General features: G+C 54.8%; 2 protein-coding genes and 1 long non-coding RNA gene across 11 annotated transcripts; 2 read left to right on the top strand and 1 right to left on the bottom strand.

Moving 5' to 3' along the window:
- The first annotated feature begins 61,950 nt into the window (after positions 1 to 61,950).
- On the top strand, positions 61,951 to 64,484 carry LOC136794336 (uncharacterized). Its single transcript, XR_010840946.1, has 2 exons — positions 61,951 to 63,617; positions 64,053 to 64,484. It is a non-coding gene; the product is annotated as an uncharacterized lncRNA (long non-coding RNA).
- A 42,452-nt stretch (positions 64,485 to 106,936) lies between these two features.
- Positions 106,937 to 129,300, top strand: POFUT2 (protein O-fucosyltransferase 2). 6 transcript variants are annotated; one of them, XM_059065388.2, is made up of 9 exons: positions 106,937 to 107,219; positions 108,551 to 108,801; positions 110,738 to 110,882; positions 111,471 to 111,581; positions 113,925 to 113,991; positions 115,668 to 115,793; positions 116,062 to 116,242; positions 116,391 to 116,514; positions 117,503 to 118,554. In XM_059065388.2, exons 1-9 carry the CDS (start codon positions 107,089 to 107,091, stop codon positions 117,654 to 117,656), a joined length of 1,290 nt encoding a protein of 429 aa, XP_058921371.1. In that variant the 5' UTR covers positions 106,937 to 107,088; the 3' UTR covers positions 117,657 to 118,554. The 6 variants fall into 6 exon arrangements, with proteins under 6 accessions (XP_058921371.1, XP_066891374.1, XP_066891373.1 ...); XM_067035273.1 differs by having other exon boundaries at positions 113,922 to 113,991; XM_067035276.1 differs by lacking the exon at positions 117,503 to 118,554 and adding an exon at positions 128,945 to 129,300 and having other exon boundaries at positions 106,948 to 107,219.
- Positions 125,863 to 243,185, bottom strand: ADARB1 (adenosine deaminase RNA specific B1). Of its 4 annotated transcripts, none has more exons than XM_067035271.1 (12): positions 243,061 to 243,185; positions 192,584 to 192,711; positions 167,318 to 167,392; positions 162,859 to 163,793; positions 159,281 to 159,395; positions 157,130 to 157,298; positions 156,369 to 156,517; positions 155,139 to 155,307; positions 147,324 to 147,505; positions 130,612 to 130,746; positions 129,536 to 129,760; positions 125,863 to 126,067 (listed from the first exon to the last, which is right to left on the bottom strand). In XM_067035271.1, exons 3-11 carry the CDS (start codon positions 167,343 to 167,345, stop codon positions 129,546 to 129,548), a joined length of 2,097 nt encoding a protein of 698 aa, XP_066891372.1. In that variant the 5' UTR covers positions 167,346 to 167,392; positions 192,584 to 192,711; positions 243,061 to 243,185; the 3' UTR covers positions 125,863 to 126,067; positions 129,536 to 129,545. The 4 variants fall into 4 exon arrangements, with proteins under 4 accessions (XP_066891372.1, XP_066891370.1, XP_066891371.1 ...); XM_067035269.1 differs by having other exon boundaries at positions 130,568 to 130,746; positions 243,061 to 243,184; XM_067035270.1 differs by having other exon boundaries at positions 130,568 to 130,746; positions 156,369 to 156,514; positions 243,061 to 243,184.
- Between the last annotated feature and the right edge of the window lie 40,768 nt (positions 243,186 to 283,953).

Here is a 283,953-nt window from a genome sequence, read left to right as displayed (position 1 = left end):
CAGGGGGCAGGGCCTGGCGCGGAGCGAACCCTGCGCGGAGCGGGGTGCGGACCCGGAACCCGACCATGGGCCGCTCCCCGGGTCCTAGCACCCCTGCGCTGCAGCCGCGCTGTTTCTCCCCCGACCCCCAGTCCCCAGGCAGCGTGGCCGGCCCGAGCCCCCGCCTCAGGAAGAGCTGCCCAAGGCGGCACCCGGGGTCTCGGGCCGCAAACCGGGGCAGGGTCCAGGGACACGCAGCGTGTCCAGCCCGGCGTCTCTTCCGAAAGTGACCGTAACCAGGGGATTCGTCCTCAGGCCCCGAGTCCGATGGGGCAGCAGGAAGGCGGGCGATTTAAACAAAGGCGCTCCTCGCCAGGGGGCGACGGAGGGAGGAGAGGGGAGCGGGCTTCTCCCGCCCGGCCTCGTGGGCGCCGCGGCCGCGTCGTGGCTGCCCACCGGCCACGCTGCTTCCACGGGCTTGGGGCCCGGGAGGGTCACGTTTCCCACGGCCCACTCCCCACGTTGCGCGCACTCCTGAAGCCCCCCAGGGGGTGGGCCCTGCGCCCCACCGAGGTGTCTGCTCCGGCGCTCCTGCCTCCAAGACCTGGCCCAGCAGGCCCCTCCCCCTGCTGGAGGCCCAGCTGCCCCCCGCCCCCCGCAGCTCTGGGAGTTCTGTCCGGCCCCTCCCGTTTCCGCAGGCCACTGCTCCCCAACCCCCAGCTGACCGCCTGATCTCAGGTCCCAGCCCCTTCCTCCAGGCTGCTGCGAAGGGGGTCCACTCCTCAGACCACCCACAGGCCTCTCCAGGCAACCAGAGCCCCCCCACATCGACCTCTTAAAGTAAACTCGTATCTCTCTGGATCTGGTCCCCTCATGGTTTGCAGAAAACAGGGGCCCCATTGCCGTCAAAACCAAGGGTCCCAGTGCCATCGCCCTTGGCTTACTATCTCTGCTAAACCCTCTGGATTCACCCCCGTCCTTCCCCACTGCCACCTCCTGATGGGGTTCATCTCCCGCCTGACCCCTGAGCAGTGTCTGCGGTGGCGGCGTAGACTCCCTGGGCCTCTCCACACCCCTCTCCTACCACCCCCCCACCCAAGGCATCCTGCTGGGTACTCCCTGCAGCACTGGCACCACCGACCGCACCCTCTCCTGGCCTAGAGACCAAGCCCCTGGCCTGGTCCAAGCCGGGTGCCCTGCAGGCACCTCTCGCATCTACCCGTCCTCCACCACCACCTCCCTGGGCCTCGCCAGCGGGCTTCTCCTGGACCCTCCTGCCGGCGGGCTCCCAACCTAAGCGGAGGGCCTGCTGGGATTCCAATCCCATCGCGTCACCCTCCCTCCCCTGTCTGCTGTAGGCTTCAAAGGCGGGTGGGTGCCGCCCTGCACCCCAGGCCCCGCCTGCCCCATCTGGCTGTGCCCGTGCACCTCCTCGCTCCTCCTTCCTCACCTGACTTCGAACCTCCAGGTCCAGTGAAGTGTGCTCGTGGTCCATGGCGAGGAGAGAAAGCCACTCAGAGGGCTGTGACCTCATGGAAGGAGAACAGCACTGAATAGAAATGCAAGTTTTGTCGTGTACGTGGATGGAGAGGGGGGTGGGGTCCATGTGCTCTGCGTGTCTGCCGAGGGGTGCGTGTGAAGGGGATGCCTGAGTCTGTGATGGAGCCGCTTCTGTGAGTGTGTGTGGCGTGTGCATGTGTGTCTGTTAGTGTTGTTACCGAACCAAACTCGGGTCTGCTCGCCCAGCTGCAGCAAAGCCAACTTACTGACACTGGGTTGTGGTGAAGGACAGTATGGCATTTATTATTGCAGGCACCAGGCAAGGAGACCGGTCAGCTCATGTTCAAAAGACCCAAACTCCCTGATGGCTTTCAGGGAAGGCAGCGTTAGGGGCGAGGGGCGCGGCTCATGGACTTTCTTCTGATTGGTTGGTGGTGAGGTCATCAGGCGTCAGCATGGTTCCAGCCGGTCTGGGGTCTGCATGCTTGTGGTCAGCATGTGGTCACCATCCTCCTCCTGGGTGAGCATCTTAGTTTCTGCAGAACAGCTCAGGGATCTGTGTCAGATTGCTGTGTGTATCTCTTGAGGAGGAGCTGGGACTCTGCTTTATCGCTGACGATGGTTGAAGCTATCATTGCTGCTCTGGATTGACTGCTTCTCCTTTGTTTCTGGTTCCCTTACTTCTCTAATTAGTAACTATTTGAGTCTGCTCTTTGGAACTCAGGGAAGGCCTAGGAGACTAAAGCTTCTTTTACAAACAAGAAATGGGGGACACGGAGGGGCTTTCGTACCCAGGAGGGCCCTGCAGGGTCCTGCTGGGCTTCACTGTGTCATGCCCCTGGGTGTGTGGTGTGTTCATGTGTGTGGTAGGCATGTCCTGGGGCCTGACAGTGTCCCTTCCTGTGCCTGGTGGCCCATCTGTCCATCTGTCCATGGGCTGCGGCCCTGCTCCAGGCTGTGGAAGCTGAAGGGTGAGGCTCTTCAACCTCTTCCCTCTGCCCTGCCCTCCCAAACCAGCCCACTGGGCCTGACTGTGGGTTTGGGAAGGAGAGGCTGGACCAGGGAGGGCAGTGCTGTGTCCCTCCAGGTGAACCCACCTTTCTGGGCTTTGGGGGGAGGGCCAGCTTCAAGGGGCATTCTGTGTCATGAAAAGTGCTACAACAACAAGAAATACAAAAGTAAGACTTTTTACTGTGAAACACTTACGATTGCTGAACTTATAGCTGTGACAGTACGTATCCTGTGCTCATTTTTTCCACTGAATGTCTTATTGCAGACTCACTGCTATGTGTCTCCACAGTTCCCACGGCTTTCTCATCTTTTTCTTATTAGAGTTTTATTTTTTCTTTTATATCCACAAGTAATATGTGATCACTGTGGAAAAATACAAACCGTATACACACACAAAGAAAATAAGACCCCCAAATACCACTAAGCATCACTGGGCTGTGTGTCTTCCTGCCCTCCTCTACAAAGACCCCACCCTCCAGGGGGAACAGACCCAAATCAACTCGCCCCAGAGAAGGACCCCAGCCGTGCCCAGTGCTGGGCAAGGTCCTCGGGGCACAGTCTGGGCAGCAGGGGTGGCCCAGGCCTGTGGGTGCCCCACAAGGGGCTTGGGGGGTGGCGGCGACGTCCGGGAGCAAAGGCCTGGGGGCGGAGCGGGTCCGGGCTGGGGCCAGCCCAGGCGCAGTACAGGTCTGGGACACGGGTGCGTCTGGTGAGGTGGCTGGAGCTTAGGGAGAAGTGCTGACCCGCCTGAACCCAGGTGCAGGCCGCTTTCTCCTCTGTGCCCCATGCTGTTTCCCAGCCCTCTCCACTGCAGCGGGTCTCGCGGCTCCTTCCGCAGGGAGAAATGACAAAGATGACACAGAAGTGCTGTGCTCCTCCCAGCTCATCGTGGTGACACGCAGGGTTGGGGACTCCCAGACTCCCATCCAGCAGGGACCCGCAAGCCCAGGATGCCTGATTGACGTCGCCCACCCCCAAAGGCTCTGGGTTGGCTTGTGATTTAAATCGACACAGGGTTTTCCAAAACCACAGCGGACCTGCTGAAGTCTGGGGCCTGTGCAGCGGGCACCCGCCTGCTCCGTGGGCGCGTCCTGGGCGGAGACTAGGGGTCTGTGCAGGGAGAGAGGGCGCGTACAGGGAAGGGGCAGAGGGCCAGGGGCACAGAGCAAGGCCAGGGATGAGGAAAGGGCAGGACCTCTGACCTCTGCGCAGGCTGTCCCTTCTCCTCGTGTCCAACGAGACACCATGGGGCTTGCTGTGCTACAAAAGTGACTTTTCATCAGGAGAGGAAGAAAAGTTACACGGTAGGCAGAGCCCGCTGTGAAAAAGCACAAAGCGTATCCAGAAAGCGTATCTAGTCACACGTCAGTTCTCGGGCCCTAATGGCCGGTCCACTGGATCTGAGGCACAGTTGTGGCCTGACAGTGAATGGACCGGCTGACCCTGGGCTCTGACCTCTGTTGGACTCTGCCCCCCCCCCCACTTCCTCCGTTGCCCAGTTTCTTCTCTCTGCCTCACCGGTCACTATGTGAGCCAGAGTGTATATGTATTGCTTTGCCCTCAAGGCCAGCCCCCTACCTTGTGCCCAGACATCACACCTTTTGTGTTTGCACCTGCGGCTCCTGGGGTGACGCCTGCCTCTGGTGGATGCTGGAGGATTACCTGCCGAATGAAAGATGGGAACTGCCACTGCCTTTTGCAGCCTGTGGATGTCAGCCCTTCCCCTCAGCTTCACCTGGACTTCAGTCTCTGACCAGTGCAGCCATGGGCACGGGGGCCGGGCAGCTGATGAAGCGGGTGCTCACGGGGGAATTTGTCAGAGCAGAACTTGGAAACAGCGAGGGAACTATGGGACATGCATGAAACACTACTACATCCCCAAGAGAGATCTAATTACATGAGAAATGTTTATGTGGAAAAGCCACGTCCCACACCACGGATGCCGCGTGGTGCCGTGATAGGAGGAGGTGACGAGCCAGCTGTGAGAAGTGACTGTCAAAGCTTCACAACACATTTCTATTAATTTTGGACCGTGCCACGTCCTCGTTTCAAAGCTGCGCCGGAAATGCCTCAGCTCCTGTTGAGTCACGGGGGAAGAGGAGGCGCCCCGCGAATTCTCAAGGGCATCATCTAATAGCCCAGGATGGTCTATTTCTCGAGCACTGCCTCGGCTCCGCTGCGGCTCATCGATACAAAGGAAACACATGTTGCCAACTCCCTCAGGTGGAAGGAAGGTGTCTGGGCGACTCTCCCGCCCCCCATTTCCTGCCCACGTGGCAGCCTTCCAGCACAAACAGCACCTCCGGCCCCTTCCCTTCCCTGGGGCGTGACCACGACAAAGCCACCCCGTTCAGACAAGTTAATCAGAGGGTCTGTTTCCCCCCTCCGCGTGAGCCAGGGCGACTGCTCAGTGCAAACCACCCCCCAGCTAAACAACACACACACACACACACACACACACACACACACATGCGCGCGCGCGCAACCTGGGTCTGCTCACCTTCAAGATCGGCATTAGAACATCTCCAGCCCTGACCCCGCCAGGGATTCGGCCTTTGTCCTCCCTGCCCCACCCCACCCTCGGTGTCCACGGAGCTCAGCCGGACCACGTGGTCCTCAGAGCACTCCCAGCCGCCAGGACGTCAGGCTGGCTGGCTTTCCTGCGGAGCGCTTATCACTAATATTCTTGTTCCTCTGTTTGTTCACTTGTCCGGTTATTTGCTTGTGCTTTTCCCACTTCTCTCCAGTAGAATTCCGCCTCGCCCCTGCCCCCCACAAGGGATGGTGTCTTTGCTTTGTGCACCACAGCCCGGGAGGGAGGGGGGGAGGGACACGGGTATATTTCAGCTGAGAAGGGCCATTCCAAGGGCTCCTCCTCACGAGTGACACGAGAGCCCCAGGATGGAACCTCCAGGGTGGGACCGGTTTGTACCTAACACAGCCTCCACCCTCCTTCCCCGGCACCACCTGCTGGGGCACCCCTCCTCCACCTGCCCTCACCCCCAATCAGAGTGAGAGCCCACTGAATTGACTCGATTATAGCTCACTAAACACCCCAAATGTCACAAATAAAGCTAAGGTCCCCCTGAGCCGCCTCTGCACCTCAGCCTCCTGCCAAGTTAGCCCTTGTCACTCTATCCTTCTGCTGGCTTTTAAACATTCATTTTATAGATATTTGTTGCTTTAGAAATGTAGAAAGTTGTTTTGTGAAAATTTTAAAACATACATGGGATAATGCTCGTGGTTCTAAACCTTGCTTTAGGGGCTTCCCTGGTGGCGCAGTGGTTAAGAACCCGCCTGCCAATGCAGGGGACACGGGTTCGAGCCCTGGTCCGGGAGGATCCCACGTGCCGCAGAGCAACTAAGCCCGTGAGCCACAACTACTGAGCCCGCGTGCCACAACTACTGAGGCTGCGCTCTAGAACCCGAGAGCCACAACTACTGAGCCTGCGTGCCACAGCTACTGAAGCCCGTGCACCCAGAGCCTGTGCCCCGCAGCAAGAGAAACCACCGCAGTGAGAAGCCCATGCACCGCAACGAGGAGTAGTCCCTGCTCGCCGCAACTAGGGAAAGCCCGTGCACAGCAACGAAGACCCAACGCAGCCAAAAATAAATAAATTAATCAAAAAATAAATAAACCTTGCTTCATTAACACAACAGCTCTTGACACATCAGTATATACAAATTTATTTGTTTATTTATTTATTTTTAAAATATGTATGTATTTATTTATTTGGCTGCGCCACAGGTCTTAGTTGCAACATGCGGGATCTAGTTCCCTGAATGGGACCGAACCCGGGCCCCCTGCACTGGGAGTGCAGAGGCTTAACCACTGGACCACCAGGGAAGTCCCCATATACAAGTTTATTTAAATGACTGCACACATATTCCATGGAAATAGCATACTGAGTGACCCCACCTTAATGAGATTTAAGTTGTTTTCAATCATTTGCTTAAAATAATGTACTTCCTTGAAAAGAGATAGAAACAGTGAGACAGAATGAAACGAGTAATGCCGAAAAGCACAGTAAACAGATGGAGAATGGTTTTGACAGGCTGATGAGTAACCTCAACTTAGCCAAGGAAAGACTCCGTGAATCTGAAAGTAGCTCTACAGAAGTTACCCAAACTGAAAAACAAAGAGAAAACAGAATGAAAAAAGAACAGAGCAATAAATCCAAGGGCTGTGGGACAATGTCAGTCTAATGTCCATACAATTTGAATCAGGTTTTCTGGAGAAAGGAGACAGTGGGAGGAATAGAGGAAATATCTGGAGGAAAATGGCTGGATGTTTTCCAAGGGTAATGACAGACCCCAAACCATAGATCAAAGAAGCCCAGAGCTGATGCATCAGGATAAATGCCCCCCCAAAGTCAAACAAACAACAAAAAACCAAAAAACCCCATACGCATAACATATTCAAGCTGCTGAGAAAAAAAAAAGACATGGAAAAAATTCTCTAAGGAAACCAGGAAAAAAGATAGATACATTACATTCAGAGAAATAAAGATAAGAGTTATAGCAGAATTCTCTTTAGAAACCACGCAAGCTAGATGACAGTGGAGGGATATCTTTATAACCCTGAAAGAAGAAGAAGTGTTAGGTCAGAATTCTGTACCAGTGAAAATATCTTTTAAAAATTAAGGATTAAAAAAAAAAAAGACCATCTCAGATAAACAAGAACTATGGGAATTTACTGCTGGCATTCCTGCTCTACAAGACATGATAAATGATGTTCCTCAGTCAGAAAGAATATGGTATCAGTCTGCCAACTGGATCTTCACCAAAAAATGAAGAGTACCAAAAATGCAAGAAATGAAGATAAGATAAACTTTTTTTCCCTTATTTTTAATTGCTATAAATTATAGCTGCCATCAAGAGGAAAAACAGTAGCATTGTATTGCACTGATAGCGTACATGAAAGTAAAATGTATGATAGTAACATCAGGAAGGCTGGGAGGGAGGAATTAGGAAAATATTGTATTTGAAATGTATGTGAAATGTCTAATGCTATTTGAGGGTAAACTCTGATTAATTTAAGATTTATATTGTAAACCCTAGGACAACCACTAAAGTTTTTTTTTTTTAAGAGGTAAAGTAGTAAGTCAAGAGAACATAAAACAGAATGATAAAAAAATGTTCAATTAACTGAAAGAAGGCAGAAAAAGAGTAAAAGAGAAACAAAAAAACAAACAAGTAGACAGCTGGCAAAATTACAATTTTAATCCAATCATCAATGATCACATTAAAAGTGAACAGTCTAAACATACCAGGTGAAAGGTAGAGATGGTCAGATGGGATTGAAAAAAAAAGTATGTCTTGTCTACAGGAAATCCATGTTAAATATAAAGACATATGTAAGTTGCAGGTAGAAGGATGAAAAAAATATGCCAATCACTAGCCAAAATAAAGTCACAGTAGCTATCTTGACATCAACAGACTTTACAAGAAGGAATATTATCACAGATAAAGCAGGACATTAAGTAATGGTGAAGGAGTCAGTTCTCTAAGAGGACATCACAGTCATAGAGGAGGGTGTACCTAAACAACAGGGTTCAAATATATGAAGCAAAACCTGATAGGACTGGAGGGAGAAATAAAGTCCCCACTGTAGTATGTCAAGACTCTCCTCTCAGTGATTGTTAGAACAAGTAGACAGAAAAATCACTAAAGGCACAGAAGACGTGAACAATGCTGTCAACTACCTAGACTTCATTGATATTTATTGAACCCTCCACCCGACACTACTTTTTGAGAAGAGGAATATAGGCAAGAGGAGCGAGGGCGGACAGAGAGAGACGGCTACGGAGCCGGGGGGCACGGGAGATGCTCCGCACCCCTTTTGGAAGGGCCAGGATTTAAAGACAACTGGGCCATGTGTCACCAAGGGTGTGGAGGCACCGGAACTCTTGCCACTAATCTTGGGTATAAAGTGGAACAAACACTTTGGAAACCAGTTTGGCGGATTCCTAAAAAGTGAAACATACACCTGCCTACGATCCAACCACGCACTCCTTGGTTTCTGTCCACACAGAGACCCTCCCCCAAAGTTCACAATAGCCCCAAAGTGGAAACAAGCAAGGGTCCACCAGGAGGTGAGCAGATAAACAGGCTGTGGAGCTTCTCTGCAGAGGAGCACCGTTCAGCAATAAAAGGGAATTAGTTACTGATCCGCACTAAAAGCAGTAAACGTCAAAATAGCTTGCCAAGTGAAAGAAGCCAGACAGAGCGTACATACGATGGCTCCGTCCTTGTGAGGCCCCGGGAGCACCAGAGGGGGACCAGTGCCTGGGCTGGGCTGGGCGGGTACAAGGAGCACAGATGACAGATGGCCAGGACACCCTGCGAATCACACACCGGGGTATTTGTTCACCGTGTGGGTGGTGCTGACGGGTTCCCAGGTGTACACGGATGCCACCCACGTCAAAGGCCCGCTGTGTCTCCGGCTTATCGCATGTCAGTTACATGTCAATAAAGCTATTAAAAACACTTCCCTAGAGACAGTTGCACCCTGGCTGGGAGCACACGGTAAATAGCCCTCAGCTGAGATTATAACCAAACGCCACCCTGTGTCGTTGGTGGTGGTGGTCAAAATGAGCAAACTTTATTTAAGCTTCAAAAAGTAAAATAACAGGGCTTCCCTGGTGGCGCAGTGGTTGGGAGTCCGCCTGCCAATGCAGGGGACGCGGGTTCGTGCCCCGGTCCGGGAAGATCCCACATGCCGTGCGCGGAGCGGCTGGGCCCGTGAGCCATGGCCGCTGAGCCTGCGCGTCCGGAGCCTGTGCTCCGCAACGGGAGAGGCCACAAGAGTGAGAGGCCCGCGTACTGCTAAAAAAAAAAAAAAAAAAAAAAAAAAGTAAAATAACAGGTAAAAGGCAACCTTAGCTTTGCTCCTACCGAGGCCCAGGTGGAAGGACCCTGAGCAGGAATCACCCCGAGAACTTCAAGTCGCCCCCCCCGCCCCCCCCGCCCCCCGCGCCCGGTCGAGCCGCAGGCCAGGAGGGGACCCCGGGGCGGGGTAGGAGGGCTCTGACGCGGCACATGTGGGACCACAACAGAAAGCCCATCGGAAATGGACCCGGGACTTCACGGGGGACTTTGTGGCACGGGGCTCTGTGACGCCTGTGACCTTTGGGCCTGGCACAGAGCTTCCAGAACCCGAGCAACTCCCTGAGGCGGAGGGGGGGGGAGAGAGGGGTTTTCTGCTCTTCATAACAAGCCCTTTCGTCCACACGTGCGCTTACGCTAATGAGGCGACCCTGGGAGGATGGGGCTGTCGCCGGAGGAACCAGCCACAGGATGAGAGGTCGGACCTCTCGGCCCAGGGAAGGGAGAGGGGCTGGAGACTGCATTAATCAGCAATGGGGAGACTGCATTAATCAGCTACGGCCAATACTTGAATCAGTCGTGCCTGCGAACTGGAACTCCCGTAAGAGCCCCACACGAAAGAGCTCGGAGCTCGGAGAGCTTCTGGCTTGGTGAACGCACCCACCTGCCAGGGCTGTGACGCACCCCCCGCCGTGGGGACAGAGCCCGCGTGCCCGTGCGCTCGGGACCCTGCTGGGCCCTGCAGCTGCCGTTCCTTTACCCTCATTATAATAAACCAGTTATAATAATAATAAACCAGTTGTCAGTCATAGTAAATAAAGTGCTTTCCGGGTTCTGTGAGCCGTTCTAGGAAATTACTGAGACTGAAGAGGGATGCGTGGGAACCTCTGCTTTGACGCCAAGTTGGACAGAGCTGTGGGCGTCCAGGGACCCCATCCTGGCAACTGGTGTCTGGGGGGGACAGTGTTGCGGGACTGAGCCCTTCGCCCGTGGAGTCTGCACTAAGTCTGGGTGGTTAGTGTCCGCGTTGCCGGGTGGGGGAGCCCACACGTTTGGTGTCCGAACTGCTGTGCACGGAGGAACGGTTTTCCTTCAGCGGCTCGCCAGGCGGTGGGAGGGCCGCGGAGGCCACCCTTGCCCCGGCCGGCGGCCACGTGTCTGCCCGCCCTCGAACCCTCCTCGCCGCCGTCGGCTGATGGCCGGGTGGGTAGGCGCGAAGACTGGGAGGGTGGGGGTGCCGAGTATTGTGAGGCGGTGGGTGACCAGGTGGGGCCGGTAGGAGACTGTGTGGGCAGGTGGGGTGCCCCCCTGAGCTGGGGCCGCAGGAAGGACAGGCTGGGCTGTACTTTGGCAAAGGGGGGCTTAGCTTGGGGAGCCTGGGGCGTGGAGGTTGCGCAAGGCCGGGAGGTTGGGCTGTGAGAAGGGCCGGCCAGCGTGTGGCTAGGACAAGCCGAGCAGCTGAGAGACCCGGGGCTACGCCGGGAGGTTGGCGCCTCGGATGGCGAATGGGGAGCAGGAGGGCGGGTGGGGAACAAGAGGCGTCCTGGGGCGTATAGACCCCGGGGCGGCGGGGTTTGTGGGCACGTGTTGGTGAGGGGCGGGGGCATGTGGTACCACCTGGTAAAGGGATGTGCGGGCTCGGGGCCGCGGGCCCAGGGAACCTGCGGGAGGCCCGACCTGGAGGTGACCGGGCTGAAGCCAGCGGTTCTGAAGCGGCACCGGGAGGGGAGCCGCCGCTCCTGGGTCCTTCCTTCCCGCCGCTGAGCACCAGGGGCCACAGCCGGCCTCCAGCGGGTTGCAGGCGTCGGGGCAGGAGAAGCCGAGGAGCACGCGGCCGGGGCCCCCCCGCCGCACTGGCCCATCTCGGCCACGGACAGGAAGTCAGTGCAGGGGAGCCGGTGGCCCGGCACGATGTGCTCAGATGCCCTCCGGGGGCTCCCTCTCCCCGACTGGCGTCCCCCAGACTCCAGTTGCCAGGCTGGGGTCCCTGGGTGCCCACACCTCTGTAAGCACAGCCACCGTCACCCCAAAGGGACGTGTGCTGAGGGGTCCAGTGTCCTGGAGTTGACTCCGTATCGGGTGACGACCTTCGAGGGGCCAGCATAGGTCTTGGCGCCACACAAGAGAGCCGAGGGCCAGTCACTGATGTGGGCACCGTCAGAGGGGCCGGGTGGGGGGTAGCTCCCACCCCAGGGCTCTCCCTGTGGCCCCTGGGAGGAGCTGGGATGCTGGCTGCCGCCTCACCCCCACCCCAGAATTTCTGGCCTTCCAGAGCGATCGTGACCCACACTGGGACACTGGTGACAGGGCCGTGGCCTCGGGGTGGCCCCGGCAGGGCTGGTTCCCTCCGAGGCTGTGAGGGCGAGTCCTTCCAGGCCTCCCTTCCGGGATCCCCGGAGTCCGTTGGCTTTAGAGCCATCCCTCCATTCCCCACCTCTGTCTTTACGAGGTGTCTCCTCCCTGTGTGTCTCTCAGTGTCTCTTTCTCTCTTCGTACAAGGACACCTGTCAGATTAGATTAGTGCCCCCACCGCTCCAGTGCGACCTCACCTTATCTAATTATACCAGCAAAGACCCTATTTCACAGTAAGGCCACGTACTGAGACTCTGGAAGGATATGAATTCTGTGGGGACACCGTTCAACTCAATACACCAAGCCCTGGCGGGGCACAGCAGGACTGGGGCAAATAAGACTACTGTTTTCCAGAAGGTCACTTCGAGAATACGACAAGTGAAATGTTTGATTTGCATCCGTATGTGAAAAAATAAAAAGCTCGTAGCAAATGAGTGGGCTTGGAACAAGTGGATTTTTCTTGCAGTTACAGGAATTCCTTTTTAAAAATCCTGTTCCTCGCAGGTAGCAGATGCTGTGATGCCGCTGTTTCCCCTGGAGGCTCAGCACAGGCCGCTAAAATTCAATGCCAGCACCTGTGTCTCTTGGCCTGAGGCTTCTTCTGGAAGTGCTGAGCAATTAGCTCACCCTCATACCCACCCTACAAGCTGTTTAATAAATACAGCCGATCCCTTTCCCCTGGAAATTCATTAAAGAAGACATTCATAAATGGAGAGGAATACCCTGTTCATGGATAGGAAGACCAAATCTTCATAAAGATGTCCAGTGTCTCTCAAGATGTTCAGGCTCAGTGCAATTCAAATAAAGTAGCAGAGTTTTTGGAACTTCACAGATTGAATCAAGATTTGTATGAGGGCTTCCCTGGTGGCGCAGTGGTTGAGAGTCCGCCCGCCGATGCAGGGGACGCGGGTTCGTGCCCCGGTCCGGGAAGATCCCACGTACCGCGGGGCGGCTGGGCCCGTGAGCCGTGGCCGCTGCGCCTGCGCGTCCGGAGCCTGTGCTCCGCAGCGGGAGAGGCCACAGCAGTGAGAGGCCCGCGTACCGCAAAAAAAAAAAAAAAAAGATTTGTATGAAAGAACCAATGTCCACGAATTGTTAAGTTACGTAGAAGAACCAGGTGGGGAATTTGCCCTGCTAGGTATCAAGATGTATTAAAAGATACAGTAATTAAGGCAGTGTAGTATCAGCAGAGGGATAGACAAAGAGATTAACCGAACAGGGAAGAAAGCCCCAAAGCCCACCCTCACAGATACAGAAACAAATGCAGTTAAGGCACTTACAGCCCAGCGGGAAAGGATCGGTCTTACAAAGGGTGCAGGATCGTTAGTACATACGTAGTTAAGTAGGAAACTGAATCCTGCTCTCAGAATGTGATTCAAGAATAGTAATAAATTCCAAATACATTAAAGGAATGCAAATGGAAAAGTATTTTAAACTGAATATATAGAAGAATATTTAATGATCACAAGGGGAGGAAAGATTTCTTAAAACACAAAACATTCATCCATAAATAACAAGATTGATACATACGACTACATTAAAGAACTGTTCATAAAAAGACACAAGTATGGGGGCTTCCCTGGTGGCGCGGTGGTTGAGAGTCCGCCTGCCGATGCAGGGGACGCAGGTTCGTGCCCCGGTCCGGGAAGATCCCACGTGCCGCGGAGCGGCTGGGCCCGTGAGCCGTGGCAGCTAAGCCTGCGCTTCTGGAGCCTGTGCTCCGCTGCGGGAGAGGCCACAGCAGTGAGAGGCCCGCGTACCACAGGAAAAAAAAAAAAAAAAAGATTAGTATCCTGAATACATAAAGAACATCTACACATTTTAAAAGGAGAAAATTAAATAACATAAAAGAAACGCAAAAACAAATGTCACAGAAAAGATGTAGGAATGGCTCCTAAAGAAATGAAAATTGCTCTTCCCCATTAGTGAACAATGCAAATTAAACCTACTAAGAGATTCCACTGTGTACTCACCCCATGTTGGTAAGGATGGGGAGCGACTGGAACTCTCCCGCACTGCCGATGCACGTGTGGGGTGATGCTGCTTTGGAAAACTATTTGACACTTCCCAGTAGAATTAAAAATACACTTGCCACGTCATGCTGCAATGCCATTCTTAGACACGTAGTCTGGACCAGTGTTTTTCAAACTGTACACCCGTTAGTGAGTAATGAAATCAATTTCATAAGATGATGAAAGCAGTGATGATGATGATGGTGATGGTGGTGGTGGTCATGGTGATGGTGGTCATGGTGATGATGGTGATGGTGGTGGTGATGATGGTGATGGTGGTGGTGGTCATGGTGATGGTGGTCATGGTGATGATGGTGATGGTGGTGGTGATGATGGTGGTGGTGATGATGGTGATGGTGGTGGTGATGATGGTGATGGTGGTCATGGTGATGATGATGGTGGTGGTGGTCATGGTGATGATGGTGGTGGTGGTGGTGATGATGGTGATGGTGGTCATGGTGATGATGGTGACAGTGGTGGTGGTGATGATGATGGTGGTCATGGTGATGATGGTGATGGTGGTGGTGATGATGGTGATAGTGGTCATGGTGATGATGGTGATGGTGGTGGTGATGATGGCGATGGTGGTCATGGTGATGATGATGGTGGTGGTGGTGGTGATGATGGTGACAGTGGTGGTGATGATGGTGATGGTGGTCATGGTGATGATGATGACGGTGGTGGTGATGATGGTGATGGTGGTCATGGTGATGATGGTGATGATGCTGGTGATGATGGGAAGAACAACAGCAACAATAATAGAAAATAGGGTAGTAAATGTCAGCAAACATTGCACAGTCTAGGGTATCTATTCCTTCATAACCATTGGTTTCAGTCATGTGGGTGTGCCCTGTGTCACCATGGAAATATTGTGGTCAGAAAGTTTGGAACACACTGTCTAGAGAAACACTTTCATCTGGTACGTGTGTATTGGGTGACACGCACAAGAAGGCTTATAGGAGAAAAAACTGGAACCAACCCAAAGTCCCCCGGCAGGGAGAACTCTGCAGACGTGCATGTGAACTCCGACAAGTGCCTGCTCTTGCTGAGACACATCCCCACCCTCCCCTCTGCTCTGTACCTGAAAACCACACTTCCTGGGCTCCCTTATCAAGGGGCTATAGTTGAGCTTCAGCCCATGGGAGGTGCTGGCTGAGATGGGAGGGTGGGAGGAGGGGAAAGCCAGGGCTTCTTCCATCTTTCTTGCTTCAGGGGGCCTGTAGGTGGGCAGCTGCAGCCCCTCCATGGTCGGGACCCCTGCCCAGCTGGCTCCTGCTCTGGTGACAGCCTCCTCCTTTGCTCATCTCTGGCAGCCGGAAGTTGCCCACTTGAGGTTTCAGCCCTCTACCCTTCATGTCCAGCTGCCCTCATTAAATCCTGTCAATAACGGAGTGGGGAAAGTGAGCAGACGGCCTGCAGTATGATTCTTTATAAAGCTCGGAAAGTGAAACCAAGTGATTTACAAGTCTCTGTGCACATGGTGTTCATTATAACGAGCGATGGGGAGAGGCTCGTGGGGGACGGGACTGTCCCTGTTCTCAAGGTGGGAGGGCAGCAGACCCCTTTGGGGCCCCCCAAACCCCGGGGCCTTGCCAGTTCAGGGCACCCCGTTGGGAATCCAAGAGCAGCCCCTGCTCCTCGCCTGCCTGAGGGCTTTCTCAGACGCACACAGTAAGTCAGGATGCCGGCTCCCTCGCAATCGTGGGGGGGGTCATCCCTGAGCCTCCGGGTCCACAGGTGTCTCCAGGGCCCAGGCTGGCTTGGTCACCAGCCCTTCGATGGCTGCTTCCCTCCCGACCTCCTGCCCCGCTGCCCACCTGTCTGTGTCTCCTGGGGTCACCTCCTTGGCTGGAATCCTCACCTCAGTGTGGCTTCTGGAGCCACTGGAAGAGACAGTGGTGTATTTGGGTGCAATTTTTAAGTTATTATTCTTTAAACTCCGTGTATGTGTTATAAACAGACTTCCGGGTATATGATGTCTTTTACAACAAGAAAAGTAAATAAAAACGTGTAAGACCAGAATTACCAGTGGGCATGAATTTTTGTGATACAACGTGGACTCTCCAGGAAAGTTCTCAGTTGAAGAGGGGCATCCAGACCAGTTCCCGTCCTGTGCCACCGGACCCGTGACGGGACACACGAGCACGCCTGAATCTTGCAGGGAGACCTGGGGGTGCTGGCCCAGGACGCGGCCCGGGGGGCGTGGACCCAGATGCCCCTGCCGGCCCCCCGCCCTGCCCAGCCCCCTCTGTCCCCTCCCACCCCATTGTCCCCCTTCCTCTGAGCTCACACGCATTTCCCCATCTGCTTCCCCTTTTCCTGTTTTCTGTCGGGCCCTTCTCTCTGCCTCAGCCTCCCTCTGGGTTTTCTGTGGATGAAGGAGGAGGAAAGGGCGGGTGCAGGGCCTGGTGGGCAGAGAGGACACCGACGGCCAGCTGTGTCCTCTTTCCAAGGCCTGCAGGATGCCAGGCTCGGGCCTTCCCTCTGGCCAACTTGGCTTTGGACTCCGCCTGTGCGGGCAGGAGGCTCTGGAGGGTCCCATTCCGCTCGCTTTCTGCAAGGCCCTCGTCTGCACCCTGACGAGCCTGTACAAAGACCCTGTAGAGACGCCCTCGGCCCGTCTTGATTTTATTTATGGCAAAAGGAAAAGGAAACCAGGCCGGGAAGCCGGCCAGCCCTGAGTCACAGGCTGTGAGCTACAGAAATACCGTGACCGGGAGCCGCCTGGGCCCCGGGCAGGTGTGAGCTCCTTCCTGGCTGTGTGGGCCCCACGCCTTGTGCCCGTCAGTGGCAGAGGTGCTGCGCCCCTTGAGGAGGCCTGGAGAGGAAGGCCCAGTGATGGTGAAGGTTCCCAGGGTGCCCAGTGGGGACAGGCCAGGGAGAGCGCCCTCTGACCACCCAGGCCGCGCTGGAGGTAGCGGGATGGGTGCCTGGGATCCCCAAACACACGGTGGACTCCTTCCCTCAGGGACAGCTGGGCCTCACCCCTCCCACTCACCCAGCACCTCCAGAAGGACCAACGTCAGTCCACCTGCAAACGAGCACGCCCAACCCCCGAGCTCAGGGGCTATCTGTGGCTAGCACGGCCCAGGGCCCCGTGGGGACAGGGGACACGGCCGTGGTGCTTGCCTGGGTGCTGGGGGCTGCGAGGGGCCACGCCTGGTAATCAAATGTGCGTGCGCGTGCACATGTGCATGTGGGTGCGTGTGTGGGTATGTGAGTGTTTGCTGGTTTTCTTACAGTAACTCCCAGTTCTACCACCCTCTTTAAGGCATGAAGTCTTTCTTCTCGCACACCCAGAAACCCAGCAGCGTGTAACCTGGTTTCTCTTCCACCCTTCCTCCCCCCTCTCTCCCTCCCTTCCTTCCTTTCCTTCTTTCTCTTTCCTTCCTTCCTTCCTTCGTTCTTTATGTTGAGAGCACGTTTTGTCAACATAAATTAAGAGTCATACAAATGTTCAGATTCTCTAATGCCGTGTTGTTCCTGGGCTGAATTGTGAGGAAGTGACTTAGGTGACTCCCGAGACACATTCAGAGAGAGGTTCGGAGCGACGTTATTCACCCCTACAAAATGCAATGCGAGCGACCACGATTGGAGATGACTTGGGTGAGTTAGGGCGCATCGACAACGGAACATGATGCAAGGTTGAAAATTACTGCAGTAAAGTCTATAAAGTATGTGGATCACATCTTACTATTAAATAAAAAAGAACAAAAAAGTGAGCCCACAGTGTGTCTAGTACTATAGTGACATGCGGACACAGAACTAGTGGAAGGCAGAGATAACCACACGTGCACTGCGGGTGTGTGTGGGGGGACCCGCGTGCTCCCCTCCGTGCTCCCCGCCCCCACCTTCTCTCACGAGGAGGAGTGGAGATACACTTAGGAACTATAAATGTTTATTGATTCCACTGTGTGTGCACCACTACGGTCCAGAGTAAAACAATGGAAAATGACACTCCGTCTCCAGAAACTTACAGTCGGTCAGGAGAGACTCATAGGCAACTTCAAAAATGACAAGTGTCATAACAAAGTCCTAATCAGGTAGGGTGACTATGGAATTCACTGTCTAATCCGAGACAGCTGGGAGAGTGAAGGGGTCACTATTGAAAGCTACACCAGAAAAACGTGCACGACCTGTCCCTGGAAATCCACACCAACGGGCAACATCTCACCTGATGGAGGCCTGGGAAGGCTCGACTCAAGAGGTCACGCTTGACCTGGGCTTAGGGAGAGCACACAGGTGGATGCCAGGTGGACGGGGTGAGGGAGGGGGAGAGGACCTTCCAGATGAAGAAGGCGGCTTCTGTGAAGCACAGAGGCAGGGACACTGGGAAGGGATATTAAGCTCCATGGAGCTCAGGCCAGAGCTGAAGTTAAATTCCCTGATCGGTCCAGAGAAGGGACCCCCAGAGGGAAACATCCATGAAGAGGCATGGTGTCCTGGTGTGCACGTGTGCCGAGCACGCCTTTTACTTTCCATCTGATGCTTTGAAATCGGGGCTCTGCTGCCCCTGGAGGGCCTGCCCCTCCCACGTTAGCTAATCCTAGAGACAGAAAACATTTCTTTCAAATGCAAAGGCACCAGTCAGAGCCCACACCCCAACCCCCACCCTCTGCAGGGCCCTCTCACTCCCTCTCTGCCTCCTGACCGACCCTTGTGCTTCCCCATGTGGCCCTGCATGGTGAGGTGTGTCTCCTGATTCTTGGGGTCTGTGTGTATAAACTTCTTCCTTCATGACGTCATTTCTGTGTCTGCATGTTGTACCACACGGGATTAGAACAAGTCCCAATGCCCTTCAAACAGCACGTGTACTGGGTACCTGCCAAGGGCCCGGCTGGCCTGGGGTGAGGCAGTAGGTAGAGTCAGGCTGCAGACCGAGCAGAGCCTAGGTTTTTCAGGATTTCATGGGTCTGCTGAGAAATTGGGGTTTTATCCTGACAGGGACCTGCTGAAGGAGTTCAAACATCGGCCTGATTGGCGTCGGCTGTATTTACCTCTTCAGCCCTGACTTCCCTTCCCTTCCTTTCAGCCGAGCCCTCCATCACTAGACGAGACATGCACCCCAGGGCTCAGTACCTCTACTGGGGACAGTATCACTCTTCTCTCCCCTCTCTACCCCATGGACTGATCCCTGCCCTAAGCCCCTGCTCCTGCCTGCCTGGGACCCTCTCCCAGGTCTCCAGAAACCTCCTCGTAGGCAAGGGTGGGCCACACTAAGATAAGAACTTCTCAGGTCAGATAAGCACTTTTCATTAGGTGCAGTCTGTGGGTGGGAGGTCCAATGGAGCCCATCAGTTCACCATGGGTGGTCCCACAGGATAGCCACGGGCTGCGTCCTGATTGTCAGAATCACCTGAGTGTTACTTCTACAAGTACAGATTCTAAGGCTCTGCCCAAGACCCTGTAAGATGAGAATCTGCAAAGAGAGGTCTGGCCGGGTGTCCCATGGGGCCCTGAGTGATTCTGATGAAGGGCCAGCCTGGGGAACTGCTGCTGGGCAGGGTTCCAGCAGCAGAGTGCCCTGAGTGCCCGGCCTCCATGCCGAGGGTGCAGGATGGCAGGGAGGAGTGAATGCCACAGCCTGGGGGGAGTGTGCCTCCAGCTGGGCCACTGGGCTCAGGGTGTGGCAGGACTTCAGGGCCTTCTGCACCCCTGGCTTTTGGGGCAGATAGGGAACTTGTGAACCAGACATTAGGCAGCTGTCCCAAGCACTTCTGGTTTCTGGATATTGGACTTGAGAACCACTGCCACCCCCAACACCCCTGGGGGAAGGAAGTGAACCAGGACCTCAAAAAGTGGGTGGGGGTGTGTGTGTGTGGTGGAAGGCACTTAAGCACCACCTACACCTGCCTTACATTTGCACCAGACTCCTTCCTGCTTTCTGAGGAACGGGATGCTCCAAACTCACTTGTGTTTCCTTCACAAAGAAAACAACTGACATCAGCAGACCCCCCTGTTTTATGGTGCTTTATTGCTAGAAAGCTCCTTCTTGTATGAATTTTCAATCTGCCACCCTGTAACTTCTACCTCATCTAACATTCAGTGTGACACCATCAAGGATTGAAAAGGAGGAAGTAAAGCTGTTGCCTTCAGGTGCTATGGTTGTTTACATTAGAACCTGAGCCTACGAAACAAATTATTATAAGTAGGAGAGCTTAGTGAAGTCACTATATAGAAGGTTAATGTACAAAAGTTAGCTGGATTTCTGTACATGAGTAGCAAACAATTCCCCAGAAAAGGAATAAATAGAAAACATGTTTACAATAGAATCACAGAATATCAAGTATTTAAGGATAAATCTAACAAAGTTTAAGTCTTCTGCAGTAGAAATTATAAAATTTCATCAAGATAAAAATTTCAAAGACATACATGGAATGGCATACCATATTCATGGATAGGGACACTTTATAAAGATGACAATTCTCCCCAAATTGATGCATAAATTCAATGCATTTCCAATCAAAATTCCAACAGGGTATTTCATGGGATGTGCTGGGATCAGGCTAAAATGTACACAGAAGAAGAAAGAACCAGGAATGTACAGGGCATTTCTGAAAGGGAAGTGGGGATTTCCCCACCACATGTCAGGATCACCATGAAATTACAGTAATTGAGGTGATTCAAGGTTATTGTGCGGTAGACAACTGGGCACCAGGATTGGATAAAGACCCCAGAAGCAGACATACATGTGAGTAGAAGAGAGAGCAAGGTGCAGAGGGGGAAGGAGATACCCTCAGTCAACGGAGCAGGAAAAAAATGGCTACTCACATCAAAAAAGATATAACTAACTCCGCATGGGTTAAGGACATAAACGTTAAAGACAAAGCAGTAAATTCTAAGTGGAAAACATGCATGACTCTCTTTTAGACATTGAGGTTGGAAAAGATTTCACAAGCATGGCACACAGGTTTGGACTCTTGTACCAGTCAGCGTCCTGGGAAGAAACAGGGCACACTCAGAACAAATCATTTGTGGAGAATTTTAGGAAGAGATCACTGACAAGGATGTGGGCAGCGTGTGAGGAACCCAGTATAGGGCACGCTGGGCGGTAACACCAGGGAAAGGGAGGGACTTTGCAGGAAGCCAGAGGGACCTGTGGGGAGCGGGTCCTGAAGAAGCCATGGCCCCTGGTGGAGGGACTCGCTGACCCTCAGTGAGCGGTGGGGGGACCCTGTGGAGTCCGTCCCTGACCTCACCCAGCTCCCAGTCTTGACTCCTGCTGGCGCCTCCCAGGGAGGAACCCACCAGAAGCCAAAGTACAGCTGCCAGGGTGCAGGCCAGCGTCACACCTCACCTCAGGTGTGAGGGGCTGCAGAGGAGAGCAGGAGCCAGAAGCGACCCACACACCTGGGAGGGAGAGGTCAGCTCGCAGCAGTGGGTTACAGGAAGAACCGCTAGTAAAGACACCGTGGAGAAAGCGGAAAGAGGCTGACAACACACACAACTGAATACGGGTGGGGTCACGGGTGCACAGTGACTGCCCAGGAACCAGAATCACAGTCACCTCAATAAAAAAGGGCAAACTCTCCCTGTTACCTCGGGAGGACACTTGTTCTGAGGCTTAAGACAAATTAACACACGCCCACCCAGCCGCTGCCACACGAGGACCGGCGAGGGGAGAGTCTGGGGTCAAGGACCCCCACGAACCAGCTCTGCACTGCAGCCTGGGGGGGGCGGGCAGGGGGGGCTTCCCCATTGTTCTCACTTCCTGAGCGGGTCCCAGGCTCAGTGCCCCCTCCGCTCCCCACTGCTATAGGCAGGATTATAATACCGCAGCCTCTTCCTGTCCTGGAACAATCCTGCCTGTCAGCCTCTACCCTGGGAAGGATCCAGAACGCCTCCGAGCTGGAAAACGCCGTGACCTCAGCAGAGAAGATCTCTGGGGACAGGACGGATGCGCCCAGGGCCTGGATTCCTGCCTCCGGCTCCAGCTTGGGATTCCCAACATAAGTGTTCCTGGGGGAATCTTCCTTGAAGGACAGTGGTGCCATGGGGCCAGCTGGGCCATTCTTCAGGGGCGGGGGGTGCTCTGATGGGGAACAGGGCTGGCCCAGCTTGTCCAGGAGCGGGAAGCTGGGAGTCTGCACACGGCCCCAACTCGCCCTTCCCCAGGGACCAGGGACAGTGCCCGGAAGACACAGCGAGGCCAGAAGTGGGCCGCAGCGGTCACCAGCCCTGGCACTGCTCCTGGCCTGGACCCCGTCACCCTCCTCAGCCGAGTCACATCAGCTCAGAGGCCTGAGGTTTTCAGGAAACATTCTGGGTCCCCAGAGCCGTGATTTGATGTGTAAACTCTTCCCTCTGGCCCAGAAAGAGGGGTAAAGTGCTCGTCTTTGATCTCTCTTCGAGCTCAGTTTGATTTGGTGAGCACAGCAGATCTTTACTCCAGAAGCTTCCGGCACAGACGGGGAGTCCGCGTGTGCCCAGAGGGGCCCACCGGGGGGGGGGGGTCTGTGCCATGATGAGCGCTGGCCCACACACACTCACCCACACGTCCGCACACACTCACGCGCCCTCACGCACACAGCAGCCCTGTCCCCCGAGGGCCCCCCCAGAGCTGCCTCCATAGGACCTGCACCGGGAGCCCAGAAGGCTGGCCCCGGTCAGCCCTCTGGCTTCACACACCTTGGGGTTAAATGTGAAATAGAACAGAAAATAGTTACATCTGATGGAAGACTGAAAGCTGTGAGGCTTCAGAAGTCCTCGGTGGGCTCGATTCAGAGCTGGTAGCGTTGTGTTCTAGAAAGTGGCCTCAAACAGTGAATCGGCTGTCACAGAACCTTAGCCCCGGGGGAAAGTCACATTTTTATCAAGCAGCCAACAGATGACCTGCTTCCTGCCTGTCGCTATGGAAAGCCTCCTTGTTAATGTACTGTTGCTGCGGTAACATGAACGCCGGCTGCGGGAAGCCTGTTCTAACACGGGTTTTCCCCGCGCGGTGCACCCTGGCGCCCAGAGTCCGGGCAGCGCTTCAGCCCTGCCCCAGCTCGGGAGGGGGGCGGATTGTTTAAAACGAAACCACCAGCGAATGCAGAAGGCGGGCACCACCTAGACCTGGGAGAGGACACCCCACAGTCGGAGCTGGACCGGGAAGGCAGAGCTGGCCGCTCCACCTCAGCTGCGAACGGACGCTGGGACTCGAGCCGACGAGCGACCCCTGCAACGACCGCGGCCAATGGCCACGGAAGCACACAGTACTGATCTGTGGCTACAATAAATCTCAGGGAGTAGGCGAATTTACAAGAGCAGAATTTGTGAACCATGGAACTGAGATTATTTCCTTTGAAGGAAAGCTTAGAGATTAGAAGTAATATGGCAACAGCTTTATGGGAAGGCGTGTTTCCCCTGCACTTACACCCATCAGAAAAACCCAGGCCTTGTGGGCCTGGCAGGCGGCGGGCCCCACCCCAAGGTCTTCAGTGGCTGAGAGGCGCCGAGTTCTAAGAGCTCTAACTAAACAAAGGCTTCGGGGAGGTTCTCCAGGAAACAGGCTCCGGGGCTCCGTCCACCAGCAGGAGTCAGTGGGGCTGGATTGGACACAGCCGTGCAGGCAGACGGGGACGGGCCTGGCTGGGACACCTTTCTAGTGCAACTTACGAAGTGCGTTTCCCGCTGTATGAAAGCCAGCGTGTGGGCCTGGGTTCAAACACCATCAGGCTCTGCATCAGCTGTGTATCTCTGGAAGGGGTGTGGGGTGGGTTTCAAAGGAACATAAAGGAAAGATTTGTCACGGATGAGTCATCTGCTGCAGTCCCCCGAGACACTAATGCAAAAATAGTCGGGGCTTTTTCAAGGTCACAGTGATTCTCCAGGTCTATTTTAGGGCAAAGTGAGGTCTGAGATATGCGAGCACATGAGACTCTGCAGAGGAGAACAGGGTGCTTCCCAGCTCTTCGCCCGGGCTGAGTTGATATTTAGATTTGGTTTCAGAGCATCTTTTATCTGGAGAGCACTTTATGGAGGTGCTGCGGGGAAACAGGGGTGAAAGCTTGAAGGTCAAGGGCTTCCTGTAAAAGCACTTCCAGTAAAAGGACAGCCCAGGCGCGTCCCCCCACCTGGCACCACAGACCTGACACGCAGCCGCAGCAGCGCAGGCGCAGCTGTGAGCCCAGCAGGTGAGGGCCAGCTCAGGTTGCCGCCCCAGGCCGCCCGCCCGCCCACCGGCCTGGAAGCCCCGGCTTGCTGGCTGGGAACTCCTTCTGAAAGGACGCTCCTGACCCCACAGTGCCCGTTCCCAGGGACAACCTCTCCGGTGCGTGCAGGGGGGGCTGCACCGAACCGGATTCCTCGCATAGCTCGGGGTCCCCAGGGGGGTGGGAGCCCAGAGCAGGGGCGGTGCTTGGAATCTGTCTCCTGGGACTAATGGCTCCTTGGAGAGCACATCTGTGCGTTTGAAACGGGCTCCTGCTCCCAGGACCTCAGGCCCCTCCCCACGTCAGGGTCAGCGCTCATGGGCCCAGCCACTGAGATGCAGAAATTGATAAAATCTGTGTAGGAAATAGTCTCTCAGCTTTTGTTTCCATTCTTTTAAAACAAAATTGTCCCATTCCATGGAAAGAGAAAGCATAGTTCACGCAGAGACACATCTGTCTGCATCTGAGTCAGCAGGGATGCGCGTGCCAGATCAGCCTCTGACGCTCCGGGGAACAATCTGGCACATCTACCACCCTCGGCGAGGCACTGTGGTGCGTCCACGGCATCTCTTGAGAAGCGTATGGCTTCTGTAGAGATACGCCACCCCGTGTGACACATCTGACTGGGGCCCCTCAAGAGCACGCACCCTCGCTGGGCCTTAAAGCAGCTACTGAAGTGGGAGGACAAAGCCTGCTCGCTTCCGAGCTGGATGGCTCCTGCCTAGAGACGCCTGCCTGAAAGCATCCCTCACTCACAATGGGCGGTGGGGGGGGGGGGTCTGCCTTGGGCAGGACAGAGGCAGGACCTCACCCCCACTCCTCCCAGCCTTCCCCACTGGGACACCCACAGTCTTCAGGGGCAGACACTGCTCAGCTGATTGGATCTTCTCCCATCTCTACGCTACAGCAAACCCTCTATCTCTCCACCTCTGTCCTCTTCTCTGCCCCTACACCTAACCCTATCCCTACCTCCACCTTTGTCTCTCTCTAGCCCCACCCCCACCCCCACCCCCACCCTCACCTCCACCCCACCCCCACCCCACCCCCACCCCCACCCCATCTCCATCTCCACCCCACCCCCACCCCCACCTCCACCTCCACCTCCACCCCCACCCCCACCCCCACCCCCACCTCCACCCCACCTCCACCTCCACCCCACCTCCACCTCCACCTCCACCTCCACCCCCACCCCCACCCCCACCCCCACCCCCACCCCCACCCCCACCCCCACCCCCACCCCCACCTCCACCCCACCTCCACCTCCACCCCCACCCCCACCCCCACCCCCACCCCCACCTCCACCCCACCTCCACCTCCACCTCCACCCCCACCCCCACCCCAACCCCCACCCCCACCCCCATCTCAACTTCCTTCTGCATCTCATGTCTGGCTTCATCTCCATCTCCATCTCTATCCCTAGTTCTAGCTCTCTCTTTATTTCTTTCCATCTATGTTAATCGAGCAATAAGTGGCCTCAGATGTGGTCACAAATGCTTTGGGGTTGGCAGACCCTGGAAATGGCCTATGACGGCTAAACCCCGGGCTGTGACTTGGCCACAGTTACCCCGGTGGCTACATCCCTGGCTCTGGCGGTAGAGAGTAGGGGGCGAGGGAACCGGTAGGTTGGTGTGGCAAAAGCCTTTCTCTGGTGAGGAAGGAAGAAGCGAGGAGCCAGAGCTTCCTGTAGGAGTTGGGAACACCGACGGCTGGGACGGCACGTGTGCCGGCCCCGGCAATTCTGATCTGACCCCCGTGCGTCACCCCTCAGGCCCGGCTGAAGGAGCCTCAGGAAATAAAGGTCACTTTCTTCTCCTCCTTCTTGGAGGCGTCTGTGCGTCAGAACATAAGTTTGCTTTTGTCTGTACTGAGAAAGCACATTTTGTGCTTTTCTGAAAAATGAAACCAGAGAACTTGTTCCACCAAGAGCTGAGGGCAGATAAACAGAAGAGCACACAAGCAGGTCCTGGGGCAACAGAACAGCCGCTCACCTCCCCGAACGCTCCTCACCAGCTGTGCACATACCTCCATCTGCCATTTACCTGAGGTGACCAGCGCCCCCAGGCAAGCCCTGCCAAAGTGAGGTGGGGCCCCAAGCACACTCTCTCCATCGTTCACCGTTTCCAGACTTTCTCATATTTGCACCATGACCCGTGTTTCTATTGGCACTGCTTTTAACTGAGTTAGAGAAATCAGACACCTCTATTCCAGGGATAGAGATTTCCGATCCCTATCTGGTTTTGTTGTTTTATTTCATCTAAGTCTTAGGCAGGAAAAAAGCCGCTCTGGTTCTTGGAACTTCCGTCGCACGCCCTTGCCGACCCTCTCGGGAGCTCTGAGAGGGATTATCTGCCTTCTCAGAGGAAGAGGCCGAGGGAAGGCGTGGGGAGGGGGGGAGAGCTGGGGCCAGCGTCCGGGCGCTGGGCCTCTGCTCCGTCCCCTGCGGCGCACCCCTCCTGTGCCAGGCTCCTCTCCACTGAAGCTGAGGGCCAGCTTGGCCTGGCGCTCAGGCCCCGCGGCACAGCGGGTACGGTCGCCTGGGAGCTGAAAGCCCGCCGCAGTCGGGCCACCTACAGGAGCGGGGTCTTGGGTGGAGGGTCGTCAGAGGTTTCGCAAGGGCCTGGCAAACGTGCTGTGCAGCCTGGGCTGAGGACCCTGGACCGAAGGGAGCGTGACCTCAGGATGGCGCAGGGCAAGGTGAGGGCCTCTCATGGAGCCTGTGTCGTCACCGCGCGCCGGAGGCCAGCTGGACATGGGGAAGGACTCCCTCGAGCATCACCCGGCCGTCATCCTCGGTTACCGCGGTCCCCACGGGCGGCGCACTGCCTCTGTCTCAGCGGCCGACGGGATTCCTTAAAGGGTCAAGCTTGCCCGGCCCCGCCGCCATCGCAGAGACTAGTCTGTGTTTATCTCCATGAAGAGACCCGTGACCAGCCAGCAGTGCAGCCAAGCCTACCACAAGCGCCTGCACCATGGGGTCGGAGGAGTGGGTCCCGAGGGAGGGACAGAGGGGCGGAGGCCGGTGCCCCTCTGCACCCCGATTCCTGCAGAGAGCGGAGGTCAGGCCAGGCCTGGCCCGGCAGCGACAGGGCTAGGCCAGCTGGGAGCGGCGCGCAAGCCTGTGGCCCACGGACCCCTCCTGGGGGCTGGGGCCTGAGGTGGGAAACAGGCGGGCGGAGAGATGGGCTGGAGCCCTCAGCCAGGCCTCCCGTCCACGGCGCGGGAGGCGGGGAGAGTCCCCTCACGGCCACAGAAGCCGCAGCCCCTCTTCCAGCCCCCTCCTCGGCCCCCCCAGAACCCGCTCCACCCCCAAAGGCTCTGCCAAGACCCTCCTCTTTCGGTCCCTCTGTCCTGTGAGCGTCCTGGGGCCGCAGCAAATGACCACAAACCAGGTGACCTGGAAAGACGGAAATTGATCGTCTCACCGTCTGGAGGCCCCAAGTCCAGAATCAAGGTGCCACAGGGCTGCGCTGTCCCTGAGGCTCCGGGCAGGGTCCTTCCTGCGTCTCCCGCCCCCCGCGGCTCCGGCCGGCGGGCTCCCCTGCCTCCCCCCGCGGACCCGCAGCCCGGCCGCCTCCATCTGTCACGTATCCCCTCCGCCCCCGTCTTCGCGGTCACTTGTGACGGCCTTCAGGGCCCGCCCGGATAGTCCAGGGTGGTCTCCCCTCTCAAGACCCTTCGCTTAATCCCGTCTGCAAGGAGCCCTTCTCCGCGGCAGCTCGCGCTCGTGTCCGGGGGGTTGGGACTCGGTGTCTCTGGAGCCACTTTCCACCGAGCCGCTCCTGGCAGTTGAACAGGGCCCCGGGTGCTCTCATCGGGACACAGGACGGTCCTGCAGGGCGGCCACTCTCTGTCCTCTGCCGGGCCAGGCGGGCGCTCCTGCGGGACCTTCCTTCCGGGAGCTCGCGGTTGGCACAGAGGCCTGGCGCCCGCAGCGCCCGCGGCCCCCAGGGCAAGGAGGCTCCGTCGGAGGGGGGTGGCGGCTGAGAGCCCAGCTGTGGCCGCCGTGAGCGTCCTCAGGCTCCGGGCTTCTCTCCGGAAGCCAAGCACGTGTCTGCTGAAACCCCGGTGTCACACGGGCTTCCCCGAACCCGGCGCCGGGTTCCGTGTCTCCACCGAGGACTCTGGCTCCTGGTCCCCGTAGCGGGTGTCCGTGCCTGGCCGAGCTGCCCCCTCCACCGCACTCCCCCGCCGCGGCCCTGTGCCCCTGCCCCCCCCCCCGTCTTCAGTCCGCGGCTCCCCCTTTAGCAGCAGCTCTCTGTGTGACGAGGCGTGTGTGAGGGGGCCCCGTGGAACACCGGGCGCGTCCCGTCCTGGGGGCCGCGGGCGCTGCCGCGAGTTGAGTCCCGCCTGCATCAAGACCATGAGTGACGCATCTGGAGACCGGGGTGAAGCCCGAGGCTTGGCCCAGGCCACGTGGGGCCACGTGCTGTGGGAGAAAAGGCGTGGGCTGCACAGGGAGGTGGGGGGTGGCAGCTGTGCTCCCAGGTGACTCGCATCAGACACGGAGGATAGCGGCTAAAAGGAGAAATCGGGGAAGACAGACGGGAAATGAACGTGTGCTTTCCCTGGGAGGCGGTGAGATCGGGGGTCTGGGGCAAGCCAGACCGCCCTCGATGCCACCCCGCATCCCCGGGAGGGGTCCTCAGCATCCTCGCCCCGCTGGCGGGGCCGCTGGCGGAGCCGCATGCACAGCCGTGCGGTTGGGTGGCCGTCGAGTGGGCAGATGCCGGGCTCGGGGCAGAGGGGAGGGTGTGTTGGGGTCTGTTGGGTCTGAGGGGCTCGGGGTGGGGTGGGCGAGGAAATCGAGACAGCAGCTGGACAGAGGGGCTCAGAGGGGCCCCGAGGTGTGGGCGTAGAGGCGGGGTCGAGGCCAAGGGGCCAACAGGAGTCCTTGGTGGGGAGGCTGCAGGTCCCGGCCCTCAGGCTGCGGAAGTCAGAGCGGACTCTGTCACGGGTGACCCGGGACGGGGACGTTCGTGGAGGTCTGTGGAGCAGGTGGGAGGTCTCATGGTGACCTGAGTGCCGGGGGCTCCCTCACCTGGACCCCGGGGAGCGTGGGGCCGGGTGGGCCGGGAGAGGATCTGGGGGAGGCGGGCCTGGACCCTCCCTGGGAGCTGATCTGTGAGCCCTGCGGGGTCTCAGACCGCAGCCCTTTGTCGTGCGCAGTCAGAGCCAGGGGGGCCCGGGCAGCCCCTTTCCTGTTGCCCATGGCGGCTACTGGGGTGAAAACAGCAGGGAGCTCTCCGCCTGCGGCCCCGCGTGTCCAGGACCGGCCCAAGGGCTTGTGCGCTTGATTGGCTTGGGCTCCTCCATGGGGCTGGTTTAAATTTTCAGTAAGAGTCCCACTCAAGTGATGTGTTTGTTGATGAAGATTGTTTTCTCCTCCAGGTCTTTAAGGGAGAAAAGCGGAGAGTGCGGGGCTGGCTGGAGCCTCTTTCTCTGGCCAGTCCCGAGGCTGTGCTCCCAGTGAGGGGGTCACTTTCACAGTCCTCTTGGTGGGTAAAGGCCTTTGTATGCTTCCTGGAATGTGGCTTTTATTTTGTAACAAAGCAAATGTTTTAATGTTTGTTTTCCTTTAACAAATAAACATTGGCTCCAGCAAATGTCAGAGAAAAGACAACGATAAACCCAAGTATTCCTGATTAATGGAGGGAGAAGAATGACCCCCTCTACCCCTCCCCCAGATTGGTCCCCAGGTGGGCTTTCCGGGGAACCCCGGGCCAGTTTCACTATTTCAAGTGAGAGCTTTCTCCCGGCCTGGGGGACCCTGTCCTGAAGCCCCCTAAGCTCCAGGGAAGGCCCCGCAGGCAGCCAGTGTCTGACGTCACATCTGTGTCTAAAAAAGTGTAAGACTTTTTTAGACATAAAAAAGCATACGCGAGTTAATTCCCGGCCCCCGGGCTGCCGGGGGGGCCGTAGGCCTTTCCAAGCCACGCCCATGAGAACAGGGGGGCCAGGCCTTCAGATGTATCCCCCCACTGACCTGGGGGACCCCGCTGAGCGGCAGCCCCCCATGAAGACCTCCTAGGTTGTCAGAGGGGCCTTGGCCTCCGCCTGGGGCCATTTGCCCCCAAACAGCCTGTGCGTCTGCCGACCTGGGTCACCATCTGGAGGCTTCCTCAAGGAAAACCAGGCCTGAGCAAGCGCGAAGGATTGTGTGGAAGGAAGCGTGGGCGTCTGGTCTAATCACACCCATTCACACGTGTACACACCCAGCCACGCACGCACACGCACACACGCCCTCACACCCAGCCACGCATGCACACGCACACACGCCCTCACACCCAGCCACGCATGCGCGCACACACACGCCCTCACACCCAGCCACGCATGCACACGCACACACCAGCGGCCTGGCTGCTTGCCTCGGCTGGCGTCCCTGGCTTTCCCAGCTCCTGGCCGCTGTTACAGGAGTCTGGGGTGGCTGTGAAAGGTCGGGTGAGGAGGACTCTGCAGCCCCCAGACCTGTGAGCAGATCCCCCTTTAAGGTGGCCTCAAACAATTCCAGGAGATGGCCCTGCCCCGCCCCGCCCCCACCCCTTCCTCCCCTCCCCTCCCCTCCCCCCCTTGAGCCAAGACAAGGAGAGACAGAGACATTCCAAGCTCCAGGGTGACACCACCCCCGCCGACAAAGGGACACAGGACTGTCCAGCAGGCGCAGGGTTTGATGTGCACACAGCAGCAGCGGCGTGGGCGGCCGGCTCTCCCCGCCTTGGAAGAAGCACAACAGGGACGCCGGTGTGGTCAGGCCCTGTGTGCTGCTCCTGGGCCCATCCCCAAGGGCGCTGCTGGCCTCCCAGCCTCTCCCAGGGCCTGTGGTGAGTGATTCAAAACCATTCAGACGCTTGAGTTTCTTTCTCAGGAGCTGAAGCTCGCACTTGGGGCGGGCAGCAACCACAGGCCTCCGGATGACCAGCGGGTCCCGTGGAGTCATCCCTCAGCCGTCAGAGGCTGAGACCCCACAGGACGCCCACATCCTCTCCCAGGGTCGGCTGTCGGGAGTCTGCTGAGTGACCTCCTCCCTTGTTTCTTCTGTAACTTGAGGAGGGGTAAAGTGTGGGAAAGAGTTGTCCCACTGTGACGTTAAGCTCCCTGGTGTGACCTCCATCCCCCCCACCCCGGGCTCTGGGGTTTGGGGCCCTGGCACCTGGAAGGAGCTGAGCAGCTCTCTGGGCTCCACGTGGGAGCGAGGGGGGTGACTTCAGCCGGAGGACGGGCACTCAGGGTCTGGGTCGCCTTTCCATCCCCCGTCCCTCCTGCAGCGCTCCTGGGTGGGCGCGAGAGCCCCTCTGGACGGTGCCCACCTCCAGGGGCTCCTTCTGCGCCGGGCAGTGCTAGGAGCCTCATGGAGACCCGTGTGTGTTCTCTGGGCCCCATCCCAGGCTGGGGTCCAGTCCTGAGGAGGTGCCACCCTCCTGGACTCTTCAGAGTTCCCAAAGTCCAATCCCACCCCCTTTCCTGCCTGAGCCTGACCTGACTTGGTGACCAAGGAACTGGACCCTCTCATGAGGGCCAGGAGCCGGGAGCAGGCAGGGGCAGAGGACGCGGTGATCCAGGGCTGACAGACACCCCATTCCTCGGGAGGCTCTGGGGCATCTGCTGTGGATGGCCGGCCTGCATCCCACAAGTTCTGGGGCTTCTGGGGCTTCAGCTCCTGGGGCTCTGGCCACTGCCTCTCCACATGGCCTTCCAGGCCCCTTCCTAAGTTCCTCCTGTGGGAGGGGTCCACAGCTAAACCCAGCTCTGAGGGTTCTGTTGGCCCAGGCCAGGTGGGGAGGGAGCAGTGACCACAGACCTTGGTGGGTGGTCGAGAGGAGCCTCGTCCTTTCTTACACCTGCTGACCTGACCTCGGGCCAAGAGTACTGCAGGCCCGTGGACTCATGGCCAGCTGAGTGGGCAGCTCCCTGGGGGAGACCACCCAGAACTTCTGCACATTACCACAGTGTCTGGATTTGAAAAAGGATGACGGAAGTGGGGGGCGTGTGGGTATCACCCCTGGACTTGGATGAAGCTGGGGTGGCCCTTCTCAATTGGTCAGCTTGGGTGTGACCCTCAGAGAGGACCATGGGGTGGGGGCAGCCATCTGCTAAGAGCCTGGCTGAAAGTAGTGGCCAGACCGTGGGGTCCCGGCCCTGCTCCAGGTTGGTGCGTGCTGTGGGCGGCCACCTGACAAACAGGAGTGCCTGATAACACCTGCCCTAAGGGCTGCTCCGAGGAAGAAGTGGGTAGGTTGAAGTGATGGACCACACTCCCCACCCTGGGTCCCCACCTTTGCTGTGTGACTCGAGGTCCCTCACGCTCCGACACTGGCCCAGCCATGGGACTCTCTGGCCACTGAGGTGTCAGCAAAGGTGATGCAAGCAGAGGCTTTAAGGGCACTCATGCAGCTGGGCGTGTTCATCTGGTGTCTCTGCCACCACCATTAGCCCATGCCCATGCCGGCCTGATGGAGGAGGGGGAGCCTTGCAGCAGTGCTGAGCCCTCAGTCAGCCATCCCTTGCGTGTGAGCAAACCCATGCAAGATCAGGTAAATTTGAGGAAAAACACACCCACACACCTCAGAGCCAGACTACCGAAAACTAAGACAAAGAGAAAATCTTAAAAGCAGGGAAAAAGGCAACTTCTGTCGAAGGAAAGCAAGATCACAGCTAACTTTCCTAAGGAAACAATGGAAATCAGAAGACAATGGAAGAGATCTTTGAAGAAAATCAGTTCCACCCAAGAATTTTTTGAGGTTTTAATTATTTAATTTTTATTTTGAGATAACTTTAGATTCTAATCTTTAGCAGAGTTACAAAAATAGTACCAAGGGTCCTCATAGATCCTTCACTGAGCACCCCCTAATGTTAACATGTTACATGACCTTGGCTCAGCGGTCAAAGCTAAGATGTGATCATTGATGCAATGCTGTGAACTAAACAGCAGAGTCTCAGAGGATTTCACCAGTTTTTCACTAATGTCCTCTTTCTGTTCTGGGATCTCATCCCCTCTTTATTATCACATCTCCTTAGTGTCCTCCAATTTGGACAGTCTCTCAGCCTTTCCTGCCTTCCACAACCTTGACACTCTTGAAAAGTACTGGTTAGGCATTTCATAGGATGACCCTCAATTGGTGTTTGTCTGATGTTTTCTCACGGGTTTTGGAAAGACCATCCCATAGCACATCGTATCAGGGGACAAGGCCGTCAGGATGCCTTGTTATTGGTGATTAAACTTGGTCACTTGTCTTTGGGGCGTCTGCCTGGAGTCTCCAACACAAAGTCACTTATTTCCCCTTTTGTGTTCTGTCCGTCAGAAGCCAGTCACAGAGTCCAACTCACGCTCCAGGAGAGGGGAGTTCATCTCTGTCTCCTGGAGAGAGGATAAGCTGGTTAGCGATTCGTGCCAAACCATTGCAGAGCTTAGTATTTTGAGCTATGCAAATGTCCTGCTTTCCTTTAAAGTTCTGCCCACTGATTTTAGCATTTATCAGTGCATCTTGGCCACAGTAATCATTACTGTAGTATCATGATGATGATTTTCTATTTCCCTTATTTCTTCTACATACATAAAAGGTAGTTGATAAAATTAAAAACAGGATAATTAAGGAATTTAAGGAGAGGAGACAGGACACAGTACAGATGGGAATAAGAGGAAATGGACTGTAAGACACTGGTTGTGACTCCAAATATCTTACAAATTACGTTAATGGCAGCTGAACAAAATACTGTCAAAGATTTTCAGACTAGATTAAAAAAGCAACAAGATCTAATTATATCCTGCTTATAGGGAATACATCTTAAAAAACACAGAAAGGATGAAAGTAAAGAGATGCAAAAATATACCATTCAATCACTAATTGAAAGAAAGCTGATGCAGTTACACAAATAGCAGGGCTGTGCCACCAAAATGACCCTGCAACGCAGTAAGGAGGGAGGTCTTGTCAACAAACGCTGCTGAGCTGACTGATGTCTGTCCGGGACTTTGTCTCACATCACACTGACACATCAATTACAGATGGATTGCTGCTCTAAAGGTGAAAGGTAAACAACAAAGATCTGGGGATATGACATAAGGAAATGTATAATCATGGTATCCTAAATAGACCAGAAAAAGTTTGTGTTATAGAGACATGTGGAAAATGTGACCTTCTGAGTGAGAGGAGTTACTGTACGTATCCGGTCATTGAACTAACAGAGGATTTGTGTAGAGAACCCGTAAAGTGCTCTTGCAAATCAAGCGGAATCATGTGCACAGCCCAGTAGACACACAGGCATGGGCTTAGTCCCTTCACAATGGGGGAGACCCGTAAGCATGTGCAGCGGTGTTCAGCCTCATGATGCGTCAAGGAAATGCAAGTCAGACTGTGAGACACTGTCCTACCAGAATGGTTCAAGTGGAAAGATGGACAAACCCAAGTGTCGACAGAGCCCTCACACAGTGCTGGTGGACGGGCAGATTGCTACAGCCACTCCGGGAAACCGGTGGTCTCCCTCCTCTAAGGTGTGATCAGCAATTCCACGCCCTGGTACGTGCCCTACTGAAGCACCCACTCAAGTTCACCCAAAGATTATTTATAGCAGCTTGACCCACGATCCCCTACGTTGGTGACAACTCAAATGTCCACGGTGGACTGGTTGCAGTATGTCCATCTGATGGAATTCCGCACAGGATTGAAAGAGACAACTGCATACAGTTGGACACCAATGTGTGCACCCCGCACGTATACAGTTGGGCAACAGCAGCCATTCACGAGGAGCAGGATGCAAGGAGGCTCCCCCTCAGGTGGTGCAGGTGGGGGCTGGAGCCTGAGGACCCCCTTCCGTTTTCTGCAGGCACCTGGCCACGCCCCTCTTTGTGCTGGCCCTGCCCTCACTGCAGCGGGACTCAGGTGACACCAGCCGGCTTCCTCCCTCGCTAGACCACCAGCTCCTGGGAGTGGGGACTTTCTGAGCCACTCCATACGGTGTCTGGCACGTCGCAGCTGCTTGGCGAGGATTTCACGAGTGAATTAAGACAGGAATGTTGAGCCAGAAGTGTCACAGCCAGATTTACTCGACGCTGGTGAGTAAGTCCTGGGGATTCTGCTGAATCATAACTTCCTTTGGGCTTGGATGTCTTTTAGATGGTATGTTCTGAACAGTTGGAAATTTCTTGGCCTCTGGGACTGAAACAGTGGATGTTTGGTAGATGCATCCAGAAGGAAGTGGCTGGAATGTGACTCGCGCGGCCCGTCTGAGTGCAGATGGGGTAAACAGGCTTCAACGACCTCTGCTCATTTAGAACCAGAGGAAATTGGGAGCTGAAGCGTGAACAGCGGGGTGGAGGCTGGCCAAAGTCTGGATGGCCCAATTCTAGCTTTTTTCTCATTACATGGGGAGCCCGTGACAATGTCCCTGGAGCGTCTCAGGCTGACAAAATCACCCCATCAGCATTTTCACTGACAATCAATTAGGTGTGTCCCGGGCAACCCATTCCCGGGGAGGAGAGCAGGCCTGATCTTCTGCAGAGGGACAGCTGGCCCAGGGCCCAGCGACAGTGGGTTGGGGCCAAGGGAGGCACAAAGGCGCGGTCGGGACAGCTTGGGGTTTGCACCGGGGCTGCCTAGGCCAGCACAAGGGTGTGTGAGAGGACGGCGAGGTTCCGACCCCCGTAACGTTTTTCAGGGGTCACGGCGAAGTTGGGACTCGCTCCGCAGCCACACTGTGCTCCCAAGGGCATGCCTGAGGCTGGCCACACGGGGCCACGTCGACGGCGGCACCGACGGACACGAGGGACAGGACGTGGGGCAGCTGTCTGCTAACAGCCAGGCTTGCTCTCCTCCTGCGGGACCCAGGCAGCCCCTCCACTAGCTCAGTCCAGCCAACGATGGGCGGGGACGGGCGGAGCTGCCAGGAGCCACCGCCACCCACCCGGCTGTCACCGGCGGTCACTCTGTCCTCGCACCCTCTGGGCTCACAGGAGAGCAGCCCACGATATTCCAAAGTATTCCCCAGTATGCTCCACTCCTGCCTGTTCATGCTGTCTGCGGCTCCTCTTTTCGTGGGAGCTGAGGCCCCCCACTCTTGGAGTTGGGTTGAGCCCCGACTCGAGGAGGGGGAGATGCCAGCCTTCCACAGCTCCGAGAAGCCCGGGCTGGGGCGTCTGTGGAAGGAGGAAGGACTTCCGGGTTCTGAGTCCCGGAGGAGCTCACAGTGTCACACCTCCACCGCGGGAGGGGGATGCCAGGGCTGCAGGACACCCTTCCCCCAGCCCCACCCGCGCACCCTGGAGGGGAGGCCCTGAGAGGGGAGAAACCCAGAACCACCCGGGAGGGTGTGCGAACCCAAGAGAGACCAAGCGCTAACCCAGAGGCGATTCGATTGCCCTGAGGGGGCCTGTGCGGGAGCTGAGGGCAGGGATCGAAAATAAAGACCCCCTGATACACACGTGACCCCTGCGTGGGGCTCTCAGAGCGCCTCGGGGAGCCGAGCCGACGTCCAGGCCCACGAAGCGCCTTTGACCTTCGACCTTCAACCGTGAGCTCCTCGGCTCGGGTGCCAAGAGGGAAGGTGAGAGAGTCTCCCCTGTCTGCTGCCTTGTAATCAGCTTCCGTTTGTGCCTTGAGGCTCAGGGTCTGTGACAGACAAATTAGGGACCGGAAGAGGCGCTGTCTTTTCAGTTCCTTTAAGATTGAGCGGTTTGGGGGGTTCTCATGGGGTCCCCAGCGTTCAGAGCCCCAGGAGATCTGAAAGAAAACCCTCTTCCATCAAGTCAAAGCCACTTCTGCATTCCGTTCCCTTGTACCTTTCATGACATTTGGGGGTTTTGTCCTCCACGTGAAAAATGAAAGTTCTGTGCCCGTGGGTTTGCCTTTCAGCTTTCTTTTGTCTCTGACTGGAGTAAATAAGAAAAACTCAAGGTGCAGGTTACTGGGGACCAGCGGGCCAAGCGTCGTTTGGCTCTGGGTCCTGTGTCTGGTTCACGTCCGCTGCCCAGAAGTTCCCCGTGGACTCAGCGATGGGGAGAGGCCGGCTGGCCAGCCTCCCGGTTTGTCCCCTTGGAGATTCGAGACCCGCAGCCAGAGGCACACGGCTGGGGGCCTGGACCGGCCGCTCTGGGGGAAGAGGCTCCCGCTGGCCCTTGGGGTGGTGGAGAGGCAGGGGCGGGAGGGGCTGGCCCCGCCGCCCAACCTCCTTCCTGCCGCTTCCGGCGACTCCCCCAGGCCCGTGGCCTCGGATGTGCTAGCCGCACACAGACAGAAGGGAGGAGAGAAAGGCGGCCTGTCTCCTCAGGGGATCCGGGCCCTTTGTGACGGTGGGGCGGTGGGGCTGGGGAGAGCCCAAGGGGTAGGGAGAGCAGGAGGTGCCGGCCGCAGGGCTGGGCTTGGGGAGGAAGGTCGGATCGCTTGGCGGGCCTCCAGGCTCAGAGCAGCTGGGCTGGGCAGGTCAGGGGGCCTGGGAGCCAGAGCGGCCTGGCCGGGGAGGGCGCGCTCGGGCCCTTCCTGCCCTGGATGGTGGGGCTGTGGCCCAGAGGGTCAGCCGTCCCAGCCTTGGAGACAGAGGACCCTCTGCTCCCTGCCGATAGCGCAGGTCCATGGGAATCCCGGGCCCACGAGGGGCTTCTGTTCTGTCACTTCCGGCCGAGGGCGGTGGCGGTGCCCTCCTCCCGCCGCCGGGCTCCTCCCAGGCTCCTGCGCCAGCTCCCAGGCGGGCACGCTGCCCAGCGCTCCTTCCAGATCCACGTGCGTGCGCGTGCACGTGTGAGAGCGCGCGGGCACGCGTGTGTGTGCGCACGTGCGCGAGCGCTTGGTGTGAGGCCGGCTGCACCTCCCGAGGGGGTCTGTGGGGGCCCTTCTACCGCGGGTCCTCGTCTCCGCCTTTGCTCGGCGACCGGAGGCCCAGGGAAGTAAAGGGGGCCCGGGAGAGCATTCCTGGGAGTCCCTGCGGCCGGAGGGTGGCCGGGCTGAGTGCAGGGCTTGAGGAGGCTGAGAGGCAGCCGGCCGGCTTCGTGTGGGGCTCCGGAGGGCTGCGCGAGCGGGATGGCGGCGTTCACCTGGGACCGTCCGCGGCGGGGACAGCCGGTCTAAACTGCTGACCCGCCACGGCTGCGAAAGGGCACTTGCACAGAAAAGGAACGGTTCGCGCCCTTAATGACGGAGAGGCATGGGCAGAGTCCTGGCCCCCGGGGGTCCCGGCGTGGGAGCCCGGCGGGCAGGGGATGCGGCCTGGTGCGCGGCGCAGCCTCACAGAGCATGCGCGGGGGCGGGGGCGGGGGCGGGGCAGGAGGAAGAACTGCGGCTGCCCTCCGGGCCTTGCAACCCCTGACGCTGTGTGGCCTCCCGTCTGCCGGGACGTTCCTGACCCCCAGGACCAAACGCAGCCGACACGGTGGCCACCTCGGCAAAGGTGGGCCCCAGGTTGTGGGGCATGGGTGCCCAGCAGAGGGAAACATGCCCCGTAGGGGAGGAGAGTTTGGCAAAGGCCGTTTACAAGGACTGGTGCAGTAGCCAGGGTTTGCAATGGGAGCGGCTCTGCCTGGGCCTGCCGGCAAGGGAGTGACCAGGGAGGGGCCGCCTTGACCCCTCTCTCCTCCCACCGCCAGGGCTCCGACGCAGAAAACCTCCCCATGAGGGTAGAAGAGAAGGACACACTTCTATGATGAGCTGGCGTTAAACCAGGATGTGACGCACAGCACAGCCACTGCTGAAGCCACTGCAAAGACAGAAAGAAACCAGACTCTGTTCAATAAGGAGCCTTTGCAGTTAGAGCCCAGTGACTCGTTTAGCCCATTCCCCCCGCCCCCCGCCCCCCAGGAAATGGGTGACGGGGAGTCACCTTCCTTGAAGATCACAGTTCAAATAGCTGGCTCCCAGGCCTCGAGGAGACATTCCTGAGTGGTGAGACAGCCCATTAAAAAGATTTACAAACATTTGGAAAGGACAGAGAAAGACATTCTGGAAAGGGAGGGGAGGAGGAGTCTCATCTCTTATTGTCAGCAGGGAAGAGTTCGCATCTGCCCTGGTAGCGCCCACTGGCCAGCCCTTGGGTGGCCCCTGGGCAGGTGGGGGTGTGGGCGGACGGGAAGGTCCACGCCAGGAGCAGACAGAAGGGCCCAGACTCTGCTCAGGACGTGGAGCGCAGCCGGCTGCAGCAGGGACCCCAGCCCTGAGAGCATTAAGCCGCGTGGCTGCCGGACTTTGTGAGAGGTCAGCAGGGACCCGCCTGGGGCTACTGCCCAGCTGCTCGTCCGAGCCCACGCGCTCTCGCAGGAAAAAGACTAAGGCGCGTTCCTTGTAACAGACCAACATCCAACAGAAACTGCTTCCCCAAATCCCAGGCCTGGGTGTGGAGGCCCAGCAGGCGGTGACTCAGGCCCGGAGCTGGGATGGAGACCTGCACAGTTGGCTGCAGGGTGTGGGGAAGGAGCGTCCGCCCACACACTGCACGGCCAGTTGTGTTGTATCTTCTCCTGTAAAAGTTGGAAGTGAACTTCCAGACACGGGACATGATGTGCTTTGGGGTAATGAAGCAGCCTCCGATACTCGGCAAGCGGGCTCTGTGGGTCGGGACAACCTTGCAGAGAACATCTGCGGGGACATCGGACTCCCTTGCTACCCCGTCAGCTGATGGGACGCCCTGCCGTCTGGCCTGGGGGGCTGTTACAATTTTAAAAAGAAAAGAGTTTTGAGGGTTTCTCAAAGTTTAAAAACAATGAGAACTCTATGTGTGTACCTAAATGTACTGTAGGAGAGCAACAAGAGCCTTTCTCCTACCCTCTTAAGTTCTTTCCCAGAGGCCTGTGAATTAAACTGAGAAAAGCCAGATTAACAGAGGAAAAGGTTTATTTCACATGCACATGGGGGTGGGGTTGCATCACAGAAAAGAAAACTCCAAAGAGGCAGGGTGGAGGGTGGTGGTTATACAATCATTTTAACGAAGGGCAGCCCTCCTGGAGAAGAGAAGGGGGGTGGGGGCTGGGGGGTAAGTTGTGGGAAGGCGACTAGGAAACTGTGGAAACATGGGTAGTTTAGTGAGGTCTGTTATACAGACTCAAGCCCAAGAGTAGATCTCCTGAAGACACCTTTGCACATAGAAACTATCTTTATAAAAGGGAAGAAAGCAGGAGGGCAGAGACCCCTCCTGCGCTTGTTGTTTCTTAACCACCTTCAGCTCAAAATAATCTTCATGCAAAAGTGGCATAATTTGGGGTGGCATGTTCTGATTTCCTTCAGTCCAAAATCAGATCAGAGTTTTTAAGGAAAAGAAGTTCAAGGAAACTTGGAGGAAGAAAAATCTACAGATCTACCCCCAGGCAGCTCTGTAATTTAGCGGGACTTGTCCTCTCTGTGGTCATCGCCCCCCAGCTGCCCAGGCCCTAGTGCTCTGGCCCTGGCGGTGCCGGGGGCCGTTCCTGGGACCTCTGGCCCTGGGCGCGGTCACCCCAGCTCTCCCTCCCACACTCTGCCTCTCAGAGAGCCCGGCCCAGGGTGTTTCTGCAGCTTCGCCCGCCGAAATGCGTGAGGATTCCTGGGGGGCCCGCACAGCGGGGCGTCACACAAATGCCTCCGAGCAGCACCCGAGAGCCAGCCCACCGCCCTCACGCCCACTGGGCTGCACTTGTCCTGGGCAGGTAGGGGTGCCTGGTGGTCACCTCGCGCCTCCTGAAGCCTGCCCGGTGGGGGCCTGTCAGGGACACGGGACGGGGGGGTCCCAGGGGAGGCTACTGAAGCCCAGCAGGACCCTGCGGGGCCCTCCTGGGTGCGAAAGCCCCTCCGTGTCCCCCATTTCTTGTTTGTAAAAGAAGCTTTAGTCTCCTAGGCCTTCCCGGAGTTCCAAAGAGCAGGCTCAGGCAGTTACTAGTTAGAGAAGTAAGGGGACCAGAAACAAAGGAGAAGCAGTCAATCCAGAGCAGCAATGATAGCTTCAACCATCGTCAGCGATAAAGCAGAGTCCCAGCTCCTCCTCAAGAGATACACACAGCAATCTGACACAGATCCCTGAGCTGTTCTGCAGAAACTAAGACCCCACACGCCCGACCCAGAGACACAGTTTCCCCTCTCGCTGCCCCCGCCTGCCTCTCCGTTCAAATGGCCAAGAGCCTGGGCTACGCCTTCAGGGTCCTGCAGGGTGGGAGGGGCCACCTGCTCCGGGAGCACCGGCCGGTGGTCAGGTGGCTTCCCCCCAAACGGGCTCTGGTGCCGCCCAACCCCTCACCCTGCTCCCAAGGGGCTGCAGACGCATCCTGCTCTCCGGCCCCCGGGGAGTCGGTCAGGATACGGCACTGGATGAGTCAAGGTTCAAGGGTGACGGTGGGGGGTAAATGCCAGTACCAAGGGCAGCGGGCGAGCAGGCTGGGCGGCTTCAGGGAGGAGGTGGCCCGGGACCTGTGACCCACCCTGCTGGGCCGGGAGTCACCAAGGCCAAGGCTGGGAGGGCTCGGGCAGAGGCAGGCCCGCGTCACCTCCGGCCACAGCCCCGAATCTCACTGTGCCCCCTCGCCGTCCGCATGCCCTGCACCGGGGCCCCTCCAGTGTGACCTGGATGTCCAGCCGCTCGGCCGGATTCCCCGTGGGTGAGCGGGGCCGCACAGGCTGCCGCAGGCTAGCTGAGATGGCAGCGGGGCCAGGGCCACACCGGCTCGAGCCCCTGCTGAGGTCCTCAGGCGGCAGGCACAGCGGGAGGCGTCTCTGTTAAAGGAGGAACGTGGGGCCGGAGGCTGAGAGCGTCAGGGACCTGCGCCCCCCGACCCAGACGCCCGTCACGGGGCCCTGAGAGCAAGCATGGGGTCCCCAGGCCCCTTGGTGGTCACCGGGTCTCTGCAGCGCTGAACTCTGACGTCCTGCCGCCCCCAGGCTCCTGCCTGAGCAGACAGGGAGGCCAGTCCTGGCCGTGGGCCGCAGCCAGCAGAAGGCTACCGCGCCCCGGCCCCTCGCCCTGTGCTCCCACCCCGAACCTGGAGACCCTGACTGGCTCCTGAGTCTCCCGATCTGTGGCCCACCTCCACCCTATTTTACAGATGTTAAGGTTTTATTTACCTATTTGGGCCATGTTCGTTGAATTAAAACATTTTGCTTCACAGCTTACCCTTCCCCCACCCCATATCCTTGACGATGTGAGAGAGTGACAGGGACATATACACACTACCAAACGTAAAACAGATAGCTAGTGGGAAGCTGCCGCATAGCACAGGGCGTTCACCTCTGTGCTTTGTGACCACCTAGAGGGGTGGGATAGGGAGGGTGGGAGGGAGGCAGACGCAAGAGGGAGGGGATATGGGAACATGTGTATATGTAGAGCTGATTCACTTTGTTGTAAAGGAGAAACTAACACACTATTGTAAAACAGTTATACTCAAAGATGTTAAAAAAAAATTAAAATAAAGTGGTCCAACCAACCAAAAAAATAAATTAGAAAATAAAAAAATAAAGCATTTTGCTTGTGACAGTTTTCCCGGTGTCACTTCTTCGCAATTCCCCCCAGGTGAGTCGCTCTCAAACCTGTCTGAGTTTCCCTCGGCTGCCTGGACAAAAGACCACACGCTTAGCGGCTTAAAGAGCGCAGCTATCTGACCGTCTCCCCGGCCGAGGTCCTGGAGGCTCCCGGGAAAGCCTGCTGCGGCCCCCCCCTCCCCCCACCGGCCTCCATGCTGCTGTCTGACTGCCTGCTCCTCTGTGAGGACCCTTGTGGTCACCTGAGGTTAACCCACGATGACCTCCCGTCCCTCCGCCCCCACCTTGGTGGCGTCTGCAAAGTCGCTTTGCTGAACGAGGTCACTTGCTGACAGCGCCAGGGACTCGGGCCAGGGTCTCTTTAGGGGGCGACTCTTCTGCTCACCGCCCGGTTCCAACAAAACTCTGTCGTGTCTTATGGCAGCTTTCTGTGGGGTCGTGACTCTGTCTCTCCGGTGACTTATGCTTCCTGGCCGTCGGCCTCCCTGAGCTTCCTTCCCTCTGGTGTGAGATGCTCACGTCTCCCTCGAGGCTAGAGGGGGGCGGGTGGGCGCCGCATCCGGGGCTCCCAGCACGCAGGGAGCTGGGGGAGAGCGTGGCCAGCCCCCGAGGCTGCGCGCTCCAACATGGTCCCGCCGCTCTGGAAGCCCCTGCTCCCGCCCTGGAAGGGACGAGGGGATGGCTGATGGCTGGTCCAAGCCTCACAACCATGCCAGGGCCGCGCGGCCAGCTCCCGTCTGCAAGGCCACCCTCCCCCACAATGGTCTTCAGGCTCCTCCGTGTCAGCAGGCTCGCCTCCCCTCAGTGTCTTGTCATTAAAACATTCCTTTATCACCTCCAGTTGTTACAAGGTATGAAATAGGTTTCAAGGTCCCTTTAAGCCCATAAAGGATTCCTTCGGGGATTGTCTTCATTTCATAGGGACTCCTTGGTCTCCACCCTCCCCTCTGCAGGGGAGGTCGGTGCTGGATCATTGGAGGCGCCAGGGCTGCTGTCCCTCTGGGTCTTCTGGGAATGTCCCCTCCCCAGAGGGGCCTCTGACCCCATCCAAAGTGGTCCCCGTTCGCCTCCTTCTATCGCAAGCAGGGCCATCGCCGTTCTTGTTTCCTTGTCACTCACGAGGACGCAGTCATGGGGGCCCAGGAAGCCGGACAGGGCCGACCTGCGTCCCAGTTCTCCCCGGGCCGCGCCCCCCGCCAGGGGCTCCATAAATGCTGCTGAAGCCGGTGAACTTTCCGGCATCACCCACCCCCGAGCGGACAAAGGCTCCGCGGCTGAAATCTTGTAAAGCTCATAGCACAGTTTAAAGGTCCCCTTTTGTCAGACACGCTGTAAATTGCCTGTTCCTAGTGGCCTGGCGAGGAGGGTCTGTTTGTTCCCGTACCTTTTCTGGCTGGTGTGAGGGCAGGTGCGGTGCGACCTCTGCAGGACTCGGGGCAGAGCGGGTGCGGCGGGGGGAGGGACCAGGCTCGACCGCAGCCGCGGAGGGCCCTCCCCTGGGGCGTGCGCTGCCTGCGGGTCTGGCCCAGCTGCCAGGCCACCTCCGGGCACAGCCCCTGCCCTCTTCACCCAGACCGGCACGCCTTCCCAGGGTCTGCGGAGCTGGCCCGTCCCCTCAGGGCCTTTGCACATGCAGCCCCTGCTGCAGGGCCCACCAGCCCTTCTCCAGGTCCTCATTCCTGCGCTGCCCCAGGCCCCGATGGTCGGGACCCCTGACGTACTCTCCTAGACTGGTCCCTTGGGCAGCTGGACGCCTGGTGAACCAGGGCTTCAAATGCAGCCGGGTGGCCTCGGTTTCCTCCCGCATCCGACGGGGATGACGGCAGCGCCTATGACGGGGTCGCTGTGAGCTCTGCGTTAGCGCTGTAACCTGCACCTACTGGAATTGAATACAGGCTAGTGATGAGCTGACCCGCTCCCCCCAACCCCCCGCCGTGAAGCTCTCGTCCGGTTCCGTGCCCGCGGCCAGCCCAGCCCCGTCTTGTGCTGAGGAGTCCGGTGAACATGCAGAAATGGCGGGACCCGAGGATTCTGGCTCTGATCCGAGCGCCCGTCTCAGTCCTGGAAACGGATGTGAATCAGGTCCTTGCCTTGCTCAGGGGCGGTGTGGAAGTGGGCCCGGGACAGTTTTGGTCAGATCTGCCAGCAGGAGGGGCCTACCGGTACCCACGACCCTCGCAGCAGGGAGACAGGCAGGGCAAGAAGCAGGCCTCGGCGGGTCTGCGTACTGACCCTCGGGGAGGCTGCCTCCCTGCCCCGGAGCCCCACCCGTCGGGTGACATTTGGTGGCGGAACCCCTCCTGGGGTCCTGGGCCGGTCCTCGGCTGCCACGGGGGCCCTCCCGCCTGGGGACGGGGCTCGGGAGAGCGGCCGCAGAGCCACGAGGAGCTCAGGCCAGCTTCCCCGCTCAGCCGGGATGGTCTGTGCTTGTGACTGTTACATATGGGCTTCTTTTACACCCGTGCTGTTGTTTACATGATGGATTGAAAAATCTGAAAACTGCAAGACACCAGGCGATTTGACTGTTCTTTCCATATTTGACAGGAGATAAGCTAGGCCCCTCTACCCACCACCCATAGCTGCCACGAGGATGGAGAGCTCACCCATGTCTCCCATGACACCGTCTGTGCCGGCAAGTGCCCGGCACCTGCGTCCGGTGGGCGAGAGATCTGAACTCTCCGTAGAGAAGTGTGTGTGCACCCGGAAAGCATCATTAACAGGAAGACCAAACGCGAGGAACTGGACATTCTTTCTCTGTGAAAGAACATCTGATTGGAAAAAAATGCAGCTCCAGGGACCTAAGGTCAGCTTTGAAATGTGCAGCTTCAGCTCGTTCAACAGCAAAACAGCCTCATAAGCACGGAGCCGGGGCCTCGCTTGCTGTGCTTGTGAGCAAATGGCCACCTCCTTGAGAGAGACAGAGTTTGTCCCTGATTTAACTGCTCTTCTTTTTTTTTTTTTAGTGTTTATTTTGAAATAATTTCAAACAAAGAAAATTCAAGAAAAGTTGCAAGAATACAGAGGGGACTTTCTGTGTAGTTTCACTCTGACTTACTGATTTCTTACATTTTATCCCATTTCCTTCAACACTCACACTCACTCTGAAGTGCTTTTATAACCAACGGAAAGTAAGAGGGAGACCGCATGTCCCTTCGCCTGTGAGTACCTCAGTGTGCGTATCCTGGGAGCATGGACTTTCCCCTACAACTCCTCAGTGCAACTGCTGGATAATAGAACACAATCATATGACCAGCAGTCCCTGTTCAGCTTTTGCCAAAGTTCCAACAGTACCCCTTCCCATCGGGGAGCTCACACTAAACTTGCTTGTCACCTCTCCTCCAGGTGCTGGGCCCTTCCTGCCTCTCTGGCATCTGCTGTTGGCTGAATGTAAGGTGAGAGCGGGTGGGCAAAGGGGAATTGTTGTTTGCAGAGTCTCAGCCTGGCAACCCAAAGGTGAGAGCAAAGGGGGGGTGTTGGGTGGAAGATGGTCCCTTAGTAACAGACACACTTTCCAAATTGTGTGCCTCTGATTTCTCAGCCTCACTTATTGCATTGGCTGTAATTTCCAGTACAATGTTGAATAGCGTGGTCAGAGCACTCAGCCTTGCCTGTTCGGAATGGGATTTTAGCTGTAGGTATTTCATGGAGGGGCCATACCAGGTGAGAAGGTTCCACTTTATTCTTAGTCTATATAGAGCTTTTATCATAAATAGGTGTTAAATTTTTAAAAAATTTATTTATTTTATTAACTTATTTTTGGCTGTGTTGGGTCTTCGTTGCTGTGTGCAGGCTTTCTCTCTAGTTGAGGCAAGGGGGGGCTGCTCTTCGTTGCGGTGCGTGGGCTTCTCATTGCAGTGGCTTCTCTTGTTGCAGTTCACAGGCTCTAGGCACGTGGGCTTCAATAGTTGTGGCTCGCGGGCTCTAGAGAGCAGGCTCAGTAGTTGTGGTGCACGGGCTTAGTTGCTCCGAGGCATGTGGGATCTTCCTGGACCAGGGCTCGAACCTGTGTTCCCTGCATTGGCAGGCGGATTCTTAAGCCTGCGCTACCAGGGGAGCCAAGTGTTAAATTTTTGTTGAATGACTTTTCTGCATTTATTGATGATTATATATTTCATTTTTTTATTCTACTCATATGGTGAATTACATTAATTGATTTTTAAGTATTAAACAAATCTTGAAAATTTGGGCTACGCTATGCTTGATCACACTATGTGGTTTCATTTTACATGTATCACTGAATTTAATTTACTAATATTTTGTTAGGTATTGTATTTTGTATCTATGTTCATGAATGTTATTAATCTCTAAGTTTCTTTTCTTACAATGTTTTTTGTCAGGTGTAGGATCAGGCTTATGCCAGCCTCATGAAATGAGTTGGGAATTGTTTCCTCTTCTATTTTCTGAATGATTCTGTGTAAGATTCATAATATTTCCTCCCTAAACCTTTGATAAAACTCACAGTGAAACCATCTGGGCATACGGTTTTCTTTGTAGAAACAGTTTTGATGATGAATTCAATTTTTAAAGATAATCATAGGTCTATTCAGATTTTCTATTTCATTTTGTGTTAGTTTTCGTAAGTTGTAGTTTTCCAGAATTTGTGTCACCTAAGTTGAATTTATTGACATAAAGTTGTTCATAACATTTATTCATTCTCTTTTTATTATTTGAAGTATCTGTACTGATATCCCTCCTCTAATTCTTGATTTCTGTCTCCTTTGTTTTTTTTAACAGTCTTGCTGTAGAGTTATCAATTTTTACAATTTTCAAAAAATCAATTTTTGCTTTGTTAATTTTTTCTGTTTGTTTTCTAGTTCATTACTTTCAGTTATTATTTTTATTATTCTTTTACTTTTTTGTATTTAATTTGCTTGTCTTTTTCTAGCTCCTTATGGTGAAAACTTAGATAATTAAGCCTTTTTGTTTGTTTATAGCTAATGTAAACATTTAAAGCTATGCATTTCCCTTGAAGCACTTCTTTGGCTGCTTTCTATAAGTTCTGACACGTGTACCTGTGTGTATGCACATATGTGTACCTATATGTATATGCATACCGGTGCATGTGTACACGTGCACCTGTATGTGTGCGTATGTGTACCTGTGCACATGTACATGTATGTGCTCATGTTTGTGTATCAGTTTGCTAGAGCTGCTGTAACAAAGTACTACAAACGACAGCTTTAATGACAGAAATTTATTCTGCCACAGTTCTGGAGGCCAGAAGTCTAAGATCAAGGAGTCAGTAGGGTTGCTTCCTTCTGGGGTCTCTGAGGGAGAATCTGTTTCAGGCCTCTCTTGTAGCATCTAGAAAATCCTTGGGTTTCCTTGGCCTGTGGAAACATCACCTTGGTCTCTGCCTTCATCTTCACATGGCATTCTCCCAGTTGCATGTATCTGTCCAAATTTCCCCTTTTATAAGGACACAGTCATATTGGTTTAGGGTCAACCCTCATGATCTCATCTTAAATTGATGATCTGTGCTACGGGCTGAATTTTGCCCACCCCCAATTCATATGTGGAAGTCCTGACCCCCTAGCACCTCAGAATGTGATCTTATTTGAAGACTGGGTCTTTAAGGAGGTAATTAAGGTAAAATAAGTTCACTGGGGGTGGGTCCTGATCCCGTATGAATGGCATCCTTATGAGAAGAGGAGATGAGGACACAGACACACACCGAGAGATGAACATGTGAGAACACAGGGAGGAGACGGCCATCTACACACCCAGGAGGGAGGTCTCGGCAGAAACCTGCCGCATGACACCTAGATGTCAGACTTAAGTCTCCAGGACTGTGAGAGGGTAAATGTGTGCTGTTTAAGCCCCCCATTTGTGGTGTTTGTTACAGCTGCCCAAGCTAAGACACCCTATAAAGACTCTATCTCCAAATAAGGTCACATTCCGAGACGTTGGGGGCCAGGAATTTAATATGTAAACTGGCAGGGGACACAGTTCAGCCCATGACAGCATGTATATGTGTGTACTTGTATACATGTGTGTATGTCTATGTGGGGAAACCACATGACTCTGTGTATACAGGACACAGGTGAAGAAACTGGGTCCAGTGCAGTGATGGGACCTGCTGGGGAAACCCAGGAGGCTGGGCAAGTGGCCTTCTCCTTGTGGTGCCCCCACCCCACCCTGAGGCCTCAGCTGCCGCTGCCTGGCCCCCACCCATCCTGGAGGTGACTTTCCCATGGACTGCTGAGGTCAGGCCCTGCTGCCCTGGCTGTGGGCACCTGGACAGGCAGTGGGTCACCCACCGCAGCTGGGGATGGGCCCCACGGGCAGGGGTGTGATGCTGCTGCAGAGGTGACTTCTGGGCACCAGGACAGAGCTGTGAAGCTGAGAGCCAGAGGAAGCCTGTGAGAGGGGCTGGTGGGAGAGCGCAGCCAAGGGCAGAGCCTGAGGGGACCGAGGGCAGGACGGCAGGGCCAGGGTGTTGGGTCGGGACGGCTGGTCCTGCTCTGGGGTCTGGCCTCCTCTCCCCGGGTCTCTGACATTTTTATCTCTGGCGTATCCTCCGCAAGGCCCACAGACCCCCCAGCACACGTATGGCCGCTTTGGAGAGAAGGCAGGGCCTGGCCTCAGGTGGTGTCCGTGCAGAGGGCGTGGGGCTGACTGATGGCCAGGGGCTGCCCCAGGCCCGCCAGCTGGCCACAGCCCAGGCCACACCGTGTGGGACCAGGAGGAAATGGGTCCCAGATGCTGCTGAGTGGGCTGGATGTGAGCCTCCCGATGTATGGAAAGAGGAGATTGGCTGCGGTCAGCTGGTCAGCGTTCCAGGGTTGTGCCCCCGGGGTCACCTCGTGGGAGGAAGGAAGCAGTCCTGGGAGGGGCAGATAAGCCCTCCCGCCCCCGCAGGAAGGGTGGGCCATGCACGCTCCATCTGGACCCTCCTTTCCCCGGAAACCGTGGGCCCAGGTTAACCCCAGGGCACCTGTGCACGCGGGTGCAAAGGTGAGCTGGCTGGCACACAGACCCAATGCACCCCCAAGGCAGGGGTCCCCACTCAGCCTCCTGGGCCAGGGAAGGGAGTAGGATCCCCTCCCGTGCCCCCAGCACTGCAGGCAGGCAGGTGGCAGACGGGGAGGCCTGGTCTCTGCTGGCCGCAGGTCCCAACTGCTCAGGAGGCCCCAAGTGTGAGCTGATCGCTGGCCCAGCACGAGCTTCAGGACCCCGCACGCCAGGCTGGGGGTCTTTCACCATCACTCAGAGAAGTTTGCTGGGTTTCTCTTATTTCTCAGCAGCTGCCTTCCTGGGGTGGAGGGAGACCTTGTCTGGACCCCCACCTGCTGTCTCGCAGCCCTGGTCCTCACAACTCCCAGAGTCTGGAAGCCCCTTTCTCACCTCTCTGGGGTCCTCTCGGCTCCCCAGTTCGTCCTGCCAGGTTCTTGTCCACTGGAGCCCAGAGTTCGCGCAGCCAGAGAAGAGCCACAGATGCCCGCAGGGGGGGGATGGCCCCTCTGGGACAAATCGTCCATCCAGCCTCACCGCCTCCAGGCAGTCCTCCACCTTGAGGCTGTCTGTGTGCCCTTCCTCTGTGCCAGCTCACCCCTTGTGCCTACCCAGCCAACAGCCCCTTAACGACACTGGGCTCTGCACCCAAGGTCCCTACTCTGGCTCCTGACTTCCAGTCGCCTCTCGTCTGATAAAACCCTGCTCTTCAATCCCGTGAGTTTTCTAGCAAAGTTCCCTGTTTATTGGTACCCAGGCGAGGTTCTCTCCAGCTGGTGCTTTGATCAGTGGCCTGGGAGGTGTGAGGAGGGAGGGGGGATGGCAACGTTTTCCCCACCGGGACCTTGCTGCGTGTCTCTCCCCGCAGGATGAGGGTCTGGGGACCTCCAGCCTGAGGTCTCCCGTAACATCCGTCTGCATACAGCAGGCACTCAGCGCTGCTCCACTGAGCTGTCTCAGGGTGAGTCACCGCCCCACAAGGTGCACCTTGGCCTGATTTTAGAGGTTCTGCCTGGAGGATCCGAATGTCCCCAGACCCAGGAAGTGGGCACCAGTCGATGATGGCATCTGGGGGTGAGGGTGGGGTATGCAGCTCTGCTGTGGGTGTCGAAGTTCAGGATTGTGACCTGGAAATCCTTGGGACCAACTTTTCTTTTGACTGAAAGGGGTGCAGAGTGGCCAGAGCCTTCGAGAACCGGGGGCCTGGCCAGGCCCCCAGTTCATGCTCTCCTGCTACGCCCCCGAATTTCCCAGGAGGACGCCCCCTTCACCTCTGCCCTCTGGCACCCCTTCCCCGACCTCACACCCACAGCCCCAGCCTTGTTGCCCCCCAAACACAGCAGAGCTCCTGCCCCAGCAGGGCCACCCGGGTGAAGCCGCCGGGGATTGAGGGAGACGCCACATCCCCCTGGAGGGGAGCCGCCTGCCCGGAGCAAGGCAGGGCCCTCCCTGGAGGGACACAGGTCAGGGCCAGGAGGGAGTGGGAGTGGCCCCACTGGATCCGATGTGGCAGAAACCTGCCTGGTTGTCCTGAGCCCGGGGAGCGTGCGGGAGGGTCGAGGGCTCCGGCCCCCGAGGACACGCTTCCAGCCCAGTGCAGGTGGGCAGGCCGGCGTCGGGTCCCGGGCTGTGTGTGTGAATGCACGTGTACACACGTACAGCATGTGCAGGTGTGCAGGTGTGCATGTATGTGGTATGTGGACATGTACATGGGTATAGTATGAGCGTGTGTTCATGTACATTTAAAATTCAGGGCCACTCACTTCAGTGATGTGGAAATGAGCACAGACAGAGCCTCCAGAGTTTTCCCCAAGCGGGTCGTGTCTCCCTCACCGGCCCAGAGAGACAGGAAGGCCCCCCTGTCCTCCCTTCTCTAAGGCTGCACGTGCGCCGGGCTTTTTAGAGGAGATGCTGAGCCCCGGCGACTTGGAGGGTTCCAGATGCTGTGCACACGCACACCAGCACGCGCACACGTGTACACACCACACACACGCGTACACATATGCCGCGGATCCCGCTGCTGTAACAGCCGCACGGGACGCTGCCCCGTAAGCCCCCCGGAGGTGCAGAAAGGCACGTCCTCTGCAGAGCGGGGCGTGCGACGGCGCGGGGGATGCAGCCGGAGGGCGGGAGGGGCCTTCTGGCCCGGGAACGTCCGAGGGTTGTGAGTCGGTCCTGCTGCTGCTGGTGCTGAGCCCCGGTCAGGCTCGCTGGTCGGGGGTCCCTGACGCTCGGGGATGCGGGACCCCAGACCCCCCCCAGCCAGTCAGAGCGGACGTGGGGATCAGCCCAGGGCCGTGCGGGGTACCCACCTCCCCCGTGTTCGCGGTACATGGCGCGGAAATCTGGGTGTGGGGCTGACTCCAGGGCTTGCTGGTGACCCGGGCAGTCTGTCTGTCTGAGACACGTGGCCCTGGCTGCTGGACCCCAGGTTCACACGGCAGAGTCCACGGGCTCAAGCGGCCACAGACCAGGTGCTGTGTGCCGGGCGAAACCCCCATTTGCCCCTCAGACCCCTGCTGTCCCATTTTACAGATGAGCACTTAGGGGTCCAGCAAGGTCGCGGTCCGGCCCGAGGTCGCACAGAGGAGGGGAGGTAAGCGGTTTGGAGCGCGTCCCTCTGGCCCTGCGCGCGGGGCCTCCACCGCTCTCTGCGCCAAGCCTCCCAGGAGGCGGATACGGTGGTGCCTGGGGCCTGAAGATGCCGGCGCTCCTGCAGGGGCCCCTGCACACCCCGTCCCTCGACGGGCGACCCCTCCAGGAGGGAGTTTGCGACCACCCAGGGCCCCGGGGTCTGGGCCCTCCACACCCGCTTCGGCTCCTGGCCCGTGCATGGTGGGGAAACGAGATTTCTAACCTGGACCGATGGCGGACCACCACCGAGTTTGATCAGTGAGTCCTACTTCCTTCCGCTTCTTTAGCTTAATGTCCTCCTTTCATCCACTCTTCCATGATTCTTAAAGCTTTCATTAGGAAGATGAACCCCACGTGTGTCCCCCTGTGGCAAATTTCCGGTCAAGTTGGGGACGCCACGTCACTTGCAGCCGTGACTGCCATGCGTTCCGGGAACGACCGGACCTGGGCCCCATGGGAGCCGCGTGCTGGAGTCGGTCACCGTGGCCACCTCGTGTGGTTTCAGAACTTCCTCTGTCCCCGCACTTCCTGAAAACCGGGGCTGGCTCTAGAGTCCCGATCAGGTTGGCGTCAACAGGCAGTGGAGACCCCCTCCTGCCGCACCTCTCGGGGGCCCCGATGCAGGTGGGGCCAGCCCGATCCACACGGCAGCCCCCCAACCCGATCCACACGGCAGCCCCCCAGCCCGGAGCTTTCGGTGCTGCTCATGGCACGTTGGCCTCCCCCGTACTCCCCGGCAGGAGCGAAGGGTAAGTTTCTCTTCCCGCCATTCCTTCTGAACTTATCAGCTGGAAATCCTCTCAACAGCTTTGTCCTGGAGCCAGGCAGCTCCTGCAGGAAACCAGGGCAAACTACTCGTTTGTTCTTTCCTTGTCTTGTCTTTACTTGCCGCTCTTCCGCATCTCTGCGCCCTGACAGCTTGCGAGGGCCACGGGAGATTTCAAAGTTTTAAAAACATTTGGTATTTTGCAGCCCATTGCTGCCATTGGTTTGTCTGATGCCAGATGCCCCCGTTTGGGCCAGGGTGGGGGCCTTTCAGGCTGGCGCCTCACCCGTCTAGCGGGGCCCCGGGTGCTGAGCACACCCTGACTCTGCAGGTGAAGAGCATTCAGGGCCCTTCCCGTCCCGCCCAGCCCCGCGCTTTGGTCACGTCTCCAGAAAGCCCCGGTCCTTATAGCAGGAAGGGGTGCGTGGAGGGCACAATCTGGGTGCTGGGGGCCTCAGCCCCCGAACCGTCCTCGCTTACCCACCATCCGGGGGCAGAAAGGAAAAGGCCTATTCTTTTTTTTTTTTCTTTTTAAAGATTTATGTATTATTTATTTATTTAATTTATTTCTGGTTGCGTCAGGTCTCAGTTGCAGCACGTGGGATCATTGTTGAGGTATGCGGATCCCTCGTTGCGGCAGGCAGGCTCCTGTGGCGTGCGGGCTTCTCTCCAGTTGTGGCGCGCAGGCTCCAGGGCGCGTGGCTCTGTAGCTTGCAGCACGCAGGCTCTCTCGCTGAGGCGCGTGAGCTCTAGTTGTGGGGCGTGGGCTCAGCTGTTCCTCGGCACGTGGGATCCCGGTTCCCCGACCAGGGATCGAACCTGGGTGCCCTGAATTGTGAGGTAGATTCTCTACCACTGGGCCACCAGGAATGTCCCAAGACTTATTCTTATACGGGAAAAATACAGTGTGAGTCCAAGAGCTTATACTGACACCTCCAATTTGAATGCAAGAGTTTTCTCAACTTCTTTGATTTTATATTTGTATCTTTTTTTCTCTAATCCTGAAATCTTGATTTCTAATGGCATTAACATAATATTTTTTGTTTTCATCCGTACATGCTTTATTTGAAACTGTATTTTTGTAGTTTAAAGTTAATAAAAGCAGTATTATTGCCAAAGATTGGATTATGAACACAGTTTAATATTTCTGTATGATTCCTTTTGTCCTTATGACTTGTGCCATTAGGGGTGTATATTCCAGTTCCTTGTATTTAAAATTCGGGTGAAACGATTCTCTGTGTGATTAAGCCACCAATGTGATATAAAATTTGTTCATTTGTTTTGGATTTTTAGGGATTGCTTTGTTTTTCGTTTCTGTTTACTTTTATAACTGAATTATATATTTATATGAGTCCCAAGGCAAAAGTAGCAACCAAGGCTTACTCAGTCTAACCTGGCTTTCTGGCCAGAAGGCCAGTTCGGCCATCAGGGACCACGGCCTCGTGAGCCCATGTAGGACATGTGAGAGGTCCCTGCTCTGGGGATGGCTGGCCTGTCACCTCAGCCTCTGACTGTCTTCATGGACGTTCGGTGCCTCTGCTGGGACTTGACTCCCTGTGCTATTCTATTTAACAAGCACACGGTGACTGCTGAGCTGGGCCTGTGAGGGGTCACGGAAGCGCAGAATCAGGTGAGATACAGAGCCTGCGTGATGACCCCCGACAAAAGCAGGTGGAGTCCAGAAGGGGAGCTCCGGTCCCCAACACCCTGCCTCTCCCAGCCACCAGCGTGGTGCCGGGCATGGGCAGGGCCAGGGGTCGGACCAGCTGAGCCAACGGCTGGCCACAAGGAGCCTGAGTCTGCTCTGCTCTGAGCCCAACTTTCCTCATCTGCCTCGAAATCCAAGCTCCTTCCAGCTGACCACCGATGAGCTGGACATTCCACAGGCCACTTTGTAGACACCAGAAAAACCTCCCAGAGCTTCTGCCATTGGCTGAAGCTGGATGTGGGTAGATGGGGCAGATGGTGACGTGCACAGGCGCAAAGGCTGCCAGGCCGCCAGCGTCGTCTCGGAGGGCCCTTGCGCCTCACTGCAGCTCCCGCTCTCATCCTTGTGACAGAGTTAGAACAGCTCTGCCCTGGAGTGCTGAGCCCGGAGTGGGTTCAGAAGGTGGCTGTGCCGACCCAGGGGTGCGCCCGCTGACCACGAGGCCCCCTGCCTCCTCCACCTCCTCGGAGGGCAGGGGGCCCTCTCAGCCCCCCCCGATGCACCCAGCACCGTCCAGACGTGGGTTCCTTCCACAGTGCAGGAGATGTAGACCTGGTTTTATTCTGTTATCAGGCTACGGCAATGGTCATCGATTAACACTGGGGTTGTTCCCACTCTTTGCTCTGCTACGGACGTGGTAACTGAAGTCCTTGCACCCACCTACATCCATCCCCACCATAAGCTTCCACGCTCTCTGTTCTACCATCGGCTTGGTTTGGGTTGGTTCCATGTCCTTCCCACCCGTGAAGGATGGAGACTTTGTCCTGTTTACTGAGGACCTCAGGGTCCAGCCCTGGAGATGTCCCCACCACTGCAGACGCCCGGAAGCATCATTGTTTTAGCTCTCATGTTCACACCCACAACCCACCTGGGAATTGATTTCACTTTTCCATGTGGATATTTAATTAACCTGGAACTATTTATTAAAGAGGCCTTCTTTGTCTCTTGCTCTGTAATCCCAGTTGATTATAAATCAAGTGTCCAACATATGTGTGTGTCTTTATGTGGACACTTCATTTCATCTCATTGATCTATTTTTCACCTATTTTCCATCTTAACTTCTGGAGCTTTGTACTGAGTCTTGGTATCTGATGGCGGAGTCCCTAAGTTTGGTTTTCTGCAAGATTGTCTTGGCTATTCTTGTCCCTTTGCATTTCTACGTAAACTTCAGAATCAGCTTTTCAGTAGCCCCACCCACACATGCACACACACACCCCTGCTGAGATTTTAATTGGGATTATAATGAAATCTATAAGTACATTTTTGTATCTTTGTAACATTTGTCTTTTCATCTATGAATATGTCATAAATCTTCATTTATTTAGGTCTTCCTTAACACCTTAATAAGTGTTTCAGCTTTCAGAATGTTTTGTTAGGTTTATTACTAGATATTTGATGTTTTTGAATGCTATTGAAATGGTTTCGTTCAGAAATTCTCATTTTCTAATTGTTTGTTGGAGGTCTATATAAATACAATTGACTTTTGTATATTTATCTTGTATCCAGTGTCCTTCCTAAATTCACTTTAAAAATACAGCTTTATTGAGATATAATTCACATGCCACATAATCCAGCTATTTCAAGTGTAAATTTTTAGCATATTCACAGAATTATGCAATCAGCATTGCAATCATTTTAGAATCGTTTTATTACCCTCTCCTCAAAGAAACCTCATACCTTTGCTAAATTCACTTTTAATCAAAGCATTTATCTATAGATTCTTTCGGGTTTTCTATGTACCCAAACTGCTGTGCTTGTGGTCGTGAAGGCTGCAAGCATCTGTAGAAGTAAAGGTTTGGTAAAAACACGCATCTGCTAGTGACGGAAACAAACCGTGCTTGAGAAGAGCCTGAGTTTGCGTATGTGCTGATGTGAACAAGGCAGCCAGAGCAAAGTGGGAGGCACAGCACACACTCGTGTGTGTGTGTGTGCGTGTGTGTGTGTGCGCGTGCGTGTGCGCGTGCGTGTGCGTGTGTGTGCACGCGCGCACACACTTCTAATCTTAGGTATGGATTGAGAATCAGTCAGGTATGAACAGCATCGGGAGGTTTGGGGGATTCCCGTACACGCTCCCAAGGGCCTCTCCTGCAAAGGCGTCTCTGGATACACCCCCTCCCTCCCCAAAGAAGATGAAACCTGCCAGGTCACAGGAGACTGATGGAGAGGGGGCATGAGTGTGGCCAAGCCTGGCCCCTCAGCTGTGCTGCCAGCAGGCGAGGGACCTGAGCGACCTCAGCATCTGATGGCCGGGGCAACGCCAATGGGGTTCGTCCATCCGGAGGAGCCAGAGGGCCTTGCAGCCTCGTTCCCCATGGTCCTCAGCAGACAGGCCGCTTCACACCCCCCAGGTGCCTTCAACAACTAAGAGATGAGAGTTCTCTCTGCCTCCACTATTTTTTCTGCACCAACCTCAGGTGTGTTGGGAGTGAAAGACACTCTGTTTAGGAACATTTCTGCAGGAGTAAGGAGCACATTGTATCACAAAGCTTGTGCTTTTCAGCGGAAAATCACATCGATAGCAATGCAGGAATTTTCATTTAGACAAGTTCACATGGTTTACGGCTGTGATGTTCACACTGGTATAAAGTGTCAGGTGTTAAGAGCTGAATGTCCAGGGGTACCCGGGCAGTTCCCTCCAGTGCGGGGAAATCCCCCACTCGCCAAGTCCTTCCTTCCTGTCCTCCTTCCTCCTCTCCCGTCCCCTGTCCTGGAACTTCCCACGGGAGGTGAGCGGAGGCCGCCGACTGGCTCTAGCCTGGACCAGAGCTCAGCTTTCCTTTGTTTCAACAGAGCTTGTGCTTTCTAAGAGGAAGAAATGGTGTTGAAACCTCAGTTTGAAAGATGATGGACTCCTGGACGCTCTCACAAGTAAACGAGTGAGAAAATGAAGAAATGAGTGGAAAAATGTTTACACAAGAAGAGACTGTAAGTTTCATCCGCTTCCATGTGAATTCCAACCAGTAAATCTAAAACGCTCTTATGAAACAAAACCGTGTTTTGAATCGAAGGTCCCGCTTTGAGTATAAGCTTACACTCAGAAGAAAAAAACAGCTTCTGAGCTACTCGTCTGTAAATTGGCACACACCACGAGAGATAAGATAACACGCTTCTGGATGTGTGCCCAAGATGCAGAACAGTGGCTGGTTGTGAAAACATTTCCTTCCAAGGCTAATGTTTTCAGAAGGAAAAACGTGGCAAAATTTATTACTGTGACGTTTAAATCTCTGTTAGGCCTGATTTAATGTTTAACTAATTAAAAGGACCCAAACTAGTGGACAGGTCATTATGCATTTTTCAAAACCCAAAGAATGTCTGTCACAAAGAGTGAGCCCCAAAGTAAACTATGGATTTTAGTTTATAATAATGTGTCGATATCACTCTCGGTTGTAAGGAACGTAGCACATGGCGTCACTGAGCAGAAAGGGGGGCTTGCCTGCTGCGGGGCCAGCACCGTGGGAACTCTGCTCTTTCTACCGCTTTATCTGTAGCCCTAAAGCTCCTCCAAAAATAACCTGTACTCATTTAAAACAATTTAAAGGAGCCAAACCACAGTCCACTTCTCTAATAAACCCTATGTATTTTCTGTAATAATAATATTAATCATTTTAATGTCAAATTTGGAGTCTTTCATGTCCACTTTTGGAAACACATGGTCCAAGAAGCCTGGCATTTTAGCAATTCCCTGTTTGGTCACTTTCCGACCCATGCTGCTCTTTAAACATTTTGTAAATGACTGTAACATACAAAGCTGCTCCCTTTTCTTTAGTTTATAAATAGGAATTTATAGGCATACAGATGATATTAAGATATTATAATATTATAAAGACCTAAGAACAGCTCTACTTGAATCGTCTTTGCCTGTTCAGGCGGCTGTAACAAAATACTGCGTCCTGGGTGCTTATAAACGATGGAAAGGTATTTCTCACATTCTGAGGGTCACGGCTGTGGAGGCCGAGGCCAGATGCCGGAGGGGTCGGGGGAGGGGTCGGGGGAGGGGTCCCAGACGGCTCCCTGGGCGCCCACGTGGGGAAGGAGCGGGTGCTAATCCCACCCTGAGGCTCCCCCTTCACACCCAGACCACCTCCTACAACTGGGTCTGGACCCCAACACGTGGATCTGGGTGACGCCGAGCCTCTGGCCACAGCACGCACGTTCGGGGTGGAGCCTGAACGTGAGCATAACCGGGGTGTTGGCGGGAACCACCGCTTTCTGATACGACTTCCTCACAGTTTCTGACATTCTCAACGGCCTCTGCGCTTCGCACAAAGGCAACATTAGGGAATAAACACCTGAGTTCCTTTTAAAAATTAGAATTCAAACCCAAACTGTGGGTTATTTTTTAAAAATCAGAAATTCCAGACAAACCTCCCAGGCCCACGTGTGTCTGGCCCTTTTGTTGACCCCGCCACGTTCTGTGGCCACACCGGGGCACCGGGGACCCATCCAGGCCTTCCGGAAGGTCAAGACGTCGTCTTCTCTCTCCTCCGAACGGTATCGATTTAAAACACCCGCGGGGATGACCACCCACAGCCGTCCGCTGTGACTCCGATCCCACGACATCGGGACAAAATTAAGGGCAGGGGCCCTCGGCGCCGGGGTGGCAGCCTCGACGGCTCCTTCTGGAGCCGAACTAGGAGGCAATGAGAGCAGCGTGTGCGGAGCTACGTGTGTAATGAGTTACAATTTAAACGGAGCCCCTAAGCACTTTACCGGTGTCACCTAAACAGACTGTTCGCTGTGAGCCTGTATGTATAAGCTGTCGTAGGACCGTTAGTAAGAAAGCAGTAAGACGGGAGCGCGAAGGAACAAGCTGATTAAGCAGAAAAGCGGGAGCAGTAAGTGGAAGGACGTTTATTGGAACAAAATGAGGAAAGAATCAACGCACTTCCTTTGCCCCGTCTCGCCGCCCATTGTAACTATGTGTGGTGCCTCCCTTTCTAAAAATGGGTGCGTTTCCATGATTCTACTCGACACTCAAGCCCCGTGAACAGAAAAACGTAGAGTGGGCTTGTCTAGTGGGCAGTGTACCCATGGAGCCATCCCAGGTGGCCCCCAGGGCCTGGGAATCCCACCCACGCCTCGGGGTGAGGCCTCCCGTGTGACAGAGGGTGGAGACAGACGGCCCGCAGAGCTAACTGCCGCGGCCCAGGCAGGAGCTCTAGGTATTCAAATGCCAACGCCTTCCAGGGACACCTGTACAACTGGACAGAAGCATAGTCCACAGAAGGGCTTATACGGCATAATCACACAAAAATATCATGCATACTGGCTGGAAACAGCAGACGTTTATCCTCTCACAGCTCTGGAGGCCAGAGGTCTGAAACAAAGGGGGGGGCGGTCTTTGCTTTGCCCCTTCCGGCTCCGGGCGGCCCCAGGCGTTCTCGGCTTGTGGCCGCGTCACTCGGTCTCCGCCTCCGTTGTCAGGTGGCCTCCTCTGTGGGCTGTGTGTGTGCGCGTATGTATGTGTTTGGTGTGTGCGTGCACCTCCGTGTCCAAATTTCCCTTTTTGCTAAGGACACAGTCATACTGGATGACGGCCCATCCTCCTGACCTCGTCTCAACTGATGAAATCTGCAGAGACCCCGTGTCCAGGTGAGGCCACTGTCACAGGCACATGGGGTTAGGGCATTAACACATCTTTGCGGGGGACACGATTCAACCTACGACCAACGTATCTGTGTGCAGGGCCGACCCGGTCCCTGTGAGCAAAACTCTGGAGGGACTTTTCCCCCAGGTTTGGGGACACCTCCCAGCGGCGGTGCATCAGTCACCTCTTGCTGTGTGACAAGCTGTTCCCCGCCCGCCACCGTTATTGTCCCCGCAGCAGCTGAGCTGCGGGTCCTGGCTCAGACCTCTCTGCAACGCAGCAGGTGGTCCCTGGGGCGCGTCACCCCAGGGCTAACTGGGGAGACAGGCTCCCATGGCGGCAGGTGGGGCCCTTCCGCTGTCCCAGGGCCAGGGAGGGTGACATTCCCGGCAAATCCCACAGGAGAGTTTGTGCAGACAGCCCGGTTTCCAGACATTCCTGCGGCCAGGGATCTCTCCTTTTTTGAAACAGTGAAAACACCTGGGAGATTTCCCTTTTTTCCGGCCAGGTGTGAAAAACCACAGAAGCTTCTAGGCTTTGTGGCTCAGAGGCAGGCAAGCGGCCTCACCGCGCTGAGGGCACCTTGTCCGGAGACCGTGGTGATGGTGCTGATTTTAAGGCTGACCACAGGGCACCTGGCACCTGTGGCGGGGCTCTTAGATGAAGTGCCATGTTCTTGCCCCTTTGGGGGACAGATGGGCCGAGGCGGAGCCTGGACCACACCCCCGGGAACAGGCCTGCCTAGTGGATGCCCACCAAGACCCATCTCACCGGAACCGAGGGGCTGGAGCGCTGGGCCTCGCCCGCGGGGGCGGCCGGGTCTGGCTCTCCTCACGCGCGTCTGTGTCCCCTCCCCGCCTGGGTTACCAGCCGTCTCTCAGTCCTGGATCGCCAAGGCCCGGGCCCATCTCTGGGGAAACACTGGCCCAGAGAGGGGGCAGAGGCCCCGCTGCACAGGCAGCTGGAGGCCGGTGGGACCGCAGGCCCCGTGGCTGGAGAGTCTTTCTCACTGCAGTGCTGGGCCGGGGGTGCAGGTGGCCCCCCGGCGGGGGAGGGTCTCCAAAGACTCTCACTTTCAACCACTCTCTTTCAGATACGCCACAGAAATGGGGAAAGAGACCCGACGTGGGGCAGGCAGCGAGGATCATGAACTAAGCCGTCACCTCCTCTCTCAGGGCTGACACCTCAGGGGTGGCGCGGGAGCAGAGGGGCCAGGGTCTCAGCACCGTCAGCGGTGCCCCCTCTCTGCCCAGCACGCTTGGCCCTGAATAGACGTGCAGACAGACAAGCAGAGGCCTCGGGTTGCGGGTTACAAGGCTGTGTTACAGACTCGTCTTTCCCGCCTGTCGCCAGCCACCGGAGCCCCTCTGAGCTGCCGGCTGAGCTCCTGTGGCGTCAGGTGTCAGGAAAGCAGCAGCTCCGACTCCAAACCCAAGGCCTTCCCGGAAGCTGCCTCAGCCTGGGGACCTTCTGAGCCCAGTGGATTGGGGTGGGGAAGCCGCAGCGTTTTCAGGGACACAGGACATGTGTCATCAGCCCCAGGGGAGGTCGATCCAGCAGCCCTGCCTGCCGTGGGGCCCCCAGACCCACCTCGGAGAGTGACCTCAGGGAAGAGCCCGCTTTGCCTTGAGCATCCTGCCCTGCTTGTCCTGGGCCCTGAACCTCGGTGTTCCCTCGCGGGGTCTGCGGAGATTCAAGGGTAGGACGGGTACAGACCCTCAGCGCCTCCTGACACACGCGGGCCCCGCTGACGCCTCTGCGGCCGCATCTCTCTGTCCCCTGCAAACAGGCTTCACCTGCCGTGGATGGCGCCCTGCCCAGGCCTCCTCAGGGCCCAGGCCACCCCCCCCGGGGCCACTCTCCTTTCTGCAACCCCCTCCCCAGGGCCCCCACACACCCTCGGACCCCCAGGCCTCGTCCTCCCCCCGAGCCCGCCCCACATCCCACTGTGCGACGGGCCAGGCTTCCTGAGTGACTTCATTTCCTGTGCACTGGGGGCTGGGGGGGGGGTGCGGAGCAGGGACCCAGGCAGTTGGAAGGCTCAGAATCCGTTCTCCCAAAAGGCCAGAACTCCTGAGCGTGCTGGACGTCGTGGTAACAAACGGGCAGGATATGACGCGGTGAGATGGTCGCTGATGCTCGCCCTGGGTGGGGAACACGCCGGCAGGGGCTCCGCCTCCAGGCAGCCCTCCAGGGTCCACTGGTTTCCAGGTTTCTGTCGTGTCTTTATCCCACCAGCTAGAGGGGCCCCCAGGGACGACTTGCGTCCATGCACACCACGTCCACTGGCCAACTTGTCACGTGGCCACACCTGGCTTCCAGGAGGACGAGATGCCCCACGGGCCTGGGGAGAAAGGGCTGGGATTTGGGGAAGGCTGGGCGCTGCCACAGAGCCTCGCCACGTCTCTGCCTGCTCCTCATCGGGCTGCCACAGGCAACGCTGCTGCTTCTTTGTCCAAGATCTGCTGGTTCTGGGAACAGTCTTGATGCGGAAGGAGCTTCCATTCCTGGGATCCCGGAAGTTCCCATCCCTGGAGAGTAGCTCCTTGGTGTCCACCCGACACATGCTGACCTGCCGGTCTCCCGGTGGACTGGCTTCCCCTCGGTGAGCTGGGGGCCCCTGCCCAGGAGAGCCCAGGGCCAGATGTGTCAGACCAGATCACAGCTGGAAACCCCGTGGGAGCAGGCGTCCCGTAGCTGCATTTCTGAGAGCCGTGTGGCTGCAGCTAATGAAAAGTAGCCAAGAAATCCTGGGGTCACAGCACGCGGCCTGGGCTGAGGGAGGAGAGAAAAGTGGGGGAGTCAAGTGCCAGAATCGGGACCACGGCATGGGCGTAGGGGGTGCTGCCACCCAGGGTCTGAGTGGAGGGAGTGGCCAGGACCCCACGTGCCCAGGGACAGGCACGGAGACGCCGCACTAGGAGGCCTGGGGAGGGTCTGGAGGAGAACTGGGCCAAGGGTGCGTCTCTGATCAACTACCAACGTGGCTCCCAGCGGGGGCTGCCCTGGGGCTGCAGGTGGGTTCAGGGGCTGGAGCCGCACAAGACCTGGGCATGACCGAGGTTCCGCGGGGCTTTTGACTAGTGGCCGCAGCGTGGCTCTCAGTCCCGCCCACTGAGGGACGCCTGCATATGCCCCCCTGTGGTTTCCTCGGCCCTGCCCCCCGGCTGCTGGGGCTCGTCTCGGCCATCGGGCCTGATGCCCACCTCGGGCAGGAAGGGGGCTCAGAGGCGCCGGCCGGCTCCTTCAGCTCCTCCAGAATCATTCACCCAAGATCGGAGCCCGCGGCTGACCTCGGGCTCGTCTGCAGTCCCACAAAACTTGGGAGAGGGACCCCAAGGGAGCTCTTGCCACCTGGTTCCTTCGATTCCCCTCGGTAAGAAAGAGGATCTGAGGGGACGTGATTGGGGCCTGCAATCCCACGTCCGGGCAGACCCAGCGCTGGGTGGATGCGAAGCCGTGGCCTTTCACACGAGCCCGCCCTGCGCGGCTGCGGCCGGGAGGCGACCTCCTGGCAGAACGCGCGCAGGCGGCGCAGCGGACGGCTGAGTCTACATGGTGACGGCGCGTGGCCACCCACCCTTCTCCGCCGGGACGGGGCCTGGCCTGCTCTCACCGGGGAGGACCTGGGCTCCGGACTCGACGGGGACACGGCGACAGATGCGTGCACGGAAGTCCACGCGTGACCAGAATATGCAGGGTTTGGCTCCAGGCCCACAGAGGGCAAAGCACTGTTCCCGGTGGGTTCTGTAGGATTCAGTTAACACCAGGGGCCTCAGCGGGTCTCCTTCGAAATCGAGGAAGATAGAAATTAAATAAGCCAGGCGTGTAATTGAAGGAGGTGGGGGAAGAGTAACAAAATGAACCTCCAGGCAGAGGGAGGGAAGCCCTAGCGAGGGAAGAGTAGGGTCCGGGCACAGGAAGCAGGACGGGGCCTCGGCGAGCAGACCCGCAGCTTTAAGACCACGGGCTCCTTTCCCGTGGCCCATCACCTGCTGCGTCCGCAGGGCCCCCGGAGTCCCCGGGAACAGGAGCACAGGTGGGCAGCTTCCACAGGGAGGGGTGCCCACGGCTCTGAGGCACGGCCCAGGGCAGAAGACAGGTGTTCCTCCGGGGCCCGGAGGCGGCTTCGGTTTCCGAAACACCTGAGGTTCCAGCAGATCCCTCCTTCGCAGTGGATGCTGGTCCGGGGAGAATGAGAATCGCACCCAGGGGCCCCGGAACCCGCCGCGTCCAGTGGTCGGTGCCAAGCCTGGCTGTGCTGAGAAGACAAAGGTGGCGGGTCCGCCGGCGGCCCCTCCGCCGCTTCTGCTTTGCGCTCGGACTTCCTCCGCCTCACACCCAGCCGCAGACTCAATGTGCCTAGATCGGTTTTGTGGGGTCACGTGGGTGGGTTGAGCGGAGGCCCCGGCCTCGCCTTCGAGGCGGAGAGAGGCCAAGTGTGAAGTTCGCAGCAGTTACCCCCATGTTGCTAAGTGAGACCCAAGCAGTCGAGGACTTGATGTTGTTGTTCACTTAGTTTCGGTTTCTCTGCGCCCTGGTGCGGAGAGGCTCGTAAGACAAATCGGCCCCGTTTTAGACAAAATAAAGGAATCACCTTCTCTTGCCACGGTGCGGTCTGGGTAAATTCGACTTTACACGGGTGTCACCCAGGAAAACCGGGGCCCCGGGTGGTGGTCCTGCATCTTTCCCTCCAAGCAAGGCGGAGGCAGCGTCGGGGCTCCCAGGCCACGCCGGGTGCGGGCTCAGCCCAGGGAGGGGAGAGGGATGTGAGAGCTGGGGGCTGGCTCAGCTGCGGGCACCGAGCGCTGGCCCGGCGGAGGCCGGGGCCCAGCCCCAGCCCAGGGACCCATCAGGCCAGAGAGCTCGGGCTCGGCCCCTCCAGGACCACGAAGAAAACATCCTTCCACGCGCCGGCTCTGGTCTGGCCGACGACACACTTGGCCTCGTACGGTCCAGGCTGGAGATGTCTCCTGGGACCCGTGGCTGCTCCCCTTGGAGCTGGACCTGCGGGGTTGACCTCAGTTTGCCCAGCAGAAGCCGGCCAGAAAGCTCTGCCCTGCGAGGAAGGAGCTGACAGCTGGGCAGGGAGCACTGCCCACGCTGCCCCTGCCACGTCCACGGGGACACCGAGGCCCAGTGTCTAAGGGCCCGCCCAGTCCACAATGGCCGGAAAGCGCAGGCTCAGGGTCAGGGCCCACGACGCCCCATCCCAGCCCAGAGCTGCCTGCCCGGGGGCCACCTACCACCACCTGACTCAGGGCTTGGGCTGCTAGGTGTTCGCACCCGCTTTGTCCAGAACTTGCCTGGCCCCCAGGGCTACGTCCACACCTCGGGCCTCACCGTGGACGGCTGGGGAGGGAGAGGGCGAGTCCCAAAGCCGACGGCCCACTGCGCAGCTGGCAGCACACAGTAGGGCAGCCTGTCCGTCCTGTCGGGGCCTGAATGTGCATGAAGCCCACCTTTCCTGCCCCGGGCCTCGAGCTGTGGGGCCCCTGGGTCACCCCACGGCACTGTCCACGGAGAGGCAGACAGCTGAGGCCCTCGGAGGCCACGACAGGCCCCGGCCCTGCTCACCTGCAGCCGCTGAGAGGCCCCGCCTCCCGGCGGGGCAGGGGATGGACACACATGTACGCGCGCTTGCTACGTGCACGCCCCACCCCTGCTCGGGGCAAATTTCAGGGAGGAGATACCGAGAAACTCAGCCATCAAAATCTGCATCAAATCAATGCAAAAAATTCCATGATGAGAAAGAAAGAGGAGAAGAAAGACACTCTTCTTTCTAAAAGACGAATTGCTTTTCCAGAGCGGAGGCCAGCCTTGCGGCCGGTCACCCCCCTCCTCTCCGACCCTCTGGTCTTTGTCACCTGGGCGTCCAGGTCCTCGGGCTGTGCGTTCAGACAGCATCCAGAGCGACGTCCCCCGCGGGCAGCAGTGGCCACGGCTCCAGTGACGCCGCAGTGGTGACCGCACGGGACCCCCCCCCCAGGACGTGTCCACCTCCTCCTGCGCCCCCAGCCCCCTCCCTCACTGCCCTTTCCTTCTGGGCTGTGACGCACGCAGCCCTGCTGGACTCTGAGCCTCCAAAGAGGCCCTGGGCCTCTGTCCCGCTTCCAGGCCAGACCCCTGGCGTGAACCCTTCCTGAGAAACGCGGGTGCCGCCGGGGTCCTTTGCCCAGGACAATGCTGGGTAGAAGGCGGAACTGTGTCTTCCAGAGCCTGGAAGGAACCCGCAGCCATTTGGACATTAGACCAGCACCTCTGGCCATCCGAAGGGGGCCCCGCCTGCACTTGGGCAGGAGACCTGGGCCAGGACTCTGAAGAGAGGCCCGGGTGGCTGAGGCCGCGTCTGTGGACGGAAGCCTGGCACCAAATGAAGGCTTTGCTTTATCTGGAGGCCGGGGCCTCCCCTCGACGGCCTGGTGTGGGCTCCACCTCCGGAAGCCCTGCTACCCCTTCTCGGGGAGGGCCTCCCCCGACGCTTGGAGAGCTGCACCTCCAAGGGAAGCCTTCCCAGCCCCCACCGGCCCCTCCCTACGTCTTCAGGAAGCAGTGCCCCTGCGGCGGCCCTTCACATCCGCTGAGCCCAAAGTCCCCACTCTGGGAGGGCCTTTCCCCACTGTGGCTAGGAAGGTGGGGACACGGGGGAGAGCAGTCACTGGGCTAGGAGCCCGCTTCCCCGTGGACCTTTTTGTTGTTGCTGGACGAAAAGAAGGAAAATGTGATGAAAAGCCCACTAGCTGTGTGCGAGCCCCTGGGCCCCCCGGCCCTGAGGTCCTGCACCCTCTGGCCTGGTCAGGTCAGCCCGTAGCAGCCCTGGCCGGAGAGCAGAGGACAGGCAGAGTGAGTGAAGGCCCCGGGGTTGGCTGCGTTACTGACGAAAGCCAGTGGTCCCACCGTCCGGCCTCTCCAGCACTCTCAGCTTCTGGTTCTGGAAACTGAGCCTTTGACCATGAATGGATGGAGAAGGCGGGGGGCGGTGGTGCGTGTTCCACCACAAGTGTGAGACTCGTGTACCCCCGAGCCCGGCTGCCCTCTGCATCCTGGTGGGGATGTGACATGGTACGGTCACTCTGGGCAAAGCTTTGACAGTTTCTTGTAAAACTAAATGTGCAACTACCATACGACCTCACAGCTGCACTCCTGGGCGTTTATCCCAGAGAGAAGAAGACCGTTCACACAAAATAAGTCTGTACACTAACCTGTGTGGGCGTGTTCATAGCACCTTTCTTTGTGATATAAGCCCAAACTGGAACCAGCCCAGGTGTTCTTCAACAGTGAGCAGGTAAACAAGCCATGGTCCATCCGCACCGCGGAATATTACTCAGCGACAAGAAAGAACAAGCTATTGACACGCAGCCACCTGGAGGGCTCTCCGGAGCATCACACGCTCAGTGAAGAAGACAGAACCGCACACCATGTGATTCCAATTACAGTCACCCTTGAAAGACACATTTGCGGTGAGGAGGATGGATCAGTGGTCTCCCGGGGTTATGAGTCAGGGGAGGAGGTTATATGAAGGGATACCGTGAGGAGTGTTTTGGGGTGACAAAGCTGCTCTGTACCCTGATTGTGGTCGTGATTATACAAATCTATACGTGTGTTAAATTCATAGAACTGTACCCATATGAAAAACGGTAACGCTATGTATAACTTCAAACAAACAAGCAAGTATTGGGTGGTAACAAAGAATAAAATAAACATTCTTCAGTACACACTGATAATAACGATTAAATAAACAAACAGGGGAGAAAGAACAAATTCTCCTTCCTTGTAGAAACACTCCAAGTATAAATGCAGAAGGAGTGGGGGGAATAGAAAATCAGCACCAAAGCCTCTCCACCGTCGGTGGGCTCAGAAATTAGTGGAGGGAACTTTTTTGTTTGTTTTTTTTGCGTGTTTTTTTGTTGTTGTTTTTTGCGGTACGCGGGCCTCTCACTGTTGTGGCCTCTCCCGTTGCGGAGCACAGGCTCCGGACGCGCAGGCTCAGCGGCCATGGCTCACGGGCCCAGCCGCTCCGCGGCACGTGGGATCCTCCCGGACCGGGGCACGAACCCGTGTCCCCTGCATCGGCAGGCGGATTCTCAACCACTGCGCCACCAGGGAAGCCCGAGTGGAGGGAACTTTTAGGAACAAGAGGATCATTGCAAAGACTTAAAGTGTCTCCCCAAAATATTTATTCATGACTCTTGCGGTTTTAACCTGGGTCCGTAGGTTCTCCGATGCCCGTCCTTTCCCAGAGTGCAGCCTAGCTTCCCTCCCGCGAGTGTGGTCTGGGTTGGTGACTGGCTTCTGGTGAGTAAAGTGGGGAAAGGGAAAAATAGTAGCTTTCCTGTGGAGAAGCCAGCAGACGCCACATTAATGAGTGATTGGGGTCAACAGCCCCTGGGATAGGATGATGCCCGGAACCCCTGATGAGATGTGGCGAGAAGGGCCCTCCGCCTCTGCGGGGTACTTGTCAGACACCCCCGACTCTGGTCCAGCGGTGAGAAAACCATCAGACAAGGCTGGAGTGAGGGATGGTCCGCAAGCCCCGGGCCAGCGTCCAGATGCTGGAACACAAGGAGAGCTCAGGAGCTGTGCTCAGGGTGGAGGCGCCTCCAGCGGGGGACACGCAGCAAGTGTGCTGTGGGACCCTGGACAGGAAAGAGCAGGAGAGAGAGCTGCTGAATGAAACTCGATAATGGAGTCTGTGGCCTATTCACAGTGGTGGCTGGTGGTGACTTCCTCACGTTTACCTGTGGGCGGTGGTCCTGTGCAAGTCCCGCTCCCCCCGGACCCCAGCAGGGAGGCTGCAGAGGGTCCCTGGAGCGCCCCCGGAAGGATAAAGTCATCTCAAAATAAAAAGCTCCTAAAACTCTTTCAGACAACAGGTGTCCAGGGAAACAATCTCTTTTCGTAGTGAGTTAGCTTATTCTTGCTAATTTTGAAGTGAATCCCACATCTCATCTGTGGTCTGAGACAATTTAGACCAAATCCAAGAGATTTCGTGTTTCAAAGGGCAGCAAGCCGTAATTTGGGCAATTGTACCTGAAAGTATTTCCGACTCCCTGGCGTTTCGTAACAATGAGATGATTATTCTTCCCCAGGAAAGGCCCCGGGGGCCTGAGCGATTTTTCTCCAAAACGAGGAATGTCCTTCTAGGAGCAAAGCGCCTCCCTGAGCCCACATGTTAGCCAGATTCTTTACGTCAAAGGGGGCTCTGTGTTTTGGCAAGACCTGGTTTTCTTGATTTCCTGTTTCCTAAAGATGCCCCATCTCCCCAAATATGACCCCCCTGGAGCCTGGCCGCCCCCCGCGGTCTGCACTGCCGGCCTCGTCTGAGCAGCCGGAGGTCCGCCGGGTGCCCCTCACGCGGGGAGCCTTGCTGGCGCTGGCGTCCCAGAGTTGCACGGGCAGGCGCAGCCTCGAGGGACTCCCGGGCTCCGGGCCACGCACACAGGACCTGCTGTGGCCTGTGGGCGAGGTCGGAAGGTGCTAACGTGGGCCGAGCTTGTGTTAGGAGCCACAGGCCGCGGGGCTTTCAGAAGCTGTAATCGCCCCATCCCTAGACAAAGTCAGCAAGTCCAGAATTATTACTTCATTTCACAGATGAAGAACCTGAGATTCTGAGCCGTGGGCTTCCTGTGCATCTGGGAGTGGGTGCTGCTTGCCCCCTCTCCTGGGGGTCGAGGGCTTCCCCTGGATCTCTCCCCAGCCCGGACCCCTCAGAGTCCCGGGAAAGGAGGGCATCTCGGCCCAGACACCACAATGGACGTGCACAGAATGAACGCCCCCCTCTTTCCCCAGATCCTGGTCCCCGAGGGTCCCGAACTTCCACATGGCCAAAGCCGGAGCCGCCAAGTATGCCAGACGCCCCTCCCCGTCCCTTGTCCAGTTCCGTCCAGCGAGCTCAGCCTCCAAGCAGTCTGTCCACCGTGTGGTCTGCAAAACCACCCGGTCCAAGAGCCGCTCACCTGGGCATTGGCCGCTCCTCCACCTGGACCCTCGCACCTTCCCGCCCCCCGTGCCATGCGGTCTCCACCAGCAGCCCAGTACTTGGGACCTTCCACTGGCTCCCTGTCCTGAGGACACTTCCCGGGGTCTCTGGGCTCCTGGCCTCTCCACCAGGGTCCCCATGCTTCTCCCTGTTTCTGCTTCACGGACCTCTTTCCTCCCGCAGACCCTCCTTCCTGCCACAGGACGTTTGCATGTGCTCTTTCCTCCTCCATTCCTCCCACTCTGCCCTGGGCCTCACCTAAATGTTCTCACGCTGACCCATCACCCCTTCCCCCCCAACGCCCTGCACTGCTCCCAGGTAGCAGCCTGCATGCTTCTCATTAAGTAACTCTGGGTCCCGCCCTTGGGTGGCATCTGCCCTCTACAGCGTGTTCTGCAGAGGGCAGCTCCATGTGCCCTGCCCCTGGCCTGGACGCTGGCCATCCTCAGCACCTAGGACAGAACTAGCCACTCAGTGGGTGCTTCACAAATCCTCACGGAATGTCGGGTGAAGATGGTACAGCAGGCCTTAAACCTGGCTGTTTGACTCACAGATCTGAGCTCTTCATTTCGTCTAGATGGGGAGGATTAAATTCTCCCAGACAGTCGTGGAGGGAGGGCTTCCTGGAAGAGGTGACATGGTGACAGGTGAACTGGGCTTTTTGAAGGCTGAACTTACTGCCAGGGAGCAAAGGGTAAGGAAGCAGCCTGTGGACAGAGCCAGCAGCAGTGATGCTTGTGGAATGTAGCTGCGGTCACTATAGCCAGGGGACAGGGCAGGGGAGGGGGGAAGACACGAGAGGAAGGACCTCGGTGCCCAGCACACAGCACGGGACTGCAGTGGTGGTCATCAGAGTGACTAAGAGAGGACACGACCCGAGTCTGGAGGGAACGGGTTCTGAATAATGCAGCACAGGGTCGGGGAAGGCCAGGGGCCGGGGGGGTGGGGTCCAGGGGCCCAGGGGCCATGAACGCCGCAGCTGTAGCAGAGCGGAACAGACAGAACCGGGGGGTGGGGCAGGGGCAGCAGATGCTGGGTAACCTGGGAGTGGGACCCGACGAACAAGGCACAGTGTGCGTCTTGAAGGAAAATGAGAAGATACTGACGGCTGGGGTGAGAGAAGCGCGAGAGGGAGAAATGGGGGCCCCACCGTCCCCGCGGGGCGTCCCAGGCAGCCTCCCAGACCGTTCTTCCAGCGGGTCCTGGGTCGTCCGAGCGCGGGCTCCGTGCAGCGCCCCGTCCTGGTGCGCCTCGCCCTGCCCGGGGCCGTGGGTCCCACCCGCAGTCTGTCATACAGGCAGGGCCCACGGCCGGGGCTCCAGGGGAGGGGCGAGGCAGGTGGACTCCCAGGCAGTGACTCTGCGAAGGGCCTGTCGGCCTGGGCTCTGGCTCTGGCTCGGAGAGACACGCCGCGTCCTACCAGACGTCCCTGCGGGCCCTGGCTGGAGGAGGGGGTCCTCCGCGGCTTGGCTGGAGAACAAAGCCCCTGTGTGCTGCTTGGGGCCAAGGCCCCGGGGAGGACAGAGCCCCTTTCAACGCCAGCCCTGACCTCTCGGTGCCCAAGGCCGGCTCAGCCCTCTGGCTCCCGGGGCAAGCGGCACGGGTGACGCAACTGAGTCAGAAATAGCCGCACGACGGGCCATGGCCGGCGGGCATCCCTGCGAATGGGCTCAGCCCCATCCAATCGGCTCTGTGTCTCCAGTCAAGATCAGAGCAGGCCCTCCAAAGGGCCGGGCTGCTCAGAGACCCCAGAGGGCGATGGCTTCGTCAGCTAGGCGAGAAGGCGTCTCCAGCAGGGCCTGCTCTGCGGGGGCCGGGGCCGGGGCTGAAGAACCACGGGACGTGGCGGTCCAGACCAAGCCCCTCGGAGGGCACGAGGGACCACGGCCCCTAGGGGACCAGAGCCCCCCACGGAGGACAACAGCCCCCGGGGCGAGCACGGCCCCCAGGACCACAGCCGCGGGGGAGAGGTGGCATCACGCCGCCAGGTGCAGGCAGGACGGAAACCCAGGGGCACTGTCTACCTCGAGCCTGGGAAGAGGTCAGCAGCTGCAAGGACACGGTCAGCGCCACTGCCCCGCGGTGCTGGGCAGGAGGGTCCTGGCTGAGTTAGGTCAAGAATACAAGTGTCTGAACGAGCGGTGGGGAGACAGGCGTCTTGCCCAGGACGTGCCCTTGTGCAGGGTGGAAGGGCCTGTGTGAAGGCTCTGCGTGGGCGGCCACCCCCGGCCCCGCCCCGCGGGCCCCGATGGTCCAGGCGTTGGCCACGCGGCACCAGCCTCCCCGCAGACGTGAAGCTGGATGCCCTCCACAGGCAGAGGACTGTGGCCTGATCGCAGCGACAAGGTCGGATGTGACAGTGGTGTGGCCGGGGCGCAGTTCCCAGGAAACGGGGCGTTCAGTCTGAGGGAGAGAAGGCACTGGCCCTGCCCGGCCTGCAGCCCTGCCTCTTCGGACACACGACCTTCTCTAACTGCCCGCGGGGACAGGCCCTCCGCCCACGGCAGGACCTTCCCTGTGGCCCGGCCGCCCGGAGCCCCGCCCTGCTCTGGCCCTTCGCAGCCCCAGGTCTCACACAGCCTGGAAATGCGTGTTATTAACTTCTTCACCCCACCCCCGGGTCCTCCGGGATGGATGTCGATCACAGCTTAGGGGCTGGGTGGATGGGTCTACGGCAGGTGGGGGACAGGCCAGGCTGGGGCGCTGCGGTTAGGGGGAGGGGCGTCGGGGGAGGGGGCCTGGGGGGACCGCGGCTTCAGGCAGGAGGGCGGGAGGACGGCGGGAGTGAGGGGGCCTGGGGGGAGCGAGGTGCCAGCCAGAGCGGATCTCGGGGCAGAGCTGGAAGAAGCCCGCACATCCCCTGCTCCTGGGTCCGCTGACCTCACCCACACCAGGCCGCGAGCCAGTCCTGCCCCAGGCCTCAGTGCCCCCTCCCCACCCCCCTGGGGGGTCCCAGGGCCCATCCCTGGGTCCGTCCCGGGAGGCTCTGTCTCCTGCCCGCCCCTCCCGTCCATCAGCCAGCACTGATGCTGCACCTCCCTGACCCTTCCAGAATCTGGCTGTCCCGCGCCGGGGCCCCCAGCACCTTTCTCCCCCTACGAGTCTCCCTGCCTCCCCCCACATCCCCCCACCTTCTCCTCCCAAAGGCGGCCAGGTGTTCAAGCAGGTCGGGTCTCGGCCCCTCTCAAGCCCCGCGCGGAGGCCCTTTCTTCAGAGGAAACCGCAAAGCCCTCGGGGTCGGCTGCCGGCCCCGGGGCCTCTGACACAGGCCACGCTCTGAGGGCCGGGCCTTGGGGCCTTTCCCGTCCCCATTCCCGAGCCAAGTGTCCCGACGTCTCTGCCAGGACGGTGCCTCACTCGTCGGCAGCCCCGCCGCATCCCCGCCGCCCTGGCTCTGCCGTCTCCCCGCCTGAGCCCTCACGGGGCTCCTCTGCTGCCCGGGACGGTCTGGCTCCCCGTTCACCGCCCTCCCCCGCCATCCTGCTTCCCCCGGGCAGGGCGGGCGGGCGGTCGCGGGGCTCAGTGGTGTCGGCTGAGGGAACGAAGGGGCCCCGGCACGGCAGGTTTGGAAGGGGGAAGGGGGGGGCGTCTTCTCCACGAGCCCCGCGAGGCGGCCGCCCAGGGGCCGGCGGAGCCCTGGCGGCTGAGCAGCCGGGGGGCCGGAGACCTTCAGGCCGAGCGCGGCCGCACCCAACCTGTAGCGGGAAAGAACGGGTGCAGTGTTCCCACGGAGAGCGTGTGAGAAGCGGCTGGTGACCCCAGCCTGCGATCCAGCAAGGAGGGCTGATCCAAGTACCCCTGAGAGGCCCAGGGCCCAGCCCGCGTGGCCCTGCCAGGACCCCTTTGGGTGGCTGGGATGGGAGTGCGGGTCCTCCAGGACGGTAACTCAGGACCTCGGCGCCGGCGGGCAACCTCCCTGCGGGCGGGCCGGCGTCTGCCGGGCTCTCGGAGACTTCTCATCCCGAGGCTCCCCCAGAACGAGAGGAACACGCAAGACCAGCTTCCCACCAAGGGCTGCCCCTGTTTGGCTGAAATCCTTGCTGAGCACCTACTTAGCGCCTCAAGCGCCTCAGGAGTCCGCGGGCTACAGCAGGGCGCTTCACGTCATGAGAACCACACGGTGACGGCGTGCAGGGGTCACAGGGGCGTCTCATAGGAGCAGCACCTTCTAGACCATAATCATCAGGCTGGGGGTTTCGACACCACGAAAGCCCAGGCGCCTCAGTTAGCCGCTGGCTGGTGAGGGAGGGGCAGGGCGGACACCCCCTAGCCGGTGCTGAGCCCACACAGGCCAGCCAGGTCTGGAGGGGGCACAGCCTGCCAAGCACCTTGCTTGTGAAAGGCCTGGAGACTGGTCTGTGGCTCGGGGAGGGCGAGGGAGGACAGCGGGATCCCTGAGTCCCCAGGGCCCGGCCCAGGCGGCCAGCGGTAAGCCAGGGCAGTTGAGCATTTGCAATCACACCGAAGGAGCAGCCCCGAGGCTCGGACTCCGGGCGTGCTGGCTGCGTGCGGCCTTGGGTCAGTCCCTCCGCGGGCGGGGGCTGCTCTGGCACCCGGGGCGCGGCCGCCGGCGAAGCAGACACGGATCCCCAACCGCCCGGGAGCGAGGGGCGAGCCGCGAGCCCCAGGCCTCACGCACGGGCAGCGCGCGTCCTGTATTACAGGTGACGTGTGCTGCAGAGAAGGGGGACTGGGGAACCGGGTGCGAACGTGCAGGGACCGAGGGGGCGGGGAAGGCCTGACGGAGAGGGTACAGCTGAGCGGGACGGGAGGTGGTGTGCAGGGGGCGGGGGGCTCCCAAGCTCACACCATGAGGAGTCGTGGGCGTCCACCTGGGTCTCCTAGGACACCAGCTCTGAGGCCCAGCTACATGCTGGGAGAAGCAGGAATCACGTGGGGTGGCCTCGCGTGGGTGCGTCCGCCCTGCAGCCTGCGCCGAGCCCACACCTGACAGCCGCCATGGCCCGGGTCCCTGCGAGGGAGCCGTCTCAGAGCCTGAACTGCGGGGGACCCCGCCCTGCCGAGCCAGTCAGCTGGCAGAGCCCAGAGAGCAGGGCTGAGCCGCGTCTCTAAGGGGCTCCTGGTGATGCCAGGGGCGGCCTGGCGGAGTCCGGAGGGCTCAGCCTAAAACTGGGGACGAGGGGAGGGGCCGGCCGGTCCCCGTCGCCTACTGTCCCTGGGGACTTCCTAGCGAGACCGGCCTCGTTCATCCTGGGAAAAGCCCTGGGAAGCACCTTGCGTGCTTTCCTCACCCCGCGTCCCGGCTCTGCCACACGCAGCTGGTCACGCCGCACACCTGGGCAGCTGCCGCCGCAGGACCGTGCTGGGCACGGCTACCCGGCCGCCTGGGCACGGCTGGCGTGAGAGCCACCTCTGCCCGCCACGCGGGGCCCCGACGACAGCCCGCCGCTCACTCGCGCGTCCCTTGTGTCGCTTGCGCATTGGACACCCAGCGCCAGCAGAGCGCCACGGGCGCCGGGTTCAAGGCCGGGGCCGCGGCCCAGCCATAAACCCTCTCTGGGAAGACGTTACAGTCTGGTCCTGGTCTCACGTTGCTAGCGCCATGTTTTTCCCGACCCCCTTTGCAGAGAAGAGCAGAAATGATGGGGTCATCCGCTTCCGGCACGTCCTCCTGGGGACGCATGCAGACAAGCCGGGCCCCGGCCCTGCACAGCGGGTGAGGGGAACGCGTGCATCTCGGGAAACACCTCGCCGGGATCACTCACGGGGCATCGTCTCCCCGGTGAATGGCCGGCCATCAAGTTATGTTTCTGAACCGCCGAGATACGTGTATCATTTGGGCCCAACCCAGTTGTTCTGGTAAAGAGACTCTAAAAATAAGCCGGAACCAGTGGCTTCTACGGCCGAGTCTGCAAATGCCGGTGACTCAGCTAGGGCCAGGCGTTTCATCATATAAGGATGTGGAGGGCCAGCCTGGCCAGCTGGGGGCTCTGCTCCCCACTTGTCTCCTGAGGGCCGCCAAGGCGCAGATGCTGGTTAAATTTCATTCAACTCTCAGGAGGGCGTCATTGGAGACAGGAGGGAGTCCGGACCCCCAGGTCAGCGGGTAAGGGCAGCTAGGACCCTGCAGCCGCCAGGCCCGGACGCAGGCGGGGAGGCAGAGCAGACCTCCGGCTCAGACGGCACTAGGCTGCCGTATAAGGAGCCCCCGCGGCCTCCTCACAAGCTCCCAGAATAGCCTCCTGGCTTGGCCTTTGGACGGGCTGGCGCCAGGGTCCCAAGAAGAGTGCCGGGGAGGCCAGACCAGAGGCTGCTCCCGCTCAGACTGGCTTCTTTCCTCCCGGGGGCCGCGGGGAGGCAGCGGAGAGAGGGGCAGGCGGCCCAGGCCCGCAGATGCAGACGTGGGCTATTGTCCCGGCCCCGCCTGGGCCGGTCGCTGCCCACCGGGCACTGCTCTGCGCAGACGGAGCCAGACCAGGGCCTCCGGGCCTCTTCCGAGCCATGGTCTCTCTGGCCGCCTGGAGAAGCCTGTTTGCTCCCAGAACGCTGTGTTAAAATGCATAAAACTAAACACAAAGGCCTATAAACCAGTCGCGTTGACACGTGGCCGCGGCACATCTCGCGGTGTGTGTCGGACGCGTGTGCTTCCCCACCGGGGCACTAGATAGCAGTGTCCAGCTGAGTCCAGAAGCCACCGCCACGTTCGCGCGTCCAGTGTCACAAACCCCGAATCCCACCCAGGAACCCTGGTGAGGCGCCCCCGGCGGGCTGGGGTCTCCAGTTTTCAGATCTGACACCTCGGAGGGCTTTGTCACCTGAAAGACTCAAACGCACTTCCTGTCCGTCCACCTGTTTCCACCTGCACACGCGCTCACACTCACGCTCACACCAACGTGGGCCTGCACGCGCTGGCGTTCGCCCGCACACACTCACACCCTCCCCCTGCCCTGACACTGCCCCTCCCACTCAAGGCCTGGCGCCCCTTCCTGTCTTCTGTGCCCATGAAAGGCCAGCCGTCTGGTGCCTTCTGACCCTGGCCTGACTCACAGACGAGTCATCGACAGCCCCGCCCTCCAGACGAGAGCCGACTCCCGCCCTCCCACCCGAGGAAGGCCGCCCAGTGCCCGGGATCTGCAGGAAGTTGGGCCACGTCCTGTCCAGCTGGCCGCTGGCCATTCGGGACAGGGGGGCAGGGACTCCACCTCCGGAGAGGAGGGACCCCAGATCCCGGAGCCCAGGGTGCACACAGACCCCGAGGGCGTCCCAGAGAATAGGTGCAGGAGTGGGGGTGGGCAAAGGTGAGGCTTGAGGGGGCACAGGGGTGAGGGTAGGAGGGGGCCCCCCTCCCCTCCTCTGAAACCCGCAAGGCAGACCCAGGCCTCAACCCAGAACCCAGAAGGGGCCTCTCCTCCCATCCAAGCCACCCAGGTCTCTGCTCACATCTGCCCGGGGCCGGGGCTCCCTCTGAGGGCTCAGGCCCTGCCCGCCATGGGTGGAGGTCAGCAGCTGGTGGCCACTTGGAGGCCACGGTGACCGAGGGAGGGGCTGAGAGGCTCCCTGGACCCCAGGGCTCTGGCGTCCCCGACCGACCCCCAAGGGCGCGCACTGTTCCTGGGCAGGTGTGTGGTGGAGGGGGTCGAGCATTAAATAGAAGTGGCCTGCGGGGAGGGGCGGCAGCTGCGCAGCCCTGCGCCTGCCCCCGGCTCGGTCCCCCTCTACTCCCGGTCCCCGACTCTCCTGTAGGGGGCCCGGGCCAGCTGTGAGTCAGGGATGATGGCTGGGGTCCGGGGTGGGGGGACGGAGGCGCCCACCAGGTGGTGCCCCAGCAGGCCAGAGGGTGGCCCCGGGCGGCCCCTCGAGAGGAGGCCTGAAGCCCGGGGGTGAGGGCAGCAGCGGCCACCACCCAAACCTGGGAAATGTTCCGCTTCACACAAGGACCTGGGAGCTTCTGAAGCGGGAAGGGGCACTGTGGCCCCCGGGGACTGTCCGCGGGGCCCCGCCCTGGGCGCCGCGCCTCCAGAACCGGCCCCTGGCAGCACCCACAGGCAGTGGGCTACCTCGGAGGCTGTGGGGAGCCCCTGGCCCCCACCGGGACATGCCCCCTCTGGTGGGTTTCTCTCCGGGCCAGCCTCCAACGAGGGTCTGGTGACCATGGCCCCAGCCCCACCCTGGGCCCCCTCAGCCTGATCTGAAGGGCAGGGCCTGGCCTCCGTCTCAATGCGTCCATTTACTCCACAGCTGGGGGACCCGAGAGATGGGGGTGGGGACACAGCGGCCACCCCAGGTCCCATCCGGAGGCGGATAGTGCTCTCAAAGGCACAGGGTGGCAGCATCCGGGCTAAAGCAGGTCCTCTTGAACTGAAGCCAGTCCACACGAGTGGGACGTGTGGGCTTTCTGGACGAGAACTGCTTTTTCATGGCCGTGACCAGCGGGGAGGGGGACCTGCGCCCCACCCTCTCCCCGGGACGCTTTCCCACTCTTCCTCCTTCTCAAAACTAGGTTCTCAGATGCCAAGGGAGAGAAGAGGGGCTCCCCGGTGAACGCCAGCACGCAGCCCCGACGTGTCGTCTTCTGTGCACCCCTCTGGCGGGGTATTTATAAGGCGGCAGCAACAGCGATGGGGGGGTCCCCTCAAGGCAGCCTGGGCCTCCCTGGGGCTGGGTAGAAACGCAGCACCTGGGGTCCCACCCCGACCTGTTGAGTCAGAATCTGCGCTCGGCAGAGAGCGCCCAAGGATGGACAGCCAGGGCGCGTCCAGGGGCGCTGCCGCCTCCGTGCAGGGAGGCCCGCGCACGCCCATGCCGGCTCTTTCCCCAGCCAGCCGGCAGAGCTGAGGGCGCATCCCAGCGGGAGGGCCAGCCCCGCCTGCTCCCCATGTGGGTGGGGCCCGCGTCTGCATTTCTAGCTGCACCCAGGGGCGCGGAGGCCTCTCAGCGCAGCCCGAGGGCGTGGGTACAGGAGCTCCATTTCTGTGTCTGGAGCCAAGAACAGCTGGCTCTACACTGAGAATCAAAGAACAGGGCAGGGCAGAGTGGCGGCATGGAGAATGTGGGTACAGAGATGGGCATCTTTACTGCGCCCGTGGCTCCGGATACCGAGATAGAGGAGGCCCCGAGGCCGCCGTCACGGCTGGAAACCCCAGGGCCGCCCGACCGCCAGCCACCCCCTCTCGCCAAAGCTTCAGGCGGTCACACTTTCCCTCTTGGCTGACATTTTCCCTTGTTTCCATGAGGTTGAGGCGTCCTTACTGTTGACAATCATCTCGTCTGTCACCTACCTTTTACTTTGTTTGTGGGGTCTTTTTTCATAAAAATTTAACCTCTGCTGTCCTCCGATCCACCCACCTGCTCCTTCCTGACCTGCAGGGGTGTGTCCTGGCTTCGGAGAGCTGCTCCCGCTCCAGGGTCAAAAGCCGGGGCTTCCGATTCCCTTCCGCCGGCCACGGCATTTGTTTTACATATTTTTTGAGTGATGTGAGGAACGGTCTGACTCCACTTATAATTATTCCATTTTTCCATCCTCTCCCCTTATTTGAGACGCCCCTCCCCCTGCGTACAGAATTCCCACAGATGCAGGAAACGTTTTCTGCGTTCTCGATTCTGTCCCATTGAGTTATTTCTTTATTCCTGTAACCAAAAAACCCTGTTTATTTACTCTGGTTTTCTTTTTTCATGTTTTTGTGGTACACGGCCTCTCACCGTTGTGGCCTCTCCCGTCGCGGAGCACAGGCTCCGGACGCGCAGGCTCAGCGGCCACGGCTCACGGGCCCAGCCGCTCCGCGGCACGTGGGATCCTCCCGGACCAGGGCACGAACCCGCATCCCCTGCATCGGCAGGTGGACTCTCAACCACTGCGCCGCCAGGGAAGCCCCTACTCTGGTTTTCTTATGTGTCCAGATGTCTAGTAAGACAACTTCTTCTTCTTAGTTGGTTTTTTGTTGCTGTTGTTGTTTTTGGGTGTTTTTTATAATAGGCTTTCAGGGAAGTTTTAGGTTCACAGCAAAATTGAACAGAAGGTATGGAGATTCTCCATAGACTTCGTGCTCCCACACCCACACAGTTTACCAAGCTACCGGTGTCCCCCGTCAGAGTGCATGTTTACAGTCAAGGAACTTACATCGACACGTCGTAATCACTCAGAGTCCTTAGTTTACATCAGGTTTACTCTTTCTTTTATGGCAATGACTTTTAATTTTATTTTATTTTATTTTATTTTATACATCTTTATTGAAGTATAATTGCTTCACAATGCTGTGTTAGTTTCTGCTGTATAACAAAGTGAATCAGCTCTATGCATACGTATATCCCCATATCTCCTCCCTCTTGCGTCTCCCTCCCTCCCACCGTCCCTATCCCACCCCTCTAGGTGGTCACAAAGCACCGAGCTGATCTCCCTGTGCTATGCGGCTGCTTCCCACTAGCTATCTATTTTACACTTGGTAGTGTGTATATGTCCATGCCACTCTCTCACTTTGTCCCAGCTTACCCTTCCCCACCCCCTGTGTCCTCAAGTCCCTTCTCTATGTCTATGTCTTTATTCCTGTCCTGCCACTAGGTTCATCAGTACCATATTTTTTTTTAGATTCCATATATATGTGTTAGCATACGGTATTTGTTTTTCTCTTTCTGACTTAACTTCACTCTGTATGACAGACTCTAGGTCCATCCACCTCACTACAAATAACTCAATTTCTTTTCTTTTTATGGCTGAGTAATATTCCATTGTATATATGTGCCACATCTTCTTTATCCATTCGTCTGTCAATGGACCCTTAGGTTGCTTCCGTGTCCTGGCTATTGTAAATAGAGCTGCAGTGAACATTGTGGTACATGATTCTTTTTGAATTATGGTTTTCTCAGGGTATATGCCCAGTAGTGGGATTGCTGGGTCGTATGGTAGCTCTACTTTTAGTTTTTTAAGGAACCTCCGTACTCTTCTCCATAGTGGCTGTAGCAATTTATATTCCCACCAACAGTGCAGGGTGTTGTACATTCTGTGGGTTTTGACAAGTGTACAGTGACATGTATCTACCCTTATAGGATCCCACAGGACAGTTTCACTGCCCTAAAAATACCCTGCACTCCACCTGTTCACCCCTCCCTCCCCCCAACCCTGTGGCAGCCACTGATCTTTTTACTGTCTCACAGATACGCCTTTTCCAGAACGTCATAGAATGAAATCATATAGTATGTAGCCTTTTCAGATTGGCTTGTTTCACTTAATAATATACATTCAAGTTTTCTCCATGTCTCTCATGGCCTGATAACTCATTTCTTTTTAGCACTGAAGAACATTTCACGGTCGGGATGGACCAGTTTATTTATCCGCTTACCTACTGAAAGACACCTCGGTTGCGTCCTAGCTTTGAGAATTGCGAATGAAGCTGCTATAAATATCCTTGTGTATGGACATAGTTTTCGACTCTTTTGGATAAATACCATGGGGCATGATTGCTGAATTCTACATTGAGCGTGTTTAAGTTCATAGGAAACCGCCAAACTGTTTTCCAAAGTAGCTGCACCGTTCTGCATTCCCGTCAGCAGTGAATGAGAGTCCCTATTCCTCCACAGCCTCACCAGCATTTGATGTTGTCTGTGTTCTGGATTTTGGACGTCCTAATAGGCGTGCAGTGGTAACTCATCATTGTTTTAATTTAATTTAATTTAGTTTAGTTTCCCTGATGACTGCTGATGTGTGGTGTCTTTCCATATGCTGATTGGACATGTGTGTATCTTCTTTGGTGATACGTCTGTTCAGGTCTTTTGTCCATTTTTTAATCGCATTGTTGAGCTTCAAGCGTTCTTAGTATATTTTGGGTAAAAAGTCCTGTATCTGATACATGTTTTGCAATTTTTTTCTCCCAGTCTGTGGCTTGTCTTCTCATTCTCTTAACAGTGTCTTTTGGACACTTGTTCATTTTAAGGAGGTGCCACTTGTCAATTCTTTCATTGATTATGCCTATGGTGTTGTATCTAAAAAGTCATTGCCAAATCCAAGGTCATCTAGAGTTTCTCCCATGTTATCTTCTAGGAGATTCATAGTTTTGCATTTTACATTTAGCTCTGTGATCCTCTGTGAGTTAATTTTTGTGAAGGGTGTAAGGTGTGAGTCTAGATATATTTATTTTTTATGTGACTTCTGGTTGTTCCAGCGCCATTTGTTGAAAAGTCTGTCTTTGCTTCTTGGTTTTGCTTTGCTCCTTGGTCAAGGATCAGGTGACTCTGTCTGTGCGGGGCTGTTTCTGGGCTCTCGGTTCTGCTCTGCTGATCTATTTGTCTGTCTCTCCCCCAATACCACACTGTCTTGATTACCATAGCTTTGGAGTAGGTCTTGAAGTCAGATACTGTCACTCCTCCAACTGTGTTCTTCCCCTTCAGTATTGAGTTGCCTTCTTGGTTATTTCTCAGAACTGTCTTGGTTCTTCTTATATATATACACTTAGTGTTTCTAATTGTTGGGTTCCATCAAAAATTGGGGGAATTTGGCCAAGGTATGGGGGAATTATTGCTTTTAATGTATGAATCAGTATAGGGAGAGCTGCTATCTCTGTAGTTGGAGTCCTGGGCTGTGGAGCGAAATCCTCTGCTGTCCTGGCTGCCACCCTCCCTGAAGGGAACAAGCCACCAAGGGGACCTTGCCGAGTGGTCTTTGGGGGGAGTACTGGGGTGAGTGCTCTGAGCTGACGGGGGGAAGCCCCCCATCTGGACGGGACCCAGAGCTGCAGAACGCCAGTATCCTTGAGGGGCAGGACCTTTGCTCTGTCCCAGGTCCCACCGGGGGTTGGAGGAGTGGGTGGGCAGGGCCTCTGATAGGGTCTGGACCCTGAGGCTGGGCTTGTTCAGATGGGCTGGTGCAAAGCCTTCCCACCAAGTTTCCTGGAGACTCTGAGCCTCCTGGGGCACCTTGCGGCCCCGGAAGGAACCCCTCTGCTTGATCTGATGCTTCTTGCCTCCAGGGCTTGGGGAGCTGACTCCTACCTGCTCCACGGTCAGAAGCGAGTCTCACAGGAGCCGCGGCCCACGAGGTGCCACCCTGCTCTCCCATCGTTTTGGTGTTTGCCTCTGTCTCTGGGGTGGACCGGGGCTTCTGTGGCCGACCGAGCAGCTGATAGACATCTATGTGTTTTGGCAGAAAGGATTTTTCAGGAAATGAGAAGTGGACAAGATTGTTTAGTCTTGTCCTCTTGCTGGCTCTGGGAAAGGCCCGGGTGCTGGGCCACAAAGCGGGGCTCAGGCGCAGCCAGGAGGGGGCTCCCCGGCGTGGGGGTCCTCATCCTACTCGGGACCCCTCTCTCTCCCCAGGGCACTCGGCCAATTCCCGCTGCGCCGACGCACCCCGGAAGCCAGTGGCCTGGCCGCTTTCAGCATCTGAAGCAGACGGAGCACAGGCTGCCCCGCCTGCCCTGCTGCGCCCCGCACACCTGTGTTCTGTCACGCAGCCGGAGCGTCCCCTCCGCCCCCTCCTCCTGCGGACACGCTGAGGGTGCGTGCGTGTGCGGATGCGTTCGGGTGCGTGCAAGTGTGTGCACAGGTGTGCGTGCACGTGTTCACATCTGCGCGGGCGTGTGCGATTGTGTGTCAGCGTGAGAACGTGTGTGTGATTGCATGTGAGCGCGTGTGCAGGTGCTTGCAGGTGCGTATATGTGTGCGTGTGTTCACGTGCTCATGCGTGGTCCTGGAGCAGCTCCATCACCAGGGCAGAGCTCAGCGTCTCCAGCCAAGGCAAATGCTGGAGGCCCGGACCTTCCTGGAAGAGGCTGGTTTCTCTTGAGCAGCCCTTTGGCCTCAGCCAGGTGGCCGCCCCCTTTCAGGAGCCTGTTCTCCCCACTCGAGGACAAGCAGGTGCAGGGTGTAATGCCGGCTGCGATCGGGGACACAGATGTGCACTTGAGTGTACAGCCAGGAGGGTGTCCCGAGCCCAGCGCCCCGGGTCAGGGAGGAAGCTGGTCCACGGGGCTCAGGGGCTGGCGCGAGGTCGGTCCTGGCGCCACCCGGCTCTCCTCTGGCGCTGGCCTGACCAAAACAGGTCAGCAGTTAATCTTCTCGCGTAAGAGTCAGGCGGGCCTTTCTCTGAGCAGCCGGACCGTCCCCTCGCCCTGTCACCTTTAGTTTAGAAGAATTTGAGCAGAACGTGTGTCTCCGGTCCAGAGGGGAGAGGCGCTCAGGGACCCACGGCCACCCCAGCAAAGACTACACACTGGAGCTCAAGCCCCGGAAGTGGACCCCGGGCAGCCCTCGGTCTGGGTGTGGCGAGGCCTCTCCAGCCCCGGGTCCTGGGCCGGGGCGCCCTCCTTCCTCCTGAGGGCCCTGGTGACAGCGTGTAGCGCCCCCGGGATAACCCCAGGTGAGCGCATCCCGAGGGCCTTTGCTTAGCCAGGACTCTACAAGGTCACGGTCAAGGGTTCCAGGGATCGAAAGTGGCTACTGGGGGGCGGGGGGCGGTTTTGGGCCCACCGCAGGCTGAGGACCAGAAAGCTTCCTCCTAAGCGCCCTGCTGCCCGCAGACGGCCCTTTGCAGAGGGAGGGGCGAGGCTGCCTGGAGGAGGGCGCTGGGCTGGGGGCCGCTGGGGCTGCTCAGCCCTCCCTCAAGGGCCAGACCCCCGCCCGCTGTGCCTCATCCCGTTTCACCAGTCCAGCCGCACGAGGCAGGCGGCCTTGTCCGCAGCTGACCCCAGCCCGGCCCAGGGTCCTGCGGGCGCCCACCCGCCGGCCTGCAGAGATGCTGCCCTCTGAGCGCACAGGCCCCGGGGGCCCTCGCTCCCCGTGGACATTTGGGTGCTGGAAAGCTCGACTTTGCAACTTTCCTGCAGTGTTTACAAGAGCCTCTTCCCGTCGCCCCGGCACATGCTGTAAACACACAGGCCCGCCTCTCCGCTGCGGAATTGCGGTTTGGCGGCCAGTTCCGTCAACGTGCTGCCAGCCCCGTGCTTATCCGCCTCTCCGGGAAGGCGCTGGATCCACATGGAGGGGAGCGTGGCAGCTCACAGGACCCCCCTTCCGGCCCTCCGGCCCCTCTCGCCGTGCCCTGCTGGTTGGGGGACGTTCCGTCCTGCTGGCCTGGCAGCATCTCGGGTCGCACTGGGGTCCCGCTCCTGAGAGCAGGGATGGAGCCCGGCCCCTTCAAGCCCCAGCCCAGGGCGGGGCCGTGCAGCAGGCAGCAGGCGGTGACAGGGCACAGCAAGCCTGACTTCACTGAGACTGAAGCTCTGCTGCGGCTTGTGGGGCCGTGCGTGCACGTGTGTGCGCGTGCGCGTGTGCGCGTGTGTGCGTGCGTGTGCGCGTGTGCGTGCACGTGCACACCAATGTCCTTAAGGAATGGATTCCGCACCCACCAGTGTGCACAGAACACCCATCTTTTGGGGTATTCGTGCATGTACGTGTTCTAGGTGTGTGTGTGCAGGTGAGTGCCCGTGTGTTCCTGCTGTGTGTGCGTGTGTGCACGCAGCTCCATCTTCCTCTGGTGCCCTGAGGGAAAGGTGACGACGGGGAGGCGGCGGGGTTAGCTGGGTGCCAGGAAGCCCTGCAGGGAACCAGTGCTGGGGAGGCCGCCCAGGGCCCCTTTGTCCAGAATGAACGTCAAACGTCAAACACAGTCCCAAGGGAAACGGTTCCCACACCTGATCCTGTGCTGAGGGAGAGGATGGAGTGGGGCCTGGGAGCCGTGACGGGAAGGAACAAGGCCCCTCTGTGCGCTTGGGGCAGCTGTGGCCACGCCGGGAGCCGAGTGGACCGGCTGTCTGGCCACCCGGCTCTCCTGCTTGTCACCTCGGAGTCTGAGGCCCCCCGTCATGCCAGGCCCTGCCCCTGGGCCCGCTCAGGAGCCGTGACGCTGGCTGCGGGCACGGGCCACTCCCTCCCCAGGGGAGCATTTCCAGGCCAAGATGGTCACAGATATGATCATTTCCGGTGGTTGCTCAGAGCAGCCAGGACGGTTAGAAGTGGGTGATTTAAGTTAGCTTTGGCTGAGGCCAAGTCCCAGGGGCTGCAGACCAGCCTGGATCTGTTCTCCGCAGCGGCCTCACGGAGATCGGGGACAGTGAGGGCGTGGCCCAGCCCCTGCCCGACACCTGCCGCCCCCTGCGGCCCCCAGAGTCTCCCCTCCTCAACTGCCGGCCTGGCCACGGGCTGCCCTGGGACCAGCAGAGCCCCTCGCCCCCAGGGCTGGTGTAGAGCTCGCGTCCCCTCTTCCGCACGAGGACCTCTGCCCTCGGGTCCCCAGGTGTCTCCTTGCTACTGAGAAGCGGGCAGGGAGGGAGTCCAGTGGGGGTCAGGCCCCCATCGGGCGGGGAGGGACCTGCAGGGGAGGGGGCCACACAGACGGGGCAGAGTCAGGAGCCTGGCTACACACAGGTTGAGCGGGGGTGGAGACGCTGAGCAAAGAGCACACGTGTGGAGGCTTCTGGGACCCGGCTTCGTTCTGGTAGAGGGAAGAGTCCAGTGCAAAGGAGGGGTCTGGGCAAGCTGTGGGTTCGAACCTGGGAAGAAGATGCTACAGACACGGGCACATGTTGAAAAGACAGAGAGACCAGCCTGCAGGGACTCCCACTGGGACAAATTCGAGCCTCAAGAAAACAAATAAAGACAGTAACATGAAATGAGACTGTAGTGGCATAAATAGATTTAATTATGAATAAATGGGGCAAAGAGAAAGCTCTTCCCTACAGTAGAATTGCAGCTGACGAACGACGGGCCTAGACATTCACTGTTCGGCTTCTATCGCACGGACAGTGATGAGTCCAGGCTGTGAGAACATCGGAATGTGCTGAGCAGCCGTGGAAGCTGCGTGTTCCCGCAAAACCTGCACGAGTTACACAGAGGAGCCACCTTTCCAGGGCCATGGTCCCCAGATGGCCAGGGCTGCCGCCCCAGGAGTGACATGGGGACACATCCACAGCCCGTGGACACGACGCGACACGACACGCCCACATGAGCTGCTCCCCCAGGGTCAGCCCGGGTCTAGTCTGGGAAGTGTCCGAAAACCCGAATTGGGGACTTTTCACTCTTCAGCAATGTCAAAGTCATGGACGCCCAGGGAGGACTGGGGACGTTCCTGACTGAGGGAGGACAGAGACACTGCCACTGGGCGCACCGCGTGAGCCTAGGGTGGGTTGCCATGCTGCAAACGATGCTACCGGGACAGTTGACAAAACGGAAATGTGTCTCTGGGTAAAGGAGAATTTGGTACTCTTCTTGCAACTTTTCAATACGTTTGACATCGTTTCGAAATAAAAATAACAATTTGAAGAAAAGGCAGTTGCTCTGGCGTCCGGGTTGCAGGGCCTGGAACCGTCTGATCGAGCCTGCACCCGCCCGGCCCTCGGAAAGCAGGCCCACAGGGCCCGGAGGGCGGCAGGGCTGGGACCCCCTCCCCTGGCCTCTGCAGCTGGAGGGAGCAGCTCCGGCGGCAGGGCTGCAGCAGGGGCCTCGGAGCCCGTGGGGCGGCCAGGTGGGGAGCCAGCTCCAGGGCCCGCTGGCCGTCCGCAGCCCGGATGGAGGGCGGGTGGCACCGAGCGCGTGCCCTCCTGTGCTCCTGCCTCACGCCACGAAAGCCCACCGCGGACACCCGCCCACCTGGGGTCCTGCTCTCGCACACGCACATAAACATACCCACGACCTCACCGGCACGCGTGCACAAGCACACGCGCGCGCGTTGCCCTTGCAGGCTAGGCCAGAAAGATGCCCCGGAGAAACGTCCAAAATGCAGTCCCATCTCCAGGGTGTGGAACTGTACGCGGTTTTGATTTTCTATGGTTTGCTCATCGGCATTTTCTAAAGTGAATACACAAGATTTTGTGGTGAGAATATCTAAATAATATTCTTTAAAAATAGAAAGAAAGCGAAAGATCAGGTAACAGGGCACTCTCAGTATGCTTTCCAGACGTTTATTTAAAACACAACCTTGGTAAACCCTGCTGCTGTGCCTCAGACAGTCTTGGACTTAAAACATCCTGCCGCGGGATTTTCAGTGTCTAGAAGGCTGACTCCAGACCAGGCCACCGGCTCTCCTGACCCTCCTTCCTGACCTTCCTGGGCCGCGTCCCATTTCAGCCCCAAGGCCAGGTCCCAACACGAGTCCTGCAGGGCCAGCCAGACAGGGCCACTCCAGGAGAAGAACACGGGAAGTGCAGAGGAGCCACGGCTCCCAAAGCCAAGGAGAAGGTGGGACGGAGGTGACACCACGCACCTGCACGGTGAGAGGAGTGACGGCCCCGCGCCGCAGCGGGACTGAGACGCCATCAGCCAGACACGAACTGGGGTTTGAGCTGCAGGTCGGGGAAGCGAGAGCCCAAAGGACAAGTTTTGAACTACACACATAAAATGTGTACCTACACACGTCCACTCACACGTCTGATGTTTTAAGTGCGTAAATCTGATCACGTCCATGCTTTTCCACAGCAGTGTTTCCCGACCTGAATGGAGGGCTGCGGAGCTGGCCTGGGACAGGACGCTGCAGACGGGCAGGAAGGCCTGAGGTCTGGCTGGCACACGGGGTCAGAGGGCATGGGGGCACACGCGGCTAGAAAGGTCGCGGGACCGAGTTTGGACGTGATTCCGCGCGTGGAGCGCGGCGCCGAGCTGCCCCTGCTTTTGTCCTGGGTTGTTTGGGACGGGGGTGGGAACCCACAGGAGAAGCTGGCGGGTGTGCAGGCGCCTGGGGTGGACCACGGAGGCGGGACGGGGCACACAGGTCTGCAAACTGTGGCAGCAGCACGTCCACCGTAGGGCGCCCCGCGCTGAGGCTGGAGCCGGCCTGTGGAGAGCGCACCCAGCCCCGGCTCTGCACAGCCCGGGGGGGGCGGGGGTGACCGTGATGGCCCTTCATTTCAGGCGACCTTTTCGCGGCTGTCACAGGGCAGGGCAGCCCGCGCACTGCCACGGCAGAGCCGGGTCCCTGATCCTGGCTCCTCTCCTGTAACGGACACGCGTATGGTGTCGCCCGGCCCACGTCAGCTCACCCTGTGGGGACTGAGCTCAGAGGACAACACAGACACCGTGACTCCCCGGCTGCGGTCCTGGCTGTGAGGCACGACTGTCCTTGCCCCGGCCCAGCCACCGCGAGCCCGGCGCGGGGCGACCTGTCGTCTGAGAGCCGTTGCGCGGCCCTCGGACCCTGCCCTGCTCTGGGCACAGCAGACCCTGCAGATGGCGCAGACAGGGCTCGGGGCCAGGAGTGCACGGGGCCGCTCGGCACCCCACATCTGCGGGAGACGGTGGAAGGAGCTCAGTCCAGCAAGGGCGCTGGGGTCGGGGATGCGAGCTGCGGTCCAGCGCGGGTGGCCCGGCTGGAACCTCCACCCCTTCCTTCCACAGACTACACGAACGGTCCGAAAAGAGCAGCCGCAGCCGCTGGACGTGAGCACATCCGGGGGACACGCCAAGCTCACGGGAACGGAAGGAAAATCCATCCGGCCTGCAAACGCTCCACCGCGGACACTGACGGATTCTCCATGCTCCTCGGGACCCCAGGGATGCATCTGGCCACCTGCCTCTGATTAGGGAGATAACGGTTTCCCTCGGGATGGCGGAGGGCCTGTCCACACTCCAGGGTGCGAGGCCCAGTCCCCGGGGCCACATCACAGCACCGGGCGAGGCTGGGGACACTTCCCTGGCCAAGGGCAGAGGCACTTCCTCTGAGTGGGAGGGTGGCTGCTCTGCCTCATATTTTGGGGATAAAAGTACCCAGGACCGCTTCCCAGCCCCTCCTCCTGCCCCTGCGTCTGGCTGTTGTGAGGCCGAACTTTATTTTTTTTTAACATCTTTATCGGAGTATAGTTGCTTTACGATGGTGTGTTAGTTTCTGCTTTATAAAAAAGTGAATCAGCTATACATATGCATATATCCCCATATCTCTTCCCTCTTGCATCTCCCTCCCACCCTCCCTATCCCACCCCTCTAGGTGGTCACAAAGCACCCAGCTGATCTCCCTGTGCTATGCGGCTGCTTCCCACTAGCTATCTGTTTTACATTTGGTAGTGTATGTATGTCCATGCCACTCTCTCACTTCGTCCCAGCTTACCCTTCCCCCTCCCCATGTCCTCAAGTCCATTCTTTACGTCTGGGTCTTTAATCCTGTCCTGCCCCTAGGTTCTTCAGAACCATTTTTTTTCTTTTTAGATTCCATATATATGTGTTAGCATACGGTATTTGTTTTTCTCCTTCTGACTTACTTCACTCTGTATGACAGACTCTAGGTCCATCCACCTCACTACAAATAACTCAATTTCTTTTCTTTTTATGGCTGAGTAATATTCCATTGTATATATGTGCCACATCTTCTTTATCCAGCCATCTGTCGAAGGACAGTTAGGTTGCTTCCATGTCCTGGCTATTGTAAATAGAGCTGCAGTGAACATTGTGGTACATGACTCTTTTTGAATTATGGTTTTCTCAGGGTATATGCCCAGTAGTGGGATTGCTGGGTCGTATGGTAGTTCTATTTGTATTTTTTTAAGGACCCTCCATACTGTTCTCCATAGTGGCTGTAGCAATTTACATTCCCACCAACAGTGCAAGAGGGTTCCCTTTTCTCCACACCCTTTCCAGCATTTATTGTTTGTAGATTTTTTGATGATGGCCATTCTGACTGGTGTGAGGTGATACCTCACTGTAGTTTCGATTTGCATCTCTCTAATGATTAGTGATGTTGAGCATACTTTCATGTGTTTGTTGGCAATCTGTATATCTTCTTTGGAGAAATGTCTATTTTGGTCTTCTGCCCATTTTTGGATTGGGTTGTTTGTTTTTTTGATATTGAGCTGCATGAGCTGTTTGTAAATTTTGGAGATTAATCCTTTGTCTGTTGCTTCATTTGCAAATATTTTCTCCTATTCTGAGGATTGTCTTTTCATCTTGTTTATGGTTTCCTTTGCTATGCAAAAGCTTTTAAGTTTCATTAGGTCCCATTGGTTTATTTTTGGTTTTATTTCCATTTCTCTAGGAGATGGGTCAAAAAGGATCTTGCTGTGATTTATGTCATAGAGTGTTCTGCCTATGTTTTCCTCTAAGAGTTTGATAGTGTCTGGCCTTACATTTAGGTCTTTAACCCATTTTGAGTTTATTTTTGTGTGTGGTGTTAGGGAGTGTTCTAATTTCATTCTTTTACATGTAGCTGTCCAGTTTTCCCAGCACCACTTATTGAAGAGGTTGTTTTTTCTCCATTGTATATTCTTACCTCTTTTATCAAAAATAAGGTGACCATAGGTGTGTGGGTTTATCTCTGGGCTTTCTATCCTGTTCCATTGATCTATATTTCTGTTTTTGTGCCAGTACCATACTGTCTTGATTACTGTACATTTGTAGTATAGTCTGAAGTCAGGGAGCCTGATTCTTCCAGCTCCATTTTTCTTTATCAAGATTGCTTTGGCTATTTGGGGTCTTTTGTGTCTCCATACAAATTGTTAAATTTTTTGTTCTAGTTCTGTGAAAAATGCCACTGGTAGTTTGATAAGGATTGCATTGAATCTGTAGATTGCTTTGCATAGTACAGTCATTTTCACAATGGTGATTCTTCCAATCCAAGAACGTGGTAAATCTCTGCATCTGTTTGTATCATCTTTAATTCTTTTCATCAGTGTCTTATAGTTTTCTGCATACAGGTCTTTTGTCTCCCTAGGTAGGTTTATTCCTAGGTATTTTTTCTTTTTGTTGCAATGGTAAATGGGAGTGTTTCCTTAATTTCTCTTTCAGATTTTTCATCATTAGTCTATAGGAATGCAAGAGATTTCTGTGCGTTAATTTTGTATCCTGCTACTTTACCAAATTCATTGATTAGCTCTAGTAGTTTTCTGGTAGCATCTTTAGGATTCTCTATGTACAGTATCACGTCATCTGCAAACAGTGACAGCTTTACTTCTTCTTTTCTGATTTGTATTCCTTTTATTTCCTTTTCTTCTCTTATTGCTGTGGTTAGAACTTCCAAAATTATGTTGAATAATTGTGGTGAGAGTGGACAACCTTGTCTTGTTCCTGATCTTAGTGGAAATGGTTTCAGTTTTTCACCATTGAGAATGATGTTGGCTGTGGGTTTGTCCTATGTGGCCATTATTACGTTGAGGTAAGTTCCCTCTATGCCTACTTTCTGGAGGGGTTTTATCATAAATTGGTGTTGAATTTTGTCAAAAGCTTTCTCTGCATCTATTGAGATGATCATATGGTTGTTCTGCTTTAGTTTGTTAATACGGTGTATCACATTGATTGATTTGCATATACTGAAGAATCCTTGCATTCCTGGGATAAACCCCACTTGATGCTGGTGTACAATCATTTTAATGTGCTGTTGGATTCTGTTTGCTAGTATTTTGTTGAGGATTTTTGCATCTATGTTCATCAGTGATCTCGGCCTGTAGTTTTCTTTCTTTGTGACATCCTTTTCTGCTTTTGGTATCAGGGTTATGGTGGCCTCATAGAATGAGTTTGGGAGTGTTCCTCCCTCTGCTATATTTTGGAAGAGTTTGAGAAGGATAGATGTTAGCTCTTATCTAAATGTTTGATAGATTTCGCCTGTGAAGCCATATGGTCCTGGGCTTTTGTTTGTTGGAAGATTTTAAATCACAGTCTCAATTTCCATGCTTGTGATTGGTCTGTTTATATTTTCTATTTCTTTCTGGTTCAGTCTCAAAAGTTTGTGCTTTTCTAAGAATTTGTCCATTTCTTCCTGGTTGTCCATTTTATTGGCATATAGTTGCTTGTAGTAATCTCTCATGATCCTTTGTATTTCTGCAGTGTAAGTTGTTACTTCTCCTTTTTCATTTCTAATTCGATTGATTTGAGTCTTCTCTCTTTTTGTCTTGATGAGTCTGGCTAATGGTTTATCAATTTTTTTTTTTATCTTCTCAAAGAACCAGATTTTAGTTTTATTGATCTTCGCAATTGTTTCCTTCATTTCTTTTTCATTTATTTCTGATCTGACCTTTATGATTTCTTTCCTTCTGTTAACTTTGGGGGTTTTTTTGTTCTTCTTTCTCTAATTGCTTTAGGTGTAAGGTTAGGTTGTTTGTTTGAGATGTTTCTTGTTTCTTGAGGTAGGATTGTATTGCTATAAACTTCCCTCTTAAAACTGCTTTTGCTACATCCCATAGGTTTTGGGTCATCGTGTTTTCATTGTCATTTTTTTCTAGGTATTTTTTGATTTCCCCTTTGATTTCTTCAGTGATCTCTTGGTTATTAAGTAGTGTATTGTTTAGCCTCCATGTGTTTGTATTTTTTACAGATTTTTTCCTGTAATTGATATCTAGTCTCATAGCGTTGTGGTCAGAAATGGTACTTGATACAATTTCAATTTTCTTAAATTTACAAAGGATTGATTTGTTACCCAAGATATGATCTATCCTGGAGAATGTTCCATGAGCACTTGAGAAGAAAGTGTATTCTGTTATTTTTGGATGGAATATCCTATAAATATCAACTAAGTCCATCTTGTTTAATGTATCATTTAAAGCTTGTGTTTCCTTATTTATTTTCATTTTGAATGATCTGTCCATTGGTGAAAATGGGGTGTTAAGTCCCCTACTATGATTGTGTTACTGTCTATTTCCCCTTTTATGGCTGTTAGCATTTGCCTTATGTATTGAGGTGCTCCTATGTTGGGTGAATAAATATTACAGTTGTTATATCTTCTTCTTGGATTGATCCCTTGATCATTATGTAGTGTCCTTCTTTGTCTCTTGTAATAGTCTTTGTTTTAAAGTCTATTTTGTCTGATATGAGAATTGCTATTCCAGCTTTCTTTTGATTTCCATTTGCATGGAATATCTTTTTCCATCCCCTCACTTTCAGTCTGTATGTGTCCCTAGGTCTGAAGTGGGTCTCTTGTAGACAGTGTATATACAGGTCTTGATTTTGTATCCATTCAGCCAGTCTATGTCTTTTGGTTGGAGCATTTAATCCATTTACATTTAAGGTAATTATCGATATGTATGTTCCTATTACCATTTTCTTAATTGTTTGGGGTTTGTTATTGAAGGTCTTTTCCTTTTCTTGTGTTTCCTGCCTAGAGAAGTTCCTTTAGCATTTGTTGTAAAGCTGGTTTGGTGGTGCTGAATTCTCTTAGCTTTTGCTTGTCTGTAAAGGTTTTAATTTCGCCATCAAATCTGAATGAGATACTTGCTGGGTAGAGTAATCTTGGTTGTAGGTTTTTCCCTCTCATCACTTTAAATATGTCCTTCTACTCCCTTCTGGCTTTCAGAATCTCTGCTGAAAGATCAGCTGTTAACCTTATGGGGATTCCCTTGTATGTTATTTGTTGTTTTTCCCTTGCTGCTTTTACTATTTTTTCTTCGTGTTTAATTTTTGATAGTTTGATTAATATGTGTCTTGGTGTGTTTCTCCTCTGATTTATCCTGTATGGGACTCTTTGCATTTCCTGGATTTGATTGACTATTTCCTTTCTTATATTAGGGAAGTTTTAACTATAATCTCTTCAAATATTTTCTCAGTCCCTTTCTTTTTCTCTTCTTCTTCTGGGACCCCTATAATTCAAATGTTGGTGCATTTAATGTTGTTCCAGAGGTCTCTAAGACTGTCCTCAATTCTTTTCATTCTTTTTTCTTTATTCTGTTCTGCAGTAGTTATTTCCACTATTTTATCTTCCAGGTCACTTATCCGTTCTTCTGCCTCAGTTACTCTGCTATTGATTCCTTCTAGAGAATTTTTAATTTCATTTATTGTGTTGTTCATCATTGTTTGTTTGCTCTTCAGTTCTTTTAGGTCCTTGTTAAATGTTTCTTGTATTTTCTCCATTCTATTTCCAAGATTTTGGATCATCTTTACTATCATTATTCTGAATTCTTTTTCAAGTAGACTTCCTATTTCCTCTTCAATTGTTAGGTCTGGTGGGTTTTTACCTTGCTCCTTCATCTGCTGTGTACTTCTCTGTCTTCTCGTTTTGCTTAACTTACTGTGTTTGGGGTGTCCTTTTCACAAGCTGCAGGTTCGTAGTTACCGTTGTTTTTGGTGTCTGTCCCCAGTGGCTAAGGTTGGTTCAGTGGGTTGTGTAGGGTTCCTGGTGGAGGGGACTGGTGCCTGTGTTCTGGTGGATGAGACTGCATCTTGTCTTTCCGGTGGGCAGGACCACGTCCGTTGGTGTGTTTTGGGGTGTCTATGACCTTATTAAGATTTTAGGCAGCCTCTCTACTAATGGGTGGGGTTGTGTTCCTATCTTGCTAGTTGTTTGGCATGGGGTGTCCAGCACTGTAGCTTGCTGGTCTTTGAGTGGAGCTGGGTCTTAGTGTTGAGATGGAGATCTCTGGGAGAGCTTTTGCTGTTTGATATTATGTGGAGCCAGGAGGTCTCTGGTGGATCAATGTCCTAAACTGGGCTCTCCAACTTCAGAGGCTCAGGCCTGACACCTGGCCGGAGTACCAAGACCCTGTCAGCCCCATGGCTCAGAAGAAAAGGGAGAAAGAAAGAAGGAAGATGGAAGGAAGGAAGGAAGGAAGGAAGGAAGGAAGGAAGGAAGGAGAAAGAAAGAAAGAAAGAAAGGTTATTAAAATAAAAAATAATTATTAAAATTTTTTTAAAAATTTTAAGTAATAAAAAAAGAAAGAAGAGAGCAACCAAGTAAAAAAACAAATCCACCAATGATTACAAGTGCTAAAAACTTTACTAAAACAAACAAACAACAACAAAAGCAGGGACAGACATCATCCTAGGACAAATGGTAAAAGCAAAGCTATACAGACAAAATCACACAAAGAAGCATACACATACACACTCACAAAAAAAGAAAAAGGGAAAAAAAATATATTTTTTTTTTAAAAGGAGGAAGAGAGCAACCAAATCAATAAAGAAATCTACCAGAGATAATAAAACTAAATACTAAACTAAGATAAACATAAAACCAGAAAAAAATTAGATGCAGAAGCAAACCCCAAGTCTGCAGTTGTTCCCAAAGTCCACTGCCTGAATTTTGGGATGATTCGCTGTCTATTCAGGTATTCCACAGATGCAGGTACATCAAGTTGATGGTGGAGATTTAATCCACTGCTGCTGAGGTTGCTGGGAGAGATTTCCATGTCTCTTCTTTGTTCGCACAGCTCCCGGGGTTCAGCTTTGGATGTGGCCCCGCCTCTGTGTGTAGGTCGCCCGAGGGCGTCTGCTCCCCACCCAGAGAGGACGGGGTTAAAGGAGCCGCTGATTCAGGGGCTCTGGCTCACTCAGGCCGTGGGGAGGGAGGGGCACGGATGCGGGGTGAGCGTGCGACGTCAGAGGCCAGCGTGACGTTGCTCCAGCCCGAGGCGCGCCGCGCGTTCTCCCTGGATCACGGGACCCTGTCCCTGGATCCCGGGACCCTGGCGGTGGCGGGCTGCACAGGTTCCCGGGAGGGCCGGTGTGGACAGTGACCTGTGCTCGCACACAGGCTTCTTGGTGGCGGCCGCAGCGGCCTTAGCGTCTCACGCCCGTCTCTGGGGTCCGCGCTGATAGCCGCGGTCGCGCCCGTCTCTGCAGCTCCTTTAAGCGGCGCGCTTACTCCCCTCTCCTCGCGCCCCAGGAAGCAAAGAGGGAAGAAAAGGTCTCTCGCCTCTTCGGCAGCTCCAGACTTTTTCCCGGACTCCCTCCCGGCCAGCCGTGGCGCACTAACCCCTTCAGGCTGTGTTCGCGCCGCCAACCCCAGGCCTCTCCCGGCTTCCGTCCGAAGCCCGAGGCTCAGCTCCCGGCCCCGCCCGCCCCGGCGGCTGAGCAGACGAGCCTCTCGGGCTGGTGAGTGCCGGTCGGCGCCGATCCTCTGCGGGAATCTCTCCGCTCTGCCCTCCGCACCCCTGTGGCCGCGCTCTCCTCCGCGGCTCCGGAGCTTCCCCCTCCGCCACCCGCAGTCTCCGCCCGCGACGGGGCTCCTAGTGTGTGGACACCTTTCCTCCTTCACGGCTCCCTCCCTCTGGTGCGGGTCCCGTCCCTATTGTTTTGTCTGTGCTTATTCTTATTTCTTTTGCCCTCCCCAGGTGCGTGGGGAGTTTCTTGCCTTTGGGGAGGTCTGGGGTCTTCTGCCAGCGTTCGGTGGGTGTTCTGTAGGAGCAGTTCCACGTGTGGATGTATTTCTGATGTATCTGTGGGGAGGAAGGCGATCCCCGCGTCTCACTCCTCCGCCATCTTGAAGGTCTTGTGAGGCTGAACTTTAAAACATCAGCATCTCCAAGCAAATATTTTAACTGCTACGTGCAGGCGGCACTACCAGGATTATTAGAATTCACGTCGAAGCCCCAAGTTCCCACCCCTCCCCCACCGTTAGAGTCTTCCATTTCCCTACCCCCCGAACCCCCCAAGACACATCCGTCCCTTCCCCTTGGCGACATCAATGCCTTGGACGGGCCTTGGTTACGTCCACAAGGCAGGACGGGAAGCGCCAGGCACCCACGGGGTCCACGGTGCCAGCACTGCTTGGCTGTGGCTTCTCCCATAGGTGTCCCAGCTGAGGGGCTCACAGCCCCTGGGCTCCGGGCTGACGCTGACTCAGGAGCATCAGCACAGCACCCACGGCCGGTCCCGGCTGAGCTAAAGGCTGCTCAGGACCAGCCGGGCCCAGGGGAGGGTAGACGGAGGCTGTCCCCGGCCTCGGGCAGACGGGGACCTGGGCACCCTCTGACCCGCCACGGGGCTCGGGCCCCAGCCCCATGCTGGAACCTGCTGGTGGGCCGCCCTGGGAGGAAGTAAGGCACCAGACAGAGAGGGAGGGCCCTGCAGGAGGGGCTGATGGATGCACGGACGGGGCGTTGGGGGGTCTGTTCTGGGGGGACAGGGGCAAGCTAGATGCCTGGGGGTGAATCCGGGCAGAGAAGAGGCCCAGGGTGCTGACCGCCCTCAGCTGTAGGCACAGCTCCTGCTTTCAAAGGAATTTTCCGGACATTCTCATGATCTAGGCTTTTCCTGTTTCATGAGATGAAGATAGAAAGTTGTGGTTTGCTGTAAGTCGTCTGGTTAGACAATGGAAATTCCACCCCTGTGGTCTCTGATGGGATAATACTCAAATGCCTCCAGGGGATTAGATGGACCAGCTAGCTCTGGGAAATTCTCCCAGACCCAGACCCTCATCATTCTGGGGGGTTCGGGGGTCCCAGGAAGCTCAGTGGGGTGGTGACAGTGTGAGTGTAAATGCTGGACCCACACCTCCCAGGAGTCCAGGCCCAGACCTCTGTCTCCCAAAACTTCTTATGTTCAGAAGCCTGGTGCTTACTTCACACTTTTCTGTATCTGTAAAACCAGGCGGCTTCTAAAGGCCCCTGAATTCTGGCATACCCGCCTCCTGTACGTCTGGCTCCCAGGGGTCCCACGGGGCCTCTCTACTCAGTGCTCACCCCATCCTTCTAGAAGTGTGTTCTGCCAGCTTATGTGGCTGAGCCGTGAGTGCCCCCACGGGGAGAGGAGAGAGACATGGAGAGATGGAGAGAGAGAGAGAGAGAAAGAGAGAAAGTGAGGTGGGGTTGGGGGAGAAGATAGGGGAACGGGGGAAGGGGAGGGAGACGGGGAGACAGAGACACAGAGGACTGGGAGCATCAGAGGGGCCCCCAGACTTCATTCCTCTCTCCCACTCTGCCTGTTTGCTCTAGACCCCAGAACATTCTTCTCTTTTTAAAAAATTGAAGTAGAGTTGATTTACAATATTGTGTTAGTTTCAGGTGTACAGCAAAGTGATTCAGTTATGTGTGTGTGTGTGTGTGTGTGTATAATTTTTCCAGATTATTTTCCATTATAGGTTATTATATGATATTGAATATTGTTCCCTGTGTTATATAGTAAATCCTTGTTGTTATAGATAGTCGTGTGTATCTGTTAATCCCAAGTTCCTGATTTATCCCTCCGCCCACGCTTTGGTAACCATAAATTTGTTTTCTGTGAGTCTTTCTGTTTTGTATATAGATTTATTTGTATCATTTGTATTTGTCTTTCTCTTTCTGACTTACTTCACTTAGTACGCTATTGATAATTTCTAGGTCCATCCATGTTGCTGCAAGTGGCATTATTTCAGTTTTTATGGCTGAGTAGTATTCCATTGCATATATGTACCACATCTTCTTTATCCATTCATCTGTTGATGGACATTTAGGTTGTTTCCATGTCTTGGCTACTGTGAATAATGCTGCTATGAACATAGGGGTACATGTATCTTTCTGAATTAGAGTTTTGTCTGGATATATAGCCAGGAGTGGGATTGCTGGACCATACGGTAGCTCTATTTTTAGTTTTTTAAGGAAGCTCCGTACTGTTTTTCCACGGTGGCTTGCCAAGTTAACACTCCCACCAACACTGTAGGAGGGTCCCCTTTTCTTCAGCATTTATCATTTGTAGACTTTTTAATGATGGCCATTCTGACATGTATGAGGTTGTACCTCATTGTGATTCTGGTTTGCAATTTCTCTAACGATTAGCAATGTTGAGTATCTTTCCATGTTCCTGTTAGCCATTTGTATGTCTTCTTTGGAGAAATGTCTCTTTAGATCTTCTAATTGATATTGAGTTGTAGGAGTTGTTTGTATATTTTGGAAATTAACCCCTTGTCAGTCACATTGTTTGCAAATATTTTCTCCCATTCTCTAGGTGGTCTTTTTGTTTGTTGAGGGTTTCCTTTGCTGTGCAAAAGCTTTTAAGTTTGATTAGGCAGGACACTCTTCCTTAACCTCGAGTCCCTGGGAGTTCAAGTCTGTCTTTGCAGCCAAGAGGCCTCACCAACACACGGAGGCTCAAAGAGCCATTGCCTGTGAACACCAGCCCCACCAGGCATTTGACAAGCCTTGAGCACGCGTTGGCTTTAATGACTGTATTCTAATATTTGATACAAATTCTATTTGATTGTGAAGTTGCCCCAGCACCCCGTGTCCCCCGGTGTCGTCTGGGGCTCTGGCTCTAAGCCCCTTTGGAGATATTGGCCCAGATGTGACTCTCTGGTCCAGAAGGTTCCCACACACAAGGACTGTGATAAGAGCCTGGCCTGCTTTCTCCAGTTCTGGCTCTGCTCCAGTGGCTCCTGCCAGGAGCGCGTTATCTTCCCCAAAGGAAACAGCTCAGGCCCCATGGTCTGCAGACCCGCCTCACCCCAGGCACTGACCACAGCTCACTGCATACCTCACACTGCCGTCTCTTTCATCTTCTGAGACCTTGTTTGTATCATGCTTTTGCAGGGTGTTAACATCACTCAGTTACCCAGATGCTGCTCAGATTTTGAACTGGTTTTGGTATACATAACCTATTATATCCTTCTTAAAAGGACCATTCTCAGCACATTTCCATCAATTAACAAATTTCACAGAAGGGAACTTTTCAAGTAACTTTAGACAGGTTATTAAAAACATCTGTGTCGTCTTTTTAAAATGTTCAGTAACTTCACGTTGACAATTTTTTTTCCTCTGTGCCATCAGACACATTCTCTGCTGGATGTATAAGCTAAACTCTGGAATAAAGGTAACTTGGATAAATGCCGAAAACCAAAGCGACTCGGTAATTATAGCAATTTTCCTTTCAAGTTCTGCCGGGCGGAACAGGCATTAACGTGAGAGCACCCACAGAGCCCACCGGCTGCAGTTCACAATCAACCACTGTCCGTGTTACCAAATCTCACTCAGGAGACCTCGGGGGTGACAGTGGGCCACACCTGGGACACACAAACTATCCCCGGAATGAAGGGAGCAAGGAGAAAAGAGAACGGGGGAATCTAAAAACTATGAAACTATCATGTTCCAGTTTGTAGTGATAAATTTTAAAACCTAGACTAAGTGAATAATTTTCTTGGAAAATATAAAGCACAAAATTGACTCAAGTAGAAATAGGAGATCTGGTCATTCCAATGGTGGGGGGGGCACAGAACAAAAAAGTAGCCACAATTTTATCCTTACAAAGGCACCAGGCACAGGCAGTTTTACGTGTTTCCAAAACCTTTGAGGTATAATCTCTCTGCAAAGGAGGTACAGAATTTAGGAATGTAAGCCCTGGAGACCAGCTGCCAAGTTCTAATTCCATCTCCACCTCCTACCAGCAAGGTGACCTTGGGATGGCCACTGGAACGCTCTGTGCCTCAGTTTCCCCATCTGCCAAATGGACGTGAAAACAGTGCCTAATTCATAGGGTTGACCTGAAGGTTATTGACTCATGTAAAATATATAGAAGCGCCCCTACCGCAGAGTAAGAGCTTCGATACAGATGAATTGTTAGGAAGAGTTGACATTATTCCGAGGTACAGAAGAGACAAAAGCACCTCAGTTTATTCTATATAGCTAGTCAAAGCCCCGAAAAACCGATGGTGGGGGTCACACACACACAGACACACACATGTCAATAGGGACACATGATTTATAAAGGGGCAGAATTACCCTAAATAAAAGCATCGACAGAATCCAATACAATCCAATACAGGAGCAAGTAAAGCTTATCTCGGGATTGCAAGGGTGAGTCAACATGATAAAATCTGTCAGTTCAATTTGCTACGTTAAGAGATGAAAAAGAAGAAAATCCTCCATCATCTCAAAAGAGAGTCAGTCCCCCCAAAGCATTTGGTACCAGTTAACATTCTTTACGGAATTTCAAGCATACACAACTGCAAGATCTTCAGGAAGCCAAGAATGGGAGGAAAATTCCTCGACCTCTAGCAAACATCGTGCTTAATACATTAGAACAGGGGTCAGAAAACTTCTATAAAGGGTCAGATAGCAAACATTTTAGGTTTAGGGGGCCACATGGTCACTTTCTCAACTATGTGACATCACTGTTACGGCACAAAGCATTCATTAGACAATATGCAAATGAGTGCAAGTGCCTCTGTGCCAATAAAACTTTATTTAGAAAGAGAAACTACCAACCGTGGGCTGGATTTGGCCTTTTGGCCATAGTTTACGGACCCGAGCGTTAGAGCCATTCGCGTTACAGTCAGAAACAAAAGAAAGATACTCGATTTCATGTTAGAGTCCTAGTGAATATAATAATACCAGAATATATGTGAAGTACAAATACTAGAAAGGCAGAGATAAAAATATAATTATTTGCATAATGATATGACTGTTTGTCTAGAAAATCCAAAACAATCAACTGGCAAACCATCAGAATCAAAAGTGGCCAATTTTAAGGTCAACTTACAAAAACGATAGCATTTATTAAAAAGGCAGTATATAATTATAACCTTTCATGAGAAAAAGGGTCCCATTTGTAATAGCAACAAAACCCAGGAATAAACCAAGAAATGAGCGATTCTGACTTAAAGGAAAACTAGAAACATTACTGAAGTTCTAAACACGTCGCCAGACAGACCCCTTCCTGAGCAGGGCTCCCCGTCACACCAAAGTCAGTTCCCTAAATTATGCCACACACTGATCCCAATAAAACTGCCAGCAGGGTTGGTTTGAAACAGCTAATTCTAAACTTCACATGGAAGAGAAAATGTGCAAGGTCCACTGAGACATATTTTTAAAAGGACATGAGAAGGAACTTGCTGTAAAAACCATCGTAATTCACGCTGTCATTGTGCAGAAATTGACACATTGGTCAGCACTGAAAGACCAGAAACTGAACCACGTTTGTGGGAAGTGAGCTCATGATGAAGGTAGCGGTTCACGTCGGTGAAGAAAGGATACCTTTTTCAGTGAATGATGATATGACAATTGTCGGTGCGTCTGAAAAAAGAAAGTATAAACCCCAGCAGCCATGCCGAAGGCACCCTTCCTCATAGCCCCTGGCAGCTTCTCTACTTCTTGCTCAAGCTCGGAACCTAAGGTGAGCCTGGACCTCCAGCACCTACAGAGACGAGGCTGAGCAGGGGTGGGGACATGACCTGATGGAGAAGGGAGATTGACGGGGGGGACACGGGGATGCGATGGGGGGTTACCACAACACCACACGGTGACAGCCACTCCATCTGGGGTGAGGAGGGAACAGAGGGAAGGAATGGGGACCATAGTGGGGGTCACCTGGGGGGCCTGGGGGGGATTGTGTCTTAGCTGCAATGATCAGGCCGGGGGTCTCGGGACAAAGGCCCCTCCACCCCCTGTCCAAGTTCTCAAGGGCTGGTCTAAAAGCCGCCCCCCAAAGTCCACCCTCTGAGTTTCTGGAACTCAGCTGGAAGAATCTGCAATCCAGGCCAGACGGAGAGCATGAGCCAAACAGAGCAGGGGTCACGTGGAGCCGTCACCCCATGCTCTGCGGTAGGGCCTCCTTGAAAATCCGCAGTAGTCCCCTTTCCGCTTCATCGCAGGGAGGAGCCCCAGACCCCGCTCCTGGCTCTGCCTGTGCTTTCGTTGACACAATCATCTGAGACAACCCCGCCCTCCCAACATAAATAAGCAGCCGGTTCAATAAAACAAATTACGCACTTTCTGACATTTGCCGGTGTTTTTATCCCAGAAAGGCTGTAGGACAAATTCTCACAGTCCCCTGTCCCCCAACACCTGTGTAGCCCTCTGCTTGGGGGAGACACGGTTGGTTTCCCACCGCTTCAGCCCACCTCCCAGCTGGACCGGAAGGGAGGCTCCCATGGAAACACAGATGTTTTGGGGGTCCTGCCCCCCCAGCAGAAAACCCACTCCTGAGGCATGGACAGGGATCCGGCATCCAGAGCCAGAACTGGGGACCCAGAATGTGACTAAATAACTTTCTGAGTCACCTGTGTTGGGGGTGACCGACTTTTGTTTCCATGAACTGACACAGCGCAGCCTCTGTTCTGGGGGGATGTGACAGGCTGACTTTCACGCTGGGTCTGGCTTCCCCCGACTGCACCCCAGGAAGGACAGGCCCTTCCATCCCACGGAAAGGCCAGGCGGGGAACCGGGCGCAGCCGGGGGGCTTCTGAGGCTGCAGCATCACCCCCAGGTGCAGCATCCCTGCAGAGTGGCCCACGGGACGGCACCTCGTCACGCTCTCACTGCGGACCCCCGGGGAGCCCCGGGGCACCCTTCCTGCACGTGCCGCGAACCGCCACCCCGGAGGGCAGGCCCCGCTGTGGGCAGGCCACCCAGGGGTGCCGGGCCCACGTGCTGCGACCACAGGAATCCACACGCCCGCAGGGAACCCCCGGCAGCGTCACAACTTGGTCCCTTAGTGGCCGGGGTCACTCGGGCACCTCGGCTGTCCCACTAGGGAGGTCCTGGCAGGCGCCCGCCAGGTGCTCCTGTTAAGAAAGGCTTCTGGCACGTGGCCTATGGCCACAGAGCCCAACCCAGAAGTTCCCTGCCCAGAAGTGACTCCGACAGCAGTCAGCCCCCCTGTGCCCGCCCAGGGACAATCGCCAGGACTTTGTTTCCAGGAATCGTGATGAGCGGGGGGGGGGGGGGGGGGATTCCACAGTAAGTCCCGAAGCTCGTGACGCGTGGATGCGGTAACTCACGCCGCGCCCGGGAAAGCATCAGTGAGAAACGTGTGTATTGGGGTGTCTGCGACCCCAGGAGAGCCGCTCCTTGGGATCCCGGGACCCTCCACCAGCCCTCAGGCTTCTCAGGGGCTGGGCCTGAACGCCCAGCCTCCGTCCGTGGAGGAGGCTGCCTGTGGCCCGTGGCCCAGTTCACTTGACTGCAGCCTTGGCAGGTTCCCATCACCGGCTGCCCGGCCGGCTCCCCGGCGCCCGGCCCCGCCTTGCTCTCTCCGACCCTTGGTGCCCCTACCCCGTGCAGGGCCAGGCAACCCCGAGGCTGCCCCCAGGTGGGCTGGGGGTGTTTGTGAACGCGCTCAAACCGCGGACACGGCTAGACAAAGCTGGGGGGCGGCGCAGGGCGCTGGGCTCCCCGCAAAGCACCGTCGGCTCCCTTCTCTGAAAAGGGACCTCCCCCCACCGCGGCCGTCTGCACGGAGCAGGGACCCCAGCTCTGGGCAGGGACTCGCCCTGGAATCTGGTTTCCAGAAGAATCTCTCCAACCCCCTTTGGAGATTCCTAGTTCGGAGTTGCTCTTGTGTCTTCCCCACCAGTGCCGGGACCCAGGGTGCCCAGGACTGAGCCTTCTGAGACCTGGGGAGACGAGATGAGGCCCTGGGGCCCAGCAGGGGTCGAAGCACCGGCTTGAACAGGTGTGGCCCCGGAACTCACAGGACACAGCTGCCTGGACCCCACGCCAAGGGCCTTCCTTCTCCCACCTCAGCTGTGGATCCTGGGCTCCTCTTTGCGGTCCGCTGGACTGGGCCGTGGGGCCTGGAGTAGCTCTTGGGTTCGCTGGGCAGGGAAGACGTGGGCCAGGTGGACTCACTTCGGTTCCCCTGCTGGGCCCAGCTCCAAACCGGGCTCCTTCCTCTGCGTCTGGAGGCTCCCAGGAGCCCCAGGGTGGGGCCCTTCCTCTAACTGCCTCCACACTCTCCGAGGGCCTTGGGGAAGGGCTCTCCTGCCCTCTTGTGGCCAAGACGCTGTGGGTGGACAGGCTGCGGTGGAAGGGTGGACGCACCTGGGGATGGAGTGAGAACGAGCGCTTTCTCAGAGGTGAGGGGTTCGGAAACTTGATACCCAGTTAACAAACCTAAACCACTGGAAAGAGTGGTGCAGGGGGAAGAAGGAACCTACTTTCAATTATTTGTATAAAGTTTCTTTTTTTCTCTTAAAGACTCATAAAACCTCTCCTGGGTCATTCCTGGTAAAGACCATAATCCAGGGATCAACCAGGAGATACACAAGGAGAGAGGAGGGGAGAGGAGAGGGGAGGGGAGGGGGGCCCATGGAGAGGAGGCGCCCCTCCCTCAGATAACGAACTGGGCAGCGGATGCCTGGCACCAGGAGCCCCAAGGCACCCCGCGGGGCTCTCCTGTCCCCAGGACTCTTTCACCAGGGGGTGTTTCCAGAAGAAACGACGGTGGAGGGCCCAAAGAAGGCATTGAGACCTCTGCGAATGAACAGCGGAGCAGTCACCATGCTGGCCCCAGGGTTCTGCAGCAGGGCCAGGACCTGCACTGGAGATCGCAGGTCTTCCGGCAGCTCCGTCCCAGCTGGAGCTCCAGCTCCCAACGTCCAGTGGGAGGGGCGGGGGCCGCCCTGGTCTTGTGGCCCTTGCTGGGGAGCGTTGATCTTTGGTTGCCGGGTGTTATGTGACTCTCTCTCTAAACCCTGCTTTGGCTTCAGTTTGGGTCCAGAGCAACAGAAAAAGTGTATCCTTCACCCCTTTGCATTCAGATCTTTTCAAAAGAGCAAATACTTGCCCACAAAAATAACTGTTGCTCTTCCGACGTGGCCCAAATGCCCAGCAGTGTGGGCAGTGCACTCCTGGGCAGCGATGGAGGAGAGGGGCCAGCTGCCTTTGGCCACTTGTGGTCCGGTGTGGCCGCAGCACTGTGGGCACCCGGCGAGGAGGGCCGGGCAGGGAATCCCACCTTGCAGGCCTCTGTGCTCTCAAGGGTGAGGGAAAGGCCCTCCCTTTCCCGGGGAGTTGCAGACAGGCCACCCATCCTGGAGAGAACATGTAGGTCTGTAAGGGGGTATCTTCAGTCTTGTCCAAGGGAGGAATGTGGGTTTTGTTTGTGTTCCTGGAGAGGGGAACTCAGGGTGCTGGGGGGTTGCACACTGGAGGCTTCTGGACTTCCCAGAGCCCCCGTGGTGGTCTTTCCCGGGCCAGGGGCTGTAGGGACCTTGCGGCCAGGCCTGGTCTGTGGCGAGCGAGCAGGTGTGGAAGCTGGTTTCGGTCTGCATACGGCCCCCCAGTGCCCGCATCAGAGAGTGAAGCCCTGACAGGCAAGGTGGCTGCAATGGCTGGAGTCGCTGGGACCCATCCGTCGGACGGGCCTGCCGGATCTGCGGCTCAAGTACCCCACCTGGCCAGCCGTGCGGGCCTGGGGTCAGTCCTCTGGCTTGCCCTTCCGCAGCCCGCACGCTGACCCTGTGCGCGTCCGGCGCGAGGGGAAGCAGCGGAGCCCAGTGAGACGCCCGCGCGGCCCGCAGGTGAGTGTCTGACCCCCACGCCGCGTGGCCCCGCCCCCGGCGCCAGCCCCGCCCCGGCCTGTACCCAGCGCGGCCCGCAGGTGATGACTTCCGCGCTCCCGAACGCGTGGCCCCGCCCTGGACCCTCCCCCAGGCGCCAGCCCCGCCCCAGCCTGCACCCGGCGCGGCGCACAGGAGGAGACGTCCGCGCGGCCCCGCCCCCCTCTCGGCCCCGCCCACATCCCGGCCCAGTCCACCCTCCCATCAGTCCCGTCCCCGCCCCTCGGCCCGGCCCCGCCTCGGCCCCCAGCGGCTCCGCCCGTTCTGCCGCAGGAACGTCCGGACTCGGGATCAAGCAGGACTCATACCCTAGGTGGGCCCCGTGGCGTTGCCGTGGTACTGGAGACGCTCTCCACGTGGGCGGGCTGCACTTCCGGGGCGGGGCACAACCACCGGAAGTACGTGGGCGCCCGGGGCCATGGCGGCGCTTGGCGTCTTCTGTCTGCTGCTCGGGGCGGTATCCTGGCCGCCGGCCTTAGCCTCGGGCGAGGAGTTCTGGCCCGGCCAGTCGGCAGCCGACATCTTGTCGGGGGCGGCGTCCCGCAGACGGTAAATGTCCTCGGTGGGGCCGGTGGGCAGGGACCCGGCGAACCGGGAGGCGGGGCTCGGAGGGCCGGGAGGCGGAGCGGTGGAGCCTTGGTCTCCCCTCGCCTCTCGGGACCCCTGGCCTGGGGCCGCGAGCCCTCCGGAAGGGCAGGGGGCAGGTCCGCGTTAGGGGGCAGGCCGGGGCCCCCTGTTGCATGATGCGGGACTTGCCTGGCGTTCGAGGAGCCCCCGAATCAGATGTTCGAATGGGGTGGTTCTTAAGAAACCCCAGCTTTGTTTACCTGCAGGAGAATATCCGTCCCATCCAGGTGTTGGTTGATTCATAGATAAGTCTCAGGAATAAGAGACAAGCGTCAGTGCCATTCAGCAGTTACTGAGGGCTTGACCGAAAGCAGACTGCTGGGTGCGGGATGTCAAGATGGTAGATGGGCCTCTTCCTGGCAGGCTTGGGGGGTTGGAGGCTCAAGCCAGGGATCACAGCATGGCCTCGTTTGCAGTAATGGAGATGCAGAGAAGGGGGCGGTGAGGACACAGCAGAAGCTGAGGTCTCCTGCCCGGGCTTGTGTAGAGAAGTCTTGCTTTACATAGGGCAGCCGTTCTCAAAGTGTGTCCAGGGATCCCTGAGGTGCCAGGCCATTTTTGTAGAAAGGCTAGGATATCATGTGCCTTTTGCACACACTCTCTCAAGAGTTTACTGTGGAGTTTTTCCAGAGACCACCTGGCCTGTGATACCGTAACACAGGGAACGAAGAAGCAGACGGGAGAATCCAGCAATCACGAGACCGAAAAGAGATTTGCAAAAATTAAAGATAGTGCCCCTCTTGTCCCTCATGGTTTTTGTCTTGAAAAATATACTTATTTTTCATTTGGAAATACTAATGATAAAGGTAATACGTTTACTTTTGTCATTTTTAAGGGAATTCATAAATACTTTTCTAAAGTTCTTGCTTTGAATTCGAAATCAGGAATTACCGATAGATTTAACCCACATAAACAGTAGCCTTTGGGGTCCTCGGTAATCGTTAAGAGTGTACAGGGGTCTGTAGACCAAGAAGTTTGAGAACCCCTGGAGGGTGAGTGCTCAGATTCTGGCTGCGAGACTCTGCTGGTCTTAGCTGTGAATTATTGCTGGTGGTTAAACGGATGCTGAGATGTCTTCTGCGGGCTCTTTAAGTGACTGGTCCCCTAGAAATGGGTGGGCCGCTGCCTCCACATTACAGACCAGACGCTACTGACCATGCCTGGAGTCAGGCGCTAGGCCGTGGATGTGGGGTGTTGGGTTTTCTGTGCAGAGCCCTGGCCCTGAAGAACCAGTCTCCCGCCCTCCCTGCCAGGTATCTTCTGTACGACGTCAACCCCCCGGAGGGCTTCAACCTCCGCAGGGACGTCTATATCCGGGTCGCCTCCCTCCTGAAGACTCTGCTGAAGACTGAGGAGTGGGTGCTGGTGCTGCCCCCCTGGGGCCGTCTCTACCACTGGAAGAGCCCCGACATTCACCAGGTCCGGATTCCCTGGTCCGACTTTTTTGATCTCCCGAGTCTCAGGAGAAACATCCCCGTCATAGAGTACGAGCAGTTCATTGCAGGTGAGGCGCGTGGCCGTCCTGTAACTGAGGCTGCGCGGCGTTGGTCTGGGTGTGAACGTCAGGCCGGGCCCGAGACCTCAGCCAGCTGGGCCGTCTCCTCTCGGGCCTTTGCTCTGCCTAGGGGCCCTGCTTCCGTTTCTCCCACTACCAGCGATTTTGACCTCTCCATAGTTTTTCTGGAGAAATAGATCTGAAGCGCGTGAGCTATGTGTCCCCTCGCCTCCGAAAACCCCGGCTGCCTGGTGAGCTGGAGCTGTGATGGGGGGGTGGGGCGCAGGACCACAGGCCTCGCCCTGTGCAGGCCATGCCGTTCCTACCTGAAGGAAGACATGTTGCGTGTGTGGCGTTGGCTGGGTGCTGGAGGAGACGTGTGACCGCACGTCCTGTCTCATTTGGTTCTGGCCAGCCGTCTCATTTTAATGTTTTTAAGAGGAAAGAGTTGAAGATTTCTTAGAATGAAGGTACTTAGAGCCCACCGTTGCTTTACTCAGAAGACATAAACAGTCAGGGACACCTCTGCCCCGATCCCGGGAGCGGCCCGGAAGAGCGAGTCACAGTTCCCGAGTGGCGGTCTTAGCGCTTCTGCCGTGCGAGGGCCTGGTGGCCTGAGCGTCGCTGCTCCCGCCGAGGCCGGGCCCACACGTCCTCCGTGTCGGGTTCTGTTCTCACCACAGCGCAGACCTGTCCCGCGGGGTCGTTCTCCATGTGGGGCTCCGCTGTGGCTGCAGGGCCGCCGGGCGACCCGCTGCCGCCTGCGCTCCTGCGGGGGAGGCAAACCCTGAGGCTGGAGAGCAGCCTTCCTGACCCGACTCAGCCCGGGAAGCGGGCTCGGCCTCGTCTGCGCCCAGGGGACCGGCCCCTGACCTGCCAGCGCGGCGGCGCCTCGGCCCCGAGGGGTGCTTAGTGACTGCGGACGGCTGTCGTCCCTGCCGCTCTGCAGGCCGTGGCCCTTGGGCCGGGCAGTGGGGGTGGGGACTGAGCCCCCGGGTGACACTGGAGGTGGCAGACCGGCTTTGACCAGCTTAGGTTTCCCGCTGCAGAGGGGACAGGCATGGGGTGTCGCACCCGGAAGGCCTCCAGGCCAGCGTCTCAGCCCCGGTGTTGCATCCCCCCGCCCCGCCGTAGGAGGAGCCCCCGAGCCCGGGCCTCGTGCCCAGGCCAGAGAGAGTGTGGACGAGACGCCGGTCACTCGCTGCGGCTCCCTCGTCAGCGCGCTCCGTCGTTGCACCTGCGAGCACATCTTCACTTGTCGCCGAGCCGTGGCTGGGAGGCTCCGGGTGTGGGAGGAGCAGTGGGTGAGAGGGACACAGGAGCCTGCTCCCTGGGGCCTCCTGCTGGGGGCGGGGACACGCAGCGCTTGCGGCGGCGACCAGAGCCTCAGGGCGAGAAAGCAGGAAGGGCTGCCGAGTGTTGGGCGGTGGCCGTGGACTGGGAAGGCGTCCTTGGGGAGATGCAGTTTGAGTGGCCTCACGGGGGTCAAGAATGAGACCCGGAGGGGCGGTCCAGGAGGTTCAGCTATTCGGGGGTCCCGGGGAAGGAGCACCCCCGTGGGCTCCAGGCACCACAGGGGGGCAGCTGCAGGAGGGGAGGGGGACAGAGCGAGGGCAGCCTGCGCCGTCGTGGGGACTGGCCCCGCCCACGGCGAAGTGGAGGTGTGGCTGGAAAGAGAAGGGGGCCAGGCAAGGCTGGATGCTGTGAGAGGTTGGGGCACTGAGCGGCCCAGAGGAGATGCTGGCTCCTGGACAGCCCCGCCAGGCAGCCCTCCCGTCCCCTGAGGGACCCCCATGTCCCGAGGTCACTTGCTCCATCACCTCGGCTTTTATGAGCTCCCTCCAGTCCTGTTTGGGAGGACGGTGGCGTTAAATACAGTGGCGCCCCTCCGTATCGCCGCCGCGTGCGTGTGGTCACCGTTACCGTCGGTCCTTGTCTCCCGCAGAGTCCGGCGGGCCCTTCGTCGACCAGGTCTATGTCCTGCAAGGTTACGCAGAGGGCTGGAAGGAGGGGGCCTGGGAGGAGAAGGTCGACAGCCGGCCCTGCATCGAGCCGCCCCTTTACTCGCAGGACAAGCACGAGTATTACAGGTACCGCCGCGTTCGGGGACTCGGGCTGGTTGAGGGGTACCTGGCTGAGACACACTTTCCTTTTCCCGTGTTGTTTAACACACTTGAACGTGGTCCCGGCGGTGTTGTCACCCCAGACTGAGCTGCCGTCGGAAGAGCTGCCCGTGGAAGTGCTGCTGTGTCCTCCCCACGCCCTCCCCAGGCGCCCCCGCACGGGGGACCAGAGTAATCCGGTTCTAGACCTGGAGCAGCTCGGGAGCTCCTGAGAGCACGGCTGCTTTAAGGACAGTTACTGTCAAAACTGGCCCTGGCCCGTGGGCGTTCCTTCCGCCGGGCTCCTTCCGGGCCGCCCCCGCTTTCCCGTCATCGTACCGTCCAGATTCCTGAAGAGAGAGCTCCCGCGGTCTCATCAGATCAGATGAAATTTGTGGTTTCCTTAAAGATTTCCACAAGGTCCCTACCTATGGTCACGACCAGTAAGTTGTGAACACGTAGTGGTGGAGCTAAGAGAGCTGTAGCTGAGTTTATCCAGATCAGGCCGCGCGCGTAGACTTCCTGCCCGCGGAAAAGGAACCACGCTAACCGGGTGCCGTGGGTCTTGTTTTCCAGAGGATGGTTTTGGGGTTATGAAGAGACGCGGGGTTTAAACGTTTCCTGTCTGTCTGTTCAGGGCTCGGCTTCCATCATTGCCCCTGTGCTTTTGAGAAACACGTCCGCGCGGTGAGTGTGTGGGCTCTGGGTGGTGGCTGGTGCCAGGGCACGCGTGTGGGCGCGCCTGTGCTCCATCCTGCTGGCTGGCCCGCGGGCGTCGCCGGAGGGTCAGACCTCATCCCCTCCCCCACTGCCTCTGGAGCCGGGGGGGCCGGCAGTTGGGATCCAGGGGAGCCCCCGGCTGGGGCGAGCGGCTCTGCTTTGGAGCCTCACGACGGAGGTCTCTGGTCCCACCCCTGGTGGGTGGTGGAGTCGGATTTACACCCGGATCCTGCCCTGGGGCCCTGTCGGAGGTGGTGGGGCGAGCGGGACCTGCTGGGCGCAGCAGGGCGTGAGGACGGACGTCGGGGCAGGGGGCGGGCGGTAAGAGGACGGGGAGGAGGGCCGTGGGGTCGTGATGCTGCGGCGGGGTGGGGGGTGGGCGGGACAAGAGCGGGACCAGCAGGGCCAGGAGGGTTTTGAAGTGAGCACTGCGTGACCGGGGCCGACCTTGGAGGTTCCGCATGGGTGAGGAGTGCATCCCCTCGGGGCCACCCCTGAAATCAGGCGCTCTCGCGGGCCTCCTCGCAGCCTGAGCCGTGAGTGGTCAGAGGAACAGCTCAGGCCTTTCCCGGACACACCGCCCTGGCGGCCGCTGCTGGCCCCACGTGTTGGGAGTGTGTCTGCCTGGCCGGTTCCTCCTGGAAGCAGAGAACCAGCCACACAGGCCCCGCCTGCCCGCCCTGCCACCAGAGGGTCAGCGGGGAGGGCTGGGGTTCCTGGCGAGTGGCAGGGTTTGGTGTGCCAGGCGAGCTCCTCGGGAGGGGCTCGTGCTTGGTCTCCAGGCAGGTGTCCTAGGAGCTCCCTGCAGGTGTGAGTTGCTGGGGACATGGGGACCCCGAGAGGGCCCCTCCTGTTAGCCACCCTCAGCGTCCCCGAGCCTGTGCTCTCCGGGGCCCGGGAAGGTGCAGACTGTCCCAGCGCGGCCCAGTGTGCCAGAACGCCAGGCCGGCTCCCGCCGGGCCCGTGTCAGCAAAACGCAAGCGGGTCCACGGAGGCAGCAGGTGCCTGCTCTGCTCGGTGGGTCCGAGCTCCACGTAAGAGATGAGGTTGCTGAGGGTACCGCTTGCTGGGGCCCCACGTTACTCGTCTAACAACTGTTCGCATTTCAAAAGCAGATCTGGCTGAAGCTTCGGGCTGCGGGACCGTTTCTTCTGAGTCCCATTTGTGGGTAAGGGGAGCTGAGCCCAGGACAGACCTGTGCCCGGAGGCCCCTCTGTTTAAGAGAGACGCAGGGGGCTTGACAGCAGGGAGATGGCGGCTCTGAGACCCACGAGGCTGGACGGGGGTGGGCGGAGTCCACCATGCAGAAAACTCAGGATGTGAAAAGCACTAACCAGAGAAGGTTGATACATTCAGTTACGTTAAAATGAGTAAGTCTTGTCCTTCAATAGAGAGCGTTAACAAAATGGAAAGACAGACCGCAGAGAGGGGTGCTCGTAGCACGTCAGTCACGTGCGTCAGTACAGGGCTGGGTCAGATACAGGCAGAGCCGCTGAAGATCAGTGAGTAAAGGGCAGGCGGCCTTCTAGCAAATTCGGCAGAAGACGCTGTCAGGTATGACGCCGGGGGGACACGCTGCTCTTAGACCCCAGGGGAGACGCGGGGCGCCGCCTCCCAGACGCGGCCTGTTTCTGGAGGGTACTTTCCACATGTGCTGATTCTTCAAGTTGCTTGATTAGCTCAGGCAGACCACCTTTCCTGCCCCTCACTTTGCAAGGAGGGAGTTGAGCCTCCCTTGAGGACGGGTCTGGCTGTTGGCTGGAGAAATACAAACACGATAAGGAGTCTGTTTCATTAAGGTGATTTTTTAAAATAAAAGTAAATACTGAGTTTTGTTCCTTTGGGGCGGTCATCATTATATGGCTTTGCCCTTTATCCACTAACGTGGTGAGTTGGGCCGTAGATGTTCTAATACTGAACCATTTTTGCATTCCTGGTATGAACTCCGTTTGTCACGCGTGTCACCCTTTTAATATATCGCTGGGTTCTGTTTGCCAATTTTATGTTTTGTTTACTTGTGGGGTCTTTTGCGTTGAGAGTCACAGTCGAGCTTGGTAGCTCAGCCAGTTCAGTGGCTGGGACAGGAGAGAGTGCGTCGAGGTTTAGAGCCACTTAGGAATCAAAATCTGCAGGCAGCTGCCTGTGAGAGATCTGTGCAGCGGAGACTTGCCCAGACGCGCCCCCGCGCCCCAGCAAGGTTTGACCCTCTTGGCGTTGGTGCCTGATTGCTCCCTGGCCCAGGGCCTCCCCCACGGCGGTGCTCTCTGGAGCAGGTGCACATAAAAACCTTTTCCTGTTGTTTAAAAGTAGGTCCGTGATGTTGGACCGAGCCGAGAACCTCCTTCACGACCACTACGGAGGGAAGGAGTACTGGGACGTGAGTGCTGGCGGCGCGTCTCCGTGCACGTGGTTAGCCTCGGAAAACCCCGGACCCGCGGCGGCTCTTGCTTTCCGCTTTGCTCGCTACCCTGACGGGGCTCTTAGCGGGCGTGGGGGAGGGCCCGCCGGCGAGTGTGCTGCCCCTGCCCGAGGGGGTGCCCCCGGGAGCGGGCTGGGGCGCCCCGGGCCCCTCCTGCGCTGCACCGGCCGTCCTTTCCTGCTGACGCGTTCCGAACCGGCCGTGTGTCCTCAGCATTGAAAGGTGGGGCGTTCTGCGCCCCGAGTCCTTAATAGCGGAGTCGGGCTCTGCTCCGACCGGGAAGCGCGGGCTCTGGGTGCACAGACAGTGACGTGAGGCGGGGGGGCGAGAGGCTTCTCCCGTCCTCCCGGGGGCGGGGATGCTTGATCGCCAGGCCTCTGGTTTGGAAAGAGGCGCGGTTCTGCCGACGGGGGCCGGTGCAACAGTTTGGCAAAGGTGTCAGACGTCCCCTGAGAAGAGCCTTTGGCGGCGAGGTGGGGACCCGGGTGAAGTCAGCCTGGCCTGTCGGGGGCTCTGCCGGGCGAAGGAGCCTCCTGGGGCGTCAGGGTGGGGGGGGCTGCAGGGGACACGGGCCCTGCCCCGCTCGGCTCCCATGCTCCCCGGGGCCCTGGGACCTGTGCAGAAACGGATCTTAGAAGGGGCAGTTGTGTATTGTTGAAGTGAAGTAGAAGTTTTTAGGCAAATTACAGCTTTCCTAAAACTGAGCACAGAGCTCCCTCAAGGCAGATACTTTACAGCCTGGTTTCTCCCCACTCCCCGTGGGGACCTGCGCCCCGTCTCATCTGGGGCTCCCGGTGGATGTGTCGTTTCTCCCGAGGCCCCTGTGCGGGAACCGGTTTCCCCGGATCTCTGCACCTTGGCGCTGCCGACCGTGTGGACAGAGCCCCGTGGCTGTGCCCCCCACCCCCGTTTCCGCATGGTGGGCATGGTATTTCCTGCCACAGGGGCTCCCAGGTCTGTTAATCGAGGTGCAGGTTTATTATTTATGGCAGCTAATATTTGAAAAAGAAAAACATGGTATTTGCTGTCAAAAAAACGCAGTTGGTGTTCTGTCATCCCTGCACCTACTTCACGGTGAAGGGCAGCCCTGCCTGTGGCGAGGTCCGTCCCTGGACCGCGTCCTATCCTGTCCCTGCGGGGCGCCGGTCAGTAATCAGTCCCTGGATGGACCCAGTCAGGCCCCCCAAGTCCCGCCCCGTCGTCACCAGCCTCAGCCTGTCTGGCCCTTCCTCCACCTGGGGAAATGGGTGTCATGCCCCCTCTGCAGCCCCTGACCCCCAGCTCTCAGGGTCTGCCCTGTCCGGGGGTTGCTGATGCCTCCTGTGGGCGGGCTGGGCAGGCAGAGGCCCCCGGGTGGGACCCTGCTCCCTGGACTCGCGGCCTGGGTGCCTCCTGGGCGGGTTGTTGCAGAAGTGTCAGAACGTGGACACGGTGGTTCTGTGCCTCATGACAGCACTGTGGTCCCCGCCAGCCCTGCAGGGCAGTGACCGCCCCCTCGGCACCTGCAGCGGGGGAGGGGTGACGGGCGGGGACCCCGGGGCGGGGGAGGGGTGACGGGCGGGGACCCCGGGGCGGGGGGGGGGGTGACGGGCAGGGACCCCGGGGCAGGGGCTCACGGCCCGTTGCCCCCGCAGACCCGGCGCAGCATGGTGTTTGCCAAGCACCTGCGGGCCGTGGGGGACGAGTTCCGGAGCAGGTACCTCAATTCCACGGACGCGGCCGACAGGATCCCCTTCGAGGAGGACTGGACCAAGATGAAGGTAGACCCCCCGCCTCTCTCGTGCTTGGCGGGGGGCGCCTTGTATCTCTTTGGACACCTCACAGCTAACCCGTCCTTTAGGAAAGGGCAGGACGGGGCGCCCTGTGCGTCACAGGGCTGCCCCAATTGCCAGACGTACTGCTTGTCAGCAGGGCGCCCCTGCCCGGAGCAGATGTGGGGACGCTGGCCAGTAATCGGTCCCCACGTGGACCTGATCGGCCCGCACGTCCCGCCCGATCGTCACCAGCTTGTCTGGCCCTCCTCCGCAGGTCAAGCTGGGCTCTTCGCTGGGGGGCCCGTACCTGGGCGTCCACCTGAGGAGGAAGGACTTCATCTGGGGACACAGGGAGGACGTGCCCAGCCTGGAGGGGGCCGTGAGGAGGGTCCGCAGCCTCATGAAGACCCACCAGCTGGACAGGGTGTTCGTGGCCACGGATGCCGCCAGGACGGGTACATGGCTTCCATCCGTCTGTTTCTCCCGCAGTTAACGGGAGGGGGTCGTGTTTCTGTCCTCGTCGTCCCCCCTCCGTGCCTGCAGCGTGAGCGCATGCACATGCATGTCTCCTGCGGCCCCGTCACCTCCCGTGATGCCCTGCAGAGCTGGATGGGCTCCGGAGGCTGCTGCCCGAGATGGTGCGGTTCGAGCCCACGTGGGAGGAGCTGGAGCTCTACAAGGACGGGGGTGTCGCCATCGTGGACCAGTGGGTCTGCGCACACGCCCGGTGAGCAGCCCGTCCCGCCGCGTACATGCCGAGCCCGTGTCCGAGGCTGAGTCCTCACGTGCAGACCCCCAGCTCGGCCTTCCTGGCCTCACGCGGGGCCCCTCCTCTGCCGCGTCTCGACTCGGCGGAGCGGCCGTCCCCGCTCCGCCCGCCCGAGTCCCGGCCCCCGGGTACATCTCGGGCACCCGTGGGGCACCCTGCCCAGTGTCCCGTCCTTGTCATGGGAGGCAAGCTGCCCACAGGGACTTGGGCCCGAGCCTCGGGGGTTCCTCTGGGGCCCATCTGCCCACCGGCGCTGGGAGAGCAGGGCTGCGGTGAGTCGGGCCCTTGGAGTAAAGTGGAAAATCAGAGCAGAGCAGGTGATTTTCCCTCTCCTTCCAGAATCCTCAGACATGCTGGGTGCAGGGGCGGGTGTGGTTTACCAGGTAGATGTGTGCCCTGGCCTGTTCCAGGGGACACCTCCTCCAGGCTGAGCAGAGGGGTGAGGGCGGACTCAGCCCCACCAGGGGTGCAGGTGGCAGCCCCAGCCCGGCCCTGGGCCCTGGGTCCCGCCCCTCGGCCCCGAGGTTCTGCTGGTGGGGGGCGGGGCTTCGCTCTTCCCCGCCCGCCTTGGGCTCAGACCTGGCGGTGACGGGGCGCAGACCTCCGGCACGTGTGTTCCAGGATGCCGCCCCTGGAGGGGAGTTTTGTCCTTCTCCGGCCGCAGCTCCGCCCCTCAGCGGGAAGGCCCGCGTGGCAGGTTGAGCTTGGCCCTGAGCCCCTGCCCCAAGCAGCCGAGGTCTAGCAGTGGCCCGAGCCTGCCCCCGGTGCGGGACCCGTCACCCGAGCCCCTGCGGCCGCCGCAGCCCGGGCCGCTTGGCGGCGATGGCCCACGGGGGGCCCCGGCCGAGGAGGCTGGGCTGGGGGGCCGGGCGGGCGCCTGGGGTCGCGGGTAGGCATGGCTGGCGGGTTTGCTCCGCAGCCCCGGTGACCTCACGTTTCGCAGCAGGTTTTTTATCGGCACCTCGGTCTCCACGTTCTCCTTTCGAATTCACGAGGAGAGAGAAATCCTGGGGTTAGACCCCAAGACGACATACAACCGGTTCTGTGGGGACGAGGAGAAGGCTTGCGAGCAGCCCACGCACTGGAGGATCGCGTACTGAGCCGGCCCGCGGGCGCCCCCCACGCGGGCTCGCGGCTGCCCTCGGGACAGGGGCCCCCCGGCTGGGCAGCAGGCTGTCCCCTCTCCGGTCTCAGGCCCGGGAGCCCTGCGGAGGCACGCTGCGCCTGTCCTGCCTTCCCCAGGCCCGCCTGTCTGCCGTGGCCCAGCGCCACCGCTGCCCCGGGGTGCCTCGGAGGTGCCGGCTTGTCCTCGTTGACCTGGGTCTGGAGGGTTTCCCGCAGCGTCGGGCAGGCCCGGCGCCTGGGCTGCTCCTGTCCCGGGCGGCGGACACGGTGCAGGGCCCGTCTGAGGCCTTCGGGGGCCCGTGATGCCCCCGCCCCAAGCGCCCCGCCTGCCTGGGTCAGAGCGTCGGACATTCCGGCGCGGCTCCCAGTGGCTGCTTCGCGTGCTCGCGGGGACGGGGCCCCCCTGTTGTCTGCAGGGTCCGTCCAGCTGTCCAGGCTGTCGGCCCTGCAACGGCCACGGCAGTACGAGGCGTGGCCGGACGCTCGTCCTCGAAGCCCCGCGCGAGGGCAGGGGTGCGGCCGCGAGGAGCGGGGTCGCTCCCGCCTCGGAAGGCACCTGGGGGACCACGCGGCGCGGAGGCCGGTCTGCGGAGCCCTGTGCTGGGCCTGCGGCACGGCCGCCACGAGGGAGCCACCGTGAGGGCGCTGCTGGGGCCCCACCCCGTCCCCTCCGCAGGCGCCCAACTTCCCACGACGCCCGCGGTGTCTGGCGACGTGGGCCCCGGCCGCCCCGCGTCTCCTTCCCGAGCTCTAGAGAGGCCCCGGTCACACGGCGGGGTCCTGCGGTGTCACCGCCGTGCCGAGTGAAACCGCGAGATATTTATTCTTTGTCCGTTTGTACATCAAATATTAATAAAATACGTTTTCTAGAAACGGTGCTTTTTCCCACCCCGCGTTCTGTTTCGGCCGAGCGCTGGTCCAAGCACTCGGACTCGGCCGTTACCTTCCTTTCTAAGAAAAGCTGCACTGTCGTCGTCTGTGTTTACGGCTGTGAGCGTCGTGGGGGCACCAGCCTGGCCCCGCCTGCCCCGCCGGCTCTTTGTTCTTTGCACGTTGGCTGCCAGGCTTGTTTGCAAGGAGCCCGTGGTTCTACGGGCTTGAGAACTGCCGTCGTCTAGGTGCCGAGGGGGCAGCAGGAGAGCCTCCGCGGGGGCTGGATCCTGCTGGGAAAGACCAGCCAGTGAAACCCCACCCTAGAGAGCAGGGCACGCGGCGGGAAGGCGGGGAGCTTCGGGGGGGGGTGCGGGCCACGCCGAGGAGGGGGCCGGGGCGAGCCTCAAGGGGCAGTGAGGGTGGGGGCCGCTGGGGGTCTGTGGAGAAGCGAGGGACACCCTGGAAGTTGGGATCCAGGTGACGCTGTCAGGGCAGCCTCGGACAGTGGAAGACACACCTCGCTTTTGCCAACTTAACCGACGTGAGGACGGTATTTTTTTGGTTGAGACGATCCACATTCTTGAAGGTCAAATAGAAGCCACCTTAGACTTGAGAAGATGCCATAGAAACCGAGTAATCCATGGGATAAACATAACTCCAGTGTCCTTGGGTTAAAGACAAGCCCCCGGGCTTCCCTGGTGACGCAGTGGTTGAGAGCCCGCCTGCCGATGCAGGGGACGCGGGTTCGTGCCCCGGTCCGGGAAGATCCCACGTGCCGTGGAGCGGCTGGGCCCGTGAGCCATGGCCGCTAGGCCTGCGCGTCCAGAGCCTGTGCTCCGCAACGGGAGAGGCCACAACAGTGAGAGGCCCGCGTACCGCAAAAAAAAAAAAAAAAAAAAAAAAAAGACAAGCCCCCTCCTGTGACTGCAGACCTAGAAAACATTAAACCTGAAAATCTTTCCACCAGAGCCCCTCTGATGCCAAGTTCCTGGGAACCATGGACAATAGATTCATCTGTTCGCTCGGGTCTCGGGCGTTTGTGATGCCGAAGACGTGGAGTCTCCAGACAGAGTGTGAGACGCGCAGCTGCTGTATGTGGGGAGGGCCCTTGTGCCACCACCCCCGTCCCACCCCCGACCCCAGCCCGGCTGAGCTCCGGCCTCACGGGGAGACCCTCCAAGCAGGGCGCTCCGACCCCGGCTCCATGTACATTTTTTGATAAGCTTGTTAGGGGGTTTAGGTTGGGACTGCTTTTCTTCTGTACGTGAATTGGAAGAGAGCTGACCTCATCCCAGTGTTTCCTTCCAATCCTTCCACACCCTGCCTTCTACCCTTCGGCTTCCCCCCCCCCCACCTTCCGTTACTACCGTCCGCCATTCGTTTTTCACCGTCCACTGTCCTCCACCCTCCAACCACCTTCCAGCTCCCACCACCCACGCCGTGCCACTCGCTGCCCAGTGCGCACCCTGCCCCACTCACCCTCCGACACTCAAGCGTACACCGTCCACCATCTTCTATCCACCTGGTACCGCCCACCTGCCCCCTCCACTTCTCACCTACGGCTTTCACCGTCCATGGCTCACGTTCCACCTTCTCAAACCCATCTTTCACCGCCAATCACACAAGTCGCCATTCACCATCCACACGCTGCCTTCCACTTTCAAGCATCAGAACCCACCTTCCACCAGGCACCTGTGGTCACTCATTACCCACCTTCCTCCATCCTCCTCGACTATCCACCACCCACCCTCCAGCCGCCACCTTCTACCCTCCACCTGCCTCCCGCCTCCAAACACCATCGATCTGACATCATCCAGCCCAACCGTCCGCCATCCACTTCCCACCACCCACCACGTACCTATCACATTCCATCCACCATCTACTTCCCACCATTCACCAGCCGCCATCACCATCCGTTATCCGTCGCCACCTTCCACCGTCCACCCTCCTCCATCCTCCTCGACTATCCACCACCCACCCTCCACCCGCCACCTCCTACTTTCCCCCAGCCAGCATCTTTCATCCTCCTTCACGTATCCGTCCCTTTCATTCCCTCTGTCACCAACAGACTTGACTTGTTAATAATATCTCCTGGATTGTTACTGTTTTCAAATACTCTCAGTTCACAATTATTCAAACAACATAAATACATAACAACATTGATAGGTAACTATTACGCACAAAAGCAACATTTTAGTGAAAATGCTTCTCCTGATGAGATGAGGAAGCCTGTTCTTCCAACTCGATGCTTCCCATATGCAAGGATCAGGGACAGTCTGTGCAGCGAGACCAGCTTCATCTTGGTTATGTTCCTAGTCCTTCTAAAATAGAGGTACATCCAGGACACATTGTTTGCAGAACACATAGGGAAGGAGGTATATTACAGCAATGTCCCTCAATTGTTTATTGAAGTCCTACATAATGCCCTTTAATCAGAAGGTGATCTGTAATAAAAATTATAAAAATTTTAAAATGTCTTATCAACTGTCAACAATAGTACACTTTCATTCAAATGTTTCTGAAAGCAAAGGATTAGAAACGACGTCCTTGGAGGAGGATGTGTTATCCTGTCACTCTCGATTTCTGGGACATTACTGGAGAGACCTCACATCGACTTACCAGGGGACCATGGTTTATCCCCGCTTCTCCATCACCTAGCGGTACCTTGTTTAACCTGGTATATTCTGAGAGGCTTGGGAAGGTTGAAATGTTCATTTCATTGCTTTTTAGCCCCTTCAACATTTTTCAATCAAATGCTTTTGCCATGCTGTTTCTTTCAATATATTTTCACCAGAGCTTTGGAGTCGCAGATTTAGTTCATTGCACTCATGGCCTGTGTCCTTCATGTAGCCTGACCCTCCTTGTCAAAGCAGTGAACCAAATTAGACTTATCTTCTGTCAGACAAGGTCTGACCCACTTTTCCATTGAGATAAAAGTGTTAACATGGTTTTCCAGGGATTTTCAGAAAGAAAATCTTGAGAAATAAAATTATAGGGCACACCTTATAAGATAAACGGCTGAAGAGCGTGAAGTCAAGATTTAAAACATAGATTTAATTAACTGACCCCCTTTATGATATGCTGTTAAAAGAAAATGAGTCTATACACTGCTTTTCTAACTCAATTTGTAACCATTTAATGAAGCATGTAGGCAACCGTTCAGGTTATATACTGAGCGAGGAGAATGATGATACAAAGTATGTGTTTATGCGTGTAATGATCATTATTCCCAGGAGCTAAAGACTAAATGAGAATGAAGTATAAAAATCATTTGAAAAAGCCCTTCCTCACTAATTCTGGTAAGCATCATGGTCAAAGCCTCCTTTGTGTTTAATGAAAAAGAAAGGGAGGAAAGGTATGAAGGCTTAATGAAAAGAAAGGCAAAAAACGAAATCCGTCTCATAGCTGGCACTTCGCAGTGTGTGTTTGCAGTGTTATTTAAGAATATTCAGTTCCTCCGTATAAAACAAGAAATGAGTAGAGAAGCAAGTGGTCTATTTGACTCGTGAAACCGTTTACAGGTCAGCCGGACGTGGGGAGGTACCGGTATTCACAAGAAACTCGTCTTCACGAGGCCAGACGTCAGCCACCCATAGCTGACTTCCGGCTCAGCCCCAGGCAAGCCGATAAAAGGCCAAACGCATTTTAGGGTAACTCAGACTCCCAGTGGAATCCGGTTTAACACCTTATTCCTCTTGTCATTAACTAGAGTTAAGGAAACTCTTTGACATGTGTTCGTATAAAGATAATGGATGCCCGTGTCCCACCCCAGTAAGACAAAGACCTAAATGTATTCTCACAGCCCCTCCCCTTCCCATCACTCCAGGCTTTGCCACGGTGACCGACCCAGACCTTAAACTCTGGGTTTTCAGGGGTATGTGTTCTCTTACTTTCAGCTTAGCTTTTACACCGACCATGGACTTACCACTGTACTGATTGATCATTTCTACGTTGTAGGCCTCTTGCAAGGTTTCTTAAATGTTGTTTCTCCATTTAAGCATTTCATCAAAACTGCTTTCAACGCCGATTTTTTTGTGTCAAAGCTCTGAGGCACCATTTTTAACAATTAATCATTTGCTTTTGTTAATTCAGTGGGTATTTACTAATTGTCTGCAGCACGGCAGGGCGGTCCTAAGTGACGGGGAACAGCAGTGAACTGATGCCTCTGACCTACAGGGTTTCCGTTTCGTTGGAGACAAACAAACCCAAGTTACCTCAGAGCAGTTAAGTGTCAGGAAGAAAAATCAGGCGGGGTGAGCGGTGACAGAAGATTCAGCGGATGCATAAGGTCCTTATTTCCATGAAGATACCCTTAAAACGGCTCTCCAAGGAAGTAAACGATGGCGATTTAAAAACCATTTTATGGGGGCTTCCCTGGTGGCGCAGTGGTTGAGAGTCCGCCTGCCGATGTAGGAGACACGGGTTCGTGCCCCGGTCCGGGAGGATCTCACGTGCCGCGGAGCGGCTGGGCCCGTGAGCCGTGGCCGCTGAGCCTGCGCATCCGGAGCCTGTGCTCCGCAATGGGAGAGGCCACAACAGTGAGAGGCCCGCGTACCAAAAAAAACCATTTTATGTCCCGCCTCCATTTTTAAAACTTGGAAAATTCACATTTTACGGTGGTAAAATTTTGTGTGTGTGCATTACCTGCTTTTGTGTAAAAAAATCCCAGAGCACTTAAGAGTACCATAAAATGGTAGTTTTAAAACTCTATGTCTGAACTTTTACAATTCCTTATGAAAAAATTTAAAGACATAAAAGTAGAGAGAGGAGTATACTGCATTCCTATGTGCTGGCTCCAACAATCTCCTACACTCGGCCAATATTGTTTCAACTAGACCTTTTCTCCATTTACAGTCCTCTTTTTTTTGTTTTCGTTTTTTCTTTTAAGCCCCAGACTTACCAGTTCATCTGCAAGGGCTTCACTGTGCATCCTAAAGACGCCCTTGCGAGGGTAACAGATGGCACGGGCGCCCCGTTTGCCCCATGTGACACTTTACTGCGCTAGGGTCCAGATATTTTCGTTTTTCTTTGTCTCTTCCTCTTTCCATCTGGTTTTCTGATTGTAAATTCATTCTATTATTTAGCTTGTCTATTGTGTTCACTATTTCAAATTCTGCTTGGCTCTCCCGGTTTCTTTTTTCTCTCTTTTAGAATGTTCATTAGGCTAATTTTAACTTCTTGGGCTCTCTGCTCTAAAACAGTAGCACATATTCTGACGGAATCTCTGATTCAATATTCTAATTGTCAACTAGTTGTACTCTTCAGATGTCTTCTTTCTCCTCAGGAGGTCATTTTCTGCGGGGTGTTGGCTACTTGGTCAGCTGGCCTCAGAGGCCTCGGCCCCAGGGAGCTGAGGGGCGGGGAGAAGTGGGGAGCCCTGCAGGCCTGCTGCTCTGGGCTGTGGGCAGATGCTCCGAGAACAGGGCCTGTGCCCGCCCGGAGCTGCCCTACGGACCCAGGCCAGCGGTGGCGGCCGATGCTTGGCCACGCGCCCCCTCGCCGTCCTGCGCCGTCCTGCGTGCACGTGTGTCCACGAGCTGACGGTCAATTTTACGGCTGTGAGGACTGCAGCCCACGCTGCATATAACAGATAACAATAAAACACACGATACTCTGGCAAGGCCCGGGGCCCGCAGCCCCCGCGGACACCCGGTGGGTTCGTCGCTGCGCCATCGCGCCCAGGGCCCGCCCAGAGCGGGGTCGCCGTCACCCACGTGTCCGGCGCGGGCTCCCGTCACGGCCGTGACAGTTCCAGAGGCTGCACCAACACCTTCTCAACTTCCGGCGCCCTCACCAGCTGGCAGGCGCGTTTCAGGGCCATCGGCACAGGCTGCGCGCCGATCTCGGGCCCGGGGACAGCAGGGCGGCGGAGGGGGCCCGCGCGGGGACGCCCGCCATGCGCGCAAGCCGCCCGCAGGCCGCCGCCAGGGCGCAGCACAAGGACGCGCACGGCGGCGAGGGGCTCCGGGGACCCAGCACCTTGATCTCGATGGCTGTGAGCTCACGCGGCGTGATTTTTAAAAAGCGGCTGGACTCGACCTCTCCCCACGTTCCCGCAGCTTCGCTGCTGGGCCAGCGCCCCAACTCGCCAGGTTCACTCGGCTGGACCCTCCGCCTTCACTAAAGAAATGATCAATAACACGACTAGCCAAATGTTAATTTATATTAACAACTAAATGGCGGCAATTTATGAAGTAGCTGCTTCCCCCCGCACCCCGGCTGCAGCCCGCCTGCCCCCTCCCCTCCCCCTCTCTCCACCGCGACCCCCACCGCGACCCCCCTCCCATCCCAGGAATGGATCTGTAGTCTTTCCTGCAGGAGAACGAGAGCTCCGTGTCACGTCAGCCCCGCCACAGAACACGGGGTCTTGCCCGCCCCCTCGATGGAGCCACAGGAAGACCCCACGAGGAAAAGCCCTTCCACAGACTGAACTCCGTAAGGAGGCTGCTCCCAACCTTTTCTCTGAAGCTTAATCTGCCCTTTTGGATGACACATATTTTCATTGAATGTTGCTTTTATTGTGGGGAAAGAAATGAAAACGGAAGCAAAATGGATGCAAAAGGCAGTAAATTACTTGTCTGTAACAGTGCTGCTTTTTATTTGTATGGGACTTTTGACTTTTCAAAAGGCTTTCCTCTGTTTTTTCACGTTGATATAGAAATGTTGGACAAAGAGATAAAATTTGTAAAAAAGGCAAATAAAATTAAAATGACTCCCAATCCCATCGTTCACACACGGTGACCAGACTCGGCCTCTTCCAGATTGTTCCGTGTGCTTGTACCCTTCTTACATAAAGCATCCGAATTTCTCTACAACCGCGAACTTCAATACTGCTTTGCCGCCAGGTTTCCACTTCACCGTGAACGGCCCTCCAAAACGCCAGCCCTGAACACCGCCGCCCTACCCTGCAGCCAGGAAGCTGCCTCGCTGTGGCCAACACCCAGTCTGGCCAGCGACCAGCTGGTGTGGGCCGCCCCCACCCCGCTGTCCCGTCCACACGCCTCAGGCCACGTGGGCTCACGGCATCCTCCCTCTCTACAGCCGGGCAGCAGCAGGGCCAGCTCTGCAAGTTCCACTCCTCCGCCTAACATGTGCGGGTGGCCGGCGTGTGCCAGGAACCCACGGGGGGGTGGGGGGGAATCCGAGGGCCCGAGCCCCAGGGGAGGTGCTCGGGGCCACGCACAGATGACAGGAGCGGGGCGTCGGCCCAGTGCCCTCGGCTGGCGCCCATCCACACCTTCCCAAACCCTGCTCCGGACCAAGGAGGGAAATAACCAGGGAGGAGAGAGAATCTCAGCGAGGCTGCGGTAGTGAAACATGGTTTTATTGAGAACATCTCAAGTCCTCTGTCTGCAGGGTCTCATGCTCGGTTCTGGCTGGTCTTGGTGCAGGAGGAAGCTCATGCAGGGCTCACGTGTGGCCTGTACATCAGGGGACACACAGGGGACACCGAGGAGTGCGCCTTAGTGACAGCGTTCTCGGCTGAATTACATTCGTATGAAGTGTCCGAATTCTAGAATAAAATTAAAAGCATGTAACCCAACGTTGGAGAAGCAAACAGCTTTGGGGGCTCGTTCCACGAACATTCCACAGACCGCCTTTAACTGTTCACGGCTGGGTCCGCGATGCAACATCAGCCCAAGCCGTGGCCAAAACGAGAGTTCTCGGGGCTGGGGGCGTGTATCCGCAAACACTGAACGAGGAAGCGCAGACGCGCTGCCAGGAACGGGAGCTCCAGGTCAAGTCAGAGCCTCGCCCGCCCCGCCATGTGGACACCGAACCCCAGGGCCCCGGGCCGGCCTCTGGCCAGGGAGAGACAGTCACGGGACACGCCGAGGACAAGGACACACGCAAAGCTGGACTCACACGACCACAAACACTCTGCTCTATTCCACTCGTATAGTTTTGATGAAAAGAAAACCTTCTGAGAGATTCACTAATTTCACAGAATTTAGAGATGGGAATGCCAGCTGATTTTACTTCTCGTGCTGGATCAAATTCATAGTTGGGGCAGACCTTACATTTTGGTGTAAAGTAGTCTGGAAATGGAAAAAACCCATCTGTCCTTTTTATTTGTTTCTGGAGAAGAGGGGCAGGGCGTGCTCCCCCCTCCCAGCACCCACCAATTCCATTCTGGGACCTGCCTACCCCAGGAGACTGGGAGGCTCGGCCGCGTGAAATTACAAGGAAAGCAGGGATGCTACAGTCTGGAAAGCAACAAAATCATTCAAAAAAATAAAAAATAAATTCCAGAGGAGTTAATACCTTGTGAAATGTGGGCTTGTACATTTTAAAATAAAAGAACTGTTTTTGATTATAATAAAAATCTCCAAATAGAAAAAGATGACGAAAAGCCCCATTAAGACTCAGAGTCGAACTGCAGGGAGGAAGCGAGGCCTCCCGACCCCGAGCAGGGGTGAGGGCTGAGGAACCAGCGATCACGGCCCCCCACCTCGGCCACCCTCTCCACAAGCCCTGGCTCGGGTCACAAAATGAGACTTCTCGATGGCGGACCTTCCTGCCAGCAGGACAGCTGCCCAGTGGGCCCAGGCACCGCAGCAGGGCCAGTGTCTTTGCAGAGTACACACTGCAGGCTTAGCCGACGAGACAGGACGGAAACCCTCCCAAACCCCACCGGTCAAAATGTCCTCAAAGTTTAAGATTTTTCTCAAAAGATCAAGGGCTTGGTTGTGTCAGATTTCCCAAGTTTCTAAAACCCAGATTAAGGACCCTGGATGCAAAACGACTCCTCAAGGAAATGCCTACGTGGTGACGCACGGCGGGCGGGCGCCCTGGTTTGTCTTTTGGGGGGTGCGCGTTTCCTCCTTCCTGCTTACAGAGGAGCGTGCCGGTGGCCCTGCCCCAGGAGCGGGGGCCGTGCAGGCCTCCTGCCCCAGCCCGGCTCCCCGCAGCCCCGCCTGGGCCTGCCGCCCAGGGGTCCCCAACCCCGCCTCGCCCGCGATCCTTGGCTGCCTTCCTCCCCGGCGCCCTCCTCAGGCCTGGGCGCTCTGGGGGCAGGAGCCCCGCGGCAGGTCCGTCCTGCACGGTCGCACCGATATGAGCCGGGACAGGCGGCAGGCACAGCCCCGCGGCCTGGACCACACGGTGCGGCAGCCGTTTCCCTGGGCGGGGGCAAGGAGGGGGGGTCATGCTCAGGTCCACAGTCGGCTGGCAGCCGGGCGGCCGGGAGTCCTGGATTGCTTGTGCGGTATCAGTCCTCTGGACTTTGTAACCAAAATCCACGTATTTTTTAAAAACTAAGTCCATCTCCCAATCCCCGTTAGAAAAAATACCATTTATAGAGATAAGAATAAAAACACAGATGTCTCTTCTGAGTGTGCAGGAGACTGCTGTGGTCGGGGGGGCGCCAGCGGACACCTTTCTTTTCTCGGGTGGAACCACAGCGGGCCCCGCCGGGCCACGCGGGCCCGAGCCCTGTGCCGACGGGGTCGGGACAAGAACACGCCCTGCAGAGATGGTGGTGTGGGCAACGCCCGTCCTCTGACCCGGCCAGGCCCGGGCAGCGCGGCCCCCGCCCCCTGCCCTGCACGCGCCCACGGGGCGCAGCACCTCAAGTCTCCACGCGGACGCGAGGAGACACCTGGAGACGTGACCTTCTGCGACCGCGTCTCCCACGCTGAGCGCCCGGGGTCTGGGCCAAAGTGCCAGTGGCCGTCCTGATCCTGCTCTGAGGGTTCTGAGCCCACGAAGGACACGGGACACCCAGACACACAGCCTGATGCCCGGACTTGGCGGGAGGGCCCTCTCTGCCTACGGCACCCCCGAGACCCCCACCCCCCGAACCGGGAGCTGGTGCTGACTCCGCAAAGGGCACGAAGCTCCTCTCCGTCCTGAACGGACGTGTGGGAGGGGCATGGTGTGGACCTTTGCGTCAGGGTGGGGCGGCCTCCCAGGGTCCACACCTGCCCGCCTGCCCTGACCCCCGGCTCGCTCAGCCCGCCCGGGACCGGCCTGTGTGCTGTGGGGCGCCGAGCGGTGTCCCGGGCCCCCCCTTCCCTGCCGCGACAGCAACATCCCAGCCTGGTCGAGACCCCAGCGGCAACGCGCTGTCTCGCCGGCTCTCAGCCTGAGCACTTATACTTCAGACGTGCCCTTGCTAAAGCTGGAAAGAATCACTGGAAAAGACGCCTTAAGTGGCCTTTTCCAAGAAGGAAGACCGACTGACTTAGCTCTATCTCCGTCCTGTGGAGGTCTCGGGACAGTCATTCACATCCAGGAGGTTCAGGGGAAGGACCAGAGGGAATATTCTAGGTTATTTCTTGTGCAGTAGCCCCTGTGGGTCCCTTTAGTCCCTAAAAGTCAAACACTGCTTAAAAAACCCAAATGAGCGGCCAGGCTTACTGACCATGTTTGACCTCTGATTATTTAGAAGTCAACCGAGAGACGATTTTCCATGATATGGTCCTACGAGGAGCACAGAAACGTCTAGAGGACGCTGGAGGCTGCGGGGGCCTGGCTGCGCCACGCGCCACACCGCGGGTCGCCGCGCTGTGGACTTGGGCTCCGTGCGGGGAGTCCTCTCCCAGGGAGGCGCCTACGGGGAACGGGGACCTGCATGTGGACAGGGGTACAGTTTCTTTAGGTTACTGCTTCCTATCTATTTCCTCACTCCCTCCGTCTATAAGTGCTTCTTTGCAGTTAAAATACTGTGGCATAAGAGTGACCTGACATAGTTATTTCCTATTTTATGAACCTTATTCCTAGTTCTGAATAAATTAATTATTCAAGAATTTCACACAAGTAATTTCTATTTTTCCTAAACTTCAGGAAGCCCTACTCAGTAGAACTCAACTTCTAAATGTAAACTGAGGTTGAAAGCAGTCACTGGATGATTCACAAGGGGGAACGCTGCCGTAGAGAGATGCCAGGCGGTGACACGGGACCCTGACGCCAGACCCTGCGCCCCGCGCGCCTGCCCCTGGGGACGGTGCCGCGCGTCCAGCTCCCACACTTCCCACACCTGCCCCGGTTCAGCCGCGAGGTTTGGGGCCGCGCTGCACGCCCGTCAGGGTGTGAGTGAGAACTGGTCCTGTTCCGTGGGCTTCTCCACCCAGGCGCCCAGCCCGGCCTTGATGAAGGCTCTGAACAGACAGGCCTTGGCGGCCTGGTACTCCTTGGCCACCAGCTTGGACTCGTGGTACACATTGGGTTTGGTGATCTTGGAGCGCAGTAAGTTGGAGGGAACCTGTAAAAAGATTTAAAAAAACACAAGTGCGACTGTTTAAGCAGCAACGGTAGAAAACGAAACTCAGTATGATGTTCAAAAAACGGCGTTTCGAACGGTGCTGCTTCGGGGGGGAGCCGAGGGACAGTGCCGTCCCCGGGGACCGTGTCACACAGAGCCGCGCTGCACAGCCCCCGAGGGTCTGCATCCTCAGCCCCAGTGGCGGCTTCCAGGTTAAACAGACACGGGCTGCTGCCCAGCAGCGGACTCCAAGGTCGGGTTTCACACCTGCAGGTCTTTAACAGACAACACCTCTGCCGTTTGGTCATAGGGAGAACTCGAGCCCCCCCCCCCACCTCCTCCAACCCATTTTTTGTGCAGATCTTAGCATCAGCAGGGCAGCCACCCAAGGCCCCCTGCGCGGGTGAGGGTCCCGCCACGGGGACGCAGCCCCCTCTGTCCCTCACAGATAAAAGCCACTGACACGACTTACAAGTAAATGGAAACCGGCGACACAGTGACCCACTAGAGGAGAGTTTATGTGGGAAGAAGGGCCGCGCTGCCGCAAAACCCCCAGCCCCCGGCCCGAGCCCTCCGCACACACAGGTTTGAACCCAGGGCGCCCCAGGGCTGCGGGCCCCGAGGGGGGCCCCGTGGGCGTGCTGAGCCCCAGGTTCCGGAGGGCTGGGGCGGGGGTCTGCGGGGAGGGGGGCTGAGCCTGCTGTGAATCTGAGGAGCCAGGGCCAGACTGTCAGCCAAGAGCACCCAGGAGAGACAAGGTGTGGGGCGGCCGCCCGGGCAGGCTGGTGGGGAAGGGCGCCTCAGTACCTTGCCGTGCACACGCATCCAGCGACAGTACAACGCGTGCTTACACAGGCGAGAGGCGCGGCCCAGCTCGTCCTTCCCCGTGGTGGCGCTGATGACCTCGATGGCCGAGTCGCCCACCGTCCAGTTGACACTGAAGTTGGGGGCCTTCCCCGGCTGCCGCGCCTCCGCGTTGCTGATGCCTGGAACGAGACGGGGGCGGGTGACGCGGGGCCCAGCGTGGGCGCTGCGGGGACGCGGCCCGACGGCGGCCGGCCGGCCAGGCGCGCCTGCCCTCCCGGCGGCCCGCCCCGGTCCCTGCCGCCCAGAAACACAGCTGTCTGTGCAGGGAGGCGGGCGGGCCCCCGGAAACCCCGAACCCCGAGACCTCGCGCACTCCCGAGCTCACCCGGGGCCAAAGCTCTAGGCGCCTGGGTGCAGGGGGGCCCCACTCGCGGGAGTGATTCAGGGTCCCGCGCGACGCTGCTCCTCGACAGCGTGCCGGGCGCTCAGCCGCTGCCTGCCGGGGCCAGGGGCCTCAGGCCCCCGCCTCACACGCAAGACGCGAACGGTCCAGGAAACCCGACTCTCGGGGAGCGTGGACGAGCGTGCTGGCGCTCTCTCAGCAGGGTTCAACCCTCCTGCCGTGACCGACCGCGGCTCGTGTCCTGGGGCTGAAAGTTGGACACGCTCAGGTCGCCGCCCCCCTCGCGTGTAGAGCCCGGACGTTCGACCCCGCGGACGGCAGACACGAGGCCACGGCGCCTACGACAGCAGCTGGCCCGCACCTGGACCCTCCGGGGGGCTTCAGCCCGGCCCTGGCTCTCGGTGACCATCTACTCCTCCCTCACACAGCGCTAAAGCCAGGACAGCAGGTCCGGGCAGCCCACAGTTGGCGCCCAGGCCTTGCTCAGAAGCCTCACTTCTTCAGGGCAAACCAGCAGCTCATCTGAAAGCAGCATGAAAAGACAATAAAGAAAATTCATGTTTACAGGCCGCCAGCCTCGGGGGAATTCACTTAAAGGGACGATGCACGCTTCACGGGACGTCGACGCTCCCCTTCCCCCAGGGCGCGCAGGGGGGGAGTGGGCCCCTGCTCTGTCCGGCCTCCCCTTCACCCCTCCGCTGGCTGGTCGCAGGACGGGGTGGTTGGCTCTGAACTAACATCCGGACGCGATGGAGAAGCTTCCTCTTAGCAGCACTGGCCGGGGCTTCTTAAAGGGTCCTGGCATTCAACACAGACCCCATCCCCACGGACACGGTGGGGAGCTGCCGCCCCACCGGGGGACCTGCGGATGGTCGCCCTGGGGGCTTCTTCCAGGGGCAGGTGGAGCTGGGGGGCTCCCATGCGGGGGACAAGGCTCGGGCACAGAGCAGAGCTCGCTCGGGCCGGGAGGACCACACCCTGGGTCAGCTGCTCTACAGCACAGCTTCTGCGGGGAATCACAGGGTGACTTTGGGTCACTAAATGGACACTTAGAAAATGATGATTTGTCCACAGGAGGAGCGCAGATTAAGAGGTGTATTCTTCCCTGGTGTCGCGGTGGTTAAGGATCCGCCTGCCAATGCAGGGGACACGGGTTCGAGCCCCGGTCCGGGAAGATCCCACGTGCCGCGGAGCAACTGAGCCTGTGAGCCACAACTACTGAGCCCACGCGTTGCATCTACTGAAGCCCACACGCTCTAGAGCCCACGCGCGCAACAAGAGAAGCCACTGTGACAAGAAGCCCGCGCGCGGCAACGAAGAGCAGCCCCCGCTCGCCGCAACCAGAGAAAGCCCGCGCGCGGCAACAAAGACCCAATGCAGCCAAAAATAATAAATGAAAATAAAATAAATTTATGAAAAAAAAAAAGAGGTGCACTGCCCTCTATTCGTTCAACCACAGCACTGCCTAGTCCCTACTAATCTCCTGTTCGACACCTAAGTCCTCCTGGCCACAGCGGCGGGCCCCCTCTGAGGTCTCCCGAGCCCCACGGAGGCGGTTGAGCCGGCAAAGCCAGCTGGCGACTGGCTCCGCACCATCCCCCGGAAGACAGAGGAGAGTCTGAACGGGGAAGGGGTCGGAGTCCCCGCAGTGTGGCCGGGTGGAGAGCACACCCCGTGGACAGAGCAGGGAGCGCGGGCCCCCCCGCCAGTCCCGACCTCTGGCTGACCTCTCCTCCCGACTGCAGGCCCGGCCCTTCGCCTGCCTTCTCGGATGAACGCGACCCCCGCGGCGGGATCCCCCTCAGAGCAAAGCCGGCACCTGGTGCAGCCCCTCTATCCGAGCCCCGGGGCTGCCCCTTCCCCAGCAACCGGCCTCGGGGCTCAGCGCAGGGACCTGCTACCTGGCTGACCATTTAGAAACTGTCCCCCAGGGAGACAGACCCAGCTCTGAGAACAGCGTCAGGGTTCCACAAGGTTTCTGCCTTTTCCATTAAACTGCCGAATCATTTTTTCATTCCAAGACGCGAGCGCTGAGTTATTTCACCTTCCATGAATGTTTTAACTGAAGTATAGCGAAGCGTGCTACTTTCCAGAGTGAGCAACCCCTACTCAGCATCTGCTCAGTAAACCGAGCCTCTGGCCCCAGAGGGCCCCCCGCCCGCGCCCTCTCCTTGTCACCGCCCCCCCCACAGTACTGACCGGTGCCGCCTGCCTCGACCTTCATTAAATGAGTATTTCCCAGACCTTCAAATTAATATTTGATTTCTATACTTACTAAATACTCTCCACAAATTAGTAAGGTTTATTCTTCTTTCTATCCTCGGCTGTTCTTGGAGTCATTTCCTCTTAGCTGTTCTATTTTCTTACCTAGATCACCTCTTTTGTGTTTACTTTCCTCAAAAGTTTGACAGCGGCTGTCCATTCGTGTTTGTGAGTGAACATCTCGGCTGATTAATAGAGGCAGTCGGCATGGCCTCTTGTGCCTCCTTCTGGGCTGGGCCTCCAATTCCAGGAAGAGCCTGGAGGAAAAGCCAGAACCCAAGTCCCTTCCGGACCAAGAGCCCAGAGTCCAGCCTGGCCCTCGCCTGGAAGCCTCGCCATGGGCAGGACTCCAGGGGAGGGAGCTCCGGCCTCCTCCCAGATGCCCCCACGGCACGGGGCAGCCAGCCGGTCCGGGGTTAAATGCAGCCCTGATTCCTGCGCCTCCTTGCTCCACACTCTGCTGCCGGGTTGTTCCTGTCCCGAGCGCTGGGGTTTTCCACCAGCAGCTCTGTCAGGCGTCTGGGTCTCGGGCGGCTGTCACTGGCACACCTGCCCGGCGTGCAGTCAGTTCCTGCAGGTCAACCAACGGGCTGCTGCTGAGCTGATTCAAGGCCACAGCCTTTCAGGTACGGAGCCAGGGAGGGGTTTGCCACGGAATCTGTTTAGGTGCGATTGGTGGGGGAATCTGACCATAATAGAGTTGAATCTTTCATGAATAAATGGATAATGTTTATATTATTTTCCTTTGCAGTTCCATTATTTTTCTACAACAAGGTCAAAATCAAGGGTTACTGTTGAATGATACTTAAACCTTAGAATTACACTATTTTGCATTAAAACTAGAAATGGTCAATTAACTAATGTTTCAATTTTTTTTTAAAATTTTAAGCTGACTGAACTACTATCTTTAGCAAGAATGCAGAAAATAATGCAAAAAGAAAATAGCTAGCCCAAGGTTCCAACACTAACCATACACTTCCTCTGGAGCAGAGAGCCCCAAATGGGCCCAGAGCTTATCTCTATGAGTCTCTGGGGCCAACACTGCTGTAGTACGGACGCCAAGAAGGAGCTTGTCTTTCCGGGGCTGCAAAGCAAGAACCAGGGTAATAAGTTAAGCACAGACCTTGCAGAAAACAATAAAAGAAGAACAACTTTGTCTGGTAATGAGAGTCCCTCTGTTGCTGTAAATTAATTGTGCTGAATCAGAACTTTTCGAGCAAAAGTACAGAGAAACTGTGAATTGGCCTAATAACTGATACAAGTAAAAACTTAGAGAACTCAGCTGGCACTGATATTTTTACTGCCCTTGTAAAGATACTTCCTACATTCCTCACATAGTAACATGTAATCAAATGCATTACACACATAACGAAGAGTAACAGATATCCAGGGTGACTATGGGTTCCCGTTACAGAAACCGCCAGTCACTTGCTAAATGGTCAGGAAAATGTGTCGTTTTACCATCTGGACTGAAAGAGGTCTTTGTTCTGCACATATACACCAAGACCTGAGTCGAGCTGAAGTGCAAGGAAACCAAGTACACAGCACCCGACAGTGATGGTGACACGGGCCGTGTGGCCGGGGCCGTGAGCCCCGAGCCCGCAGCCCCTGGAGCAGAGCACCTTCGAGACTCCCGTTCTGATTTTCGTTAAAAAAGGCCCCCTGAGCTGACGGAGCGGGGGTGGCACCAGCGGGCAGCGTGAGCCTGTAGGGCGAGGCGGCCTCACACCTGTCCTGCTGTCCCCAGTCCCAGATGGGGTCACGGCTCCGCGCAGGGGACCTCGGGCCGAATCAGACTCCCTTCTTACACGAGCCCGGGCTGGGCTGGCGAAAACACCCACTCCGGGAAGGAGCCCAGGCGCTCTGGTCCAGAAGGCGACGTGCGTGCCCGTGGCGAGCCGGCCGGAAGGCGGGTCCATCACAGGGACAGGGGGTCAGGCCGGCCTCGCCCCGAGAACCGCACCGGGCTGGCGCGCGAAAGGGACAGTCCCTTCCCCACCAAGGCGCCGGGGGGCCGGAGGGGGACTGCAGCTGCTGGTGCAGACGCAGGGACGGGGGACACCTGGGCGGGGTGGGGGCTGCAGACGCCGGAGGGACACGCGGCGCTTGCGTCCTGCGGGCGGCGCTTGGCCAGGTTCGTGTTCTGAGCGGCGCATGACCTGCCGGGGGCCCTGCCGCGGCGGCACCTGCAGGGGGGTGGGCAGCGGTGACGGGGCCCGCGCCGCACCGGGTGGGGAGGATCCAAGCGCAGGCGTGAGGGGTCGGGTTCCGTGACGGGACGGAGCGCGCGCCTCTGCCCCGAGATTCGACGTGAGGGCGATGCTCCGTGAAGCTTAACAATTATTTTTGAAAAATCCTCCAAAGTGTCATCAATAAAATAGGTAAAGACGCCCACACAGAGAGCACTTTACAAAGCAACAGGCCAACCACATCCCACAGGCTCTCAAGTGTTCAGAACACACTTCGAGGTCACGGGCGTCCACAACAGGCAGCGGCCGTCCACTCCACCCGGGACACCTCGTCCTCCTCAGGAAGCGTCCCTGGACGGTTCAGTCACCGGGAGGTTTCTCTCTTTGGCCACAAACCGAAAACCTAATTGGAGACGTGGCGCCCTCTCCCAGAACGGGGGTCAGAGCCAGGAGGAGGCGCCTGTGAGCGAACAGCTGTGACAACGCCCGGGGGGTCGCGGGGCGCCGGCCTCCGCTCGGTCCCGACAGCTGCCCCCACCAAACTCCGGTCCCTCAGAGCACGGGGCCCCTGGTGCGGCCGTGAGCGAGCAAATCGGGGGTCTCCGGTGGGGCAGGCCCAAGGACACAGTGAAGCAGGAGGCTCAGGACGAGGCCTGGGAGCTCTGCCCCAGGAGAGGACAGAGACGACAGCAAAGGATGAAACGGAAGAAAATCTCTCCAACCTGAAGACTCCATTACCCAGATGAAAGCGTTCACAGTCGCCAGCAGGAAAAAGGAAAACCGGCCACACACCTAGGCCTTATCTGTTGAAACCTGTGAATTTTAGGGGAAAGTTATACATTTAATGCTCCAAGGGTAAAACAAAAGGGGGTCCCAGGAAGGAAGGAAAACCGAGGTGGCTCAGTGACACAGGAGACAGGAGGACGGCTGGCGTTCTCAGGGCAGGGCCAGGCTCGAGATGTCTGCAGTCCTCAGACAAGAGGATGAAGGCGCGTCCCGACGCAGAGCACCGCCCGCGCAGGCATCTTCCCAAAAATCAAACAGGAAGCAATCAACGAACAACTCTACTCCGTCCACTAAATTAAGGACATATTTCAGCAAAATGAAAAATAAACCTGAGTGTGGAATTAAAGAGAGGGGAGCCCACGGGTACAGGAAACAGTGATTAGAGGAGGACGTGTGGCGCTTCTCTTTCTGTCCAAACAACTATTGATAATAGGTCTGGAAGGCTTATTAAGAAGGGCCTTTTGAAAGTTTCTAAAATCCAAGATGACATCAGAATCTAGAAGGATGAGGGTGAGAAGGACGTGGACTGGAAAACACCCTGCGGTCGTACTTCTCCTCCAGCTGTGACCTTTACAAATACTGGTTAATTTTTCATGCTACATTTTAATCAAATACATTTAAACCACTTTTAAAAATTTAAGGATGGGCTTCCCTGGTGGCGCAGTGGTTAAGAATCCGCCTGCCAATGCAGGGGACACGGGTTCGAGTCCTGGTCCGGGAAGATCCCACAGGCCGCGGAGCAACTAAGTCCGTGCGCCACAACTACTGAGCCCGCGTGCCTAGAGCCCATGCTCTGCACCAAGAGAAGCCACCGCCATAAGAAGCACCACAACGAAGAGTAGCCCCCCCCCCGCTCACCGCAACTAGAGAAAGCCCGCGTGCAGCAACAAAGACCCAATGCAGCCAAAAATAAATAAAATAATTAAAAAACAAAAAATAAAAGTTTAAGGGTAATCACTGGGGAAAACAAAATAAGATTTAAAACTTCCAAACCACAAGCATAAAAAAAGAGAAAAAGACAATTTAATCAACTCAGCAAAAGTAAAGGGAAGAAAATAATAGTGAGAAGGTATAATGGCCAGAAAGTATATGAGACGAAAGGAAGAAAGAAGAATTCACACCCTGGGTCCAAACCTGGTCCCTCCTGTTTCCTCGGGGGGTCATTCTGTCCTAGAAGGATGTGTACGTAGCATGGGGACCCCTATTCTAGACACCGGGGCAAGGAGAAAAACATCCACACCAATTCCTGCCTGGAAAACACATACACACTCATTCTTATTCATATTTATATTCTCGCTTTCATTGAAGGCTTCACTGTCTTGACACAAAATCAGCTCTTTCACCACTTATCATAAATAGTCACATGCTTTCCCCTGGCAGGCAGCGCCGCTTTCCGTCCTGGTCTGACAGCACCACGCCCCGCAACCCGACTCCCATACCATCTCCCCAGAGACCCTCAGAACGCAGATCAGATCCCTCAGGATTCACTCCCCAACACTGCCTTGTTTGTTACTGTTTTTTTAAAAACATGTATTTGGTTTATTTAAGAAAGATGTTAGCTCTTATTTTTAACTCTAAAACATTTTTAATAGATTATTTATTTAATTGAAGCATAGTTGATTTACAATAGTATGTTAGTTTCAGGTGTACAGCATAGTGATTTGGTATTTTTGCAGATTATACTCCATTATAGGTTACTACAAGTTATTGGGTATAATTCCCTGTGCTATACAGTAAATCCTTTTGTTCATCCATTTAATACATAGAAGTATGCATCTGTTAATCCCATACTCCTAATTTATCTCCCCATCCCTTTCCCCTTTGGTAATCATAAGTTTGTTAGCTATGTCTGTGAGTCTATTTCTGTTTGTGTACAGATTCATTTGTATTATTTTTTAGAGTTCACATATAAGTGATATCATATAATATTTGTCTTTGTCTGACTTCACTTAGTGTGATAATCTCTAGGTCCATCCATGTTGCTACAAATGGCATTATTTCATTCTTTTCTATGGCTGAGTAACATTACACTGTGTGTGTGTATAGACATATATATGTATACACAGCACATCTTGTTTATCCATTCATCTGTCAATGGACATTTAAGTTGCTTCCATGTCTTGGCTACTGTAAATAGTGCCGCTGTGAACACTGGGGTGTGTATATCTTTTTGAATTGGTGTTTGGGGTTTTTGTTGTATATACCCAGGAGTGGAATTGCTGGATCGTATGGTAGTTCTATCTTTTTTAGTTTTTTGAAGAACCTCCATACTGTTCTCCATAGTGGCTGCACCAATTTACATTCCCACCAGCAGTGTAGGAGGGTTCCCTTTCCTCCACATCCTTGCCAACATTCGGTATGTGTAGACTTTGATAACAGCCATTCTGACAGGTGTTGAGGTAATACCTCATTATGGTTTTGATTTGCATTTCTCTAAAAACTAGTGATGCTGAGCATTTTTTCCTGTTAGCCACCCGTATGTCTTCTTTGGAAAAATGTCTATTCAGGTCTTCTGGCCATTTTTTGATTGGGTTGTTTGCTTTTTTGATATTGAGCTGTATGAGCTGTTTATATATTTTGGCTATTAGCTCCTTGTCAGTCATATCATTTGCAAATACTTTCTCCCAGTCCGTAGGTTGTCTTTTCACTTTATTGGTGGTTTCCTTTGCTATGCAAAAGCTTTTAAGTTTAATTAGGTACCATTATGTATTTTTGCATTTATTTCTTTTGCCTTAGGAGACTGATCCAAGAAAATACCATATAATTTATGTCAAAGAGTGTTCCACCGGGCTTCCCTGGTGGTGTGGTGGTTAAGAATCTGCCTGCCAATGCAGGGGACACAGGTTCGAGCCCTGGTCCAGGAAGATCCCACATGCCACGGAGCAACTAAGCCCGTGCACCACAACTACTGAGCCTGCGCTCTAGAGCCCGCGAGCCACAACTACTGAGCCCGTGTGCTGCAACTACTGAAGCCCGCGCGCCTAGAGCCCATGCTCCACAGCAAAAGAAGCCTCAGCCATGAGAAGCCTGCACACTGCAATGAAGAGTAGCCCCCGCTTGCCGCAACTAGAGAAAGCCCACGCACAGCAACAACAACCCGACACAACCACAAATAAATAAAATAAATAAACTTATTCAAAAAAATAAAAAGAGTGTTCCACCTATGTTCTCTTCCAGGAATTTTTTGGTTTCAGGCCTTACACTTAGGTCCTTAAACCATTTTGAGTTTATTCTTGTGTATGGTGGGAGGGTGTCTTCTAACTTCATTGATTTACATGCGGCTGCCCAGCTTTTCCAACACCACTTGCTGTAGAGACTGTCTTTTATCCATTGTATATTCTTGCCTCCTTTGTTGAAGATTAATTAGCTATAGGTGTGTGGGTTAATTTCTGGACTCTTTATTCTGTTCCACTGATCTATGTATCTGTTTTTGCACCAATACCACACTGCTTTGAGTGCTGTCGCTTTGTAATATAGTCTGAAGTCAGGGAGCATGATTCCTCCAGCTTTGTTCTTTTTTCTCAGGATTGCTTTGGCAATTCAGGGTCTTTTGTGGTTCCATAAGAATTTTAGGACTATTTGATCTAGTTTTGAGAAAAAAAAGTCATGGGTATTTTGATAGAGATTCCATTATATCTGTAGATTTCTTTGGGTAGAATGGCCATTTAAACAATATTAATTCTTCCAATCCAAAAGCATGGGATATCTTCCCATTTCTTTGTATCACCTTCAATTTCCTTCATCAATATTTTATAGCTTTCAGGTCTTTCACCTCCTTGGTTAAGTTTATTCCCAGGTATTTTATTCTTTTTGATGTGATTTTTAAATGGGATTATTTTTTAAAATTTTCTCTTTCTGATATTTCATTATTAGTGTACAGAAACACAAATGATTTCGGTGTAGTAATCTTGTATCCTGCAACCTTGCTGAATTCACTTATTAGTTCTAATAGTATTTGAGTGGAGACTTTAGGGTTCTCTATAAAACTTATCACGTCATCTGCAAATAGTGACAGTTTTACCTCTTCCCTTCCAATCTGGATACCTTTTATTCCTTTTTCTTGTCTGACTGCTGTGGCTAGGACTTCCAATACTATATTAACTAGAAATGGCAAGAGTGGGCATCATTGTCTTGTTTCTGCATTTAGCAGGAAAATTTTTAGCCTTTCACCACTGAGTATTATGTTGGCTGTGGGCTTGTCATAAATGGCCTTTATTATGTTGAGGTATATTCCCTCTATACCTACTTTAATGAGAGTTTTTGTCATGATGGATGATGAATTTTGTCAAATGCTTTTCCTGCATCTATTCAGACGATCATGTGATTTTTATCCTTCATTTTGTCGATGTGGTGTGTGGTGTATCACACTGATTGACTTGTGACCTTTAAACCATCCTTGTGACCCTGGAATAAATCCAACTTGATCATGGTACATGATCCTTTTTATGTATTGTTGGATTTGGTTTGCTAATATTTTGTGGGGATATTTGCATCTATATTCATCAAAGATATTGGCCCATAATTTTCTTTTCTTGTGATGTCTTATCTGGTTTTGGTATCAGGGTAATGGTGGCCTCGTAGAATGAATTTGGGAACATTCCGTCCTCTTCAATTTTTAGGAATGGTTTAAGAAGGATAGGTGTATGTTCTTTGTATGTTTGGTAGAATTCCCCTGTGAAGCTGTCCAGTTGTAGACTTTTGTTTTCTGGGAGGTTTTGTTTTGTTTTTTTTAATTACAAATTCAATTTCACTTCTAGTGATTGCTCTGCTCAAATTATCTGTTTCTTCTTGACTCCATCTTGCCAGGCTGTATGTTGCTAGAAATTTGTCCGTTTCTCACTAAATTGTCCAATTTGTTGGCATACCATTTCTCAGTCCAATTTTTTGGCATATAACTATTCATAGTACTCTCTTATGATTTTTTTTTGTATTTCTGTGGTATCGGTTGGTATTTCTCCTCTTTCATTTCTTAATTTGTTTATTTGGATCCTCTCTTTTTTTTCCTTGATAAGCCTGGCTAAATGTTTATCAATTTTGTTTATCTGTACAAAAAACCAGCTCTTGGTTTCATTTATCATTTCAATTGTTTTTTAAAATCTCTTTATTTCTTCTCTGATCTTTATTATTTTCTTTCTTCTGCTGACTTTTGGGCTTTGTTTGTTCTTCTTTTTGTAATTTTTGTAGATGGTAGCCTAGGTTGTTTACATGAAGTTTTTCTTGTTACCTGAGGAAGGCCTGTATTGCCATGAACTTCCCTCTTGAATCACTTCTGCTGCATTCCATAGATTTTGTGAAGTTGTGTTTCCATTTTCATCTGTCTTGAAGTATTTTCTGATTTCCTCATTGACCCACTGTTTTTTTTTAGTAGCATGTTGTTTAGTCTCCAAGTGTTTCTTCTTTTCCTGTTTTTATTTCAACAGTTGATTTCAGAAACAACATTGTGGTCAGAAATAACACTTGGTATAATTTCTATCCTCTTAAATTTGTTAAGGCTTTTCTTGTGACCTAGTATGTAATCTATCCTGGAGAACATTCCATGTGCACTTGAGAAGAATGTGTATTCTGCTGGTTTTGGATGTACTCTCCTATAGATATCAATCAAGTCCAAGACCAAGTCTGGTCTATTGTGTCATTTAAGACCACTGTTGCCTTACTGATTTCTGTCTGATCTGTCCATTGATGTGAGGGGAGTGTTAAAGCCCCCTACTGTTATTGTTTTATTGTCAATTTGTCCCTTTATGTCTGTTAGTATTTCCTTTATACATTCAGGTGCTCCTGTATTGGGTGTGTATATGTTAAGGAAGAGTATATCCTTTTCCTGTATTGATTCCCTTTATCATTATATAATGTCCTTCTTTGTCTTTATTATAGCCTTTGTTCTAGGCTATTTTGTCTGATGTGAGTATTGCTATCTCCTCTTTCTTGTCGTTTCTGTTTGCATGGAATATCTTTTTCCATCTCCTCACTTTCAGTCTGTGTGTGTCTTTTACCCTGAAGTGAGTCTCTTGTTGGCAGCATATTGAAGGGTCTTATCTAGTATCCAATCAGCCACCCTATGTCCTTTGATCAGAGCATTCAGTCCATTGACATTTAAACTATAAATATTGATAGGTATGTACCTATTGCCATTTTATTACTTGTTTTCCAGTTGTTTTTGTAGTTCTTCTCTGTTCATTTCTTCTTTTCATTTCCCTTGTGTGGTTTGATGATTTTCTTTAGTAGTATGCTTGGGTTCCTTTCTTTTTGGTTTCTGTGTACCTATTGTGGGTTCTAGATTTGTGGTTACCTTGGGGTTCCTATATGTTGACCCATAATCGTAACTACTTGATTTAAACTGAGTCATTTAAGTTCAAATGCATTCTAAAAGAGCTACATTTTTAACTCTCCTCCCCCACATTTTGTATTTTTGATATATTTTACATCTTCATGTTTATCCCTTTACTGTTTATTGTAGACACAGCTGCTTTTACATTTGTCTTTTAATTACATACTGGATTATTTAAGTGATCTTCAATCCTTACTATATATTTGCCTTTCCTATTGGGATCTTCTCTTTCCTATATATTCTTACTTCTTTTCCATTTAGAGAAGACCCTTCAACATTTCTTTTGGGGTAAGTTTAGTATTGTCAAATTCTTTTAGTTTTGGCTTGTCTAAGAAATCCTTTATCTCTTTTTCTATTCTAAATGATAACCTTTTGGGTTAGAGCACCCCAGGTTTCAGCACTTTGAATATATCATGCCACTCGCTTCTGGCCTGCAAAGTTTCTGCAGGGAAATCAGCTGACAGACCTATCAGGGTTCCCATGTAACTGACTCCTTGTTTTTCTCTTGCTGCCTTTAGAATTCATTATCTTGAACTTTTGCCATTTTAATTATATATCTTGGTGTGGGTCTGATTGGGTTCATTTTGTTTGGGACCCTCTGTACTTCCTGTACCTGGATATCTGTTTCCTTCCTTAGGTTTAGGAAGTTTCAGCCATAATTGCGATACCCTTCTCTCTCTCTCTCCTCCTTCTAGAACCCCTAAAATGCGAGTGTTGGCATATTTGATGTTATCCCAGAGATCTCGCATGTTCCTCGTTTTTTGGTTTTGTTTTGTTTCCATTTGTCTTTCTGTCTACTGTTCCGATTGGGTGATTTCCATTATTCTATCTTCCAGATCACTTCTGTGTTCTTCTGTGGCATTTAGTCTCTTACTCGTGGCTTCTAGAGTGCTTTTTAATCTCAGATATTGAATTATCTATTTTTGATTGGGTCTTTGTTATATTTTCTAATTCTTTATTAAGAAGATCTGTGTTTAGAGCAATCCTCTTCCCTAACTCAGTTAGGATTTTTGTTACCCATGTTTTGAATTCTTTGGTAAATTGCTTATTTCTGTTACATTATTTATTTTTTCTGGGGTTTTCTCTTTTTTCCAGTGGAGAGTAGTTCCTCTGCCTTTTCATTTTACTTAACTTTCCCTGTCTCTATGCATTTACCTGCAGCAGTTACCTACGGTGGTCCTCAAGGGATGATCCCATGTGGGGCATCACTATGCAGACTGTTTGCCCAGTGTCTTTGCTGTGAGGGCTGGATTTGATGTGGACACCAGTCACATCTTTCCTCAGGGTATGCTGGCCACTGTCACCTTGGTAGGGGATGTGGCTGGAGATGGAGGGGCTGGAGCCGGTGTGGGGCAGGGTGTGAGGTGGGACTTCCTCTCTGCTCAGTGGCCATCGCCACCCTGTCAGGGGTGAGGTCAGCAACCAAGCTGCTGGAGCGGAAGCCCTGAGGGTTGGGCTCGAGTTGGCTCTGTGCCCTTGAAGTGTGTGTTTTTCCATCTCCTGCACTGAGTACTTTGCCCCAAGGGAGGGGAGTGCTGAAGCCAAAGGGGCCTGACGCGCTGCCTGTGTGGGCGTCTGCAGCTCTGCTCAGAAGCAGCCCGTGGCCACATCTTTTCCCCCGTCTAGTGCTGTGCTGCGGAGTGGAGTGGGCAGGGCCAGGGTGTCCGCTCAGCCTGGGCTGGGGCATGTGCCGAGGCGGTCATGGGAATTCGGGTGGCCACCTGAGTAAGCACCAACAGTGGCTGACATCACCCCACCCAGACCACACCCCAGGCCTCTGGGTCACCTCTGCATCCTCAGATCGAGTCTTTTCCCAGGTCCTGGCTGCCCTAGGTCCAGTGCCGAGGTGTGGTGTGGCGTGGGCAGGGCCGGGGTGGTCGCTCAGCTCAGGCTGGGGAGCGCAGGACAGAAGCAGACGCTAAGGCAGACCTCTCCCCTCCCTGCCTGGGGTCAGCCAGCACCCGTGCTCCTCACCAGCGGGGAGGCCAGGCTTCTCCAGCCTTGCCATCTGTCCCAGCGGCTCTCCAAGGAACGAGAGGCTTGTCCCCTACATGCAGGACCCCAGGACTAGGATGCCCTGTCTGTGGCTCTCACACTCACTCCGCAGGGCTGGTGCCGGCCCCGCGATCTCCCTTCTCCTCTGGGTCCCCTCCCGGGGGCACAGGGCCCGACCCGCGGCTCTTCTTCCCGTCCCACCCAATTACGTATGTCTGCTTCTCGCAGCCTTGGCTGTACGGCCACCGTCCTGCCGGTTTCCAGCTAGTGTTCAGGGAGGAGCGCTCCGTGTGTGGAGGTGTCTTTGTGGAGCTCACGGGGAGGTGAGCTCACAGCCCCGCTTCCCCACCTCGGCCTCCTCCTCTGTGTGCTCCTGTTTTGTGACATCGCTGGCAGTGAAACCAGCGCTGTGGGGAGTCTCACCCCGTGACCCTGGGCAGCCGGGCTGTGACCGTGGCCCCCAGAGCCGGGGCACCGGGCCAGTCCACACCCTGGTCTTTCTTCTTGAGTTCCCCCAGCGCACATGGACAGCCAACTGGGCCAGTCGAGAAGCTCAGACTCAGGGGTCCAGTGGAGAAGCCAGAACTGTCCTGAAAGGTGCAGGTGCTGGATTTGAAACTAATCTGCAAAGGAGAAACGAGAGAGCTCAGGCGGCCGGAGAAGAGCATCACGTGAACGTCCAAGGCCAAGGCTCACCACCAAGAAATTCTTTCTGAAAGTAAACGCATGCTGTTTATGCTGAAATTAAAATAAAATTCTCATTTTAACCTCGACAGCATCTTCAGAAACAGCCCACTGCAAAATCTTTAAATAAGTCTACGTAGATTTGCTCTGGTTTCCAGGAAACCTCGTTTAGTTATGTCAGCCTCTCTCTGCACGGCGTTCAGGTCCGTTTTCCTCGCTCCCTTCCAACACTATGGTTCTCCCGCTGCTGTCACACATCGTTCGCTTTTCAACGTGGGAACGATCTGCGATAAACCGTGAAGTGAAAAACGAACGACAAACACGACGCGAACCGTTAAACGCACACATGCGCACCACGTGTGCACAGCCAGGGGACCACGTGTGCACAGCCAGGGGACCAGATGGGACAACCCAGGTGTGCTGGGTGCCCCGCTGTCCCGGGCGCTTGCTAACTGCAGGACCCGCTGTGAGAACGTTTTGAGGGCTCCGCTGTGGGGCCCATTTCAAAGGAGTGTGACCTCCCAAGACCTTAGGACACTGACACCACCCCCCTCCATACTTGTGCTGTTCGAACCTTTCGTCTCTGACGACACCCGCCGTGGTACCTGTGGGCCCCAGGCTCTGGGGTCAGAGATGATACCGGGGAGGAAGAAGGAAGAGCAGATTCTTTCCTTATTTATAATTTCACGTTTTTAACAAATATATGTGGTGCAGTGCCAACTGAAACACTGTTTTTCCACATGTTTTCACAGACACAGATGCACTTCGTACACCTATGATGTGATAAAACACATTTGACTTTCACAGGCGAGCTATCCTTTCAACACCTTGGAATATTCCTTTAGCGAAATGGTCCTGTCTTTTTAGGTTGCCGTGGTGGAGCAAGGCTGCTTAGTAAGTACCACGCGACAGGGCGCTAGTCAGCAACGATTTCTAACGATTAGAAATCTAACGATTTCCAGGCACCTCCTGCATACCGCGTGTTTCACACACCATGTTTTCAGTGGCCGTGAACGTAAGAGACAAGTGACGGCTGTAATGAAACAGAGCACTCTCTCCTCAAATGTAGAACACAAACTAAGCAGGGAAAATTGTTTTCTGACTCGAGAGAAATTTACACGCCAACACACACCAAAATACACTTATGTCATATCTACCAGTGGAAGTTCAATGGGTGTGGAGGCTACGATTTCAACCATCAAATTTTATCAGTCTGGTTTTTTTTTTCTTAAAAGATAATGGTTAAAGTTAGAGAGCTGTAAAATTTGATCCCAAACGACTTTTGTTTTTCTCCGTTCCTGTGTAATTCATGTGCTCTGAGAGATAAGCTTTCAAATAAAGTTCCACGTTGCTTTGCTTAGTTAGAGGTGGGCTAGTAGCAAGACCACAGACCACGGCAAAACACACGCACACCAAGAGGCGTTCCAGCTCAGGGTTACGGTTTTAGTTCCAGCTTTAAAAAGTAGGTAAAGCGATATTTCCAAAAGGATAAAAATACCTTAACTGTGTCCTTTTAAATAAAGGTGACCTGAGAAGTTAGGACCCTTGAATTCAAAAGCTCTTGTTCACTTTACTGTTAGCCACTGACTTTCTAAAAGAGAAACAACAAACAACTGGTAGCACAGGGCACGCTGGGTAGGGGCAAGTCCCCACCGAGAGACACCGCTGCCCGTTGCGGGCCCCCCCGCCATCGCCAACCTCTGCGAGCAGGCCTGGGAGTGCGGCGCCGGCCGGCTGCAGGGCTCATCGCCGCGCTGACGTATCCCGCGGGGCCCGGCCCAGCTTCATCTCGGGCGGCCGCTGCCTGCGGGATCTTCACAGCACCTGTGAGCCTCTGCTACTGACACAGCACTTGAACACGCCAGTACGGGCGAAAGGAAAGCACACAGGTGCCGAGCCTGGGCTCTGGTTTCCCCATAAATGGAAGGTTCCCAATCAGCTAGACAGAGTAACCTCGAGGGACTCACTCAGATGGCCCACCGCCTTCCGCTCTGGCCCGGGCTCCCCCACAGCCTCAGGGCGGCCTCCCCCTGGTGCTTCCCCCCTAGGACTCAGAGGCTGCAAAATCAGGTGCGTGGGACAGAGGACGGAGGCCGCCCCGGGGATACTTGCCGCTGAGCAGAGGCTTGTTGAGGGTGTACAGGGCGGGCAGGTCCTCTATGTTGGAGATCCGCTGGTACATGGCCCTGGAGAGGTGGTCCCCGTGGTAGAGGCTGCCCAGGATGATGCTGGAGAAGTAGATCGGCTCCACAAAGACGCTGAGCAGGGACCCCTGGATGCCTACCACGTTCCACCTGGAGGCAGAGGGACAGGCTCCTCAGTGCGGCCCCCCGGCCCGCGCCCTCCACAGCGGCGTGCTTGTGCGGCACCGCTCGCTCTGGGCAAGTGTCAGCCAACTGCGAGAGGGCGGCGGTCAAAAATAACCCGCTTCGCAGCGTGAAGTTTTCAAAAATCTGCTTAAAAATTATCTTCTGCAGGCACGATCTTTGCCTTTATGTTTCCCACGATGACACATTTACTGAAGATTAGCTCTGAAAAGGTATCAACGAGCCACGTTTCTGGTGAGAAAAATCAAAAGGAAATATAAATCTTTATTTTATGACTTCTAATAAATACAGAGGTAGCTGTAGAGGAGCCCCCGGGGACCGGGAACTGATTCTTTTCTGCTCGCGGGCGGCGGGCCGCCCGCCCTGACCCTGCGTTTGGCTGGCGTGAGTGAGCCCCGCCCCCGCCCCGCCCCCGCCCCGCCCCCGCCGCCGTCACACCGCCAACCCCGCAGGGCTTCGCTCTCGACACCACGAGACACGCCGCGGCCCGAGCCCCGACACACAGCCGGAGGGCCGCTCTCCGCGCCTTGGGAGTCCCGTCCAAGCCCCCGCGCTGCCGGGAGCGGAGTCTGGGCAGCCGAGGGGCACAGCCCAGGCGCCCCTGGAGCCCGCGGGCCGTCCTACGGGGACAAAGCAGCAACAAGGCAAACGTGAAGCAAGAATTAAAAACGGAGGGAAGTCAACCTGAGGGAGGGCAGGGTGCCCAGGCAGACGGTGGCTGCCGACTTCAGGGAGGGTCCCGGCGGGGACGCGGCCAGGCAGACGGGGGGCAAGCGACGGGGAGGCCGGCCGGTCCCGGGGGAGGGGCAGCAGGGGCTCGTCCATGTCAGGCGGGAGCCCAGCACCGGACCCGCCGCGCCCGCAGCCCCGACGGCAGGTAGGAGGCCGCGGGGAGCCGGCCCGCACAGCACGCGTCAGCAGTACGTGGGGACGGGGCTGAGGCTGGGGGCCGCCAGGCCCTGCCAGCACTGGGGGCGCGAAGGCAAGGCCCAGGCTCCGCCCCCGGAGCCCCGGCCCGGCCCGGCGTGGCTCCACTCTCACCGGCTGCGCCGCCGTGCCCAGCGGATCCGCGCCAGTACGCAGGGCGAACGGCCCAAACTCCTGAGCTGCCCCGCCCGTGCCCCGTGGCTCGGGCCAAACCCCCGTCACCGGCCCGCGGCCAGCAAACCTGCGGGACCTCCTCTCGGAATAGATCGGGGGCCGCCGCCACGGCCTCTGCTGGACCCGAGTCAGCTCACCTCCCCGCCCCGTCCCACGGGGAGCCCAGCAAACACGCCCCCACCCCCGGGGCCCCTCCCGCCTGACCCTGTGGAATCCAGGCCAGGCCACTCCTCAGCGCAAGCCCTCCCACCCACCCCATCTTCTCCCCAGGAAGCGCCACCTTGCCGGTGCCCGCCAGCCTGTCTGGCCTGGTACCTCCCCCCCAGGCCCCCCCCACCCCGTGCTGGGCTGCGCGGCCGCAGTGCCCCCACCTCAGTCTCTGCAGAGAGCCCCTCTCTCGGCGGCCCTCCCTCAGCCGCCACCCGAGCCCACCTGACCCCCCCGCATCCCCCTCCCCCTCCCCGCCAACCTCCTGCGGCACTTACCGTGCGCCGCCACCCGCCCTCCCCTACATACACTCCACGTGGAGGGGGACTGAACTGTTTAGTTCACTGGAAATACCCCAGCACTTACCCTACGCGCCTGGCATACACAGATCAATACGTGCTGAATGGACAAATCCTCAGATTGCTACATCCCATCCCTCCCACCCTCTAAAGAGGAAATTAAAACACACGTTTTCCTATCCGGTGAGGAAAAGCATGAAACATTCGGTGCTTACAAAAACCACAGGGCACCCTTTCTTATCAGAAAGCTTCTTCTTATCAGAAGCTTCTTTGTGGGTTTAGGCCATACTAAGCTGAATTCAGACCGCTGGGGCAAACTTGAAAACAGCGATCCTGCAGAAACCTATACTTGTTACAAGCCGTTAGCTCTGAACACGTGCTTCGCGGAGAACTCCAGGCGCAGTTGCTCTGCGGAGGCCCTGGTGGGCAATGGGAGCTGCCGCTCCCGCCAGCGAGCCTTCCGGGACCAGCGAGGATGTGCACGCGTAGGGAGCGCGCCGCCCTGCAGCCCGCCGCCCCCCCGGGCAGCCCTCTGTGAAGACTGGAAACCGGCCCCAGCCCACGACCCCGCCTCTCAGGGGCTGCAGTGCTGGCGCCCCTGCACACAGGCGTCCCTCCTGCTCCGTCACTTCTCGGGGTCCGGGCTTCAGAGCACGGTCGTGCTGTCACGCGTCCCCGGCCCAGCTCCCCTGTGCCGACCTACAGCCTTCCCCCCGATCCCGGGGGCCACAGCCAAAACCCCGCTTCACCCTCCTGGCCCACCTCTGAGTCTGCGCCCACACAGTGAAGGTGGCGGACCCCCAGAGCTCTGAACAGTCAAGCTGCTGCCCTCGGGCAGGTGGTCTCTGCTCCCCCCACCCCCGGGCTCAGCAGTGCCGAGAACTCCCTCCCTCCCTCCCACGCCCGGCCCAGCTGACAGAACTCACCCAGAGGCGGGGAGCCCCCCGCGGGCCCCTCCCACCCCGCGCCCCACGCGGCTCCCGGGACTGCCCTCCAGATGGAACCCGGCAGCAGGGCTCCCCTCCCCCAGCCCGGCCCACCGTGGCCTCACTCCAAAGCCCGCCCACTGCCCTGTCCCCATCTGGAACCATCTGTGGGAGGTGGCCCTGCCCCTCTGTAAGACCCACGTGAGCCCTCCCCGCGCCTGCTGCGGGCCTTCCGTAGGGACTGGACGGCCCAGGGGACTCTTCCCTCCCCCACGGCGGGGACGGGAGGGGCTTGTGAGCAGCTGGCCGCCTCGCGGCGCCGTGCGGCCACTTGGTGGCGTGATACTGAGCGGCTAGCCGCTTTCAACCAGGCCGGGTGCACGCTGACCAGGCGACTCGGGAGGCAGGGGCTGGTGGCCAGGGGACCCAACCACAAGATTAGAGGGGGGGTCCGGGAGGGGAGAGGGGCTGGGGTTGAGTTGATCTCCAAGGACCAAGGAGTCAATCTGTCCGCATAGAGACCCCCGAGGACGGGGCTGGAAGCTCCCCGGGCTGAGGGCTGAGGGGTGCGCCCCCCCTCCCACGGACGCGCCTCCATCTGGCTGATTGGTGAGGCTTCCCAGCAACCTCCTGAACCCACGGATGCTGGGTCTGGGACCCTCGACGTGCAGCCGAGTCCGGGGTGTGTGGGAACCTGGCACCCAGTCCCAGCCCCGTGTCTGAGCGGGGGCAGCATCACAGGCCGAGCGCTAGCCCTGGGTGGTGGAGCCACGGGGGTGGGAAGGGGGCAGGCCCGGGCACTTGTCCCCACGCTGTCCCTTTCCTCCTGCCTTGCGTCGGCTTATTCTTCGAGATGACGACCGTTGTACACAGTGAAGGCACAGATCTTAAGGGCTTGGGTCCCCGCGTTCTTTTTGTTTTTGTTTTTTTTTGCGGTACGCGGGCCTCTCACTGCTGCGGCCTCTCCCGTTGCGGAGCACAGGCTCCGGACGCGCAGGCTCAGCGGCCACGGCTCACGGGCCCAGCCGCTCCGCGGCACGTGGGATCCTCCCGGACCGGGGCACGAACCCGCGTCCCCCGCATCGGCAGGCAGACTCCCAACCACTGCGCCACCAGGGAAGCCCAGGTCCCCGGGTTCTGACTTTTATGTGCGTGGGTGGAACCCCCATTTCAGTAAAGATGGAACGTTCACAGCCCCTCAGCAAAGGCCCTTCCAGTCCATGCCTCTGACTTGCTGAGCTGTGGGAATTATCTTTATAAACCTTTTACTGGTTTGTGAGTCAGATCTCTTTTCCCAGCGTGTGGCTTTTCTTTCCAACGTATCTCTGGGGGGTTGGTAAATACGTTTTAAAATTTCAGCACGGTCAAATTGAGTCACGGTCTTGTTTCTCATCTGGGCTCCCGGTGCCCCGCTGAAGAAGCCCGCCGAGGTGGAGGCCCGCCGGGCACCACGGTGCAGCCCCGGGTCTTTATCTGTCGGCAGGTGCCTCTGCGCACACGGCCCTGGCTCAGGATGGACTCCCGCCGGGTCACCTTGTCCACGCGTCCCCCACGTGGCACAGACCGCAGCCGCAGCCCCACGCCACTTCCCTTCTGAGCAACAGGGCCTCCACCCCCCGCCCCCGGACGGCAGCTAACCCGGGCCCCTCCGCAAGGAGACGCGGCCGCACGCCACGTCCTCGGTGGTGAAACGCAGTCGTCCCGCCAGCCCGAGCCGCTGGAGTCCCGCCCGTCCGGCCCTCCTGCCGCTGGGGATTTGGCCAGCTCTGGGCACCGGGGAGACGTGAGGACGGGCGACACGGCGGCCGTGCAGGAGGACGGAACCCGGCCTCGGGGTGACCAGCCGACCACAGCAGCTCCGGGTGACCTCTTCCCAAACTTGATTTCCATGAGAGATCGATAAACTCATATCCAGTTACGTTTCCTCCTCAGTGTAGGCGAACCTACTCGCAACTGGGGCACCATGTAGCCGGACGTCCCTCTCCAGGTCTGTGCTCTACGACACCTCCCTGCTGCCTTTACCACTCAGCTCGACGCGGTTACTTTTCCACCTGAGTGTCAAGTGCTATGAAAAATGATGAGATTTTGATTGAAGTCATAGATTTGGAAAAAACCGATCAAACTATTAGAAGTACAATTGGATTCGGTGTAAATGTGAGTGTTTTTATAACTGAGGATGACTTGTCATTTTGTTTTCCTTCCTGGTCTGGTTTGGGGATACAGGTGGTAGGCAGCCCACAAAATGAGCTGTGGTTCTTTCCCTACTTTCCTCATCTGTAGAAATGATTATATAAACAGGGATTGCTGCCCTCCCCGCCCCCCAAATGCAGAGCCTCTCACAGAAAAGCCTCCTGGGAGACCTGCATCCTCTTTCTCCACAGCCACCTCTTTGACTTGCTTCAATTTATCTATTTCTTGGGAGTGGGGGGGGCTGACCGGTTTAATTAATGGCTAGAATTCCATTCAAATTTTCTACCTATGCTTGAGTCAATTTTACAAATGTACACTTTTCTAAAAAGTTTTTATTTCATCTCAGTTTTAAAAGATATTGGTAATGCAGCGTCCGTACTTCTCACTGTAACTACCTGAGCACATTTCCGTTCCTACTGAATCCCTGACCACCTGCTTTTCTTCCCCTAGTCTGGCTTGGCTGGGCCTTGTATCTTGGTCAGACTTGCCCAAGTTCTGCCGATTTCATTACCTTTTTCAAAGAAGCAGCACTGAGTTTCGTTGCTCCTCGCTGCTCATCTCCGTTGCATCTAATAATAATTTCTGGTCTTTATCGTTTTCTTTTCCCTACTTATTTGGATTTGCTCTATTGTTCTCTTTCTGAACTCAGTAGCTGTGGGGCTTTCTGTCACTTACTTACAACCATTTCCTAACTTCCACTGCGACCTCTTCTTCTGCGAGCTGCTGAGGGGTCGCTGAGACACAGCGCCCGGCACGTGGTTAGAGCACAGGGTTTGGGGAGTCCTGATGTTTATACACCCCTGAGACCACCCCAGAGTCTCCTCACACCTTGCTCTAGACCTTCCTCCTGCCCCCTCCTGCTCTGGCCCCCTATCCCTGGGCAACCACTGATCTGCTTTCTGTCACTGTGAGGTAGTTTGCACTTTCTGGAAATTTACAGACAGGGAATCACACAGTAAGCACCCCTTTGGTCTCCCATACTCTGCACAGCTATTTTGTGATGCGTCCATGTTGCACTGACTGTACGTCGCTGTTTATTCTGTCCCTTGCCTGAGCAGTGCCCCGTGGCACAGACACTCCCCCTGCTTAGCCCTGTGCATAGACTGACAGCAGTTCGGGCTGCTTCCAGCTTTTGACTTGTACAGGGAAGCTGCTGTGAGCACTCCCGTGTGGGTCTCTGTGGACACTGCTTCCCCTTCTCTCGGGAGACGGGAGTAGAATGGCTGGGGCACACGGCTGCCAAGCTGTCCTCAGAAGCGGCTGCAGCATCGGTCCCCAGCCCGGGAGGATGGTGCTCCAGCTCCTGGGGTCCCCGCCGCGCCGGGCAGGGGTCCAGCCTTAGAGTCAAGCATGTGCCTTCACAGCCCTCTTGCACTCCCTGTGATCAACGATGTGGAGCGTCTTCTCGTGTGCTAATTTGACATCTTTTTTGGTCAAGTGTCCATTAAAATATTTTGCCCATTTTAAAAACCGTTTTTCCCCCTTGTTGGATTTAGAGGGTCTTTATATATTGTGGATACAGGTCCTTTATCAGATACATGATTTGTAAATATTTTCTTCCAGTCGGTGACTTTATTTCTCATTCTTTTAACAGCGTCTTTCAAAGAAGCAATTTTTAATTTGATGAGGTCCAACTTATCACTTTTTCCTTTCATGGAGAGTGCTTCTGGTATTGTGTCTAGGAAACTGCCTATCCCAGTTGCCAGGATTTTCTCCTGTTTTCTTCTAGAACTTTTACACATTTAGGTCTATGATACATTTTCAGTTAATTTTTGTATATGGTGCAAAATATCAGGTTCATTTTGTTTTGTTTTTACATAAGGATGTCCAATTTTCCCAGCACCACTTGTTAAAAAGACTGTTCTTTCTCTACTGAATTGGCTTTGAACCTTGGTCAAAGATCATTTGTGACTGACAATGAACATGTAGAACTTGAAATTAAAAACACAACACCATTTACATTAACACCTCCCAAAATTAAATATTTAGGTACAAATCTAACAAAATATATTCAAGATTTATATGAGGAAAACTATAAAACTGACAAAAGAATCAAAGAACTAAGTAAATGGAGAGATATTCCATGTTCATGGATAGGAAGACTCTATACTGTCAAGATGTCAGTTCTTCCCAACCTGATCTATAGATTCAACACAAACCCAATCAAAATCCCAGCACAGTATTTTGTGGATGTTGACAAACTGATTCTAAAGTTTATGTGAAGAAGCAAAAGACCCAGAACAGCCAATACAACACTGGAGAACAAAGTTGGAGAACTGAGACTATCTGACCTCAAGACTTACTGTGAAGCTACAGTAATTGTGATATTGTGATTCATCAGAAAAGTATATTTGGTCATTCAGATGACCAAAAATATATTTTTCTTATAGGTATTTGGTCTTTCTGGGGTTCCTGGCTCATAGCTCCCAAACCCTTGGAATTGCCTAAGTGATTAGAGCCATAAAGCTGTCTTATGTTAATGAGGTGAATTCTGTCACCCACCTAAAGATGGGGGCTGGTTGTCTGTGGAGCCAACTACATGATTATAGAAGGTGGGAACTTTCAGTGCTGCCCCCCCGATCTCCTGGGAGGGGAGGGGGCTGGAGGTTGAGTTCAAATACCAATTGCCCATGATTTTAATCAACAGTGCCTTTGTAGTGACGCCTCCACAAAAACCCAAAAGAACAGGGCTCAAGAGCCTCTGCCCATGGAGACCCCACCTTCATCCCCTCAAGGTGGCCCCCGAAGCACCCGTTTAGAACCTTAGTCCTTCAGAGGATCTGTGGAACACATGAGGTAGGAAATGGGGGCGAAGCGCAGGTGTGCCTGGAAACGGCAGCATGCACCCCAGGTACTCGGCGGGGGGGGGGTGCTTACCGCGCCATCTTGTCACTGCAGGACATGGTGAGCAGCCGCTCCCCTTGCAGCACCCCATCCCACGTCTGGATGCTGGCATTCGAGCGGACTGGGATCGTCCCCTCACCAGACTCTATTTTCGTCCGCAGCTGTCCTCGGGCTTTACGATTTGGATGTCTGTCTGCTGGTTCTAAGACAGAAACATAAGATCCTCTTGAGAGGGTCCACCGGTGGTTGACCATATACTTAACTCACTGAAGAGCACATCTAACAACACCCTATCGATTCAAAATACACTTTGCACTTATGTGTGCATATGTTTATGCTATATACACATAAGATATGTGTGTACAATGTAAGTACAAAAAATTGGACAGGAGGGTATACTACAAACCAAATTCATGAAGCTGGTCTCCTTAGCGGCTGGGAGAAAAGAGGGCTTCCATTTTAATCAGGATGATTTACTTCTATCATTAGAAACGAGCTGAAGCAGACAGGACAAAATGCTAACGTTTGCTAATTCTCGGTGATGGATATTTGGGTATTTGCTATATTTCTTTGCTGTATATTTAAATTTTCAAAAATAAATCTATAATGATGCAGAAATAAATTCATAGGAAGCATTCGCAAACATCCAGAGTGATTATCTCTGCGTTATATGAATATGGAGTGATTTACATTTTCTTTTTGATGTTTTAAAAATATTTAGCAACTTTCTACAGTGGGTATATGTTGCTTTTATAATCAAGAAAAATAATGTAATCAAATGTTCTATTTGGAATAAATCATGCTTAACCTTGTGCGAAGGGATGTGGGTACAAACTCCTATGAAACAAGAGCACTAACAAAAGTGAGAACGAGGGAGGATGGAGGGCATGTGGTGGCCACCAGCCTGCCCTGCTTTTCTAATTCGATTACACACTCATTAAAGTACGACTCCCCAGAAACATGGATGATGACGTACACTTCCAATTCAGAGAAAATTATTTTTACCCAAATTTAAAAACTGAAAACAATTTTGATCTAATATCCTCACTCTATCCTAATTTCTCATTAGAATCCACATTTTCATTCATTAAAATTTCAACTTATGAGAAGAAAAACCTCACGTTTTTATATATTCCTACCAGGTCCAAGGTTGAAATTTTTAAAGAAGAAAGGATATTAACGTAGGTTTATCCTTTGCTCCGTTATAGCACAGTCGTGAACTTTTTTGAGACACTGTGGCCGGGGGCGAGCCCGGTGCCATACCTTCCAGGACGGGCTCGTGTGGCGAGAAGATCCTGGCATCTCCACAGGGGGAGGTGCTGATGTACAGATGGAACCGGACGTTCTCCTTCAGCTTAAATCCTCCCCGCTCGGATTTCTCAAAGATGGATCTTTTTTGATCATCTTTGCTACTGAAAGGAAACAAGTTGCAAAGCTAAACTTTAAAGGTGATACAGTCAAAATTTAGTCTGTCAGGGCTTACGATGATTTTCAAAGGCCAGCGTTTTCAACGGCGTAATAAGCTTGGACTGGGGTATTTATTTTATACGTTAATGATAATTAGCACAGTTCCTGTCTGCTCGCCAATGGGACAGGCCATCAACACGCAAGTAACCTCTCCTCCTCATTCGTGACCACAGAACAGAAAGGAGGCGTGTCAGCTGCGGCCTGTGGCGAGAGGCAGTCAGGTCCACGGTCAGCCATTCCGGGCACAGAGACTGGGGCAGCACTGCCCACCGCCCCGGCACTTAGTTCTGCATAAAACGAAAGCTCGGGGTCTGAAACACAGACACGGCCCCTCTGACTACACGCGTGGCGTGTACGAACATGCGAGTGTGTGTGTTGTAATTCAGCTTCACGGGGAAATGGGATCCAACCTCACTGTTACCCAGAAAGTTACGAGGTTGAGAATTTTTCAGTGCTTACAGAAGCAGTGGAAAGTTTTGCAATACATTCTTATGAGAGGACAATTTTAAAAAACCCCAGAAAACAGCTTCCTTTACTTATTTACTTGCTAAACTTACTTTAAGTAAAGCTCAAGTTGCGTGTAAAGAAATCTAAGCAAGGATCTTCGCGATATGATTTCTGCGTGGCAGTCGTTCAGCGCAAGGCCGCGATCGCTCATGTACTCCCCGTTAATACACTTTGTTCCTGTGGAAACGCTGATCACCTTGGCATCCTTCACATCTGTGCCTGAAAAACAGGAGAGAAATCGTTCCTCGCTATTCCTTGCCCTGCCCGGCCTGACCCGCGTTCCCAGGGACTGACCTGGGAGACGTCAGCTCATTTTCACACCCTGCCACTGACCCTCACCTGGGCGCTGCTAACGGGCCCCCCGAGCCTTGCTCTGCACATTCTGGGAGGGTAACCCTCCCCACTCTCGTGTGTAAAGATTCTACTTGGAAAGTTACTTCCCCTGGAACGCACTAGGCTTTTCTTGAACACTCCCCAGTGGACACGGGGGACCACTGTGTACAGGTAGACAGACTGGCCCGGTAATGAACCCTGGAAGTAACATGAAAGCACTGCAGAGGCTGGGAGGCCTGCCTGACACTCACCCCGGGGGCCCAGGAGTCAGGCAGGGGGCTGCCAGTCTAGCGGTCTGGCACCGTTTAGCTGCACGGGGAGGGAGTGCGGCCGTCAGCACTGGGGCTCCTCGGGAGCCATCACTCTGATATGCAGGCGTCGACAGACAGACCACGTACGACAGGGTACAGGCCCTGTGCGCGGCCTGTCGGGGAAGGTGCCTCCCTTCCCTCCCATGTCCTCCGAGGCCCATCCTACCACCGTCTCCGTTTGCAGATGAGGGGCCTGAGGCACAGGGCCAACAGAGCCAGCCTGGGGGTCTGAACCAGGTCTCCTGGCGTCGGGACCACGTGCCACACGCAGTGCGGTGCTGCCCGCAGGCGTGAACCGTGGCTTCGAGCGGAGGGTCCCAAGTGCAACACACGCTCCGGGGCAAAATGCCCCCACGAGGTAACGTGCCCCTTCTGAGGCAGTTAAAACACCCGGATGAAAACCCACAGGCTCACTCACTCCCGTCACCGGGAAGCGCAGAGCCTCGCTTAGGAAACTACGCCACCCAGCGGCATACGCGTTCACCTTTACGTGTGCACAAGATGACAGCAAGGAGACGGAGGGAGAAGAGGGAGAAAATACAAGCGGCGCATATCAGAATAAACACCGAAACCCCAGTTACTGTTCAGAGCACTCATCCTACCCGTCAAGACAGCTCTCAGCTGTGCCAAGGTAAAGACACAGCAAGAAAATGAGATCCTGCCCTCTAGGGCATGGAGGGCGATCAGTGCTGAGGATCACAGAGTCAGGTCCTGCCCATGATCACAGGTGAACCACGCCTCAGGAGACAGGGACGGGCAGTCGCCCCATGGGAACTGGGGTTGCCCCTGCCCGTCGGCTGTAGACAGATCAACCACCCGCCACCGCCCCCCTCTCTGGCCTCTTGGTGGCTTCCTGCACGCAGCAGGCCAGGCTTGGCCAGCTGGGCTGAGCAGATGCTCCGAGAAGAAAGGGACGGCCCCAGACTCAGCCCCAGGGAGCAGAGGGCCCTCCCAGCCACCCCAGGGACGCAGGCACTGGCCGAGGCCGTGCCTTCCTGTTCCCAGGAGGGATCCACGGAGACGCTGCTTGGCGGACTCACTCCTAGGACGTGGGAAGAGAACTCGGGGAGGGCTCCCTTCACTGCTGGGAACTTAGACACAAATTTAACAGGGTTTCTTCTGCTATCCCAAAGCGTGCTTTACCCCCACAGATTTTCTGCTTTTGCTAGGGCTTCCTCTCTCCCCTGTAAAAGTCACACAGAAACTTATCCGGCAGCATTAACATTAACTGATAAAGCAGATTATGTCCTACTCTCAAGTGAAGTAAGAACTAACGGCTCTCCTGCAGGTTTCCAGAGTCGATCAAGACCATTCACACAAGATTACAGGGATCAAATATTAATATAAGACTCTCTGTCCAAATGAAAAACTTAGCTTACAAAGATGTACCTGTAGGGGAAAAATATAAGCGCAGTTCCTCTATTTGCACATGGTAAGTATTGCAAAGGAGAATGAAAAAGTGACCTCCTGCTGGCGTCACAGAGACTTTTCTAGACTGAAAGCATTTTACCTTCATTAAGCATGAAAACAGGCAGGTGGACACACCAACACGGTTACCTGTTGTCATGACGATTCCAGCAAGAACTTTCCTGCGCGCGTGGGGGGCGGCGAAGTTGTCCGTCAGGTCCCCAAACTTCTCCAGAACCAGGCGGGCCACGGCATCGGCTAAGACCTGCGGACCAAGCAGGGGGTTAGCACTCCCCTCGGGGCCACGTTCTGGGGCCTCTCCTCTGGAACCACACAGGTAAGTCTGGCAAATGAGTGTGTGTGTGTGTGTGTGTGTGTGTGTGTGTGTGTGCGCGCGCGCACGTGCACGCATGCACATTTTTTCCTCTCAGACGTTCCTTGGAAACAGACACCCAAGGGCGTGCGAGTGTCTCTGCGGAAGGACAGCTGGAGCCCGACCACATGGGAGCCAGCACCCGAGCAGGTGAGGCCTCCTCACACCAGCCCTGCCCCGGGGGAGGGACCCAGGCCCAGAGGCGAGAGCGCCTGCCTGCCCGGTCAGCCCCCTCCCACCCTCTGCGGCTCCGAGTCCCGCAGCCACAGCCCCCCCGAGCGGCAGGGCTTCCGGAAGAAGTGAGATCACAGGAGGTGAGGCCCAGTCAGCTCAGGGCTGGCGAGGCCCCGCGGGGGACACGTGGGAAGAGAAAGGGGAGGTCCGAGGGGCAGTCACGTCGCAGGATCACTAAGCTCACGGCACCTCCCTCCCCAAGGCGCCTGGTCCACGTGTGTCTCAGTGATGTCAACATCTAAAACTAATCACCGTGGCCCAGTCACTCAGAAACCAGCACCGCTTGGAGCCTGTAAGGGCATCTGTCACTTAGATCGAATGACACCAGAATGCACCGGAGGCTACACGTGTACCGGGCAAGCGTAATGGGATCTTAGAAGACTTCTAGTCGCGCACTTCCAAGTCAGGGAGCCACCGGACTCAGAAGCAAACAAACGCATCGGTGAGATTTGGGACATGGTCCTACTTTCACAGCTGACGATTCATCTTGGACAGAACGGACCCTTGGTGTTTGGGGAAACGGTGCCTGACGGGAGGTGTGTGCCAGGAGCCACGCGGGACCCACGTCCCGCCAGCTCACACTGGTCTGGAGTCCCCAGCTGGGCCCTCAGTAAAATACTCGCAAATGGACAGAACAGCCAGCTGTCCTGAACGGTGGCTCTTCTCTGGGAAGAAGCGTCATCAGGACGTTTCCACCTGCCACTGCGCCAGCAACAAGCCCCAGAGGACGGTGCTCAAGGCCAAAGGCACAGAGTGTGGCCAGAAGGGCAGGGGACGGGGCCCCACTCTGCACCCTAGACAGAGGCACGGCGGTCGGAGGTGTGCGGGCCGGAAAGCTAGCGAGGCCACCGACAGAAAGTCAGGATGTGCCGTCACACGGTGGCGACGATGCCCTCCGGGCGGGAAGAGAAGAACAGCAGGAGGGGAAGGGGAAGCCGGAGGCAACAAAGGCCGCTCCACGCAGCGTGGGGCGGGGCTCCGAACTCTCGGGGAAAAGCGGAAAAGCGTGGAGTCGGGCACTTGCACCGACAGCCTGCGCCCGGGCCAGCCCTCCCGCCCCCCGAAGAGACTGGGCGTGAAGCAATCTCCCTCCAGATTCGGGGCAGAAGTGATAACAAAGGGTACACGCTCTCAAAGTCAGCTCGAGGCTGGGCCCCGCAGGACGGCTCGCTGCAGCCGGGTCCACCAAGTTCACTGACAGGCTGCCCTGCACACACCGTGTGGGCAGCGCCGTCGGATTTTAAACGCTCTGATGCCACCGTGAACGCCAGGGAGGCAAAACGCCCCGAGACCAGGGATGGCCACCCCACGCCCTTCAAGGCTTCCACCCGCAAGACGGTGGGACGTTTCACCCCCTCTAGACCGTCCGTCCGTCCGGAAATTCCCAGGGGAGAGGGCGTAAGGACTGACCCTCTGGAGGCCGGCACAGGTCCCGCGAGGAGGACGCGACTACTTCCTGAGGCTCGGCTCGGGGGCCGGGCGCCACCCTGGCGGCCCTGTGAGCGCGGCGGGCTCGGGGGTGGGGGGCGCGGAAGTGACGGCTCCACTTTCCCAGACCTGGCTGGCCTGGGCCGCAGAGGCCACCTGGGCAGGGCAGAGACGGGCCCGCCCCCCCCCCCCCCCCGAGCGAGGCTCCAGCAGCCGGGGGCTCCGGTCACTGCTCCCCGCGGACACCGCAGCCAGGGCGGAGGCCGGCTCCCAGCGCACGCGCACGCGCACGCGCACGCCTCCGCCAGCCTCCCCGCCCCCCCACGCAGGGGTCGCCCACGCGGAACCAAGCCCCGGGGGTCACGGCATGGCGTGAGTCCGGTCTCTTCACGTGAGTGCCAGTGCTAAGCGAAGACAGGGCCACTGGGGCTCAGGCCGAAATCCTCCAGCAAACAGTAAAGCCTGCAAGTAAAAAATCCCTTGGGAACTAGTGCCACCGATGTGCAAAATGATAAACGGGCTAATGGTTCTCATGAGTGACATTAACGAGAAGTTAATACACGGGAAGCGGTTACTTGGCTCATAAAAAATCAGCGAAATACTTTGAATGTGTTACTTTATACCGCTGCTGTATCCGGTTGCTTTAAGCGAAAGAAAATAAATTTCCTTTTCTGAAAACTGAGAACTACTGGTCCTCTCGGGTGACAACTGCACGGAGGTCACAGAAAGGCAAGACGGAAGCCGGGTTTCCTGAGGGGACGTGGGCTGTCCCGTCAATTTGGAGCCCTTCATTTTTTCTCCTCAGATCCGGGTGTATTTTATCTTCAAAGTGACTAATATTTTGGCAGAAAGGAAGAGAGAAGAGGGTCCGACTTTCTCCCTGAAAGAAACATTTTTACAGTGGACCAGAGTAATTTTGCATTGCCAGGAAAAGAGGCAATAAATGGCCGAAGAGCTCTAGGGGGCTGAGATGACAGCTGGCGTCGTTTCCTCCCTCCCTGTCCTCAGAGCCCACCTGAAACAGCCCCTCTTCACCTGACACTTCACCCTGATATTGCCCCTTCTCGCCCCGTCCAAGACCAAACTAAGAGGGGTGCCCGCCCCCGGCTGAGCGGGGGGGCCACAGGGACCCCTCGGGAACTCCAGGTGCCGAGCGCCCCAGGCACCTGGCGGGCCCCGACGCCCCGGCCCTTCCGGCGTGTGCTCGCCACCGCCGCGGCTCGGCCTCTGCCTGGACGGGACCCGCGAGGCGCTGGCCCTTGACCCAGACTTGGCTTTGAGCTGCTGACCCGCCAGCCTCACCTGTCCCGTACCTGGGTCCCAGGTGGGGCACGGAGGGGGGACCCCGCTGAGCTGGGGCAAAGGTGCCAGGGCTCCGGGCCTCCCTCCCCTCCCGTCTCCTCCGCGACAGGCCGCCGGGGGCTGGGGTCGCCACGGGGGCAGGCGGCACGGGGAGGGCCCCTCGGCGCGCCCGCCCTGGGCGGTGCCGACCACGCCGCACCTGACGGCCCTGGCCCGGCTTCGCGGCGGCCCCACAACCGGCACGGTCACGGGAAGGCCGCCCGGCGGCCGCACGTACCAGGACCTCCCCGCGCCGAGGACGGCGCGACGGGAGGACACCAGTGACCACGGCAACCGCACCCCGTGGAAAAGCGAGAGCGAGACGCGGCCGCGCTCGGGCGGCTCTCCTCACCTGTGGCGAGTGCAGCTGGAGGCCCTCGCTGGGGACGGGCTGGCGAGACGGGGTCTGGTCCAGGCGCAAGTTAAAGACGGCGGCCAGGGCGGACTGCGCGGCCCGGGCCTTGGCGAGCTTTTTGCTCCTCCCCGAGCCTTCGAAGAACTGCCCGTCCACGACCACGGACAGCACGAAGTTTTTGGCGTGGCTCTCCCCGCTCTCTGAGAGGAAGTCATACTTCAGTCCCGGGCGCAGCTCGTTCAAGATCATCACGGGGTTCTTCCCGCTCGGGGGTGGGAACGGCGGGGGCACGGGGAGGGGTGGCTGGGCCAGGCCGGCAGGCACGGGAGACGCGGCCAGGCTGAGGTCCCCACTCGAGCTGAAGGAGTCGTCGCCATTGGCGCCCAGGTAGAAGGGCCCGTCTGGCCTGTCCGGGGTCTCGAAGCCGTTGAAGAGCGCGTCGGGGAAGTCAGCCTGGTCGGACGTGAAGTCTGCGTTGGCGGACAGGCTCCGGCCCATGGCCAGGTGGGCCTCAGAGGCGTTGGGAAACTGGACGAAGGAGCGCAAGGCCTTCTCGGCCGCGTGCAGCTTGGCCTTCTTCTTCGTGGGGCCGGAGCCCTCGAAGACCTGCCCGTTGACCTCGACGGACATGACGAAGAGGGGCGCGTGCACGGGCCCCGTCTGCGACAGCAGCGTGTACTGCAGGCCAGGCTTGATCTCGTTGAGCTGCATCAGCGCGTTCTTGGGCAGCGCGGGCCCCGGCGCCCTCCTCCGCTTCTTCAGGCGGAACTTGGAGTGGCCGTTGCTGCTCTCTTCCAGGGCCCGCTTCCTGCCGGCGCCCCCGCCGCCCCCGTTGGAGAGCGGGGCGCCCTCGCCAGGCCCCGGGGCGCTGCCGTCCTTGGGGGGCGCGCCGTCCAGACTGCAGTTTTCCTTAACATCTGTGCTGCTCGAACCTGCGGTGCCCAGAAAGAGTAACTTACAACGCCTTCGTTGCAGGATCTTGTAAATGCAAAATTTATAGATCCCTTTATCGCCCTTTGTAACTGGTTAAGTGATGTGTGCTTATACGTTTTGTTCCTGGCTGCATACGTATGGAGCTGTGCCTTTAACCACAGAGCTATGCACCTAAATTGGAATAATTGGAGTAATTTGACGTTCTGAGAAATAATAACTAAACCTGTTTCTATTTAGTATCACGGACTGCTTTTGCATTAAAAGATGAATTTTTAAATCATCTTTTTCTATGAGAATATTCCAAAGCATCTAGAGGAATTTTATTCAAGTTTATCAAAATGTGGGATGATAAAGTAACCCGGAAAGACCTTACATTAATAAATCTAATATCAGTGTTGACAAATGTACACTTTATCTTAGCATTTTCTTCCTTTTCAATGCCACCTACTCTCATACTACACTCATGTTGGGCTTTCAATTGCAGCCTTTCCCAGAAGAGAAGACATTATTTAAAACATGCATTCCCGAGTTGCTTAGTTTTTCTGGTTTAAAATATGCAATTAATATGTGCAGTTATTTGGTTTGGTTCGTGGATCTTAGAAAACTGCTTATGTAAAGTATTCTGGCCTTTTAGAAATTATTTTGAAGGATATAGCTTCACTTCTAGTATTCATTTAACATTTTTTCATTATGTATGGGGACTGATTTGCCTCTGAATCCTTAATACATCCCATGATAGAAAAAAATATATAAGGCTAGATAGAAAGACTGACACTGCAGACGGCCACGGCTCCGTAACTTCCCAACTGAAGGTGGCACCTTTGCCTTTTTTAGAAAAACCAATATTTGATGGGTTTACAGAATAATTTAGTTATCCTACCGTTTAAAGGTAGTTTATTTTTACAATTAATAAAGATAATTTTAGAACTCTAAAAGTTCATGGCAAAATAAATATGAGTTTAATTGCAAAAAGGGGAATAAAAAAGCATTCACTCTCCCCTTTAAGTTTATCAGATAAAGCTTTTTTAAAAAGAAAAGAAACTCCTTGTTTTCCTGGTTAGTTTGCACATGCTGTTGGCCGCAGGAAGCTCAGGGGTAACTATCACAGGGCTTTACAAAACTGTTGACATGAATGTACTCGAAGACCTACCCCTAGTTTCTGAGAATCCACGTAAGTCTTTTAAGCAACGGAAATACTTTTCACAGTTGTGAGCCAGTTTACAAGTACCCCCAAACGGTGGCCCTCGGTCCGTTTCTACTACATAATGGGAAAGTAGATCCTGACTATGCTAAGGAAACTGAAAAAAACCAGTGAAGACGCTCATCGGCCCTACCCACGGGAGGGGGCTTAACGCGGCAGCAAGTCTGCAAGTCTGGGTCACCGGCCGCCGGTGCCCCGCAGTTCAAGCTCTCAGGTCCCCAGCGCCGTCACTACTCAGCTGAGATGTGAGGACAGGCCACGGGAAGGCTGCCACCGCACCGTGGCAGAGATTGGGAGATGGCCGAGCTTTCCCTACAGACTTCGTGCCTCCTACGTGCTCCTGACACACACCACTTCTCCCAGTTGACAAAGCTGACGGAACGGACGCTAAATTTTCATTTATAACATCCTCCAGCAAAAGCTCAATAGGTTACTCCTTTCGGGGCTCAAGGGAAACACAAGGTTACAAAGGGTGGGGCGGGGCAGGACTGAGATGAACAGACGCGCAGGAACGTCACACGCTGCACGACTGCCTACGTTTTGCCGTTACCGCTGACCAGAATTATCACTACAGAAGTCAGATCACGATAAATATATCCTGACATGCATTTAATCCAGTGTTTATAATCTCTGGAACAAACAAATGCTTTCTTTTAAAAAATAAAAACAATCCGTATTGATTATAGAAAAACACACTTTCTATAAGACAGTTCACATAGATTCTAAGTTCTTATTTGCTTCAGAAGCATGGAAATACTGCTCATGTTCTACTTTACTAAAAATGCTACTATGTAAAGGAAAATAAAACACTAAAATTGGAGAAAGACCTCCCACTATCATAACTCTTCTTAAAGAGATGCTTTCTCTTTCCATATCATGCTACTTTATTTCATAAATGTGAATATTAACCATGATAAAAATTTTCCATCGCTTTCAAAATGGTAGAAAATACAGGACTGGCATTTCAAAGTTTCAGCACTAGAACCGACAGTTTATCTTTCCAGAGAACATATTCAGAAGGATTCTTTCCCTGGGTAAGAGACTGCCGGGTCAGTCTGGGGACAGTTATACCCCTACACACACTGTGACGTCTCCCCCCGTACCTGATGACCAGTGCCGCGGTGACGGTGGGAGTGGGCCGACCCCTGAGAACACGGGCTGGGCTCCAAAAAGCCTGAGAGCGGCTGTGCTGGGGGCAGCGCCACGGGCAGCCAGAGGCCTCGGGAGGAGGTGCTGCCACACGGGCTGAAACCGCGCCTGTTCACGTCTCCTCACACCTGCGTCCCAGGAATGACCTCCAGCCTGAGGGCACACGACTGCGGGGTCACCCAGCAAAGACCCAGCAACTCCACGGCACCCACTACACTCGTGGAGCAGAACCCCCCGCTTCTGCGTGCAGACAAGCCAACTCCGAGGCCTTGGCCGTGGGTTCTGGGTGAGGCCGAGGGAAAGTGCTGGACTGCATCCTCCTCCTCGGTGACCGTTCGCCACTCACACCTGCGGGTTCCTCCCAGGACCTCTCAACACGGACAAGTAACAATGCACATTACACACATACCAGAACACTGATGTCTCTGTTGTGACTTCCCTACTGAAAGCTCCCGACTTCTGCGGGAGCATTTAACCTTATGCAAATGCTCTGCTATCCGGGATTAAAGACAAAACAGAATAGAGAGGTATGTTCACTGAACTCTTCATCTATGAACATCTGTGAACCATGTTGAGAGGGGGAAAGCCGAGGCTCTCTGCCCCTCCGTCCCCTGCGTCCCAGAGGGCAGTGTGGAAAGGGGTTTCAGGCCACGCCGGCCCGAAGGCCCGTCAGAGTCTCTGGAAACAAGATCAACAGACCCATATGCGAGTGTCCTTCCTTCAAAATGCACGGACAACCCACCGTATTTGAAGGGAAGATGTCATGCACTGTCACCCCAAATGACCAATCTCAAAGGCTGTCTCAGGTTTACACAGATGGAAGTAGGACCACGATCGTGAGAACCCCACGCAGTGACGGAGCACGAAGCCACGCGGCTTTATGACACGTGCACCTGGAGGCAAGCCTCCCCCGCTTCCAGCCATGTGCGTCAGGACCCCAGGACGACAGCAAGGAAGGAAAGTCCAGACAAATGGCTGTAAGGAAATGCCCACGGTAGACACCGATAGCTACTGTAGAGATTATATAAACATTAAACACATGCCACCGTCAACAGTCCGTATCGAAGGAAGAAAACCGCCCTCCCCAAGTTGGTCCCATTCAATAAATTTACAACACTGAGATTTTAATAGAAAATTAGCCACTTGATACTATGCGATAGGCCTAGATCTTACTCATGTTTTCTTCATCTTCTACATCCATGGCAAAATACTTTTGAGGGTTTCTTGACTGGCGGAGACTGTTTCTGTCTGAAAGACAGCAAGAAAATGACACTGAGTGTACCAGTCATATGAGGCAAGTGTCCTCTGTGGAAAAAAGCGCAGAACAAGGACGGTCAGGCCTGCCGTCTGGCCAGGACATTCTGATGTTCCCACCGCTTCAGCGTGGTACAGGAGCCCCAGCGCCCCCCCAGGGATCCCGGCCGGGACTCTGCTGCTGGGGGGGGTGGGGGGGCGGGTACCACGCAGGGAAGATTTCCGGCCACACTGCGGAGGACGGCCTGGGTCCCGGGGGTCAGGAAGGGTGACGCGTTTAAATCTCAGAAAGACGCCTCGTCAAGACAAACCCCAAACGGAACTCCAGCCCGTCCGCCACGCGATCTCTGTTCTGGGGAGACTTTGGTTTGGGTTATGAAATAAAGCTGTGGAGCAAGAACACGCCACAGCACACTCACCCTCCTACCCCCCTACACCTTGACCGAGAAGCGTCGCACGGACGAAACTAAAGAGGACATGACTGTTCAAATCTGATCCGATTTCTTAGCCGTGTATAACTTATTATCCTGTCGTCAGGAGAAACCACGAGAAATCCTCAAAGCACAATTATTCCAATTACATAATTACTGACAAATGTAAGAGCTTCCTCTTCCTAAATACCTTGGCTGTACTTTGCAGCGCTGCACTAACACATGATCTGTAATAAAGAATCCCATCGGGCTTCCCTGGTGGCGCAGTGGTTGCGAGTCCGCCTGCCGATGCAGGGGACACGGGTTCGTGCCCTGGTCCGGGAAGATCCCACGTGCCGCGGAGCGGCTGGGCCCGTGAGCCGTGGCCGCTGAGCCTGCGCGTCCGGAGCCTGCGCTCCGCAATGGGAGAGGCCACAACAGTGAGGCCCGCGTAGCGCAAAAAAAAAAAAAAAAAAGAATCCCATCAAACTGCCATTGAGGAAAAAGATCTGCAAATTCTGTAGTCACATTTGTTTTTACAGAAATTAAATGTATATTATAAATCAGTTAAGAGGCAAATTTATTGCTTTTAAGAAAACGGTGACTAAAATTGCTAAACATCCCCCTCCTATAACATATATGTAGACGTTTCCAGGACAATCGTCTGTTAATGACACTAACTCTCCCGGTATATCTGGTAAACGTACAGTTAAGTGAGTTAAAAGTTAAATGAGTTTTTAGTTAGACGCCTCTATTCCAGAAAGTGTTCCAGATGGTTTTTAAAGCATTAACATTTTATATGCATGAATTACTTCAACGTCAATTTCTGAAAGTTTATTATATGAAAAGCACAGTACTGGATATTACAGGAACCTAAAATGAATCAGACAGACTACAACTGAGAAATTTAAATAAAAATATTGTCTGGATGGCTGATTGTATTAAGGAATAACTTTCAGTCATTTCAGGCGTGGAACTAGTGCTTATCTTTTAGTGATATATACTGAAACGTTTACGGACGAAATGATACCTGGGATTTATTATTATAAAATGATCCCACGTGGTGGGGGAAAGCAGATACGGATGAAACAAACGAGGGGCCACGGCCGGTGATGCGGGTGCCGCCTGCTGGGTGCTCTCGGGCTCACCACAGAATCCTGTTTGGGTGCGTGTTTTAATAGTTCCACTATGCAATGGTTCCAAGGAAAGTAGTTTCCTTGAGGTCTGGAATGGGCACGAGTGCCAGACCGCCCCATGCCCTCAGGGAGACGCAGGCGCTGCAAGGGTCGTCTGGGCCACGGTCAGGGCGCGTGACGGTTAAGCTGACCCTGGAGGAGGGGGGGGGGGCGCACCCTGAAGCCCGGGAACAGGCAGCGTGCGGGAAGCACAGAGGCTGCGTGAGAAAGGCACCGAGAGAGCGCTGCCGAGAAACTCAGCTACCGGTCGTCGGCGCCGGAAGCCACCACGCAAGCGGTGCAGAGCCCTCTGTTCCTACTGGCTGAGAGCTGGATCCAAAGCGGGCCCAGGGGCTCGTGTGGTGGAAGGGCCGTCCCCCATTCAGCCCAGCTGAAAACCCCGGACGGCACGGACACAGCCAGCACGAGGAGGCTCGGGAGGGGGGAGGGGAGACGGCACAGCAGCAGGGGACCCGGGGACGGCGTGGCGGTGAGTCCCTGACGTCTTCTCTTCGCATCATGATCCCAGGCTTGGAGCTGAACAAGCCGGCAACCTGGAAGCACCAATGGGCAGACCAAAAACACCCAGCGGAAACTGTGTCTCTGGCCAAGGGACCAGGAGAGGACCTCCCGGCAGGACAGGAACCTGACAGACCGAACTGCCCTATTCAGCCAGACCCCAGCCTCCCACCCAGCAAGGACGTGGTGGGGGGGGGAGCCTCGCGTCTCATTCCCTCTGGGCTGGGACGACCCCCCCCCCCCGGGCGACGCCGAGTCAAGGAGAACAGGCGGTGAGCCTGGACTTCCACCCCACCTGGCGGTACCCAGGCGCCTGCCCCCTCCCCACTGCGGGTGTCACAGGAGGCCGACGCCCAGCGGTGCCAGCGGAGGCCGGGGAACCTGGACGTGCCCCCCCCGTCCGGCAGCGGTGAGGCGGCGTCTCCCCTCCCCACCAGAGGGCAGTGACACAAGGCCAGCCGGAGCAGAGGTCCGAGTAAGACTCAGCTTCTCGCAACGTAACGTGTCCAGGTTTCCATCAAAAACCACGCGTCACACTGAGAGCCAGCAAGGTCTCAAGCCGAAGGGAAGACGGCAACCGATGCCAACCCAGAGACATCCGCGTTATCTGGGAAAATTCTAAAGCAGCCGTGGTAAAAAAGAAGCGGGAGGGGTCAGTAACTGATCTCGACACTGCCTGTGCCGTCCGAGTCATCAAGACAGACAGGCAGACCACACGGAACGAAAACAGAGGAGCCAGAGACAGGCCCCCACACAACACCCGCTCACTGTTGACAAAGGCGCTCCGGCAACGCAGTGAAGGAAGGACGGCCCTGTCAACAGCCGGGCACCTAGGGCTCACCGCCCCCCCCAACACACACGGTCACCTGGAATGGACCACGGGCTGTTGTTAAACGTAAAGCGTGAAACCACAAGGCGTTCACGAAGATCACAGGAAGAGAACATCCGCGGGATCTCGGACTCAGCAAAGAGTGTGCAGATTAGCCGCTGGAAGCTCACTCCATAGCAGGGAAAAACGATGAACTGGAACCCATCGAAATTAAAAACCTTTTGCTCTGCTGAAGACCCCGCTAAGAAGATGAAAAGACAAGCTATGGGCTGTGAGCGAATATGTGAAAACCACATCGACAAACAAAACACACAAGAAACGCCCGACAAGAAGACACACGCTCCCGTTAGAAAGCGACGTTTCACCGAAGAACGCACACGGACGGACGTTCACACGGGAAATGGAGTTCGTCAGTAGCCGCCAGGGAAATGGGGCTTCAAACCACGTGACACGCCACCGCGCACCTACGACAATGCGCTAAAATAACGAGAACCCAGGGGCCGGCGAGGGTGGGGAGAAGCTGGGTCACCCACACGCCGCCGGCGGGGACGTAAAGTGGTGCAGCCGCTCGGGGAACCCGTCTGGCGGTTTCTGAAAACCAAACGTGGGCATTTATTCCAGAGACACGAAGACTTACGTTCACATAAAAAACGCACACGGGAACGTTTATAGCAACTTTATTCATCACAGCCCCAAAGCGAGCAGCCCTTCAGCAGGCGACCGCGAGCCGAGCCCACCACGGAGCGCCGTGCGGCAGCGAAAGGCAACGGGCTCCTGGCGCGCGCAGGAACCTGGGCGCCGCCAGAGAACCAGGCTGAGCGCAAACGCCGATCCCGAAGGTTGCATACGTTGCAGCCCATTCGCACAAAGGTGACCCTTGAGCGACAGGGGCTTGAACTGCATGGGTCACGGAGGCACAGATTTTTTTTCACTAAGCACGAGCTACCCCACTGCATGGCCTGCGGTTGGCTGAGTCCAAGGATGAGCGCAGCGAGGGCAGCTATCGGTCACTCGGGCCTCCGGATGCACCTCGCATCGGCACCCGACCCCCGAGCTGTTCAAGCGTCAACTGTACCACATTCTCGAACCGAGAAGAGTGCAGAAATGGAGAGCAGAGTAGTGGCCGCGAGTGGGGAGGGTGTGGGTGTGGCTATGAAAGCACAACGGGGTGGCAGCGGACGCTGCGGGTCCTGACCGTCCCGAGGTCGGCACCCCGGCCGTGGCAGGGCGCTGCGCAGGGGGCACCTCGCTCTCCCCGAACGGTTTCGTACAGCCACGCGTGCATGTACGCTCTCTCAGAATAAGAAGGGCAGCTTGGAAGCGGGCAGAAGGCACACCACGTAGCGGCCGGTGCGCCGAGAGGCTGTGGCTTCCCTGGAGCGCCGGCGCGAGGAGGCCGTGCCCGCCGTGGCAGTGACGGCGGCTCTGAGCACAGGAGAGCCCCGCACCGCCGGAGCTCACCTGGTCTGCAGGACCTGCCTCGCTTTCCTGCTCCTTCGCGTTAAAGTTCTGAAAAAGCACAGGGGAAATGTCTCGCGGCAGGAAATAATCAGGCTGTGCACGGCGTGGGTGGGCACGCGTACATTAAAAGCGGAAGCCAGAAACCTCTTGCAGAGCAGAAGCCAATATTTTCGGCTTCTACAAATGCCAACTCTCGTACCGAAGGTTACAGAACAAAGCAAAATAGCAAATGCAAGCACTTCAGAGCATTTTACGTAATCATTTTTCTTTCATTCTGAAAAGCACCTCATATGGCCTGGGCTACAAACACATAAGAATTAAAACCCCATCCAAAATCCCATATGGAACAAAATTCCAGGAACGGCCAGGTAAAGAAAAGCTTTACTTGACAGCAGTATTCGAATGCCTTCTTCATTTTTCAGGGTCCCGTAAGCATTAAGAAGTAAGTGGAACTGGCGGGGGGGTGGGGCAGGGAGGTGTGAAAAGACCGTTAAACTTGGCATCGAAAGACCCGGGACTTAAGTTTAACTTGATTCCAGTTATAATTTCAACTCTTCTTTTTTAAAATAGAACTAGAAAAGCTGATCTTATGTGGAAAAATAATCAGATTTGAATAGTCAAGAAAACTCTGAGCTAAGGAGAAGTGAGGTGGGTCTGGTCCTCCCAGACTGGAAAGGATGGGGCGCCAGCATCCAAAGCATGCCTGCAGCTCATAGACTGTGGAGCAGGGAGACGGGCTCAGGACAGAGCAGCTTCCCACACCACTGACCAGTGCGCTTTCTAACACGTGGGCCTGGAAAGGGGTAAGCACCGGAGGAAGAGGAAGCTGGACCCACCAGTGCCACTCGGTCAGTGTCGGTTTTGGTTCCCCGTGGGTTCGTGTCTGGCTTCCAATAACACGATCCGACTGGCAATGCTTCATTTTCTAAGTGGGTGGTGGGTAAACGGTCGTCTGTTGTGTGACTCCTTACACACTGCAGACGTTCATGATGTTATAGCCAAGGTGTAGGTACACATGTAAAATACAACATTCCTATCCGCTTCTGACGGCACCCTTATCCTCACTGTGGAACCGTGAACCTGCACACATGCCTCCCTTTCCCTTGGTGAAAAAAAGGCTTTCTGGAATAAAATACAGAGAACATAACTTAATACTATTCGGGATGCATCAGAACATGAATTCTCTATTGTGCTGGTGCTATCTTTAGGAATTCACTAAAAAATTATAGATTAAAAAAAACCATAGCAATCGACAAAAGAACTCTTGGAACTAATAAGCAATTATAGAAAGGTTGCAGAATACAAGGTTAATATACAAAAGTCAATTGCTTTCCTACATGCAAGCAATGAACTGGAATTGGACATAAAAAACACAACACCATTTACATTAGTACCCCCCCAAATGAAATACTTGGGTATAAATTTAACAAAATATGTACAAGATCTATATGAGGAAAAGTGCAAAACTCTGATGAACGAAATCAAAGAACTAAATAAATGGAGAGAAAATCCACATACATGGACAGAAAGACTCAATAATGCTGACTATGGCTCTTCCCAACTCGATCTGCAGATTCAGTGCAATCCCGATCAAAATCCCAGCAAGATGTCTTGTGGAAATCAACTAACTGGTTCCACTGTTTACATGAAGAGGCAAAGACCCAGAGTAGCCAACACAATATTGAAGGAGAAGAACAAATTTGGAGGACTGACAGCATCTGACTTCAAGACCTACTCTAAAGCTGTGGTAATCAGGACAGTGCAGTATTGGTGAAAGAAGAGCCTAAGAGACCAATGGAACAGAACAGGGAGCCCAGAAGCCCACCCACATAAACACTGTCAACTGTTCCTTGACACAGGCGCTAAGGCAATACAACAGGGCAAAGACAGTCTCTTCAACCAGCGGTGCTGGAGCAGCTGGTCATCCACGCGCAGAAAAACCAATCTAGACACAGATCTTACAGACGACACAAACACTGACTCCCGACGGATCACAGACCTAAAGGTAAAATGTAAAACTCCTAGAAGATAACATGGGAGAAAACCTAGATGACCTTGCGTTTGGCGATGACTGTTTAGATACAACATCATAGACATGATCCACGCGAAAAAGACTCGTTAAGCTGGACTTCATTAAAATTAAAAACTTCTGTTCTACGAAACACAATGTCAGGAGAACGAGAAGACAAGCCACAGACAGGGAGAAAATTTTTGCCAAAGGAACAGCTGATACAGGACTGTTATCCAAAATATACAGAGAACTCTTAAAACTCGACAGTGAGAAGACCTGAACGGACGCCACACCAAAGAAGGGACGCACGTGGCAAATCAGATGCTTCACATCAGCTGCCATCGGGGAAATGAAGTCAGAACAACAGTCAGATGCCCCTACACACCTGTCAGAACGGTGGACGGTGAAAATCTAGAACACAGACCACAGCAAACGCTGGCAAGATTGCAGAGCAGCAGGAACTCTCATTCAGTGCTGCAGGGGCTGCAGAACCGCCGGTGTGGCCGCTTGGGAAGGCAGTCGGTTTCCGACAAAACTGAACGGACTCTTCCCACAGGATCCAGCAATCGCTCTCCTTGGTATTTACCGAAAGGAGCTGAAAACTTATGGCCACACAAAAACCTGCATGTGGGTATTTACAGCAGCTTTATCCACAGTTGACAAAACCTGGAAGCGACCAAGAGGTCCTTCAGTAGGTGAGCAAATAGACTGTGGCCCATCCAGACAGTGGAACAGTATTCAGAGCTAAGGAGAAATGAGCTAGCAAGTCAAGAAAAGACATGCAGGAAACTTGAACGCATATTCCTCAGTGAAAGAAGCCCATCTGAAAAGGCTACAGGCTGTATGATTCCAACCATACGACATTCCGGAAAAGGCACAACCATGGAGGCGGTAGAAAGATCAGTGGCTGCCAGGGGTGGGAAGAGGGGAGGGAGGCACAGGTGGGGCGCAGACGCTGTTTAGAGCAGTGACACTATTCTGCGGGACACTATCGTGAAGACGAATAAACAGCAACTCCATGTTTTGTTTTTTTTTTTTTTTTCCGGTATGCGGGCCTCTCACCGCTGTGGCCTCTCCCGTTGCGGAGCACAGGCTCCGGACGCACAGGCTCAGCGGCCATGGCTCACGGGCCCAGCCGCTCCGCGGCACGCGGGATCCTCCCGGACCAGGGCACAAACCCGCGTCCCCCGCATCAGCAGGCGGACTCTCAACCACTGCACCACCAGGGAAGCCCCGAAACTCCATGTTTTTATAACCACACTCTGTCCTTGGAGATGAAGGAAGATGAATGAATGAATGTATTGCACAACACATGTGAAATACGGTCCACGCTTGCTCTGTTCATCACGGCCTAAGGAAAGTCCATTTATCTGAAAATTATACTTTATTTTCTGGAATGAAAGGGAACAAAGAGAATACTGTGAGCTGTATTTTCAATATGAACACTAATATTTACACTAAGCATAGGCACTGTTACGATTTGATCCAATTCCCACAGTACTTCAGGTACATTCCACAAATCTAACCCCACGCGTCTGCTTTAGAGTCTCAACTGCCAAACGAGGGCGACTCTGCCCACCCCTGGAACACACCCCCAGCTGAAGGAGCTCCTTCCCAGGGAGCACGGCCCCCACTTGTGCTGGGAAGCCCATCTGTGCAGGTGCAATGAAATGTACCCACCCATCTGTCACAAGAGGTTCTGGGAGCCCTGGGCCTTCCATCCATAACTGCTGTCCACCAGGGGTCAGCAACTTCCCTTGCTTGTGCCCCTGTCCTGGCAGACACAGTGTCTCCCGCTCTTGCCAGAGACTGGCTCAGACCCCGTCCTTCCTGATACACACACAGCACAGCAGCGACGCGTCACAGAGATCCCCTCCTCACCCACCGAATGTACTTCAGGTGGCCCCGTCCAGGGCGAACTCCAGGCCTGGAAGCTGAAGCTGTCCCTCTGCCACTGCCATCCTGTCCCCCACACCTGTCCCACGGGTGCCCGAATCCCTGGTGCCGGCACACAAAAGGCTCTAATGGCTACTTGTTGCATGAATGGATGGATGGATGGATGGATGGATGGGTGGGTGGATGGATGGATGGGTGGGTAGATGGGTGGGTGGGTGAACAGATGAATGGGTGGGTGGTGAACTGCTGGGTGGGTGGGTGGGTGGGTGAACTGCTGGGCGGGTGGGTGAACTGCTGGGTGGGTGGGTGGACCAATGCCCTCCCGCCCGAGCCTCCAGCTGCCCCAGCACTCTGGGCCTCACAAAGAGGCAGTGTCTCAGTGAGGCGGAAGCAGGGAAGAAGCCGGGCACGACAGCCGCCTGCCCCCTCCGGTACCGTCTGCATCTCCCCGACGGCAGTGTCCACGCCCCGTCCTCCAGCACTATCAGAGCTGGCGCCCCTCTACAGGTCTGGGCCTCCACTTCTATAAAAAGGTCCCCACCCCCCGTTCACTCCTCCATCCCGGCAACGCGGGGGAGCCCAGCTGGCCTGCAGCACAAGCGCAGTGGCAGGGCCGTCACAGGACTGGGCACAGACGAGGGCGCGGTCACGCTCAGGACAAGGCACTCACTGAGAAAGCCCTTCACCGCAAAATACAGCAGGGCACTCGTAGAGTGGGGCGCGGGGGCGTGAAGGAGCCTTCTGGGTTCTCCACCCCCCCCCACTGCCCCGCGACTCGGCAGCAGTGCCCCGAGTGGAGAGAAGGCGACAGCGTCTGCACTGGTCGGGCCCGGGCAGGGCCGCTCTAACAGTCCCGGGAGTGTGGCCTGGGCTCCAGACCCACCTTGGGCCTCAGGGGGCAGCACCTACCAAGACAGCAGTGTGTGCCGTATGGGGGTCCTGGTCAGTATTTAAATCGCACATTGTTCTCTTCTAACCGTAATTTTCTGACAACGAAGCTAAGCCGTGCGCCTCTCATCCAGAGTAAACAGCCAACACCCTGCCTTGTGGGAGTGACCCTTCCACAGGAGCAGTGAAAGATCACTGAAATCGCATCGCTACGGAAACCAAGGGACCTGCTGCCACACTGCACTGACGACTAACTCCATTCGAAAAGGCACACGTTATACCAGTCTTCACACAGGATCTGGAGCACTTCAAAGTGACGCAATACTAAAAGAGCACATCTTGTAAAACTGTCCCTATTTGGTATAAATGGGATGGCCAGTCCTAATAATACTCATAATTTTTTTTTTTTTTTTTTGCGGTACGCAGGCCTTTCAGTGTTGTGGCCTCTCCCGTTGCGGAGCACAGGCTCCGGACGCGCAGGCTCAGCGGCCACGGCTCACGGGCCCAGCCGCTCCGCGGCACGTGGGATCTTCCCGGACCGGGGCACGAACCCGCGTCCCCCGCATCGGCAGGCGGACTCTCAACCACTGCGCCACCAGGGAAGCCCAATACTCATAATTTTTAAAGGCATTATTATTAGTTCCAAATATAGGGCATGTTACAAACAGGAACAGGTATTTACACGTACCTAATGTTGTTCAGCAGTGTTCACGATGCATCCACACACACAGGGGCGTCCAGTGATCACGACTCACTTAATACACGGGGCTGCGTTTTTGCTACATCTTGTGACACCCAATTTCTCAAGACGTTGGTCTGAAACCGCAACGTACTTGGGAATGGTCTTCCTACTGAAGAATAAGATTCTAGAATGCGTGAAGACGTCTGGAATTTGTATACAGTGCAACTAATACAAACCGTGTGAATTACAATAAGTTCCAAAAGTGTGATGACAGAGTCGTTCTCACACTTCTCAACATTTTCCCGAATTTCTCTTTAGCGATGAGGGGCCATGGAGAAAAAACAGCGGCAAGTCTAAATTTCGGGTATTTGGATGACAATTTCCTGCAGTTCTGGCTTTCGCCTTTGTCTTAATTTCCTACTGCTTTGTCTTAATGAGGAGAGCACGCACACCGACGCTGTAACCAGGGCAGGTCGGGAGCAGCAGGGCCACATGCCGAGAAGGCTACGCCCGCGTGCCCCGGGGACGCTGCCTCTGTCCCGGACACACACGGTGGGCGTGGTGCCCGCAGAAGTCACGCATGACAAGGCCCCGCCGCTCCTAGACACGGAGCTCCGTGAGTACAAGCGTCTGTGTTACAGCGGGCAACATGCTCTTAGCACAGATCTCTGACTCCAAAGTGAGTTTCTTCCTCCTCTTCTTGGGAAGCCACCCCGAAGAACTGTGGCTCGTTTTATGTCCTGGAGAGACGCCTGTCTCCTGCCGCAGAAGACCCCAGAGATGCGGTGCTGGAGAAAGACCCCGTTCCAGCCCCATCAGCCGCTGGGTAACGAGGTGGCACCCGGAAAACGACTGGCTGTTGCCTCAGCAGGAGCATCTCTGCGCCTCAGACATTTCTCTGTTGGCAACGCATTCTTCGTGGAGACAGCAAACTCTCAACACCTCTTAAAGCAACGACTCAGCCCAAAGCCAGTAGTCTGTGATTTCTATAGTCACAGGCACCTTTTAAATCTGGTGTTAAGAAAAAAATACTGGGCTTCCCTGGTGGCGCAGTGGTTGAGAATCTGCCTGCCGATGCAGGAGACACGGGTTTGTGCCCCGGTCTGGGAGGATCCCACATGCCGCGGCGCAACTAAGCCCGTGAGCCACGGCCGCTAGGCCTGCGCGTCCGGAGCCTGCGCTCCGCAACGGGAGAGGCCACAGCAGTGAGAGGCCCGCATACCGCAAAAAAAAAAAAAAGAAAAAAATACTGATCTTAACACATCAAGCTGAATTAAAGACTGAAATTGTCTGGAGTGTTGAACGGAAGGAATTTGCTCTCCGTGTTTTTAAAAGGCAAACACTGTAACGGCAGCAGCCACAGTCTTACCACAGCATGAAGAGTAGTTGTGACGTTAGAAAGTCAGTCAGTAAGGAAGAGTGGCAGCAAAGGAGAAATTACAAAGCATCCGTCTCCAGAGGCAAAACCTCCTGGGACTCAAAGCTACACACTTCAAAGATTTCATAAACGTCTTCCTAAAAACTACTTTAAACCTTGAAGCTAACGTGATTTCTAGACATGTTTAGAGACACGTTTTTAAAATCTACCTTTTTAAGTGAGTCCCTAGCTAAAGCTCTACGAAATGCCAACAGAAGACAAGAGGGGCGCTCTAGAGGGAAAGCAGAAGTAACCACGGCAGCAACAAGATAAACTCACAGGCAGGTGGGAACACGTTCCCGCACCGCACCGCGTTGGAAGCCCGGTACTTGCACTTCAGGATGAAAGACAAATGAGTTACCCTTCCTCTCAGAGCGTCTCCCGCACCTCCTTTTACACCGGCGGAGGCTCAGGACAGTCCCCACGGCCAGGGTCCCCGCGATGAGCGGGGCCAGCCGTGGCCAGCCCGGCCCGGTCCCAGCCCCCGGCCACGGGGGTGGGCGCTCAGGCAACCATCGGAGCCGCGTGGCTGCGACGGCCCTCGGGGACACGTGGGAGGGCGGCTTCCCCCCCGCCCCAGGCTCACTCTTCAAAGCGCAGATGGAGGGGCCCTCAGCCCTTCAAAGTGCGCAGGGGCATGACTCCGGGGGCCGGGGGGGGACACCAACTCCCCAGCAAAGAGCCCTGCCTAAAACGCCCCAACGTCTCCAGAATATACACAATTCCTCAAATAATGAAGCAGAACCACCAAGAGCCCCGTTCACAGAATAACACTGCCCAGAGTGACGCCCCCACGCAGCGCTGCTCAGGGGCCCGGGACCCCATGGCTTGGGGACACCGCTGGCCCCACCTGCACATGGGCACCTGTGGCCAGACACGCACAACTCTCTCCTTCCCACCCAGCTTGGCTCGCTGCGGGGTGCGGAGCACGGCACACACACGCACGCACACATGCATACGTGCACACGCACATGCGCACAAGCACGCACACACACACGCGCACACACATATACATATATCTCAGGCCGCGGGACCCGCACTTGGACTGGCCCAGCACGACCCACAGCCCTCAGCCCCACTCGTCCAGACACGCTGTGTAGATGCTCTCGCACATCTTGGGGGCCGTCCTTGGAACAAAAGGCAACTGCATCCGAGCCCTGAGGATGGGGGTGTCTTGGGGGGGAGTCAGTGTGCAGGGAGGATGTGAGTAGCAGAGCCCTTCAGCGAAAGAAAAGCTAATCGACGCGTCAAAATCTTTCTCTCCACACAACTGACCGTGTCTTGCATAAAAAGTGTTCCTTTCCTGGTAATGCCAGCATCGCTTTTCCAACTTATTACTCCAAAGGTGCGCCCTAATTAATGCCGGCTTCACCACGACTGCACGTGGAGCCTGATGTTTTGTCACATCAAGCAGCTCCTATTACTCTTAGATTTGTGTGTGTGCCCGTCCGGACATGCTCCACAGAAGACGTGGCCCCGCAGAACCCCTTCCCCAGGGCTCCAGGCAGTGGGCACTGGTGGGACAGAACCCACCACTCGCCCCGGGAGGGAGCGGAGTGCAACCCTGAGAGCATGCCCTCCGACCCCGTCCCCCGCGGCACGTGCAGCTCAGCTCCTACCGGCAGCTGTTCTAACTCTGCTTTCCTGGGTTCCGTACAGTAGTTGTCTATGGGGCATCCATACATCACACTGCAAATCATTTTAACTATATTTTCTTTTTGTTGATGCTGTGGCATTTGGGGGCCTTGCAGACCCTGGGAAGGAGAGACTGCCCCTCCCGGATGAGCTGATTTGCAGAGACAGCAGAGGGCTCGGCCAGGAGCAATGCAAACCACAGCCCACACTACGGTCTAACCTCCTGCCAGGCCCTGCTGCCCCGCCCCTGCCCCAGATCACTCAGGCAGGGACCGAGCAACCCGAAACCAGCGCTACAGCCCAGAGCCTGCCAGGGTGACTCAAACTGGCCAACCCTAAGTGGTTTACTCTGCCCTGCCTTGCTGTTCTCGTGGAAACCCCCCCAAAGGCCTCCTCACTCCCTTCTCCCTCCTGACCCAAACGGGTGCTCCGTGTCCTGCGGGGTGGGGCACGTGGCCCGGCGTCTCCACGGCACCTGCGGCACCTCCACTCACGACTACCCCGCGGGTGCAGGAGGGACAGCAGCACGGTTCTCAGGACGCCTGGTTTGACACCACGGAGTCTATTTAGGTTCCTTCTACCTAAAGACCGAAGAGTCTATGAAACACAAGGACAAGCTGGCTTCCTGCTCTCCCATCGTACAACCCAATTTCACATTCGCTCTACATTCGTATAAAAAGTCAGGTAAAAGTGGCAGTTACGGGCATATAGCCTTCACTTCATAAAGTGATAATTTGCTTTTCCTCATCAAATGACACAACCGAGTGCACAGTTAATCTTCCTCACCTAATAAATGCCATGTTTTCCGCTTTCTTGAAAATCAGAGCGAGTCAGAACCCACCGGAATGACAAGGCCAAGTGGTGCCCTGATGCAGCGTCTGTGGCCGTGGACGGGAGGGGCCCTGACGGAGCGCCGCCCTTCTCAGTGCGTCTTAACTTATCTTAGAGCCGTTCCACGAGAAGCTCCCAACGGTGAAGTAACACCCTCTCTCTGCATCGATCATGTCCTTCCTTTTTTCTTCCCCTTTCTTTCTGCTACCTTTAGGGTTATTTAAGAGGAGCATAGAAATAGAATACCTGTATTCATGGGAGTCGAGAAATTCACAGCAGAATGGTAATGATTTGCTGCATCAGATATGGTTTCTAGAACCATTAAATTGACAGTTAATAATCTAAAAAAACACTTTGCTTTTTCCAATTTTAAAAGTACACCAATTTTGGACTTCAGCTGTCACATCTTTGCAAGTTAATAACTACTGAATTCTAGGAGAACGTCAGAAACAGTTAGTTGTACACCATTTAGCATCTGACATTCCTGGTACCTAATTAACTTTATGTATCTATGTCCTAGAGTAAAGACTCCAACATTTAATGTTCCTGGACTATTAATTTAGGATAAGACTCGTGAAAACTGTTTTTCTACTCTTTCAAGAAGGAAACAAGGAGTTTATTCCATTCGAATTCTACAGTCTCCAAATGAGTCAGTTCTTCATTAGTTATTCACATACAATCAACACACAGGAAACTGTAATGGTATCTGATTTAATACCATGGTGCCTCAGAAATATCTCTTAATAAGAAACACAGAAAACATTCACTCACTCATCCAACTGGGAGCAAGCACCTACTATGTGCCGGGACCATCCTCAGGGCCAGGGCTCTGTCGGTGAATAGAGGATGTTCACAGGCTCGCACGGGGCTCACGTCCAACAGGAAAAGAAACCCAGTCGGCAGTGAGCGTCGCCAGCAGTTAAAGGGCTCGCGTGTCAGAGGACGGTGCACGGCTCCCGGACGACAGTAATGAAGCCAAGACGAAGCCGCCGAGGACGCTGACGTTGAGGCCCTGGGGAAGAGCGTTCCCAGGCGACAGAGGGTGAGGACCCCGAGGCAGGCCCGGCGTGGCCCAGGGACAGCCAGGAGGCCGGAAGTGCTGGAGGGCCGGCGATCGCTGCCCGGGAGCTTTCACGGGGCCTGGCCTCTGGCCTCCGGGGCAGGACGGGTGTGGGGCAGGGCTGACGCAGGGAGACAGGCTAGGAGACCAGTGCAGACAGATCCAGTGGCCAGAGCCTGACGGCCATGGACAAGGTAAGAAATAACCAGACTCGATGCACCCTAGTGGCACAGGGGGCAGGCTCACCTGATAGCTTGGATCTGGGGCAGAAGGGCAAGGACGGCCCCGGCTTTTGGCCTGAGAGCCTGGAAGGACAGAGCTGCTGAGATGGGAGGCCTGTGGATGGGGCCACCGGGAGGAGGTCAATCTGATGTCCCCGGCTGGAGAGGAGGCGATTCCCCAAAACATGCTGGGGGACCTGGGGCCGGAGCCTGGAGAGCGGGAGAAAGGTCTGGGCTGGAGACTCAGGTGTGGGACTCACCCGCACACAGGTGAGAGCGGCTGAGTCCTGAGTGCTGAGCACAGACAGCGCCGGGAAAGGCACTGCGGCTGCGTGGCTGGGGGAGGGAGCAGCCACCGAGGCGGTGTGCACAGGCCGAGGGTGCTGAGTGGCCATCACCTGCCCGTCACTCCAGTTAAACGTCACCAAATCTTAGTAAAGGAGCCTCTGCAATGACCGCGCGCGGGGTAGCCCGGGCACAACCACCACTTGTTTTACAGCTGGCAGGGATGCCATTCGAGCGTTTTTGTGCAGCGCAAAACCGGCACGGCCACAGGGCGCGGCCACGGTTACAGCACAGGGGTCGTCAGCACAAAGGCCAGCGCAGGTCTCCCCGCTGAAGCCCTGCTCTACCTCCTTCTAGGCTGGGGCCGCGGCACGATCTCACTCTCTTGGCTCCGAGGTGACGGCGATGGCTCCCCCCAGGCTTGCTGGGGAGACCAAGCGGGGACAGCGTGCAGGACACAGTAGGGGTCGCCTTGGCCTCAGCTGTTGCGTGTCATCAGGACCACCTCCTTCTAAAGAGGAGCAGCCGGCTGGAGAGGCTAGGTGACCGGTGCAAGGTCACAACTGGGCAGGCAGCAGGACACTGTTCGGAACCCAGGACCCTCCCAGCTCGGGACCCGAGCCCTTCACCCTCCACGGTGCCGTCACTGCAGCAAAAGCACGGCCACTCGAGTTTACTTTTTTACTATGTTAAGATTCCTCACAATATTAGGTCAAAGTACCACGCACGTATTTCTTCAACTAAGCACATTTCTACTTTCCATGGCAAGACGGTTCCGCGCAGATTAGGGGGAGTGTGGTTTGCAAGTGCACCTGCAAGTTCCCTCCACTCAATTAAGAGCAGGAACTAAAGGAAGCTTTTTCCATTTTCTTTTGAAGTGACTTTACCAAGGAACTTTAGATTAAAATAAACATTTACATAGATCAGATAAGTACAGCAGGTGTTGGATTTGAAAAAGGGGGGGGGGAGACACTTGAATTGAAGGCCCTAAAATTAGTTCCAATAGCCTAGAGCCACCCAAAACAAGGAAGCAGCCGCAGATGACGGCAGGCAGAGAGCTCAGGTGGCCCACGGAGGCCCAGGGTGGCCCACGAATGGCTGGGGTGACCCATGGATGACCAAATAGCCCCAGACGGCTTTGGTGGCCCACGGAGTAATGCCGGCAGCAGAGGCCATCTCAAATCTGAGAGGCCCGGGCTGTGCACAGAGCGCTCTGATTCCTAGTTACAGACTGAAGGAAAGTTTGAAACAAATAGTGTCATCGAGTCCGAACTGGGTATACAGTTGATAGCCATGGTTTAGACAGATATTTCTTTAAAGATTATTTTTGAACCATCCTTTAAAAACAATGTTTTCTGTTACTGATTATTAAAAACAAATTAGAACATATACTTTTTGAGGTATAAAGTAAATCTGGTCGGGCCTTCAAAGAAGAGAGTGATTTTGCTCAGTCTAGCGCAGAAAAACCTCTGACCCAGTTAACCTATGTATACTTGATCCCAGGGTTGGTTTTTGTTTTAAACCGGGTATGTGTAGATGAAAGAACCAACAGAAACATGCATATGTACAAGCAATGTACAAAAGGACAAAAATAGTCAGATCTGGCTAAAAACTCAAACAAGACTGAATGGAAAAGAAAAAACTTAAAAAGAGATCTGAGGCATCACAGCCTGGACCTGCAGGGTGGAGAGCCAAAGGCACAGGACGCGTGGGTCTAAGGACCAGACACACGACCAGGGAACACACCAGAGCTGTGAGAGAAGAGAACTCCCCAGAAATGAAGGTCTGAATCTGCCACTAAACGGACACTGTGTGCACAGAGAACGTGATAAAAAGCAACGAAAACTCACATTTTTCTCAGTAGTATCACTGAAATTCATGACTAGAGAATTCGAAGGAGGTCTAGCCCAGAGCAACCTGGTTACTAAGACGATGAAGCCGGGCCGGAGGGCGGCGACGGGACATCCCCCAGTCTGAGAGGGGAGTGTACGATCCCAGCTCGGGTCCCATCAAGCTGGCCAGCTACGAAGGTGGGGGGGGAGCCTATAAAATCCCGAGTCCCGATGCAGGGCAGCCCCAAGGCCTCACCTCCACAGACCCGAGGGTACAGGGGCTGGAGGATACACCCCCACCGCAGATCTGTACCCCCAAACTGCTGGGAGGCTCCCAGGAGAGGTGGGTGCTGTCCTGGGTGGACACTCAGAGGGACGTGTGGGGGCAGGTCCCCCACCCTACCCGGGCCCCAGAGAGCCCTGCTGGCCAAAGTCTCCCTTCACCCTAGAAGTCTGGCTCTCTGGGACCCTGTGGGCAGAGTCCGGGCCAGGCCTGTCAGCCCCCAGATCCCATCACTGATCCCGGCCGCCGCCTGGCCGCCCCGGGACCCCGTCCCAGCGCACACAGCTGCGCAGTCGGCCTGGGGATAGCCAGTGGCGGCCGGGCCGGGACACCAGAGTGGGCGTGTGGCCCGGCACGGCCGTAGGGCTGAGAGCAGCTGCAAGGCAAGGGCTCACGGAAGAGAGATGTTAAACCTGAACGTTCACGTTATTTCTTCACTCTACGTTGGCAACTCTGCACGAACGATCCAACACACATATACAAAGCGGGGTTAATTTAGTCTTCTTAAAATTAGCAATCTGTCACCACACACTCAGAACTTGATAGGATAGACTATGTGGGGTGTTTCTGCTTTTGTATTTTATTTTAATTATAAAACCTATTTGAAATATTAAGCTAAAACAATGAAACTGTAAAATTATATTACACATAAATAAGCAAAGCGATAATTTTTTAAAGATTGGAACAGATGTATGAAACTGTGCTTTCCAATTCCATACCAGGAACTCAACTTATTAGAATTAAGTTTATAAATTATTTGATAAAATTTAATTTACAAATCGGGTCACTCACTGAACTAAACCAGCTGTAAGTATTCCACACCACTGCCTCACGGGTCCTTTAAAATGGCTAAAGCAAAGCCAGCGAACAGAAACTTTTCTGCAGGAAGCTGCTATCTGGGCTCGGGGGCAGGGTTAAGGTCAGGGTCAGGGTCAGGGTCAGGGTCAGGGTCTGGGCTCGGGGGAAGGAATGCAGGACGGCTGTGCTCAGGATGCGAGACAGGCTCTTTCTTGCCGTCTCGGCGTGACCTCACAGCACTACCTACCGCCTGAAGGCGTCCGCCCGGGGCTCGCGCCACGCCTGATGTGTGGGCTCCTGATGGCGTGGCCGCCCCGTGGCTTGCCCTCACCCCTCACTGCTGCGTCCTGGTGTCCTGTCCAAAGTAGGCAATGACACAGAACGCCAACGCCGGACAAGGCCACTCTGTGGTCAGGATGGATCAGGACACCTGAGTGGGCAAGAGGGAACCTTTGGGACAAAGGACACGGGGGTGGTGCTGTGCTAGCTGCACACACTGTCAGAGCACATCTAACTGAACACATACAAAGGGTGATTTTTATTGCATGCAAACTGTACTTCAATAAAGGCAGCTTTAAAAAAAATCCCAGAAAAAAAAAAACCCACAAATAGTAGGAGAAAGTCATAGCCTCAATTTGAAATCAAATGGAAAATATGCAGATTTCAAGAAGAAGGAATGAATGGATTCCAAACCCAGAATGAATCAGCTGGAAAAGACCAGAAAGCACATGGGTCTCTCAACAGGACTGCAGAGGAAGGCGTACAGCAGCTCTTGACCGGCTGACTCATGAGGAGACCGGAGGGGGGGAAGCGAGCAAACTGCCCCAGACTCAGGCTGCAGCCACCTCTCACCGCCCCGCTCTACCACCCCAGGCAATGCAAGAATGCAGGAAAAAGACAGCACGGAGCAAAAAAGACACGACCCAACTATAAAGCAAGTTAAAACGTGGCATGACTTTCAGCAGTTAGTGTAGCGTCCTGAAAGAGAAATCACTTAAAAATGTTCCTTTGCGCGCACAGGTGTGACGCAGGAGGGTCTATCACCTGCATCTCACCTGGCTCCGTAGTGAACATCGTCTGCTAGTCATAATAGCATAAATGCCACGAACGGATCTGAAACTAAGTGAACTAAGTGGTTTGAAAACTTTGAAACTAAGTGGTTACAAAACAGAAAATAAAATTCTCTACTTTGATAACATTAAAAAACCCAGAAAACCAAACCTGACAGAAGCTGAACAGCGGAGAGTGAGGAGGAGGTGATGGGCAGGGTAGGGTAAGTGGCCAGGTACACCTGACACGGTGGGGAGCCAGGAGATGGTCCAAGGTCCAAGAAACTGGCTAAGAATCCACAGTTCCTAAGACAACCAGCAGGGAACATGGCTGTCAAGCTGGCTGGCTGACCCAATGCTCCTCCCCAAGCCCCCTTTCTCCTGCCCCCTTTTGCAGAGATGTTACAAGAGTTAAATACTCGTTTTCCCAGTCTCCTTTGTGACTACAGCTGGCCACACAGCATGGTTCTGGCCAACGAGATGTAAATGAAAATATGCAGAGGCTTCTGGAATGCCCCTGATGAAAACGACAGAAATGGGCTGCACTGCTTGCTCCTTCCTTCCCAGTTGTTATTGCCTTGAACATAGATGTGATGGCTGGAGCTGCAGCAGCCACACTGCAAACACGAATGGTTAGGAGAACTGCAGAGACACTGAACCAGACTCCTGATGTGGTTGTGCTCTGAGCCAACTCTAGCAAAAACCTACCTTTGCTTTACTTACGAAATAACTAAATGAGTAAATCCCCCGTTGTTTAAGATACCATAGGTCATGTTTTCTGTTACTTTCAGCCGAAAGCACTCCTAAATGACACAGGAAAAGAAGGAAGGCAGAAGTGTACGTGAGCTAAATCCTCCTGTATCTAAACTGAAAGTCAATAGATATTGTCCAAAATTAACAAATCAAATACTTGCAAGTGTATTACTAAGCAACAGGAAGCATGGCAGTGACTGCCACCTGCACCGACAGCAGAGTTCCCGCCTAGCCAGCCGCGGAGAACGGCCTTTCCAGCCCTCTTGCCACTGGTCGTGGCCACGTGTCGACAGCTCTGCCCACTGGGATGGAAACAGAAGCATCGCGTGGCAGCTCCTGGGAGCCGCGGAGAACGGCCTTTCCAGCCCTCTTGCCACTGGTCGTGGCCACGTGTCGACAGCTCTGCCCACTGGGATGGAAACAGAAGCATCGCGTGGCAGCTCCTGGGACCCTCCCCAAGAGACGGCACACAGGTGCCCTTTATCACACGCCCTCCAGCACCTGCCCCAACTATGGGTGGTGCACACACAGCAGACCGAACACCAGGGCGGACGGTGTGGGCCTGGACGGGCCTGTGTGCCGGGACAGGCGCCGCTGCTCCACCTTCCTCCTGGTGAAGCTCCGCACGCTGTGCCTCTGCCCCGCAGCCAGTGCCCACACTGGCCAATCCAGAAACACAAGTGTCTACGACTCTCTAGAGCGACCAGGGCTGCCCCCGGGGAGGGCGAGACTGCGGGCCGCTGCTTTCCACCAAAAGCCCGTCTAAATTATGCGACTTGTCTGACTTTGAAGACATCGCCGGTAAAGACTGAAAAGCAAAACCCAAGCAGGGCTGGTCTTCTCTCCCGCACCCCCACGTGCCTCCGCCCGGCTGGCCTCGGCCCTGCCCCTCCAAGCCCCCCCCACCGCACTCTCAGCCCCCCTTGGGCCCACCAGGCTGCTGGGGTCCTCTCCTGCCCCTGACACCCTGGCCCCTGCCCACCTCCCCATGCCATCTGCCTGGAAAACACACACCTTTCAAGACTCCCCCTGCCCCCACGAAGCCTGCGGCCCCTACTGCAGCGGGGAGAACAGGCCACCCGCCTCTGACCCCGACTTCCGTCACAGCAGCAGTAGACGCCACTGTCGCCACCTGCTCACTTCCCTTCCCCCCAGCCATGTCCCCGCCCCAGTGCCCGCCTGGGCAGCGCTGCAGAGGCCTGAGGTCCACCGTGAGCCAAGAGACCCACCCCCTCCTCTAAGCAGCTCTGGGCTTTGCTCTTCCAGAACGGGCCCCTCAGAGCTCTAATCGCCGCTGCCAGCTGCTGCCCCACAGACTTGAGGGAGTGACGGAGAGACCACATCAAATGCCCTCGCTCACGTCCAAAACGTCATCCGTAGACCGTAAGACCAGCAACGGCCCACAGCATCCCGGTAATAAGGCGGTCAGGAGACATCAGCCTTCCAGAATTCTCCATCTGCACAGGAGGGGCAGGGGTTCTCATAAATTCAGCATTTCTAATTTTACAGGGGGGTGACTACACAACGAATCTGTCCACAAGAGGGCACTGCTGTATTTCTACAAGTCCCTCCATGAGGACACAGGGAAAGAATGCCAGATTTTCCCTGTATTTGTAAATGACTCTCCCATTTTTCTTTTACACATTAGTCTTAAGTACCTGGATCCATTATTTTGTACTTAGTCATGACCAGAGCGCAAAACAGCTACAAGAAAACCAGCAACCAACTACTAAGCCCAACAGATACTACTCTGCATCCAACACTGCAAAGGCAATTGAATTTTTATTCACTAGAGTCAGACTTTTGAGGTTAACCGTGCACTGCTTTGCTTGCAGCCGCCCTCGGGCAGGGGTGTGGAGAGAAGGTGTGTGAGGGTCCCTCCTGGGTCCTCTCTGCGACCCCACCCCCTGGGAGAGGTCTCTACCCCTGTCCTGAGGGCCCCCCTCGCGGCCGACGCTGCCCGGAGCAACAAGGACTCTCCTCCGCTCCCACTAGCATCAGCGGGTGCTGTCCGTCCCGTCCCACCCCCCCCCGGTCCCGAGGGCCTCGGTCAGTGCCTGCCCACAGATGCAAGGCACCTATCTGCTGGGTGAATGAAAGAGTGGGGGACGCGATACGCATCTTTCTTGAACACTGCTGCAGGCCCGTGACCTCACAACCAGGGGCGCTTCTTCCTGGCCGCGCTTTGTGGAGCTGACGCCGGTGACTCAGTCTGGATGACACAAGGACACTTTCTCAGCGGCAGCGACTCATGCCAGAAACTCACTGAGAATCACTCCTCGTTCGCCGCCAAATTTTGTTTTATTTCACTGACCTTCAGGAACGTTTATAAACTGAAGTGTCATCTGTGTTAAATAGGTTATGCTAGCCTGTATAGTAAAGGGGGGAAATGTCACGTTTTTGCCCCCGTGTAAGGATTCAGCCCCCTGCATAAGCACCGGGTGGCCCTGCAGCGATGCCTCTCCCCACCTCGGGCACTAGGAGCCCTGGAGTCGCCTGCACTCGCGGGGGTCCACGCCTGACGCCGCGGGGGCTCCTCCCCGGCCCGCGCTGCTCCAGCCTTCGGGACACCCTGCGGCCCCGTGAGGACCTCGACGCCCCCCCGTCCCCGACAGCCCCTCCCTGCCAGATTCTCCTCTCGGCCAAGCCTTCTGTCGGTGGCCGCGGAGGGGAGTGGCGGTGGCCACGTGTGGCCGTGGTCTGGTCGTCGCAGGTCTGGGGCACTCTGGCACCGTGCAGGGAGAGGGAGTGTGTGCGACAGCAGGATTTTCCCAGAGACAAAGAACGGTCCTGCCTGAAGGACTAACATGCAGGCGACAAAGAGGTTCACGGTTACCCAAGACCCGTTTCATACATAATCACAACTTTGAACACACCCAACCATCCGGAAGTGTAACCGCCGAGCGAAAAGCAGGGAGAACTGCGTCGCGCTTCTCCACGAATGAATCCGTGAGCTGAACACCATTCCACTCGGGTCTACACCCTCGGTCTGTGTCACCCTTGCAGCGCCTGCGCCTCTGCGTTTACAGGCGTGCGCGCACAGGCTCCTCCTGAGAGAGGCGGTGCCCGGCGTTCACATGTCAACACGAGAACTATTTCGTGGTACATTCTTAATTTCTCTTTTATTACATTTGAATACGGTTATAATTATATAAAGTGCTACCTTCTATGATTTCATTTCAGAATAAAAAGGGGAGGTAGTCAATATTTGTTATAAGCAGAATGCTGGGGCTGGTGGCAGTGAGACACACCAAGGAAAAGCCTCAGCGTCTGAGCGGACTCGGGGCTTCCCTGGGCCTCCCTCAAATGTGTGCAGCTGAGTAAATGCTGCAGAGGTTCCACAGCGCGGCCCCCGAGATGCCCCAACCTCGGAAGATGTTCTCACCTGTAAGACACAAGAAGCAACTTCAATCTTTTTAAGGAGCAAGAGAGACAAAAGTAGCAACTGTGCCTGAAACTAAAAATACAGGCTCCCTCCAGCGTCACCGTCAGATGGCAAATGAGGCTACTGACAGGAGCGCTTCCACCAGTCGAGACTTTTTCTGGCCGCTTCCACGGTTTTTTTTTTTTTTTTTTTTTTTTTTCTTTTTCAAACCACTCTGAAAAAAAGACTAATACATCAGATTATTGTTGCCAGAATTAGCTCTCATTTTATGAAACAAATACAAAATGTCTGCTCTGCAACTAACAATTCTCAGCGCGGACTCAGGAGGAGACACGAGTCGCGACGTTGTGGTGCTCGATCATCCCGAGCCCTCCTTTCTGCTTCAGGTGCCACCTTTTGTCCTTGGTTATTTTTTCTATGCCTTCAAGGACAATTTACTTGTGCAAAGGAGCATAAATAACTCGCTTCTCCGGTGCATGCTTACATTACATAAAAAAACACTTTCTATTTCACTTAAACAGTATAATTAATGAGGCAGTTTATGTCTATGGCACCTTGGATGTAGGTGGCCATAAATCACACTTCACTTGCAGCACCAGAGCACGTCTCACTCTGGCATTCTCGCCGTCTCTCAATAAACTCCAGCTACAGAGAAACTGATTTAAGATCACTAATTGAGCTGAAATATGAGCTGTGGTTGAACATAAAACTCCACCCCTCTGGCACAAGCAGCGGTAAAAGTAACCTTGGTTTTGCCCTCCCCACGTGCAAAAAAAAAAAAAAAAGAAAGAAAGAAAGCATCAGTCGAAGAGTAAGCAAAACCTCTTTTAAAGGTCTCCCTGGGAACCAGGTGCCTGACATTCTTGACGTTTACAGACACAGAAATGGCAGGTGGGGCCTTTCCAGGAGCACCTCTCCTCCCCCACCCGAGCCCGTGGGCTCCCCGTCTGCCCCGTCCAACGTCCCCCAGGCCCAGAGGGTGCTGTGATGCGGCAGACACCCCTCAGCCCCCCACGAGGGAGTGAACGTGCACAGAACGTGCTCTTTCTGCGCTAAGCAGCCTCTGGCGGCCACTTCCGTATACTTCCTCCCCGTGAAAAAACCTCCTTGAAAGTTCAACGCTAGACCTTCTGCAGGCTGCAAATTAACCTTACATCACACTACCGGGATTTTAACACTTGCCTCAACTCCTCTCAAAAGCAGATGCTGAATCATGTAATAGTCACAAAAGTAAGTACTAACGAAATTTTCTTTTAATCACCTCAAGGAAAATAATTTGCAGCCTGGGGGCTTCCCTGGTGGTTCAGTGGTTGAGAGTCCGCCTGCCGATGCAGGGGACACGGGTTCGCACCCCGGTACGGGGGATCCCACATGCCGCGGAGCGGCTGGGCCCGTGAGCCGTGGCCGCCGGGCCTGCGCGTCCGGAGCCTGTGCTCCGCAACGGGAGAGGCCACGGCAGTGAGAGGCCCGCGTACCGCAAAATAATAATAATAATAATAAGTAATAACAATAATAATTTGCAGCAAAGGCTTTACAGCAAGTCCAGCGTGGCGTCCCCTCTGCAGGGACCGCGCCGGCCGCTGGGGGGCAGCAGAGCACCGGCCGAGACACCGCAGGACAGTAACACACCGTCTCCGCTGGAAGCCAGCCCGTCACACGCATTTTAAAGAGCAAGCCAAAGGCTTAACTAATCAGTTTACGGCAAGCCAGCGGCACTCTTATTAGTCAGACGTTAGCAGAGATGTATATAGGTGTTTGCTCTTACCTCGCACTCAACGTGTTTCTGTTTCCTCGACGCTTCGGTGAAGGTGGGGCTGAGAAGATCTAAGCGTGGCGTCTGGTTGGAGAGCTTCCTTCGGGCCCCTCTCCAGCTCTCACCTGAAAGCCTTCCCTCTGTAACAGAAGCATTCCATTACTTTGCATTAATTTAACTCAATAGTAAAGCCTTTTCACCAGTGCAGGAGCCAACTCTAATAATAAATATTGTTAATTAAAAGTCTTCTCCTTGGGAGATGATCCAGCAGGCCGCACAGCACAGGCAAAAAAAAAAAAGCCCTCTCCTAAACATGCTTCACTTACGTTTACTGTACTCGTATGATTTTTAAAGCAGACACCCAATGATCAATCACGCCTTCACCCCCGTGATGACAGGCAGACAGACGCGCACGTGACACGCACCCCCGGATCTCTGCCGGCGGACACGCCAACGCAAACAAGCACCTGGCCCACGCGCCAAGGAGTGGGGCCTCAGGCAAAGTCCTGTATGGACCTATCTTCCGAAAAAGGGACCGTCACGTGCACGAGCCTGCGCATGCGCTCGAGTGCAGACAGGCCCAGAGCTGCACGTTCCGCATCCCCCCTGCCCCTTCCCGCCCGGGCTCAGGAGCTGAGGCCAGCCCCGCGCCTGCATCTCCATGTTATTTCCCCGCCGACCAGGCAGCACGACCGCAACGCGCAAAACACCGACGGAACCTGAACACGGGACGTCTCTATCTTCTTTTCGAAAAACGAACCGATATCCAAATGCTGTCTGTGCCGGGCTCCTCCCGTCACCCACCCACAGCGTCACCCAGCCCATCGCCACCCGGCGGCGCACCTCCACTCCCGGGGGAAGACGGTAAAGGGGTGCTGCCCCGGTGCCCACTTCCGCGGCAGGTGGGAGTGGGTCGCAGCGGCCGGGACACGACCCCCCGCACTCCAAGGAGAAAGAGGAAGGGCCAAGTGCAAAGCGCCAAGGGGTGAAATGCCATTCCAGGAGCCGCACAAAGCGAAAGTGCACAGACTAAACAGAGCAAGGAAAACACGCAAGGAGCAGCGCGACACGAGGTGCAGAGCTGCACTCGGACACACAGAGTCGTCTGTAAACTGAGACCTTTGAATACAAAATACTGGACCGGGGCGATGGAGACTGCCGTGATCCCAGGGGGCTGCAGGGCCGCAGGGACGGGATGCGGAGCAGGGCCCTGGGCGGACAGCCTGGCTCTGCAAGCGGAGACTCGGCCTCTCCAGGTCCCCGGGCAACACGCTCCAGACCCACGGCCCCCTCCGGCCATTTGGGTGACCCCAGCTGAGGTCCCAGTCACCATGGAGCACAGACAGGCCATTCCCTCACACCCCACCAAATCCCTGACCCACGACATCACGAGCACAGCAAAACTGTGGCCGTTCTCAGCCCCCAAGTTTTGGGGTGGGTAAGTTACGCAGCCAGAGACCCCTAAATGGAACTGTCACTGCAAACCCTGACGGCACGAGCGTAGAGTAAGAGGGTGCTGGGAACTGTATCCAAGAAATCTGGTAAACTGAGGCAAAATGAGCAAATTCCAAGAAAAATGCAACTGATCAGAGCTGACTCAGGAAGAAACAGAAAATCTGACTAAACTACCAACGTGAAAGAATCAGAATCAAGAAAGAAAAAGCAGTGTACAAAGAACACCCTACACCTAGATGGCTTCTCCAGAAAGTCCCAGCCAGCATTCAACAGGAACACATCTGTGAAGAACATGAAGAAAAAGCATGGGCCAAACTCACTCCTGAAGACAGATGTAAAAATCCTCAACAAGGGGCTTCCCTGGTGGCGCAGTGGTTGAGAGTCCGCCTGCCGATGCAGGGGTCACGCGTTCATGCCCCTGTCCGGGAAGATCCCACATGCCGCGGAGCGGCTGGGCCCGTGAGCCATGGCTGCTGAGCCTGCGCGTCCGGAGCCTGTGCTCCGCAACGGGAGAGGCCACAACAGTGAGAGGTCCGCGTACCGCAAAAAAAAAAAAAAAAAAAAAAAAAATCCTCAACAAAACGTCAGCAAACGCAACCCCACAGTATTTCTAAAGGCTAATACAGCATGATCAAGCTGGATTTGTGCCGGGAACACGAAAATGACTGCGTGCATGAAAATCAACTGATGTAACCCACCACGTCGATAATCAAGAGGGACACAAGAGAATATACCCACGACTCCGTATGTGAAGCTCAGGTACGGGTGCAGCCCAGCCGGATGCTGAGGGGCGCACGCTCCGTGGTAAACCAGAAAGAATGGCAAGGACAGTGTCGCTCTGCAACAGGACGGCGGCCATACGGACGGGGCGGGAGGGGCCGTGGTCAAGGAGACGGAGACACAGCGTCTGTTTTTAACCCGGGGGGGCGGCTGCACGGACGTGTCATCAGAACTACTCTCCTACGCCCGCACCCTTCTGCAGGAACCACGCAGCTCGCAACGCAGATGCCTGAGACGACAGCCAGGCACGGGAAACAATCCGCGCCTACAGCGCCCACGGTGTCCAGGGGCATCGTCGATAATGACGGAGCCCAGCCCGGCCAACCTGGGGACCAGGCGGGTGAGGGGCACCGGCCGCCCACAGTCAGGCTGCCGCATCCACGCGCGGCCCCCCAGTACCCGCGGGTCCTCTGCGTCCGCGGGTCGCGCAGCGCTGTACAACTGACCGCTGATCGAAGTCCGAGCGGTTCACACCCACGGCGTTCCCGGGCCAACCGCAGCTGCCATTCAACGAACCAGATGCAGCCAGCGGGGGCGGCAACCAGCCAACCACCTGCAGTAGCAAAGAGGGCTGTGGTGGCGAGACCGTGAGAGAAGTCAGGAGAGGCAGCTAGAGGTTTCCTGTTTCCTGCAGAAGCGACGAAGCAAGACCCTGTGGGGACAGGAGAGGAGCTTGGGGAACCAGGCTTTGGGGGGAAGAGGCCGGTGAAGCGGGGCTGAGTCAGAATCCCGCCCCGTCTCGTGTGCCTGGATGCACCACAGGAAACGGGCAGGACACGGGACACCCTTAAACCCCCAAACGGGGTGGAGGTGGGGTGGGACACACAGAGGAGCCCCACCAGCTAGCTGGTGGCTCCATGGCCTCCGGCCCTGACACGTGCAGGCACCACCGCCTTCCGGAGCCTTCTCCGGGTGACTGCGCCTGGCTCGGGACACCCTCCTCTGACAGCGGCATGACCCCAAATTAGTTAGGCTGGAGGGGTTTCTACGGCGGGCTCCAGCCGCCTCTCTGCTGACAACAGGAGTTCAGATGCCACGGCAATGACGACAAAACAGGGGTCACGTAAGCTTTAGCGCACCCAGTACTAACTGCAAGTCCAGAACTAGTTGTATTAAGATAAATGCCTCCCTCAGCACTTGATGGATTGCTGTGCCCCTCCCTGATAATCACATTGATTAAATGAAGTAATTGCCTTTCCTTTTAAAGTGATATTTATCGTTATAATTTAACGAGACTGGAAATTAGGGCTTAACCCTGCCACAAAGTAAGTGCTCTCATTTTCTACCTTGTAGGTGTGTAAACCTGTTACATGAGCGTGCAGTTAAACAAAGCAGACTCTCCGATGTTTAGAGACACCGATTATTCGAGATACAAGGCTTGCTATGCTCAAGGCAAGCGAACAGGTAAACGATCACCTGAGGGGTGCTGAGGCAAGGAGTGCTTTTCCTCAGCACTGAGGGCGGCCACTGCCTTAAGTGCTTAACTAGTCCTACGAACAGGTACCCACCCGCCCAGCCAAGAAGGACGGCGAGCGGACGGGCGCGGGGGGGAGAGAGGCTGCAGGTGGGGCCCGAGCCACGGAGCCAGCGCGGGGAGGGCACCGACGCCCTCAGCTGAGACAGAAAGCAGGAGGGTCCGTCAGGATGCTTTGGTGAGGGGAGGGGGACGCCTCTCGGGAGAAGCTGGCGTGAGAAAGACGGACCCAGGCTGTGTCTCCAGAAAGATCACGCTGACAGCTCTGTGGGCAAAGGCCAGCGGGTGAGGCTGGGACGCGGGTTACGGAGATGGAAAACGTCAGCGGTATCTCACCTCAGACGTGCAGTGGACAGGCCTCGGAATGGGGCCTGCGGGTGCAGGAATGAAACGAAGCCGGCCTGACTCCAGGGGCCCTGGTCCCTTCAAAGGGGCAGAGAAGCCTTTCAATAACCAAGGTGAGAAAATCAAACGAAAACAGGAAATTTCAGAAGATAGGTGTTCTTCAGTTTTTCTGAACTATGGAAACCTCTGAAGTACCTTAACTGTGCTCATTGATACTTCAGCTCCCACAAGGACAAAAGCTTTCCTGGCTGAGATCTCGTAAGAATAAAGTCAATCCTCGTATGTGAACTACTATGGAGAGAAGTGAGAGCTTCACACGGTAAAACTGCGATGAACACTTACATACAAGAACGTTCAAACAATCAGTACAAATCCCAAGGAAGGGGAACCGCCATTAGACGAATATCATGCTTGATAAACGGGGCGCGCGGGGGGGCACTGGCCCCCAGTTCCTCTGATACTTCTATGAAGAAAGAAATGCCCAAGGAAATGGTAGTCTAGTCCAAAGGTCTTGGTTTGATTTAATCTTTTCTTAATATTTATTTATGGGCTTCCCTGGTGGCGCAGTGGTTGAGAGTCCGCCTGCCGATGCAGGGGACACGGGTTCGTGCCCCGGTCCGGGAGGATCCCACATGCCACGGAGCAGCTGGGCCCGTGAGCCGTGGCCGCTAAGCGTGCGCGTCTGGAGCCTGTGCTCCGCAACGGGGAGAGGCCACAACAGTGAGAGGCCCGTGTACCGGAAAAAAATATATATATATATTTATTTATTTTTGGCTGCATTGGTTCTTCGTTGCGGAGTGCGGGCTTCTCACTGCGGTGGCTTCTCTCGCTGCAGAGCACGGGCTCTAGGCGTGCGGGCTTCAGCAGTTGTGGCTCACGGGCTCAGCAGTTGTGGCACGTGGGCTTAGGTGCTCCGCAGCATGTGGGATCTTTCCGGACCAGGGCTCGAACCCGCGTCACCTGCATTGGCAGGCGGATTCTTAACCACGGCGCCACCAGGGAAGCCCCTGATTTCATCTCTTTTGTACAATTTAAACTCCATTTGGAATTCCCTGGCGGGCCAGTGATTAGGACTTGGTGCGTCCACTGCCAGGGCCGAGGTTCAAACCCTGGTTGGGGAACTAAGATCCTGCAAGCCGCGCAGCGCAGCCTAAGTAAATAAAGTCCATTTAGGAAATGCTCCACACGGCACATCTGTTCTGTGACATCGAGAACCACACTTGTCACTGCCCCCGCGCAGGGCCCGCTTTGGCCTGAGTCAACAGGACTGGGTCGAGAACACTGGGGCCACCTCGTCCGGAAGGCTCAGCCAAACACGTGTTTCTCATGTGACCTTGGTACCTCCCAACAGTGCCTCAATTTGCCAAGCTTTTATCTCCCCTGCATTTCGGGCTTAACAGACCAACCAAAATGGACTTTGTCATTTGTTCTACTTAGTGAATTAAATACATTCCAGGTTCCCGAGCAAATAAGAATAACGTACTTTCCCTCGTAAGCAAGATTCCTTTGGAATGAAGTACTGCAACAACGTGCCCGGGTCTCTGAGTCACCCCGCCGAGTGAAACGAGCCAGACCAAAAAGGGACGTGCTGCCTGGCCCACCCACGGCAGCTCCAGAAGGTGCAGAGGAGCCACCGTGGCGGCAAGTGGGCAAGTGGGGTCGTGCTTGTGACCTTCACAGGGCGGTGCTCCCACGGGGTCTCCAGACTCGTCCAGTTGTACACATTGCGGGGGACAGGGTCTGGGCACTGGGTGTCAACTGCACCTCAAAGAAAGCTGTTTCTAAAAGAGACTACTTTGGGAGATCAGCTGCTCACCTAGAGGGGTGGGATGGGGGGGAGGGAGACGCAAGAGGGAAGAGACATGGGGACTTATGTATAGGTATAGCTGACTCACTTTGTTACACAGCAGAAACTAACACACCATTGTAAAGCAATTATACTCCAATAAAGATGTTAAAATAAATAAATTAAATAAAAAAGACTACTTTGTTCTGAATTTTAAAACCCCTCTTCCTATTTTTTGAAGTGAATTGGTAACATTACTGGAAATATTTTTAAGACCCGAAGGAAATGTTATTGTTTCAAACTTTCAACAATCAAATACTTCATGGGAAATTAACACGTGTTGCAAACATTGAAACAATTCATTAAATAGGTGGGAGACTTCTCCCTCTCTCTATGTATTTTATTGTTTTATGATGGTTTTTAGAGAAACCCAATGTTCCCACCGGTGGGAATGAGCCTTGTGTCTCCACAGGAAGAAAGCAGGGATGGAGCGCGGGGCGGAGACAGAGACAGACAAAGAGGGAGGGAGACACACAGAGAGACACACAGAGACAGGGGCAGAGAGTCACAGAGAGAAGGGAGGAGAGGAGCAGAGACAGAGGCAGGAAGAGAGCGGGCGAGCAGGGCGCTGTCACCGCAGCCCCCGGAGCACAGCCTCCCCTGCCCCCCCACCCCCCCGCGCTCAGGCCCAGGACGCTGCTGACGCACAACGAAGGCAGCCCCCGCAGCACAGAAAAGGAGCGACTCAGTCCCGGGCACAGTGGGGACCGCCTGAGTCTCCAGGACGGCAGGCGCAGCAGGTGGGGAGGGACAGGCTCCCGGAGCCCTCCCTGTCCTCGGCTCCCGTTCCCTTCAGGACAAACCAGCAAGGCCAGTGGGTGAGAAGAAAAGGGGTCTTTGCCAAGGGGGCCCAAAGGCGTGCCGGCCTAGACTCCCCCAGCCCAGCCGGTAAAGCACAGGACCAAGAGAAACGTGAGGAGGACCCACAGCAGCCGGCGGGGGGGTGGGGGGGGCTGGCCCGGGGCGGGGGGGGGCCACCCGCCTAGGGCCGCAGCCGCCGCCCACAGATGCCGGGAAACCCACCATGACGGCCCCGCCCACCGCCCCCCAGAAACCTGGACTGGATCTTGCCGAGAAGAGCTGGAGAAAAGGAAAAGCCCTCCAGGCTGAAATGCACGAGCCAAGTACACAGAGGAGAGTGAAAAGGAAGAACTGCACGCGAAGGCGCAACGCGGGAGGCTCCCTGTAAGCGGAGGCACGAGGACCCGAGACCCGCACAGGCCGGAGCCGGTGAGGAGAGACGTCAGGGGCAGCGGCCCCGGGTGCGGGAGCGCTGAGACTCACCGTACACTTCAAGGTCTAAAAATACCAATAACGTGGAAACTTCCCTAAGGACATGTGTGCCTGGGTGACAACAGCGCCAGCTTCTACCGTCACATCCTGCATTACATAAACTTGGGACATCCAGCAGCCACACTTCGATCAGATTCATGTCAAACGGACACGTTCTCAGAAGCTCTTAACGAAAATCCAAACAAATGTGATCTCTGTATTTCTTAGGTAATGTTATAATTTTAAAAGTATTCAGTAAGGTTATTTATCAAATACTGAAAATTAATATATTCTATTATCCATTGCAAGGAGGTGAGCTGTCTAAATAGGAAAAAACCTTTAATCATTTTTGATAGAAAGTTCTCAAATATGTCTCCTTGCTCTTACATAAGATGAACTAAATATAAGTTTTCAACCAGAAAATGCCCTTTGGTTAGGGAACAGAGAGGAGAAAAGGGCAGGTCCCTAGAAGGAAGGAACCTCTCTTGGTGGGGAGACCAGCCTCCCCGGGGTAAATAAATGACAGTAACTATTATAAACTTAGACCCCAGAGAGCAGGAGGCCCAGGCCCGAGAGGGACGGTAAGACCCCCGCCAGTGGGAGGGGAGGGGAGGGGGCAGATCCCCTGCCACGGTGAGAAAAGCCAAGACGTCTCGAACGGCACCTCGGGCCTCTGCCAGCAGCGCCACACGAGGGTCCATCTCAGAAGGAGGAGGGGGGGTGGCGGAGAGAGAGTAGCAGGAAAGAAGAAAGGTGGGAACAGGCGGCCATGAACCTCACAGACCCTCAGAGGAGGGAAAGGAGGCCATGCTTCCTGACTCTCCTCACAGCCGCTGTGACCTTGGCTGGAAGCCCGTCAAGGACGTTGCAGGAATTAAAAACTACTGCCAACTTCTCTTACAAACAGAGACACAAAAACCGTAACCAAAATACAAGCACATTCAAACCCACGCACGCGTGGAGAAGAGCACGTCACAGCCAAGTTCGACGCGTCCATACCAAGAAGGCGCGGTCGGCTGAAGTTTGAAGATAATGAATATTCCACGTGGCCAGTGACATTTCTACTCAAGAGCGCTTTCGCTCGGACTCCTCGGTAACCCAAACTGTGCAAGAGAAGTGAAAACGAAGAGAGAAGAAATAAAGAAGCTGAGGGCTTCCCTGGTGGCGCAGTGGGTGAGAGTCCCGCCTGCCGATGCGGGGGACACGGGTTCGAGCCCCGGTCCGGGAAGATCCCGCGTGCCGCGGAGCGGCTGGGCCCGTGAGCCACGGCCGCTGAGCCTGCGCGTCCGGAGCCTGTGCTCCGCAACGGGAGAGGCCCGCGAACCGCAAAAAAAAAAAAAAAAATCAAGAGGGCCTCCCTGGTGGCGCAGCGGTTGAGAGTCCGCCTGCCGATGCAGGGGACGCGGGTTCAAGCCCCGGTCCGGGAGGATCCCGCGCGCCACGGAGCAGCTGGGCCCGTGAGCCGTGGCCGCTGAACCTGCGCGTCCGGAGCCCGTGCTCCGCAATGGGAGGGACCACGACAGGGAGAGGCCCGCGCACCGTGATGAAGAGTGGCCCCCGCTCGCCGCAACTAGAGAAAACCCTCGCGCAGCAACGGAGACCCAACGCAGCCAAAAGTAAAGTAAAATAAATAAATAAATAAAAGAAATGCAAAAAGAAAAAAAAAAGAAGCCGAGAGGATGAAAAACACTATTTCTGCCAATCATGAAAATAAAGAACAAGCACATAAAAGCCCCCGCCCCCCGCTTTCTTCCCTGGGGAGGAGGAAGGGCGACAGGGCTCGGTGCCCCCGGAGGATCCCAGTGCGTCCGTCAGGAAGTTGTGAGAAGAGCCACAGGGTGAGGCGGGGGGGACAGCCAGCCGGCCATGTAGCCTCTGTCCTCTGTTTTCCACACGTGGGACGGCCTCCCGGTGGGCGCCGGAAGGAGGGAGAAGGCTGCTCCACGCCTGTTCCTAGAGCAGGGGTGCAGAGGGTCCCCAAGTCCGTGGAAAGAGTGCAATTAGACACAAAATAGTGTGTCTGTGTGTCCAGGTGCATCTTCCCAGTGAAAACGGACAGGGCTTCAGTCAGATGCCCAAAGAGCCCCCGGCCTGCATCCTGTTTCGGGCGAGGATCTAACCACTGGCTGGGACGGACCCCAAACCCAGTCCTCTCTTTGGCACGTAACCAACAAAACATCAGAGCCTTTCTTTTCTCAATACTAGTTGATGGTGGCCTATAAAGCGAATTATTAAGGAGCACTCAAATTTGTAATTCCTAACCCACACCTGGGGCGTCCCCGAGTTTGCAGACAGAAGTGTGGTCCCCGCGCCCAGCACGGGCGCCAGCAGACGGCCACGTGCCCCATGTTCAGGAAGAACACTTCATTTTCGATGATAGCTTTAATTTACCATGGATTTCAATGGCTACTATTGTTATTTTTATCGTTATAACTTTAGCTTTGTTTTATCATTTCACATTAGTTTAATATGGGTTGTTTGTATACACAGGGATGAAAATTTTGTCAGCTTTTTGGAACGATCATTTTTCAAAAGCTAAACTTAGTTTAGTTTTTGAAACCAGTATCATAAATGAAACCAGTATCATAAATCATCTCCAACTTTACTGCAAAACACATGCGTAGAACCCCTCTAAAATGTAGGGGTACAATGAGGTAGAGACGTCTCATTTATTGGCATGTGCTGACTCCCAGTATATGAAATTTAACTAACTTGCAACACACTATCAAGGTAAGTGTAACAAAATTACCCAGCTATTTTTAAGTTTATGGGGCACTCTTACATAATACAAAATGACAAGTAAAAGTACAAAACGTTTCTTAAAAGATTTATATGTGCTGCTGACAAATTTACTGGAAGTGGCTCATTTATTTCTTCCCAATTCTTTGATAATGTTGAGCGATTTTTCCAGGGGAAAGAAACGCCCCCCCCCCAACATGTTCAAAGGTACAGAACCTTGCCACTAACAGCGATCTAAAGACTTTTAATTGTAAATAGTGACAGAGTCCACATCTTCCTTCCTTTCTTCCCAAGGCCCTGTTGAAAGGTCAGAAGAGGTACTTTCTGGTCATGAAGGAGTCGTAATAGTACTGAAAAATTACCAAGGGGGCTTGCAGCCCAGGCAGCTGGGACGGGCGGTCATGGCAGAGAGCAGGTGGACCCAGGCTGACTCGCAGGAGTGGAAGGAGCCGTGTGCAAGACAGCAGGGCAGGGCTTCCCAAGAGCAAGGAGCCAAGGGCAGGGCTGTGACTCCCGGGCCACAGCTTGAGAATACTCTCCAAAGACAGTCTGAGGTTTCCAAGGCGGGAGGGGGGGCGGGGGGGCAGGTCCAAGTATGGTCACTAGGACCTGGAAGAGAAGTGGATCAGGGCGAAGAGTAATTCTAAGTCAAATACTCAGCACTGGAGGCCAGGGGCAGGGAGAGAAGGAGCGAGCAGGAGAGCTCTACCTGCAAAAGAGCGAGGACAGAGCTGCCATGTGACTTCTCACTAGCAACACCAGACTCTGGAAAACACTAGAGCATACTTGCTGAGTTCCAAAGGAAAATTGTACGAACCGAGAATTCTAGACCCAGTCAAATTACCAATCAAGTATGGGAACAAATAAACCACATGTCTGAACACTGCATGCAGAAACCCAAGAAGTCTCTCAGCCATGCGTTCCATAAAGAAGTGGATTAAGCTGGGGTGAAGTGAGAGAGTAGCACTGACATACATACACCACCAAACGTAAAGTAGTTGGCTGGTGGGAAGCAGCAGCACAGCACAGCGAGATGGGCTCGGTGCTTTGCGATGACCTAGAGCGGTGGGATAGGGAGGATGGGAGGGAGGCTCAAGAGGGAGGGGATACGGGGACATGCGTATGCATACGGCGGATTCACTTTGTTGTGCAACAGAAACTAACATGGTACCGTGAAGCAATTATACCCCAATAAAGATCTATTTTAAAAAAAAGAAGAAGTGGGCTTCCCTGGTGGCGCAGTGGTCGGGAGTCCGCCTGGCGATGCAGGGGACGCGGGTTCGTGCCCCGGTCCGGGAGGATCCCACGTGCCGCGGAGCGGCTGGGCCCGTCAGCCGTGGCCACTGAGCCTGCGCGTCCGGAGCCTGTGCTCCGCAACGGGAGAGGCCACAGCAGTGAGAGGCCCGCGTACAGCAAAAAAAAAAAAAAAAAAAAAAGAAGTGGATTAAGGAGGTGCTCCAGCCAAACAAAAACGGAATTTAAGAAAGGAACATCACGGGAGGTGAGAAAGCACAGCAGCCGAAGCAGCCAGAGGCAGCACCGAAGCCCGAAAGGAAATCAGGAGGCTCTGTCTGCACGTCCTCTTTCCTGGGCAAGAGCTTTGTGACACAGAATTACGTCTTCTGCCTTGTGCAGCCAAGCTATTTGGCTCTGCAATAAAATACATTTATATTATCATAAAATACTACACACTCTGCCTTCCTTACGTTAACATTTCTGGACTAAAGCTGTAGAAAAAGCACAGAAAGCCGAATGATAGATGAGAAACAGACTACAAATGTTTTAAGTTTTGTCAATGTAAACCTAAAAATATAACCCATAAAAGCCAAGAACTAGAGAGGCACTGCTTGCTGGCTCCGCCCGTGAACAGAAGTGAGACAGAGTGACGGGGGTGAAGATAAGAAGGACGTGGCAGCAGAGGGCGAGGACGCACGCCATCGACTGTCCACCTCTGGGGAGAGCAGAGAGGAAGAGGGGACGTGTAACTTCGTTCTCGCTCAAGGGCTGCGCCGCGTGTAAGAAGATTAATATCTCGTTAAAAATACCTTTAGACACCTGTTAAAGCACCGGAGTTCTTTTATAAATTGAGTACACTTTCATACCACGTGCAGGTATCGCTTCGGGGTTTTTTTAAAACAGTTCAGCGAAAGGACACCCGTATCCACCAGGGTGTCTTAAACAATTGCAGTGCGTCTGCAGGACAGAATAACAAGCTCTCCTTGTAACAAGTGAAGTGGTTATGAGCACTACATTCGTTACATAAAACTGAATGCTTTTAAAACTATTTTTTGCCGTGAGAGCGAAAAGATAAACGGTGTCCGTCCTACGAAGAGGGAGGCACCTCTGTACTAACACATACCTGCTGTGATGACGAGGGCATATGACAGAGCGGTGCAGAGACTAAACCAGGATTTCACAGAGACCCTCCACACGCGCATCACACGTACACGCGAAGTATGCACGCGTGTCCCACGTGTGCAACGGAAGTCCCGCGCACGTCACAGAAATGCAAATGCAAATGCACATGAAAGTCCCCCACGTCTGCGACGGAAGAGTCACACGCAGCACAGACGTCGGCGCTGACGAGCGCCGTGCAGTCGCCTCCTCCCGCGTCTCTCCTGCGTGTCCCCCGCCACACACACTTTCACACGGTCAGCACGGCGGCCCGGAGCGTGAGCCGTGGTCGCGGGAAGACGCCACGGCGCTTGGGGGACGACCTCCCCGGAAACTCGACAGGGCGGCGGGCAAACCGTCCTGGGAGAAGAACGCGGCCAGAAGCAGCGCCGCATCGAGGCCGCGGCCGCTCTGCTGTGCCCCGTCCTTAGAGGAAGAAAGCCCAAGAGGCATAATGCTGTCCACGCCACATGGGATCATAAGAGCAGGGACAGAAAACACCTTCAGTGAAGCCCTTACGAAACGTTGCTATACACTGAAAACATAAACCATCTCTCCAGTTGTTGCTGTTAAATTTGTACCACACCTTGTTCCAGTGATCTAAGAGGCCCGCAGAAATACAAAGAAGAGCACAGCCTATCAACTGTGCTCAGGGAAAAAATAAAACACATACAAAAGCAGCTCCAAGGACACAGACAAATGGTAGTAGCAACAGCTGCTGTCAGGCAATGGGGTTAGTGTGCCTCCTTCTTCCTAGTTCTGCAGCTCTGCAAAGTACAGAGTCCACGATGAGCATATTCTGTTTTCGAATAAAGTATAAAATCTCACGGAAAGGAAACTCAGAAATGCAAGAAGTGTTCTTCAAAGACAGCAGTTGAGGCAAAGGGACAGTGGCGCCTGAGAGCACAGACACCGGTCCTGCCAGCCCCCGCCCTCGGACAAGGCCAAGCCTCAGTCTGACCCTGTTTATACGAGAAAACTGGCTCAGAGAAGCAGCTGTTCCTGTGCTGAACTGGGAGCCTCGTCCTGGAGATGCCCTCACCAGCACCTCCCCCCAGTATCCACCCTCAAGCAAAAGGGCTGAGTCTCCACAGTAAAAACGCAGAGCACGGGTCCTCACCTAAAGAGGTGACAACGGAGAAGTCATTTAGTTAACAGATCCGTATCTCCTCAGCTTTTGGCTTTGCAGAAAATGACAAAATAAATTCCCTTAATGGATAAGTCTGCCTCCCTAATACTTAGGTCAGGGGATGCCCTTGCCCTGGAGTTCAGGCGAGGCACTAGCCACCCCGGACAAGGCCACAGCTCTGGGCTCAGCCCCAAGGCATATGTGCTACACGGCAGCACCGCAGACCAACACTGGAGTTTCAGAGCAAATGAATCGTCCTCACCTACCAGACAAAGCTGACGACTTCTGCAAGAACCCTCGGGTTTAACTGACACAAATCAAAACAGATGTCTCGACTCTTAAACACGTGAAGTTCCAAACCCAAGGCTCCAGGAGAAGGGGGACCGCGCTGAAGTCAAAGGCACGCGGGCACAGCAAGTCAGTACCCCCATAACAACGGGACTCAGAAAACGCACACGCGGGGACGCCCACCGGCCAACCGTGAGCTCCAGCGAGGGCGCCGCTGCTCCTCGATGTTCACACTCGATAACGGGCCCACCGGTCACTCACTCTGGGAGCAGCCAGAGGAGAGAGCGGACCACCTCCCGCTGAGCGCCAACACGCGAGCTCGAAGATCCAAAAGCACGTATTTCTGCACGTCCGGGAGGAAGAGGTAGAACTCAGTTCAACACGTTGTTTGTCACCAGACGGCCGGTCGCTTTACCGTTCTCCTGAGCCTGCGCAGCTGCGTAAGCGACCTGGGAGCCGGAAGAAACAAACCTCCCCAAGATCCTGCGTTGCTGTGGCTGGACCGTCTCCCCAGTGGGCCAGCACGGGGCCTCCTGCAGACTGGTGTGACCCGCGCGCCGGGCCAGGGGCAGGGCCGGCATCGTGCCTGCCGGAAAGTCTAGCTCCCCAGCCCTAGAGGCTCCGGGCTTTCCCTCCCGGACGCCCACCTCCCGGGGCTGCACAGGCAGTGAATACAATCCAGGCAGAGGACCCCGCGGGGTTCGCGCGCTGCGGACGGAGTGGGGGACGAGGACGACCAGGCGAGGACGGAAACTACCTGTCAATAAACCCCGATATGCTCGTCATCTACAAAAATTAAGTGATGCTGAGGAGTTTTAATATGTGACTCAGAACAATCGAACCCCAAAAGAATGTTCGGCTCAAGTACTACCTCCTCCGTGAAGACCTGGCAACTGCGAAGCCCTCCCGCCGCCCAGAGGCCCCTCTGCCCCACGAGGGTGGAAGGCCTCCCCGCTCCGAGCCCCTGAGATGCATCCTGGGGTGATCTGTGTCTCATGGGAAAGCACGCCACATGGATCTGCAACACCTGCCGTACCTGGTGAACGCTGCCTGCCTCCTGTTCCGATCCGTGTTTTATCTGTGTGCCATCTCGGAGCCCTTGAGGGCAGGAACCAAGGAAACCTCCAGGTATTCTCAGGCCCGAGCCACTGCCTAGTAAGAATGTGCTCACTATTTTTTACTGAGTGTGGCAACCTCTGATTGACACCCAGGCAATGTCTACTAATCCTGGGAGTCATTAAAAGAAAACTTTATGCCACTACCCGTGTTAGATCGCATGGTTTTCCTCAATTTATAAAAGAATATTCTGGTGCTTTAACGGGTGTTTAAAGGTACTTTTTACTAAATGTTAATCTTCATACACGTGATATGTATATATGACTAATCTTAACGGTAAAGGTTAAGCTCACAAGAGTAAAAGCCAACTGTGACTTCCAACTTGAAATCTTTGAGAAAGTTATAAAGTGGCTCAGCTAAACCGACCTTCGCACTTACTTGTCAAGGACGGGGTGACTGGGATATAACCGTGTCAGTCGTAAGCACTTATTTCAACAGCGGCTAATGTTAAAGAACCCTCAGTAGTTCTGAGGCACCTCCGGGCAGGACCCTCTGAGGTGTCACCCACGGACCAGGTTTCAGACGCTCTGTTAGATAAATTCCACGTCCCAGGCCATTTCCTGGTAGTTTTAAGAGAGGAAGCTCTCCAAGCACTTCCTTTCAGTGCCCATCAAAAGTAAACAAGAGGAGTTGAGGGCAAGGTGAACAATTAACATCCCATAAAATATTTTTAAATTTTATTTGCACATCTTGTCCCCCCAAATAGCCCTGGGAAGCATTCAGGCGAGGCGAGTAGATTTCCCTCTTCGCGGATGTAAACTGCGCAGAGTCCAAGGGCGTGAGGCACTCAGACACCCTGGCCTCCAGCCCCGGTGACTTCCCACGGCCCCCCGGCCCCCACGCCTCCAGGTCGCCCTTCATCCGCCGGCAACCCCCTCGGCCTGGCTCTGGGATCTGACCCCATCTGTCCAGGACGCCCACTCGCCATGCCATCTTGCAGGAGTTACCAACCGCAGGTGTCCCCGTTCTTAGCGCAAGCCCCGCCCCCAGCCGGGAGGTGACAGGGAGGTCTGCAGACGCCCCAGCGAGGGGCCGTGTCTCCCTGCGCAGCCCCACCCGACCACTCCCCTCCCCGCAGGCCTCCCGGCAGGTCCCGGGCTGCCCAAAGCCTCCATGTGGCTCCTGCGCGCCTGCCTCACTGACGGCAAAGTGACGACCTGCTTACGCCTTTGAAAAACTAAATAAAACAGGCAACTCCGGAAAAGACACCCAAGACAGATCTGGAAAATGATGAGCCAATTTCTACAACTTACACAGGAAGAAAAGTGTTTTTTGCTTTTCAGAGCAAAGGGGAAGGTGTGCCACGAGCGGTGTTGGAGCACTGCCCCTCTCCACCACCTCCCCGGGCACTTCCGGAGGAGTCCGACCCCGCCGCACGCCTAGCGGAGCGGGAAAATGTAACAAGGCGGGAACAGGAGAGAAGCCAGGCCCGGGAGGCGTGGGGACAGGAGAGCCGCCCGGGGCCGCGGGTCAGCACGTCCACCGACCTCAGAACAGCCACAGCAGTTTTACTCGTAACTGCCCCCAAATGCCTGACTATCCATCGTCAGTAGAATGATGGCCAAACAGCGGAAATGTTACACATGGCAATAAACTCCAACAGCACAGGGAGCCTCACGTATAACGCTGAACAGAAGGAAAGACACAAAAGCGCGTGCTTTGATTGCATTTGTATAAAACAAGCAGGCAAGGAAGCCGACCTACAGCCCAGAGCCGCGGCAGATGCAGCCACAGCTGGGCCGGGGCTGCCTGAGGTGGGGGGCCGGGGGAGGCTGCGGCTGTCAGGGCTCCGTTTCCAGTGCTCAGCGTCTTGGCCTGCGCGGAAGTGAGCTCTGTGCTAACACCCTGAGCTGCGTATCCATGGTCTGTGCGCCTTCCCGTGTGTGACGCTTCCCAACAAGAGCTCAAACGCAAATCATTTTTAAAGTCACTGCAGATGAGGTGGAAGAGGAAGGAGAGCAAGAGCACAGAGGCCCCTGGAGAGACGTGCGCACCCTCATCTCACACGAGAGCGCGGACGGCGGGCGGAGGAGCGGAGGCCTCGGCAGGGCACGACGGGGGCTCCAGGACAGGGATGGCGAGAGACGCGTGCCTTGCTTCCGTGAAGCAGGACAGGAATCTCTGTTTTCATAACACATACCATGAGATTCAGCGTGCTTGTTTATTACCTTCTCTCAACAGTGGTCAAAAAGTTGTCACCTATTCAAAATAAGATGAATCCTGACAGCAACCGTAAATAGAAATATCAAAGGTGCAATAAATGCTAGCAACTCCTCGACTGTTAGAATTTCCAAAGGGATGGCTGAGTGCTTAAATAGATTAGGATGACCCCTCAAAGTGCTATAGGTGAGGACTTGAATTAAAATAGATTCTTGCCAGTGACACGTATGTAGTTCAATCCCTGAAGAACCAATAAATAAAAACCAACGAGTAAACAAACCCTGCGCACTCTTGCCTCCTCTGGCTCTTTGACAAAATGGTCCTCGCGAGCAGCCACCCCACGTCCCTCTGCCTTGGAAACCGGTCGGACTGTGTGCAAAACACAAGCGCTACTCGGGATGCAAGTGTGCTGTTTTCCAATTTACTGAAAAAAGAATTAATAATTACTTCATAAAGTAAACAGATCAACATTTTTTAAAGTTTGTTTCCTGAACGGAAAATGCACACGTCACCCTGAGGTTAATTCCACCACGTTCAGAGAGTCTACTGCTGAAAGTGGCTTCTCATCAAGGAAGAAAATTATGCACAGAAAAGAATCTCACATTTTCTTCTCAAAATCTGGAAGTGAAAAAGCCAAGTAAAAATAAATACAAAGCAAACTGACTAATCTGAGCTTCTCTTCTCCCTGCACTAGCTAATAGAGCAGAAAGCTAGCGTTTGAAAGAAAAGCGTCTGAGCTTTTTGGAGAAAGGCTGAGGATATAAATACACGCTCACATCTGACTCCGGGCTGGGTCGTGAGCCTCGCGTTTCCAGTGCGCAGCTCGAAGGAGAAACTCCGCGCTGTGCGGCTGGCGAGCAGCTCTGGAACGATCTGCTATAGGACTCTCAAGGAAACCTCAGGAGTAAATTGACTATTTCTGCTAAAACTTAGATTGAGTCGGCTTTTCTATACTTACCGCCGAAAGCACACTAAGAGCTACAGCAAAACACTGGTCTGAACAGCAAACCTGGAAACAAGCAAAAGTTGCACGATTGGGTTAAAATAGTGTGGCCACCTCCCCACTCTTCAACAACCGGAGGGCCCAGTCCCAGGAGGCCAGGTGCTAGGAGGGTGCTAGGAGGGTGCTAGGAGGGTGCACAAAGCAGCACCCAGAGGGACGGGCGAGGAGGAACACCACCCACCCGGCCAAGAGAGCGGCTCACGACACGGAAACGGCGCTCGACAGGCCAGCGGTGCCGCCGTCCTCACGTGTGAGCGTGCTCGGATGTACGCACGCGCGGTCAGGCGTGGCTGTGCCGACGGTGACGCACACGTGAGCCCGGGGCCCAGACTCTGCCCCGGAGCCGTGGCCCCGGCAGCTGCTCAGTCCCCCTCAGCTCCCTGATCCGCGATGAGAGCAGAGCAGCCGCGCCACGTGTGCCCCACGGCCGTGGACACACCAGCCGGGTCTGGGGTACAAGGCACGCCCGTCCGTGCGCCCACGTGAGCCCGCGAGGAGGCGCCGCCCCAGAGGGTCACTGCGGTCTCCTCGCGGGGCCAAGACGACTTCTTTCCTTCTGCTCGTCCCTACGGTCTGGATTTTCTACGGCGAAGCACGGGATTCTCACGGGAGAAAAAGCCTGTGGGTGATGGGGGCAACGCCCCACAGGAAAGGGAGGCTGAGCAGCCAGGCCCGCCGCCGCGCCCAGGACCTACGCGCCGGGCTCTGCGCCTCCACCCCCGCCCGCTGCCCCCTGCTGCCCCCACCCCACCCGTCCCTGGCCAGTGTCAGTGCGCCTGAGCCCACCAACTTTTGTTTCTATTTAACTCAAATGTAAACAGCCATGTGTGGCTAGTGGTGCTGCTTTAAACGTCCCTTTAATTCTGAGAGCCACTTGGGGAGGTGGCTCCAGGGATGAGGCGCCTCCTCGTGATGAGGCATCTCTCTTCCCCTCCAGACGGTCCCCAAAATGAAACGAAGCTTCAAGGCCTGGCACGTAGAGCTGGAAGACGCCAGGGACGGGAGCTTCCGACGGGCGGTGCCACGCAGCCTGTAAAGGACGGCAGGTTGCCCCGCACTGCAGCGGGGAGGACGAGGGGGACGGAGGGGGCACGTGCACACCTGCCAGGCCCCTCATCCACCCAAATCACCGCTTTCTCCCCTGCAAATGCAGCGTCCGGGGTACGGGCTGGGCTGTGGCCAACAGGGGAGGGCTGAGACTCCCCGGGGCCGGGGGGGTGGGGAGGAAGGGAGCAAACGTCCAGCAGCTGTCCGCGCGGCGCCACCGCGGGGCGGGCCCTGTCGCCCTCTCCCACTGCTAAGCCCTGGTATGGTCTCACCGCGTGGGGCAGGGAGGCTACTGCCCCACTGCTGGGAGCTGCCCAGGGCCAAGCCGGACCCCCGGTGAGAGGCAGGCCTCAGCCCCATGGGCGGCTGGCAGGACGGACACTGCCCCCCACGTCCCCCGTACGGAGAGGGGCGCGGCTCCCAGGCTGGAAGGGGCCTCGGCCCGGGACCCTCTCTCCCCGCCGCCACCACCCACTGGGCACAGGAGGTCTGGAGGCGGCACCAATGCAGCTCAGCGCCATCAGACCCTGCCAGGCTGTCTTCTCTGTGTGAAAAGGCCGCGTGTTCTCAGGCCCACACTTGGAACACAAAATCAGTTTTTCAATCAAAACAAGTCGGCCTTTAACCAAAACCCACGAGCAGAGAAGGCAGTCCACTGTCAGCAGCGGATGCCTGTGGTGAGACGGCGGCTGGAGGGCCGGGCCTGTGGTTCCGGACGCAAGGTTCCAGCCCAGCCCGAGACGAGGTTCTGACGCGCAGACGGGCCTCTCCTCCTCTCCGTCTGACTTCTTCAGGTCAAGTTCCTGAGACAGACCCACGCTCTCCGCACCGGCCACCTGAGAGGGCAGAGGCCGCCTAGGGACGGCCGGGGGGCCGCACCGCACAGACAGGTCAGCACCCTTCCGCCGAACCTGCGCACCCATCGCGGAGGCCCCCCGCCAAGCAGAGTGTGAGATCCGCACGGAACCCAGAGCCACGCGAAGGCAAAGGGCAGCAGAACGGCAGCGCCCACGCTTCAGGGCTCCTGAGTGTGGGGATGAGGGAAGGACAGAAGGCCTGGGGCGACGGACGGCGCCTGTGAGGGGCCCGGGGGCCCGGCAGCTCGTGCACACAGCTTCCCAAACGCCCACGCTGTGGTCAGCACCTGACGACGACCACATCCAGGGGCAGAGTCGTCCCTTTCATCCTAAAGTCGACTTCCAAGCCAACCGCGGGGAAGCTCAGAATCAACCGCCGTGAACTTCAACGCTCCCTGTAGAGCCGAAGAGGCCCCTTCGCCACCGCTAAGCACGTGCGCTGTGACAGCGCTCCAAAGGGCTTTGGAATTTCTGCTAATCTGGTGTGAGAAACGGTACCTCAGTGAAGCTGAAGGGCCATTTTCACACGTGTGTGTGTGTCTTGTCTGTTCATGCCTTTTGCCTATTTTCCTACAGGATTTTGCCCTTTCACTTGCCACAATTTTAAAATATTAATGACACGTTGTGTAGATTTTTCTCACAAATGGCCTTTTGTCATCTGACCTGACGACGTTGTTGTTTCGGTTTTGGTCAGGCGTAGGCTCTTCATCGCTCTAGTATTTTAATGTCATCAGTTTCGCCGTCGTTTCTTTTGTGGACCCTGAACTCTGAGTTATACTTTTAACAGCCTTTCCCACACTTAGGTTTTACTGACGAACGTTTCTAACACTCGAACAGTTTCCTCTTCACATTCAGCTCTCGGATCCATTGGTACATGGCCTAAGGCATAAATCTAATGTCGTCTTTTACAAAATGGTGTCCAAATGTCCCCAAATCACTTGTTCAAAAGTTCACCCCGGCCCAGCACTCTTAATCACACACTAGATCTGCATCTGTACTTGGGCTTCTGGTCCACTGGTCCGTCTGTTCTGTTTGTGTCTGTCCTGCACCATCATCACATTACCTCACGTAGAGAGGCTTTACAGGACACGTTAATGTCCTTTTCTTAGCCCTTTCAGTTCTGAGTTTTCTAGGTATTCGTGCATGCTTCTTTTTCCGTCAATTTTAGAATCAACGTGTCCAGCCCAAGGGGAAAAAAAAGACTCTGGAGTTTGTATTTTTATTGGAATCACATTAAATTTGTAAACTTACTTCGCACCGCCACCTCAGTGACACGGCGACGTCCGAACCAAGCATAAGGCGTGTCCTTCCGTCGGCTCAAGGCTACTTTTGTGACTTCGAGGATCTATGGAATGTTCTCCGCTCAGGTTTCGAACAGCGCTTATTCCGTTTACTCCTACGTATTCTGCTGGGGTACAGGGGCTGTCTCCTCCCCGATAACTTCCGGGTGGTCAGCTCTGTGTGTGTGAAAGACACGACTCGCGTCTGCGCGGTGGCTCCGTGTTCCTGCTACCCTGGCAGATTCCTCTGTTATGGACCTGCTCTCCTCACTGGGCCTCTGGGCCACGCTCTCCGCGCAGTGGCCTCTGCACAAACAGTGCAGGGGCGAGGACCGAGCCCACCCCAGCGCTGCAGGGGGTCTGCTGGACAGTACCGCCCGGGTTCGCCGGGGGAGCTGCAAACAGGGACGGCTTACGTCCTCTCGCCCACACTCCGCGCCCCTGCGTCCCCCCGCCCTGCCCCCAGCCCGGCCGGCAGGAGCGCTGCGCGCAGCAGCCACGCCGCACACCCGCGTTTCCCGCGGCTTCCGCCTCCCGCGCGCGCCCCCTGTGGTCCACCGCCAGCCCTGTGGGGAGCACAGGTGGGGGGGGCAACGAGCACCTAAAATTTATTTTCAATAAAACCTTCTTTACTTTTCTGGCTCTTATTTAAACCTTTGCCAAGACTTTCATAGAGAAAAACAGAACTGTCATATGGGACAAACTGAACGACTGATATTTGTGGACCCTGAAAAAGAGATTTTTTTTAGATTTCTAAATGTTACTTTTATTAGAATTTGAAATAACTGGAAAGCACACTCCGACTCCCAGTCCACGGCCGCGGTACTCCAGTGACCCCCCACGTAGCCGCGCCGTCACTCTCACGCTCGGGGGACGTGCGATCCCTTCGCGCCGCTGCTCCCTGGCTCGGGGCGCCTTCCGCCGCGAGGAGCCGAGTCCGCCGCAGACGCAGTGACCCGGTCTGTAAGAGTGAAGTGGCCTGAACTTCTTTATGTTGCTGGGAAAATTCATTTTTTATTAATTGGTTGTTCTAATTGCCAAGTCACTCATTATTAGAAGAATAAGAGAAAAGGGGTCACAGCCAACACGCCAAAGGTCCACGGCCTCCCGGCTGCTCTCCGGGGGTTACCGTGGAGACCACACCCAGGCAGCTTAATCTAGGCACCGCATCGGTCAGCTCTATGCAAGCTCACGCGTCAGGATGGCTGTAGAGAAACGATCGTGAAAACACTTAATGATGAGTTAACTGACAGACTACATGTGTACTTAATATACTAGTCTAGGCTGCAACATGAAACAGGCCCCAAACCCGCCCTGAACACAGAGAGCTTTGTTAAACCCCAGAAAGGGGCTTTAAACTCAGCAGGCATCATAGGCAAGTGGAGAAAGGGACCTATTAAAAAAACCTCCCAAGGAATTTAATAAGCCTGTTTTTACAGGATACAATTGCAATTAAGACAAAGAAAGGAATTAATACTGCTGTGAAAAAGAAAAAAAAAAAAAAAAAAAAGCAACCAGCTTTGAAAGCTTGAAACCCTATTGACAACGGTTGAAAATCTAAGAACAACTTTGTCAGCAAGCTGAGAAGTAAAGAATCTTAAAACGTGAAATGGCACGTAGCTTTCTCCTCAGGGAAGAATGGCCACCAGACTGTTGATATTCCCCCGCAGCTGCTTTACAGAACAAAAGCAACAGTATCACTAGCAAAACAGACTGAAAAAGCAAAGAAGCTGATTTCAGCCAAAATTTCTAGACAGGGCCTACTGTGAAAAGAGAACGCACCGGACAGGTCCAGAAAGCCTGGCCAGGGCAAGGGTCTCAGCCCTTCCCAGGCAGGCGAATCCCACTGCCCTAGGTCGGTCCCGCACCCTCCCACAGGCCCCAGGGGGCCTTCACAGAGGCGGCCAGTTCCTGAACTACACCCACTTACACAGGTCCCTGTAACGCTGGTGTACCAGAGAGCACAGAAGCAACACAGCGTTCGGGGGCTTTATTCTACACGACGTTCACGCTTCCCTGTTTCCTTAGGGCGAACTCTCAGGGGTTCTCTCGCTTAGAATGTATTCAGTGAATTGTCCTCTGAGAGCCTCGAGGTGGCCCGCATGAGAGACCTGGCCTTCCACCTTAGGTTATCACACTTAAGGGGCCAAAATGAAAGCAAACGTTCCTGGAAAAACATAAATGACACAACGACACAGTCACAAGTTGAAAACCGAAGGCTCAATGACGCATCTGAGGCAGCAGCAAAACCACACGGGAGGTGACCCAGCAAAGCCCACAGCCGTCGCCCGCCCCGGCACCTTCGCCCCGAGCTGGGAGGCGAGTTTCTTCCACTCCACCCTGCCCGCCGACCCTACGCTCGGAATCCGCGCCCTTCATCTGGGAGGGTTTCCCCCTGGGGGAAGTGCAGCCTGCGATTAAGATCATCAAACCCGAGACCCCTAGCGGCCGGCAGTCACCCCAGAAAGCCTCTCGGGGGCGCGCGCGTGGAGGCGAAGCTCCGAGCAGAGCTCCTGGGCCGCCGTCAGGATGCTCGCCAGGGCCGCGTGTGGCATCTGCGCCCCACGGGCTGCCCACCCGGCGAGGCAGGGCCCCCTGTCCCTCCGACACTCCTATGCTTCCAGCCCCTCGCAGCGTCCCACTTGGCAAAACGGACACCTCGCCTTTGCTGGAGGCCACTGCCGGCAAGCGGGACAGGGTGTCAGCTCCCAGCTCCGGGAACCCTGTCCTCCAACACCTCCCCCTCCTGGCCCAGCCCCCGTGCTCCCGCCCTCTCCGAGCCGCAGTCAAGCGGTCCCTGCCCAGACCCTAGCTGGGCCTCCACTGCCCCCATCTGTCCTCTCCTTTCTGGGGTCCTGAGGTCACTGGGTGCAGCAGGCACCTGCCCCTTCCACTGGCCCTGGTCCTTCACACCCCGAGCTGCACAGAACGACTTCAACGTCCAAGCTGACGGCACCTGGACGCCCCCAACTCCTCACAGAAGCCACCAGCCCCACACACCTGTATCCCACTAAATCCAACCCCACACGCACCCCCAGCGTGGCTTCCTCTGGGCGGATTCGCAACAGATGCCCAAGGCCATCCAAGGCCTCCCCGCACAGGAGGGGGGAGGCGGGGAAGGCGGAGCCAGTGGAAGGGGCCGACCGCAGGCCTAACCGACTAAAAGTCTCGCTTTTGAAAAGTGTATAAACCTGTGTGACTTAGTGAGAACACTGCCGGAGGGACGCCTGCAAGGGAAGTCCCTGGAAACCCACACTCACTAAGACCCTGGCCTCGCCCAGGAGTGCTCGCTGGCCATCTGACCCTTCCCTGCTGAGTGCAGTTTGCACTGGCAAATCCACAAGATACGCTATCCAGGGCAACAAACAAAGGTGACGAATGTACGAGAAAACCAAGCGGACAGCTGCCCCGGAAGTCAGGCTGAGGGACTTCCCTGGTGGTCCAGTGGTAAAGAATCCGCCTTCCAACGCCGGGGACGCGGGTTCGAGCCCTGGTCGGGGAACTAAGATCCCACGTGCCGCGGGGCAACTAAGCTCACGCGCCTCAACTACAGAGAAGCCCCCGTGCCGCAACAAAGACCCAACGTGGCCAAAAAGAAAAAAAATAAAAGTTGGGCTGATACTTAGGGCAGAGGGTGAGGACACAAAAGGAGCTTCTACAGAATTATAAGCTTTTTTAAAAAACACTCTTTAAAGACTTTATTTTTGAGAACAGTTTTAAAGAAAAGCTAAGATGACCACACAGTGATTTCCCACATACCCGCCTCGTTTTCCCCTATTGTTAACATCTTACATTAGTATGCTGTTTGTTACATTTAATGAACCAATATTAATACACTATTATTGATGAAACTAAGAAGTTGTAGTTTATGCAGACTTTCTCAGTTTTCCTTGGGGCCCTTCTGCTGTCCCAGGACCGCATCCAGGACCCCGCGTGACATGTAGTCATCGTGTCCCCTCAGAGCTCCTCTGGGCTGTGACAGTCTCTCAGACCTTCTTGTCTTTTTTTAAAAATAAATAAATAAATTTATTTATTTATTTATTTATGGCTGTGTTGGGTCTTTGTTGCTGTGCGGGCTTTCTCTAGTTGTGGTGCGCGGGCTTCTCATTGCGGTGGCTTCTCTTGTTGCGGAGCACGGCCCTAGGCATATGGGCTTCAGTAGTTGCAGCACGCGGGCTCAGCAGTTGTGGTGCACTGGCTTAGTCGCTCCGCGGCATGTGGGATCTTCCCAGACCAGGGCTGGAACCCGTGTCCCCTGCATCGGCAGGCGGATTCTTAACTGCTGTGCCACATGGGAAGTCCCAACCTTCTTGTCTTTAACGACTTGACCGTTTTGAGGACCAGTCAGGCGTTTTTCAGGACGTCCCTCAGTGGAGACCACAGAGGGGAAGGGCCTTTCTCATCACGTCCCGTCCGGGGCGCGTGCTGTCACGTGACCTGCGCCGTGGACGCTGACCTTGGTCACCTGGCGCAGGTGTGTCTGTCAGGTCTCTCCGCTGTGCAGCTGCTCCCCCCTTCCCCACTGTCCTCTGGAAGGAGGTCGCCGTGCACACCCCGCACCCAAGGAGGGGGGACGCTCCCCTCCCCTCCCCGAGGACGGAGTGTCTGCAGAACCACGTGGATTCTCCCGCAGAGCAGATTCCCTCTCCTCCCGTCTCCTCATCAGTCACTCATTGATGTCCGTTTGGACCCGTGGGTATTCATTTTATTCTTCGGGCCATGGTCCAGTACGACTTTGTTCTGTTGCTGAACCGGCTCCAGCTCCGGCCCTTGGGAGCTCCTTCGGTTGGCTCCGCTGTTCCCCCGACACACCCATCCCTGGGGGCTGGTATTTTTTTGCACTTCCATACTTCCTGGCACTATCGGGGCTCCAGGATCATGTTGGGTGTTTCCTGCACAGTCTTAGAAAGGAACCCTCACTATTTTTTATATGCTCGTTTATGGAGCGCATGCCGTTACACATTAAAAATACACGTGTGGCAGAGACAGCTATAGCTGAGCCTGCCTTGCGTCCGTCTTCCTCCTTCTGGTAACAGCACCCCAACTCTGTTCTGGGGGAATGGCTTCCTCCCACTGGACACTGACTGGGTGGTCCTGTGGAAAGGGTGGCCTGCAGGGAGCGAGGTGGGGGAGGAAGCCTGAACTTTTCATTTTAAACTGCCTGCATAATTATTTCCAAGGATGTGTATTATTTCCATAATTTTTAAAAATGTAAAAAAATTTAAACCCTTGTGTTGTCAACAAGTAGAGACCAAATCTAAGTAAGAAAAAGAATACTAACAATTCTGACTTAAACTACAAATAAACACAAAGCATGGCTGCTTGAGAGCGGACCGAGTCTGGCAACGGACATTCCGCTGTGTCTACTCTTTTTCTCTTACACAATTTTAAGTTGCTCTTTTTCCCATTTAACAATCAGCAGAGACTCTGGTCTACTAACATGATGAGCATCCAAAATATTCAAATGTTTCTGTGGAGTACACAGTATTTGGAAAGTTTCACAACACGCTTTGCTTGGGGAGAGAAGTTTTACAGCTGGAAAGATGGTGGGGCCCACCATAACCCCCCAAAGCGAAAGGATCCCTGACTTACGTGAGAAATGAGTTACCCCTTAAACTCCAGAGCAGGAAATAAATGTTATACATTAGCAAAACCAAAGCATTAGCCAAAAAATGTTTTAGTTATATCACAGGCATACTTAAGAAAAAGCATAATTTCAAGGTTTTTAAAACTAAAACTCTGTGTGTATACTTTAGGAGGTGAGGTTTCCCGGTATCCCCTAAAATATCTGAACCGGGGTTTCTGAGGAACCGGGCGGGGGCGGCGCGGGTGGGAGGGGACCTGGCGCGGGCGCCTGGCTAAGCCCCTGACCCAGGACCGGGCGCGCGGGGCGCAGGGCGGTGCGCGGTGCGGTGCGCGCACGGCGGCGGCTGCGGAACGCGAGGGCGAGGGCGCGCGGCCGGCGCGGGGCAGGCCGTTAACAGCAGCCAGCGTGAGTTCGCCAGGTGAAGCGGCCCAGACCTCGCCCGACAGGACCCCCAAAAGGTCTCAGCCGAGCAGACTCACCCAGCACCGGCCGCGACCGCCCCACCGGACCAGACCGGGGACGTGCCAAAGAGCACGGCCATGGCAGCGCCAAGCACGCCGGCGCTGCTACTGCTGGTGGGCCTGCTCCTGCCCGCGCAGACCGGCACGGAGCCCACGGACAGTGCACGCACCCCGACCCCGACCCCGACCCCGACCCCGGAGGGCAACACCTCGGAGAGCCGGGCCCTGCCCGGCATCAAGCTCAAAGCCCGCGGCCCGAGCCCTGTGCCCGGCCCGCTCGCCCTGCTGGCCCCACTGGGCCCACTCGCTCTGCGGCTGGTCCTCGGGTAGGGGCACCACGTCAGGGCCTGCCCAGCGTGGACACAGCGCCCGCGCCTCGCCGGCCTCCACGCCTCCACCACACGGGCAGAAACGGACCCAGAAAGCAGAACCCCATAGCCACCGGTGTGCAGCACATGAACGCCAAGGTCACACCTCCCTCCACTCCATGAACGGACTGAAAGGGGATGGAACAATCCCAGCAAACTGAAGATGTGGCTCAGGAAATCGGGGTACCTGGGAATCAAAGGATATTTTACCTTTACTTTGGTTCATTAAATTATAAAGTCAGAAAACAACTGGGTGGTGTGCAAAGCCTTTCTCTGTACTCTGGGTGACGGGCAGTGGCCAGGTCTCCCACCAACAGAGCTCTTGTAATTTGTTCTCTTAGGAGCTGGTGGCTACGTTTGACTTGGGGACAGTAAGTGACAGGGGCCAACACAGTGACGGCAGATCATCCCCAAATCCAGGCCCAGTGAGTTAAGTCCGCTTGTGCACTCTGCTTTCCTACACACCCCACGAATGACCCAGAGATCAGACATACATAATCTCATAGAACCTTCAAATGCCGCTGCTCTATTTCTGTACGTTGAAGAATTTTTACAATTTAAAGGTGAGTTTTTTTAACATATATTTTAAAACCCTGAACATAAGGTTTGGGGAAAAAGGTAAATTAAGTGTTTCTAGCAACTGAGGGTGTTGTGACATTCACTGGGAGGAAAAAGGGTAGAAAGTTGAGGAAAATAAAGTGATTGGTTCCAAATGTTCAGTTCGGGCCGCCTGTGAAACGTCAGCCTGGAGAGGGAGGTGCAAAATGCTGCCTGTCAGGCCAGGGGCCCAGAACACCGGGGGGAGCTGGAGGCGGAAAAGCAAAACCGCCTGAGCATCCAAGCTGCGTGTCCAGAACAGACCTGCTGCTCCGGCCCTCCTGCCACCAAAGCTGGCTCCCTGCAAGCTCTGGCCGGGCAAAGGCACCCCCTCTCACCTTGCGCAGCCCCAAACGTGCCTGAGCTCTCCCCCTGCCCTAATCCACCGCCTCCCTCCGGGTAGGCCACCTCCCCGCCCCACCGACACCGCTTCTCCGGCCTGCACCACCGAAACTTCCACACGGCAACGCTGGGCGCAGACCCCCGCCACACTGGCTCACCCACTTCTCAGAACAGACACCACTACCCGCGGTGGCCCACACACCCTCCGCTGGCCTCCTCTTCAGCGCCCCAGACCTCCAGCAAAGTTCCCACGCCCACCTCCACTTTTCCAGCAAAGCTATGCTCTTTCGCCGTCAACTAACCAAGAGAAGGTACTGGGACCACCTGGCGGTGCACAACACTCTCTGAAGAACCGGAGGGGCCTGTCCCCCCGCTCTCGCCCACCTCTGGGGGCTGCGGAGGAAACCCAGTCCTCCAGCCCCTTCCCTGCAGGAAACACAGGACCAAATGCCAGACGAGTGTCCCCAGAGGCTCCCCTCGGCTCTCATGACTGTCCTGGAATCGACCCCGGGTGGGTTCCTCCTCAGAAGCCAAGAGAGAGGCAGCAGGAAGGGGGCGAGGGTCAGCAGGTCCCCCGGGGGGGCTCGCAGAGGTACAAGGGGGGCTGCCTCGGGGGCTGCACGAGGACAGGGCCGGGGCCGCTGTCCCCAAGGCTGCCCGCATCCAGGCCTCCCCCACAGGAGATGGCAAAGACCACGGGGGACAAGGGGGCCGCATTCCTGCCCCCGTCACCCTGTGGGGAGAAGCCGGCTTGTCCCCGAGGAGGGAGGCGCGGGCAGGGATGGTCTGGAGGGAGGGCGGCCCACCCCAGGGACTATGCCCTCGGGCCTCGTCCCTGCCGAGGGCACCTGCACTTGCTCCCACCGTGCTGGCCACCAGGTGGGTCAGTGTGTCTAATCTGAGATGAAAGATGAGTGCCCCGTCCTCCATTTCCCATAAAGTCGGGCCATCTGTGGGGTGTGGGGGTCTCTCCCGGCCGGAACCTGCGCCGGGAAGCGACGGGTGCGGACGACAGGCGCTCACACGCTACAGCCCCTACCAGGCAGGCCCCGGCCTCCCGCGCACAGTCTCACCCCTCCTCGCGGAGCCTGACTCTGGGGAGTACGGTCTGTGCCGCGCGCCGTGCCCTCCCTGCCGGCGAGGTGGCGGCAGGGCCCTGAGAGAGACCCCGTCCCCTGCTTCCCCTCGGAACGGCCGCCTCAAGGCCAAGGAGCCACACGTGACGATGGAACAGCAGAGTGGCGAGACGGAGGGTGCCAGCCCCGACGGGAGGCCCGGGAGTCGGAAGCCACCGCTGCCGGGTGGCCCGCTACCTGCCGCCGAACCGACCATGAGCCAAACCCGGGCCCGGGACCAAAGGCCTGCTACACCAGTGGCCAGGACCGCCTCTGGCTTCCAGAAGCTCACACACCAGGGCAGGAGACGGACAGCACACGTGCAAACAAACAACCGGGGTGTGTCGAGTGCTCACACCCCGGGCGCAGACGGGACGGCACGTGGGGGGCCAGGGAGCGGCTAGGGGACGGCTGAGCCCGCGGGAGGGACAGCAGACACTGGGGCCCTGGGGCGGGGCCAGGGCAGCAAGCAGGGCAAGTGGAGGGGAACGGGCCGGGGAGCGGGGCTGCGAACCCCCTCCTAAGGGAGCGCCCTTCCCCGGTGCGGCGGGGAGTCACAGGAAGGGCCCAGCGGGGCTTCCTGCGGGACGTGCCCCTGGAAAGGTGCCTACAGGGACCAGATGAAGCGCGGGCCGCACGAGGGCAAATCCTGACCCGGGGAAGTCGAGGAGGAGCACCCGCGGCTCCGAGCAGGGCTCCGGCAGGAAGACAGAAACAGAGGCTGGCAGGCCCGTCCCAGGGCAGCAGGCCTGCGGGGAGCAGGGACGGCCGGGGAGGCACCGGCACCCAGCGCAGGAGGCGGCGCGGCCTCGGGCTGAGGGCGGGCGGGAAGCCAGGCTGGCACGGCCTGAGCAAGACAGGAACAGGATGCTGGCCGCTGCCCTCGACAGAGACAGGTCACTGGGGGCTGCAAGAGCCACGTGGAGGGCTGGCGAGCCTGCACGACCCCCACAGACGAGGAGCCGGTGACGGTGGGGCCGGGGGGCGGGAGGCGCCGGGTGCACAGAGGACCCGCCGGGCTGGCGCCCGAGAACCATGAGCCCACCCGTGCCCCAGGCGGGACCAGGGCCCACCGAGGCAGACACGGGTGCCCGGCGGCTGCTTCTCCGGGCAGAGGGGGTGTCCCGACTGGCGACCACACCGGCCCAGACAGCAGTGAGGGCACCTGGTGGTGGTGCTACCAAAACATCCAAAGGACATTTTCCACCAGATCCACATCAAAAGCACCCTACGGAATGAATCCAAAACTTTCCAAAGGTTACTTCAAGATTTCCCAACGTAAGGGTAATTTCGGACAACTATCAATAATAGCATTAGGTCCAAAGTGGGCTCACAGCACTTGGGCAGCCCTGCTCTCAATAAAAAGACAGGCAAGCAGCCTGACGTTAGCTGATCTTCTGGGGCTTCAATGAGACTCGAAATACACATTAAAGACTGTGCTTTAAACCCCGCTGTTGACAGAGCTGTGAAATCTACTTCTGGACGTTTCTGAACAAATAGTTTGATTTATTCCATATCTGAAAAGAGCCTCACTTTTCATATACAAAATCACTAGAGACCCATCTTATCAAAGAGGACATTATACACAACATGAAAAACAAGAAACCGCCTCTTCAAACGCTTTGAGTAAAAAGGTGACAAGCACCGAGAGCCATACGGATAATCGGACGGCTCCCAAGCGGGGAGGCGGCAGCTACACAGTCACCCTGAATGTGAAGCGCCTGAAGCAAGTTACTCCATCAGATTTTACTGAGCCTCTTCTGAGCTCCCCGTTGGCGGGGACACGAAGCCCGGCCCTAAGGTGCTTGGGGTGGGGGTGGGGGGCCGGAGGGGAACGCGGAGGAAGGGGGTTCTGGACTATGACTGAGAAGTCCAGAAGGCCCGCTGGCAGCGCCCTCACCCCCAGCCCCGCAGCCCCCCGCGCGGCCTGGGCCTCCCCAGCCCTGGGCCCGAGGCCTCCTCCCAGGAGAGGCTCCTCTCCGACACAGCTGTGCACCCACAGTGCCAGACCGCAGCCCCGGCCGTGCAGAGCCTCACCGAGGGGGACGAGGTGTTCCAGGCCGCGGACTCAGGGCACAGCGGCAGGAGGCTCGGAGGGCGGCGCCCACAGGATCCTGCTTCTCTCTTCCGACCGACGAGCGCCAGGGATGCTGGCGGGCGCCTCTGGATAGCGGCCAGCAGGAGCATAAGCTGAGCTGGGACAGCGGTGCCCAGGGCACGAGAGGGACCCCACGGCCCAGATCCAGTTCCGGAGCCGGCCGGGAAGTGTGAAGGAAGCCAGCATCCGGCAGCTACTCCGCACCTCGGGGCCCAGTGCCTGCCAGCGGGGTCCCGCCAGGCCCCTCCCGGCCGGAGTCACGTGCAGGCGGGTGTGACCCCACAGTGTGTCGGTAGCCAAGCTGCTTCCGTCCTCCCAAGACTACTCTGCTTATCTCAGAGCCTGGGTTTCCTGGTTTTCATTGTGCCCACTGGGTAAATGGGCGGGGGGGGGGTGGGATGACCTGAGACTCCCCAAAAGGGGTTCAATGGCCTAGTAACAGATTACCTTGCTGGCTCCAGAAAACAGGTGAAAGATTTCCTTGGCTTTAGAAAACTAGATGTGATACAAGTTTTGATATCTTTAGGACCCAGGATCTATCTTCAAGACAAAGAACTAAAAATACAAACGTGTGATGATGAATTACTCCTATTTTATAGGATTGAGAGGCTTTACTTACTAAAAGTTTTTAAATAATTACTCAAGAGTTCAATTTAAGCCATTAAGAGCTTCACCGATTTCCTCCACATCATCTGCTGTTTTTGTACAATCCCTAATTTGCTCATTACTTTAATATTTATAGAAAGATGTTTTGTTTTTCCTATTCTGTGATACTATTAGTATCAGTCTGACATACATTAAGTACAAATAAATAAGATGTATCCATTTTTAAAATCCAGTAGGAGCACAACAGGAAAATTACTTTTGACAGAAGGTTCCTGAATTCTGATTCTAAGGTTTAAAGGTAAATCTATGAGGATTCAACCTTCACGTTAAGGCTTGAGCCCCATCATTGTTACTTTCAAAGACTAAATTCCAACGTATAACTAACCACACCCAGCCCCCAATAGGTATTTATTCCCACGAAAAATGTTTTCTCTGACGTCCATTTTTAAATCCCCCTCATAAGCCAGTTGCAAAATGGTCAGAAGAGAAAGGAGGGCCAGCCCGGTCAGCATTCCCGGGGGGTCACAAGTCACCCCAGAGTCTCTGTCCACCCTCAACGGAGACCCCGAGGGTGAAGGTGTCAAGCGGGATGGGGCGAGGAACGAGAACGGGTGCCGGCTTCGGCTCGCGACCGAGGGCCAGGCCACACATTCTGCACCGACGGCCCCAGCGGCACAGTGACCCGTCCTTCCTGCGAAGGTTCTTCTCTGCGGACGGCTGCTCGAGGGCCAGGAGCGAAACCCACCCCCTCTGTGCTCCCACACCCCGACTGACTGCTCCTCCGCATCTCCAGAGGAAGGAGGGAAGCTGATCTCTGAGGTGTTCTAAGTTGCCTGAATAAATAAACTGGAACCATTTTTTTCTTATCAAAATAAAATACTGATTTTTAAATTCAAAACAAATCTTGCAAGGGATTCAAAAGGCAGAACCCCCAGTCACTTTGGCGCAACTACGGGCAGGTGAACTTCCCGGGCCCACCGGGCAGCATCCCGAGCCCCAGCCTGCCCTCCACACCAGCGACCCCGGATCGAGGTCCTCGAGCCCTTCCTCCCCAGGGAAGCCTGCCACTCTCCCTGGACTGCAGCCCACAGGGGCCCAGGCCCCCCCCCCACTCCCCACGGTCCCAAGGCGTGCAGCAAACACGAAAGAGCCCTCGGCGGCCAGGCTCCCACCGCTCGGAGCACCCAGCCGCCAGCAGCCCCGCCCCACGCGCCCGAACGCCGGGGGCCAGGAGCGGCCGCGCGGGTGGGAAGCAGCCCTCGGGCCCCCCAGAACTGCAGCGGAAGATGTCAGCTCGTCCCCGGCTCCTCCCCGGACAACAGGCCACACGCCACAAAGAGCGTCACCTCACTACACTTCTCCAGTTAGTCTACTGTTGCAACCCTTTTAAAACACTGACCTTTTCTAATGTCAAAATCATCTTCGCCTTTTCATTGTGAAAATCTGGTAAAAGCAGAAATCATTATATAAGTAGTTAAGCTAAACGTCAACTAGCATTGAAGCAGGGAGTTTCAAAACTGAAGCAGTGGAAGAAATCAGATTAATTCAAGGTTGATTTAAGGTAACACCAGGGGCAAAGACAAGTAGATGTCTGAGCGAGGAGAGAACGGCAAGGATGGTAAGATTAGAAAGACACACAGTTTAAAGGTATATCAGACCCTGTGCCCCACGAGGGAAGAGACTGGGTTCTTTACCCACTGCTGCACCTTTGGGATCCAAATGCCTGACACATAGTAGACGCTCCAAAAATGCCTGCTGAATGCCTGCACAAATCAGTGAAGGGAAAAAGCCTTAACTTATACTAAGGAAGATGAAAAGTTACATGATTCTAATGATGCTAGCAGCCCCTCAGGAAAGGTACTACCACAGAACCCACACTGTTTTCTAATAAAGTTAGTGCCACAGTAGTAATCGTGAGTCAGATGCTCAATTTTTCAGTAAAACTCACTGTGACCTCAATATTTTACTATCTTTAAACAAGGTGGCCGAGGCTGTTCTCAGGGGGGAATGAGGTGCTATGAACGCACGGGACAGAACGCTAGGTCTCAAGACGGGGCGAGGACGCAGGGTGACCAAGGTCAGACCCCAGGGAGGTGCGGTGTTGACGCAGGTGGGCAGGGGAAGCCACGGAGGACATCGGACATGGTCACGTGAGCCACCCAGGCTGCCCAGCGCCAGGCTCTCAGCAGCTGGGCCGCAGCTCCTACCACCTCAAGGGAGGACTGTTACATCTCGGGAATTTTGTGGACCACCAGCCAACAGCTCATCAGTGGCCTGAAATAGGGAATGGTGAGAACATTTATGCCATGGAAACTGGCAAATGCTACAAATCAGGGCTTTTTACAGTTCCCCCCCCCGGCCCCCCAAAAAGCCATTTGTTAAGCATTGGTCAGCACACCACTGCAGTAACTTATAGCACGTAAGCTATGTCTCAAAAAGAGCACGTGGGATGAGGCGGAGAGGAGGGACTCATTCTAAAAAAGAGAAAACATTAAAATAAACAGCAAATTTAATTGTCAGTGTTAAAAGTAAAGTAAGGTTTTTCCTGCAGATGAAGAATATTTAACATCAGGAAATCTATGGATGAAATTTACTGTATTAACAGATAGGAGGGGAAGCCATACAACCATCTCAACAGCTGCAGAAAAAGCAACCAATAAACTTCTACTGCTGTAAATGATAAAGTTTATTTTTAATAAAGCTCTCAGCAAAGCGGGACGGCAACTTGCTTGACTACACGAAGGGCATGTACAAAACGACTACAGCCAACATCACCCTCAGAGAGGAGGCGTGGGAGGCGTCCAAGTAAAGCTGGAACCAGAGGAGCCACTGCTGGTCGCCACCGCCGTCCCAACACCCCACTCGGCCTGGCACCGCGAGTTCCAGCCGGTGAATGAGCGGCAAAGGCGCACAAATTAGAAAAAGGAAGAAGCCCTGCTTCCACAACGTGACCCTCTCCCCAGGATGAGCCGCGGACACGATCCACGCGCAAAACCCCACAGCTGGTTCCCGACAGTGACAGGCAGGAGCAAACGGCACCTTCTGAAGGAGGCATTCAGGCTGGCATACAAGTGGCATTTCTGGCCGCTGAGCAAAGGGCAGACCGTGCAATGGCTGAGGCAACTGTCTAGCCAACAGGAAAAAATATTAGATCCTGGCCTCAAAGTGTATAGAAACAGACTGCACACAGATTAATAGGCTAAATGTGGAAAACAGAATATAAAACTGCTGAAGGAAATTAAGGAGGAATGACTCCCGACATAGGAAAGTGTTCTTGGACAGGACTCAAAACCCAAGTCGTGAAGGAAAAGACTGATAAATCTGAATATATTAGAATCTTAAATTTCTCTTTGGAAAAAAATAATAACATCAAAAGACCAAGGACACCGAGGAAGGAAAGCCCCCGTAGCCATGTGCGAGGCCCCCAACCCGCACCTCTGGTCACAGCACCTCCTCCCACCCGGTCCAGGAGATTCTGACGCCCCCTTTGGAAGAACCGTGCCCCTCCACGCCACGGGCACGGGACGCATGTCTCCAGAATGCTCCACACCGGGGCTCGAGGTGGCCAGAATTCCCAGTAAGAGGGCAAGAGAGTGTCTCTCCCTGGGACGACGCTGAACCCTCCCTCCGAGGCAGAGGCGAGGAGAGCTCAGAGGGCGGTGGCGGGGGTGGGGACAGTGGACAGCGGCGCAGAAGCCCCACGTAGCCCCCACCCAGCTTCTCCGAAGGGTCACATCCTATGGCATCACTGAACAACGATCAAAGTCAGGACAATACCATGAGCTCCACTACTGCAGTCTCACCAGTTTTCCCACTAACACCCTCTGCCCCAGGACGCCCTCGAAAGCCCATACTGCATTTCGCTGGCATGTCTCCTTAGGCCCCTCCAAGCCCGTCTCCCGGGACATGGACGGCGAAGAGCCCCGGCCAGGTGTCTTCGGGACACCCTCTCCCGGGTCTGCCCGCCGCTTCCTCCTGCCCACGCCGTGCCCATGCCCATGCTGGGGAGAGGCTGTGACTGCTACCTGTCTTATCACACCGATCTCCTGGGTGAGGTGGCGTCTGCTGGCTTTCTCCACTCTAAAGTTACTATTTTTCCCTTTTCAATAAGTAAGTAACTCGGGGAAGAGATAACTTTGAGACTAGAAAAATATCCTGTTTCTCCTCAAACTTTCATTCACTAACTTAGCGCCGGTCCTGGGTGCCGCCTAAAGTAACTATTGCCCTGGGGTCTGCCTCACGGCGATCGTCTATTTCCTCCTTCCTTCCCCGTTGATTAACTGGAATTCTCTGGCTCCCCTTCTCCCTGCTTACTGATTATTATTCATGTATTATCAGCAGAGTGATAGACGTTTACTTTATTCTACGGATTATAAGCCAAGACTATCGTCACCCATGTCCTTGCTCGGAGCCACCAGCTCTGACCCTCTCCCAGCCCACGTGGCCCCGTCCTTTCTGAGCTCTTCCCTGTACCACGAGGGGGGGTCCAGTCGCATCTTCTCGGAGGATCCCTTCTTCTTGGCTCGGAGAAAGCACTTGGGTGTCCCCGGGGCACTGCGTACGGAGCTGTGCGGCCCGAGCACCAACATCTGTGTCTCTGCACCATCTGGCGTGTGAACAAATACTCAAAGCTGCGGTGCACACCGACACCTGGCTCCAGCCCGGGCTCCTCGGCCCCCTCCCCTCGTCTGCAACTTCTTCCCACCACACACTCACTGTTCCATGCTGATGAACACGTCCACACCGCGACCTTACCCCCCAGAGAAACAGACAGTTTCTGGGCAGTACTGTGTGCAGCCCTTTCTGTCTGTGGCTTTACAGAATCTAGAAAAGTGCTGCTTTCCAACATCCAGCTGATTCTTTTCTTCCCCACCCCACCCCTGCTGTAGCTCTGTTATTGTTTTGTCCTATACTGAGCTTTGGTTCTGTCTGTATCCCATTCTGGGTCCCCCCAATCCTGGTTGAGGTTCATGTATTTTGTTCTGGGGTCCACGGTTCCCAGAGTCGGGCTGTACTGAGACGTCCACTCAGAGAAGCCCCACGCTCACCTCTCCAGCCACCTGTGCCCCCTCTCCTTTCCAGCACCCCCCCACAGGCCCCTGCAGGGCCCAATCCCTTTCGTCCTTGATTTTCCTTCCTGTTTTCCTTTTGCACGGAGGCGCAGATATGCGTGTTTTCTCACGTGACGGGAGCTCGCTCGACACCCTCTGGCACTCAGCCCTGCTCCCTTCCTGCATGTTCTGGAAATCGCCAGAGACCCACCCCTCCACACGGCTCGTTGTGACGTGGTCACCCAGAGTCGATCCACCCGCCCCTGACTGGACATCTTGGTCACTTCCATCTGTGTTTTCACCTTGTTGGAGGCGTGTCCTCAGGCTGAATCCCTAGGAGGGGACAGCAGGGGCAAAGCACTGAAGTCTGGGGCAAAGCACATGGAGTCTGCAGGCTGAGGGTGGTTTTTAACACGCCTAATAGCGCTTCGTGGACTTCCTCTGATGGGTGAAAGGAAAAACCAAATACTGTTGAAGAGTTCCTCTGTCCTACACTGAGCACAGAGGGCGTCAGCACAAGAAACCCCGGTCGCCTGTGCTGGACCTCAGGTCCACGGTACTTCATCCCAGAAGTAACAGGCCCACACTGCTGAAGACATGCAGGGCACGTCGCGGAGACAGACCTGAGGGCGCGCCCAGGGGCCCCACGAGCAGCTGTGCCGTCAGCGTCACACAGGCCGGCGTTCTAAGCCCCACCGCAAGCTCCTGTCCACGCAGCGATGCACTCGCTCACGCTCAGAGCAGCACCCTACTCACAGAGGCAAGGAGGGCCCAAACGCCCGCCCCTGGGGAAGAGCTACACCAGGCGGGCGACCCCCCCAAAACAGAGTCCTAGTCGGCAACTGAAAGGAACAAACTGACAGGGACAGAAGAGGATAACCAAATCGCTCAGCAACGCCATGAGGGGATTGCAGACAGACAGGGAACTTTAGGGGGCTTGGGGAGACAACAGCAAGTTAATGATCACTCAAGAAAGCAGGTTTGCCGAACCGCAAAACCATGTAACAGAAGCGTGAGCCGTGCCTCAAAACAATAAAACAATGGTGGCACGAGACCCACATGCTGCCCAATGAGCCCAGTAAGTTAATGACCCCTAAGACATGCTCTCTGCACACATAAAAAACAGTAATTTATGGAAAGGTGACATTTCAGACCCTCACTGTACCGAGACCTGAAATAATTTTTCCATTGCACCATGACAGTCCTGGCTGGACCAGGTAGAGACAAGAAAACTCCCCAGTGCAACCTGGAGGAGGAGCTGATGATAGAAGCATGACATCTACTCAAGAATGAGGAAGATGGTGGTCTTTTCCCCCCTCCCACTTTTCCTTTGATTATAAAACTGTAGCCCATTAAGTTCTCGGGTCACGACACCCTCACGCCTACCCGACTCACAAGTGGTCCTTTCCTAATAAATCACTTCTTATCTATCACTTTGCCTCTCGCTGAATTCTCTCTGCGCTGAGACATAAAGAACTGTAGCTCTTCGGAGCCTCCCCCAAAAACACCACCTAGCGGTTTCATAACTACTGACCCATTGTACAGCACGGGCGAACCCCAAAAACGTTATGTGAGGTGAAAGAAGCCTGGCTCAAAAGACTGCATATTGCACGATCCCATTTACAGGAAATGCCTAGAAAAGGCAACTTTAGAGAAACAGAAAGCAGATCGGTGGTTGCCAGTGGCTGGAGGTGGGAATGGGATTTTACCACAAACACACACAAGGAGCATTTTGGGGTGATGGAAACATTTAAACCTGGACTCTGGTAACAGCTGCACAGCTTAGAAATTCATGAAAATCGCTGACTTCTCTCCTTACCAAGGGTGAATCTCATGGTAGCTTTGCGAGCAAGAGAAAACAAAGCTTCCGCCGGTGCCTGCCCCAGCTGTACTTCCTGCCCACACCTTCCCGAGCACTCAAAGATGGACGCTCGGCCCGCAGGCTGACCGTCCGCACCATCTGTACAGTCTCTCTCCACCACCAGTGAGGCTGGGCAGGCACCTGGGCGGGGGGGGGGGGGGGGGGTCTCCCTGTGAAAAGCACACGCCTGCCGTGGACACGGCCGCGGGCACGCAGCACGGCTCCCTCGCAGCAGAGCTCTGCCCCACGAATCCAAATCCGGCACACCTTTCCCGGGCTACGGCGTGGCTCGAAGTCTAGCTAAGTATAGGGAGAGCCCTCCCGTTCCTATAGCAAGGCTTCCGGTGAGAAACGCTGAAATTCACCAAGCTCGGCTCCTTCCTACCTGTGCCACGCACGCCCAGGGCAGATCGCTCAGGGAGAAGGTAAGGGGCGCTGGGCTGGTTTACACAATCCCTGCTTTTCCTCTGGAAATATCATCAATACCCTCGGTCTCATCAGAGGATAAAATTAAAGAATAGAAAGCGTCACTGTGCAATGATCAAAGACGTCTCTCATTCACGTGCACGTGGGTGAAAACCATCTACTACGTGACACCAAAAAAATACCAAGAGGAAAAACCCCCAGAGTAGGCGTCAGAAGATGTAGATTTAAGCCTGGTCTGCGTGCGGCTGACAGTGGACCACTTACTCAGAAGGACCACAAGCCGGCAGTCCTGACGCAGAGGCGGCCATCTTATCACTTCTAAAACCCACCTGGCACTTGATGGAAAAGGTTTTTTTCCCTAGGATTTCATTGATGGTCAAATCTAAGTTGAACTCTGTGGCCCTAAATCCTCGCAGCTCTGAAATCCTACAATTCACTCCTACAGACTCCATGTCTTCCTGGACTAGGGTCTCAGCCTCAACCCCCCAACCAGTTCCTACCTGCAGCAAGTGAGTCTTCACTCTTTACTGCTTGTGCTGCTACTTCCCTGGAGCTGTTAATTTAAAAAATCACTACAAGAGGATCTTTAAACATTTAGATAGCTTTTCAATGAAAAGGAGGTTTTAATATATTAAGAAAGAAAGGATAATCCTCTAAAGTATCCCGCCAAAAGAACACTATATCATAACAGGCATATGGTAAAACCTAACACAGACGACCAACTCAGAACAGTAATTCCTTTTGACTACTACTCTGCGTAGATTCCTATTCTGAAAAGGAATCAAATTCCAAATGATCAGGACGAATAAATGTGCATTTGATGTAATTAATTTCATTCATGCCTAGAAGAGAGCAGACACGACAGGCCACACCATTGCTATTTAAACTGTGGCCCGAGCACCTAAGCCTCTGGAACTGCACCTCCATAGACGGACTTCGAGCTGTTCGTGCTCAGGCTACGGCAGGTGAGCGTCTGCGTGAACCATGCTCTCCAGCCTCCTTCACGTAGCGCTCAGGGGTTGCATTTGTGGAGGCCCAGCAGCCAACCGCCCCTTCTTGGGCACAGCTCCCTGGGTGAGTTCCCCTTCCTAAGGCAGAAGCCAGAAATCCAGTCCCCTGTCCTCGTGCTTCCACAGCACGCGGACAAGGCAGGCTGTGCCCATCTGACACCTACAAAACCTCACCCCCAAGCAAAGCAGCCTGAGCAGGTGCCGGGACGGCTCTGAGAGAAGGGGAGCTGGGCGTCGGGGGGTGACAGCGGCCCACCGGGAACTGCGAACCGTGCCGTCTCTCAGCCTCACGCAGGGGAGGAGAGGCTGCCTTATGTCCTTGAGCAGACTCCTTCCTCAAGGAGATCACCCACCCTAAGCGAGGGAACACTTGCAGCGGCAGGGAACTTGGGCTGTTGGCAACCAAAACGTGAAAAGAAACTGGACCTGTGAGCACGGCCCGGGAGAAGAGGCGCAAACACAAAGCAACTTTGAACCGTACTCTCGCCTGCCCAATGCGTGTGTTAACGCCCTCAGTTTCTAACCCTTCCCGGACACAAGAGGGCTGATGAAATATTACCTACTACTGTGTTACCTTTACTCATTTCTGACAAGCTCGAGACCTGCAAACCTGAAAAACCAATCCTCGCCCAATTTAATTCAACATTTAACACAGTCTCGTCCCCCAAGAGTAAGAAACCAGAGAAAGGGATCAGTCGGGCTCCCCGGGGTCTGTTGTTCTCTCACTAAGCCAGAGCCCATTACTCTACCCCCTGGCCCCACCTGCTGGCCCACCTTGCTCCCCTCTTCCGGGAAAGCTGCGGGTCCAGAGGGAGGGGACAGGACACCTTGCGCCGAGGCCAGCCTCTTGTGCACCCAAAGCCGCGCAGTGACCGGCACCGCGTGCTTTTCACACAGGGCTGCTCGGAGGTTAGATACTTGTTGACATCTGACTGAATGACCCTCGAAGCACTTAGAATTTGTTTTTCGACTCCTATGTACAACAGTCCTCTAGAAATGCAGTGACCGTGGACATCACCAACTAGACCACCCCCTTCACACTCAAGGAACCTGCGGCGGACAGCCCACCAGGTCAGAGCTGGGCGGGGACGAAGGGCCCAGTCCCCCCATTTCCAGCCAACTCTTCGGTTGGCTCCCCTACCAAACGGCTGTGAAGCTACGTTCCTTCCAATTTTTCAATCCTTTGAGCCTCCATGGTGAATTAAGTATTTTTTATTTTATTTGGCTGCTTTTCTGAAACCTTCTGGAATTATTCAAAGTATTCTCACTTTCACCAAGATGTAGTTATGAATATTACTTCTCTACAACAGGTCCTGTTATTTCTTAAGACAATGCATTTCAATTACATGTCACCTAAAAGCAGTTAACAGAACAGAGCTATTTTTTTTTCAACTTGAGGACTCTCTGTTTTCAACAGATTAATTTGCTATACTGCACTTTATAGTTTTAGAACAATTTTGAATGTTTTGTAAATGTTTCTGTTCTACAAAGAAAAGCACAGAACTCTGGAGATAACACAGACATATGGGGCATAAATATACGACTGATTCACCAAGTACAATAGGAGCGGGGGGAGGGGTGCATATGCTCAGGCAGAAAAAACACATCTTCAGAGGCAAGCAACCTGAGTTCGGAGTCTACTACCTACATTAAAAGTTAAGAAAAAGTTATTCATTCATTCAGCAAACAGTGCTAAGTGCCTTCTACCTGCCAGTCATTGTTCTGGGCCCTGAGGATAAAGACAGAACAAGACCCCTGCCTTCCTGAGGCTTCCACTCTGCCAGGCAGGCCGACGAAAGGGAGGGAGTGGTGGGTGCAGAGGGCAGATGAACAGAACGGACAACAGGGCACTCAGCGGGGAGGCGGGGAGGGTATGGAGGAGGGAAGCCCGCCAGAAAGCCGGACGCGAGACCCCAAGGCTGGAGGGGGCGCCCAGAGGGCGGCGGCAGAGGACACCTCTGAGATGAGGGCAGGTACAGGGCTCTGATCTAGCCTCCAGTTTAGGCTTGGATCTGAACAGACAGGAGCGGGAGGAGGCGGTGAGGCAGCTACTCAGGTGAGCCAGGTAAGAGGGGATGAGGATGGTTCCACGAGGCAGAGAGCCCTAAGATTATCACCAGGAGTGAACTAGATTAAACGGATTCCACCATGGCTGACACGTAGTGAGAGCTTAATAAAAGTCAGCTAAATATCATCCCGCCTTCCCGGGAAGTTACTGAACCTCTTCTGTCAGTTCCTGATCTGAAAAACAGGCGCAACGCAACGTCTCTCGCGAGGGCTGAGAAGAATGACGGACGGAGGCGAAGTCCTACCCAACAGAAGCCTGAGCGCACGCGTGCCTGTGTTTCGTAAGCAATACATGATGTATCTGACAGACCACACATAAGTATATATCAAAATAAATACTCTGCACACCACACGCCAGGGGATAAGAATCCCCACCTCAGATCCCTCTGGTCTCAGCATCCACAGCTCGAAGAGCCCTTCTAAACCCTCCAGGCCCCCCACCTCCTGGACCCCACCCATCAGCCGACACCTCTGCTCTCTCCTCCCAGCCACCCTGCACAGCTCCGGGCAGGCCTCTGTCTTCCACCAGGGCCTCCCATCTCACTCCGGGGGCCCTCTTCCCCTCACTGCCAGCCCTTCCTGGGCCCAGGAGAGCCCGCACAGCTGGCATCCCCACGGATGCCCCGACAGAGGCCACTCCAATAAGCGGTCTCCACGTTGGCTCAGTATGTGGGCGCCCCACCTGGCCGGGGCGCCCTGAGAGCAGGCTGGCTCCCCGGGGCAGAGACCTCTCCCGCCTGCCGCGTCCGGCCAGGGAAGGGCCTCAGCCAAACCTGTCCACATCCACGCAGGGCAGAGGGACGTGATCAGGCAGAGTAGTGGGAACCAGCTCCCCCCAGCCCACCCCGCGGCTGGAGCGCAAGGGCTCGGGGGCCTGGTGCACTTCATCCTGCTGACTCCACTACAGGGACGGTTGATGGTTCGAAAGTCCAAACCCGAAAAAAACCCAAATAACCACAAGCAGTACAAACTGACATGCAGGGAAGATGTTTTACCATTTTACCAGGCAACTAGAAGCCGGAGCTGCTGCCCCACTGGGGCTTAAGCCTACAGGCGCCCAAAGCAACACCATCCACCCCCCAGGATGTGGGGGCAGCCGTCCTGGATGCAAAACTGGCATTTCCCTCCAGAGCTTTAAGACAAATGAAGCACGAATCAGGAGCCAAGTCTGCTTAGTCCTCTGAGTAGTACTAAATTTGGTGAAAAAAGGTGCCAACTTCTAGTGAAGCTGATGATACTTCTAGAGACGAGTGAGTTTTTTTTAATAAAGAAAAACGCTATTTCCACATGCATTCTTTCTGTAAGGATGCCCCAAGGTGTGTTTAGCACCAGAAGCTAATAAGAAACTAGATCCTAAGTCCTACAGCACAATTCCCAAGTTTCCTGGACTGAGCACGAAATTATATTTTATTTTATGCGCTCCTTTCAAAGGGGCAGCACGTCTCTTAGAAATATTTTCGAAGTGCGTCAAGGCTCCCACGCACAGAAGCCCTGCCTCGCTCCGGGGGCTGAACTGCCCCTGCCCCTCCCTCCGGCCACCCCCTCTCACCGTCCCTTCCCAACGCACCAGAAATCTGTCCTTCTCCACTGGATCGTCCCTGTCAGCCCAAAACACGTGACAATCACTCTCATTTAAAAATCAAAAATAAAAACTCTCTTGAGTCCACAACCCTCCGGCTTCTGTCCCGTTACCCTGTCCCCCTCCAGAGGATCCTCCACACTGGATGCTCTCCACCCCTCCCTCCACCCAGCCCTCCCCACCGCAAGGCCACCCGCCTCTTATCAAATCCAGGACCCTCCCCCTCTTGTGGACCCCTTGCCCAAAGGCCCCAGGCTCAGTCTGCACCCTCCTGCTCTTCTGTGTGGACACCCACAGCCCAGCCTACGGTTTCAAACATCAGCAGTAAACAGATGACCCCCAAATTTACATATCTGGCCCCAACTGCTTCTTGAACCAAAGTAAGCCCTCTTAAGCTCCGTTAGCGAAGTACTATTTTAGGCCCTTTGCATTAGCTCAGCTCTCCACCCAGCGACCCCAGAAGACCAGGTGCTGCTCTTCCTAATTTATGGGAGAGAAAACCGAAGCACAGGGGGATCAGAGCGCGCGAGCTCGCACGCCTGGTGGGCCCGCCTCCCCACCGCGCAGCCTCGCCAGCCTGCTCCTCAGCCAGCGACCTGGGGGTCACTCTGGGCTGTGCCATCTTGCAGAGGCTACAGGCAAAATCCCGATGGGCCGCCTGCAAAACACACCACAGCTCCTCAGTGCCAAGACCCGCATGTTCCCACATCTTCACGACTCTGAAATGGGGCAGGAGCCCTGAGGAGTCACTCAAACTCAACCGTCCCTCTAGGAGGCATGACTGACAGGGCAATGTGACCCGTCGACAAACAGGTCAGTCCACAAATCCTTTAAGGACCGGAAACCTCTCCTTAACACCTGCCGGTGGGATCAAGAAAGCATCCAAACTCGCGGATCGCGTATCCGCAGCTTGGACGCGTCCCAGAGGCAGCAGTGGTGCAGTCGTGAGAAGTGCCACCTCGGCAAGAGACGGTGACGGCACAGCGGACCATGCCGTGGGGCTGATTTGGAGGAACCAAATTCTAAAGGTGAAGACATTTTATAATTACTTTATTTCACTCACATTTTCCTTTTTCATGAAAGCACAAGACTGGCATGATTGTAAAAGTCTATGCTTAAAAGTCTAAGAGCTCTTTTCAATAAATGACACCTAAGTGAGAGGAAAGCACTGTGTCACAGGCAAACTGGCAACATTTTCCTGTTAACGGTACACAAACGAATGCTGCAACTTACAAACGAAGCCGGACCTGATCTCCCCACCCCTGCCCTGGTGCCGGCCTCAGCGGACCACCGTGGGCCCCTGATGCCCCCTCCTGCCTAGGGCAGGGGAGGCGGAGAGTCCCTGCGATGCGGACACTCAGGGCAGTACTCCCTCTCTGCCACTTCTCTGTGGCCTCTCTGCACCTAGCTTTACCCACATATAAGGCAGGAGACTAAGAGTCAGGCCTGCCTTATAGACGATCATGAGATTCTAATTAACGTATATGTGAAGCGCTTAGATGGCCTGGCACGCCACAAGCTCCCGATGAACAGTGGCTGCGTAACAGCTGGAGTGCTTCTTCTCAAAGAGGGATCAGATCATGTCACTCCGCTGTCCAAAACTCTAAAGTCACCCAGGAAGGCAGGCAGGCAGGCAGCCCTAGTAAGGCTGAGCCCACCATCTAAATCCCATACCCCCGCAGGGTGCTGCCACAAGCTGCAGCCCTCCAGCCTCGGGGCTCACTCCCTGCCCCCCTCCCTCCCACCCCAGGCCACGCTGGGCTCTGGGCTATTATCAGCCCAGGACGGGAAGCTGGGACCCCGGGCCTGAGGCTGGGACTCCAGAGCTCCGTGTGCCAGCACCCAGCCAGGTGGCGCCCAGCTCCCTCAGACCTCCCGACCTGCTAGATTGATTGGCCCCTCTTGGGACTTAAGACTTTTTAAAAAAAAATTTATTTTATATTGGAGTATAGTTGAGTACAGCAAAGTGATTCATTCATACATATACATATATCTATTCTTTTTTAGATTCTTTTCCCATACAGGTTATTGCAGAATATTGAGTTCCCTGTGCTGTACAGTAGGTCCTTGCTGGTTATCGATTTTATACATAGTAGTGTGTAGACATTGATCCCCAAATCCTAATTTATCCCCCCCCCGTTTCCCCTTCCGTATCCATAAGTTTGTTTTCTATGTCTATTTCTGTTTTGGAAATAAGCTCATTTGTATCTTTTTTTTTTTTTCGATTCCACATACAAGCAATATCATATGATATTTGTCTTTCTTTGACTTAACTTCACTTAGTGTGATAATCTCTAGGTCCATCCATGTTGCTGCAAATGGCATGATTTCATTCTTTTTATGGCTGAGTAGTCTTCCATTGTGTATATGTACCACATCTACTTTATCCATTCATCTGTCGATGGACATTGGGGTACATGTATCTTCTCAAATTATGGTTTTCTCTGGCCAGCACTTAGGACTTTAGCTTGGGTTTATGATCCTCATCTCCCCCCTAATGTGAACCCCCAGAGGGTAGGAACTACCCTTGCTGTGTTCACTCCCATCTCCAGCACCTAGAACAGTACCTGGCACGTGGTAAACACCAACACCTGTGCGGCGACCCCATGAGCGAAACAGATCTGCCCTAGATGCAAGCAGTGTCACTGCACTTCGCATAAAACTACCAGGCCCCTCCGAGCTGCTTCCCCCCACTCTCTGCCCCGTCTTCACATTTTAAATCCACCACAAAGACAAACTGAAGACCAAAGTCGTTTTTGGGCACACTCCTAGAACACCGCACACACATACAGGAGGAGAGCAGCCGGCAGTACTAATGAGACCACCGAAAAAGGTGATAATTTGGTACGAATGGCCTGGGACCAAGTGTTGTCAAGCAAGGCAGCAAGGCCACGTGAACACCTTGGTCCACACTCCACACAAAGCGTAACCCCAAAGAGAGGCACTCAAGGAACAAGGACATCATAATGACTTTAACATACAATTTTTTTTTTTTTTTTTTTAGATGTATGCGGGCCTCTCACTGTTGTGGCCTCTCCCGCCGCAGAGCACAGGCTCCGGACGCGCAGGCCCAGCGGCCATGGCTCACGGGCCCAGCCGCTCCGCGGCACGTGGGATCCTCCCGGACCGGGGCACGAACCCGCGTCCCCTGCATCGGCAGGCAGACTCCCAACCACTGCGCCACCACGGAAGCCCCTAACATACAATTTTTAAACGAAAGTCTCACTGTTTGCCTTTCCTACCTCACATATTATGAACATACTTTCTAAAAGTTGTTTTTTGTTTTTAAACAGCAACATTTCTATCACACCAAATTGTAGGTTTGGAAATCTGTGGTTTAGAAAATTGACACCAAAAAAATCAAGTTTTCCAATAAAACTGGACCTCTCTAAGCTCTTCACTTTCATACTAAGATTGACTCTTTTTTTTTTTTTTTGGCACACCACACAGCTTATAGGATCTTAGTTCCCGAACCAGGGATCGAACCCGGTAGTGAAAGCATCAAGTCCCAACCACTGGACCACCAGGGAATTCCCCTGACAATTTTTCTTAAACAAGTTTTTTATAGGCTGGTAAATGCATAACTTCACCTATTAATCTCCAAAATGTACTTTCTATCTCCAACCTATTTAAATAAATTCCTTGGTACTAAGTACTTATAAAGCTCATCAGAGCATTCAAGAGAATAAAACCCAGCCCTTAAATAAAGCTTACAGCTAATGAATTTTTATGATTAATAAAAAATGATTAGTGGGTTTTGCTTGCACCCATGTATAAAAAAATATTCACTGCAGCACTGTTTCTTATAGCAAATATTAAAAACTATATTAAAACATATATATAACAGTGTATATATTTTGACTACTGCTGGTACAGTACATAGTCAACTGGTCACAGCAGTTACAGGAAACGGATCAGCTAGGGATGGAGTGAAACTAGGTTTTCTTACGTGTTTGTACCTTTTGAGTGTACACTGTGCCCGCTTATACTTTCAAATCTATCAATAAAACTTTCAGTGGTATACATGTTTAAATTTTATAGCTGAAAGTATAGATTTTATTTTTTAAATGTAATGCTACAACAGTGTTTAAAAAAACAAACTGTCAGCTTTTGAACTTTTTTGAACTCTAACTAATTTGTTCAGCACCGTATCCCAGGAGCCAAAAACAGGGAGGGCCCAGCACAGCACGACATGGATTAAGTACTTGCCAAATGAATTAGTTTGCTTTGTTCATTCACCAGATAAATATAAATTTAAAAAATTTTCTTATTCCACTCTAAAAGCAGTTGAAATGCTTTTAAGACATGTAAATTCACAGAGCACTAAAGTAGCCTACAAGCCAAGAAGTTTTTTGTGGAAGCTGTTATTCGCTAATTATCCTTTCTTCACCTCCCAGGGCTGACCTCATGAGCACGCTGCATCTCGAGATACATGTGTCATCAATTTCTCAGAGCTGGACCAATTTTCTCTTCACCACTGCCCCCTGCAGAAAGGCCTCTTTTTTTCCCCCTTCCAACTACAGCTTCAAATTTTGTTGAAGGTGTAGCTGGATATATTCAGTCCCAGGAACCTTCAGACGTCAAACGGGGCACTGCTCACAGACAATGCTTTCCTTGCAGAGCCCGAGTGAGTCCCTGCCTTCACCTGGGCAGGGCAGGATCTCCAGACAGCTCACTGAGTCTCAGCGATACTTATAAGCCCTGCTGTGGGTGACCCTGCGGAGGGGACCCTGTCCCTGGAGGGACCCTGCAAGCAGGGCAGCCAACTCTCACACCCAGGAGGAAGGGTACCGGCCAACCTTTGCATTTTCCTTCTCCCTTTCCCCTCAGGGAAACCCTCAGCAAAAAGGTAAAAGAATCTCAGCCTCAAAGAAAAGATGGCAATCAAAAGACACTGCCCAGGACTGCTCTTAACACAACCCAGCGTTTCGGAAAATGCAGCTCTAGGTGGCACCTTTCAAAGGAATAAAACATACGGTAAATTTAAGAGAGAACAAAGAGGATTAATTAAATATTTCTAATCTCAAAACTTACTGATCATCAATTGATTAGGGCACTAAGAGTAGAGAAGCAAGTCTGACACCAAGCCACTTTTCCTTATACTAAGAGGGCTAAAAGCTAACCACTATCAGAAAGTAACCGCATCAGAAGTAACAAACCAAACCAGCTGGCTGAAAATAAGAAGTGCGAACCAAACACGGCGCTGCGGGTCTCCGACATATAAATAGGAATTAGAACACATTTTGGGTTCCCCAGCATGTCAACTGGGACTCCAACCCGTTTTAGCGTCAACAGCCCACTCTGACACCTTCCTCCAGACCCATTCACTACCCGGTAATTTTCCTACCGCAGATCTGAACACGTCAGAATTCACCTCGAGCCCCCGGTCGCCCCAGACTGTTCCGGATCGCTCCAGACGCCCGGCACCCGCGGGAACTTCCCCGCCCCGGGACGCCCGCGGCGAAGAGCATCCCACGCGGACACTGCGCCCTCGGGAAGGGACGCGGGGCCGTCCCTGGCGCAGCCTCACCGTGGGCGCAGCCTCACCCTGGGGGTGCACTCTCCGCAGAGTAGGGCACCCCGCGCGGACACGGTGCCCTCCCGAAGGGGACGGGCGCGGGGGCGCCGTCCTGGGTGCAGCCTCGTGCCGGGGCGCAGCCTTCCCTCCCTAGGGCGCAGCGCATCCGGGGCAGAAGCGGCGCTCCCGGGGAGGGGACAGGGCTGTCCCCAGCGCAGGCTCCCCTCCCGGGGCGCAGCCTCCCCTTCATCCCCGGACTCCCCGTACGCGCCCCAGGGCGCAGCCTCTCTCTCCCACGGCGCAGAGCATCCCGCGCAGATGCGGCGCCCGGGGAGCAGACGCGGGGCCGTCCCGGGCGCAACCTCCCCTCGCCAGGCGGCCCGCAGCCCCTCAGGACAGCGCTCCGGGCAGCACGGGTCCCGCTCGAGCCGCGCGCCCGGCGCGGCCTCACCACCTGCCCGGCAGCGCTTACATAAACGCGGCCACGGCGCTGCCCGGCGCTGCCCAGCGCTGCTGGGCGGCGTGGTCGGGCCGCGGTGTCAGAGCCTCGCCGCCCCCGCAGTCCCCGCCGTCCCCGCCGTCCCCGCCGTCCCCGCCGCCCTCGCCGCCCCGCCTGACCTCAGCCGCGGGCCGCTCCGCTCCGCGCCGCACCGAGACTCGAACCGCGAGTCCGCGGAGCTTCGCTCGGCCGCCCGGGGCTGCGGCGCGCTGCCCGTGGCCTGGCGCGGCCCCGAGCGCGCCCCCGAGCGCGCCCCCGAGCGCGGCCCGACCGGCCGCCGCCTCAGCCACCGCCTCAGCCTCCGCCCTCGGTGTCGGCTCCGCCCTCCCCGCACCCCCCGCCGCCGGCCGCGCGCACGCCGGGGAGCGACGCCGCGACGCAGCACGGGCGCGCGCGCGCGCACGCACGCCGCGCCGGGCTCTTCTTGCCGTCCGCGGGGGACGGGGAGCGGGGACGAGGATCCGGGACGGGGAGCCGGGGCACAGAGAGCGATAGGGCGGGGGAGACGGGGGGGGGGGGGTACCCGGCGGGGACCGCCCACGAGACCGCCGCCCGCCGCCTGCCGCGTGGGGCTCGCACAGTCCCCGCGCTGGCGGGCGCGCCGGGAGCGGGACGCGAAGGTGCGTCCGGCCCGTGCGGGGCCAGATCGGGGCGTGTTGGGAGGAGAGGGTGGGGTCACGCCCCCAGGCCCCGAGGGGCGCCCTGGGTGAGAGCAGAAGCGAGTCCAGATGACCGGTTACGGTGGTGGTGGGTCGGTGGCAGCCTCTTGCAGCCGTTCAGTAAGCGGACTCCTCTGTCTGTATTCACTGGCTCTTCAGCGGTTGCACCGAGAACATCTACACACAGGATGATAAGCGTCTGTGGAAATGCAACATCGAAGACCAGAATAAGCAACTCGAGGCTGCAGTTCTCTACTCAGAACAGAAGATGGTTGGATAGGGAAAACTAGTTCTTGAATGCAGTTGGGGCGCTGGCGGTCCACCAGGCAGACTCAAGGGCGCAGGTAGGGGTGACGGGCAGGCCCGGGGGCTCCACCTGCTTAGAGCCGGTGCCCCGAGACTGCTCGCCAAGGTCAAGTGTGGCTGCCGCCCTTCTCAGCTGTGGGGCCTGAGGCCGTCTCTGTGGACCGCTGCCTGTTTGCTCCAGTTTAAAATGGGGGAAGAAAAGTCAAATACAGGGGAAGACCCCAGCCCAGCATTCCTTAACTGTTAGCTACTGCTGTTATTCCCAGAGTCCTCGGACAGAATTGAGCATCCCTGAGAGTTCAGTGGCCTGGAGCATAAATAAACCACAGGGGAAAGTGCTGCAGCCGGCCAGTTACCTGCTTCGGGTTGCTATCTGATGGAAAGGAAAAACCTGCCTTTGGGGCCTGCCAGATACCAGGCAAGCCCAGTGCCCTCCCTGAGGGCTAAATGCCAGTACAGGGTCCACAGGGGGCTTGTTGACAACACGGAAAAATCAAAAGACTCCTGGGATGCCTTCTAGGGATTCATCCTATTTTTGTTAATACACAAAAGGTGCATGAGAACTTTATTTCTGTGTAACAAACCACCCCAAAACGAAGTGGCTTGAAGTAATCGTTTATTTGCTCATGATGCGGAAGGCCAGCAGCTGGGACGGCTCATCTGCTAACGGGGCGTGGCCCATATTAGCTGGGACTCGCAGGGGCCACTCCCATGGGCTGTGGCCAGGGCTGCTGCTTGTGCTGGCGTGGCTCGGTCGGCAGCAAGAGGGACGGCAAAGCTTGGCGCGCAGGGCTTTTCCAGCCTCTGAACCGTGTTTACTAATGTCCTGTTGGCCAAAGCAAGGCAGAGGGCCCAGCCCTGAGTCGGTGGAGAGGCCTTGGCCCAGCCCGGTGACCTGCAGGGAAACACATGCCTGCCCTCCAGCTGGAGTGGGCTGTGTGAATCGCAGCAGCAGTGGAGAGAGCGGTGCCGCCATGACCGTGGCCTTCACGCTGCTCCAGCTGGCTGGCTGGCCTCTTGGCAGCTTTGGAGATGGCCAGGAGCCTGGGATTGTCCCTGGCTGTTGTACTCCACCTCCTCAGATGCCATCCTCTCCAGGGACAGGTTTATCGTGGCGTTCTCCCCGACCATTCCTCTGTGCGCCACCGGAATGGCTCACAGAGCGGGCCTCTTCATATTGATGTGGGCGTGATTTCCAGGCACCCGGGCCCGAGACGTGGCACGTACCAGACAGGGAGGGTCATGGAGGTACCTGAGAGCTCAAGGTCCTTGTTGCGGGGTCCTGTAGCCCACTGAGGAAAGCCCATCCTTCCCCTGTTCACCATCAGCGTCAGACCCGTGGAGGCCCAGAAGGGGCCCCGGGTCTGCACGGAGGTGCTGGCATCTGTGACCACACGGTCTTCAGCGCAAAGAGCAGCACCCAGGCCTGAGCCCCCACCCCGCCCCCCAGACCCCGTTCTGTTGTTTACCTCACTCGTGCACACTGTGAAAATGAAATAGCACTTCGGTGTCCGGGAAAAGATGGTGCCCAAAAGCTCACCTGTGGGGATCTAGCTGGTCCCCTCTCTGCCCCAGGGACGGGGTGATAGAATCTACATGAGTGTGTGAAACCGCCTGCTGGGAGCCCTGGCCACACAGCACCGATCCGCCGCTCCCCTTTTTCCTCCAGCTGAACCAGATGGCAGGACCACGTAGCCGTAGCCCACGATCAGAAGGAGGGCTTAGGACAGGCACTGCGTCCAGGACAGAATGGTGCAGAAGGGCTTGTCACGGTCTGAGGACAAAGACCTCGCCCACTCAGGAGCGGGGGTGTGAGCCGGTTTCAGCCCGTAGCTCCGGCTCTTCGGGAATGGCTGGAAGGAGGGGTGAGGTGCCCAGCCCGACGGGCCGAGGAGCTGCTCTGTGCGCATTCACAGCCTGGCTCTCAGGAAGGCCTTACGTGGACGGACGTGCCCAAGGCTTGCAGGTGTAGATCCACTCTCTTGTCCAACAACCCAGCGGAGTGTGGCAGCTGTGCAGCCCTGAGCGGGGGGCAGGCGTCCCGGCCTGGCTTCCTGGCCGTCCGTCCCAGGCCTGGGGAGCTGCCCCTCTGCTCGCACGGGGTGACCCGACGCCCATCCCTTCCTCTGCCGGCCAAGCACAGTCCTGGCCAGTCCTGCTGAGACTGTTCCCAGGCCACAGTCATGGTTTCCTCAGGCCTAGGACGGTGCCACGCGGAGTGTGAATTTCCGTCATTTAATCCTGAGGAGGGACTACCTTTTCCTTGTTCTTTTGGAGCCCCTTTCACTGCAGTCCCTGTGTACAACCAAAACTGTGTCTGCAAAAGAAATGTGTAGTGCTCTGTCTCCTTTCATTCTGCCCAGTCTGTTTGAGAGGGGACTGAAGCTTGTAGATTATCGTCTGAAAGTCGGTTATTGACTTCCTGGTTTCTAAAGCAGTCAGGAAGCTACACCTGCTAGTGAGTGGTAGCCAGTATACTGTGGTACATTCATCTGAGACATATTTTTTGCCCTATATATATATGTATATATTTTTAAAATTAATTTATTTATTTTTGGCTGCGTTGGGTCTTCGTTGCTGCACGAGGGCTTTCTCTAGTTGCGGCGAGCAGGGGCCACTCTTCATCGCGGTGCGCGGGCCTCTCACTATCGCGGCCTCTCTTGTTGCGGAGCACAGGCTCCAGACGTGCAGGCTCAGTAGCTGTGGCTCACGGGCCCAGTTGCTCCACGGCACGTGGGATCCTCCCAGACCAGGGCTCGAACCCGTGTCCCCTGCATCGGCAGGCGGACTCTCAACCAGTGCGCCCCCAGGGAAGCCCTGCCCTCTATTTTTTAAGAACATGAAACCGGAGTGATAGAAACCAGATGCGACTAAACTTCAGTCATTTGCTCCTGGGAGCGGACTCCTGGCTTGGGCTGTGCTCAGCTCGGGACAAGTCTCCTCCTTCGGGTCTCCCAGACCCCACAGTGAAGCCCCCAGTCAGGAGATGGGCCCGGAGTAGCCCCGTTTGTGCCCGGGAACACGCACCCACCTGCACTCCCAGCTCCGGGACCGAGGGGGAGTTCTGGCTCGGGGATTTCGCTGGGAACCCGGGGCCGGCACTGACTGGGCCTGAAGCCCCTCTGTGCGCCTTGGACCTGAAGCGTGTAAACCCAGAGGCAGTCAGGATGCTCTTCATTGCCGGCCTTGTATACTTAGCGGGGAAGCAGCCTGAAGTGAGAACTGCGGCGCGTCAGGCAGAGGCCGGACGCTGAGAACCTTCTGATGGCGTGTTAATGCCTCAGGCAGTGTGGCCTGTGCACGGGCGGGCGAGCACACAATTAAGACGAGGACCTTGCTTTGGCGTTGTTTGTGGTCCGGAGGTGGTGGGGGCGGAGGGGCAGGCCGTGGATGAGTGGGGGCCAGCCTGGTGCGAGGGGCACAGGCTGGGGTCGGACAGGGTTCACACCCGCCCTGCCCCTCGTCAGCGTGTGACTGGGATGTCGTCGGGCCGCTCGGAGCCTCTTCTTCATCCAGGAGAGGAGAGCGTGACACCCACGTCCCAGGCCCGCCCAACGCCCCAGTGTGGGAAGGCTCAAGGTCAAGAGCGTGGGTGCTGCGCGCAGAGGCGCGTGCGTCCGAGGAGCTGCGGCTCGCCGCACTTGGGCGCGATCACAGCAAGCTTCCCTGTGCAGACAGGCCTTTGCGCTGAGCCGTTGAGGATGTGGACGCCTTGGCGGGGAGGGAGCCCCGGCGGAGGGGTATATGCTCTCTCCGCACGCGATCAGGGGATTCATCCTGAGCGGGCCCCGTGGATGCTCTGCCCTCCCCAAACCGCCAGCAAAATGGAGTGTGCCAAGTGCTCAAAGCAGAGGCTGCGAACCACAGCTGGGCAGACGCGGCCTGTGGCCTGTCTCTGTCCTGTCCACAAGCCCAGGCCGAGGTGAACATTCATAAAGCGTTGGGGAAAGGAATAGGCGACAGACACACCTGTGGCCCGAAAAAGCCTGAACTAGTTGCCATCTGGCTTTTTAAAGAAAAAGCATGCCACCCCTGGATTAAGCCAAGTAGGGACTCCCCCTGATCTGGGAGCTAGACCAGCTCCATCAGAGCGCAGAAACTGCCTGGGGAGAAAGGAGATGTGAACCCAAATCAGGACCCCATTAGGAAGGGGAAGGGTGGCTTGTAGGCACCCAGTGGTGTCTGCTTTAAAGCCGGTGCATGTACCCAGGTGGATTCTGGCAGCTTAGGTCAGCAGGTAACAGTGGGAGTAGAGAGAGTTCAGACATGATTGGAAATGCACTTGGTATGTGTGGTGCAAACAGACTTGGTGGGAAGTTGGGTAAAGGGTGTGAACAGGGAAGGATCGCATCTCGCACCCAGGATTCTGGCCTGTGTGTATTGGAGTGGGTCACCTGGGCGACGGTGCTTTGTGCCGAGATGAGGAGACTGAAGGAAGTGCCTGGGAAAAGCCAGAGGTCCTCTTGGCTGTGCTGAACTTGCAGTACCTGGAAGATGTCCAGGTGGATGTCTGTGTTCAGAAGATATAAAAGATTAGGGTCCAGAGAAGAATGTGCTGGGAACACACACCCGGGAGCCTGGAAGGTGGAAGCAGTCGCCCAGGGAGGGAGGAGAGGGAAGAGAGCCTGGGCCAGACCTGAAGAGCTTCAGCCGTCAGCGTGGGATATGGGGTGGGGGGTGCTGAGAACCCAGAGAGGGGACACCCAACAGGGGACGGTGCTTCAAGGAGAAGAGATAGCTCGGCAAAATGATGCGTCCAAATAAAGCAAGGATGGAAAACCTATTGAAGGTCATGGTGACTTTGAAAACGTCAGTGGAGTGTTGGGGACAGAACTGACTAGAAAGAGGGAACACTCCTCCCATATGAGGCTCGCCTAACCTTGACCTCAAAACCTGAAAAGGATGAATGAGGGGGAAAATGTATGAACCACCCTCACTCATAAACAAGCGTAAGCAAGTTTTCATAGCATCCTAAACAAAATACTTAGCAGACCAAGACACAGTGATGTGTAAAACGAGAACAACAACATCACGACCAACTTGGGTTTACCCAAGAATGTAACTGATTTAACACTTAAAAATCTATTACCGTAAATCACTGCATCAAGACAACAGAGGAGAACCCCCGTATGAGCACCACAACAGGTGTAGTAAAGGCACTCCGTAAAACCCAGCATGGGCTTCCCTGGTGGCGCAGCGGTTGAGAATCCGCCTGCCGATGCAGGGGACGCGGGTTCGTGCCCCGGTCCGGGAGGATCCCACGTGCCGCGGAGCGGCTGGGCCCGTGAGCCGTGGCCGCTGAGCCTGCGCGTAATGAAATGGATAAAGAAAACAGTCACAGGTAATATGATTGCATATGCAGAAAAGTAAAAATAATCTAAATTAATATATTTAATAAAATCCAGCAAGATTATTGAATATAGAATCACCACACACACCCCCAAATTTCTGTTCATCAGCAGTGAGCAGCCTATAATTTAGAAAAATGATCCTGTTTGTAATAGCAACAAAAGTATGAATTACAAATAAATTTAACAAAAGAAGTATATGATCTTTAAGAAGAAAAAATGTTTTAAAAAATTATTGGAAGAGCAAGTGAATGTAGAGACATTTTAATACATAAGGAGGTCTCAGTATCATAAACATGTCTCTTCTCCCCCAAATCACCTATAGAGTCAATGGAACTCTGGTAAATATCCCAACATGGATCTTCATGCACCTGGACTGATTCTAAAGTATGGAACAGGAAGGCAGAGGATCCAGAAGAGCCAAGACACCCTAAAGAAGAAGGCAGAGGATTTGCACCGGCAAATATCAAGATGTACTAATAAGTTATAATAAATCAAGCCGTGTTATTGGCCCACAGATGGACAAATTGACCACTGAAACGAAATAGAAAGTCCAGAAACAGACCCACACATATTTTGACATATGACTGAAGAGGCGTTGCAGATCAGTGGGAAAGGCAGTGACGTCAATAAATGATGCCTGGACATTTGTTTGTCCATTTGGGTAATAATTGGAATTCGGTGTGTACCTTACACATTACCCAAAACTCAGTTCCAGACAGATTAAGGAAAATAAAACTTTTAAACTTCTAAAATATAGGCAAATGTCTTTATGACCTCGAAGAAGGAAGAACTTTGTAAGGTACAGAAAGGGCTAACCATAAAAGGTAAGATCGATCAATTTGATCATACTAAAAGACGTCTGCTCATCAAAAGATGCAATGAGGGCTTCCCTGGTGGCGCAGTGGTTGAGAGTCCGCCTGCCGATGCAGGAGACGCGGGTTCGTGCCCTGGTCCGGGGGGATCCCACATGCCGCGGAGCGGCTGGGCCCGTGAGCCGTGGCCGCTGGGCCTGCGCGTCCGGAGCCTGTGCTCCACAACGGGAGAGGCTACGACGGTGAGAGGCCCGCGTACCGCAAAAAAAAAAAAAAAAAACAAAAGATGCAATGAAGTAAACAGACACACAGCAAGTAGGGAGAAAATATTTGCAACTATCGGAGGATTTGTATCCAGGACATATGAAGAACTAAATGTCCAATAAGCAAAGGCACACACCTAATTTTAAAATGGACAAAAGATGTGAACAGATGTGCACGGAAGAGGAAACGTGTGGCCAAAAAGCACATAAAAAGATGCGCAGCCTCGTCAGTAACACGGAAATGCAGGTTCTAGTCAAAATAGTACAAGTTTAGAGCCACCATATTGACAAAAATTTAAAAGGCTAACAACAAATTTCAAGTGTTGGAGAGGACGTGGATCACCAGAATTCTGGACCATTGTTAGTGGGAGGATAATTTGCAACCATTTTGGAAAACACTTGTCTCATAAAATTGCATATTTGTGTACCCCACTAGCCAGCGGCCTGACTCCTAAGTCGGCACCAGAAAGAATCCTTCCACGCGTGGTCAGGAGACAGGCAGCAGGCCGTGTGCACTATAGCCAACCGTCCATTTCCTGGGGAAGATGAGCCGCACTGGGGTTGATCCACATACGGAAGGCACGTGGTGAAGTGGTCATACGGCCGTTCAGTGATCAGCAGCCAACATGGGTGACTCTTGGAAATTAAACGCTGGCTGAAAAGCATGCCATTTTATAGAGCCTAAAAACGAGGAAAACGAGCATGCAAGGGCTTAGGCATGCATACCCAGGCAACGTGTGTGTATATAGTGCTGTGTATACATATATAACTTATGCATACACGTGTGTGTGTGTAGACACACATACATGTGTACACATGATACATTTACTAGCAAGGGATTGGTATGCACAAAGCCTCCAGCAAGCAGGAAGATGACAGGGAACAGGTTAGGGGAAGAGACGTGGCTGGGGGTTCCTGGAAGTAGGCTTGGTCTTGGGTCGTGTGGTGGATGAGAGGTCAGATACGATGCTTTGTAACTTATGTGTATGCTGCATACAACCTTTTGGTAAATCAAAGAGCATAGTAAGAATATTCTAAGACATAGAAGCAACCTAAATGTCCATCGACAGATGAATGGATAAAGAAGATGTGGTACATTTATACAATGGAATATTAGCCATAGAAAAGAATGAAATAATGCCATTTGCAGCAACATGGGTGAACCTAGAGATGATCATACTAAGTGAAGTAAGTCAGACGGAGAAAGACAAATATATGATATCACTTAGGCGTGGAATCTAAGAAAAAGATACAAATGAATTTATTTACAAAACGGAAATAGACCCACAGACATAGAAAACAAATTTATGGTTACCAAAGGGGAAGGGGTGGGAGGGATTAACATATACACACTATTATATATAAAATAGGCAACTGACAAGGACCTACTGTATAGCGCAGGGAATTCTACTCAATATCTTGTAATAACCTATAAGGGAAAAGAATCTATGTAGAAAGACACATATATGTATATATAACTGAATCACTGTGCTGTACACATGAAACTAACACAACATTGTAAACCAACTCTACTTCAATTTTTTTAAAAAAATTTTAAGAATAGTTTAAACTGTAAATTTTAAAAGAAGAACAGAGTGATAAAACACTTTGGAAAACAACTTGGAATTTTCATGCAAAGAGATGTAAGTCCCCTAAGAATCTTCGGTCCCTCCCCTAAGCACTCTCTCCAAAGACGCTTGCACCTGTTTCCCAGAAGACATGTCACAGCAGTGTTTGTAATATCAAGACCGTGGCAGATGTGACACGCTCTCCACGAAGGTTGGGGTTGGGTGAGAATCCCCTAGGATGGCGCGTGGGAGGATGAGGTTCTCCATGGTGAGATCCGGGCAGTAACACCACACGTGATTGTGAGGATTAAATGTGACAAACGGGGCTTCCCTGGTGGCGCAGTGGCTGAGAGTCCGCCTGCCGATGCAGGGGACGCGGGTTCGTGCCCTGGTCCGGGAGGATCCCACGTGCCGTGGAGCGGCTGGGCCTGTGAGCCGTGGCCGCTGGGCCTGCGCGTCCGGAGCCTGTGCTCCGCAATGGGAGTGGCCACAACAGTGAGAGGCCCGCGTACCGAAAAAAAAAAAAAAAAAAAAAAAAAAAAAATGTGACAAACAACTTTGTAAATGCTAAGGGACCATCAACGTTAGGGATTAGAATGGCCAAACACCGCCAATTCTTTGTGGAACAAGATGGGTACGAACAAATACGTAAGTCAAACAAAATTAGCACCTGCACCCACTTCTTTGGCATGGTAGTAGGTTATTTGGGGGTTTTGTTGGTGGTGTTGTTGTTTAGAAATCAGATGCAAGAACAGTATGGCTCCTGGTACATACTATTCTAAAATAATGGACTAGTACCAGTAAAAGGAGCTTTTCTTTTTTTTGCTTTCGTGCTGAGTTCTCTCTTAAGTATTATGGCAGCTGAAAGGCAATAGAGAACTGAAGCCGGGCAAGGGGGTGAGGAGGTAGGGGGCCGTGGGAGGGACCCACTCTCTCTCCTCCCTTCCTCTGGGGCCCTTCTGGGGATGTCTGGAGGCTGAGCCTGAGCCTGAGGAGGGTTGGGTTAATGACGGCTTAGATGGCTCGTGTGGTCATTTAAAGCCGTCTCTCCGGGGGGTTTCAGCTACCATAGAGTCACTTCTTGTAGTTTACAGTTTTAAACTTGAATGCTAGGGGCTCCAGCCAACGGCCACACAAGTCACGTGGGAATGCAGTGGCTGTGAAAGGCACCATGAAAAGGGACCATGACAAGTGTATTTCTAAACGTTTTCGTTGCGTGATAATACAGTACAGAAAAGTACCGATATTACAAGTGTGCATCTCGATGAGTTAACCCAAAGAGGACGCTCTGTGAAGCCTGCGCCCAAGGCAAGAACTAGACCCTGGCCACCACCCGGACTCCCCTTCAAGCTCCCAAAGTAACCTCTGCCCTGACCTCTAGCACCAGAGGTTGGCTCTGCCTGTTGTTTACTTGGCACGAGTGAAATCATACAGCACGAAGTCACACAGCAAGGGTCTTGCCTCTCCTGCTGGATGCCACATCTGGGAGGGCTAGCGTGCTGTGTCTGAGCATATGGAGTTATCACCATTCCACGAGATATTTATTCATTCAACTGTTGATGGAGTTTGGGGTTGTTTCCTATTTTTTGCTCTATGCATAATGCTCCAGTGAACATTCTCATACCTGCCTTTCAGTACACACGTGTACATGTTTCTGTTGGGTGTGTACCACATCACAGGGGATGCATATGTCCCACGTTAGTAGGTGACACCAGTTTTCCAAAGTTCTCCCCCCAGTTTTCCGCTGCCACCAGCATCGGTGAGAGCTCCAGCTACCCCTTGTCCTCACCAACACTTGGTGCTGGCAGAGTCCTCTTCATTCCTGCCATTCGGGAGGGTGTGTGATTCTCACCAACGGCCGGTGGGGCCGAGCATCTTTGCGTGTGCTGGTTACCCCTGTGCACGTCCTTTTGGTGAAGAAGCTACTCAAGTGTTTTCTTATTTACTTACAGAAATTCTTTGTATATTCTGGACACAAACTCTCTGGTCACTTGTATGTATTGCAGATATTTTCTCACACTCAGCAGCGTGCCTTTCCACAAACTTAATGTAATGGTGTCCTTTAATAAACAGGAGTTCTTAATTTCAATGTGATCCAATTTGTCAACACTTTCCTATGGGTAGTGCTTTCTGTGCCCTGTTTAGAAAGCTATGACTACTCCCTGCTTATGAAGACATGCCCCTGTTATCTTCTATAAGGTTTATTGTTCTGATTTTCAAATTTAGAACAACAATCCAGCTGGAATTGTTTTTTTCTGTACAGTGTGAGGTAGGGGTCTGGATTCATTTTTGTTGTTGTTTGTATTTGGTATCCAGTTGACCCAGAACTATTGATGAGGAGGATTGCCCTTTGCCCTGCTGTTCTCTAGTGCTACCTTTGTCATAAATCCACTACCCACAGGAGCATGTGTCGTGTTTATAGGGAGCTCACTATTTTGTTAGGTAACATGCCTGTCCTTACACTTACTGTCTTAATCGCTGGAGTTGATCACAGTCTTGTTATCTGGTTGTGTTCTTTCAGTTGTGTTCTTCCTCAGAATATTCTGGCTATACTTCTTACTTTATACTTCCATATAACTTTTTGAATTGGCTTTTCAGTTTCCCCCCAAATCCTGCCAAAATTATTAGAATTGAAGTGAAGCTATAGATCACTTTGGTGAGAATGTTCTCACAATATTGATGCCCCATTAATGTTTATCCCCACCTCTATTTAAGGATTCTTCAATTTCCCTCATTCACTTAGAGTCTTCTGTGTAGATGTTTCACACTTATTTTGTTAGGTTCATTCCTAGGTATTTGGTGCTTTGGATGATATTTTTAAATGTTCTTTACTTTTATTTTGTAGCCACTGGTTTCTGGTTAAAAAGAATACAGTTGATTTTTGTATATTGACCTTGTATCCAGCCATCTTACCAGATTCACTTAATAATTTTAAGAGTTATCTGTAGGTTCTGTTGGATTTTCTACACACACAATCATTTTGTCCATGAATACTGATTTTTAAATTTCTTCCTTTCCAAACATTTTTCCTTCTTTTCTTGTTTCTTGGCTCACTCCACTTTTGATGTGTCAGTAGTGAACATCCTTATCTTATTCCTGACCTCAGAGTGAAAACATTCTATATTTCACCAGTGAGTGTGATATTCGTTGTAGGGACACTGTTTATATAGATGCCTTCTATCAGATTAAGGAAATTCCCTCCTATTCCTACTTTGCTAAGGGTTTCTTTTCATGAATGCATGTTGAGTTTTATCAAATGTTTTCTTCTGCGCCTACTGAGATGATAGCATGATTTTTCTGATTTGTTCTATTAACATGAGGAAATAATTGATTGAAGTGCAAATGTTAAACCAATCTTGCATTTCTGGAATAAGCCCAATTTGGTCACAATGTGTTATCTTTTTTTTTTTTTTTTTTTTTTTTTTTTTTTTTTTTTTTTTTTTTTAGTATGCGGGCCCCTCACTGTTCTGGCCTCTCCCATTGCGGAGCACAGGCTCCGGACACGCAGGCTCAGCGGCCATGGCTCACGGGCCCAGCCTCTCCACGGCATGTGGGATTTTCCCGGACCAGGGCACGAACCCGTGTCCCCTGAGTCGGCAGGCGGACTCTCAACCACTGCGCCACCAGGGAAGCCCTATCTTTTTTATATATTAGTAGATTTGGTTCTCTCATGTATTGGTTAGGACTTTTGTATCTATGCTTTTGAGGGAAATAGGCTATGATTTTTCTTTCTTATAATGTCCTGATCAGGCTTTAGTATCAAAGTTTATACTAGACTTCATAAAATGCGTTAAGAAGAGTTCCCTTTTTTGCTCTTCTCTGGAAGAGTTTAATATAAGATGGATGCTAATCCTTTCTTAACCTTTGTTGAGTTCAGAAGCCTTCTAAGCCTGGAGCTTACTTTGTGAGATCGTTTATAATTATGGATTCCACTTCTTTTCTGGCCGTAGGACTATCAGGATATTCCATTTCTTCTCATTTGCGCAAGAGTCAGATTCTGGTCTTGCCAAACCCGATCTCCGCTGCCCTGGAGAGGATGGCGGAGCGGGAGGGACAGCTGAGCTGGCCGCCTTCCTGGCGTGATGTTGCCTTTGGGAGATTTGCTGGTCTCACACGCGCAAAGAATTGAAAAGTGACTGAAATCTGTATGTCAGCTGATCAGAGGGTGCCGAAGTGTGGAGGGGTTACATTCCTACACGCGGGGCAACCTATCGCAGACCTTCCTCTTGGCTGTCTCCCCTGGGAAGCCCGGCTCCCCCTAAACCCCAGACCTCACCCCTGCCCAGCCGCCTTGGCTTCTGTGGTTTTCTCTTCAGGGAGTCTCTGTCTTACCCCTTCCCCGTGAGTCATTAAGCCCATCTCGTCTCTTCATTTCCCTGTTTGTCCCCATTTGTCAGTGGAATCCAGCCAGCAGGTGGGGACAGAAGAGGACAGCGCTGAATATTTCAGCTCGATGATTGATTGTGATTGGATGCGTTACATGAGTTTACCTCCGAGTGTGGCCTCCAGACTGGCCACCTTACGGTCACCTGGATGCTCCTTCCCCCACGCCCTGCAGCCGGGCCTGGGAGCCCGAGTCAGTGGGAATCGTTGCGGGACGGAGGGGGTGGGGGTGTGAGTGTCACCTAGAGGCTGTTGTTTGCTGGTCGGCCCACGACCCGTTGAGAACAGGTGGGGAGCTCAGGGACTCAGCTGATGATGGCAGGACCCCCCAGAGTGATGGCGCCCGAGCCGCTGCCCGAGGCCTGGTGCCACCTGCTCCCGGAGCCTCTGAGGAGTGTGTGCCCAGCACTTCCAGGGTTCCTGTGACACCCCAGCATCCCTCCAGGAGCCCCTCTCCCTACTCCTCACCCCCAGTCTCAGGGGAAGTGCCGTTGTTCAAGGACGACGCCTGGGGAAGCTCGGGCCTCGGGCCTCCTGCCAGCCCCGCCGAGCCCTGCCTGCCCGGGAGCTGTGTCCTAACCCCGGACTGTGCCTGGAGGAGGGGCCGCAAGTGCGAGAAGGCAGCCTGGCCGGTGGAGGACGTGTCCCTCCTGCCGGTGGACCGGTCACCCCTCCGGCGGGCTGCTCGCCTCTCCAGGCCTCACTGTCCTCGGTGGGGTTGTCCTAAACCGTCATCAAGGTAAGTAGGCGATATCATAACAGCGTATGTAAAAACAAAATGTAAGCTAAGCATAATAAATATCAGGTAAAGCGTGCATTTAGATGTAAGTCATTGTTTCTGCCTTCGGTGGCGTGTATGCAGAGACCCTCCACCACCACCAGGTGGACGTGGCTCTCAGCATTTTAAACCACCTAGAGTCCTAATGGGAAAATGTCGCTACCTGTCCAACGCCAGCCACCACGGGGACTTGCGATGGCGTGACCAGCCAGTAACGCCAGCCTGTGAGCAAGGCAGGGCCCCCGCAGCCCCACGTGGTCCCGGGCCAGGCCTTCAGAGCAGGGAGGCTGGGAGGCGAAGAAACCAGGGCCTGGAGAGAGTCCAGGGTGGCCAAGCTGGTACAACGCCAGAGCAGGTCCCAGATGCCTCCGGCTGGTGCACAGCCTGGTGGAAACACAGGCACACATTCCAGAAAGATGAGAGCATTGTCGGCTGTGCAGACTCGTTAGAATTGCATACATGGCTAAGCCCACCTATTTTTGCTTTCTAGAATTCCACTTCTATTTTTGGTGGAATAGAAAAGCTTTGACTATTTCCCAAAGTGGAAAAACACATTTTTTTTCCCTTGGCTGTCTTATGGATCACAGTTGCTGTTAAATAAGTGCCTTCAGTCTGCATGGGCTTGGCGGCCCCCTCCCAACCCCCTGAGCAGAGCCGGCTGTGTGCACCCTGCCTTTATTTAGCTCAATTTTTAATGCTTCGGTTTTTAACACGAACCGCAGTCTGTGGATTTAGATGAGGGCATTAACCGTGCCCACCCTTCTGTAACTGAGCCCTGCAGAGAAGCCCCTTCACAGGGATTCCAGGCCTCAGGTCCCAGGCCTGCCCCCCCGCCCCCACCCCCGGGAGGGGCAGGGAGGAAGAGGAGGGGGAGGGGGGCAGTGAGAAGGGCAGTCTGCCCTCTCATTGCGCCGCCCCAAAGACGAGCTCTGGCTATGAACCGGCTAGTTCAGAAAAGCCTCAGCCCCCGTCGTGCTGGCGTGACGGGAACGTGCCCGCTCACCCTTAGCCTCCATCACAACCGGTTAATTGCCAGGAGGATTCCAGCTTCATTATCGGACTTTTCTAGAAAGTAACAGAAACTGCTTACCACGTTCATTAAAACAGCAACCACTCCACTTTCCCCACCCCCACCCCTGCCCGAAAAAGAGCCTGTGGTGGGTTTACCGGAAAAAACGAGCCCCTCCCTCCCTCGCAGCGATGCCTGGCAGGGGTCCTGCCGCGGCACCAGCACTGACCCCCTGCACGGAGACACGGTTCGACAGAGCGCCAATCACATTCGAGCAACTGTCCCCTGGAAAGTCCCTTTCCGGGAGAAAGTCAAGCCGACCTTTCCTCTCTGACCCCGAGGCGGTCTGTTTCCGGCCTCTGTCCTATTCCGCCGATCTGAGTGCTGTCACTGCCACCGGCTGCCGCGATGCCTGTAGCTTTGCCCCAGCTGGAGCTGCATCCACCCCCCAGACCCCACCAGGGCTGTTGGGGCCACTCGAGTCCTCGGCATCTGCAGTTGCACTGGTGGGGTTCACGAGCTCGTCAGTTTCTACAAGGAAGCCTGCTGGGGTTCGGTGAGGAGGGCGTGGACGGGTCATTCCGGGGAGCGTGGACCTTAGTGCTGAGTCTTCCGTCCGTGGTCATGGTCAGTACCCTGTTCATTTAGCTGCTCTCTCTGGGCACGGTTTTGGAATTTTCAGGGTAAAGTTCCCACACATCTATTTGTTAAATTCATTACTGAGCTTTTTTACGTTTTTTTGCTGCTGCTGTAAAAGGTATAGAAAATCTAATTTTCCTGTTCTCTCTTGCTAGCATGTAGAAGTGCAACTGATTTACTATGCTACTTTGCATCCTTTGGCCTTGCTGTGTTCACTAATTCCAATCTTTTTAGTAACTTCTTTAGGATTTTCTACATCTACATCTAAGTAATGTTGCCTAGAAGTAGACACATTCACTCTATTTCTTTTTCTTGCCTTGTTGCACTGGACAGAGCTGAGATGCAGTGATGCTGGCAGCTCTCGCTGGGCCCACAACTGAGCTACTGAGGGACACAGGCGTCTCAGGTCCCAGGAAACCACAAGAGGAGGAAACCCTGGCAGGACAGCTCATATTTGTGTGATGCTTGATAGCCGGGCCAACTGTGAAATTTGCAGGGCCCAGTGAAAAATGGAAATGTGGAGCCCTTGTTCAAGAAGCAGAGAGAAAGCTTTCTTTTTTTTCAAAGTCTGTGTCTGTGTCTCTTTGTCTGTGCCTGTCACTCTCCCTCTCCTCCTCCTCTCTCTGTTTCTCCTCTGTCTCTCTGTCTCTCTGTCTCTGTCTCCTTCCGTCGCTCTCCTGGTCATGGCGTTCATTATTTGCTACTGAACGTCATGCACCCTCAGGCGTGGGAAGAGTTGCAGGACAAACACAGACCGTCACAGGCACCAGGGGCCTCACCCGACAGCTTGGTACTCTGGGCCCACGTGCCCATCTGCACCACTTCCCACGCCAGTGCCCAGCTCCCCAACAGAGCAAAGGTGGCAGTGGCACTGGGTGGGGGTGGGCAGGTGTGGGAGGGGTGCCCACAGGTGAACCCAGGCTCCAGCCCTGCACATGCTTCATTTTCAAAACACAAATTCAACAATACAATTATTAAAATTCAAGATGGCGACGACAAAACATTAAAACTGCAAACAGGGTCCTCCTGGTGGGACACCCCAAGCATGGCCCCCCAGCAGAAGTTCCCCATGGCATGGAGCCCCAGCACGGAGCCCCTGAGCTGGGTGCTGTGCGACACATCAGGCACTGAGAACCCTTTGAGATTCACCCACTTGATGGTGGGTTCTGGGCATCATGTAAAGGGGTCCTTTTGAAACTTCTAGTGCATCTCCCTCTTCAGTGACAGGATTCTAGGGCTGTGAAATTCATTTGGGGGAACATTCATCGAGGGCCACCATATGAGGGACACCATATAAGTCAGTTCACCGGCGACAGAGATGAATACAATATCCACCCACTCCCCACGCACGGATGACACAGGCCACCGTGGCCGGGCGTGTGCTCAGGGGTACAGACCCCGCCTGCTCTCCAGGGCCTGGCCTCTCACACTAATGAGCACTTGCTATGGACCAGCCGTTCTGCTCCTGAGACAGAGCCCCGGGGAGCCCGTGTAACTTGTCCTGATCACACACCCGGGGAAGAGGGGAGAGCCCTGTGGTTGGAACACAGCTGTCTGAGCTAGCCCCATCTCCTCCCCACCCCCACCCTCTCCCTAATCAGCCTCGATGGACTGGCTGCCCCTCTGCCCCCTTCTGCCCTCCCAGTGCCCCCTGCTCCCCACACCGCTACCTTGCCTCTTGACCACCACACCCCCCCGCCTTCTCACACAAAGAGCAGTGCACCGTACCACTCTTCTGCACTTTGCTCTGGTCCCATCGCCGTGCCCTAGAGTCACGCAGACCAGTGACCGTCCATGGTCCTTTGGACCCTCTCCTGTGTGTGTACATCCAGGTTTTCTCCAGGCTTTTGCAATTACAAACAGGGCTGTGGTAGAACAACCTTGTGCACAGGTATTTTCGTTTTGCTGGAGGCATCTTCAGGGCAGATCCCTAGAAGTGGAATAGGCGAGTCTGAACGTAAGTGGGTGTGTATAGTTCGGTGTCGCCCGATTTCCCTGGAAGGACCTGCAAGTTGCACTCCCACCGCAATGCATGAGAGGCTGCGTCCCACAGCTGCACTCACAGAATGTGGTCTCACACTCGTAAGGTTGGCCCATCCGATACATGAGAATCCGCGTCTCCCTGTTGCTCTAATTTGTATTCGTTAATTATGGCTGAGGGAGCATTTTTTCAGATGATGAAGGTCCATTGTCATGAATTGTCTCTTTATGTCTGAACCTATTTTTTCTGTCTGGTTTTTGGTCCTTTGTCCCTCAATTTGTAAGAGATCTTTATATATTAGGGTTATTGGTCCTTCATGAGTACTTTATGGTGCAAATATTTTCTCCTAGTTTTTTAGTTGTTTTTTGATTTTTGTTCATGGTGGGTTTTCTTGCTCTGCAAAAATACTATACTTTATTCTCATACTTATCAATCTTTTCTTTGTGTCTTGGTTAGAAAGCCCTTCCCTACATCCAAGTGAGAGAGAACTTCACCACCACGTCGTCGTGTGGTATTCGTGCGGCTTCCTGTTTCACACCAGGTCCCCCTCCACCAGAAGTCCATTCCTGGGTCTGGTGTGAAGAGTGGATCTAATTATTTTGTGGGGGAGGGTATATTTGCTATATGAGGAATGATGGGGGAAACCATTGTGTCCTTTTAATTACTGGGTTTCTCTATCCTTATTGTTTTTCCTTTGTTTCCCCGCAGGTGTAGGGTTGGCTGGATTTGCATAAGTGAAACGTGCACGTGCATTGTGCTACCTGTGTGCAGAGGACTCCCCTGTCTCCATCTCCATGTACTGGAGACCCCCTTGCAGGCCGCTCATCCCTTCCTCATAAGCCTCTGCAGACCGAACTCCTCATTTCTCCCCATCCTTCCCCACCTTCCCCAGCCCCTGCCCTTCCCCTGTCCTGCCTGGACTGATAGTAGCTTTGTATGACCACCCAAGCCAAATACCTGAGAACAGTCCCCAGATCGACACTTTCCCTCAGCACCCACCTTCTGTCAGTAGCCGAGTCATATTCATTCTACCTTCATAAGACTGCTAAGACCCCTCTCCCCTTCTCAAGCCGCCATCGCAGTGCTATTGCCTTAGTTCACACTCTCACCATCGTTCACCTTTTTCCCTAGAATTTTCAGACGGGCTTGTCTTCCCTCCTTCCGCCCCGTCCCCTCCTCACTCCCACCTGCCACCCTCAGCATCTGTTTTCTAAGTACTAAGTGTTTTACCTTTTCCCCCTCTAATATGATTATTTTGATTATTTTCTCCCTATGTTATTGTCTCCCTAGGAGTCTGCATACAGAAATGCTATTTTAAATTAATTTTTATATATATACACATATATATACATATATACATATATATGTATGTGTGTATATATATATATATGTATGTGTGTATTTATTTATTTATTTATTTATTTAAGGCTCTATTTGATTGTCACTTTACATCAGATGTGGTCCCGGAGCTGGAGTGTGAAGAGTGCCCCTTAGGTTGTCTCTAAATACCTCTTGTTACGCGCTTGTTCTTGTCTTCTCTTACATGGAAGAAGATTGGACCATATGACTTCCAAAGAAGCTTTCTGAGAAAGACTTTTCTGTCTTCTGGGAAGCTTGGCTGTACTTCTTTCTTTCTTCATTTTTTTTTCCTTTACCTTTTAACCTCCCTCATTCTTCCACCACCAGCGCCCGCTCCAGGGGTGGATTTACTTTACTTTCTCCCGAAGGCTATCCCACGCTGCCCACCATTTATTAAAATCCACCTTGACACGGGGATGTGAGAGGTCTCCTTTGCCATATACTAACTTGCTGATGTACATGGGCCTGTTTCCGATTTCTCCTCCATCCGAGGTCTGGCTGTCTACTCACACACCTGACGGGGTGCTGGGTGGTCGGGAAAGCAGGTCCCAACCTGGAGTCTTTTTTTTTTGGGGGGGGGGGCTTTTCTGGTTCTTTTTGGAGGATCTTTCAGAGATAATCTCTTGTGCCAAAGATTCATTTATGTGAAGTTTAGCAGTCTTCGATTTCACTCGATTTCTCTTTCTTCTGTTCAAACCAGCGAAGGTCCTTGCGCTCTATCCTCTCTGCCTATCCACCTGCGCAACCCAGCGGCCAGCCTGTCCGTGGTCTGCACGGACCTGCCTCCCCCGACGAGACCACGGGGTATTTCTGGCCACGGGGTTGGCAGTGAATTTTTCGTTTGTTATCGCTGTCTCTCGTAACTTTTGGAATTGTTTGCCTCTTTACAATGTGCATGCATCCCTCCTATAAAAAACTACCAAGTCACTATTCTCAAAAGGAATGTTAAAAGGTCACCCAGATGACCTTGGGTGGAGGAGGGAGAAGAAGGAAGTGGCTGTCCGCAAACTAGTGCTTGCTGCACTGATATTTCCTGAAACTGTCTCTCATTTGCATCTCTGACAAGCAGATGTTTCATGGGAAACCGTTTTTCTTTCAGGATGTCGGGAGCAGCTGCGGGCCCCGCCCTGTGGAGAGCGCCTGCGGTCCTGCGTTTCCTTTCATTCTGCTGCAGCGCAGCCCTGGCCTTCCACGCACAGAGGAAGCCGAAAGGTGCAGGAAGAGAGATAAACGTCGACAAACGGAGCCGTCTCTGCCCCACAGGTCAGCTTTGGGGTTTTGTCTTCATGTCGACAATAAAGAAATGGGTTTTTGTTTTGTTTTTCTCATGGCTCATTTGAGATTCAAGGAGCCCAGAAGTGGAAGCCGGTGACTCAAGTCTGGGTTGGAGAGGGGTTTCCGTAGCAGACCTCTGAGTACGTGGGAGCGTGGCACCAGCCTCACTGTTCGCAGGGCTTCCCGTGCTGGGTGTGCCACCCCAGCTCAGGGCTCTCGGCAGAAAGGAGAGAGTAATGTGACTGTTCTTGTCCCAGCAGCTCCAGTTCAGTAAAACCAGAAGAGACTTCGGTTGACAGCATCTGGCTAAGGCAGGCTGGGCACTGCCGCCGCCGTGAGGTGAAGGCACCGGGGCCCGTGGCATAGGACGCCGGACGCGCCTGTGCAGCGGGGCAGCAGCTGCTCCTGCCCTTGCAGCTTGTGCCCGGAGGTCGCCCTCGCACCGCCCTCTGTCCCTGGGGTTCTTCTTCAGTGTGGCCTCAGCTCTGCAGCCACCTCCTTTTCCGGAGCCACGGCACTGCCAGCCTGGGCTGTCTCCACGCTCTGCCTCCCTGCATCTCCAGGGGGCTCAGGGCGCCCACGGGGCTGAGAAGAACACTCCGGGGCAGTCCCGACAGGTGCACTTTCCCGCCCAACCTGATGGCAGACTTGGGCTCACATGTCTCGCCCTGGCCACGACCCACCGACAGGGTGGATGAGGAAGGGAGCGGCGTGGCCCTTCCATTCCTGCACCGCTGCTCCGGCCGGCCTCCTTGGCGGCCCCTCCCTTTAGAGCTGGCCCTCCTCCCGCCCTCACAGCCACCCATTCCTGTGCCTCACCCAAGGCCGCCGGCACCACATGCAGGCTCTGCTGGCCGCGTGCCCTGGGCTCACCTGGAGCGGTGGTCCGCTCCTGGGCGGGGAGGACCCCTGCACAGCACACAAGGCGGGGGCGGGGGCGGGAATGAAAGGGGCTTGCAGCCCCTCTCCTTGACCCAGACCCTCCCTGAGGACCACCTTGAGCTCAGAGTCCAGGGCCCCCCTCCACCCCGGGCTCCACATCAGCATAGCTCTCAGGGCTCTGCTTCCGAGGATGCCGTATGTTCTGGTCACAAAGGTTTGCAGAGACAACCTCAGGTCAACCTGTCCTTGGGCCTCTCCCCGCCCCGCACCGCAGCCCGGGCCGTCGCAGGGTCTCCCGTCTCTCGGGGATGGCTGTCCTTCCCTGTCTGACCCTTGTCTGACCCCAACCTTGAGAACCGTTGTTTCACGTATTTTGTGTCTCCTGGGTTTTTCGGGAGGGCAAATTTGGTCCCCATTCCTCCGTCGTGGCTGGAAGTGAATTCCCTTGTCTGAATTGTCGTACCTCCCCATTCCTCATTATGGAGAGATCTCCTCAAACCCAGGAGTTTGCAAGAGCTGAGTCTGTGGGTGTCCTTGGCTCCCCCTGTGTCCACGTGGATCCTGCTGGGATGTCCTTCTCTCACTTAAAGCAGGGGTGGCCTGGCCTGGCATGCTCTACACGGAGCCCAACGTCTCCTGGACCACGTGAGCGCGGCCTGGCCCCGCTCCCTGCCTTTCGGACTCCGTGCCAGTGGAGGCTCCATGCTCTGAAGATTCTGAAGATTTCATGCTCTGATGGCTTTTGCTTTTTTTATTTTTTAAGATTTCTTTTTGATGTGGACCATTTTTAAAGTCTTTATTGCATGTGTTACAATATTGCTTCTGTTTTATGCTTTGATTTTTTTTGTCCCCAAGGCATGTGGGATCTTAGCTCCCCGACCAGCGATCGAACCCACACCCCCTGCATTGGAAGGCGAAGTCTTAACCGCTGGACCGCCAGGGAAGTCCCTCCGATGGCTTTTGGTTCGGATGGCTTCTTTCTAAGAGCTTCCCCCAAGGCCAGGAGGACCCTCCCCTCTGCCCTCCCAAACCACCGGGCGGGGATGAATTACCATCCTGCCCAGGACCTGTTCCTCCCCCGCCCCACTCACCCCCCGCTCCCTGCCTGGCACCTCCTTGGGCATCCAGGGTGGTCCTGGTCACGATTTGCTGTGCTGAAACTTCTCACCTTGCTTTCTCACCCAGTAATACACTCCTGAGCTCGGGGGAGGGGGGGCGGATGGGGGTGCTGGAGGTTCGGTCCTTTCCTCAAGGAGAGACAGACACAAACACAGAGCCCGCACACCGGCTATCACTGGTGAGGGGGCCGCACCGGTGCTTGAAGTGAGGAAGCAACGCAAGGGGCTGGGGGAGGGCTTCTGGCTTAATGTGTGGCCGCACGCTTCCGGGAGGAGGTGGCATTCGAGCAAAAGTAGAAGGCAGGAGGGCGCCTGGGGGGCCGGCCTGAGTCACGTGATCCCGGCGAACCGAGGAGGCCAGCGTCAAGGCCAGGACCGTGAAGCTGATGCGGAGGGGGGGGGCGTGGGGGGTGGGGGGACCGACGACCTGCCCGCTCAGGTAGCTCCGGCGCAGGAGCCGCACTCGGGCACGCGGCCACTCGGGATCCCGGGCTGCTGGGGTCGGCGGTGCCAGGACTCCCCCGGGGGCCTCCACTGTCGGGCGGGGAGGGACGGGCCAGGCCTGGCGTGGGCATCCCCCTGCGGCCCACTTCCCACGCGGCCATCGGGGGCAGGGGCCTGGGAGGCGGGGCTCTGGCGGGGGCAGCGCACTCTAGCAGAGGCTGGGAACGTGGCTCTCAGCTCAGGGCTCCCCGTCGGTGCCACGAGGCGAGGGGGCGGGGCAGGGGGACGCCAAGACGAGGCCAGATTGTGGGCGCGTTTCGGGGGTAGAACCAACAGGCGTCGACAGCTTGGACGCTGGGCGAGCAAGAAAGAGGCGTGGAGAGTGGGTGCCAGGCTCCCGCGTGAGTGAGGGGCCTGTGGGGCAGCTGCTCCCCCCGGTGGGCTCGGGGAGGGGGGCAGGCGCTTATCTTGGACTTGTTGGCTCGGAGGTGCCTATTAGCATCTAGATGCAGAGGCCTCGATGGCAGTTGGGTGCTGTGATGGTTAATTTTATGTGTCAACTTGACTGGGTCACGGGGGGCCCAGGTCTTTGGTCCAACGTTATTCTGGGTGTTTCTGGATGAGATTAACATTGAAATCTGTGGACTGAGATTGTCCTCCTCTATGGGGGTGGACCTCATCCCATCAGACTGACCTGCCCCAAGTTAGAAAGAATTCTCCTGCTGGACGTCCCTTGAAACAGGATATCGACCCTTCTCCACCCTTGACGCGAAGAACTAAAGCATCCAGGCTCGCGAGCCCCAGCCCGCCGACTCACTCCACAGGGCTTGGGACTTGGCAGCCTCCCCGGTCACGTGGGCCAATCCTCGTAATACCTCTTTCTCTGCATACACGGCCTGTTGTTTCTGAGGACTCCTGCGCCTGCGGGAGTCCAGGGAGAGGTGGGGGCGCAAACCTCCAGCTGGTTAGTCACCGCTACAAGGTGGGTCCCCGGGAGGCGCTGCGGGCAAAAGCGCAGAGAGGAGGGCTCGGCCGAGGCCGGCGGACCGGGGGGTGGGGGCAGCTGGGCAAAAGCCGTGCTGGGAGACGTGGGCCTTGCGGCGGCCGCCCCGCACCGCTGTCCCCATCCTGGCCGCGGCCGCGCCGTTGCGTCCCGTCCTCCTTCTGCAGACACAGCACGACAGTCGCCCAGGACCTCGTGCCATTTCTCCTGTCTCGGCCCGAAGCAGGTCTGCGGGATGGAAGGACTTGCCTACTCGTCACCCGGCGGCATGTGGACTCGCTCCGGCCGGCTGCGTGGGGGAGTTCGGCTCGTCGTCTTAGGATGATAAACTGAGCAAAGTCTTACGACCCAGTAACTCCTAGAACCTCCCGTGTCCACCCCGGTCGATGAGCTGAGGCTGCGTGAAAGTTCCTGGACGCCCGCCCGTTCGGTTACTAGGCTTTTGTCTGTTACCGTCCAGGCTGCGGAGCCAAGCTGGCATCTGAAGGATGTTCATCTGCTTAATGGACGGTCTCTGGAGGGCTCCGATCTGCCTTCTAGGTTCCCTCCCGGGGGCACTTTCTTTGCCAGTCGTTCTCCTGCGATGAGGTCCTCGGGGTCCCCAGGCACCTGCAGCTCGGAACATCCTGTCTTTTGTTTGGTTTGGGGTTTTTTTTGCACAGGTGGAAAATGCTTTATACTTCCCCTGAGCTGATGAAATTCCACGTATGGAGGAAATTATTTTGGAATATGAACAAAAAATACCGAAAAAAAATGGACCGCCACCCAGCAGGACGGCTGCAAGATACATCACTATGTTATTAAGAAAGGTGTCAGAACAGCCAAGTTGGATCAGCTGACTGAGTTCACAGAAAAAGTGGGGGATTTCAAAGTTTGTGCAGAAGGACAGTCGTAATGTTGTTAAGCTTTGTAACAAGGAATTCAGGACACTCATGGTCAAGGACGTCAGTGCCAGGGGTTCATGTGCGGGGCAGGGGGTGACAGATGGCCACAGAGTGGCCACAGGCCATCACTGTCAGGCGAAGGATGTCCAACACTGCAAAGAACATGAGAAAATAAATCTGTGTGATGCATTCTTCATAGCTAATAACTTTGCTCTGTGTCTGGATAAAACATCCTCTCTTAAACGACCCACAGCTGGGGTCCAGGGTCTGGCCCGTGGAGGAATGGAATTAATTTGCGATTGTGTGTAATGAGACAGTTATCTATCTACATAAAGTTAAGGCTAAGCTCCACAGCAACATTTCTAATACAATCCCCACCTAAGGGTGGGTGGATTTACCTACCGAGAGGGAGGGTCTCTCCTGGGGTCACACAGCCCAGGGGGTCACGAACAGGCTCTGGTCCCATCACCACAGCACCAGCATATGCACGCCTGCCTTGTGGGCAGGAGGGGTGAGGTCTCCCTGAAGTCTCCCAGCTTCTGAGGATCCCTCATGTATTCCATGGGCAGGGAATTCACCTTGCACCGTGAACCAGAAAAGTGTCCAAGACTTAAAGAGCTGAATGTAAAAATCAAACACAGACGTAAACACAGAGTAACTCACACCCTTATGGTAACTACCGAGGGTAAAGGCATAAATCAGGGTGGGAAGGAAAACAGACAGATTGAAACAAACAACAACAAAAACCCAAACAAAGTTAAAAGGCATATGACAAACTGGGAGAAATGTTTGCGGCGAGTAGAGCAAAACAAAGGGTTAACGTCTTGCTATTTAAAGGACGTCTATATATCAATTTTTAAAAGACAAACTAAGAAGAAGAAACAGATGATAAGGCAACAGGCAATTAGCAAGAAGAATAGCGAGTGGTCAATAATGTGAAAATAGCTCAACGCCACGGATAAAACTGTAAATTAAAAGAATAACAATACGCCGTGTTTCAGTGAGCCGATTAGCAGACGTTAAAAAGGATGTCATTCCCGGTGTGGAGGGACATGGGGGACATCGGGGCTTTTGTCCCTTGTTTCTGTGGGACACGTTGATAAAATCCACCAAAACACCTGTACGACTGCTTAGAATTTGTCCCGAGGATATAATGAGAGATGTGCCCCCAAATATATGCCTGACAGTGTTCTCACAGCATTCTTATTATAGCTAAAATCAGAACAAATAAGCGCTCAACAATAAAGGATCAATCTACAAATCTTATTTATTCAACACAATGTCACTCTCCACACTATTACAATGACCCAGTAGGTCGACATTATTGATCTTGAAAGCTGCTAGTGATACAGTTATTCCATGAAAAATTGTACAGGTTAGACCGCGTACGGCACCCCCAGACTTCTACACGGCAGTGTGCATAGTTTTGTGTGTTCGTGCAGATACAGATATGTTAGTCGTTTTTCTGTGTGGTGGAGCTGTGTCTTTTTCTACGTTTTGTTTATTAGTTGTATGTTTTTATGCGATTAATAGGTAGAGCTCGTATAGCAAAAGTGACAACATTTCCCATATTCCACGGCCTAGGTCTCAGTCCTCCGGAAGCGTGGTTCGGACGGCCAGTCTCTGCATGCTGCGGTCCCATCACCTGCTCCGAGGGGAGCGTCCTGGAGGGACAGGCCCAGCAAGCTCCCTGGGCTGGAGAACCTGCAGCGGAGTAAGGGTTCCGCTCCGAGCACGTCCAGCTGGAGTCTGAGCACCCGCCGTGTGCTCAGACACCCCCGGGCCGGGATGCTCTGGAGCGGCCGCGGCCGGTCAGAGCGGGAGCCCTGGCAGGCACCCACCGTCCAGACCCCAGGCTGGAGCGGGGTGGTGGCGGGCGTGACAGAGCCTCCGCGAAGCAGAGTGAATCCATCGCCGCCGGGAAACCGCCACAACGACACGGTGCTCGGAACAGAAACTCGGTGCCCGGGAAGAATGTTTCCAAACCAGCTCCCGTTACGGAACAGAAGCTATAACATCAGGAGGTGAACAGATTACAGGGGTGCTGAGCGATATTGCAGGATGAAGGTGTGAGAGGAAACCCAACCGCTCACTGGGCGCGCTGGGGTAGGCTGACCGCAGAAACAGACCCCAAAATGCTCAAAGGCACGAACACAGAGGAGTGTATTTCCGGCCTGAGTAAAAAGTGGAAAGAGGCTCTAGTTGATGGGGTGGGCAGGGCGGGGGGTGTCTGAGTAGAGGGGGACCGAGGATCCCTCCTCCACGCAGGCATTCAGGGACCAGCTACGAGAGGCTCCTCTGTCTCCGCAGGGCCACCGGGCTGCTGCAGGGAAGAGGGGCGAGCGGCCTCTGCAAGTGCTGCACCCCTGCTGCTCAGCTGTCAGCTGGAACTCCGTCAGAGCCCACCGGCCACCGGGAGGCTGGGTGATGTACCCAGACGGTGGACCAGGAGGAGGGCGGCTGGGTCTGTGAAGCAGCGCCTGCATATATGCATAGTTGACAGATGACTGTTTATACACTTGAGAAGTTTCAGTGCTTTCTAGAATAAAAATGATTAAGACGGGTTTGGATCTGGCAATGACACGGGTACAAATTCATACAGACGCAGTGGGTCACTTTAACTCTGCCACTGACAGCAAGAAACAAGGGAATTTCTAGACACACATTTGGCACTTACGAACTATTTTTTTTTCCTTTACATCAGCAAATACAGGTAGTATTGTTATTTTATGAGCATACAGAGAAACATAATTATTTTACACTCAAAAGTTACTGAAAGTATTATCTATGTGGTTCTTTTCATCCAAAATTCACGTAAATACCGTAAAAAAGTTGAATTGAAGATGTGGTTTCTAAAAAGAACTTCTGTGGCTAACATTGCATTTCTTTGAACGGCTTTTAGTTTTTTTAAACAAATTTTCCTGTTTTTCTTCCAATGTGCTTTCCTGGTATTTTTATTATGATGATCATTTTGATCATAGCTTTGCATAGCTGTGCTCTAAACACACTTATTTTTCTAAATTCTTTTGTAATCAAACGCTGCATTTTCACTTTGTACAAAAACTATGTGAAAGTTACCTCAACCAACGAGTCTAAATGTTCACCAGATGGGCCGATGTCTGGCGTCCTCTGCAGAGAGCGTCCGAATCCTGCCCAGGTGGTCGTGATATTTCCCGACAACAGGCTTCATGGGGGCAAGGTGGGCGGATCATCTGTCTCATAGCTGCCAACATTGAGAAATGAAGAGAATTTCAAAGCAAGGAAGAGAAACCAGCGCTCTGCTCTTAGTTGCTCTCAATTTGAAGGACATTCGGTGGGAAAGCCTGATCAGAAGAAGATAAATTTAGTTTGTAAGCATAATAATTATCTTATTATTAGTCGGTGACAATTTCCACTCAACATGCTTTTAATATGGAGAACCCAAAATAAAATTTAAAACTGCAGCCATCGAATATGGAATTTTCCTTGCAAGTTATTTCTTACCAAAGGAATATATCATCTAGTGATGGGAACTTATTTTAGGGGTTTACTTTCTTTTCACAGTGGAAACGAGCTCGAGAAAGCCATCTCATGGTTTTAGTGTACCAGACAGCCAGTTTTTCAGTCGTAGGGATTTTTAGGTGTTGAAATGTATTCTCTGCAGAAAAACCTTGAAAGTTAACCATCCAACCTCATGTTGGCCTGAGAAATGTAATCTTTAGTGAAAAGATGAAAACAACTCTGAAATCCCATTTTATCGAGCTCCTCCGATTGTAAAACTATATAATCACAAAATGGAAGTGTCTCTTTTGCTACTGCTTCTGGCTGTCCAGCCTTCACCACCATCGGGTCTGGACACAAAATAAAAAAGATCAGCCTGAAAGGGGTGACACACACAGACAATATTTCTTACTCTCATCACATTTTGGGTAAAATAAACACCTAATATTTTGAGAACAATTTTGGAGGTATTCATTTTATTTTAAAATTTTAAGTAATTAGCTTTTGCGTTTGCTGCTAGCGTATTCTCCTATCTCTAAGCGATATGTACCAAGCGCCACCGCGAGCGCAGCACTGAGTGACACAGCGGTTCCTTGCTCGCCCCGCCCTCCATCACCCATCGCCTTGCTTAGTGCTTACCACTCGCTGTTAAACACACCTGAGCCTCTATCATTTGCTCTATCGATTGTAAATAATGTCTTTTAGCCCCTGGCTGCAAGGATGAGGAAATCAGCACATTTGTCCTACTTCCCAGTTCCTTGCTCCTTTTCACTCCACACCATTGTTAGCATTACAGTTTCTCTGTGGTCAGAAATTTATGACCTTACATTCTTACAAACTTGTTCTAGCCATATTTGGTAATGTTTTAAAGTTCGTTCCTTAGTTGGCTGCAGTTTACATTCTAGCTTGTAGGAGTAACATCTCCTGAGCTTTTGCACTGAAAAGTGGTTAGTTGGCTTTCACTTATGACAATTTAGCTGGATATAAAACTGCGTTCACACTATCTTTCCCTGAGGATCTCATGGGTGTCACTCTGTTATCATTTTGTGTCAATTACTGTTGTGAAGTCTGAGGGCAGACTGATTTTTTTTTCTCTTTATAACTAACTTCATATTCTTACTGGGCTGCTGAGCAAAGATTTGTTTTTTAATTATTTTAAGTCTAGTAAATTCCCAGGTATCTTAGTACTGACAATGCCGTGGGGTGTTCATTTTTCTAGAGAGCTAATGCGACTTCATTAATCCATAAATTTGAGTCTTCTTTTATTATGAAGAGTATTCTTGAATTATATGCCTCAACATTTGTTCTGTCCCACTGGTGTAATTTTCCTCCTCCGGGGCTCCAGTTGTGCACACAATGAATCTCTTTTGACTGTTTTCACATTGAGCATTTTCTTTTCAATTGCTTTTTTAGAGAATACATTATGTTATGGAAGAGTTCAAACCTGTTACACAGAATTATATAATATACTTCTGTGTACCCGACACTGCAAGACTCATTAACTTTCTCCCACTCCTGATAATCTATTCTTCCACTTATGTCTCACCCTCACTCAATTATTATTACTATTTTAGCCTTTTACGTATGTTTACGTACATTGAAATGCACAAATCTTAGCTGTACAAATTTTAATAGACATTTTTAGGGCAGTTTTAGTTTCACGGCAAAACTGAGTGAAAAATACAGATATACTCCGTGCCCCTGCACGTGCACAGCCTCCACCATCATCATCTCCCACCAGATGGTACATTTGTTATTATTGATGACCCTACATTGACACATCATTATCACCCAAAGTCCATAGTTTACATTAGGGTTCACTCTTGGTATACATTCTATTGGTTTTGACAGATGCATAATGACATGTAGCCACCACTACAATATCGTACAGAGTAGAGTAGCTTCTCTGCCCAAAAAATACTCCGTGCTCCACCTATACATCCCTCCCCCACCCCAGTCCCTGGCAACCACTGATCTTTTTACTGTCTTCATAGTTTTACCCTTTCTAGGATGTCATATGGTTGGAATTACACAGCATGTAGCCTTCTCAGATCGGCTTCTTTTACTTAGTAATATGCAGTTAGGGTTCCCTCGGGTCTTTTCATGGTTTGATAGCTCATTTCTTTTTAGTGCTGAATAATATTACGTTGTCTGGAGGGACCACAGTTTATTTATCCATTAACTTACTGAAGGACATCTTGGCTGCTTCCGAGTTTGGGCAATTATGAATAAAGCTGCTATAAACATCCAAGTGCAGGTTTTTTATGGACATAAGTTGTTAATTTCTTTGTGTAAGTATCAAGGAGCGTGATTGCAGGATTGTACGGTGAGACTATATTTAGTTTTATCAGAAACCACCAAACTGTCTTCCAAAGTGGCTGCACCATTCTGCGTTCCCACCAGCAGTGATGAGAGTTCCTGTTGCTCCACACCCTCGCCAGCATTTGGTGTTGCCATTGTTCTGGATTTTGGCCATTCTGATAGGTGAGTAGTGATATTTCGTTGTTGTTTTCATTTGCATTTCCCTGACGACATAAGAAGCGGGACATCTTTCCATATGTTTATTTACCATCCGTATATCTTATATGGTGAAGTGTCGGTTAAGGTCTTTGGCTTATTTTTAAATCAGGTTGTTCATTTTCTTATTTTTAAATTTTATGGGTTCTTTGTAGATTGTGGATAACAGTCCTTTATCAGATATGTGTTTTGCAAATATTCTCTCCCAGTCTTTGGGTTGTCTTTCTATCCTTGACAGTGTCTTTTGCAGAGCAGATATTTTTAATTTTAATGAAGTCCACCAGTTCTTTCTTTTGTGGATCATGTCTTTGGTGTTTATTTAAAAAGTCATTGCCGGGCTTCCCTGGTGGCGCAGTGGTTGAGAGTCCGCCTGCCGATGCAGGGGACACGGGTTCATACCCCAGTCTGGGAGGATCCCACGTGCCGCGGAGCGGCTGGGCCCGTGAGCCGTGGCTGCTGAGCCTGCGTGTCCGGAGCCTGTGCTCCGCAACGGGAGAGGCCACAACAGTGAGAGGCCCGCATACCGAAAAATAAATAAATTAATTAAAAGTCATTGCCAAATCCAAGGCCATCCAGGTTTTCTCCTATGTTATCTTCTAGGAGTTTTATAGTTTTGCATTTTATATTTAGGTCTGTCCTCCGTTGTAAGTTAATTTTTGTGAAGGGTGTAAGGTCTGTGTCTAGATTCATTTTTTTTGTGTGTGATATCCATTTGTTGCAGCGTCATTTGTTGGAAAGACTATCTTTGCCCCATTTCATTGCATTTGTTTCTTTATTAAAGGGGAGTTGACTGTATTTATGTGGGTCTATTTCTGGGCTCTCTATTCTGTTCCATTGATATATTTGTCTATTCTTTTGCTGTAGCTTAGTAAGTCTTGAAGTTGGATAGTGTCAGTCGTCTGAATTTGTCCTTCTACTTCAATATTGTATTGGCTGTTCTGGGTCTTTTTTCCTCTCTTATGCAAAGAGGCACTATCTTTTGATAGTGCCAAAATAACTTGCTGGGATTTTTATTGGGATTGCACTGAGTCTATAGATCAAGTTGGGAAGAACTGATATCTTGACAATATTGAATCTTCCTATCCATGAACATGGACTATATTGGCATTTCTTTAATTCTTTGATTTCTTTCATCAGAACTTTGTAGTTTTCTTCATATAGATCTTTATATATATTTTGTTAGATTTATACCTAAATATTTTGTTTTGGGGGGTGTTAATGTAAATGGTGTTTTTAATTTCAAACTTCACTTGTTCATTGCTGGTATATATGAAAGCAGTTGACATTTGTACGTTAATCTTGTAAGCTGCAACCTTCCTATAATCACTTATTAGTTCCAGGGTGCTTTTTTTTGGTCAATTCTTTTTAATTTTCTACCTAGACACTCAGGTCATCTGGTAATAGCTTTATTTCTTCTTTCCCAATCTCTATACCTTTTATCTCCTTTTCTTATCTTACCGCATTAGGTGAGACTTCTGGTCTGATGTTGAAAGGAGGTGAGACATCCACCCTTGCCTTGTACCTGATCTTAGTAGGAAAGCTTCAAGTTTCCCACCATGAAGTATGATGTTAGCTGTAGGATTTTTGTAGATGTTCCTTATCCTGTTGAGGAAGTTCTCCTCTGCTGATAGTTTACTGAGTGTTTATCATGAATAGATATTGGATTTTGTCAAATAATTTTTCTGCATCTATTGACATGATCATGTGATTTTTCTTCCTGTTGGTGTGATGGATTACATTAATTGATTTTAGAATGCTGAACCAGCCCACTTTGGATCACTACCTAGCACCTTCATGGACTTGCTTTCATGTATCATTCAGAGTTTATAGTTGTCATCTGTGAAAGGACAGTCTGATTAGGAGCTACCAGGCCATGACTGGAAGCAGAACAAGTTATATCTCATTCTTTTGTTCACAAAGAGAGAAATATTTTAAAATATTAAGGCAAGGGGCTTCCCTGGTGGCACAGTGGTTAAGAATCTTCCTGCCAGGGCTTCCCCGGTGGCGCAGTGGTTGGGAGTCCGCCTGCCAATGCAGGGGACGCGGGTTCGAGCCCCGGTCCGGGAGGATCCCACGTGCCGCGGAGCGGCTGGGCCCGTGAGCCATGGCCACTGGGCCTGCGCGTCCGGAGCCTGTGCTCCACAGTGGGAGAGGCCAGAGCGGTGAGAGGCCCGCGTACTACAAAAAAAAAAAAAAAAAAAAGAATCTTCCTGCCAATGCAGGGGACACAGGTTCGATCCCTGGGCTGGGAAGATCCCCCATGCCGCAGAGCAACTAAGCCCATGAGCCACAACTACCAAGCCTGTTCTCTATAGCCCGCAAGCCACAACTACTGAGCCCATGTGCTGCAACTACTGAAGCCCACGCTCCTAGAGCCTGTGTTCTGCAACAAGAGAAGCCACCACAACGAGAAGCCTGTGCACCGCAACAAAGAGTAGCCCCCGCTCGCTGCAGCTAAAGAAAGCCCGCGCGCAGCAACAAAGACCCAACACAGCCAAAAATAAAACAAATTAATTAATTTTTAAAAATATATTAAGGCAAAAACAGCAGGGGAATAATCAGACATATCCTGAAATCCCTGAGAAGAATCATATTCCCTGATCAAATTTTTATAAGTCTACATTAAAATTTCTTCAGATGCAAACAAGCAGAGCACATTTTATTTTTAATGTTGAAAACAGTTCACTGATTTATATTTAGACTGGCAACTAAATCATCTTCTTGCAAACAACAGGAAAGACCTTCCTCTAGCTGAAGAGCGGGTGTGGGCCATTTCCCTCGGGCTCTGTCGCAGGCACTCAGGGCTTGGCCTTCCCCGGGAGGCCGCGGCTGCGAGGGGAAGGAGCTTTGGGTGGGAGCCTGGCTTTGCGGTCTCTGGTGGGTTGCATATGGAGTTAGTCACGTTATTGCCCACTTTCCTTTGGCTGGGCGTTAAATTCACTAAAAAGAGAGACAAGAGTCCAAAGTCGACTGTCTTCCCTTGCAGCGTCGCCGTGCTGACCCCAGAGCCATGGCTCTGTCGCTCACATTCTGGGCCCTGCCGGCCCCACCACAGCGGCGGCCCCCTGTCTCTCCTCTGTCCTCTGCTGAGTCTCACCTCCTCTCTAAGCCAAGAGATGGTGCCTCCTTCAGGCGACCACAGCCTTACTTTGTGTCTGGGGATGCAGAGAAGGATTTTGGACCCGGCTTTGGGTTGCAAGGCGAGGTCCCTGACTTCTAAACCGGGAGAGGAGCATTTAAATAGGCGATTTTACATTAACTGCTACGTCAGCTTCACACGCGTTACACAGCTGTGCGGTCACGCCAACAAAGGGCCTCCCGGCTATTCACAGACTGGTGACATGTAAAAGGCCACGAGCCGCTAACGGTTTCGGGCCAGACGGTACCGAGGCACCTTACCCGCCCTCGGGCCAGCCATTAAATTGCTCAGATGGGGCTTCTGGGGTTGGCCGGAGCGGAGCCTGGAGGAGGAGGTGGTACGGAAGGAAAAGCCCAGCCCTGTGGCTGTGAACGGGGTGTCCCGGCCAACCCGGATCCCGCGGTGCAGTAAACGCACGCGGTGCAGTAAACGCAGGCGCAGCAGGGGTGGGCGCTGGCGGGGCCGGTGGGAGAGGTGGGTGGGGCTGCGTATGAGTGGGAGGGGGACATCTGGAGGGGGTGCTGGGCAGTGGCTACTCTGCAGGGGTCCTTGCTCTCAGAAGAAGCACTTAGGAGGGGAGTGTCACAAGGTCTGCATCTTACCTTGAAGCGGTTACCAAAAAGTAAAAGGGTGTGTGTGTGTACGCGCGAGTGTGTGTGTGTGTGTGTGTGTGTGTGTGTGTGTGTAGAGAGAGAAAGAGAAAGCAAAATATGCAAAAATGTTTAAAATTGGTGAACCTAGGCACAGAGTGTACAGTTGTTCATTGTATGTACTATTTTTCAACTTTTCTGTGAGTTCGAAATTTTTTGAAGTAAAAAATTGAATACAAAGAAAAACAATTCAACTAAATTAAACCATATTTTTACTTATGTGATTCTAATATTTGCTAATTAAAAAAGAAAGGAAGTTTCCCATCCCTGACTTAGGAATCCCCGTGACCCACCCATGAGCTTCTCCACGCACGGCCAAGTGTAACCTGCTCTCGGTGGGAAGGCCCTTCTCTCACTTGGTGACATCAGAACCGCCCTGCCGCTGGGACCCGGGACCCCGGCTGCAGAGGCAGCACAGTCCAGTGGCTTTGAGCTTCGTATTTTCCCACAGGTCACCTGCTGACTCTGGGATCCGGGGCAAGCCACCCTCCTTCTTGACCACTCATTTTCGCATCTGGTTTTGGAAAGTGGGAACATTATTACTTGCTTTGCCTACGTCACAGGTATTTGGTAGACCCACCAAAATTATATAATATATATAATGTTTTTATATACAGTGCTAAACAAATGTATGGCCAAATTTTATGATTATCATTATTTTATGTAGTTAGCATATGTTTATTATTCTGAAGTGTCAAGCATTAAAAAAAAAGATGAGGGCTTCCCTGGTGGCGCAGTGGTTGAGAGTCTGTCTGCCGATGCGGGGGACGCGGGCTCGTGCCCCGGTCTGGGAGGATCCCACGTGCCGCGGAGTGGCTGGGCCCGTGAGCCATGGCCACTGGGCCTGCGCGTCCGGAGCCTGTGCTCTGCAACAGGAGAGGCCACAGCAGTGAGAGGCCCGCGTACCACAAAAAAAAAAAAAAAAAAGATGATTTGCTTTTAAAAGGAAATAGGGTCAATAATAAACACCTACTTTGTGTGTTAATGCCTAAAAATAGATGTAGTTGGCATTTTCACTTTTATTCAGTGTTATTATGATTTGAAAGTGTTTCTGTTCGTATCATAGTGGTCTGGGGCAATAAACAAAAGGAGTAACCCCTCAGCCCTCCTGGGTCTTCACCATCACTCATCCCTAGGTGACAAGATGTTCCCCAGACAGTCCCTGGGAGCTGCTCGGACGGGGTGGGGGGGGCAGAATCCTGGCAGGGCCCAGGGCCTGGCCGAAGTCTCCTCATTTCTCTCTCCTGAAGTGGATTTGGGGAGACAGGCAAGAGAAGGGTATGAGGGTGGAGCTCTCGGGTCATCCCCCCATCACCCCAGGAGACCTGTCCAAATGGGTTGCGGGCCGCCCAGAGGGAGAGAGACCGAGCAGCTACCCCAGAGCCTCCGGGCACAAACGGCTCTGAACATTGGGAGCTTCCGAATTCACCAAGACCAAGTGATTTTTCACTTACTTAATGTTGTTAAGTTTTCTTTTTCTTCCAGATACCAGGGGTTACTCTCGGAGGGCAGACAAAGGAAACATTTCAACTCTTACGTCTCCACTGCTTTTGATTTTTCTGTGGGCAACATAACAAAACCCTTGAAGATGCTTTTAAAGTGGCAAAGGAAGGAATTCATCACTGTTTGTAAATTCAAAAATGAATGAAAGTAATTCATTTAAACTGGAAACTGTGAATTCAGACAGAAAATTTCAGGCTGAAAATAAACATTTGTAGAGCCTTAAACGAACAGCCACTGTGGTGAGGGCTGATTTCCACCTTCATCACCACTTTCACATCCATAAATAGAGAGACTTTTGTGCTGGGCGCAGAGCATGAAGCCCAGCTCCCACTCTCAGTGGCTTCTCCATAAAAACAGAAATCAAGGAGCTCTCCAGACTCCACCGCTGGCCACTTGTGCCAAGTTCGTCAGCGACCTGAGCGCCTGTGCGTGGGCCTTTGCACAGGGTGGCTTTTCACCCTTGTTACAGTTAGTGGCAGAAACTTTTTCCCAAATAAAGTCTAACTCCATCATGTAAATCAGATACAAGGGAGCTTCTTGGGCCAGCCTCCCCACCACCCGCAGGGCCCCCGGGTCACCTGTCCCCTCTGGGCACCCCCTGCTGAAGGCCGTGGGCCCCCGGTTCTCCTATTAACCAACAGTGTATCTCAAATACTGGTCCTAAACCTCTGTTTTCTGATGAAACTTGATTTCCACTTCATTTAGTTCTCCCCATTTACTTTTTGAAATCACAAACATAAGAGCCAAAATGGCACTTTAAAACAAATGATAAAATCATCGTAAATACTCAAACCGTGAAATCAAAGCACACAAAGGGGAAAGCCATCCTCTGCCTCATCCGGCGTCCCCGGCTGCCCTTCCCAGGGGACGCACATGCTGGCTCTGTTCCTTTCCTCGGGGGGTGGCCACCTAACCCGAAACAAGAGCTTTACACTCTGGGTTCTTTAAAAAAAAATAACAGTAATTCCACTTTACTATAGATAATACACGTACAGGGTTCAAAATATAGGAGCATGGGTGTCCCCTCCCCCCACCCCCCAGCCCACGTCCAGCCGGCAGTGTCAGGATCGGGGCATCACAGACTGGTCCCTCTGTGTCCGCGGCCTTGCCCGTGCTCTGCCTGAACCAGGAACTGGGACATCCGGGCGACCCGCTTGGACAGAAAGAGTGTCCCCCGGCTCCGTGTCTGTGCACCATCTGCTGTGTGAACCACGCAGGGCAGGCCCCAGCCGGCGGGCAGAGGGTGGTTTCTTTGGTTCTGAGCAATGGTGCACGCCCATGCGGTGCATCTGCAAGAAAACTCCTAGGCGTGGACACGTGAGGTCCGCGGGTCTGTGTGAGGAACGATGCTCGTGTGACAGGCCCCCTGTCAAGGCCACGGCACAGCGCCAGCAAACTGGGGCCCTGGCCAGTCCAGGCGGTCAAACGGGGCCCCAGGTAGGGCTAAGGGCACTTTTCTCATGGGTTTAGAACGCTTGCTTTCTCTTTATGTGGGCCAATTCTCTGACGTTTTCTTTCTCACTTTTTGTATTGTTAGTCTTTTTCTTCTTGATTCCTAGGAGCTCTTTATATATTAGAGCCCTTTGTCTGTGGGATGAGACGAGGTGCACAGCCCACTCTGTCTTTTGACTTTGGTTACAACAGCTTAGGATGTGCAGAAATTGTTTTATTTTTTTATAGACAGATTTGTCAGCTGTTCATATTTTCTGGTTTTTGTGTCATAGTTTAAAAAGCCTTTTCCCTTCTGGATTTTTAAAGAATTATCCCATTTAAAAAAAAAAAACACTTTTAAGATTTTATTTTCTAACTATTAAATATTTGAGCCAATTGGAATTTATCCTGCTGCACTGGGTAATGTATAAATGCAACTAACTTTTTCTCTAGGTAGCTACCAGGTGTCCCCACCAACGTACTGATTTCCCCGAGGATGTGAGTTTCGGTCTCAGTGCAGACCACACCCCCACGTGCATGGGGGTCTACCTTTCTATTCAATTACACCCCCTGGCGCTACCATACACACTGAGGCTTCATACCTTTGTTTGTTTGTTTTTTGGCCGCACCGCACAGCATGAGGGATCCTAGTTCCCTAACCAGGGATTGAACCCCCCGCAGTGAAAGTGCCAAGTCCTAACCACTGGGCCGCCAAGGAAGTCTCTATAACTTGTCTTAAATACTCTTCTTTTTAGAAAGTGTCCTGGCTGCTCCTGCACGTTGGTTTCTCCCGATGCTACGGGAGTGCAGCTTCTTCCCTCATCCCTACCTTGCTCGGTGCAGGCCGTCTCCTGCACACGGGTCCTCTTTCCAGCCACCTTCCCCTTCCCGCCTGATGCTTCAGCCTCCAGACGTGCTGTGAGGCCCCCTCTGTCCCCTCCAGCTCCTCAGTTTTCTCTCCCTCCTGCTCATCACAGGACTCCGGGAGCCCTCACTTCACCTGTTGGGAGATCTGAGTAATCCCCTGTTCCTCGGTTGCCAGAAAATGGAGTTTGCACATTTACGTCTCCTCTTTTTTGCTTTTGGGTGATTTTTAGGAAAAGGGACATGCTGGCTTTACCAGCCCTGTGGGACCTGGGTCTCTAGGTCTGGGCCACCCGTGGACATCCTCTCGGCTCCTTGGCACACTGCACTGCCTTCCTCCTCCTTCTCCCCCTCCTCTCCCCCCTCCCCCCTCTCTCCCTCCCCTCTCCATCAGCTACAGCACTCCTTCTACATTGTCAAGGTTTACACTACGTACACTCCCTCTTATGTCAAGGAGCACAAATCTCTGCTTTGCATTTCAGGTTTTGGCACAGTCAGCACCATCTTCAGTGTTCTAGGCTTGGGGCAAACATCTGCGGCTCTGAGGAGACACGAAGCAGCCCCGTCCTGGGCCACAAACGTGCTGGTGCTTGATAGCAAGTGTAGCATCAAGGCCAGGAGGGAGTGCGGGCGGAAGGAGGTGCAAATGGTCCCTTCCTATCTTCCCCCCCACCCCCCAGTGGCTCTGTGTGTGGCCCTGCGACCCCAGAGTCTCCCGCACACACAGAGGCCTCTGCAGCGGAGCGTGGGCTGGGCTAGGGTCTGACGCTGACCCCAGGGAATGAGAGCAGAGCATGCGTCACATTTATTTCACGTGCTCTTTAGAGCCTCACCCAGCCCGACCATCTGCCTGGACCAAAAGTGATACTTAACCTCCAGCTTTGCTCATCAGCATAGGAAAGGGATTTACAACTTAATAATAAAATACAGTACGATCAGGCCAAATGTCCATTCCAAGTTGCTCTTTAATTTTAATTTTATTTTTTCTTCAGTTCAAGCGTCTGTCTTCTGCAAGTGGCTCTCTGGCGCCCTGTTTCCTGTGTCAGAGACATACCTCGCTCCGTGCTTCCTGGCAGCCGTGGCCAGGAGCAGCACTCTCCCTCCGTGCCGCGCTTGGGTCTGCAGAGAAGGAATGGGGTCCCGTGGACAAGCGGCGCCACCAGGGTGATGGGACAGGTGGGAGTCCTCCCCCCACACGTCCTCTGCTGCCCTCGCCCCTGCCGGTCTGCTTCCGGCACAGCCAGACGCCCGTTCTCTCGTGCACATTGTGTTTATCTGGGAGTTTCCAATTGCCTTCCTTCTTCTCAATGATGGAAATATGTGTCTTCACCCCAGCTCATCTGCTCCTTAATGACTCTGTGGCTGAAAGGACTCCACCTGCGTTGGAGACCTCGCTCCAAGGGGCTCTGACCCTGCCTGACTAGGTCGGTGCCATCTGGACCTGGGCCAGCTGTCAGACACTCTCTCTGTGTTCTTGGGTGGGGGGAAGCAGGGGAGCGCTTTCCTTCAGTCACATGTCTTCCTCTTCCTTCCAAACCTGGTTTCAGGTCAGATGGGAATACATGTTTGGAGCTCTTGCAGGTCCCAAGGTGGCTCTGCTTCTCCATCAGCCTTGATGGACTGTTTGGCTGGGTATAGAATTCCAGGTTCCAAACCGTCATTTACCAGAAGTCCCAAGGCCCTACGTGGAAATCTAACACCCGCGACGCTGATCACGCATGATTGTGTTCCCTTGCAAGGAGCTCCATCTTCCTCTTGCTGAGCTCTTAGAACCTTCTCTCTGCACCAACATCCCCAAATCTCAGCAGGCACATCAGGGGCCGATGTTCTGTCCTTCCTCCTGTCAGGACACTGTGGCCTTTAAGTCTGATCGACTTTCTTCAACTCTGGAAACTTTTCTTCTACTAATTCTTTTAGTATTTCCTCTCACAGTTTTCTGCTTTCTCATTCTGGAAATCCTAACAGGTGGTTTTAGGAGAACCCAGATTAAACCTCCACTCACTTAATTTGTCCCAAACTCATCTACGTCTTTGTCTACATTTCTCTACGTTTTAGAAAATTTTCTAAATTTCCATTCTTCCTCTTTCTCCTCCAGCCCTTCACTGAATTCTTATTTTGAAAATCACATTTCAAATTCTAAGAACTCTGGCTTATTCTCCAGTTGTTTCTTTTTTTGTTTTCTTCAAAGAATCCTGTTCTTGCTATGGGTGTGGTGTCACCATGGACCCTTTCCAATAGTAACTATGGTTTCCAAAGGTTCTTCCAGCTCTGAAACATTAAGTATCTATGAGAACCTGGGCCCCATTCCCAGCTGCAGTGCCTGAGGGGCAATTTGGAACAGCTGAGAAGAAAGAGCTTGTTTTAACCCTGACTCTGCCGGTAAGTAGCCTCAAGCACTCTCGGTGCCCAGCTCTGGGTGTCGGTTTATCCTGTAAACCTCAAGGGGCTATAATAGGTTGATTTTTAAAAATTCAGTTCCAGAGATAATGTACTGTGGCCCCTCATGTGCCCATCTCTGTGCCGGGTGCTGGGGACACAAAAAGATGGCACCTCACAGAGGAAAAGGCCCAGGGGCTGTTGCCGGGGCAGTTGCTAGAGAAGCTGAGCTCCCCGATCGAGTCGTTTCTCCGCCGTGTTCCTGGCTCAGCTCTGGGCCGCCCACCCTTCCTGTAACTCAGGCCCAAATCCTTGGGGTCCTTCTCGGCCCCCTCTTC

Source organism: Kogia breviceps, chromosome 5 (genome assembly GCF_026419965.1).
Source record: "Kogia breviceps isolate mKogBre1 chromosome 5, mKogBre1 haplotype 1, whole genome shotgun sequence".
NCBI lineage: Eukaryota > Metazoa > Chordata > Mammalia > Artiodactyla > Physeteridae > Kogia > Kogia breviceps.
This window is presented reverse-complemented; position numbering and strand designations above follow the sequence as displayed.

Excerpts from the sequence above, each read along its gene's own strand:
- POFUT2 (XM_067035272.1), top strand. The coding sequence starts at position 107,089 with ATGGCGGCGCTTGGCGTCTTCTGTCTGCTGCTCGGGGCGGTATCCTGG. Across the intron at positions 107,220-108,550 it reads GGGGCGGCGTCCCGCAGACG|GTATCTTCTGTACGACGTCA; the intron begins GTAAATGTCCTC and ends CCTCCCTGCCAG. Across the intron at positions 116,515-117,502 it reads TGGGTCTGCGCACACGCCCG|GTTTTTTATCGGCACCTCGG; the intron begins GTGAGCAGCCCG and ends GTTTCGCAGCAG.
- ADARB1 (XM_067035269.1), bottom strand. The coding sequence starts at position 167,345 with ATGGATGTAGAAGATGAAGAAAACATGA. Across the intron at positions 157,299-159,280 it reads TGGAATCGTCATGACAACAG|GCACAGATGTGAAGGATGCC; the intron begins GTAACCGTGTTG and ends CCTGTTTTTCAG. Across the intron at positions 147,506-155,138 it reads TGCAGTGACAAGATGGCGCG|GTGGAACGTGGTAGGCATCC; the intron begins GTAAGCACCCCC and ends CTCTGCCTCCAG.